The sequence below is a fragment of the Emys orbicularis genome, chromosome 11 (genome assembly GCF_028017835.1).
Source record: "Emys orbicularis isolate rEmyOrb1 chromosome 11, rEmyOrb1.hap1, whole genome shotgun sequence".
NCBI classification, from domain to species: Eukaryota; Metazoa; Chordata; order Testudines; family Emydidae; genus Emys; species Emys orbicularis.
The window spans coordinates 50417103-50705460 of NC_088693.1; the positions used below are offsets into that span (position 1 = coordinate 50417103).

At 41.5% G+C, this 288358-nt stretch overlaps 1 protein-coding gene across 1 annotated transcript; it reads left to right on the forward strand.

The window, feature by feature from the left end:
• The first annotated feature begins 11749 nt into the window (after positions 1 to 11749).
• GULP1 (GULP PTB domain containing engulfment adaptor 1) lies at positions 11750 to 144626 on the forward strand. The gene is made up of 12 exons (XM_065413677.1): positions 11750 to 11757; positions 12810 to 12886; positions 28727 to 28788; positions 66179 to 66250; positions 81041 to 81139; positions 87778 to 87915; positions 95928 to 96044; positions 96485 to 96577; positions 117376 to 117600; positions 120915 to 121053; positions 130724 to 130818; positions 144555 to 144626. Exons 1-12 carry the CDS (start codon positions 11750 to 11752, stop codon positions 144624 to 144626), a joined length of 1197 nt encoding a protein of 398 aa, XP_065269749.1.
• Positions 144627 to 288358: the final 143732 nt, after the last annotated feature.

Genomic DNA, 288358 nt, shown 5'->3' on the forward strand with positions numbered 1-288358 from the left:
AACTCTCTCTCTCTTAATGTTTTGAGTTTTTGTTGCTGTTTTCCCCTGAAGAGTCCCAAATCTGTTCGGGACTGGTTTTTGAGCTTGATTTCTTCATAATGACATTTTGCTCAAGTCTACAACACACATGCACACACGTTTTCTATTCTGAGTTTTATTATATCTATTTTTAAATACAGAACATCTGGTGAGTTATATGAAAAGAATTATCTATGAGTGTGTGTCACATGGGCTACATGAGGGAGTAGGATGTACATTGCTGGAGCTTTGCTCCTCACACAAGAAAGGGCGAGATTTTCAAAAGAGTTCCAGATAAGATTTTCAAAATGCTCAGAACCCACTGCTGAGGCCAGATTTTCCAAAGCACCGACGTGAGTTAGAAACACAAGTCCCACTTTGAATGCTTAGGTGCTTTTGAAAATCCAGTCCACCTATGGCCTCATTTTACATATTATGACCCAACACGCTGAACTCTTGAAAACTGGCACAAAATCATCAGCATCTAGGGTCTGATCTAGACCCCACTGAAGTTAATGGGAGTCTGTCCATTGACTTCTGTGTGTGTTATATCAGGCCCTTACATTTAAACAGAAAACTCTTCCCAGCAAGGTCCTTTCCAAAATCTTGGGTGTGACAAATTCCATCCTAATGGGCAAAATTGAAAACAGAAAATGAAAATGCCAGATGGTGCCATTATGAGATGACACAACAGAAGATGAACTGTCAGAGAACCATGCAGCTAAGAAATTGTATCCAAAATTACAGCAATCTCATAATTCTGTTGGGTATAAAATTTGAAAGGCAAGCAGGGAAGACACATGAAAGAAAAAAATCTTTCCATGGACAATGGTGAGCTGAAGCAACAGGTATCATAGAGGTTAATCTATCATTTACTCTTAAAAACCATCATGCTTTGATCCCATCTCTGTGAAAAACTATAGAGGACTCCTTCAATTTTTCCTGTCTATATGTTAAACCACACTAACTTTGGAATTTCTATTATGTGGGGTGTCAGTCCTCAGTCGTTCTCATGATTTCAATTACTAATTTGTTCCAAAATGGAACACATACTAGTCTCTTCAAATAAAATCCCTAATAACCTCAACAGAATGCAAAAGTTTAACATCACTCCTTTAACATAAATTATTATTATTAAAGTAAGGAGATTAATCTCCTCATCTCAGTATTTGGTGGATCAGCTAATGATTTTGCTTCCTTGGTTTTTATGCCAATCTCATCTGTGTTTCTATAACCTAAACCCATATTGTTTCAAAATATTGTGTAAAGGATATTCAGCTTTCATTTGGAATAAAAGATAAATAAGAACTATGTTGTTACAAAATCCGGGGAGACTTTACTCTGCCAAATTTTAAAACTATAGTTTTGAGCTTGTCACCTTGGTTATGACTCAGAATGGGTCATAGGATGTTCTTTCCAGTATGGTGACCTTTGACTGGATATTGAAAACAATCATGATCGTTCATAGCTCAGCAGAAGAATATATTTGTTTATCTCTGTCTATGTGATTGGTTGCCTCATACTAACCTATGCAGGGCCGGATCCTGTGTGCACAGAAGTGAATGGGAAACCATTGGCTTCAGTGATGCAAGATCATGGCCTAAGTCATAAAGAGTAGAGAGATACGATTATATTCAAAAAGAGGCTAGATAACATACATATATTAAGAGTATGTTAATAATTGATTAACAGATGCTTTAATAAATGGCTGATCATTTGTTAGACAATTATAGAGTCCAACAGATGAATGTCGCTTAATACTATTTTTGATGCTTCTACTAATATGCTTATAATAATCCAAAACATGTACTAGTCAAATATTTTAATAAACTATTTATAAATGTATCCTTAATAAAAAGTGTGACCCCAAAGTGTTATGCAACAATTGATGACATTAGGATAATTTTGATACACAACCCTCTGAGATATTAGGAAAATTGGAGGAAATGCTTTCTTTCTTTGTGAATGTCTTGCCATATCATGGGCTCTCTATATTGACCTAAGTAAATGTTTGGGAGCCCCTAATAGAGCTAGTTGGAAAATGGACACATTTCAGGAAAATCCTCAAGAGGCTTTCCCTTTTTAATTTGTTGATGTCATTTCTAAATGTTCCAACTTGCTTTAATCACTCAGGTGGCCATGTGTGCGTGTAAAGTAGGACTGTCCCTCTTTTTCAGAGCCTGTCTGTCCTGGTGTCCTTGTTAGTTTTGTGGAAGAAAACAACCAGTGCTGTGTCCTGGTTTTTGCATAAGATGGCTGGTTTCGAGGATCTCCCACATGAGGTCTGCTTCCCTGCACCAGTCCTACATGACTCTTCAGTTTCAGAGAAGAAAGGGTTGTGAATAGGCATTGTTTCAGGTATTGTTTGAATAGATTCATAGGGCTTGTCTTCACTACTGGGGAGATCGACGCTCCTGCAATTGATGCAGCGGGTGTCGATTTAGCAGGTCTAGTGAAGACCTGCTAAATCGACGGCAGAGCACTCTCCAGTCAACTCTAGTACTCCAGGTCCCCGAGAAGAGTAAGGGAAGTCAATGTGAGAGCGTCTCCTGTCGATACAGGGCAGTGAAGACACCACGGTAAGTCGACCTAAGCTACGTCGACTCCAGCTACGTTATTCCCATATCTGGAGTAGCATAACATAGGTCAGCTTACCTCGGTAGTGAAGACAAGCCCATAGAGTTTAAGACCAGAAGGGACCACTAGATCACCTAGTCTTACCACCTGTGTATCACAGGCCACCAACACCACCCAGTACTTGCACACAAAACCCAACAACAGCATAGGAAGAGGAGAATGTGTTATGATTATTCTGTGATTTTCTCTCGCTTTTATTTATTGCTTCTGTGTAGCCTTTCACTGTTACTCCTGTCTTTACATCTGGAGGGAGTCGTTCATTTATTCATTTAGTCTGTTTGATTTGTTACTATTACATACTTTCCAGATTTCCTCTCATTGTTGTGAGTCTTTTAGTTGGTGGAGTAAAGATTTTTTTTCTGTTAAGACAGACATCAGGGAGGTTTCAAATTGGAGAGGGAGGTTACAGCGAGCTCAATATTAGAGCAAGGAGCTGCTGGATAGGGATCAAGGTCTTCAAAAGGAGCAAAATTATATTGGAGAATGGGGTGTAGAAGTTGCAGAAGCTGTGAAGAATTGTCTGGCAGGAAAGTAAAGCAACAGTGCATAGGGGTAATGTTTGGGAGTGGGAGGGAGGAGAAGAGCTGGAAAAGTGCCAGCAGATAACTGGGAGAGGAGGAGTGGTACAGAGATGTTCAGATAAACAATTTCTGTATGGCAAAAGCAATAGAATAAGCCATACTGATACTTGTTTTTGCAAAGTATAAGTCAGAGATGGGAGGCTGCAGAGGGAGCATGAAACATGCCATTATGTCTAGATTGTCTAGACAATCCATATCTAGTGTAATTTTTCAATGCATCTACTTTTTCTGCATCTACTTTCATTCCCTTCCCAGCCCACTGGCTTAGGGGCTGCAGTTTGTAATCAGTTTCCACAGTCAAATTATTAGTGGCAGCAGCGTGTCTCATGGGAATTCAGAGACTGATGAATGATTACTGTTTGCAAGAACTATATTTTAATTTGTTTATTGCGGTTTTAGCTGGAATTTGTAGGATTGCCACCAACTGATTAGTTTCTAATGCCTTTACATAACACTGGAGAGAAAATCAGAATGAGATGCTTCATTTCAGGTTTTTTTATCATCATGCCACATCTAATTGCCATAGTCAGTGTAATTCAATTCAATCGTGTACATTCATAAAGTTTATGAAGTGGAAGTAGTCGCTCTGTAGTTAAAGTTGAAGCCACCTTCCCATAATTTTAAGCTCAAATTTCAAAACCTGTTCCCCCCAGTTACTTTCCTCAAAAATAAAAACCCTGATCTTCCTGAAACTCCTTAATGTCACATATCATCCCAGGATAGTTTTCCAAAAGCACAGTTTGATAAAAATTAGAAATGGAATTTTAAAACTATTGGGTAAAATTTTCAAAAGCTCCAAAGTGAAACAAGACCCTAAATCTCGTTTTCAAAAGTGACTTAATCAATTGGACTTATGCTCTTAAGTACCTAGGTCACTTTTGAAAATGGGAGTTAGGGTCTTGGGTCACTTGGATGCTTTTGAAAATGTTTCCTGTTGTGTTTGAAGGTTTGAGTTCACTGTTGACATTTTTCTTTATTTTTAAAACTATTTTAGTTCATTCAAAGTTCCAAAATGGCTTGGCCTGTATACTCCGACTTGGTCTGGTTTTGTTGACCTTGCTTAAAAGAACCTTTTGTATTTTGGAAGGGCAAGGAGTGAGGGAATCACAAATACCCAAACCCAGCTTGTGATGCCACACACTAAGGGTACATCTCCACTGCACAGTTAACCTGGGCTCCTATCCAGGTTTTAGTCCAAATTCCTACCATCCACACAGAAAAACCTCTGACCTGAGTTTGGAATTACTTTAAGCCTGAGCTAGTTTACATGGGTGGGGGTTAGGGTAGAGACCAGGCTTCAGTTTAACTCCGGTTGGAAGCTACCTTTTTGCAGTGAGGATGCAGGCAAAATCACGCAAGTGCAGATAGTCCACCGATGCCCGTCCCACAATTCATGGAAGGGCAAGTTCTCCCACAACTGACACAATTGCCTGAGAAAGAATCCTAGAACATCTCAGCAGAAGGAACCTTGGGAGAGGCCCTCGGACACACATGGGTGAATACAGAATCATTACATAGATTGAATCTATTTCCCCATGTTAAGTATCCTCACACCTCTTGTCAACTGTCTGAAATGGGCCATCTTGGTTATCACTACAAAAGTTTTTTTTTCTCCTGCTGATAATAGCTCATCTTAATTAATTAGCCTCTTAGAGTTGATATGGCTACTTCCACCTTTTCATGTTCTGTATGTATATATATCTCCTTACTATATGTTCCATTCTATGCATCTGAAGAAGAGGGCTGTAGCCCACGAAAGCTTATGCTCAAAAAAATTTGTTCGTCTGCCACAAGGTGCCACAAGTACTCCTGTTCTTTTTACAGAATCAGAGAGGACACAGTAACGTGGGTAAGGCTTTGTAGTGAGGATGATCACACCCGGGCTAGGCAAACCCAGGTGCTCAGACCCAGATGCCAAACACTCAGGTTTAAATGTGTAGTGAAGACATACCATAAGGTACCAGATAAGGTTTTAACTAGGGGTTCATTACAGCAGGCTTATGAAAAAGAGCCAGTGGAATGTGAGAGAGGGGCCCTGAGGTTAAAACAGGAAAAATGAGTGTCCAGCCCAGCCAGCAAAAAGGAAATGGGAAACACAAGATATGGTAAGTTAGGATAGTTTATTTCATCCCCTGCATAGTTGCCAGCTCTCCCAATCTGTCCAAAACTGCCCTAAGTTATAAACAGCTATCCTGGAACTTACCATCCTCCCTGAACTCCTGGGCAGTTGGAGTTTTGTGTTATCCCTTCAGAGTTTCCTTGCAGCCACTGAGGACTACTGTGATGTGTCTGCTTAGTGGGCAGCCGGGCTGCCACTCTGTCCCCCCTTTTGCTGCTTCTCTGCTGGATGTGAGCCAAGGAGGAGTGGTCAGGAGGACATAAGTTGAGGGGGACAGTACTGGCTCCAGGAACCCCTCTTTCTCAAAGCCCACAATCCACAATCAGCCCCAGGGTCCAGTCACCCTCAAAAACTCCCACCACCACCACCCACCTAGTTTCCCCAGGTTCCCTCACAACCCTCACCACATAGCTGCTACTAGAGTCCCCTCACCGCCCCACATAGCTGTCCGAGGCCCTTCCCCTTCCCCCCACTACCCAAATATATTGATGAAGTGGGGACAAAGCGGAAAGGGAAAGAAATGCCTTTACATGTCACCGGTTACCTGGGTTAGTGTTAGTTCCTTTAATAGCTTCAAAGCTATATCTTCACATGCCAGGTGAACAGCCAGAATTCACACTGCTCAGAGGGTGATCTTTCATATAGCTCAGGCTGCTGAGTGTATTCTTATGAATTTTAGGTTATTTTCTCTGCCTTTTATATTCCTCTGCCTCAAAGAAGACGACAACCTAAAATTTCCTTCAGTGGATGCACATTCCTCATATGGCTCAGACCCTGGTTACCCACCCTGTGTGGAGAATTGTCCCTGCCAAAATTCTTTGCATGTTGGCAACTATGCTAGAGTCAGGTGTAAGTTAGCTTTTGCTTAATGAGGTTTGGTTTGGTTTTTTGAAGGAGGAGGAAGAAAATGCCTAGTTCTGGGATGGTGCCTAGTCCTCCACAGAGGCATGTGTTCCTTTAAGATACAGGTTGCAGTAGTTTGTTTTCCCCTCTCCCTTCCCCCACCCCTTTTTCTGTTACCTTTGATTGTCGCAAGCTGCTTTACTCTTTCAGACATTTATGCCTCCCAGTGGCACAGTGAAATCTGTAACTGGAATAAACAGCATCTGTTACAGTTCAGGAATGAGCTGTCCCTCTGATCTCTCTCTGTCCCTCCATGGACAACTGTTTCAAGTGAGTCCTGCACTTCTCTCAGACTAGAATCCCGTGAGTCACCACACTTTTGACGGGTTGTGAAAAATCCTGTTTCTCAACCATGTTACCTACAGCAGGTTCAAATAGGCCCCTGCTAGAGAATTCTCTCCCGGAGCAGTAACTAGGGTTGCCAACCATCTAATCATACAAACCCAAACACCCTTGTCGCACCCCCTGCCCTGCCCCTTCTCTGAGGCCCCGCCCCCCATTCAGCCCTCCCTCTGTCACTCTCTCTTCCCCGCTGTCACTCACTTTCACTGGACTAGGGCAGAGGGTTGGGGTGCGGGAGTGGGTGTGGGCTCTGGGCTGGGGGGTGAGGCCGAGGGGTTCAAAGTGTGGGAGGGGGCTCCAGCTGAGCCTGGGGCAGGGGGTTGGGATGCAGGAGGGGTGTGCAGGCTCCGGGAGGGAGTTTGGGTGCAGGAGGGGGCTCAGGAATGAGACAGGGATTGGTGTGCAGGAGAGGGTTTGGGGTGTGGGCTCTGGGAGGGAGTTTGCATGAGGGGGCTCAGAAGTGGGGCAGGGGGTTGGGGTGTGGGAGGGAGCTTGGGGTGCAGGCTCTGGCCAGGCGGCACTTACCTTGGGTGGTTCCCGAAAGCAACGGCATATCCAGCAGTGGCTCCTAGGCTCGGGGAAGCCAGGCAGCTCTGTGCACTGCCCTTGCCTGCAGGCACTGCCCCCGCCTGCAGGCACTGCTCCCGCAGTTCCCATTGGCCGGGAATGGGGAACCACGGCCAATGGGAGCTGCGGAGTCAGCGCTCAGAGTGGGGGCAGCGTGCAGAGACACACCCTGGGCCGCACCTCTGTTTAGGAGCTAGAGGGACATTCCGGCCACTTCCGGGAGTAGCACAGAGCCAGGGCAGGCAGGAAGTCTGCTTTAGCCCTGCTGTGCCACTGGACTTTTAGCACCTAAAATCTCCCAGATTGGCATCAGTAGCCTCCAGGAGATCGAGCCCAATTCCGGGAGACTCCTGACCAAACTGGGAGGGTTGGCAACCCTTGCAGTGACCAGCTGGTAAATGCAGTGATAGAGAACAGCTTGTTCACATTAGGGTATGTTTTATTTATTCTTCAGAACACCCTAAGTAGAGAGAAAAGAGTTAAAAATAACTCTAGCTTTAAATGCATATTGTCTTACCTAAGCTTATCCCTGACATTGGGTTGGGTGAGATAGGTTGTCATCTACAATTGCTGTCTCTCTGACAGTCTGCGCCTCAGTCAGCCTATGTATCCCTGAAGAAAATGCCTGTGTCTCCCTGAAGACACAGGCTGTCTTTTATCCATTTCAAAGGTCCTTTGATTGAAAGTTCCTGCCAGAAGATCTTGTGAGGTTTCAAGTAGGGCTCCTGAACCTGGTCAAACTTATTCATGCATTTCTCCAGAGCGGGATGGAGGTAGTCTTCATACAGTGGATTCCTGGTATTGTCCATTTGAACACCAAGCAGTTGTGTGTCTATAGCCATTGTTTTGGATTCCTGCAGGATTTAACCCTTGGCCACCTTTTTAGCCAGCAATAAATAACCCCCAAATCCATATATTATATATACATACACTCTCATACTGTCTCGCTCACTCACAAATTAATGTGGCTGCCTCCCACGTTCTTCACAGCATTTCATAGCTAATTTACAGAAAGCCCATTCAAGTCAGTGGACAGACTTCCATAGATGATGTTGGGTATTAAATCAGATCCTATTTGTGTTATATAGTGTCCTTATAAGAGAGCCATACAGCTGATAGCACTAAAATGGAGTCAAAATAATAAATATTTGAGAACAGTTAAAGGTAGCTGCAAGCTGGGTTCTTCTGCTTAGTTTTAAGAGCTGAGTCAAACATTTCCATTTCAGATAATAGAAGGAATGAAGTATATGCGATAAACATTTATTATTAATAAAAGTTGGAGTCAGTTTCCTTCCAATTTACAATCTGTTTTATTTAATCCCAGTTGTGTTGGGTTTGTTGCAAAAATAATTTCAAACTAATCTCTGATGAAAGATTCAGCAATGAATTTTTTACCAGTCAGGCAGTAGACAGGTTTTGGCTTTTTATTATACAGGTTTCTTTAAATATTAGCCTTCATCCTTGTTCTTTAAAGAAAAAAGATAAGCTTTTATTTTCAAATAGGTCTCAGAAATTCAACATATGTAAACACAAAATGAGGAACCAAACTGCAACTTGGTACCAGATTTTTTTTAGAAACTGATAAAGCAGCTATTTTAATGGTGTTATATTTTCCAGATGTTAACTTAATCTACCTTTGGTCTAAATTCCTTTTGGACTCAAATCAATAAAGTTGCATCAGGCATAAATTTGGCATCTTTTTAATTATGCTAAGACTTCAGTAACACAATGATAAATTATATTTGTAAATGACCTTCTCTTGGAGCATTTCTCAATTAGAAAGCTCCAGAAGTTATTCTTGGTTACTTTTATATTTTAAATCACGGGTATGTTAACACACTCAGTAACTGTTATATATGTTGTTTTGGTTTACAATAGTTTCTTGAGGCCCCAACAGAGATGAGCTCCTTGTTGGGTAGGCTTTGTGTGTATTGTGTAGAAATGATCCCTGCCTCAAAGAGCTTACAGTCTACTCTAAGCCCAGATTCAGGAAAACATCCTTATTCAGTACATGCTTAAGTGCAATTCTGAATAAGGGCTTAAATAGAAAAGACTGGGAGAAATAAAATATTATTATCCCCATTTTTAAAATGGGTAACTGAGCCATAGACAGATTAAGTGATTTGCCTAATGTCACATGAAGCCTGTGGCAGAGGTAGTACATAGATGATCCCTAATCTTCTTACACCTTAAACACAACACCACTCTTCCTCTCTTTTTACTGATGCTCTGAGTCTGGTAGCATGTTAGTAAAGTATGACATACAAAATAGGGATTTTTTAAAATAAAACTTTCATAACTTAAAAACAGAATAAAATGTAGTTCCTGCAAAGACTTCTGTAGGCAAACATTTTGGCTAAATGCTTTCTTCTGTTGCTTGAAATTCATATGTTAGTAACACTTCTGGCCACCTCACTTATATTAGATTAGCTACCAGTGTTTTCATTACTGAAAACTATTGATAATTCATCTGAATGTTCCCTGTCATGTACTAAATCAGGTAGCATTGCCTCTCATACCGCTAAACTCAACATGACAGCTAGCCATAACTGACACATTTAAATAAACCATGCTTTTGATTACGATTACCTACACATTCTTTGTTAAAGCAAGTAAATTGAATCTGGACTTTGGGGCCAGATAACGTAACTGAAGTCAATGGCAAAACTTCCAATGACCGTAATGTGAAGTGGATCAGGCCCTTAATCAGCCGATCTCGTGGTCCTTTGGTAAGCTGGGATATTACATTCTTTAGAGGGTACTAATCCTAAACCCTGTGAAAAATATTATGAGTTGACATTTGTACTTCTGTTTTAGTACATGGGCATTGCAAACATAAAACAGTAAAATTAAGTTAAATAATTCAGTAATGACTCTTCAGTTATACAAGAAGTACAAAAGTACTGAAGATGAATAAAACAATTTGGGTTTATGGTATTTAATTGTATTATTGTTTAAGTTAAATAGGGCATTAACTGTTTTTTTCCCTTGATAAGTGGAATAAGTTTCCATAGTTTGTACTGTTTTGGTAAAGTTCTTTTAGGAGTTGCTATTATTTAATATCAGTGCTTAAATGGCTGATATGTCTCTAACATAGGGAGATAAGTAGAATAGTGTCTCAACTATTGTGTCAATGTCCTAATATACAGAAATGTGGTGAAAGTTATGAAGTATAGTATTTTATATTTGGGTTAACGGCTTTCAATTTACATTGAAATTGTCAATACAAGGACAGAAATGACAGTACTTTTAGTATAATAATGACTTTGTTTTAAGATTATTCGATTAATTACAGTTGTGTTTCATTGCCATGTAGATTTGACGAGTGTAATGATAAAGGGTCATAGGTTGTAGTATGAAAAGTATGTCAAAATTAGATCCTTTTAATTAAAAGATCCATTGGAGCTGCTTGAAGAGTAAAAACCATGCTATTTTATGGGCAGGACATTTGCATGGCAGGTACAGTTCCTAAAAATACTATACTTAGGTTTTTGCTTAATTTGCAATAATTTTAGTAATTTTATAGAGAGAGTGTTAGTTGTCCTTTAGTCAAGAAGGCATCTACTACTATAAAATCTGATTAAGAAAAATAATCTTTAACAAAAATGTACTATTCTGCTGTTTTTAGATTTGTTAGCACCATTGATGAAATCTTGTCCCTGTTGAGTTCAATTGGAGTCATTGACGTCAGTGTGGTCAGAATTTCACCCTGTGGTGTGTAAGTGATTTCTCTGCCCATGCAGGGAGCTCAACACAGCTTATTGCAGGATCAGGCTCCATTTTCTGAAACCCTTACATTGGTGAGAATTTATTACACAAGTAACCTCACTGATGTGGCCATGATCCTGTTCTGACAATCACACAGATGGACTTGCCTTTGTAGAAGATCTGATTTGAAAATACAGAACTCCACCTCCCCCATCCCCACCCCTTACCTAATCTTGTCCTCTACACCTCTACTACTTTACAGGTTTTAGTAAAAAATTCCATAAAACAATACTGGTAAATACATTTTAGAGATCATAGTAAGTTATTTGCAACTCAGGCTAATTCATTATAGAGTAAATAGGTGGTAATTATGCCATAATTTGCATAGTGTTACTCAGATATGAAAACTATCAAATATGTGGTGATTTTAAAATAAAATACAAAGGATTAAAGTATAGTTACCTGTATACGTTAATCTAAAAGACATACAATCTTTACATGAAAATAAGGATGTAATTACTGTACTAAGAACTAAATATAGTTATTTGCAAAGCAGGACAAAATTTGCAAAATGTATTCCACGTATTTGCATTCAAAAGCTTACACTAATTTGTCTGGGCCATCTTGACAATACTATTTGAAGTATTCAATGTTGGCCTAACATTGCTCCCATCAAAGTCCATGGTAAAATTCCCATTGATTTCAGTGGGAGCAGAGTTATGGCAACAATGAGCACTTTGAAAATCCGACTTTGTTTTTTTTCCGTTCTTCCTCAGGCTCAAAATGCCATGGGAAGAGCGGGATAGAGGGAGGCCATTTTCAAACACCATGGATCGAGCATGTTGGCTGGGGCACCTGGACAGAGGAAGGGAGGATGGGCGAGTAAGAAACCAAACAAAAAGTGTTTTAAGCAAGGGGCTCCAAAGGAAGATTGCCTGCCTACACTGGGAAGTAATGGGGTATTTCCAAATTAAGTGTAGGATTCCATGTCTGTAAAATGCTAGCAAAAAGAAAATACAATTCTAAGGATATTATCAGGGTTAGAGTCTGAAATCAGGATAAGAATTTTGTGTCAGAGGATCTATCTATCCATCCAGTGTTCCCACCATATCAGACCTGTATCCTTTACCTGTCTGTTCCAGACTGGGAGGTAGGTGTAGGTAAAGGATTCAGGTCTGATATGGTGGGAATACTGTCATCAGCAGATGACACTGGTTTGAAGGAAAATCTTTCTGGGGAGCACAACTTGAAAAGAGTTGACAGTCTCAAGGCACAAAACAGGGCAATATAAATACAGGGTATGTCTTACTGAATGTTCTTATTCACTTTCACACTAGATATTCAGCATTCATTTTAAAACTTCCTTTTGTGTCTGTGTATACTTAATATTAGTTGTTTAGTATATATTTAACTCATTTCCACTTTTGTCTGTTAAATCGCAGTGAGGGGAGCTTTCCAATAATCATATTCAGTTTCTCTGGGACGTTCAAAGAAATACCTTCCTGAATCACCTGATTTTTTTTTTTCGTAAGCAGACTATTTCCCATTCTCTTTCTTTAAATTAACTATTTCAGAAAGGACACAGTTTCCCTACTTAAGTCTCCCTTTTGAGTCTAGTAGAACAGGATACTTTAGTTGCACTCTATATGTGTACATAGGAAATCTGTCTGGCACGCATTTGCTTTCTTATACCTGTGCATGCAACCTGTGCAATTTGATAGGTATTTAGATTTACAAATAACCATCAATTTGTACAACACCAATGTTCATATATAATAAAGGCAGGCATATGCTTGTAGATATATGTACATGTAAGTTGGCCAATTCAGTTTAAATACATTTTTAATGTCACATAATATTTAAATAATCTGTTAACTTGACATTTTATTATAGATTTGTCTCCTTATTCTTTCCTTTTGTGCATTACTTCTCAGGTTGAAGTGCCACAAAACAGAAAACATATTTGACTGGCTGATTCTCAACATGAACCGTGCTTTCAGCAGAAAGAAAGGTAAATAGTTTGGCTTTCATTATATGGGAGACCAAAGCTCTGCATAAATACTTGTAAAGGTTAAAAATATTAGTATTACAGAATAATTCCTTTCTGAGTAGTTGTATTGGACCAATTAGTTTAGAAAGGAATGAGTTTCTGGAAATTATATGGAGCAAGTCACTCCAGATGCATACCTATAAAGAGTCTTCTGTCTGTAGTATAAGGCTGTGAGAGCCTGTACTGAAGCTCATGCTATTTCCATTATTGATTTCTGATCAGAGGGAATGCAAGAGGGTGTTAGAACAGCTAAAGGGAGGCATGGAGGTCTCTGTGCTGCTGTTTATTGTTTCTAGTGATTGAGCTTTTATTCCCAGTGAAGCTGTTTTGGAAAGTCAAATTTTAATAGAACTAAACCACCCTGTGTTACAGCAACTCTTTGTTCATTCTAAAGGCCTGGGCTTTGAAGGCTAAAATTAATCTTGTGTTTATGTTGAAAAAGAGACTTTCTAAAAGTGTATGTATCTACTGCCAAATAGTCTATAACAGCTAAATTCCTAGTTATAGATCTTTCAGTTCATTCATTCATTTTTTTCATATGGTTGTTTTAATGTATTTAATTTTTGGACAGAGTTTTACAGATAGATTTTCTTTTTAAGCAAATACAAACAAATTTGTCTGATGTGACTGAAAACATTTAACAGAAAATGATATTTGTGTATTAATAATGAGGAAAACATTAACAATAAGAGCTGCATCTTCTGGGCTTATGTTCACAGAATTCAAATAGATCTTTGTTCTAAAGACCATTAAGTGATAAAGACCATCGACCAAAGTCTCTGCTGGTGTAAATGAGTAAAACTCCATTAAAGTCAATGTGAATCCATCCATTTACACCACAAAAAGCCTCATATTTGCCACATCTATCTATATTAAAGTTAGAAGCTTAAGGTGATTTATAATAATCTAACAAAATGCAGTAACAATATCTCTGTGACCCTGGTGGCGAATACATCTACTTAGTTTATTGATGCTAAGGCCACAGACCCATCTATATGCAAATGTTTTCCTGGAGACGCATTGTGTTTATTGGTGTTGCCTAATTTTCCTTAGCATATTTGTTTTTATAAACAATTTTCACACATTTTACATCAGTTACCACAAGTCCCCCCACAGCCAGGGGAAGAGTTTTTTCCTGTAGATAAACTTTTCCCCTATTCTGCTCTATTGGCTGCTGATACTATTTGCAACTTGGTCCCTCCCTCCATGAGAAGTAGCCTGTTCTTCCAGACTCCTTATGTTTTGTGGTGGTTTTCTTGGTAGTTCACTTGGCTATTGGGTTATCCTATGGTCAGATTCTTCCTTACTTAATCATTGTGGCTCCCAATCCTCTGAAGCTCAGGGATACACCACAGAACATAGTCCCCATCCCTTCTGCGTTACCTCCCATCCCCCCGCCCACAACATATTGTATGTCTTATGTGGCCCTTATATGTTTAGTTAAATACAGGCAGTCCTCGACTTTACGACGTTCGACTTAAGACGAACGGCACTTATGATATTTCTGAATTGACACCCTGATTCGACTTACGGCCATTGGTATTGACTTTTCGATGCTCGGTCCCGCAATAGAGTGGATTGCAGTTCCGAGTTACAACCTTTCGACTTACGACACAATTTTCAGGAACCAATTGTGTTCAAAGTCCGAGTAATCAAATTAGGTGAGGGTTTAATTGATTAATTGAAATCTCAAATTGAATAGGTAATGTCAACCCACCCATCTTTCAGCCTAATGATGACAACTGAAAGCATTCATAAGTTCAGGAAGCACTTATTCACACATGCGATCATAAAGAATTAGAATCTCTGCAGACAAAAGTTGTAATTGAAAATAATACGGGTATCTGGTGAGAACAGATTATAGGAACACAGGCTTCACTGAACAATACTTTCCCTGATTTGTTATGTTAAAGTGCAATATAAATGTAAGATCACCAAGTATCATGATTATTAAATTTTGATACTTATGCTTTTGATACTTTTGATCAACGTAGCATAGAACTCAGTGGGAACTTTTCCACTGACTTTAACAAGAGCTGGATTGCCTATCCATTTTTATATTTCATGGAGACAATGTACTTTGTGTTTGAGTTGCAGAAACTTTAAATAATTTAAGAACCATGAAAAAGAAATGAATATCAGAATGAAAACTGTCTACTTTTAAAATCAACAGATGCAAATTATATACCAATTTATATTAATAGAGTTTTCATGGATCTTATTAAAAACTAAGGGGAAAACTGAGATGTCATTGTCAATGATGTTGGAAAGTTGTTTTTCTAAAACATGTTTTCAAAACAGCATTGTACAAATTCCTGCTTCTTCACTGTCAAAAGGTGTGAAAGTTTTCTTTAGGTCAAACACATAACACATATATGTTTCTCTGTGTATTCCTCTGACCCATTTTTCTGTGCCTGGTCCCATCCTTACGATGTATCACCTTTAATTTAGCTTTGTATAGTGATACCCAATCAAGCAAGGTGACTATTTTGCAAAACTTCCTCTCCTCAACTGCAGCAGTAGATTGTGATCTCTGCCCATCTCTACTAATATAACTCTCTCCCTAATCTCAGCTGTTTCCATATGACTTGTCTTTATTGTCTTCAGTCTTAGTTGTAAGCTCTTCTGGGAATTTAATATGTTTATAGTAAAGAAAGAGATTACGTATTGTAAGGGCAATCATAAATGTTGTGACTACATATAGGTGATCCTTATTATTAATATTGGTATCCAAGTCACATGTATATAACTGAAGGGATGATCAGGGTCTAAACATATATATATACACATACACACACCGTGTGTGTGTGTGTGTGTGTGTGTAAAATATATAAGCAAACAGAAAGCATTAGATTATTAACTTTTAAATGAACAATCATCAGTATTTGAGGCCATATCTTAAAGGGTGTCTGTTTTTCTTGCTGGCTCTGTAGCCTGGAATTTATAGATATTACTGTAGAAAATGATCATACTGATGCACAAACAGAAAAGTTAACAAAATGGAGCTACTGTTTGTTGATTTATGCTGCATTAGAAGCACAGGGAAAATGTATTATTTTTGTCATATGGAACGGGACATTTTTAAGCACAGGGTAATCATGGTGGAAATGTAGGCAATTGAAGGCCACATTTTTTCACTCTGGGACAAATTCAGCATTGAATGACAAGCTGTGAAATCTCACTGACTTGTTCAGGGTGTGGATCTGCACTGAATTTGGCCCATAGTTTGTTATACTCTAATGCCCCGATTTCATCGAAAAATAAATGCACAGGTGTCAGCCTTAGTTTGGATGTGGATACACGGGTCTATGTCAAGACTACTGTTCTGTGGGAAAATCTGAATTCTCTAACATCATGTGGGAAAACAACATTTTTAACGGTGATGATTGCTGCCAGGTGATTGATTCATGAAACATGGAAGACCCCCACAACACTAACTTTAATACATTGAAGTAATTACAAATGACAACGTATGAGAAATTGTATCTGTACTGACAGCTAAGCCAAATGATCATGGTTCTTTATGACAGTCATTTATGGAAAGAGACAGACAAAATGTAATGACAAAGTTTGAAATATCACAAGAATGCCTCAAGGAAAAGTTACAGAATACGATTTCACTTGAATGGACTGTCTATAAAATGATCTTCAGAATTATTATAATCTCATGCTACATTTCACAGACAACATAAGTTTAGTGTTTCCTATTCTTCCTTTGGACATGAAGGAAACAAGTGAAGCCATAAAAGTGGAGGAAATACCTATGGCACATAAATAAATAATAGTAACATATAAAAACCAATTTCTTCTACTGCTAGTTTCCTTTGGTTTCACATTTCTTATTTAGATGTATGTAATTAATTTATCACAAATTTTTAAATATAAAATAAAAAAGAAAGAAGGGTATTTTCTATTGTAGTACAACCTGTGGAAACTCTCTGTGTGGAATGCATTAGCAATTTTCCAGAATTTTAAAAGTTGTTATCCTTGTTCTTATTGTGTTCTTGTTGCTGTGGTATTTTTTTCTTAGATAGTCACTCAATAACATTTGTGTTTTTTTCATAAAAATACTGATCACCTGCGTAAGAGTTTTATTTCATTAGAAAATGAGGCCTAAACAAAAATAAAGTAAAAAGCTAACATATAATGTGAACGCCTGGCTTTTTTTCACTAGACAACCATACTTACAAGAGTGAAACTTGGAGCATGTGAAAGGTACAGAATTGCATGCCAAATAGCCCTTTGCTACTCCAGTTTCGTTGGCCTTTTGATATAGAAATTGGTCATTTTCTTCTTCTTAATACTTTAACTAGCTTCAAATATTAGAATTTTTGCATGAAAGATTATCAGATGGTTTCAGTCATAGCCCTTCTAGTGTTTGAAATATAGTGACAGGTGAAACCAGAATTTCAATGACAGAGGCCCTTTTGGGTTAGTAACCTAACACATTTTATTTTCTAAGGGCCTTTTGTAACTATTATATTGTTCTCAGTAGGCTGCTAGGTTTCCTTTCCAATATGTAAAATATGAGAGAGAATTCAAAAATCTTTAACATGTAGGGACCAAATTATCTTCTCCATTGACCTCTGCAGAGGGGTGAAAATAAGTGGAAGATGGGGCAAAAAAGTGAGATCTCTGCAATATGCTCTCATACTACCCCAGGATCTAAGCAAGTCCCCTGGAATGAATACCAATCAGAAGGCATCCATGGATTTGGGGCAAGGGAAGCAGAACTGGGCAGTGTACAGACATATAGGGAAGAGCCAATATATCAACATGATTTCTGAGAGTAACCATGAGCGAGAAATGTAAAGGGAAAGTTTCTCTGTAGGGATGTTCTTGGGTTTGTAGGGTTCTGGTCTGATTTCATTTTGGAACTTCATGCAGTTGTACCGCTACTCTTTGGTCCCATATTTTTCACCACATGGGAAGCATTAGGCAGCAGCTGGGAAAGTTCTAACTCATACAATATTTTGCAATATATTCTCCTCTCTTTCATGTTTCTGTGGGTGAGAGGGTAGTGTGGCCCTTTAGGTTTTAGAATTTGGTATTTCCCTGTTTGTTAATTTGTCCAAAATATCCTTAGAGCATTCTTATAATAATCATATGATAGGTTCCTACTTTTCAAAGTATTTTAGGCAGCTCAAAAGAAAGAGCGCTGATTTTCACCCGAATAAAATAACCAATTTTCCCCTCTGCTAAGCTTAGGAAGCTCCTTAGAGACATAGGTTCATTATTTGCTCTCCGGGCACTGAAGCTGTAGCTTTCTAGAACATAATAGTTTTTTTGAAGAATTTTGAGCCTTTTTGTCTCTTTCCATTGTGAGATTCAGGGCCTTAGGACAATTTAAAGAGCTTAATGTACATAAGGTCAAATATTTTACACAAAGGCTTTCAAGCCAAAGAATTTGAGCTCTATAACCAATAAATTATCCATTTAGAATTGGTGTTCGTTATTGCCCATTTGTATAGTAAGTTGGACATTGTGGGCCAAATTTTCAAAACTGGCCACGGAAATGTGGCTTCCACAGTTGCACATGTGCCCGAATCCTGCAGTTATGTGGCCAAAATGGGTAATTCTTCATGTACGTAGACAGGTACTTAAACATTTGTGTTAGCACATAGAGGTTTAGTATGTGTGTAAAACTTTCATATAGGCAGATATGTATTTGAATATCAGGGAGTTAAAGGTCTGCAGTGACTTTTTTGGTGGAATGACCTGTTTTGACAATTGTTGGTTAACTTTCTCTTGCTTCATACTAAAGCAATGGTTCTCAAACTTTTTTACTGGTGATCCCTTTCACATAGCAAGCCTTTGAGTGTGACCCCCCTTATAAATTAAAAACACTTTTTAACATATTTAACACCATTATAAATGCTGAAGGCAAAGCGGGGTTGGGGTGGAGGTTGACAGCTTGCAACCCCCAATGTAATAACCTCCTGAGGGGTCCTGACTCCCAGTTTGAGAACTCCTGTACTAAAGCATATTTCTCAATCTTTTAAATGGCTGGCTATCATGAAAAATTATTTCTTGTCTGTTGAATTAAATTTTGGAGATGTACTCACAATGCCATACCCTGATAAGAGTGATAAGGGTTATTTCATATTTTGCTCACTCTCTTAGTCTTATGAAACTGCTGGAAATTTAGCATGAATATCCAAACTATGATTAAACTTACACCATATTTCTGTCAAACAAATGCTGTGCTAGAAGTAAAAACTGTTATATAGCTATATATAAATACATACACTCTCTCACACATACAGTCTTGTTTTTTATTTGGATCTTTTTTAATAGTCATCTCTACCATTTTTTCCCCTTTTGGAGTCTCCATTCTGAAATTTTGCACCATTGTGGTGGCCATTGGATGACTTTGAGTTCATTTACTTTGGAATATTTCCAACAGTTCTATAAGACTAAAGGTGATTTAATAACATCAGATAAATATTATTCTTTATACCAGAATGAAGTTTGGAGGATACTTTTCCCTTCAAATTTCACTAGTGAAAAAATGTTGCTTCATTGTAGTAATATCCAGCAATTCAGAAAAATGTAGCAACATGCTAGAGTACCGAAAGGGAGAAAAGTAACGGAGGTCAACTTTTTACCTAAAGATTTCTCTTTTGAAACTTCAGGGTCAGTTTGAGCATAAGAATGTAGGTATGCAGTTGTGATTGCAATTTGTACAGACAAAAGTCTGTACCTTTCCCAGCTTGAATATCCTGTACATAATGCAGGCAGCAAGATTCCTGTCACCCATTGTAGAGGTCACAGCAGTCAATTGAATGGAGCCACCACTTCAGTTAAAAGCAACAGAGAGTCCTGTGGCACCTTTAAGACTAACAGATGTATTGGAGCATAAGCTTTCGTGGGTGAATACCCACTTCGTCAGACGCATGTAATGGAAATTTCCAGAGGCAGGTATAAATATGCAGGCAAGAATCAGTCTGGAGATAACGAGGTTAGTTCAATCAGGGAGGGTGAGGTCCTCTGCTAGCAGTTGAGGTGTGAACACCAAGGGAGGAGAAACTGCTTTTGTAGTTGGCTAGCCATTCACAGTCTTTGTTTAATCCTGAGCAGATGGTGTCAAATTTGCAAATGAACTGAAGCTCAGCAGTTTCTCTTTGGAGTCTGGTCCTGAAGTTTTTTTTGCTGTACGATGGCTACCTTTACATCTGCTATTGTGGGGCCAGGGCAGTTGAAGTGTTCTCCTACAGGTTTTTGTATATTGCCATTCCTGATATTTGACTTGTGTCCTTTGATCCTTTTACGTAGTGACTGTCCAGTTTGGCCAATGTACATAGCAGAGGGGCATTGCTGGCACATGATGGCATATATAACATTGGTGGATGTGCAGGTGAATGAACCGGTGATGTTGTAGTTGATCTGGTTAGGCCTGTGATGGTGTTGCTGGTGTAGATATGTGGGCAGAGTTGGCATCGAGGTTTGTTGCATGGATTGGTTCCTGAGTTAGAGTTGTTATTGGTGCGGTGTGTGGTTGTTGGTGAGAATATGCTTAAGGTTGGTGGGTTGTCTGTGGGCGAGGACTGCCCTGCCTCCCAAGGCCTGTGAAAGCGAGGGGTCATTGTCCAGGATGGGCTGTAGATCACTGATGATGCGTTGGAGAAGGTAGCCATCTTACAGCAAAAAAACGTCAGGACCAGACTCCAAAGAGAAACTGCTGAGCTCCAGTTCATTTGCAAATTTGACGCCATCAGAGTAACAAGAGTCCAACCAAAAGTCCCAACAAAGAAAAAGCGTCTCCCACTCTTCCTGAGCGTCTCTGCAGCCTGCCCTTGGTCCTACGCCTCAGGCTAATTAATTATGGGTTAGCTCAGGCTGGCCCCATCTCCCCTTTAAAGGGGCCAGTGACCCAGTGGCAGGCTGACTTGTTCCATGCTTGGTCTCTCTCCAGAAGTGATTTTTTTCCCCTTGGAACACTCACACAAATTTCCTCTAATAATTTGTGATTTAGGAAAGGGTGGTAAAATATACTTAGAGCTGGTCAAACTTTTTGTTTTTTTTTGGAGGGGGGGGGATGCCTCGCAAATTGGAATAAAACATTGAATTTCAAAATTTTCCACAAAATGAATTGTTGATCTGTGTTCCACACCTACGCAAGGGAGCAAGGAGGTATAAAACACACTTCTCTTTGCAGGCTGACTATACCACAAGTTTCAGTCCTGTGGTGAGAGCAGCCACTACAGGACCTCTAACTCCCCCTCTTGCAAAGATGGGTGGGGAGTGGGTAGTCAAGGGTGAAGAATGGATAGAGCCTGGATTCCATCTGCTTCCTCTCTGACCCTGTTCACCTAATGTGCCAACCAGCACAGTTAAATTGTAATGGAAACAGTAGTAGTTTGCACCATGCATTGGGCTGGCAAAAATTACTTCTCCCTCCGGAGGGGGAGGAACCTGGGACCACTCTCTGAGTCGCACTACCATCTCTGGCTTGCTCCTGAAGCAATACAGTCACACACTGCCCCTTTCAGGGCTTCTGGCTAAGCCACAACATAGTCATTAGGGAGCAGCAGAACTTATAAGATGCACAAAGTGACTAGCTTAACAATTCTAATCCTTTTGTTAAAAAAAAGTTAATACATCATTAAACCTGCATAGTTAGTGTCACAAAAAGTGAAGAAATTCAAAAGCTGAGGATTCATGATCAGTGTTACATATGTATTATTTCTGTTCTTTTTTTTCTGCTTAAATATGTAGATCACTTTATTATGATCTATGTCCTAAAATGTATGGCATAAAACACACAGTATATGAAATAAGGTTGAGATAATGTCACTGTTTGAATCTAGCATTTGCATTTCCTGACTTTTCGTAATTTTGTAACTATGCAAACTCAACATTGCCTTAATAACATTTTGTTATTTTAATAAGCAGCCATTGAAAGCCATTCATAAGACCCTGAATCTCATGATGGAAGGACACTGAAAGGCTCTACATTCTGCAAACCTCATTCTGTTCTAGGAAGATAAGACTTCAGTGTCTTGACAAAGAATGAATGCTTGTCTCCAAGAATCACTGGGGGAGGAGAGATACTGGGGGCGGAGAAAAAAACACCAACAACACAACACTTAGTTTTTGTATCACGTATATTTCACTGGGAGTTGTCTATGCATACCTATGGGCAGAATTTGGCTCATAATTTTGATTGTGTGCTTAATCATAGTAACCTAGTAACTTTAAAAAATTACTTTTATTAAACACTTAGGTCGTAGTCACATCTGTAATTCTCTGCTCCTACTGTCATTGAGACACACACTGTGGTTGGGTGATAGCAAAATGGATAAATGTATGACCACTAATAACACTGTAATTACTGTTTTCAAGTGAAAGCTATGACAATGGTAATCAAATTTCATGCTTCAGGATATAAACTCCTGTCCTGTAGGGGTGAAGAAAAATGTATGTAATGTACAGCATTGAGTAATTAACTGACGTGCAAGTTGCAGGCACTCACCTTTCTCTGCAATAAGTTACTAATGGAGGCAAGATACATCACCAGATGAACCAATAGGGTGTTCATTTTTGTGTCCTATTGTGAAGTTTTTCTTTACTGATATGAAGATAGATAACCAAATTCAAAACAGAATGTATACAGTGTGGAAGTGACTACCCTGATACCTGTTCCTTGTCATTCATACAGAGGTATTAACCCTCAGAAGACTAACATTATGAGATGTGCTGGGAGAGCAGAGTTAAGCGGAGTGAACTGTGGCATAAACAGCTAGGGCACTAAGATACTTGCATTAGTGTGAGGGAAGTGTTGATCCCCAACCGAAGTAATAGTGCAAAACTGTTTACATTAATTGAAAAAAATAATCTAACTATCCCTCTCCTCCCTCAGTGTAGCTGGCAGAGATGGTAGTGCCATGCACTTTGGAGAGGGGGTCACCGCACTGAAAGTAGTAACCACTGACACCTTTAACAGTGCCCCCTCACACAGATTTCACATGAAAGGCTCTCAAGGCCATCTTCTAACTTCCTGTGCTAGTAAAGACACTGTGTTTTAATAAATTTTATTGGCCCAAATCCTGTTGACTTCAAAGGGTGTTTTACCTTGGTAAGGATTGCAGGATTTGTCCCATAGTTAATGCATAAGTGATTTTGATGGTAAAGCTGCCCACAGTCAGTATGCCCCTGAAACACCTCTAATTGGTTCTTCCTGTTTCCATATACTGTGATACTTTGACCATGCATTAGGCAATGCAGGTCATGAAAGAATCTTTGTTCATTCTGGAGGGGGATACGTGTGGTCGTGAGCTAAGCTAAAATACACTTGAACACTCCTACTGTTCTTGACATTTTCAGAATGTTATCCATGCAACTCTCATGGAGTCAGTCCTTTCCTTGCAGCGCTGGTGCAGTATCGGAGAAGAGGGCGTAAGGAGCCAATCCTGCCCAGTCGCAGAGCATCTGTGTAATAGCAGGACATTAATCCAGTCTAGCGGTCAATAAAACTCTAGGAGAAGGGCCTTGCTATTGCAAGTGTTTATGCAGCATCCTCAAGGAGGCTTAGCCTGTTGGCTAGGGGTATTGCCAATCCCAAGTACATGCCACTCAGGTGTCCCTTCCCTCTTTGCTGCCCTATAGCAGACAGAGGCGTAGCGAGTGCCCTCCGTACCCTCCGACTGGAGGGGGCCCCGCAAGGAAGGGGGCCCCTAAAAGTGGCAAAATAAATACCGCATTCCAGTTTCTGCATTGTAAGGGGCCCCGCCCGGACATATGTTCGGAGGGGGCCACCGTTCGGAGGGGGCCACGTTCTTTGTTGCTACGGCCCTGATAGCAGAAGAATATCTGTGGGATCCACTTCACAGCCGGTGTTTCCCTCTTTCCAGTCTTTGTGCACTCCCAAAATATTCAGTGTAGAATTTTACTTTCACGTTTTAATAGGTTTTGGCTGAAGTTCATAATGCTCAGAAATGTATGGGCTTGTATCTTAGCCCTTTATGCAAGTTCCTCTCTAATGTGTGTCACCAAATTCCTTTTGCATTTAAACAGAAGGCTGTTATTCCATGCACACCAATATTGTGCCTGCATGTTGCTCTTAAGTCTTAAGTCATTCATACTACCGGGGTACTGAAAGCTATGAATTTATTAGTTCAAATTGCCTTTAGCTGCTCCGTAAACTCAAGCCTAGTACACTACATCATTTTTAAAAAAATTCTTTCAGTATATTATATGTGTATGTTTGCTAGCTTTATTTAGACTTCAAGTTCTTCTGTGCTGGGGCCTTGCTGTTTTATATGTCTGTAAAGTATTAACACACAGTTGGTGCTATATAAGTGATACAATAATAATAATAATAATATCAGCTATTTGTTTTGTTGATTGCATTATAAAGTTCTGTTTTGTTTATTATTTGAAAATGAATAATTAAGTACTAAACTAAGAAGCCCTGTTAAAATTAATTTTAAAAGGAAGGGATGAGGGAGCAGAACAAACTGCATTTTACTCTTGAAAGAATTCATCTGTTAAATTGAGTATCCCTGTTTTGTTTTCTCATAATGTTCAGTGTGGCTTTTTGATGCAATGTCTCTGCCATTTCCTGGATTTTATTTGTCTAAAATGGTCTTATTTTCCTGTTGCCTTGAAATGAGATGAAATCACAGCAAAATTTTAAAAAGATGCTGCAAGACACTGCCAGAAAGCAAATCAGAACTTAGCATGCAAGGGAAAAATAAGGATTAGGAGATATTTCTTGTGACTTTTCAGTACATCTTCGCCATTTATGTGAATTTTGCCTAAGCATGGTCTTGCTTAATATGCAAACAGTGCTGCCAACCTGCAGCCACAAGCAGCCCCATGTTAATGGGATTCCAATGCTAGTGTGACGTTTACAGCTAATGCGCCAGTGTCCCTATGAGGTGTTCACAAGCTGCTACCTGCTAACTAAGGGCATGTCTATGCTACCCCAAAGTTTGGACTATGGGGGTGTAATTAGGAGTGCTGTGCAGTCACTCCCCTGTGTGAACATTGCAGGCACAAACTAAAAGTTTCCTACCTCACTTAAATATAGTCCTATTTGAAGAGAACTATGGTAATGCGAACTAGGAACCTTTTAGTTTGCGCCTGCAGTGTCCACATGGGTGAGTTAAAGCACAGCTCTTTGGTGCTCACTGCTATTGACCTATTGATAGTCCGAACTGAGGGGTAATGTAGAAGTGCCATTAGAGTTCCAGAATTCAATGGGAGTTTGCCATTGATTTTATGGGGACCAGAATTGAACTGGTCCTGTTGCGGGAAAAAGTTGATTTTTCAAAGTGAAGCTAAATGAATAACCTAAGCATGATGAAGTTATTTGGACGTAAAATTAGGCTGTAATTATTATTTCTTCTGGCATTGCCAAACAAATTTTTGGGGGTCTGCAGGTGCCTTACTGACATTTCATGAGGGATATTTTTACCAACAAAGACTTATCTTATGTAGGTAGACATCTGATGGTATGCCACTTAAGTCAGTGGAAATTTTACAGTCATAAGAAATGCAGAACCATTAAAATATTTTCATTAATATTTTAAATTCACATTTCAAGATAGGTTGTCCTGTGTAATTGTGCAGTGTTTTGGAACTGCACTCATTTAAAGAACAAGGAGAAGTCCAGTTTTGGGTATGTCTTGTCTGTACTGTAATTGTGGGGTGTGATTACAGCTCATTATGACATACCTGAGCTAGTTGTAATCTATTTAGCTCCAACCCCAGAGCAGCGAAGCTATGGCATTGTGAGCTTTGGTGTGGGCTAGCTCCATGCGTAATTACTCACGGTTCCTGATGGGTTTGTATCAGCTGCGCTGGAGAATGAGCTGCCACAGCTTCACTGCTCTGGTACCTGAGCTAGCTAGATTAAAGCTATGTAAGATTGAGTTGTAATTACACCCAGTGATTACAGTATAGACACACTCATCTGACCTCTCTCTCTTAATCTGGACCCTCCTGCTACCTGGCAAACCCACTTTTCCCTCATCTCCCTCTAAATAGTGTACCTATTTTTAAAAGTATGATTCTTTTACAAAATACAATATAATATATAAGATCAAATTAATCTTGGTTATGATGCTTTCTCCTTTATTTTTTGTCTTCCAACTGTATTGATTATTAATTTTTTAAATGTTCATTACATCCTGGTGATCCCAGAATAACACATCACATCATTGACAGCTGATTTAGGGTGGTGAAGCACTGGAATGGGTTACCTAGGGAGGTGGTGGAATCTCCTTCCTTAGAGGTTTTTAAGGTCAGGTTTGACAAAGCCCTGGCTGGGATGATTTAGTTGGGGATTGGTCCTGCTTTGAGCAGGGGGTCAGACTAGATGACCTCCTGAGGTCCCTTCAAACCTGATATTCTATGATTCTATGATGTCATGTAGAACAGTCTTCAACTCAGAAGTTATGTTGAGAGATTAGCCCAGCACACAGCAAACCCAGGATCAGGGGAGTAGAAAGGTCACCATTGCATACATTTCCTCTCTCCCCACCTTACACCCCTGATATGCTGTGTGCTCCTCAACCATAGCCAAAAGCACATTTATAGCTACTGTACAATATCAAATATTAAATTTTGCCACTTTAAGGAACACGTGGCTAAATCTTGTTCTTTCATGCAAGAGCTTCACTTTCAAAGGGAACTACTTTGTATGCTACAGATTCAGCTTTTTTTATACACATGCCTTCCATTGAGTTGTGATTTTGTTATGAAAGTGACTGTGTAAAGATATATGTCTTACAAATCAGATCTGTTCCTTATGCACATTCAGAGGCGTAGGTCTTTGTTTAGTTAAAAAAATAAGTGTTACTGCTTTTACTCCTGTTAAGACTGCGAGAGCAAGCACAACTCAGCGAGTATGAGCTGGATTTTGTTCATCCTTGTGTGTTATCAACAGAAAAAGTTAATTATTTAGTTATTGTGAAAACTCACTGAAGGCAAAGGGAATTGCATGTGCTTATCCAAAGGCAGAATTTTGCCTTGCGCTACTCTTGTGGTGGTTCATTCAACGAAGTTCCAGATTCTGCAACCATAACTCATACTAACTGAAATGAGAATAGTCATATGTGTAAGTAAACGCTACTCACCACGAGTAAAGTAATTCATCACAAATTTAAAAAAATCAGGAATGCCATCTAGTCATTTGAAAAAAATGGCCCCAACCCAAATATTTAATTTCTCCTCTACATCATGTTTTATGTGGATTTCTAAAAATCTGATGTTCAGAATTATTCTTCTGAAACTTTAGCAGATTAGTTTTACATAAACTAGGCATTTTAAAATAGTCATTACAAAGAAAAGGAAAGGCAAATGTGTTTCACTGAGCAGTTAACACATGCTGTCAAAGCATAATAAAATTCACAGCAGGAAATGCAAGACAATGGTGTATATTTCTTAGATGGATCATTAAAGGAAGATATGCAATTTTATTTAGGCCATCCAGTGAAAGATTAAAGTTTTAAAACTCTGTACCTAATTGTTAACATGGTTTAAGACATTATTTTTTTACAGGAACCTTCCCTGTAGAAATATTGGAGATAACAGTTTTGCTTTTGATTTATTGTTTTTTTATTGATTTTTGAATAAATGAATACAATACAGAAATCTAAGAAAAATAGTCTTCTAGATCTATAAACATAATACATCAGAATAAGGGTAATATGCAGTCAATGTTTGGAACATCTGCATGGTGAACAAAATATTAGAAAGACAAGGAAAACCCACCTTGGATTGAAATAGCACTTTCAGAGGGAGGAGGAGGAAATCCAGAGATGAGGGCTCTAGATCTGATTTTAAATTCAGTGAAAGGTGATTAAAATGGAAAATCTCATAATTGCCCAGGATGAAAAGGTTTTATATACCATTAAAAAGTCACAAAGCCTTTCTGGATAGTCAAATTTATTTCTTATGTAGCTTGACATTGCTTATCTGGTCTTATCTTGTCTCCTGAAATAATTGAGTTACTGGACGAATTTGACGTTCTATTTCCAGCAAGAATTTTACCTAGCGGTCAATGTTAAGCACAGTTTGTCATCAGTGTTTTAATATTATTCCTATAACATTTTGACATATTATAAGTTAGTTAGAAGCAGCTGAAGCCTTGTACAAATAAGGTATGTGATTTTAAAATGGCATGCGGGGATCTGCATTCATGCTTATAAAAGGAAGCTCTTTCACATGACTGTGTATCTGTTGTACCTCCAATTCCAGACAACTCTGCTGATTATTTTCTGTTTGGTTAGAGATAATGTACAGCAATTCTACAAAGTGGTCGTACTCAGGAGAGGAAGGATACTACGGTGTACCAGTGTAGAGTACTACCCCTGGACTGGGGAAACCTGGATTCAAGTGCCTGATCTGCCACAGACTTTCTGTGTGATTATGGACAAGTTTGTTAGGCCCAGAATTGTAAAGGTATTTAGGTACCTAATGATGTAAATCGGTATCTTTTAGCATCAGAGAATCAGGCACTTTGGCACTTTTGAAAATCCCAGTAGATGCCTAGCTGTATCTTTAGACACCAAGTACCTTTACAAATCTGGCCATTAGCCTCTCTTTGCCTCATTTCTCCATCTGTAAAATTGGGATAATAGTACTGCTTTACCTCACAGAGATAAATTCACTAAAGTCTGTGAGGAGCTGAGATACTGTGGTAATGGGGCCCTTTATTATTACCTACGATAGAAATATACTTATCTGAATAAAATTAGGATATTTGATGCATTTAAATGCATCAATCTTATACAATAAGAATGAATAAGGCATTTAATCTAATGCAATTTTTTTTGTTTTGCTTTTTTGCAGACAAAACATGGATGCACACTCCTGAGGCTTTATCAAAGCATTATATTCCCTACAATGCAAAGGTAAGAAAATGTCAATTAATTTCCTCTTTGTTTAAATTTTTAAAAATAAAATGAAAGGAAATTTTGAAATAAAAAGTCATTTTGAATAGAAAAATTGTGAAAATGTCAAAATGCTTCAATTTTTTGGATTTTTTTTTACTGAAATAATTCAGTGAAATCAACCCAAATTCGTGAAATATTTTAGTGTTCCCAAATCTGCTTTTTAGTTTTGTTTGTTTGCTGGAAAAGTTTTCAGGCAAAAAATTTCACCCAGTTCTGTTTGGTGGATCCACTGCTGCCTGGATTCTCTTCCTCTCCCCACATGGAGTGCTGCCAATGTATCAAGCTACTTCAGCTCATCAGAGAGGTTCCTCAGCCAGCTCATGGTCTTAGAGGTGAGGATTCCTTCCTCATCCCCCATGCATCTGACCACCACTTGTTGTTCTGATTGTGTTCTGGGCCTCTGATTTGTCCTATAGAGACAGGTGATGAGAAACAGTTAGAAAGATTTCAAATTTTGAAGGTTGTCACATCAGACTGATAACAAGAATTTTGCTATAAGCTGGGGACTTATCAGTTGGAAGCAACAGAGGAGGACAAAGACCTGGGTGTACTGATTGATCACAGGATGACTATGAACCATCAATGTAATACGCCGTGAAAAAGGCTAATGTAATTCTATGATGCATCAGGCAAGGTATTTCCAGTAGAGACAGGAAGTGTTAGTACCATTACGCATGGCACTGGTGCAGAGAATGACTACTATGAATGGAAAACCTACCTTTTGAGAGGAGACACAAAGAGTCTGGCTTGTTTAGTCTAAACCAGGGGTTCTCAAACTTCATCACACTGCGACCTTCTTCTGACAACAAAGTTACTACATGACCCCAGAAGGGGAGCAGAGACCAGGCCCCGCAGCCTTGGGTGGGAAGAGAGGGGACCACAGCCCGAGCTCTGCTGCCCCAGGTGGGGGTGGCGCTCATGCTTCAGCTTCAGCCCTGGGTCCCAGCAAGTCTAACGCTGGCCCTGGTGACCCCATTAAAATAGGGTCACGACCCACAGTTTGAGAACCACTGGTCTAAACAAAAGAAGACTGAGGGGAGGTATAAGTGTTCTCTAAATACATCAGAGGGATAAAGGAGGAGTTATTTAAGTTAAGCACCAATGTGGACTCAAGAACAAATGGATATAAGCTGGCCGTCAACAAGTTTAGGCTCGAAATTAGGCGAAGATTTCTAACTATCAGAGGAGTGAAGTTCTGGGACAGCCTTCCAAGAGGAGCAGTGGGGACATAAAACCTAACTGGCTTCAAGACTGAGCTTGATAAGTTTATGGAGAGGATAGTATGATGGGACTGCCTACAATGGCATGTGGCCCATCAGCTACTGCCAGTAGCAAAAATCCCAATGGCTGGAGATGGGACACTAGATAGGAAGGGCTCTGAGATACTACTGAGAATTATTTCCCAAGTATCTGCTTGGTGGATCTTGCCCACATGCTCAGGGTCTAACTGATCACCAAATTTGAGGTTGGGAAGGAATTTTTCCCTGGATCAGATTGGCAGAGACCCTGTGGGTTTTTCACCTGCCTCTGCAGCATGGGGCACGGGTCACTTGCAGGTTTAAACCAGTGTAAATGGTGAATTCTCTGTAAATTGCATGTTTAAGCCATGTTTTGAGGACTTCAGTAACTCAGCCAGAGGTTTGGGGTGCATTACAGAAGTGGGTGGGTGAGGTTCTGTAGCCTACAATTTGCAGGAGGTCAGACTAGATGATCATGATGGTCCCTTCTGATTTTAAAGTCTATGAATCTGAGTCTTCCCTGTCATAGATATTTGGTGGGATCATTGCTTCATCCATGTGTCAAGAGCAAAACTGTAACTGGACTTTGATCTCATAAAATAAATGTCCGTGTCAAAGTTACCTCCTCCATCTTCATTTTTCTTATCTAGTTCTGATTTCTTTCTTGAATCTGTATAGAGGCGGAGGAATCCCATAGATAGGTGTTGGTACAGGTATTTTGGAAAGTATTTCAAAATGCAGAAGGAAACAAAGAAACAGTGGAGGGCACAGTAATACCCAAAAAACCAACAGTCCAGAATCAACAATTGTTGATGGAAATAATATTCAGTGGAAGACTATCTTCAGGCTTATTGTAAAGGTCAGTCATTCCAAGCACAGGCCTATTTGGCTGAATGCATTCTCTAGTATGTCTACCATTTAGTATGTGTTCACAACATCTAAGTTGTGTTGGGTCTCTCCATTACTTATCTTGAGCACTGGCAGATTGTGCAGCCTACTCACCAGGATATCTTTGTAACTTCTCCAGTGCTGAGGGCATGCTACTAGTTTGCATCAATGCAGCACATTGGTATAAAATGTTTGGCTGATATATCATAAATAAGGCTGCGAGTCTGTCACAGAGGTCACGGATTCCATGACTTTCATGACTTCTGCAGCCACTGGTGCTGGCTCAGGGGTTGTCCAAGCCGGGCAGCCCCTGAGCCAGCAGCAGCAGTTTGAGTGTGTGGGAGCGGACTAGGGGCAGAGGGGTTGGGTGGTGCAGGGGGAGGCGCTTACCTGGGGTGGGGGGCTCCCCGGCTCCCACTGGTATGGCCCCCCTGCAGCTCCTAGGTGGCTGAGGGAAATGGGAGCTGCGGCAGCTGGTGCTTGTGGTGGGAGCAGCGGAGCCCCTGCCTCTGCCGCCTAGGAGCTGCAGGGACGCGGAGCCAGGTCAAAAGCCCTGCTGTGTTGTGGTCACTCCCCCCCCCCCCCCCCCAGCACCAGCGGGGGTCCCTGGCTGTGTGCTGCGCCACGGCCAGCCTCCTTCCCCCCCCCCCACCAGCACCAGTGGTGCCTCTGGACCACCACCGCCCCCAGAGCACCCATGGCCCCCGCCCAAGTTTTAGTCACAGCCGGTATTTTTAGTAAAAGTCATGGACAGGTCACAGGCCCATGAATTTTTGTTTACGGCCCAACCTGTCCATGACTTTTACTAAAAATACCCGTGACTAAAACGTAGCCTTAATCATAAACAAGGCTCTGCACAATCTTTGCTAGAAGCACCACAGCAATAATCGCAAGCTCATTAAATAGAATCTTGCAGAATTTCGCCTTAGTCCTGCAAAGACCAGTTGTTTCTCAGCAGTCAGCATTGTAACCATAAGTTGGTATATCACAAATGAAACTCTTAAAGAGCTTTCACATTCTGGTGTGAACAAATGTGATATACATTCATTGCTATCAATTCAGGTGCCAGTGATGCTTTTATCTTGCATTTTGAAAACAATATTGTAAGATTTAGGGACCAAAAAGTATATAAAGATGGAACACCACCTGTAACAGATCAGTCAGTTAGAGTGCCTGAGTTTGAAACTACTATATCGATTCCTCTATTTATAAGCCTATATTTCAAAATAACAGCCCCAGAATTAAATTAACTATATTAAGTATAAATTTATGATGCTATAGTATGATTTCTATATGGTAAAGAAGAATTATTTTACTCAGTATGGGCTTTTTATATAGATTACAAAAACAGGCTGTTATTCATTTACAATATAAATATAAAACCCAATATACAGCTCCAATATTTGAAAACCTGGCTCCCCACAAATGGCAATAATTTTCCTGGCTATCTACAACAGAGAGACTGAGGACCAGATCCTCAGCTGGTGTAAATTGGCATAGATCCACTGTGGCCAATGAGCTGTGTCAATTTACACCAGTTAAGGATCTGTCTTTTCAATACCAACTTTAAAGTGTCGTTTTCATTACTTTTTCTTGGCTTCCAATATATATATATATATATATATATATTGCTTTTAAGATGAAGAACATACATACAAAAGTCCATCATTACTTTTTGTAGCACTCCAGTTTTGTAACTCTATAACACTAAAAAGTGTATCAAACCAAAGTAATATTTTGTGTGAAATAATGGTATAAGCTTAGGAAGCATTTATGAAGTTCCCAAGACTGGGCTCATTAGTTTTTAGAAAATGCTTATTGGCCACATAAATAGTATCCCATTGAGAATTCTACAGTATTGCATCTCCTATCTCCTCCTGCATTTGAACATTGACAAAGAAAAATAACATGACACTATTTCTCATGGGAATGATTTGATAAGGTAATTAGTTTCGTGAAAAGAAATAAAGATGAACTGCTTAAAAAGTCAAATAGAATAAAACTTTATTATGGAAAATAATACCATAGAATCACATGCAAGTACATAACTCAGTTTAAATCAGCTAAACTAAAATAAATTCTCCAGAATAAGAAAAGGAGTATACTAAGAATTTTTCCTGATTTTTTTTCCCAAAAAGTTAATGTTTATTTCTGAGATGATGGAGAAGAAAAGAAATTGGTAATACATAACTGGAAATACTTTTTTTTTTAAAGGACAGTGTATGTGCTATAATTGCTATGGGTCTTTTTATATAAAAAGGCCAAGCAAAAGCAAATTCAGTGCAAGCTGAAAGGCCTAGCACCTTGCAGAATGGAGCTTTTATGTACAAATTGTAGAAGATTCATTGATAGTTTCTTTTTCATTTATTTGCTTTGGAAAAGGCCTTTTCATATATTTTAATAAAGAATTAGCAATGTATTGTACTTTACAGCAGAGCAGAGGCAACTTTAGTTGGGATCCTTGGCTGCAATTATATCCACAGAAATCAGGCCAGGTCAGAACAAACCCGAGTGGTGGTATGACCTGGCACACGAGGTCGCAGTGCTACTCAAGTTTTGTGCCTGCCATTGATGGTGTGGGAAGTGACTAGCCTGCCCCAGCCAGGCCCAGATCCAGTTGTTGCTGCCACTGGCATCATTGCATCAGGCCCAAAGTGACCTGCAGGGCCGAAGTTCAGCAAGATGTGGGACGGGGAGCAGCCCCCCAGGAGCAGCACTGTCCTACCTATATTCGCCGCAGATTGGGCAGCAATCCCAGAGGGTGGGCCCTCTCTGATCCTCCCCTCTCCCTTCCCACCCCTGTCATCCCTTCTCCATCCCAAGAGGGATGGGAGCAACACCACAAGCCTGGGAACTCGCTGACCCTCCCTGGTCCTTCATCCACACACCTATTGAATTGAGAGGCTACACCCGCCCCTGCAGCAAAGCAAGTCCTAGACTTCCCACACACACACACTGCTGACTTGTTATTTATTAAAGAAACTACCTCCAAAGGCAGCGTTCTATGATTTCATTTGTTTTCACTAGGGATGAAATCCTGGCACTATAGAACCAAGGGGCGTTTTGCATTGTTCTCAATTTAAAATTCAGAGAAGTGCTTTTTGTTTTGGTTTTTATAAACCTAAACATTTGAGATTCCAACCAGGAAAGAGGAGAATGACTCCTGATGTTATTTCAAAAGAAGGGCTTTGTTTCCACCTATCCCGCTCCCACTGTCCTATCCTGCTCCCACTGAAGTCAATGACAGAAAGCTTATAATGCCTTCAGTGGAATCAGGACTGAGGGTGTTTTCAAGATGTCACTGTATTGGAAGCTTAAATGGGTGATAAGCATTTTTGAGCTAAAGGGAGGCAAGCTTTATAAAAAAATAAATATTTCTTATTCATGTAATTCTTATAGTGCCTTGTAATTAAAAAAAAAAAATTGATGAATTGTCTTCAAACTTTTGAGAAAAATTCTTCTTTGCCTTAAAGGTAATTCTGGGAGTTTTCAGGTTCAACACATTTTCCAAGACAAAATTATTTAGGATGATTAAAATAGGGTTTTATAACAGACTCTGGTTAGTGTTGCTCTCTCTCCATAATCTTCCCCTACTAAATTAAGGTATGTGTTCTGCCAGTAGCAAGTTATTTCTTCCCAAAGCAGCAATAACTCTACGATGTCACTTCTGTAGTACATTATATTGTTTTTCGATGTTACATTATGTAGTCATTTGGCTATTCTCTGACTTCTTTCATATTTCCATGGGGCGCGCACACACACACACACACATTTGTACTTTTTATTGGATCTGCCACGTGGATCCAATATTTGTGCTAGTGGCTGGCATCATGGTAAGAAGATGGTTTGGGGATTACACTGAGGCTGGAGGCTATTACTGCCATACTTTACTATACATTGCCACACTAAACTCATGGGAATGTACTGCCCAAAGACCGATAATGGCTTGGTGATATATGCGACAACCATTTCTTCAAGTCAGTTTCAGGCTTATTTTCTTTTCACAACTTAAAACTTCAAGGTAGAGCTATGGATGAATTTATTCATTCTCACCCGAGTTCAAACTTGTCATTTAAAATAATAATAACCTTTCAGAAAAAGTTGTGTCCCATCTGTGCTACCCTACCTTTGACAATTAATCATTTGAAAATATTCCAAACAGTACACATATCCCTATGCAACATGCCATCAGGGATATTTCATCCCCATTACTAAATGTGCAGTTTGGAATTAGAAATCTATAATACAAGTTAGATATGTAACAAGCACCAAATGCATTAGAATTAAATATCTTGCAACAAACTATTGCCTGAGAAAGTTATGTGGTATCAATCCTGGCCATAACGCACAAACTTTGTTCATTGCAGTCTAAACTGATTTATTTTTATCTGATAACACTTTCTCCATCATCTGTTAGGCCTGGACTAAGCTCAAAAGTTTTGCCAGAAGAACTATGTTGGTTAGCACGGTGAAAAAAATCACACCCCTAACCGATATAGCAATGCTGGGAAAAGTCCTGGTATAGACACAATTATAATGGCAAAAAAGTGCTTTTGCTGGTATAGTTTATTTCACTCAGAACACTGGGAGAAACTATACCTGCAAATACTCTTGCCCAAATAAGCTGCATCTCCATTAGGAGGATTTGCTAGTATAGATGTGCCTAGGTAGTATCTAGTGTCGACAAGGCCTTATTCTCTTATAGCCTTCTGCCTTATAGGTCTGTCAGATTCTGAACGTCCTTGGTTTATTTCCTTTTTTCCGTCGTGATTTTCCTTTTAAGCCAATACATTTATCTCTGTTCCGCTTCCTGTTACTGACACTTTCCTCTGGAATTCCTATTTGTGCCTATTATAAATTAGGCTGCCATTGGATGAGGGTAGCCCCATGATGATTGTTATTAGGATGAGAAATAGTTCTAAAATTGTAATAAATATATCACAAACAAAGGAGGCAAATGGCAGAGTCTGGAATGACTATGGTCTTGGGCCAGTAAAAATAAATGAGACTATGCAAAGGGAAATTGTATACCATTTTCAAGAAAACTAGATATAAAGAATGCTGGAAATGATAAGACACAGTAAAATAAAAAAAATAAAGATTAGAAGGTAAATGTTAGGTATGGTGAGACATTCTGAAGAAAGCTCCAAAATGTCAGAAGTAAGAAACTAATGAAAGAGAAAGGGAGAACATAACAGGGCATATAATGAGACATAGGAAAAGAAGACAATGATAATAATAATATCAAAATAATTATATTAACATTGTTTCAAATAATTTTCATTAAATAATACCAAAATATTCTAGATATAATCTTCATATTAATATAGCAAAGGTTTAAACACATGAGAAACTCAGTATTGAAAGAAAAATTAAATAATAGGGCAGAAAATTAAAATTAGTGCAAGAAAATGCAGATCCATAGTTATTAATTATTGTATTATGTTAGGATCCCTAGCTTTGGGTTCCATTGTGCCAGACAGAGAACAAATACATAGTAAGAGATATTCCCTTCTCTCAGAGAATCTTGAACTTTTGATCTTCAAAGGGAACTGCTTGGAAAAACCTTCTGTGACTTCAGATGGGCAGTTGTGTTTGAGGGATCAAACATTTGAAAAACAAGAAAACAGAGGGTGGGAGAAAGGAGGGGAACTGAAGTACAGAGGGATTAAGAGCCAGATTTTTTTTAGGGGGGAGGGATAGCTCAGTGGTTTGAGCGTTGGCTTGCTAAACCCAGCATTGTGAGTTCAATCCTTGAGGGGGCCACTTAGGGATCTGGTGCAAAAATCAGTACTTGGTCCTGCTAGTGAAGGAAAGGGGCTGGACTCAATGACCTTTCAGGGTTCCTTCCAGTTCTATGAGATAGGTATATCTCCATATATATATATATTAGATTTTCAAAGGAACTCACCTAACATGGAGGCCAGCTAAGTGAAGTGGCCAGATTTTCTAAAGTTCTCAGATCCCAACAATTCCCATTTCTCTCATGGTGGATGCTGAGCACTTCTGAAAATCTAGCCACTTATTAGGTCCTTAGAGAAGCTTTAGAGTACCAAGCTCTTTTGTAAAGCTGGCCCTCAATGACTTGTCCAACGTTACCCAGGAAATCTGCAGCAGAGCCAAGAATTGAACCCAGATCTCCTGAGTGTCAGTTCATTATTTTTACCACAAAACTGATCCTCTCTTCTGATTAACTGTCCTGTCAATAATTAAGAGATTATGGTGCAGTAATGTAAATAATATGTACAGAATATAGCACCTATGCAATGGAGGCTCCCAAATTCAAAAACACATGCACACTGTGTGTGCCAGTCAAGCATACACACAAATGTCCAATGCATGTGCACAAGTCAGGGTAGCTTGTATACTTTAATAGGTATGTGGCTACTGGCTAGTGTATGTGTGCAAATGTTTGCCTTATACATGCATTAGTTTCAGCTCACCCACAATCGTTGGATAATTTGGACCATATTTCATATATGCAGCTATGGAGATTAAACTTCAAAGATTTTGTATTCCTCCTTCCTTTTTAAGATATCTGCAGGCTAAGTTTATAATACCAATGCCCACATCAGAGTGCTACTGTTGTACTAGTTACAGGCATCCAGGGAAATATGTGCAAAAGGATGAGGCAAAGAGATACTTTCATAAAAGAATTAATATATGATAAATAATTGAAACAAAGAGAAAACACTTAGCTTCTTTTAATTTTTGAAACCCAAACTTGGAGCAAATACTCCTATAACTGGAACTTGATCGGTAACTAAGCCAATGTGTCATCAACTAATGGTAGTTTTAATAAATAGGTGGCCAATATGCCATCAAGGCATAGCCACAACTCTGACGTTCAACAGTATTTAATTAGTTTGTTCTAAAGTTTGTTCAGTGCTGGTTTAAATGAAATGTTATGGAATATAATTTGCTCATTTATCCAAATGTACATTCCTGTCCCTTGGTTAAAAAAAAAAAGACAAAATAAAGAGACATTGGTCAAATATCTTTGTCCTGATTCTGATCTCAGTTACATTAGTGAATTATTGCCTTATTGGAATTAAGCCTTATATATATATAGGTGTAGGTGACAAAATCAGAATACTGACTACATGAACTGTAACAAATACACATTAGAAATAACAATTACAAGGCAAATTCTGATATTCAATCCACTCAACAAATCTCTCATTTGCTACGTATATCTCTTTCATATTCTGTACTTGGTCCCTTCACAATACCAATGAATAGGATATTGTGTAGGGATCAGGTAGAGAATATAAAACAGAGATCTGAAATGCAAATAAAAGGTATAAGCTATATATTCCAGAGGAGGACTTGACCTTACCAATTTCTCTAGATAGATAGATAAAAACATAATATAATGTATAGTATTTATATGTATATTACTGTGTAGTGTGTGTGTATATAGAGAGAGAGCGAGAGAGAGAAACAGACACCAAACAGAATATACCATAGTATACATAAGCTGCCAGAAATCAGTGAGAGTAGCTGTATATATGTAGCTAGGTCTTCCATGTTTGTGTATCTCGTTGTCCTTGACTCAAGCAGTTAGCTCCATTTGTTTTGAGAAAATGATTATATAGGACAATCAGATATTGAGATGATAATCCAACATGCTCTGATGTTTTGTGCAATAACAAAGTCAGTGTAATAAAAATTACTTACAGAGAAGACAAGTGGAAATTTTCCCATTGTGGCAATATCCCTCTTCCTGCAGCAAGTTTACATTACCATACTTTGACATTTAGTATTGTACACTACATCAAAGGGGATATTTCCAGAAATATAACTTGAAGTTTAAAAATAGGCATTTGTTGAATCTTTATATAGCAATTTTGAAGGGCCTTTGTGTCAGATCCTGTCCCATTGAAATTAGTGACAAAACTCCCACTGACTTCTCTGGGAGCTGGAACATGCTTTTACCGGGTTAATGGGATACTAACTGCTCTTTGGATTCTTCCAACCTGCGGCACTTCTCCCGCCTGTGAGTCTGCACGCTGTTTATACTGCCCTTATTTCTTTGTTGCATTAAACTAGTGAAACACAATTGTTTAATCTTCTCCAGGATTATCTGAAAATACTTCATGAGAAAAACTGACTATAGCATAAGTAAATTTGAGGGAGGAAAGAAAATAGTACTTAATATTTTAAGCTAATGTAAAATAAATGATTTTCATCACTTGGGTTTATAGGAAAAATCAATAAGCTAAAGACTTAATGTTGTTCCATATAAGAGTACAGTAGTTAGATAACTAAAAGATTTGCCAGTCATAGTAATTGAGTTGGAAGTAGGATCAATAAGATGACCTTTGGCTGAAGAATGAAGAATCAAATAAGGTACAAGCGAGCTGGAGGTAAAAGATGCTGCAAAAAAGTAAGGTCCACGAATAATTTTAGGTAAGGGATTTTTAAAGCTGGAATTGAAAATGATTTATCTGAGTCAACAGAGTCCTCAAGGGTTGGGGATGATGTGCTCAGAGTTACATGCCTGAGCAAAGAGCTGTATGTGGTAGAGCTTTGAACAACTAAAAGTTTGGGAAGCAGAAATAAGTGGTGGCGTAATAAGGAATTGAATCTTGTGTATGTACTTCATATTACAAGATGAACAAACAAACAGATTACTGAAAATGTCTTTCCTGCTGTTAAGCAGGAAGGGGTTTTTTTTCTGAAGCTCCATGAAACTGGTTCATTTAAATATCGTTCATGACTGGGTCTTCAGCAGCTGCATAAAAAAAAGATATGGTTGCTGGTACAGAATGGGGCTTCATGCATATTATGGCAATGTATACCACAACATCACACAGATGTTTTTATATCCTAATATTGGCATAAACATAGCAAGAGTAGAAAGATGGGAAAACACCTTTAGATGGCAGTGATCATGAATAGAAATGGAAGATGGCAGAAAGATGAAGGAATGTTGCTGAAAGCCTGGAGGGGCAGGAAAGGAACAAACTTAAGGATTGATCCTGTAGGCTGCAGAGCTGCTCCTATAGAGGTCCCTTGGGAGCTACCATTTAGCTCCTTGCAATCTTTTTATAATCTGACGCCCCCAAAAACCTGCAAGGAGTGCCACGTAGGCCATGTTCTGCACCCAGGCAGTTCCTCACTGAAGTCAGAAAGGATCTTTGCAGGCTCAGACATCCACCTGTGTCGGAGCAGGACCCAAATTTGTATTCATTACGTAAATATGTATATTGACATTGACAGTATTATATAGTGGTAGTGCTATTTGAACATTTCTGTGGTTATTTGTGCAAACCCAAGTCAACTGACCATTCATGCAAATACTTAAATATAGTACTACAATAATATTGTTGCTGTAAAACTGACCACAGTTTACCGAACTAATTATTTAGTGCAGTGTTTATAAGGGGGGGGAAATGAATCCAGCTGTCAAAGCTATAATTTAAAACAATCGGTAAATACCCTTTAAAATTTCCATTTACCAGAAAGTAGTTTTCCAGCATGACTTTTTAAAAAACTTTATAAGGAACAAAATAGCTATGCTGCATATCAATATTGGAATTGTTAGCAAATCTCCTATTTAAAACAATGTTCTTTCTCCAGAATACAACAAGGTATATTAAATAATTTTTGTCTATAACTTGCATTATCTTTGCATTTCTCTCTTTTTAGTAAAATCTTATAGGAACCAGCTGTGTTTAATTAGATTGTAATGACACCATATTTGTCAACTGAAAAATATTTTACTGGTGTTTTTTATTATTTAGATGCACAATAAATGCTGGGTAGGCTTTAATCTGCTTTTCTTTTAGTTCAGCTTGTTATATTTATGGATGCCAAATTCTTCATAAACTGTCTGTCCTGTTTATCTGCTTTTACCCCAAAGTTCAGATTTACTCTAGGGGCATGCGCAGGTTCTAATGTTTGCATTTCTTGTGTTTTTGTTTGTTTTTCACTCAGGAAGCTATTTATGACCCAAAATAATGAGACATCTGTTCTTTTCATTGGCATTCACTTCATGAATGGTGGAAATACTATGAGAAGACCTCATTTTGCCTTATTTCAGCTCTATAAATGACTTGTGGAGGCCAAAAAGCATTTGGGAAAATGCAAATACCAATACCAGATACTCCAGTGTAGTAACATTCTATTCTACACAATGTGCCAGACCCTGTCCAATCGTTGGATAAATGTGTATGGCCCAAAAGACAGCAGAACAGGATAGTTTTTCCGCACAAATAGGGCAAGCCGGAATTTATTCAAGGGGGTTAATATATCCACTGAGTGCTATAGAGTTGGGGGAGGGACCAATAGATTAGCAAAGACTCCACTGGTGAAACTTCTTATGTGGAGATCTGGTGCTCCACAACCAGCCCTTCCACCACACAGAACCCTTGTGCAAAGCTCGGTTCAATACGGCTTTGTGGAGGGAGTTAGGAATTGGCCCAGTCTGAATAACTGATGAAATGCAAATGCCTATGCTATATTACAACAAGTACATAAAGCAAAGGATTGATACACACATGGCAGAAGACACAGCATATGAACACTTTGGGTCTGATTCTCCAACTGCCTTGCACCGTATGTAGTTGTTACTAAAAGTGAATGAAGAGAAGGTGTCCTCAAGCATTTTATGTTCTTTCTTACAGATGCAAATGACTACACAGAGTGCAAGGCAGTTAGAGAATCAGGCCTTTAGTCTTCAAGCTACAGAACAACGTATCAGAATATAACACTGCTTAAGAAAGCTTTTTCACTTTTCTGAAGAAAACGGGGGAACATGCTGTGTTTGAAGCTACTGAGAGGTTTATACGCTTGGAAGTAGTCCTTTGGGGAGTGGAGCCTCGATTTTTGAGTGGACAGAATAAGAAATTACGAAGTTGCTAGATAAATTGCACTGCCATGTTTTGCATTCTGTTTGTTATGTCATCCTGCAATCACATGTCCCTGCATTTTATCACATGGGTATTGGTTATGCCACATGCATGAGGTCACCGTGTTCCTAGCCACAATGATTTTTATTTAATGTCTATATTCCAAATGTACATTGCGTGCAGTGGGAAATCATATTGTCAGGAAAATGACTTTTTACTGAAGCACACAAGTTTTTAAAAAATTAAAATGGAATTTTCAAAATGATAAAGTAGGGTTGCTTGCTATGCTCCTCCTGATATGTATTGTGGTTGTCATTAGCACTCTAACAGGGACTTAAGTATGATACTATTCAATTCAGTGGCTCCAGAGTTTATTACATTAAACAGACGTGAGCACTAAGTGTAATGCTTATGCATGAGAAAATGAATCTAACTGGGAAGACTCCCATTAAAAAGGAAAATCAGTAGCAACTTTGTTAAAGCTTTTAAAAATCACATTTTCTTCCTCATTAGAAGTAATTTAAATGTGTACACTACATCTGATATATGCAGGAGAGCAATCTTCTGAGGTGGTGAGTATCCTCAACTTCCATTGATTTCAGTGGGGGTTGAGGGTACTCTGCATCCCCTGGGAATTCCTCAGCACTTGAGAGGACTGGATCCCAAATTACTTATTTGGAACAAGATGTGTGATGGCTACTCAGAGATGTGGCTGTTTGTTCCAGATCAAAGAAAACTAAACCACAGGGACTTGTCCACACAGAATGATAAGGCCTGTTGCAGATAGAGACAAACAAAATAAAGAGAAGTCTACAAGATGTCTGATGGGCTACTCAGAGATGTGGCTATTTGTTCCAGATCAAAGAAAACTAAACCACAGGGATTTGTCTACACAGAATAATAAGGCCTGTTGCCGATAGAGACAAACAAAATAAAGAGAAGTCTAGGTGAAAAGGAGGTTGTTCCCTGAAGCCCAGTGAATAGAGATTTGTATAGTTCTCTTAGTGTCCCTTTCTGTTCCTTCCCCCTTGCTGGTATATATTCCTCCATTGCTCCCAAACCAGCTCTAAGCAACCAATTAGGCTCATTGACATTCCCCTCCAGGAATTCTTGCTGCACAATTAGATTGTTTGCTGAACTGTAGGCCACTCAAACCTCAGGTTGCTGTTCCCTCTGAAATCACAAGCAGCAGCTGCAGCAGTGTGAGGCTGCTTTAAACAAGGCTTTAACCGCCTGGCTGCCAGGCCTCAGATAGTTATATGGCAGCTATTTCAACTAACATACTGCACAATCCAGCGAGAGGTTTCAGATTATCTCAGTGTTCTATAAATATACATGGTCCGGTTCTCATTTAAACGCAACTCAACTCTAAACTAATCTATGTTTGTGCACTGTACACTGCCAGGTGATGTAAGTGGCCTTTGTTTAAATGAGAATTGGGCCCACAGATGTTATATGGATACAGTATTTCCACCTTGTCAAAACCTTTCCATAATCTGTCAGGCAACAGGAACTATCACTTCCTTTTTCTCATTTACTATTTTTCTTCACTCTGTAAAATTAGCAAACTATCCTTTCCTCCTCTCCTATAAAAAGCTAGAAAAATATAAATATAATGTTTCTACATAAAAAAATGAAACCACTTCTTGATCAGGAACAGCAGCAACTGCTGAGCAACAACCAAAAAAACCTAATCTGTTTACCAACAAAAAGAAAACTACAGGAATCCCACTAGCCGCCAGTCAAAACAACATGAAAAATATAGTCAGCCATTTTGGAAAAATCCGTTTCACACTTACTGAACTGTCTGTCCTCATGTAGAATATCATCCTCCGAAGGAAACTGTTGGACAGATCATTAGCTCCTCTCCATGACCAGTGAAAACTATCTTTACCATAAGAGTTACGTCCACTAGCCAGTCACAGATGCTGAATCGCCCATTTTGCTGCTGCTGTCAGGAGCCTCTTCTTGGGTGACTCAAGATTGGAGAGTACAAAGGTGGCTTACAGCCCTTGCCCCACATTCCAAGCTGCATTTTGCACTTTGTATATGGGAACTGGGGTTAGGATTTTAAAAGGATCTCACTATTTGTGTTTCAGGACATAAGCAGGCCAGTAAGAAACTATTCCCATAGGCACAGTATTGTATAAATGTCTACTACAGTAGTTTCACACCTTCATCTGAAGTATCTAATATTTGCCCCACACAAAATCTTGAAGGAAACCAAGTCAAGTTCATTGTCTGCATCCTAACAGGATTACTTTTCAGTTGGTTAATGTTGCTTTAATATCACTAAAGATATGATAACTGGTAGTAGAATAGGATTATTTAGTCAGATGATAAATGTATAAATGAATGTTGCACTGTTATAGACAAACAATTTGAGGCACTGCGTAGAAACATCCCTGTGGCGTAGGTCTGATTATAACTCTAATATTCAGCATATATGCACATTCAGAGTATCTGAAATCTGAGGTAGAAAAGAGATAAGTAGCTAAGCTAGTTATAATTTCAGTTAAGACACTGTAGGAGGGAACACAAATCTTGTCAACAATCAATTACAGTATTATGGCTGGAATCTCACTGATACTACAGAACGGATAACTTTCCTTAAGACAGGACTGCTTACCCAACATGCACTAGGATAGGGTCTTGAGGAATTACTGTAACTATTTGGTATATAACAGTTGAACATCTACATTTTTTGCAGAAGTATCTTAATGACAGAATTACAACTTTCAAAGGGCAAACACAAAAGCATCTCCAATAACAACTCATGACTCTGCTGTCACTAATTGTGTTCAAGGCCACAGTAAGAGCAAATAAAATTAAGGCTGATTAAGACACCAGAGTGATAATCATTCTGAAAAGAGTGATCAGAGATTGCAACTATTATTATTTATTTGTATAATGATGACTTCCCCAGTGTACTACATGCTGTCCACATTTGAGTTCTTCCCTCCCAATATGTCCACACTGCAAAGACAGCCTCTCAGCAGCTAGACTCAGAGTCAGCTGACTCGGGCTTAGGATGACCACCTGTCCCAAATTGGGCGGGACAGTCTGGAAATGCAGAGTTCAAGTTCCATTCCCAGGCTTGAGGAACAGGGGCGGGGCCACAGAGAGGGCGGGATTCCTGCATGTGTCCCACTTTTACCTTTTAAAAGGTGGTCACCCTACTCAGTCTGAACAGGCTCGCACTACAGGGCTAAAAATACCAGTGTAGAAGTTTGGGCTCAGGATGAGAGCCCAGGCTCCGAGACCCTTCCTCCTCACTGAGTTTCAGAGCCTGGGCTCTAGCTGAAGCCCGGATGTCTATACTGCTATTTTTAGCCCCATAGCAAGAGCCCAAGTCAATTGACCTGGGCTCTGATACATGCTGTTATGGGGTTTTTTTATTTTATTTTATTTTTGCAGTGTAGATGTACTCTCAGCTCACCATTAAGAATTAAAAACTGGTGAATCAAATTTTAAACGTGAGGCATAATCCCTCTTTTAAAAGTAGACAACCTGGCAGTCTGATTTACATCTACGCTTCAAAACACCTATACTTCACTGAGGATTACATTTCTATGCAGTACCTCATCACTTGATGACGCTTATTAAATAGCTTTCTTTTCTCCTTCATGCAATTATCTCCACTCCAGGAGTTGTGTGGTCCAACCTTCTCTGCCAGGAAACCATCCACATCTGGGAATGAGCTCTGTGCTACCATGTTTTCCATCTGCTGTTTATTTAGCTTTGATGGTCAAACTTACTAGCAGATTGCTTAGGTCATTATGTATTAATTCTGCCTCAGAGCAGTAAAATGGACTAGATGATCTCTCAACATCTCTTTCAGCACTACGTTTCTATGATTCTGAGTGGTTTTGGTTTCAGGATGTGATCAGTCTAATCTCCCAGCTCTTGACACCTTTTCCCCCCTCTCTAGGCCTTTTTGGCTCTCATGCTCTTGCAATTTTTTCATTTAAGTTACTGGGGATACCCATTTTTAATGCCTTTTTCCTATTTCTTTCAGTTTTGAGCCTTTGCAGAAAGAGGGATGAGAGGCAGTGCACGCTATTCCATGTAATACTAGTTTGGATCAATCAGTTATGGTACTTGCACTTGCTAGCACTGCTGTTGGAACAGCACAGGTGGGCCACACATGGGCCAAGAATGTGGCCCGATGTGGTTGTTTGTATTTTAGCACCAGCCATTAAATTAGATCAAAGCCCCATTGTGTTGGGCACTATAAATAATTTATTGCAATTATAAAAGTTTACTTAGATTGTAAGCTATATGGGGTAGGGACCATCTTTCTCTTTTGTGTTTGTACAGTGCCTACCACAACTGGGCTGAGACTGTAGGTGCTACTGTAATATAAATAATAGAACTAATAATAAACATAATGAGACTCAGTCATTGCCTTCAAGAACTCACTATCTAAATAACAAGACAAAGTGTGGGGACAGGGAAGTATTATTGTCCTCAATTTTACAGGTGATGAATTCAGGCAAAGACCTTGAATAACTTGCCCAAGGTCATACAGAAGGTTGATTGCAGACTCACAATTTAACCCAGCTCTCCAGAGTCCCAGTCCAGTGTATTCAGCACAAGACCAATCCTCTCTATATATATTTTCTAGAATTATTTTGTTTGAAAGACAGAATGTATTATATAAAGCATTTTACAATAGTAAGCCTCTGCCTTATTTCACATTTAATTTAAAAATGTGAGTCCCCACTGTAATGACTTAGACTAAATTAATTTTACCTAATACCTGAAAATAAACCATTTATTTACAAGCAGAATCACTTTTATAAAATATTACATCAACACTGCCAACTTTATCAACCAAATCTGATATCAAATTAGTTTAACAAGATGTATTTTCTATAAAACCATATTGATTTGCATTAATCATATTACCTTCCTTTCATTCTTTATTAATCCAATCGTATACCAGCCATTCCATTCTTTTGTCCTGGATCAATGTCAGGCTGATAGACCTATAATTACTGGAGTCATCCCATTTACCCTTCGAAAATATTGGTACAACATTAGCTTTCTTCCAGTTCTTGGGAACTTATTGAAAATCAATATTAATGGTCCTGAGAGCTCCACAGCCAGGTCTTTAAAAGCTCTTGAATGCAAGTTATCTGGATCAGGAAGGATCTCCAGGAAGATCACTTGGACATTCTTCTCCTTCAGCAGTCTTCTGAATTCTCTGAAATCATTTCTAACCTGTGAGCTATCCCACAAAGCAAGTCATTAGTGCTGATATGCACCATCACCATGGGATCTTTGCCCACCAAATTCAGAAGTCTATCCAATCTTAGACTCACATCTCGGAGGTTGCCACCATCTTTTAGTATCCTGTCCATTGTAGAATGTTCTTTCCATTATTCTTAGGATAGAGTGTTCAAAAGGATCTTCTGTCTTCCTTGGGTGTTTGGAAATCTCTTCGTTGGCAAGCTTGATTTTCTTATGGGTTGGGCTCTTATGAGGTGTGCTCTATACACCTCTTCATTCCATTTGACCAGCTGGATCTTCAGAGATATCATCCATAATTTCCATGCGGAGGCCATGGTAATGATTGAAAACTTCTAGCTCTGTGAAATTCCTCCTGATCCTCTTTTTTTTCTGGTGGTCAAACCCTGCCCTTCCTCATCTGCCACAGCCGTGTAGAATTCTGCCTTGTCCTCCTGTCTCTGGTGGTTATGATCTGCAAGACCTCCTCTCTGATGTTTACTCTCTATTTCTTTGGTAGCCAGCTCCTTTCTTCCTTGAATCTGGTGTTTCCCAAATGCCTCAGCTTCTCTGATACTCCACAGCATCTGTACTTGCCTTTCTAATCCAAGAATTTTTTTCTTCCAGGACAGTCACCAACTTGTCCTTCATACATAGGAAGTCCCTTCTGACTTCATGCACACATCTGTTGCAGGTCACAGCCACTGTTCCATAGCAGGCCATCACAATATTGAGTGTACAACTGTACCTGGAAAGCAAGACTCTGAAATTCCCTCTGAAATTCCCGTTTGCTGCATATAAAATAATGAATGGTCCAGGAAAGGTAAATCAGGCATGTTTGTTTATTCTTTTCCATCTAAAAGAAAAAGGGAGTATCCAGAAGAATTAAAAGTCAACAAAGGAAATGCTTCTCTTCACAATGCATATTATCAGATGGAATTCATTTCCACACCATATAATTGCATCCAAAAGCTTGAAAGATTCAGGACAGGATTAGATATTTGTGCAGATAAAGTGAACATCCAGCATTAATGTAGATAAAATAGATATGTCTAAAAACCCTCACGTTTCAGATCATAAACTAACCACTAATTGATGATGTATAGGAAGAAATTTCCCCTGTGGGCAAGATATTTCATAAATGTTCTATGGGTGGTTTCTTGAACCTTCTCTAGATCTTTTACTGACAAATGACAGGGAGAGGATACTGCAGTAGATGTACTGCTGGACTGATTCACTGTGACATCAGTGAGGTTAAACAGGTATAATTTGCCCTCTTGAGGTCTTTCATTAACAAGGACAACAAGTGGAGTCTAGGAATTAGAACTAATAAGAAAACAAAGAAATATTGACTTTTTTCATCAAGCAACTTTGAAAAATTCCCTACAAGCTCTAATAGAATGTTATCACCATGTGGTGCGAATGTAGTATATTTATTCAAGCACATTCCTGTGGACTATTTATGTGAGTAAGGGTTTACAGGATCAAATCCATACAAGGTGAGGTCCAAATTCTACTCTCTACCCTACTGAAGTCATTTGAGTTGTACCTGTGTAACTGAGAAGAATTTGTTTCAGTCCATACGGTCACTTTGATTATAGGAACTACAGTAAAAGAAGAAAACATTCTGCGGTATGTCTTGTTTGTCATATCTATCACATTTTGCATAAGATTTGCATATAAATAACCATCAGTTTACATTCCATAGTAGTAGTAATATAATTTAAAGACCATATGATATGCCACAATGATTGTGCAAATTGTTTAACAGCTAATGTTCAGATAGTGTCCTAAATTTGCAACTTATAAAAAAACTCTACTAAACTTCTGAACATGAGTAGATTAAATTAACTGCTATGAACACTCTTATGTTTCTTTTCATCTTATCTAATTCTTTTTCTCCACAATGTTCATTGAGTTTGCTGAAGTATGTTTTTGTCTCAGATTGAAAATCACATATTTCCATGACACCAAAATTAAAACCAGAATATATTTTTAAATCTGTGGTACACGGATAAAACCTGAACTCACAATAGTAGCCAAAACTTTTATAAACTCTGTTTTAGAGCAGACAAAGCATTCTTAAAGTAGGGACTTCCAGGCTTGAGGAAATTTGGGGGAAAAAACGGGCCATTTAAACCAAAAAGCAAAAGACAGTAGATTTCAATGTTCCTATTACTGAAGATATTTGTGTTTGAATGAGAATTTTCTTCCTAAACATGACTTATGTTTCTACTTGATTCCACAGGGAATTCATATTTCTGTGTTTATGTAGTTGTTGTATATTGCTATGGCAAAGACTGGTCCATCGCAAGTTCAACATTTCAGCTTCAGTGAAGGATAAAGGGAGCGGAAAATTGACATTAAAGGGGAAAAAAATCTTGCTTTATTAATTTATTAATTAGCACAATTAAAAAACTATTGTTAAATATACTTTTGAGTGTGCTTTTATAGGATAGATTTTTAACATTTCTCAGTATGAAAGGGCCTCTTCAACATGGCCTAAATTGTGATTAAGCATTTTTACACACATTATCCAACAGTGTTCGCATTTATATACAATGGAGCAGATTCTTTGATGGGTCTGGCAACACAGAAGTGTGGTCTCATGTCTCTTAGGACGGATGTGGATAGCTCGCATGAGGCATTCAAATAATATGGCATGTAGGAATCTTAATAGGCAGCTATCAAGCTTATAATATCCTAAAAACTGATGGTTTCATTCTCAGCAATGCTGAGCATCTCTGGAAATCAGTTTTTTAGTGAACGCATGTACTCAGGTTTACTTACAGTGTGCCACAATAACCTGAGGAAATTTACCTTGAAAATATTTTATATCATAATGCTGCTGTTCAGTTAACTACAGCATTATGCTGGCTCATGTTTCTATTTTGTATTAGCATTGCCGGAAAACTATAGGAAATGAGCCATAACCTAAACTTGTGTAGTCTAGTGGCCTCATGCAGTAAGTAACAATGAAAACATTTTTTCACACTTCAGTGGTTAAGTGGAAACATTACTGATAACGCTATTCTCAGTGGATTTACAAATGTATCCAAAGAGAATCTGAAGAGATGGAGGTAGAGGAAAAGCTAATCTCTCCACCCGTTTGTTCAGTTTCTGCAAGGTGAATTTCACAGGTTTGTAGGTATGTCAGATGCAAATAATTCTCCTCAGCTGCTGAGTCTGTTTACCTTAAATTACCTTGCTCAGGTCATTTGGGTGGCATGTAAGAATTCTGAGAGTTATAATTATTGAAGTTATGTCATATGATTAGCTTACTAGAGCACAGAATTTATTGGCATTTACTTTTCAAAACCGATTGTCAAACAACATGACAACTTACTCATATTTGAAATATCTGAATATAAGAGAGCATCCTGGTAGAAAATAGTGGTTTGGTGAGTACTGATTACATGGGTCTGGTGATCTCATTTATACTTAGCAATTGATATTGCCTGAGAAGAATCTAATTCCCGCTGTAAGAAATTAAGCATAATGGACTACTTTGTCTATTGTCTAATTATGTGTTGTGCTTGATGGTCCATGATTAAGGCTGTTGCTGAGTTTCCATTGTATGTGAAATTACTTCTCAGATCAATAGACAAAACTGATATATGAAGTCTATATATATGGCCAAAGTGGAGAATTGGACAAGAGATTCCTGAATCATGATACCCTAAAAATAAATATATTTACTGAAGTTCAAGAACTCTTCTATTTTTTTAAGTGAACACAAATTCTTTGAGCCAAAAGATAAAACTTAAACTGGTAACAGTTAGCTTAGGAAGTTTTGTGGACAAGAAACAATCTAGATATGGAATCAAATTTTCTGAATTTAGGCATTCAAAGCATATTTTGCAGGTCTTAAATGAGTCGATGCTTAAATGTCAACTTGAGCACCCATATGTGGAATTTGTCTTCCTAAAGTAGGTGCCCAAGTTTGAAAATTAGCCCACATTACCTATGCATACATAGAATGGTTCAGATTTACTCATACTACAGTAGAACCTCAGAGTTTTTAATACCTCAAGAATGGAGGTTGTTCATAACTCTGAAATGTTCGTAACTCTGAACAAAATGTTATGGTTGTTCTTTCAAAAGTTTACAATTGAACATTGACTAAATACATCTCTGAAACTTTACTATGCAGAAGAAAAATGTTGCTTTTAACCAACTTAATTTAAATGAAACAAGCACAGAAACAATTTCCTTAGCTTGTTGAATCTTTTTTAACTTCCCATTTATTCTTTTTAATAATTTACATTTAACACAGTATGAACTGTATTTGCCTTTTTTTTTTTTTTTTTGTCTCTGCTGCTGCCTGATTTCGTACCTCTGGTTCCAAATGAGATGTGTGGTTGACTGGACAGTTCATAACTCTGGTGTTCGTAACTCTGAGGTGCTACTGTACACAACATGTATCGTGAATATAGAGCTATTTGCTTGAGAAATGTCACTGAAGGCTTTGAGTTCCTGGACCTGCTCACCAAATCATATAGGTAGGGATGTGCTAGAAAGGTTTACGTTTCAGCAGTACGTGTAAAGTTGCCACACACAGTATTGTCAAACCCAGGTATTCAAAAGTCATAACTCAAGGCTCAAAATATTACAGGATTGGCTTAAAATAATGATAATTTTAAAATAGGCATTTTTAGTTTTCTTCATCTGTTTTTTCAGCACTTAGGGTTGCCATTTTCTAGCTTTTTCCCACCGCTATGAAGCCTAGAAGCTTTTTCTTTTTTATGAAAGCTGTGTATGACTCCAGAAGGTGAGGGCTTTAAGAAAACCACAAATACCATGGCACTTGTGATAAAATTACAAGAGTTGGTAACACTGCACGTATTCCTACAGGACACTATGCAGTGCTGTCCTTCCTGATGGCTCTCTTGCACTTCCTCAGAGAGATAGGAACCAGATGCAGAGACTAAGGGCTTGTCCACACTGAGACTTAGTGCGTGGCAAGCCAGAGTGTGAATGTACAGTGCACCAGCCTGCTGCATACTAAGTTTCTGTGTGGACCCTGCTCTCACATGCTAAAAGCTCCATAGTGTACTTTGACTTTCTGCACAGCAGGGTGCACATGGCAGGCTAATGCACTGTAGAGTTACACCCCAACTTGCCATGCAATTGTAGTAGTGGTTAGTGTGCTATACATCTTTTAAATACAATTAGCACTGCTGACAATGAATGGTGACTGGCTGTGTAACCCCTCTTCCCCCACAAGCAAATCTTCAGAGGTCGTTAAGAAAGATTGGGAGCTCCCAATAACAGAGGTTTATAAACAAGTATGAATAGTGAAGACAAAAACATTGCAAGATGACTGCATTACAACTTGGCCACCCCCTCACAGCACAAACCCACCCCTCAGGTGATAACCGAGTAGAGATGCCCTGTTCTAATTGTCTGTAATGTGTGCAATTTCACAGGAATGAATCGTGAATGGTCTTCATTTGCAGGGAAACAAAACCCTCACAAAGTTACGTAGCCCACAAGTTTTGTGACAGTGTTCCCTCATGTGTCTCTTCCAGCAGCTGTACAGGATGTGAAGGTGTCCATAAGCACAGGCAGATGTCATCCTCTGCCTTCCTGTTGTGCCTACATGTGTGCACGTATGGTATCCCTGATTTCCCTTGCCCAGTGGGAACCACGACAAGGATGCACATGGGTGGGATCCAGCTGCTGTACAGTTTGCAAACCAGGTTTGTCCTGAGCCCACTCAGGATGGAAGAACTACTTTTTACCCTCACAAATATTAGCAAACATGTGAAGGTGGGGGACAGGAAGAAGCAGCAGGGAAAAAGGGGAGGAGGTGTTGCCTTATATATTGTATATATACACTTGGTCTGAGGTTGAGATGGAAATAGGAGACAGACTTGTTGAAAGTCTCTGGGTAAGGATAAAAGGGGTAAAAAACAAGAGTGATGTCATAGTAGAGGTCTACTACAGACCACCTAGCCAGGAAGAAGAGCTGTCTGAGGCTTTTTTTTAAACAGCTAACAAAATCATCCAAAGCACAGGACTTGGTGGTGATAGGGGACTTCAACTACCCAGACATCTGTTGGGAAAATAACACAACAGGGCACAGATTATCCAACAAGTTATTGGAATGTATTGGAGACCATTTTTTATTTCAGAAGGTGGAGACAGCTACCAGGGGAGAGACTGTTCTAGATTTGATTTTGACAAATAGGGAGGAACTGAGAATTTGGAAGGCAGCTTGGGTGAAAGTGATCATGAAATGATAGAGTTCATGATTCTAAGGAATGGTAGGAGGGAGAACAGCAAAATAAAGATGATGAATTTTAAGAAGGCAGACTTAAGCAGACTCAGGGAGCAGGTAGGTAAGTTCCCATGGGAAATAAGTCTAAGGGGAAAACCAATAGAAGACAGTTGGCAGTTTTTTAGAGATATTATTAAGGGCACAAGAGCAAACCATCCCACTGCATAGTAAAGATAGGAAGTATGGCAAGAGACCACCCTGGCTTAACCAGGAGATCTTCAGTGATCTAAAAATCAAAAAGGAGTCCTACAAAAAGTGCAAACTAGGTCAAATTACAAAGGATGAATATAAACAACTAACACAAGTATGTAGGGACAAAATTAGAAAGGCCGAGGCACAAAACGATATCAAACTAGCTAGAGACATAAAGGGTAACGAGGAAACATTCTACAAATACATTAGAAGCAAGAGGAAGACCAAGGACAGGGTAGGCCTGTTACTCAATGGGAGGGGGGAATAATAACAGAAAATGTGCAAATGGCAGAGGTGCTTAATGACTTCCTTGTTTCGGTTTTCACCAAGAAGTTTGATGGTGATTGAACGTCTAACGTAGTGAACGCTACTGAAAATAAGATTGGATCAGAAGAGGCTAAAATAGGGAAAGAACAAGTTAAAAATTACTTGGACAACTTAGATGTCTTCAAGTCACCAGGGCCTGATGAAATGCATCCTAGAATACTCAAGGAGCTGACTGAGGAGATATCTGAGCCATTAGCAATTATCTGAAAATAAGGACAATCCGGGGAATTACAGACCAGTCAGCTTAACTTCTGTACCCGGAAAGATAATGGAGCAAATAATTAAGCAATCAATTTGCAAACATCTAGAAGATAATAAGGTGATAAGTAACAGTCAGCATGGATTTGTCAAAAACAAATTGTGTCAAACCAACCTGATAGCTGTCTTTCACAGGGTAACAAGCCTTGTGGATGGGGGGGGAAGCAGTAGACGTGGTATATCTTGACTTTAGTAAAGCTTTTGATACTGTTTCACATGACCTTCTCATAAATAAACTAGGGAAATGCAACCCAGAGGGAGCTACTATAAGGTGGGTGCAAAACTGGTTGAAAAACCGTTCCCAGAGTTATCAGTGGTTCACGGTCATGCTGGAAGGGCATAACGAGTGGAGTGCCACACGGATCAGTTCTGGGTCCAGTTCTGTTCAGTATCTTCCACAGTGATTTAGATAATTCATACAGAGTACACTTATAAAGTTTGCGGACGATACCAAGCTGGGAGGAGTTGCAAGTGCTTTGGAGGATAGGATTAAAATTCAAAACGATCTGGACAAACTGGAGAAATAGTCTAAAGTCAATAGGATGAAATTCAATCAGGACAAATGCAAAGTACTCCATTTAGGAAGGAACAATCAGTTGCACACATACAAAATGGTAAATGACTGGCTAGGAAGGAGTACTGTGGAAAGGGATCTGGGGGTCATAGTGGATCACAAGCTAAATGAGTCAACAGTGTAACGCTGTTGCAAAAAAAGCGAACATCCTTCTGAGATGTATTAGCAGGAGTGTTGTAAGTGAGACATGATAAGTAATTCTTCTGCTCTGATTAGGTCTCAACTGGAGTATTCTGTCCAGTTCTGGGCACCACATTTCAGGAAGGATGTGGACAAATTGGAGAGAGTCCAGAGAAAATAAATAAAAAATGATTAAAGGTCTAGAAAACATGACCTATGAGGGAAGATTGAAAAAAATGGGTTTGTTTAGTCTGGAAAAGAGAAGACTGAGAGGGGACATAACAGTTTCCAAGCATATTAAAGTTTGTTACAAGGAGGAGGAAGAAAAAATGTTCTTAACCTCTGAGGAGAGGACAAGAAGCAATGGGCTTATACTGAAGCAAGGGAGGTTTAGATTGGACATTAGGAAAAATTTTCTAACTGTCAAGGTGGTTAAGCACTGGAATAAATTGCGTAGGGAGGCTGTGGAATCTCCATCATTGGAGACTTTTAAGAGCAGGTTAGACAAACACCTGTCAGGAATGGTCTAGATAATTAGTCTTGCCATGAGTGCAGGGGACTGGACTAGATGACCTCTTGAGATCCCTTCCAGTTCTATGATTCTATGAGAGTAACAACAGTACACAGCAAAGTGATTCCTAGAGTGTCTCCCTGTCCTCACAGAGCCCTGGAATAATGCCCAAAATGGTAGCGCTAACACTGTGAAATAGCAGCAGCAGTGTGGACACGGATATACGCATGTACACCACATTACACCCATGTCCAGCACAGTGTAATGTGGACACTTGGAACGGCAACAGGAAGCATGTATGTGGTCTCGTACTCATCTATGCTGGCACACATACTCATAGCCTGAGTCTCCATGTAGACAAGCCCTGGGAATACCATCAGGCCAGATTACAGTAGCATCAATATTGTGTTTATTTTGTAAATTATTACTTGTTGTTAGTTATCCTAAATCTTATTGAGTCATCACTGAAATACTGCAAGGGGCTCTACAGGGAGGATAAATAATGTAAAAACAGGACAGGTTAGCTTGGTGCCATCTGTCCTAAAGCAATTAGATGGCTGTCAGATTAGTAGTGAACTTGATAGTTTTGGAATAGGGAATATAGGAACTGTAGTCTCTTGGGGACAGTGCCCTAAATGCACACACAGAGCCCCCACTGAAGTGCATGGGAAATGGTATGCACTCATGCAAGGAAAAAGTTTGCTCCCTTGTGTAACAGCCAGAAATGAAAAAAAATAATTTATGTCCAAATAAAAATACAAAGGATTGAGCTTGGGAGCTTTGTCTTTTTTGACATTGATAGTTTTTTTGTTATGGTTTCTGTTTTCCCCACATCCAAAAGCAAAGTTTTCTTGACTGTGAGGAGTAATGAATCATGTGAAGAGAGAGTAGTAACTCAAAACTTTGGACATTCAGAGCTTAAGACACCACCTATTACAGGGAATGTATAGGAAGGCATTATTTTCAAGAAATAAATTGATACCATAAGGAGAGAATTCTCTCTCCCTCCTAATCATTTTTCCCTTTCATGCCTGTCACCAACTCTGAAGCTGTCATGTTTACATATCTGCTCTGGTCAGTTTACACATCAATAATTCAGAAAAAAACAGCCAACAACTTGATGTGCATGTCACAGCAGTATCTGTTATCTTGTATCTTGTGTATCTTCCTCATACTTGCCTCCCCCTTATTATTCATATTACCATAGAACAGGGTTTCCCAAACTTGGTTCGTGGCTTGTTCAGGGTAAGACCCTGGCAGGCTGCGAGACGCTTTGTTTACCTGAGTGTCCACAGGTACGGCTGCTCGCAGCTCCCAGTGGCCGCGGTTTGCCGTTCCCAGCCAATGAGAACTGCGGGAAGCGGTGCAGGCTGCGCCACTGCTTTCCGCAGCTCCCATTGGCTGGGAACGGCAAACTGCGGCCACTGGGAGCTGCAAGTGGCCACAGGTATGGCTGATCACAGCTCCCATTGGCCGGGAACAGCGAACCGCGGCCACTGGGAGATGCGAGCGGCCGTACCTGCGGATGCTTAGGTAAACAAAGAGTCTCACAGCCCACCAGGGGCTTACCCTGAACAAGCCATGAACCAAGTTTGGGAACCCCTGCCATAGAGCCTATGAGCCCTACTGCCTGATCCTGCAATCCTTGTTTCACGTAGGCTTAGACTGTGCCCAAGAGAAACATCCCAAGCCACTTTTCTCCCCTCCTTGCTCCTGGGGAATAGTATTGTATTGGTTGCCTATGCCAGCAGTACATCGCTACCCTTAGCCAGAAGGACAACAGGAACAATCCACCCATTCCCCATCCTCTTGTTCTGGGGAGAAAGTAAGTTTGCATGTAGCCCTGCTTATTCTTTCATGCATGTAGCTAAGATCCAGGTAGTCCTCACAAGTTGAAAGGGGTACTGTTTTTTCTGCCTTTCACAGACTCATGGTCTGAGTCACAATCTGACTCTATAGGTTTTCAGGATTCAGGTTTGGAGTGTAAGATCTTCAGGGCATGATCATCTGGTTACATCTTACTAAATTAATTCCATGTCACTGCCATTGGAGGGGTCTTGGACATTGGTGCACCTCTGTCCCTCTTGTTTTCTGCCTGTGGCACATGATAGTTTAGTCTCCTGAGAGCTGTAATCCTTTGATCTAATTCTGATTGTTGGCTTGGTGTGGGGGTAGCTGGGTGGTGGTTTGTGGCCTGTGATGTATAGAAGGTCAGACTACGTGACCTTAAATGCCAACTCTTTTTAAAAAGTGTCTGTGAAATGCTGTTGAAATCTATAGCACAGTAGTGTATGTTTTGTTTTGTTTTTAATTACCAACATCTTCTGTAGTGAGAGTTCTGTCAAGATAAGCTTTGTCCTTTGCAGGAAGTAATGCTTCCCTCTCTTTGGTCTAATCTGCTCTTATCTTCCTTGTAGAGATGTGGGCAGTATCTTTTAATGTTACAATTTCTTTGGGATTTGTTATTCTTACTCCTATTTACAGTCTGATGGCTACACCATTATCTGATATATTTTTTAAATACATCATGTTAATTGCTTTTCTTACAGATCCCCGCTGTGTTCTTTCGCTGATAAACATGATAACATGAGTTTTGATTACTTACAAAGTTTAGGGCAATTTTGGAGACAAATTTTGCTTACAAATGAGCTGAGTCAGCTAATACAAATTTATACTCTAGAATTTAGATTCTTGCCCTTCTTTTTCTCTTTCAAGCCTGGAGGTGTGCCCAGCAACAGTGGGTCAAACTCAGTGGTAAATCAAAAGGAATCTAAGATGGTATAATTCACACATTCTTCTGGTCTCCTTGGCTTTTAAACTACACCAAATTAGATTCAGTTACACTCAGCCTCTCTTACCTCCATATTCACTAACAACATGCAAATTTGTAACCTACACTGCTTTTCCCATAATCTCTGAATTTGGCCAGGCGGGAGAGGTCAGAAGAGAGGTGTAGCAAGAGAAACTATGAACTGAAGGGTGTAAGAAGACATAAGTTAAAGCAAAAGCTGGTCTATTTCCCACATTCCTATTCTATTGTGCTGCAGTGGCCTATTTTAACCTATGCCTTCTCTTTGGTTCGTTTCCCTCCTATATCTTCTGGCTCATTGATTTGTAAGTTACACCAGTTTAGACTCCCTTATGCTACGTCTACACTACAAGTTAAGGGTGTGATTCCCAGCTTGTGTACACATAGTCGCAGTAGTTTGAGGAGAGCTAGCTTGAGTATAAATAGCAGTGAAGTTGCAGCAGCACGAGCTTCAGCATAGGCTGTACAAGCATGGGTACTTCCTCGGCTAGTCCACACTGAAGTCCATGCTGCCACAGCTTTGCTGTTCCCAGTACTCAAGCAAGCTGGCTCAGGGAATCTCTGTACTGCAACTGGAAGAGTGATTGTAGCTTGTGTAGATATACCTAAATCATTACAGCACCTTTAGACCCCTAGGAAAAAGTGCAAATTAAACCAGTTTATATTCCCTTGGATTAATTTAGAATTTGCCACAATATCTTCAGCATCCTCAGTGAACAAGACAAGTCCTTTTCTTATTAAGTAACTAAAAATCTGATTTATAGCCCTATTACTTCTAACTTTTTTCCACCATTTTAGTAGTTCACCAAATACAGTTTCCTTTCCCTGTTTTTCACTTATCCTAAATATTTTCTCTTAAATGCCTTCAACTCTGGCTTCATTTTACTGATTTATCACCCAGCTGTTTTTCATTTCCATTTATCTTTTGTAACAATAACCATGCTTTCCTTTCTTCTTTACAAATAGTTCCTGAAAAATCCCTCATGCCCAAAATGCTCTTTCCCAAGGCATGAGCACCTCCTCTAATATCCTTCCTCCCCTGTCAATCAGGCAGGAGGCATCCAGTCTGCATGCAAAGCTTCTTGGCTTCATCATCTCCTCAGAATCATTCTGCAGTCTGGGTTCTCCTGACCAGAATAAGATGTTTACCATCCTTTCCGTTTACTAAAAAAGCTCACTTTCACAGCCTATTACTGAGTCTGGACTGTATTTGATTTATGATGCAAATCTCATAGAACAGCAAAGAAGGTTCCTATTCCCACAGTCTTAGAAGATGGTCTCAGAGGGTTTTCAGTCAGTGGCCAGAGACTGCAAGCCGCTGCTCTCAGTGTCTTTCAGGGAATCCAGTAGTGTCCACGCAGTATTGAGCAGTTTCTTAAATGTGCCTCCGATCAGAGACCCCCTGGCCCTAATTAGGTTCCTTTCTGGGGAATTAATATTTATTCAGACTATTTTTTTCCAATATTTATTCACATCCTGGGAAGGATACTGCTATACAGGCCCTGTGTCCACATTAACAGCCTCCGTAATAACGGCAGCTGCACTTAGAGAAAAGTCTTGCCTGTTAATCATTTTCCAAGGTGTGGCCCTCCTAGGACTCCCCTATGCACACGCACACTCTGACAAAGGTTTTCGCTAAGAGGGAGATCAGGCAGACTATCTCAGCTGTGGAACTGATTGTAGTAGAATCATAAGGGGGAATGGCACAAGAGCCAAAAGTATTTTTAAAAAATGCATCCCTATCTCATCCTAGGAGACAAGACACCCCAGCCCCAAGTCTACACTAATGTTGCAATACCTTGAATAATGATTAACAAGTTAGAAATATATTCATCTAACTATTTTCAGCGTGAATTCAGAACAACTGTTTGGTTTCATTTGCAACTCTTACCCTTATGAAGCACTCCATTTCTGTCCCCCCGATATTGTTTTGTTTTGTTTTTCATTACATACCTTCATTATTGTAGTGTTGTGAGATATGGGTATGTTTAGTCTTACTTTAAGCAGTAAATCAACATCTTTCCAACTTCTGCTATTTTAAAGAGCTAATTTATCAGATTTTGGCAGCAGGTTTCTAGTAAAATTTACATTGCTTTCTTCCTTTCTTTGTTAATTTGATGAGTACTTTATTTTTTCTATTGCTACCTTTAAATTCAGATAAATGAGAACTTTTAACATTCAGTGATTTCAAAGCCACAAGGAAATTCTCGTTGAGAAAGATTAAAAGGTTGGGTGTTTTTTAAACTAGGAATGTGGTAACAAAAGAAAACAGATCTTATTATTACATCAGTAAAATATCCTGCACTGCTCTCTACTGGGAGAGTGGAATTTAAAGTTTTAATGTCCTAAAATGCATCTAAAACTAGTTTACCAGTCAGATTTATCATTAATGTACCATCATCTTTTTTAAATGATCAGTAGTTAATTATTGAAAATTGTTTTTCAGGATCTTATATTTTGAAATCTTTTTTTTTTTCATTCTGAAAGATAGTTTTTTAGTGTAAAAATGTTTTAAAGAAGTAGAGTATATAATTAAATCTAAAATATAGTGTCGGGGAGGGGAAGTATTACCTCAGTAAAAGAAGAGATTAGTGAAGTTAGCCGTTATGGACAATGAACAAAATATTGTAGGAGCTCTCGACATTATTATTTCTTTATTAATACATATCTACTTAACATGCTAACATGTGATAAGCTGGTCAGGTAAAAAAGGATTCCAAGTTTAGACAGAGTTTAAACATACTTGGTTGTGTTTCATTTAAACAACAAAAAAAGCAAATGTTAAGAGAGGCCTCTTTTTATGGAAATAAATAAAAATGCAACTGCGCTTCAGCCAAAGTGCAATTACAAAGGCTCCCATTAGCTTCAATGGGATGTGGGTTGGCCCTAAATGCACCTTGCTTAAGATGAATTGAAAACAAAAGTCTCAAATGTAACTGTTTTCAATCAAGTTCTGGATGACAAATGATTCCCACTCTGAGGGGAGGGGGCTGTTTTCTAGCTCCTTGCCTGACACAGCCCTCTGGGCCATGTTTCTCTTGTTGGGCTTGATCCTCCTCCTATTGAAGTCAGTGATAAAACTTCCATTGACTTCAGTGGTGTGGGATCAGGCCTAAAGTGTACTAATTGGCATGCATTAATTCTTCCCAGCTGGGCCAGGTTTGTTACCTTGCTGAAGGCAGGGCAGGTACATTTGCTCCTTCTTCTAACCTTTGATTGTAAACTCTTGGGGCAGGGACTGTCTTTGTGCTGTGTGTTTATACAACGTCTGGCACAAATGGGGCCCTGGTCCCTAATTGAGGTGCTACCACAATACAAATAATATCCAGAAGGTAATCTCTGATGAGTTCAATACATAGTTGTATATCAATAAAATGCAGTATCTGTGATGTAATAATGGGTCAATAGTAGTAACTAACAGTAGCAAAAATAATAAACAATATTATAAAATGTCAAAGAGAGTAAGACCGTGTCCAATATGTTTTAAATATACAAGTCTTTATTATGGAGTCTGACTTGACCTGTCTCACTCACAGGATTCATTGACTGGATTCCTGATAGATATAGGTGCAAGTGAGCTCAGAATGAGTCCCATGGTTAAAAGCACAGCTTTTGATTCATCTGTGGAGAAAAATGTTTGGAAGAAAGGCAAACAACAATTCAAATATATAATATTTTGTATAAAAATAAATCAACTTTACAATAGTTTAATATATGTTTGTACAAAGTGTTAAAATTCATCAGTTTTGAAAGTCCAGCTTCTAAAAAATATACACATGAAAACTTTACACAGCATTACTAAATGTTCACTTTAGCTCTAGACTTGCATTTGAAATATTTGACAAAGATAAATATAGTCACATAACTATTATACTGTGTGCCTTTTTGTTTGGAATGTTTTAAAAAAACAGAAGGATAAATCCTTTACATGAATAACTATTTTATCAGTTGCAAATATCAAATATAATTAGGAAATGTGATCAAATAAATATATGTATTTTCTCCAAAGTCAATCCATGCTGTAAAGTGAGTAAGTGAACAATCTCATTTGTTTATTTCAGTGGTGCCCAGAGATGCTAACCATGACTGGGAACCCATTGTACTAGGGCAGCACAAACACTGATCTCTGTCCCAAAGAGGTTACGATCGAAAGCCCTGAACCTGCGAACACTTACATGTACTTTACTATCATGAGTAGTCCCATTGAAACCAATAGGACTCCTGATGGTCTTGAAATTAAACATGAATGTACGTGTTTGCAGGATTGGCACCTAATATTTGCAAAGGCTCAACAATTGGGCAAAATAAACAGAAGGAAGCAATTGTAAAGAGGATGAGGGCAACAGTGACAGGAAATATGTAATTACATAGACGAGCTAGATGCACATCTAAATGATTATAGAGTCAGGTGGTTTTTTAATTAGGATTAGGACTGATCAAAAATTTCTGAATTTTGAGTTTTTGACAAGGTTTTCGGTTGAAAATTCAGTTTTAATGAGGAAAAAATCAAAAATATATCATTTTTTGCAGGTTGACCAGCTCTAATTATAATATAAATACTCCAACACATAAAATATGTTTTTGTTCATTGTTAAACTGTGCAAAGTTTGTAGCTTTACACTTATGTTTTACCTGAAGACCAAAGGAGACAGTTAATTTACATAGGTCATGGGTGAGACATGACAAACATGTAATAGTCAATTACTAACATCATTACAAAAATAAGAACATACCTGAATGAAACAGCTGCAGTCAGTGGATACAGATACAGACAACTTAAATAATGACATTAACTCATGAACTCAGATATTGTATGAATACTATTGACATTTATGCTACAAACTTCCATTACGTTTTTAGAATGAAATGTTTCCCATTATCTTTTCCTATGCTGCATACTTTATTATGTATAATCTTTGATTCCACATGCAGTATAAAATTGTTGAATTTAGTAAAACCTGTTGTAGTGATGCTAGATGTCAAAACTAATATTAATCCATGAGGCACTGCATTACAAACGATTGGAAGAATTCTGATTAGTTAATTTATCTTCCATAAATGTTGATGTAACTGACAAAATATGTCCATATAATTTATGGGAAATGCTTAGTCTTCATTGTTGATTTGTTTTTGGAAGATTTTGCATAATCTACATTTACATATGTTTTGAATGGGTTTGTCATGTAATCCTATGCTTGCAATACTTATCTTTCTATTTTAGATGTCTGGCCCCCTCCCTTTGCTCCCCACCCCCAAGTGCTCGGTCGGGAATAAACCTGAGAAATATTAAAATTTAAAAAAGTTTATTTCTACTTTGTGGAATATTCATTGTGGATCTCCAAGTACGAACTGTCATTTGAAATCCATGTAAATCAACAGTACCTATAACATGGATTGTTTACTGCCATAGCGAGGATTTCCAGATCCATACTGCTCAAATGTACGTGTACATGTGTACGTGTGGATACACAATAAGAGACAAATTTGAGAGTAACTTTGTTTGGCTTTAAACTTGTATTGAGAGGTGGTGGGCTCCTTAATCTGATAACTCTTTTGGACATGTTAGGTGCAACCACATAAAAGTATTAAGAGGCACCCATGGGAGAAGTTCCCATGTGCCCACACCTGCACACCCATTTATTCATGCCACCTCCACACACACACAACACTCAATACCACCCACATTGATAGTATTACACTCAATACCACCCACATGCTCAAATACCCACACGTACACACCCCATCCCAACCACTCCTTGCAATCTAATCTCATGTATATCCATATCCCTCGTTCATTCTTACCTATCCACACTCATGCTTCTGCCCTTTTACCCATCCACTCCTCACTCCTGCCCTCATGTTTGTGCATATTCCTTTGCTCTAGCTCCCACCTCCTCACACATACCTATCCACCCTGTCCCCTTCTTTCTCATCTCTCACACATACAGCATCAGAGAATTGTTCTTGTCCACCCATAGACAGACATGTCCACTCCATCACTTCTGCTCCCAATATATCACCTCCTCATCTAAAAGAAAAGGGGGAAAGGATATGAACTGAGAGAACCTCTTTACAGTCCAGGGCTCAAAGCTCAGGGGAGGAGGAGATGAGGAGGTTAGAGAAAGATCTTCACTCCCCCCTTCACATGGGCCTATGGAACTAGAGCTACTGGGCGGTCTTCAGTCTCCTTCTCTGATGGTACAGCTGCTGGAAGCCTGAGCTAGTTTTAGTTCCCTAAACAAGTGAGCTGCTGGGGGGTTGACTGAGCCAGAGGCAGGATAGGGCACTGGGGATAGAAATCTCTGGTCCCAAGAAGGTGCACACTTTGCTAAACACATGCATTTACTTTGGGGCAGGGAAAGAGAACTGCCACTGGGGCACCTGGCTATATTTGGGATGGAGGGATATCAGTAGAGAGAGGGGAGAAAAGACACATACCTCTCCCTCATGTGAACTCTTTAAAATTATTCCCTGAGTGTCATTTATCCAGGGAAGAACCTGCCCTCTATTTTAAGACCTCAGGAGATGCACTGAGTATGTCAACAATTCATAATAAAAACTGAAAACATTGTAAGCCTTTTGCTGTGGCAAAATCTCTCTCTCCCAAGTCGGGTATTATAATAATGTTGAGTGTTGATGACAAACGTGCATGTTGTTTTGAGGTACACGCTGTTGTACTCAAGATGACACATTCTACTCAGTTAACAGAAACAGATTTTTAGTGAGACTGTGTTGTTTATTATAAGATCTATCGATGGAGTAGATAAACTTTTATATAGGTACACCGTAGTTTCTTCAAAATGATCACAGATAAAGTACATTGCTCTGAGTACAATAGCTGTACTGTAGCAAGAAATTTAATGAAATTCTTATCAAGCACCTTAGGGAATTAGAAGAATATTGGAAAACTGCTGTAACATGAGCAGCTTGTGAATTGCTTTGAAGTCACTTTCAATTTACAATTCATGCACCTCTCTGTGCATTATGTATGTTGGTGCAGCTGAATGAAAATCAAATATTGCACAAAGAAACCTGCTTTTAATTCATATTTAGCATATGTGTGCATATGTATTTCTCTGATTACTGTTCTTAAATTTTCCAGAGTCCCCAAAACTTACACGTCTAAATCATCATCTTAAGTTTTTGTGTTCTTCTTTTCCGACAGAATTGTGCATAGGCAAACCCTCAGACATGGGTGAAAAAAACCTATAATTTTATGTAGAAATCAGGTAGCTAGGTATATAATTGCTTGATTTAAGCCCACAAACACAATCTGAGCACCTCCACTGTACCTTGCACATGCAAAGTTTTGGAAACCAAGCAATAAGCATGCAAATAGCTTAAAAAAGGTGCTTTTGGCGTTCCGATCTCGAAGCTAGGAGAGGTGTGTTTAAATAATTGGGCCTCACTGCACATTTTTATGTGCATACTTGTTTTTTGTTAAAACAGGATCTTGTCAAAATATAGAGCTAAATTACTAATATTCTATTATTGTGTAAATTGTTTGAGTGTTACTTTTGCCAGTGTAAGTAAGAATTTATTCCATTGAAGTCAATGTATTCCATGGTGAGAGTGGAATCAGTCCTTTAATTATCCTTCACCATGCTTGTGAAGCAACCAGTTCAAACTGGTAGCACATGCTGAATTTACATCTTGGAAACATCTTATTCACTGGAGCTTCTAAAATACTTGCACTGTTCCATTCTTTCCCAAAAGTCATGACATTTCCCTTATGGCAATGCCAGAGGAAAAGAGTCAAATTATATTCTACAGAGGGAAAGTAACTTGACCAGAAATCCAAGGACTTCTGTGAATTCAAACCAAGTAAAATTGGTTTCAAAGACTGCTTCAAAGAACTTTGATGTTTTCACTCTAATTTGGAGTTTTATTTATGTTGCCTTCATTTCCTTTGATTAAAAATAAGTATATTAAGATCCATCATTAGACAACAAAATCAAATGCTGAAAGAATTGTATTTCCAAAATATTATTTACAAAGTTAATCAGTAAATTGTGCCTTTCAGCATATAACATTTTTCTCACAAATTACAATATTTTCAGTTTCTTGGCAGTACTGAAGTGGAGCAACCCAAAGGTACAGAAGTTGTGAGAGATGCTGTTAGAAAACTGAAGGTAGGGAAGCATTTATAAATATAGATAAAACCAATGCGTAACATGTTATATTATATATAGCTAAATAAATGACTGTGGACATTTACAGCATGTCAAAAGCTGTGACTTTTACTAACCTCACTAGTATGTAAATACTTCTGTATTCTGTATATACTACCAGATCTTCTACTCTTCTGCCCAAATGTTTTGAAGACTGTCTTGCTAGGAAAGATAACTACCAATAGTAGCATAAAGTTCAGTGCCTTCATGTATAATACCTTCATTTGGCAAATTGGACCTTATTAATTCTAAATTATTTATCAACAGTTTAATTTAGTTTCAGCTACCCATATGTGGTGATTAATAACCTCTAATCAGGCTATAAAAAATCCTGTTGCCTGTCAGTGCAAGACAACTAGAACTTGTTTAGACTTAGGGCTCATTACAGAGAATCACATCTAACTTGAGGTTGAAAGTGAAGATGCCCTGCTGCACCAGTTTTCCTGGAAGTGCCGCCGAACTATCAAAGAAACGGGTGACTGGTGCTCTCAGCTTAGCACTTGGATGAATTCCAGTCATTTTCATCCTGTGCAGAAGTTCAGGATGAATGAACGGAACTAACAAATCCTACAATCCTTATTAAGACCCAGTCTACACTACGGACTTATATTGGTATAACTATGTCACTTGGGTGTGAAAAATCCACACCCCTGAGCAATGTGGATATATTGCCCTAACCCCTGGTGTAGACAGTGCTATGGCAACAGGAGAGGTGGATTAACTATGCCAATGGGAGAAACTCCCCATCGGCATAGTGGAATCTTCTCAAAGGGCAGGCACACTTGAAATGCTGCATCGGCCCAGCTGCAGCACTTAAATGAAGACGCTCCTATGCCGACGGGAGAGGTGGATTTTTCATACCCTTGAGCGACGTAATTATACTGATATAAGTTTGTAGTGTAGACCTGGCCTAAAGCGCTATAGCAGCACAGCTATATTATCATGTAACCCTCAGTGCATTCAGTGGGAATTTTGTATATTGGACTGCAAGTTCAAGGAAGAAATCAGATGGAAAAAAGGATGTTTCTTACAGTCTAGGGGAATGTACCAGCAAAGGGCTTAAATGTCCAAATGGATCAGTCTGCATGCATCCTTGTCCTAGGCAAATACTTGTGCAAGATCAAACACTAAATCTTACAAATGTATATTTATAGTAAGATTTCTGTGAGTAAAATGCTGTCCATGATTAACTGGTGCATTGATAAGCAACTACCTGATATCATAGAATCATAGTACTAGAAGTGGGAGAGGTTCATGTTGGATATTAGGAAAAACTTTTTCACTAGAAGGGCAGTGAAGCACTGGAATGGGTTACCTAGGGAGGTGGTGGAATCTCCTTCCTTAGAGGTTTTTAAGGTCAGGCTTGACAAAGCCCTCGCTAGGATGATTTAGTTGAGGACTGGTCCTACTTGGAGCAGGGGATTGGACTAGATGACCTCCTGAGGTCCCTTCCAACCCTGATATTCTATGATTCTGTGATTCTAAGGGACCTCGAGAGGTCATCTAGTCCAGTCCCCTTCATTCATTGCAGGACTAAGTATTATCTAGACCATCCCTGACAGGTGTCTGTCTAACCTGCTCTTAAAAATCTCCAGTGATGGAGATTCCACAACCTCCCTAGGCAATTTATTTCAGTGCCTAACCACTCTGACAGGAAGTTTTTCCTAACGTTCAACCTAAATCTCCCTTGCTGCAATTTAAGCCCATTGCTTCTTGTCCTATCCTCAGAGGTTAAGAAGAACAATTTTTCTCCTTCCTCCTTATAACAACCTTTTATGTACTTGAAAATTGTTATATCCTCTCTGTCTTCTCTTTTCCAGACTAAACAAACACAATTTGTTCAATCTTCCCTCATAGGTTATGTTTTCTGGACCTTTAATCATTTTTGTTGTTCTTCTCTGGACTTTTTCCAATTTGTCCACATCTTTCCTGAAATGTGGTGCCCAGAACCTGACACAATACTCCAGTTGAGGCCTAATCAGTGCAGAGTAGAGCAGAAGAATTACTTCTCATGTCTTGCTTACAACACTCCTGCTAATACATCCCAAAATGATGTTTCTTTTTCTTTTTTTTCTTTTTTTGCAACAGCGTTACACTGTTTACTCATATTTAGCTTGTGGTCCATTATGCCCCCCAGATCCCTTTCCACAGTACTCCTTCCTAGGCAGTCATTTCCCATTTTGTATGTGTGCAACTGATTGTTCCTTCCTAAATGGAGTACTTTGTTTTTGTCCGTAATGAATTTCATCCTATTTACTTTAGACTATTTCTCCAGTTTGTCCAGATCGTTTTGAATTTTAATCCTATCCTCCAAAGCACTTGCAACTCCTCCCAGCTTGGTATCGTCCGCAAACTTTATAAGTGTACTCTGTAAGCCATTATCTAAATCACTGAGGAAGATACTGAACAGAACCAGACCCAGAACTGACCTCTGTGGGACCCCACTCGTTATGCCCTTCCAGCATGACTGTGAACCGCTGATAACTACTCTCTGGGAATGGTTTTCCAACCAGTTTTGCACCCATTTTATAGTAGCTCCATCTAGGTTGCATTTCCCTGGTTTGTTTATGAGAAGGTCATGTGAAACAGTAAGAAAAGTTTTAATAAAGTCAAGCTATACCATGTCTACTGCTTCTCCCTACCCACAAGGCTTGTAACCCTGTCAAAGAAAGATATCAGGTTGGTTTGACATGATTTGTTCTTGACAAATCCATGCTGACGGTTACTTATCACCTTATTATCTTCTCGATATTTGCAAATTGATTGCTTTATTATTTGCTCCATTATCTTTCCGGGTACAGAAGTTAAGCTGACTGGTCTGTAATATCCCTGGGTTGTCCTTATTTCCCTTTTTCCAGATTGGCACTATATTTTCCCTTTTCCAGTCTTCTAGAATCTCTCCCGTCTTCCATGACTTCTCAAAGATAATTGCTAATGGCTCTGATATCTCCTCAGTCAGCTCCTTGAGTATTCTAAGATGCATTTCATCAGGCCCTGGTGACTTGAAGACATCTAACTTATCTAAGTAATTTTTAACTTGTTCTTTCCCTATTTTAGCCTCTGATTCTATCTCATTTTCACTGGCATTCACTATGCTAGACATCCAATTGCCACCAACTTTCTTGGTGAAAACCAAAACAAAGAAGTCATTAAGCACCTCTCCCATTTCCACATTTTCTTTTATATTTTTTTCCCCCTCGTCGAGTAATGGGCCTATCCTGTCCTTGGTCTTCCTCTTGCTTCTAATGTATTTGTAGAATATTTTCTTGTTACCCTTTATGCCTCTAGCTAGTTTGATCTTGTTTTATACCTTGGCCTTTCTAATTTTGTCCCTACATACTTGTGTTAGTTGTTTATATTCATCCTTTGTAATTTGTCTCTTGCCGTACTTCCTATCTTTCCTATGCAGTGGGATTGTTTGCTCTTGTGCCCTTAATAATGTCTCTCTGAAAAACTGCCAACTGTCTTCAATTGTTTTTCCTCTTGCTTCCCATGCGATCTTACCTACCAACTCCCTGAGTTTGCTAAAGTCTGCCTTCTTGAAATCCATTGTCTTTATTTTGATGTTCTCCCTCCTACCATTCCTTAAAATTATGAACCCTACCATTTCATGATCACTTTCACCCAAGCTGCCTTCCACTTCCAAAATCTCAACCAGTTCTTCCATGTGCATAAGCTTCTGAATCACAGCCATTGTCAGAGTTACACAAAGATCTTCAAACTGAATGATTTTATATAGTTTTCAAAGGCCCAATCCTGTAATTGTTCTTCATGAACAACCTCCATTTTAATTTGTGTGAGGACATAGAATCCAGTTGAGAAAACTTATGGATTCAATTGAAAATTTTTAGAACTCCTCCCCTCCCCCGCAAAAAAAAAGAAGAAGAAAGAAAACCATAAATTAATGAAAAGGCTCTACGTAGAAACAATCCTCAGTAGATTAAAAACCTCCCTCTCAACATCACTTCCAATACATAGCATTGACTGTGTTCTGAATCTGAATTCCGTGAAGACAAAAAATATAGAGATACTGATTCTTATTCAGAAAAATAGCCTTTAGTTTGCTTTTAAAAAATAGGAATGTCAGTTAAAATTTAATAAAACTACAGTAAAATCATAGCTTCAAAAAGGATTCCATTATATAGAGAAGACAAAAACATGCTTAAAGAATTTTTTGACCCATATGAAAGAGGAGTTGTTGTTAATGAAATGATTTATGATTAGCTTGTGGTATTGTATTTTTTGGTCATGTGGTTCTGGTTTTAATGAAAATTAAACTAATGTCTTGCACAAAAGATCGGATCCAGCAAGATACTAAGCTCCTCCTGAGACATGTTGAGGACTTTCCATGACAGGCCACATTAATTCATTTTGAAACATTAGTGTATTTAGACTGGTATAAACCATGTTGGTGTGTCATGTTTTCATTATTGAGCCAGCGTCACAGCAGTCTGTGTCGGAATGAAGTGTTTAGTGATAATTTATGATTTCTTACTTCCTTGATTCCAGGAATTAGGAGCTCCCAACTCACATAGCTTGAAGAGTTTAATACTTTCCTGCCAAAAAAAACCAACATTGTACAAAATCATAGTATACAACTATTTAGAATTTGATTTTTACCAGCAGGTGGAGCTGATGTTCTACAGCAAAACAATAATTGATGTATTTTTTTCTTAATACTTCCCCACACACTTTTATTTCATATACTACTTTCATGTTTTTTAAATGCTCGGTTATTTTACTGGGTCATTTGCAGTTTTAACCATGACATGGTTGTTAGAAGACAGCAAGCCACTTTCTCACTTTGTCTCATTTCTTGATCAGATCTACTCAATTTTCTTTATCCAGAATGTTATTAAACTTTGCCCTGTTTTCAGATTATTTTAGGGCACAAGGGACGGATGATGAGAATCATAATTGTGCAGGGAATAGAGAAAATTTGGCACTGTAGTGTTTTACGGCATGTGTTTATAAACACTTCTAAGATGGATAATGGGAACACTTGCCTCTAACATTTCTGAGCTGGATTTTCCAGAATTCTAGTCAAATGAACATATAGGAGAGAAAATTGGCATAGTAGAGATAGGTCCAAGAAGTTTGCAATTAGATCTGAACTTGCCCAAAGTTTGAAGGAGTTCAGCTGCAATTTTCTGGTTCGAGCCTGTCCATAGTACTTGTACGTGTAACTGGATGTATGTGGAAACTAAGGATATACATCTCCGATTAAGTGTCCCTTCTCTCTGCCTTTCTTCAGTGGCATTAGGTAGGGAGCAGCCTTCAATACAACAGTGAGTGCAGGAGTGACAGAAATAAGGAAGGAAGGGGTGGTGAGCTATTGAAAGGGCAGGGTTTTGGCATCTGGACAGGAAAAAGCGCAGGCACAGAAGGAGGGAGCATTTCAGTCAGGCTGACCCAGGGCATCTCCTTCCAAGGGCAGTAGAAGGAAGCTACCCTCATCTATTATATTCATTCTAGTCAGGGATTGACTGGGGAAGCACCATGCTAATATGGGGTTTCAAAATGACTCAGGTTGCTTACACTCCTCTGCCTTGCTAAGGAGAAGTGGGATTCAGGGTGGCCAGGCTGCTGCTGCAGCAGGGAAACAACCTGGAGGGAATGGAGAGGAACTGCTAGTGAGTAATTAATTCCTAGGCTCAGAGCCTCTTTCCTTTGCAGCCTCTAAAGGAAGAAGGCCTGCATGAAGGGATCTTGATGGCCAGGAATCATGGCTGCTCTCTGTTCTCCTTCTCCCAACTTGGTTGTTGTCCAGCAACAGGGTCTGATAACTCCCAGTCATCAAGCTGTTTTGAAGTCCACTTTCCTAGCTCCCTTAGATGGAGATTAGGAGGGAGGACATAAGAGGCACCAGTCACTTTGAAGCCCGGCTTCAGCAAGCTTATTCCTCAATTTCTCCTCTGTTCCTTGATAGGGTGTAGAAAGTAAGGTGTTGTCTGCACATACTACCCAGGAGAAGCAGCCACCTCTTGCAGTTATTAATGGACCAGAGTGATGATCAAAGGCACCATTTCTATTCTGTGCTTTAAAAGCTGCAGTGTTGCCCTGTCAATAGCTGAGCTCCCACCCATTCCTCCTTTTCACTACATTGGTGGATTTCCAGGGGACACTTTGAGTCCTTTTACCCACCATGTTGTAATCACAGGTGAAAAATGGGGCACACGAGATCTGAAGATGAGGGCTGGTGGAAGTGGGGGGCAGTGAAAAGACTATGTGGAGTGCAAAAAAGCTCCACAGTACACCCCCAAAAGTCAACCTGAAAGAAGCATCCTTGACCCATCCAACAACTCTACATGGGTAGGAACACAGACTTACGGCCCACTACAGTGTCTGCCAGACTGTGGGGCATGGAGAAATAACCTTCCCATCCACCTGGAAGAGATTCATCTGCTGGGAGTCTAAGGAAATTACTTGCACACATATACCTGGCAGCCCTTAAGAGACCCTCAAAAGGGAAGGCAAAGAAAGCAGCAATAGAAAACTGCCTAATCTCTTTCCTTGCCTTCCATTACCATCCTGCCCCTGGCTCCTCATGCCTGCTGGGCTGCCATCCCGGGGGTCTTGTATACTTGGAGGGGAGAGGAGAGGAAATGGGACTGAGTCCCCTGCAGCACTTTACCATGCAGACTCAGTGGTGGAGCCTCCTTACCAAAGCTGGCAGATTTTTTAGGCTTCCTCCCAGCCTGGTATATATTTTGATAGGCCTAGTGTAACTATCTTTTCTACCCACCCTAGCTGGTACATTTCTGAGAAACTTACCCCCTTCTACCTGTATCTTAAAGGATTCAAATTTTCTTCTCTTTGGGTATGTCTACACTACGAGAGTAGTTCGATTTTACTTAAATCAAATATGTGGAATCGATATTACAAAGTCGAACGTGTGTGTCCACACTAAGGACAGTAATTCGACTTTGTGAGTCCACACTAACGGGGCAAGCGTCGACATTGGAAGCGGTGCACTGTGGGCAGCTATCCCACAGTTCCCACAGTCCCTGCTGCCCATTGGAATTCTGGGTCGAGCCCCCAATGCCTTCTGGGGAAAAAAATGTGTCGAGGGTGGTTTTGGGTAACTGTCGTCATCCAACCGTCACTCCCGCCCTCCCTCCCTGAAAGCGCCGGCGGGAAATCAGTTCGCGCACTTTTCTGGTCAGTGACAGCGCGGACGCCACAGCACTGCGAGCATGGAGCCCGCTGCGACCATCGCTGCAGTTATGCCCGTTGTCAACACCTCGCACCTTATCATCCACCTTTCCCAGAGGCAGATGCTGAGAAATCGGGCAAGGAGGCTACGGCAGCGCGGCGAGGACCTGAAGTCTGAGAGTGGCACAGACCTGTCACAAAGCACGGGACCCCGTGCCGAGGACATCATGTTGGCAATGGGTCATGTTGATGTTGTGGAATGGCGATTCTGGGCCCGGGAAACAAGCACGGACTGGTGGGACCGCATAGTGCTGCAGGTCTGGGATGAATCGCAGTGGCTGCGAAACTTTCGCATGCGGAAGGGGACTTCCCTGGAACTTTGTGAGTTGCTGTCCCCTGCCCTGAAGCGCAAGGACACCCGGATGCGAGCAGCCCTGAGTGTCCAGAAGCGAGTGGCCATAGCCCTCTGGAAGCTTGCAACGCCGGACAGCTACCGGTCAGTCGCGAACCACTTTGGCGTGAGCAAATCTACCGTGGGGGTTGTTTTGATGCAAGTAGCCAACGCAATCATTGAGCTACTGCTCTCAAAGGTAGTGACCCTGGGAAACGTGGAGGTCATCATAGATGGCTTCGCCGCGATGGGATTCCCAAACTGCGGTGGGGCTATAGATGGAACTCACATCCCTATCCTGGGACCGGACCACCAGGCCAGCCAGTACATTAACCGAAAGGGCTACTTTTCATTGGTGCTGCAAGCACTGGTGGACCATAGGGGACGTTTTACAAACATCAACGTCGGATGGCCAGGCAAGGTTCATGACGCTCGTGTTTTCAGGAACTCTGGTCTGTTTAGACGGCTGCAGGAAGGCATTTACTTCCCGGACCACAAAATAACTCTTGGGGATGTGGAGATGCCTATAGTCATCCTCGGGGACCCAGCCTACCCGCTAATGCCCTGGCTCATGAAGCCCTATACAGGCGCTCTGGACACTGAAAAAGAACTCTTCAACTACCGGCTGAGCAAGTGCAGAATGGTGGTGAAGTGTGCTTTTGGACGTCCCAAGCTGAGATGGAGAACCTTACTGACTCGCTCTGATCTCAGCGAAACCAATATCCCCATTGTTATTGCAGCTTGCTGTGTGCTCCACAATCTGTGTGAGAGCAAGGGGGAGACCTTTATGGCGGGGTGGGAGGTTGAGGCAAATAGCCTGGCTGCTGATTACGCCCAGCCAGACAGCCGGGCGATTAGAAGAGCCCAGCGGGACGTGCTGTGCATCCGGGAGGCTTTGAAAGCTAGGTTCCTGAGTGAGCAGGGTAACCTGTGACTATTAAGTTTGTTTACAGAGGAGCTGAACCTGCCCCCGTTTCTTTACCCAGTAAATGTTCACTATCCTCTCCAGTTACATACCCCGTTCACCCCGTTCCCCCCTTCCAACACACGTTTAAAAATAAAATCACTTGAAATTTGTTAATGAACACCGTTTTCTTTATTACTGTTTTCTTGGTAAAGTGTTGAACCTGGGACGCAGACTGTGGTGGGGAGCGGGTGTAGTGTAGTGATGCAAAGGACGCTTCTAAACTCCAGGAATGACAGGCTCCGCAGTGGTGGACTGGTTGTTTCAACGGAGCCTGCCACCCCTCCTGTTCGGGACTCTGTGTGTGGGGGCTATGTGACTTTGTGGCAGGGGGAGGACGGTTACAGATCCCCTGCTGCGTGGCTCTGTGATCCAGGATAAGGACCGCTGCATAAGATCTCTAACCGCCCTCCCCCGCCACAAAGTCACATAGCCCCCCCGCACACAGAACATGAAAACTACCTCCCAGACTGACCAGGGTAACTAGTGACTGCAATGTGTGTGTGCCCTGCTGCTGAACCTGCCCCCGCGTCTGTACCCTGGTAAAGGTGACTGTCCTGTCCAATTACCAACCCCCTTCCCCCCCTTCAAACAGACTCTCCTGTAAAAGAACATGATGGAAACAGTAATTAACAGAAACATATTTTTTATTAGCAACCACACATGAAACTGGGGGATGAAACTGGGACGGGGGCTTGGGTGAGGCGGGAAGGAAAGGACTTATCAAATTTTGGGGAATGAGAGCCTTCTGGTACTTGAGCAGTCTGCAGGGGTGGAGTGAGAGTTTTCACGGACTCTGCCGCCCCTCCTTCTTGGGACTTTGGGTGAGGGGGGTATCGGACTTTGTGGCGGGGGAGGGCGGTTAGAGATAGACTGCAGCGGGGCTCTGTCCTCCTGCCTCTGGTCCTGCAGAACATCCACAAGGCGCCGGAGCGTGTCCGTTTGCTCCCTCATTAGTCCAAGCAGCGTCTGAGTCGCCTGCTGGTCTTCCTGCCGCCACCTCTCCTCCCGTTCCATGTGTGATCGGTGCATTTGGAACAAGTTCTCCCTCCACTGGGTCTGCTGGGCTGCCTGGGCTCGGGAGCAGCCCATAAGTTCCGAGAACATGTCCTCCCGTGTCCTCTTCTTCCTATGCCTAATCTGCGCTAGCCTCTGGGAGTGTGATGCCAGGGTAGGTCGGGAGACAGTCGCAGCTGTGGGATGGGAAAAAGGGAGTGAATTCCTCAGAAAGATAAATTTTTTGGTGAACAAAGAACATAGTCTTTCTCTGTGAACAAGACCATGCATAGCACCTATCACATGCGCACTCAGGACAAGGTCGAATTTTCGGCCTTCGCATTCAGTGCCTGGGGTCTTGCAGTGCAGATCAGACAAGTGGGACAGGACAGCGGAATTTGGGTAACAGGCTGACATGGTAAGCCGTACACTTGTGGCTGCTTAAAACTTTAATAATAGCACTGGCCTCCTTTCACGTTCAAAGCAATGCCAGTCCCTGCTGCCAGCAATCCGGCAAGCATGAACTCTGCCCCTGTCCCACCCCCTCGCGGCTGTCCCAGGGAAAGATCCCTGTATGCTGCCCCCTCCCGCCTCCACCGCGTGGCTGTAAGCCACCGGTTACAGTTCTGTAAAGGAACAGGCAAGCAGTCCCAATACTAACATTCCCCTACCTAATTCAAAGCAGGTCACCATGAGTGACATCACTCTGATGAGGATTTCAGAGACGGAGAAAGAAAGGATGCTTCGGGAAAGCCTGCAAAGACCAGGGCCGTATGCCGCCATGCTCTGCAAGGCAATGATACCCGAGTACTTGATTGTCTCCTGGCGCGGAAACGTTTCCTACCACGGAGGACCCAATAAGGCCGCTCTCCCCAGGAACCTGATGCAAAGGCTTTCCAATTACCTCCAGGAGAGCTTCGTGGAGATGTCCCTGGAGGATTTCAGCTCTATCCCCGGACATATAGACCGGATTTTACTGTAGCTGCACTGGCAGGCAGGGACTAAACAGTAGAGCGGATAGGGCAGAACAATCATGCTAAACCGGACATTGTTAGATTTTTTTTCAGTAGTTGCACTGCCAAGGACTGAAACGTTAAGCGCCTAGGGCAAACTAATCATGAAAAACCCATTGTTAATATTGTTAATATTCCTGTTCTGTTAAAAATAAATGTGTACATGTTTAAAACACTTACTGACTGATCCTTCCCCTGATTCTGTGTCCGGGTTAACGCCTGGGGATGGTTGGTAGGGGATCTCTGTAAGGGTGATGAAGAGATCCTGGCTGTCGGGGAAATCAGCGTTGTAAGTGCTGTCGACTGCCTCGTCCTCCTCATCTCCTTCCTCATCTTCCCCGTCCGCTAACATCTCCAAGGAACCGGCCGTCGACAATATCCCATCCTCAGAGTCCACGGTCAGTGGTGGGGTAGTGGTGGCGGCCGCACCTAGGATGGAATGCAGTGCCTCGTAGAAACGGGATGTCTGGGGCTGGGATCCGGAGCATCCGTTTGCCTCTTTGGTCTTCTGGTAGCCTTGTCTCAGCTCCTTGATTTTCACGCGGCACTGCGTTGCATCCCGGCTGTATCCTCTCTCTGCCATGGCTTTTGAGATCTTCTCGTAGATCTTTGCATTCCGTCTTTTCGATCGCAGCTCGGAAAGCACAGACTCATCGCCCCACACAGCGATCAGATCCAAGACTTCCCGATCAGTCCATGCTGGGGCCCTCTTTCTATTCTGAGATTGCATGGCCATCTCTGCTGGAGAGCTCTGCATCGTTGCCAGTGCTGCTGAGCTCGCCACGATGTCCAAACAGGAAATGAGATTCAAACTGCCCAGACAGGAAAAGGAATTCAAATTTTCCCGGGGCTTTTCCTGTGTGGCTGGTCAGAGCATCCGAGCTCGGACTGCTGTCCAGAGCGTCAACAGAGTGGTGCACTGTGGGATAGCTCCCGGAGCTATTACCGTCGATTTCCATCCACACCTAGCCTAATTCGACATGGCCATGTCGAATTTAGCGCTACTCCCCTCGTTGGGGAGGAGTACAGAAGTCGAATTTAAGAGACCTCTATGTCGAACTAAATAGCTTCGTGGTGTGGACGGGTGCAGAGTTAATTCAATGTAACGGTGCTAAATTCGACATAAACTCCTAGTGTAGACCAGGCCTTTGAGTGCTCTTCTTTGTTCTTGCTGTTTGAAGGCTAAATTCCAAGGACCCCCTCTTTCCTTATATGCATTTATTGCACCCAGCACAGTGGGGCCCTGATCGGGGATGATACGTATAATGAAGCAGCAGCTGCAGTCTGGCTAAACTCTTCTTCTACCTCCTGCTGATATTGTCATGGCAGGATTGGGAGAAGCATCTTCCCACATTTAGGTAAAAAAGGTGAGACTTGGATGGCGGTCCCCAGATGAGCTACAATTAAAGTGAGAACAGGATTTATTTGTAATTCATGGCCCTAATGAAAGAGTCTAAGACACTTGCCCAAGTTCACACAGGAAGTTGGTGTGATAGCAGAGAATTGAACTCCGGTCTCCTGGGTCCCAGGCTAACAACTGAACCATCTTCCCTTTAAAAAATGAGGCTACAGGGAATACAATTAAATCCATAAAATGAAATATAAATGTTAAGTAAAATTACATCACTTTGATTTGGCATTTGATTTTCTTTAATCATTGTATAATCTGGTACTTCTCTAAGTAGATCATCCATGCAGATTCTAAGATGTATGTTTTTGTCCTCATACAGTTCTGTTCCTGATTAACCCTCCGATTGCAGTTTGCTAATACTTAATGCATAAGCATTTCAAATGTAACTTAATAATTCCAAACAAGAAGGCAATTTTCCCAAACACTGTTGTGAAATTAATGAAATACATGCATATATACAGTGTTGCGGGGGGGGGGGGGGGAGGAAGAGGAGGCTTTGAGTTAAATGAAACCAGAGAAAATCAGTTTAAATCCACCTTTACCCCGATATAACGCTGTCCTCGGGAGCCAAAAAATCTTACCATGTTATAGGTCAAACCGCGTTATATTGAACTTGCTTCGATTCGCCGGAGTGCGCAGCCCCACTCCGCCGGAGCACTGCTTTACTGCGTTATATCCAAATTTGTGTTATATCAGGTCGCGTTATATAGGGGTAGAGGTGTATATGTGTTGTGGTTTCCCCTTAAAAAGTTACATACAGCTAAGGACATAGTAAATGTCCATTCCAAAAACTACGTAAAAAGGAAAGTTAAAAATTTTCACTTATTTAATTCAAATTTCATTCAGCCCTTTACAGTTATTTAAGATCTGATTCTGTTCATCTGGGCTTCTGTTCATGATATTGAGCTAAAATCTGTTGTTTTGCCCAAGTGAGGATTAGGTAAAAACTAAACAAGAGCCTGTGAAGTTGGCCCACTGTGTTCATTCCCAAGCCATGTTGTGATTCAATTTAACTTTATGTTCTAACCCTATGATCCTTGCCAATCTCAGCTCCAAGGATCAATCTGTCGACATGTTCTTCTCCGAGTTCCCAGTATTTCTTCCCACTTTCTGTTTTGATGCTAATATGAGGCTGCACATGTTTACCCTCTTAAAGAATTTTATTAGTGTGTAGGCTGCAAACGGGGGTGGGGGAGTGTTGAATACATGCTGATGGTAGAAAAATAGAGTTTGTAAGGACATTTGAGCTACGTGGCCTTTTCTAGGCACAGGCTGTTGAAGGAAATAGTGGAACCAATGGAGAGAGATAGAGGGAAGAAAAATAAAGGGGTAGATATTTGGAAAAGAATATTTGCACCAGGATCAATCCTTTGGAACCCTGTGATGCTTTCGGGATGGGTAAGGATGGGACACAAAGATGGGAAAAGTGCTCTAAGTTGCACCACTTGCAATGGCCTCCAAAGTGCCATTCCAGGAGCCAGGAATGACTGCAGTGCAAATATCCTCAATCCACAACCCCAATTCTGGGAGGCTGCAATGGGTGGTGGACCGATGCTGGCTATGTGAACCTTATGCCACATGGGGGTGCCGTGGCAATTACCCAGCAGGTCAGTTAAGTTAGTTTATTATAATTTTGTTTTATTTGTATTGCCATAGGATGAGCCAGCTGGGGCCAGGGACCCATTGTGCTATGTGTTGTACAAATATATAATAAGAGACAACACCTGCTCCTGAAGTTTTACAATATAAAAAGACGTTAAACTGAATATAAGGAAAAAAGCAGTGAAAGGGAGGAAAGAGGATAAATAAGAAAATGTGGGAATGAAATAGAAAATATCATAAGCTTTAATAAAGGCTTAGAAAAAAATCAATATGAATGAAATGCCTGTTTTAACAAGGACAGTGATAGCCTGCAGGCTCTGTAATGAACTGGGAATATGGCTGCATGAAAAATGTAATGACAATTTTTTTTATGGAAAACTGACCGTTTTTGGAGGAAACCATTTTCTGTGGAAATTTTTGAGTTTTCATTGAAATTCCAAAAGCGTTTGGGCCAAAACATGAAAATCTTTTGGTTTTCAGGTTTTTATTTTTCAATGAAAACAATTTTTTTTTGTCAAAAATTTCTTTGGGGGAAAAAAAAACATTTTCTGAGCAGCTCTAGTTTAGAGGGAATGGTAGCGATCTTCATCAAACTGTTCTTAACAAGAGATTTGTGAAATATGTTACCTGGACAATGAATCAGGACATAGGAAGTTTAATGATGTGGTTCTGCACTGCCTTAAACCTGCAGTGTGAGTGTAAGTTGCTACCACATTGCAATGACAGCATTTTACACCCACTTTGTACAGGTGGAGACTGCACAAGGTGAAAGGCCTCGGAGAGTTACATGCTAGATGTATAAATACAGCAGTGGTGACTCAGAGAATAGGAGTAAGCATGCCTATACTTCACAAACTGTGTGCAGGACACACATAGGAGGCAAAAGGAAGTTATTTAAACTATCTGTTGGGTTTTTTTTTTTTTTTAGACAATTGGCAGGAAGCTAAGTAGATCGGCTTTTCTCAGTGAGTTTGCTGTGGCCATCCTGTTACAAGCCAGCTTTAAAAGGGTCTTGCCAAAGATTATCACAGTCCTGGCTGCTGCAATTGAAAGAGGACATCTACGTCTATGAGTATTTTTTAAACTAAAATTGTATTAGTATGGAACTTACCAACTAATATGATGAGGGACTGATCAGTAATTAACAACCCAGTGCCATTTTAAACTGGACAACTGGTAACATGGTATAGTGATTGCATCTCTGCTCCCCTTCTTACAGTTTGCAAGACATATCAAGAAATCTGAAGGCCAGAAAACCCCGAAAGTTGAATTACAAATCTCAATTTATGGTGTAAAAATTCTAGATCCAAAAACAAAGGTAAGAAACTTAACTTCATAATTGTTTGTTACACCAGTAGTTAATTCAACATTGATTTAGAAATTCTATTTTATAAACCACTCTTCTAATAATTTCTTGTAGTGAAAAACTCCCTACTTATGGAACAACTGTAAAAATGCCTATGCTAGTTACTATAAATAATCATTTTTGTCAACATTTACCACACAGAAGTATATGAGATAACACAGGTTTTCTAAATATAGAATACATACGGATGCTCACATTTCTGTAACAGAACTACACTGGGACTGACTTTCCATATAACCATACAAGAAGGACAGAGTGGCCACGACCCTCTGACACCTGTTTCCAATCCTCCTGTGTCCTCCGGTTTGAGAGCATGTGGAATAAAAAATAGCTGTGGCAACTATGAGTTATGCGCTGGCAGATGTTGACTATTTAATGGGGATAACTAAATATGTACTAGTGTTGCAGATCTACTTTTGTAGCTGACTTTATAAGCCATTTATATTTGCTGTGAGACTTCTCTTCCACTATTTTGGAAGGGCTACTTGTTTTTCTGGGTTCCCGCCCCCCCCCCCCCACCCCCCAGAAGGCTTTGAAATTCCAGTTGTGCTATAGATATGGCTTCGAAACAATGGCAGCAACTGATTTGGTGAAATATGGCCTCAACTGTGGTCATTTCTACAGTATTGTAGTTCATTGTCTCCCTATTCTGGTTGAAAATGTAATTTGACTTACAGAAAAAAATCAAAACTAAACAAAAAATCTTCCCTTGAATTCAAAGAGGAATAATGACGTAAAGGCCCATAAACAGATCTTAAAAGTATTGTAGGTCTAGTTATTCAATAATTTTCAACATTCTATAATTACTAAACTCTTATACATGTATTAATTTTTGAATTGCAATGAACACTATACATTGCTGTGTATTGTATTATTATTTTTATGATGAATATTGCAATTCAGTATAATATTGTAGTTGGAGATAAGCCAAATTTAATTCAAGGACATTTCTACTTGCAAACCTTTCTGCTTGAGACCCTTTAAGTGACAGTGGGTGAAAAGTTGGTAGGCAGAAAACCTCCAGCAACTCTAAGTTGACTTCATTGTAGTTCTGTATCCTCCTTGTGGCATTGTGGGATGAAAAGTGGTTTCAAATCCTTGTCCTAGCTACAGCCATTTTAAAAATAACAAATGCCAAAAAATGTTAATCTCTTGCAGAAAGAAATATAAGGCGCTTTATAGAAAATTGTGGGACACAAATTACTAAGGGAACAAGACATTTTAAACTCTCGAAAATGTTGTATAACAAGTTTTAATAGAAATCAACTAGGAGCAGTTTTTGTTCCTCTTTTTTCTTTGTTTTCTTAACACTACAAAATTACACATGAATGAAGCCCTCATTTGCAATTCAGCAAAAGCAGATTTAAAATACACGCAGTGTTATGACAATATCAAAAGGAACATATTTATTGTGTTTTCTGTAAACAGAGGATAAATAGCTTATTCCAACACAAACACATTATTCCTTTGTATTACATGTACAAATAGTTGAACTCACTTTTAATCAGTGTGGAGCGATTTTTTTATAGATGTTTATGGATATATTTTTCAGATGTTATAACAATCGCTTTTTTCTCTTTTTGTTTTTGTTGGGAATCATTCATTTTAATTAGCTTACTGACCACAGTGAGTCATAGTAGCTGAAGGAATCTTTTTTCCCCCCGAACTGTTTTGCATGTTGTTAATATTATTATTACTTTTAATTGTGGTAGCGCCTGGGAGCCCCAATCATAGATCAGATCTCCATTTTGGGAGGTTCTGTGCAAACACAAAAGATGTCCCCTGGTCCAAATAGTGTAAGAGTTATACAGTGTTGAACAAACCTTGACTTTAAAAGTGGGAAAACAGAGGGGTTGGGAAGATGCCAAGCCCATGAGGAAGGAGGCCCTCAGAATCTCACAGAAGCCCCAAATCACTTGCTCAGACCACACAGCAACAACAGAAACAAGATTATAACACAGGACTTCCTGGCTCCCACTTGCTGTCAGGCTGAGAATAACTTGCCCAGGGAAATCAGTTACAGAACCATGTTTAGAATATGGTAGTGCCTAGCTCAGTCCCCTCAACCTTTTCTTCCCTGGGTGCTGCCCCCCTCTAATTTACTGACCCAAAAGTTGAAGAGGAAACATAAAAGAGCTTTTCTTCTTCCCACTGTAGCCCATCTCCCTAAACACAAGGAAGAATTGCTTCCTCCTTTCCTAAATGGGGTGCTGAGGGGAGCTGGCAGTCACTGCACAGAATTGCCTCTTCCCCTAGAACCGTGGTTCCCAAACTTGTTCTGCCGCTTGTGCAGGGAAAGCCCCTGGCGGGCAGGCCAGTTTGTGTATCTGCCGCGTCCTCAGGTTCAGCCAATCACGGCTCCCACTGGCCGCGGTTCGCTGCTCCAGGCCAATGGGAGCTGCTGGAAGCGGCGGCTCGGCCCTGTGCTGCATACTGAGGTGGCACTGGGAACATGAGGAAACACAATCTATTGTTAAAGAGGTGGATGGAGAGAGTATAAGGTAAAGCTTGGAGAGCTGAACAAGCTTTGTGGAGAGGGTGAAGAACGGGAGAAAGCCAAGAGGGAAGGGGTGTGGAGAGTGTCTTGGGATGTAGGGGAGAGGAAGAGAACCGAGAGCATAGGGAAGATGCGGGAGATAGGAAGGGGAGAGAGCCTTTTGATGGGGGAGAGAAAACAGATGGGAATGTGACCAGTTTGGAAGGAGAGGGAGAACCTAGGGGATGTGGTGAAGAGAGCGCAAGCAGCATGGATGGAAAAGAATGTGACTAAGATTTTTGGCCAGGAGGTAAATGAGAAAAATAGTTTTAACATGTGTGGTTTTTTTGACAAGCTGCAGGAGAGATAGAGGTTCAGTGTGTGAGAGACATTTTATTAGGGGACAAGGGGCAGGAGGATGGATGTGGAGAGAGTGTAGAGACTGGGAACAGGGAACATGAGACAGAGAGAGAGAGATTGAAAACATGGAGAAATGTTTGAAAGACTTAAATCCTGTGTTATAATCTTGGTTCTGCTGTTGGTCTGTGGCCCTAAGCAAATTATTTGAGGCTTGATTCTTGGAGATGCTGACTGCCCCTCTGCTGAGATTACAGCAATCTGTAATCTCTGCACAGGAATCCACAATTTTTAAAGTAGATAATAGCTCACATATCAACTGCAATAGTTCCCTTCATAGCTGGTACTGCTTTCCCATGCTACTGGCCAAATGAAATAAAACACCAGGACGGTTATTGAGAAAAATAAAATACTAGAATCTCAAATATTCTTTTTATTTCTGTAATTTTGCCAGGCTCTCAAAAATTAAGAACACTCTCATTGCCACCTTTTAAGCAGTTAGGCCATAAGAAAATATTAGGCAGTAGTTTGGGTTTTTTTTAGTCCCATTCATCAAAAACAATGGTTCACATGGTCACACTTCTCATTTTAAATGTATGTGACAGAGTACAGGGAGGGAAGGTGCAGAGAGTGCGGGAGAGCATGTACTCTGCTCACTTAGATGCTAATTAGTTTCCCAGGGAAGCTGATTGGGGTAATTATCTAATCAGGCTGGTGGGCTGGGTGGGATAAAGATTCAATTAGCCCATCAGCCCAGGTCTGATAAAGAGGCACAGGAAGGAAGTGCCAAGAGGGGGTGAGAGAGAGGAACAGGGCTAGCTGAGCTCAGCCACACAGAGGTCTTAGAGATGCGAGACCTCTGTTCCCCTCAGGTCCTGAGGATTGGGCCAAATGCACTGTGAATATTGTAAACCGACTGTCCCACAGGGACTGTAATAATTTTGGTGGATGGAACTTAAAATGAAAGGTCACTGAGTGTACACCTGGTGGAGTCTGCTCAGTTTCTCCGGGAAAGAAGACAGAAGTGAAGCCATGCCCTTGTCACAGTATAACTTGTGTGTGCTTTAAAATATATGTCTTGAGTTGACAGAACATGAGTGTACTTGTGTATAGAGGAAGGATTTGGATTTGTGCCTTTTTTCATAGAAACCACATGAAGGAATTTGCAAAACACCCTATTTGTTGCCAACAGAAACATTTAGAATTACAAAATGCATTCTATAAGAAAAGCCATAGTTTCTGTAGAAATTGTTTTCTTTGATATTAACAATAGAATAGTGGATTAGAATGGTTCTGCCATGACACACACACTACAAGCATGTAGGGAGTTTCCTCTCAGTACTACTCCAAATTAAATCTCTCCTGGCTTTTAGGTGTCAAGAAGGTCTGGACTCCATAATCAGATTACTTTTTTGCTGGGTGAGATATTAATTGTCATATCAAAGCATAATTACAGTAGACACACTCCTGAGCAGAAATATTAAACTGAAAAAGCAAAACACAACTTATAACTCTCAGGAATAGCACATCAGAACTCCAACAAAAAGCTCTGTGTTCAAGTTCTTAACTAACTAGTTCTCACAAAAAGTGTCCCAAATGCCCTGTGTTTTGTGTGTTTTAACTCTTCTCCCAAACATATTAAATCCTTGGGTTATTATGTTCTGGTCTGACATTCAAAACAACAACTCTCCTAGGCACATGATTTATCACATTTGTTACAAACCTAAAAGTTCTACACTGATATTTCTTAGGCACATGTGTACACTCTTGTTCTTTTGTCTTGTCTCGTCTGATAGTTACTAGTATGGTTTTTTTTCCCCTCTTGAGTTATAGGTTTAAGATGCTGGTTTTGATTTTCCACTTTTACACTAGAAATAAACATTAGTAACCATCTATACCATGAATGAATTTTATTGCTGTTTTCCAATACCCAATTTTACAATAACCTTTACCTAATCTAAATGCTTAGTTACTTCTCTCAGGGCTAAATAATTCCAGCTGTCTTTATCTGTTCTCATTTGTAAGCCTTTTTTGTCTTGCAGATTCTGCTTTTTAAGGTTTGTTTCTTAGGAGATTGAGGGCTTATCTTCACCAGGGGGTAAGTCGACCTAAGTTACGCCACGCCAGCTGTGTGAATAACGTAGCTGGAGTCGCCGTAGCTTATGTCGATTTACCCTGGTGTCTTCACTGCCCTGCGTCGACAGGAGACGCTCTCTGGTCGACTTCCCTTACTCTTCTCGGAGAACTGGAGTACAGTAACTCCTCACTTAACGTTGTAGTTATGTTCCTGAAAAATGCGATTTTAAGTGAAACGATGTTAAGCGAATCCAGTTTCCCCATAAGAATGAATGTAAATGGTGGGGTTAGGTTCCAGGGAATTTTTTTTTTTGCCATACAGTACAGTACAGTATTATAGTTGGGAGGTGCTCTTGCCTTACCCCACACAGGCACAGCCCACTGGCACTGGAGACAATGAGGCAGGCAAGGAGGCTGAAGGTGCTGTAGGCTAGGAGAAGCAGGTTGCGCAGCAGCAGCAGCTTCCCCTACTCTGCAAGCACCAGGGGCGGGGGGCTCAACCCTCGGCCCGCCCACTCCACCCCTTCCCCCAAACCCCCACTCTTAACCCTCCTCTTCTTTCCCCCCTCCTCCCCCTTTACTCCACATGCCGTGTCCTCGTTCCTCCCCCCTCCTTCCCCTGCCTCCTGCCTGCGGCAATCAGCTGTCTTGTAGCATTCAGGAGGGAGAGGGGAGGAGCGCGGACACGGCACGCAGGCTCCCCCTCCCTCCCCTGCCTCCTGAACACCGCAAGCCAGCTGATTGCCATGGGCAGGAGGCAGGGGAGGGAGGTGGGAGACGTGGCGCGTCCTCGCTCCTCCCCCCTTCCTCCTGCCCTTGCCAATCAGCTGGCTTGCGACGTTCAGGGGGCAGGAAGGAGGGGGAAGGAGCAAGGATTCGGCGCGCAGCCTTCCCCCTCCCTCCCCTGCCTCCTGCCCGCAGCAATCAGCTGGTTTGCGGCATTCGGGAGGCAGGGGAGGGAGGGGGAGCCTGCGCGCCGAGTCCTCACTCCTCCCCCCTCCCTCCTGAACACCGGGGCAGGGGCGGATGGGAGCTCATAGGGGGGCTGCCAGCTGTGGACAAAGCAGGCAGCCAAACGACGTTATAGCGAAGCATTGCACAACTTTAAATGGAGCATGTTCTGTAATTGAGCGGGGACGTAAGATAGAAACAACGTTAAGCGAGAGGACGTTAAGTGGGGAGTTACTGTATCAGGGTCAACCAGAGAGCACTCTGCCATCGATTTAGCAGGTCTTCACTAGACCTGCTAAATCAATCCCTGCTGCATCGATTGCAGCAGCGTCTATCTCCCCATAGTGAAGACCAGCCCTCAGATGCAGTCAGTATTAGCTAGAATGATCACTAACAGTTTAAACAAATTTTGAATTCTTCAAACTGCAATAAAGGTTTAATTGATAAAATTAGGTAGCTGTCCTGCAACGAGTTCCACACAGGTGCACAGGTCCATCTGAACAAAGCTCATTGCAGGGCAGGGGCCTTCCCTTGTAACTACATGCACATTGAATGATGCAATATCATTTCCTAAAAAGAGGGAAAGGTCACAATAAATTTGTCACAATAAAGTAAACATCATATTACTATAACTTGTTCCTTTATAACAAGGTGTGTAAAGTATTAATTTTCTGAATAAAATACTAAAAAATTAACTCATCAAATGTGATCATTCTATTGTCGTTTGCAGGAAGTCCAGCACAATTGCCAGCTTCATAGGATATCATTCTGTGCTGATGATAAAACTGACAAGAGGATATTTACCTTCATATGCAAAGATTCTGAGTCAAATAAACACTTGTGCTATGTATTTGACAGTGAAAAGTGTGTAAGTATGTCAGATGTTTTACAATGATTTTGGCATCTCAAATGGCCTGTGTTGAAATTAGTACTAGGAAGAGGATAAAACGAGCAGCTAGGTAGCCCCTTATATAGGGACAGCTTGATGTATTGTTTCATGTCAAGATGTTGCCTTTAAAATTGTACTTGTGTTTATTACAGATTTAAATTAAACATTTTGTTAATACTCTTTCACCTAAGGTCACAATGTTCTTTCTTGAGGCAAATCTCCTTCCCAGTACCCAGCCTCACTACCTGGGCCAAGCACCAGGCTGATACACAAGGTGGGGAGAGGATCCCTTTCCCTCCAGGCTCTGGAATGTTGCAAAGCTGCCATGTGGAGGTTACTGCAGCACACTGTGTGAAGTAGCCAGTACACACATATATCCTTATGGGATTTGCACAGTTGGCGTCCTCCCCTCTGCTAGGTCACCCATGTGCTGATACACCACTAGAAGAATCACTTCACCAACCACTGAAATGCAGTCACTTCTGGGGTGCAACATGGCAACTGTTCAGCAATGCAGTTACGTTCAAGAATAGTTTAGGACAGGAAGAGAAGAATACTGTATCCAGCTGAAACAGTAGGAGTTTACATAGGCAGAAAATAAATGCCTAATGGAATTTAACTAGGACATTGGTGCTAATGCACTTATTCTTATGAGGAATGACAAGGGATGTTTTCCTCTATAGCATTAGATGCAGTTATATAATCTTTTGCCTTACTGCTTATAGATTGTTTGGTGATCTTGTCATTCATCTGCAATAGTACAGTGCCAATACCAGTAACAATGTGTATACTCACTGTACATTTCTGTTCGCTTGTATCTTCTTGTCTGTCTTCCTTTCTCTCTTCTTTTAGGGAGGGCAGCAATAAACACTGATCTCTTCTCAATCTCAGGTGCATTTCTTATTCCCTCCCAATAGTCTTTTTATGCTAGTACCTTTCAGTGCTAGTCTCTTTATGCTAGTACCTTTCAGAGACTGGGATGTGAGCAGTTGTGCCTAGTGGTTGGTACAGGAGTCAATAGCCAGAAAAAGGCATCTAGGCTCAGAGCAGAGGCCAGAGTCAGATGTCAGTAATTGGATTTGAGGGTCAGAACCGGAGTGGGGAAGGCAGAGGAAAGGCTGGGTCCACCATCAAAGGCAGGAGCAGGACTGAAACAAGGTGGGAGCAAGGTTGGGAAGAAATAGGCAGAGGAGTTATCGCAGCTGTGGGCAATAACAGCCTACTACAGGCCAGCTGCACTTGTTAGGTTGCCTGGAGACTGGCTCTTCTGCAGGGCAGGATACCTGACAATACCCCCAACTTGAGGATGCCTCCTAACCGGGCCCAGTTTCTCTGGGTATTTCTGATGGAACTCTTGCAATACGTCCAGAATGTGCATGTTCTCTGCCCAATCTCAAGACCACTACTCCAGACTGTAATCTTCCCAGTCCGCCAGGTACTGGAGCCTTCCCCTAACTTGCTGAGTTGAGGATTCAGTGGACCAAATCGTCCTCCTGTCCGAGAATGGTTATAGGTTGGAGCGGTTTGGGGATAGGTTCTAGGTGTAGGGCTTTAAAAGTGTGAGGTGAAAAGGTGGATCTTTGAGGACTCAAGCAACTGTAACCTGAAGGTCACTGTGTTTATCCATTCTATAATCTTGAAGGGGCCCAGGCATTGGTAATCTAGTTTGGCAAATGGGTAGTTTGATTTAAGGTTCTGGGCAGAGAGCCACACCATGTCCCTATGGCCAGATTGGGGACGGCCTGATGGTCTTGGTCCATGTGTTTTATTGGCTTCTTTGGCAGGCTTCAAGTGTTCCATGAGCTCTTGGTGCACCCAATATATGTTGGGGCTAAATCCACAGTGGCTGGCACTGGGGAACTTATGGGTAAGTATGTGTGAAAGTGGGAGAGAAAGCCATAGTTTGCAAAGAAGGGGCTATATTGGGTCTGTTATGTGTTTGTAGTCAATAAAACATGATGTCAAATAACTAACTCAGCTGACATTTTATTTAAGTAAGACAATCAAGCAATATTTAATACAGCACTATGCAGAAAAAGGAAATATACATATCAATCTCTGTAATGGAGAAGTGATGGCAGTGTACTTCAGTTCACTTCTGATTAACTTCCTTAAAATCACCCTTTATATATATATTTAGAACCCAGAAAAATCCTCATGTTTTTCCCAGAGTTGGTTTTGCTGACATTTTGCTTATTTGAATATTCTTACCTTAATCTAATCAATAAGTTAATAATGTCTGTAACTATATTTAGCTCTTAATGACTTGGACATTAGTCAATTCATAACTTAATGGTTTGCTGTTACATTGATTCCAGAACACATCCGCTGTACCAAATGCTCCTTGTCCATTTTGTCAGTTACTAATTTTATCAATTACCATGCATTTATGTGTATCCCTTAACAATTATGTCATTTTGTCCATTACAACACACATGTATAATAATAGGCACCCCTTTATATACAACGGGTGCTTACAGACCAAGAAAAAATGACCTATTGACTATGAAGTTCTTTTCATGTAATTATAAAGGTACTATAAAAGTATAGTAGGACTTTGGCTCATCTAGAAAGAATCAGTGGGTTATGGTTAAGGTTAAGAATTTTCACAGTTATTTTTAGTAAAAGTTATGGACAGGTGGCGAGCAATAAACAAAAATGCATGGCAGCCCATGATCTGTCTGTGACTTTTACTAAAAATAACCAGGGGGAGGAATGACAGCTGGAGCCTCATGAGAGCGGACTGACAGCCTGAGCTCTACCGCCAAGGGAGGGGGCACAGCCCCGGCCCAAGCCATGGGAGGGGGGCGCACAGACCTGGCTCCAACCCCAGCTACAGCCACTGACAGCTGAAGCCAAAGAAGTCACGGAAGTCCGTTAAAAACACAGAATCCGTGACCTCCATAACTAAAATGTATCCTCAGTTATGGTAGTGTGGTTTAATTATTAACAGGTCAAGGTGTAGATTGCATTGTTATATTCAAATTTGGAGTAGCACATCAGGGAAGGCTAATCGTCCTGGTGGTAACTGAGAAAACAATAAAGATACTGCTCCAAGATTTGATTGACTCTCTCTGTTTGCCCATTGGTCTTTGGGTGATAAGTGAATCTCTCACCTCAGCCAATCTGAGAAATTCCCACCAGAATCAGGAAATGAACGGGGACCCGGGTGACATACAATGCCTGTCAGTAACCCATTGTAACAGAAAACATTTTCTAGGAAGAGTGAAGCTGGGTCCCAATGTGGTAGGAAAGGTACAGTTTGGGATGAAGTGTGCCATCTTTGTTAGCAGATCAGTGCAACCAGGATTAATGTGTATCCCTGTAAGCATGACAGTTCTGCAATTAAATCCATTGATATAGTATACTAAGAATGCAGATGTGTGGTAGAGGCTGGAGATGACCTAGCGGTTTTGATTGTAGGTTCATGGTATGGGCGCATTTGTAAATGGTTTCATGGGTCTGCATGAATCAGGACGAGTGCTGAGAGGAATGCTTTCTTTAGTTGATCAAAGGCTGTCTGAGCCTGCGTGGACCAGGGAAACTGAGCCCCCTTGTGCAAGAACACTGTTATGGGTGCAACCAGGCTAGAGAATCCTTTAATGAATTGCTTTTAGAAATTAGCGAACCCCAGGAATTGCTGAACCCTGCGTACCTTCTTGGCTGCAGCCCAGTTGGATATTTCCACCACTTTATGTGGGTTCCCGGTATATTCCTCAGGTGAAAAGATACATCACCGTGATCTTATCAAGCTTTTCTCAAGCTTCATGCATAGGTGGTTTTGGCAGAGTCTCTCCAAGACAATGCGCACGTGATGATTGTGGAGCCCAGAGAGAATGAGGATCTCATCCAGGTAAATGATGACAAACTGGTCCAGCATATCCCTAATATGTCATTTATGAAATGCTGGAAGATTGCCGGAGCACCCAAACAGCATGACCAAATATTTATAGTGGCCATACCTGGTACAAAAGATGGTCTTCTATTCATCTCCTTGCTAGATCCTCACCAGGTTATAAGCTCCATGGAGGTTCAACTTTGTGAAGACCTTGGCAAAGCGGAGTCTTTCAAACAGCTCATTTATAAGCGGTAAGAGGTACCAGTTTCAGAGTGTAATCTTGTTCAGAGCTCAGTAGTCCACACAAGGCTGGAAAGAGCCATCTTTCTTCACCACAAAGAAGACTGGGGTTCCTGCTGGGGACGTGGTGGGACAAATGAACCCCTTCTGCAGGTTTTAGTCAAGATAGCTCCGAAATACCTATAGTTCAGGTTCAGAGAGGGAGAAAACGTACCCGATGGGAACCTGTGCACTCGGCTAGAAGTTGATGGGGCAGTTGTAGCTCCGAGGGGGCAGTAGGGCATTGCTGAACACATCGATATAGTGCTGCTACTTAACAGGAATCCACGGAGCTTTTGAGTGTGGTCATGGTGATTGTTGGGGTCGCCTTTGCATCCTATCTTCATGTCTCTGAATTCTTTGGAGGACCAAGTGAGCCACAAAAGGTTTCTGATCTCCAGTTAGCTCTCAGGAAACAGGACTATTGGGAAAATGGGAGATCAAAGCACACCATGCCGGAGTGCCAGTAGGTGCACGGGTCATGGGAGATGAGCCAGGGGATGCCAGTGTCAACTGATGAATGCAGTGAATGAATTAGCTCAAACTGGAGGACTTCTCGGTAGCCTCAAGGGGTAGTTAACTCTAAGGGAGCCATCTGGTCCTCACAAAAGGAATGACAGCTCTGTGGACTTCGCTAACTTGGGGGAGTCCTTGTGCTGGGTGGAGATATTGTGTGCTTGGGCAAATTCCAGATCCATGAAATTGCCTGGGGCTCTGAATCCACCAGCTACTCTTGGTTGGTCTCAGGCATCACAGGGTGCCAGAGCTGGAAAGGGAGTTGAAGATGTGTTGGTTGCTGATTGGCCATCATCAAGGTACCGGTGGATGAGAATAGGCATGGACTGCTGGGGTGAGGGGAAAGACGCAAACCCAGCCCTGATCCCCATAGGTCCAATTCCCAGTGTCAATTCCTCTCTGTGTCAGAGAGGCAGGGCTGGACCTGATTGACTTGCTTGGGCTCAAGCAATGGAGAAGGGACTGGTGGTGGGGGAATGGAGCTGGAGCCAGCAGGGCTGGCAGAAGCCAGGAGGACCATCTTTTTTTCTCGGTGGCATTCATCGATTTTGATGACTAGGTTGAGTAAGGCAGCCAGGCAGGATGGTGATTCCACCTATGTCAGTTCATCTTTAATATTGCCATTTAGGCCGAGCCAGAAATGATAACACTGCCTGGCCTCGTTCCACTAGGTGTCTCCTACCAAGCATCGGAACTCTGCTGCATATTTAGCAACTGGCCAGCATCCCTACTGCAAAACCTCACGTGCAGCTTCAGCTGTACGCTCATTACTTGGGTCATTGAAAATCACCACCATAGCTCAAATAAAGTCTTTAAATTGTCCCAGAAGTAGGCTTGATTTTTCCAGGAGCAGAGATGTCCAAACCAGAGCCTCCCAGGTAAGCAGGCTGATAATTAGTCCCACTTGGGCTTGGTCAATGGGGTACAACTGTGGGCGTAGCAGAAATAGGAGCCAACACTGATTTAGGAACCCATGAAACATGATGATTGTCATTGAACTTGTCAGGCAGAGAGAGTTTGGGCTCATGAGGAGCGGAGGTTGGAACTGAAAGCATGGCTTCTATGCCTTCAGAGTGGTAACCTGGGCCTGCAAGATCTGTAGGGCTCCAATTATTTCCATCAGAGAGATATTGGCCTTTGTAGGATCCATGCTCACCATATCAGTTCTAGTTCCCTGGTTTTTTGGGCTGCTCAAACTGTCATAAATTGGGACATGGCAGTCGTGCCTAGCAACTGGAGTGGGAGGCAAGTCTGGTGGTTAGGAACAAAATGAGAGCAAGGCTGGGAACAAGCAAACACAGGAGCTATCACAGCCATGGGTGAATGTTTTGAGCAGCTACCAAACTGTTGCGGCTGCTGGGCTCAAGAGCTGATCTGCTGGCTCTCTTCCCACGGGTCAGGCAGTGTAGCCAATCAGACAGCCTACTACAAGCTAGCTGCGCTCGTTAAGTTGCCTGGAGACTGGCTCTGCTGTAGGCCCTGATTCTTGACAGTACCTTTCCCATCCCATTCACTATTGCTCTTTCTCTGACACTTCTGTCTACCCCATGGTCCCCCAAGTGAGTTTTGCCTCCTCCTTCTTTCCAGTCCGTTAGTTCCTTCAGCTTCCAAAGAAGCTCATTCAAGTTGGTGCCTTCCCTTCCAATCTACACAGATTTCCTGGAAAGTACCCATAGTGCCAGCATTGCATATTCCCAAATGCCAATGTATCATTATTTAATTAGTGGTAAATATGGTCTTTCTCTAAGATAGTCCACATGCAGCTGATTGGTAATGGTAATTCTGAGCAACTGTCACTTTGTTGTGTTATTTGCAGCAGATAAAATGATTAAACCTGTATCAGTCATTTGGTATTACAGAAAGGGTAAGTCTTTACTTGCTTTGAAAATTAAAATCTCAGTCTTGCCTTGATATTTTCCCATGTTTTTCTTTGCTTTTCAATGACAAAGAAAACCAATAGTCTAATCCAGTTGACATAAATCCAGTTTTTATAGTGGTTGTCAAAACAAAATCTGTTTTCCAACAAACACACCACATATATGTCAGTTTTTCCTGTTCTAAGTACAAGGAGAAAACTGAGCAAATGCTGACCATTTAATGGTGATTACTGGGATTAACTGAGTTTCCAAAAACATTAACAATTAATTAATATATTGTATTGTTGGGTTTTTGACACTGCAAAAGTTATCCAAAGTAAAATCTTTCCTATGTAAAAGAAATTGAAACATTATGTATGCAGTTCTCAAATATGAAGAGAGAAACTATTTTATTTGCCTGGACATCCACAGATTTGGTTTGGTTTGGCACTTGTGGTCTTCAATACTTAAGCACAGATATACGATATATAGATATATCGACCTTATGGAAATTGATACCCTATTTTTGTAATATAGACTTTTGAAACCTAACTAAAAACAATGAAAGTAAAATATTTATTTAACAAAAGAAAGTTACAGCCATCAGCCACTTTCAAGAGATGAAAATGCAACATAAACAGACCCAAGCACATTGTTTATAGATATTAAAGTAGCATAATGTACACTGCAACATAGATAATTGCATTCTGTCTACAGCAGTTTCCCCTGTAGTTTATTTGCATCAATTATTCTTCAGTTATCCTCCTGGCTGCCATGTTTCTTTTCAAAGCTGACTTCATTTCAGTGGTGGGTGAAGCAATACCTAGGTATATTGTACATTATGTATAGGGCCCTACCAAATTCGGGATCCATTTTGATCAATTTCACGGAGAGAGATTTAAAATTGGTCAATTTCATGATTTCAGCTATTTACACCTGAAATTTCACAGTGTTGTAACCATGGGGGTCCCAACCCAAAAGGTACCCGGAAGTAGGTCTAATCTCCCCACCATACCCTCTCCTCAGAGCTACCATGCAAGGGAAGGACAAGTCCTGTCTCTCCCCAGCCCAGCAGGGACTCACAGCTAAGAGCTCCCTGGCTAGGGCACCTCCAGGAGCAGGGGGATATCGGACCCATCTCCACAAGTGTCCTCCTGCTGCAAGAACCTCCGGGCCTGGAGCTTCCTGCAGCAGGGGGAGGCACTCCAAGGTGGGTCTGATCTCCTCCTGAAAGTGAGAATGGCCGTGCAGGGGAAGGACAAGTCCTCTCCCAGTCCAGCCGGGACTTGCAGCTAGGAGCCCCCTGACTAGGGTTCTCCCAGCAGCAAGGGGGAGATCAGATTTCACAGGGAAGGGCTTATTTCACAGTCAGTGACAAATTTTTCACGGCCGTGAAATTGGTAGGACCCTAATTATGTAATATGTTTTGTGCTCCTGTGAAATGAAAAGCACTGTATAAGATACTCTTAACGTGCTAATTCCAATATTTTACTTGTATAAAGGCTGAAGAGATAACTTTAACAATTGGTCAAGCATTTGACCTGGCTTACAGGAAATTTCTGGAATCTGGAGGAAAAGATGTTGAAACAAGAAAACAGATTGCAGGGTTACAGAAAAGAGTAAGTCATACATATTTGTTGTTTCTCTTGATGAAAATTATATACTACTGTAATTTTTTACAAATTTCTGTGAAGTATGCTGGAGCATAAGTTGCAATACTATACTGTACTAAGGACAGAAGATTATTAAGAGACTCCAGAAACACTAAAAAAGAGGACAATAATTTATGAAAGAATACAGTGTGCATCTTTCCATCATCCTGAAAATTCACAAGTGCTAAGAAATTTATTACATTTTCAAATAAAATGAGGCATTTGGGTCAATTATTAAACACAATTACTAGCTTTTTGGTAATTAGTTTGTCGTATAGTGTTAAGAAGAGCAGATCTCAAATAAATAAATAAATAAATAAAAATGTTACTCATGATTTATAGCTAAAATTAGATACATCAGAGGATGAGTATCCCAGTAGCTGTTACAATGTTTGTTTGTTTTGTAGATTCAAGAACTAGAAACTGAAAATATAGAACTGAAAAATAAGGTACAAGATTTGGAGAACCAGTTAAGAATAAATCAAATACATACATCTCCAGTAAGTACATGGATACAACTATGTTTTCCAGCCAAGATTGGTATAACTTAAAATTATTTAACAACATCTTTGTGTTCTGATAACAAATACAGTATTCACACTATTTCTGATTATTATAATTAACACACTATAATCCTATATTTAAGTAACAGTAAGATTGTGACAAACCAACAATTGTAGGAAAATTAAGTTATATTCAATAAATGATGCTTCCTTAACTCAGCCTGTTGTGCCCTGATGTTGCTGTATATATGCAAACTAATTTTTCTCAGACACACAAGCAGACTACCTATGGATGAAGAGCAAAGTCCTGTGTCCAAAGGATCTGGTTCAGTGTGCCAACCCTGCGCTTTGTAACTCAGGATTTCTTAATAACTTTCTGTCACAAACATATCGTTACTTACATCTACTGTTTTGTCTATAACTTACTTCTCGTTTTAACAAGTTTTATGTTCTTCTGAAATTCCCTAGTAGAATCACATAGCCCAAGAGCCATTATGATCTTTCATGCAAATAAGTACTTAAAAGATTGGCTTACTAGTTTTGACTGTAAGCGAATGAAAATCCATTATCCATGGAAATATTTTGCCTTCTTCAGAATCAGTGGATATCGATTTTTATGGAATTTTTAAATGGCAGATTTAGATATCTAGTTAGTGAACTATTAAAAGTATAGGTTGTTTAGCAGACTGACCCTAATGGCTCTAAAGCAGTTATAATTTATTGTATCAAAATATATTTACATAGCTGTAAAAAAATAACAGTTGATGTGCATATACAAGTCCTTATGAAAAGTATCTAATTTTTCATCTAAATATAATTGATGAAATGCTGGTCCTATTGACGTCAATTGGGATAGAATTACATCCCTTGAGTCTATATATGTGTCCAAGCAGAAAAATAATTTGCCAATTTTTATTTTTTTATTTTCTTAAGTCAGAGTATTGTTTTGTATTACAGAAGTATACACACGTTGTACAGTGCATTTGCTTTAATTTTTACAGTTGTGTAAATTAAATTAAAATTTGGGCCTACCACATATTTTGGAAATGTGGGTTTTTTTCATCTTGTTTCCGGCCTGAAACTCCATTATGCCTGGTATCAGCCTTAAGTGAATGTTTACATTTTGATCCACAAAGCCCCCCAGAGTCTGTTTATTATAGCAATGATACTTTATCAGTATTATCACTATCCTGAAATGAAGTTCTGTGGAGGTCTGTCTCCATAATGTCATCAAGTGTAATAGTAACATGTGATCGGAATGGATATGATTGTATATATGAAGGTCTTTCTTTCATAGGGACTTATATGAATCCCTCAGTGAAAACTGTAAATTGTATATGATTTCTGACTTACTATGCATTCAATCAGAAGCACTAATCCCTCAGGCCAAATCCTCAACCTTTATTCAGGATTTTTTCCTATAAGAGTTGATCCTTTATTGGTAAACCTAATTATTCAATTTGTCTAATAGCAAAATTAGCTTTTATAGTAACCCTGTGATAGATACATTCTTCTTATAAAAGAAACAAAAAAACAATATTTTCCTGTTTAGCTTTTTGGTCCAAGAACCATGTGTTCATTATGTGTGCATCCAGTGTTGATCACAATGGGACCCAGGTACCTGATGGGGCCTCTTGATACTTAAACAGTACAAATAACATATGAGATTGTAAATTGCAATTGTATAATGGCCAAATTATGCGCTTCACTGATTGGGTATTATTATTATTGGCATTGTGGTAGCAATGTGCATATGCTTTCTGTGTATTATTTCAATGTGACTTCTGGCACATGGTTCTGAGAACAGAATTTGACCTTAGGACAGCTGTTATTTTGTGTGGTGGAATGCCTGTGAAGAAATCTGCAATACAGTCTTAAAAGTACTGGTTTAAAGCATTTTTGCACATTGTTTTCTTTATTTTGTTTGCTAGTGAATATAAGACACACAGATGTTAATATCACATTTACATTTCATACCCATTAATTACAAGAATAACATATCTAATCATATATTTTCAAAAAATCATCTCCAAAATGTTGTTTCAAATATAATCATACTCTAATTTTTGTTATTTCTTTAGATTGAACATTTAAAAAGAAAGACTTACCATATAGAAGTTCTAATAATTAGAATTACAGTAAGAACTACCCAGCAGCATAAATATTAATATATAAATTAATTCTGCCAGCCAGCAGCCTTAAATAATCAAACAGAGATAACAGTGTATCTCAGCTAATCAGCAATAAAAAAGAAATACTCCAGGAAAACTTCTCATTCTCATATCTTACCTCATAACATAACTTTATCCTTCCCGCAAAATCCTATCAAACAGATAGTTTTTGCAGCATGCCCAGAAGGTCATTTGACTAGGCCAAAGCTGTTTGTATTACCTCTATAATAAAATGAGCAGGTACATGTAAGAGAGAGGTATGGAATGAGAAAAAAATTGTTAAATATAATAGACCAGTGCTTTACATAAACTGTTAATTAAATAAGTTTCAGTAATGGAAAATATCTGCAAAGATAGTGTGATCACGGAACCTGCAAAACCTCAATTCCCATTGTCCAGCCACACACAGGAAGAAAGAAAAGATTCAATGGATGTGTTTAAATAAGGCTGCACCTTTTTAATTTATCTGGGATCACCCAGCAATAAATTGTACAGCGCTGGTCACCATTCTTTTCTTAATCATTTCCATCTATTTGGGAGGGCTGCCATCAGCCCTTCCCCTTCCCAATCTGGTCCCATCCCATTGCTGGGACCTCTCCACCCTCCCGTCATAAGGGTTTAGAGGGTCTGGAAAAAGGGGGCTATTTCCCCCCTGTACTAGACATTAAGAGTCCCAACTCCCTTTTCCAGCTTCCCTAGGAAACCAGATCCCCTCCCTCCCCCACCACCCCTGCAATGAGTACCTGCACTGGACACCTGCCTACTTTGTGACATCTTGACCTCAATTCCTTACCTAACTCAACAGGTCCCTGAACTGCTGTGGGGAAGGCAAAACAATCCTCAGCACCTGGGCCAGTATGGCAGTGAGGGAAAAATTCCTTCCCAGCTCTAAAAGAGAAAAGGCAACTAGCACAGTGTCCACAGTAGATCATAAAATACTTGGTCCTACTCTGATCCCATGGGTGGGAGAGAGGGCTCTGCTGCTTCATGAAGAGAGAGGGTACAATTTGGATGGCACTGGATATAAATACCCTTCCCCCCCAGCTGGTCTGCCTGGTGGTTCAGTGTCCCCACCTAAACCAGTAACTTCTGGTTCCCCCATGGCTCAAAGAGCTACAATCCCTTTTCTTCCTCCTTGCCAGACAAAGTCCTGCAGCATTCAGTTGTGATGAGCATATTATAGTTAGAAGAGGCACTAAAAACTTTGCAGGATGTGGACTGGTATGTGTTTAAGGCTAAATTATGCTTAGTCAAACAAGGATATCTAAATTACTATGTTTTACAAAAGTAAAAGTAGAATGAATGTATCTTTTCTTATATTCTCTATACATTTCTGTGAAAAAAATTCCTGATGTTACTTAAAATAGTAATAAAAAGTAATCACAGGATTTTGCTAAAATTACTTTAATGCACTTTTTTAACAGGAGAATTTTTAAATTCATAGCTCTAACCACTGGGAAATCTGCTTCCTCTTTTTTGCTTTTGTTTTTTTTTGGTTTTTTAAATGTCTGACCTTTCTTGTGTTACTTGTTAATGAGCGGACACATTTTTCCAATTTGATGAAAATTTAACTTTCTGGGCAAAATATATTTCAAAGTCTGGACCTTTCTCAAAAAACTATCACATCTCAATAGCCAGCTAACCACTTCTAATAATCAGTGTGAAAAATGCAGCTTCTTTTTGTTAATTCTGCTCATTCCCCATTGAGATCTGTGCAGTGAACTTCATAAGGATATAATCTTGTAATGATGTAACCCAGAAGAATTACTATATTCAGTCAGAAAAATGTAAATCTAGTTTTGTTCATTCACATTTAAAATAGCAGATGGATTACTGTGTTTTATATGCTATAAGTGAAGTATGATAGATATGTGCTCTCAATACACATTATTAGGCATTTCCTAGTATGACTCAATAACACAAAGAGTTTGTAGTTGTTCGGGGTTACTAATCTTCATAGAAATTCACAGCATGTATCATAATTATTTCCTCTTGTTTTACAATGTGAAATTATATTTAAATTTTTAAGTATCAAATAATTTAAATCCACACTAAGAAATGCTTAGGAAATATCCTTATGAAAAGTCCTACATCTAAATTAGCAATACTTCAAAGATCAGACTGTCAATTGTTTCATTAAAAAAAAAACAGGAAGAAACTAGCTGGCATGGTGTATTAGTGATCTACTAATATTTTTAATACATATGCCTATTTTTAGAGGAGATTAAAACATCTGAATCCAATAAACTTGAACATTACTAAGTGAATTTTAAGTGGGCAGGACTTGAACCTGTATAAATATACATATTTATGGTTTGTTTTTCTTTCCGTTTTTTGAAGTAATAATTTAAAAAACAATTCTTTTTAAAAGGTGCCAGTGTCGTGCTGGGTTTCTGACCCTCTTTTGGACATAATATCAAATAATTAGATCTATTCATATTTTCCATCATTTGGATATAACTATTTATATCTTTTCATAACATGGTATATATCAGTTTTATCTTACAATTATTTTGTACATGGAGCTCCCATTTAACTTAATTAGTGTTTACATGTTAAGGGACTGCAGGACTGAGACCGAATACTCTGTCGCTGTGCAATGCTATAATCCCACATGTGCTACTATTGGAACTAGGCTACCCTCAGTGAGGCAGTAGAAGAGCTCTGCTCTCTTTCCTGGTCAGCCCCCAACTGGGTAGGTCTCCTCCTTTTAAGCCCCCTTCTCCACACCTGACAATGCTGGAGGTGTAGCAGGGGAGGGTCCATTGGCTGTCCTTTAAACTCTTGTTGCCTTGGCACCGGGTATGGTCCCATCCAAACTTATTTATTATACAGAATTATAAACTATTACATTAACAAAACTCTAACAAAAATTATAATTTAACATTTCTTCATCTTTATATTTCAATATCAAAATTCAGTATGTATCCTCATAACTAATTTTTATTTGAATGGGGAATTATGAAAAAGCTGATGACCCTTTATGTCAACATTTCTTATCTTCTTTAAACATGAGTTTTCAGAGATCTTTTACTCAAAGTCCAACATTATGTTTGTGAATTATTACCAAAAAACCCCCCAATTTGTTAGTAATTTCCCCTGCATTGCATTTTGAGCGGTAGCTCAATTTTGGGGCCTTAATAATCATCATTCCCCAACAGTTCTCTCACGCGCAGGTGAATGGGAAGAAATGAGGAGTGGTTCCTAGTTGTTCTAGTTCCACATCTGCTCCTGGGGCAGTGCAACTACGCACTGTCTCTTGTTCAGGGCTTCTGGCAAAGCTACAATTGAGCTCTATGTGAATAGCCTTTTGAGCAAGAGGTGTGGAGCATTCATAGACTCACAGGCCAGTGCTCTATCCACTTGACAAGACTGCCTTTTTAATTATGAAATATGAACCTGATTCTATCTTGTTGACCTCTCCCAAGGAAAGGTATGGGTATGGGTTTGGCAAAGTATTGACTGGACTGGTGACCTGACTCAGCTCTACCTCTTGAGGAATTTTTTCAGTAACTGTGAAGTACATACGCTATGTGGATTCCAGATTCCTTCCCCTTCTCCCCAGATTCCTATGTCCTCAGTAAGGAATATTGAATTCTCTTAGAAAAATCTCCCATGAACAGTTTTTTTAATCTTTGTTTAGGGATTTCTTCAGCACAAAAAAGAATTGACCAAAACCAGTCATCTTTGTTGAAGGCCCAGCACGTGAACTTGAGATTTTAGGGGACAACTTTCCATATAGAGGATACATAACTGGCCTGAGTATGATCATCATTCCAGTCAAGTCAGAGCAGGTAGTCAAGGTTGCATGAGGCCAGCTCTTCCTCCTGCCCAGCCCAGCAAGTCCTACCCATGGATGGACTGGAAGGCAACATATCAAGTAAAATGGGGGATTTCTTTCTGATAGATGTATAAGATACAATGTAAAAGAGTAGATAAAATGGAGTGCTGACAATCGGAAATTAACACAGCTGTATTAACTTCAAAAGTGATTGGATACTCTAAACAGTATCTAATCAAATAATGTCTTTGAGTTTAGGGGTTGTAATTTTGTATGGAATATGTAGGATTAAATTTCCATCAAGTTGCATCTAAAAAGTCTAGTCACAAGACACTACAATTATAAACAGATATGTTCTATTTGTCTTAGATCAACTCAATATGTTAACTGCACTTTATGGATACAAATGTATAATTTCATCTGTCATCCACGTCACATTTACTTTGTTTTTGGTTTGTTTTTTTTCTGATTTGTCTTCATCATATTAAATTAGCATGATAGTTAAAGAAAAGTAAAGACATATGCTCCATTAAAACCATTTGTTTTACTTAATATTAAGGATGTGTTCATTTTTATTATCATGATTTAAAGTACTAGTCCTCTTCCACTTTTTAAAATATTTGCTTTTTGCCTGTAGTGAATCTGAGGGATGTAAAAGGTTGTAAGTATATGTAGTGGCCTGAGATGTATTAAACATTCTGGGCTAGATTCTGGTGCACTTTCTCATATGAAGTCCTATTAAATAATCCTTTTAACTTCATTGGCACTATTTGTAGATTGAGGTGCTATTCAGCAGAAGTACAAATAGCAGACTCTGGCCTTCGTGGTAAATTTCAGTGGTCAGGACTTGAATGTGTGATCTTTGTATTGCATATTAAAAGGTTCTTTTCAGCCCCTCAAATTTAATTCCTTCAGTCTCTTTCCTTTCTTTGTAGAGTGTGATATTGGGAAGTGACAGAGACTATTTCACTCTCAGATTCTCAAGGTAGATTGTGACTCCAATAATCTGCCCTTCTTACATGTGGAGAGCTCACATTAATTTCAGTGGGTGTTCTATGCATGTAGGAAGAACTGAATCTTGCTGCTAAGATTTATAGAACAGATCTAAGGGAAACATTTTATCTTAAAGCTATACAACTATGATTGTGTATAACTGCTATTTCTAATTAATGCTGGTGATGTTCAGCGATATGAAGAATACTTGTGAGAAAGAGATGCTCATTGTAATAAAGGTTTTCTAGATTTTTAAAAACTGATAGTCTCACAACGTTGCAATAGAAGTAAAAGGTTTTCCCTTTAGGTGCCCTTATAATGTAAAGCTGCAGGTTTTTTTACAAGAGCAAAGGTTCCTATTCAAACAGAAGACAGTTACTGATATTCATATTCTAAAACCATGATTTTTATTGATTTAATGTCATTAAAAGGTATTTAAATTATAAGGACTAAGTCTTGACATTGATATTTACATAATAATCCTACAAAATTCCCATGCGAAGAGGGATGGCAATTTATGGTCCTTATGCACTACAGAGGGATACAGTACATTTAGGCATAAAATGAGAAAAGACTACTCTACTAAACTTCACATATATTACTTTTTCTCTTTTCAAATAAAGGATGCTACTATGAATGCTTGAATTTATTGCAAGTGTTCTACTCTGTGAGGGAAGACAGATGTATGTCTATGCACGGGTGATGTTGTGTGGCATTCTGCATGTAAACTTTTAAAAGCTAAAATTTGTTATTTGTTAACTGCCTGGCAGTTGAAATTTACAAACAAAAAAAGTTGCTATTGAGGACCCTGGAAAAGATCACATGGTATCACAGAGCAAAATCTTACTAGTGCCTTCTTCTCTTATCTAGAGTCCCTGAAACAAGTGGGAATGGTAGGTTATTTGTCCATTGTAATCAAGTCCTGTTTTAACACATGGCATGGACATGTGAAATGTAATGCAAAATCATTAATTTGATGATAAAAAAAATAGAAACAAGACTTCCCTAAAGATTTTAAGTAAGGATAGAGACAAGTTAAGTGGAGACAACTGGAAACTAAACAACTGGAAACTAAAATATACATTTTAAATGGACTTATTTAAAAGAGCGGAAATGTAGAAAAACAGCAGAAAATGGAGTTTGATATGGGCACATTATTTCTTAAACAATCCAGTCAACTCAAACTATGATCTAGTGGAGTGGTTCTCAACCTGCGACCCGCAGGCCACTTGCAACCCAATCAGCACAGAGCGGCAGCCTATGTGACATTCTTAGGGCCATACAGGTAGTATTGGATGCATCCCACATAACACATTGCGAGCCACATATGGTCAATAGGTTGAGAACCACTGATCTAGTGAGTTTCGGTAAGTGATTGGATGGATTTATAATGCTATTGACTTCCTTTATAAAGTGCTTTGAGACCTACTAATGGAAAGCACTATATAAGAACTAGGTATTGTAATTACACAGCATATGCTCTGCTGATATAGGTAACCCACTGAAACGACATGGAACCTGACAGCCACATAACTTGCAGTAATGGCAAATGCTAATAGAATGCATACCATATAATAATGTCATGCATTTATTGCATTTCACTGGAAGTTCCTGGCACACACGACATTGTGTCCTTTTGATAATGCACATTATTAAGAAATCTGAGATCATGTGTTGTTCTGAGATGGAACACCAATTTGTAAGAAATTTGTATAAATATATCAATAAAAGTGTAACTAGGAATGGGAGAACTTCATATGTACAGGTTCTAAATTACTATGTAACCTTTTCAAAGGAATTCTTAAAACATTACTTTGCAGATTCATTATCATATTTGGAGCATTATTTCAGCATGGAGCTTCCTTGGTGCTTTAAAGAGGCTTGTCTGAGGGACTTAAATAGAGCAGCTCTGAAGTTATACAGCTCGGATACTGCTTTTCAGTCCAGTGGAGTATGACTGAGAAAGAACTGTGTTGCATGACAAAGATTTTTTCAAAATTATATTTTTTAAAGCTACTTCTTTTGGCCTAGGATTTTACAGAGCTGTAAATACTAAGTATTTTAATTTTTCAAATTTACATGTAGCCCAATTTCGTCCTGAGTGTAAATGGATGGAAAACACTGATAGTAATGGAGTTTCACCTGTTTACACCTGGCATTAATTTGGCCCTAAGCTTTTAGCAGTGAATATATAGACTCATAGACTTTAAGGTCAGAAGGGACCATTATGATCATCTAGTCTGACCTCCCGCATGATGCAGGCCACAAAAGCTGACCCACCCACTCCTGGAATAATTCTCTCCCTTGACTCAGCTGTTGAAGTCCCCAAATCATGATTTAAAGACTTCAAGTCGCAGAGAATCCTCCAGCAAGCGACTCCTGCCCCATGCTGCGGAGGAAGGCGAAAAACCTCCAGGGCCTCTGCCAATCTACCCTGAGGAAAATTCCTTCCCGACCCCAAATATGGTGATCAGCAGAACCCCGAGCATGTGGGCAAGATTCTCCAGCCAGACCCGCATTGACCATTGATACTAATTACCTGCGATGGCACGTTATTGACCTATTGACTAAAATCACGTTATCCCATCAAACCATCCTCTGACCTCTGATTCCCTTGTGTGAAATTCTGCTGTCACTTATTTAATCAACATCTATACCAATACATGGTTATGGCCACTGCAATACCATCCAAGTTAACACCCTAATAATGCAATGGTGTCCTGAAGTGAATTTGAATTGGAAAGGGGAAAACAACTTTCAAAATAAAATATCTCTAGTTGCATTCATACACCAAGGCATTAAAAGTAATGAGAACCAAGGCAGAAAGCCAAAAGGAATTTTGATTATGCAGTCAAATTGTTCAGCAAAAGAACAAAAGAGAAAGTTAACCATCAAGTAGCAAGTCTTTTGTATGCATGTTTTGTCCATTACGGATTATGTAACTTTATTATTTTTACTGTTTGGATTTATATTCAGTACATTTCTAAAAAATTAAATCAGTTTCTGCATAATATTATTTTAAATTTTATTTTAGAATTATATCTATCAAAGCTGATAGTGATGATAAAAGCTTAAATAGTTGCTCACTATGATATATATCTGTCAGTGGAGAAGTCTTATGCAAAATAGATTAACACATTTGTTACCACTTCCTGAATAAGTCTGTGAGAAGTATTAGTAATACTATAACGTGGTTAGAAAGATGTGGTTTCCTTAGTTGGGAATAGACCCTCGGAGTTTCTATACAGCTATATTCCTGTGTGGCATTTGAACTGTTGGCATGGGGTATTGCTGCTGGCTATTGGTGTTTTTTTCTCTGTTTCATGCAATCAGTCACTTGGATATACAGCTGAAGTTTCCATTACTCTTGTGTGTGTGCTGTTTACTTTTCCTCTGTGTTTTAGTGGTTTGGCAGTACATTAATCACGGGTCGTTCTTCCATTTGGTCTTGATTATGTGGGGGCAATCTGAATTTCTCTTTATTGGTTTCATATGGTGGTGCAGCTTACGTTTGTATCACAATAAGAGTTTAGATACTGCTTTTGAGAGAACTTGCACACACAACCTCAATGGATCCCTGAGTTCATCTATTTATTTTAAATAAACCTATTTTCATTATTCAAAATATCTGGGTGTGCCTTTTTGCACTGTTGCTGCCTGAAGCAATCTAGAAGGGGATCAGCTCTACCCACCAGCCTTCATGGGGATATACAATTGATTGAAAGTGTAGTCAGTCACAACCATGTTGACTCTATCTGTTTCCATAGGAAGTTGTATACCAAGCCCTGGCTGACTGCTAAGGAACATCTCACCAGACCAACCAAACAGGCCTTGATCTAGAGACAAGAAGGATTTATTTTTTTCAAATGTTGGATATTTTTTCAAGACATTCCTGGAGCATCTGCAAGCATTACCGGATCTGAGTAACCAGAATTCCAGAATCAGAAAAAAGAAAACTGAAGGAAATGCCGTGACAGCCACAGAACCCCCTTGATGAGAATAAATAACAGGGAACAGTCAGGAAGGAGGGCAGTGTGTGAGAGAAGAGCAATAAGAATAAGTAACAGGGAACAGTCAGGAAGGAGGGCAGTGTGTGAGAGAAGAGCAATGCAAGGGAAGTAGTAAAAGACTAAACCAACAGAGGAGTAGAGGAAGATACCAACCAAAGTGGAAAATAGTGTCAGAGAGAGAAAAACAGACAGAAAAGATGTGTGTGCCTTTGGATCTCACTGCATCACAGGTGTCTGCTGATTCCTGGCATGACCTTACCTTTGTTTAGTGTAAACAAAAAGGCCTGTTCAGGACTCTCCCCAGCCAGCCCCACTTTAATTCTCTCTCGCTCTCTCGCTCTCTCTGTCTCTCTCTCCCTCTCTCTCTCTCTGCTAGATTCTGCACAGAAAATCAACATTTTTGAAGGGAATTCACAACTGAAGGACAAATTAAGCAGCAAAAAATACACTTTATTTAGGCCTATATTTCCAATGTAGTTATTCTCATAGTGGAAGATACCTGACAATGACAACCATAAATACAAATAAAAGTCTGATTTCAGCAAATGAAAAGAAGAGGAGATTTGTTATAAACTGTTTCCAAAGATGCTGAGGAGCAGGCACTATCATTTTGTAAACTTCATGATCAACTCCTGCAATCTGAAATATAAAGTCAAGAACTGCATCTCAGTTCAACAAGCATGAATCTGTCATTGTGTCAAAGTTTAAAACAGGAAACAATTTGTGAAGCACCATTGAAGTTGCACCTGTAATAGTAGCTGATGCTATTTCCAGAGAAACTTTGCTTGAAACAAACACAGCTGAAGACCTGCAGATGAGCTACAAAGCCAAAGATCCCAAAGATGATAGAAAACCCAAAAGCCCAAAGACACTGTAGACAAGCAGGTCAACAATGAAGCAGGTCAAAACAGACTTCCTGCTGAAATAGGTTTGACATTCCCATCTAATAAGTCACTTTCAAGATTGTTTTATCATCTGAGCTGTTGCGCATAGATTGTATAGATTGTCCTTACCAGTCCACTGAGAATGATATGCCATATGGACAGTTTCCTTTTTGTCATATAGGCCACCATTTTTCATCTTCATTTTACAGAATGAAAAATGCACCATGTTGAAGATTTGCATGTCAAGTGGCTAGTATACTCATCTCTTTCAGATTATGCATACTGTCACATTCGTTGGTTGTTCAAGGATACAGATGTTCGAAAATCGGCATGGTTAACAGTGATTGAAAGAATACTCTAAAGTCAATGTCTGTTCATGGCAGAAGCAAACAACATGTGTAGTCACATGTGGCAGCTCTGCAGTTCACGAAGGAACATAGTATCAATGCATGTCTTGATAAACAAGCATCTGAACATAATAGGAAATGGCAAGAAGTACTAAAAATATTGTTTGATGCTGTCAAAACTTTAGCTAGTTTAGGTCTCCCCTTCATGGCTACCGTGAAGTGCTGGAGAGCAACAATGGTGGTATTTAGTTGAGCATCATTACGCTACTTGCAAGGCACACTATCACTTTTGCCCAACATATCAGTGACACTAAGGGAAATCAAATACTTAAACAAGACAATTACTGATGAACTTAAGTCTTTTAGCATCAGAAGCCAGGAGGTGCATACTTAATAGCTGCAAAAAAGATAAGCTGTTAGCTGCGAATATTAGCCATGTTGATCTGATGACTATTTTGCTTCTGTTTGTTAATATTGATCATTTTGAAGGAAAAGTAGGTATTAAAGAGCATTTTGTAAGCTTTGTAACCTTATGCAGCAAGTAAGGCAGATGCTGCCTCCTTGTGTGACCAGTTATCTAATATTGTATTCTGCAAGTATGGATTAGACCCCAAATACATGTCTGGACAGGGATATGGTGGGGCCAGTGTTATGGCCAGAGCTTGTGGAGTACTGTAAGCAAAGAAATGAGAGAATATCTGTCAGGCAGAGGAGACAAAGTGTATGCATCATACATTGATTGCTCAGTACATCAAATGAACCTACTTTTGGTGCATGCTGCTGAAGATAAGGCCAGTCCAGATCTGAAGGTTTTCTTCTGAACTTAGCAGGAAATATATAAATATTTTGCAGACTCTAACCATCAATAGGGAAAACTAATGATTAAGTCCAAAATAATCATTACTTTCATACTTTTGCTTGAAACAGTAAAGTTTTGCAAAGGGAAGAGGAACTTGATGATGCGCTTCAGACCCCTGAAGAAGTTGGCAGGATAGATGCAGCACATGAAATTGAACAGGCTTCTGAAGAATGAAGGAGATCTTTACATTTAAAGACAATCTGCAATACTAGATGGGCAGCTCAAATGAAAGCCAATGAGGCAATGACAGTAAATTTTCAGAATACAATTGAATGCCTATAAGTTGAAACTGTTGCTGAATGCAGGAGCAGTGAGGACACACATCGAGAGTAAAAAACAACTTGTCTTTCATGGCCTGGATGTTCTACCTCAATCTGTTATGGTGGCATAGGATCTCGGTAATCATGGCTGCAGCCTCCGGAATCCTTCAGTCAAAGAAAATTAATCTGTGCCAGGACATTTGAGAGCACAGTGAATGAGCTCAGCAAACTGATCTGAAGAAAAGTACAAGGAAATTGTAAAAGAATCTCAGAACAGGTGGGAATCAATGGGTTTTGAAAATGAAAACTATCCAAGTCACAGGAAGAGACATGAACGCCGCACATGATGAATTTGCACACAATTCTGTCTTTGAAGCAAAGGATAACCACTGAAGGAGATATTTTGAGGTTTTAGACGAAACAGGGAACTAAAATCTCAATGTGAAGGATTTCAAGAGGTAGCTATGCTGTTTGGTTTCCTCCATCCCAAGCGACTTCAAAATATAACTTTAGAAAAGTCAACGGAAGAAGTTCTTAAATTCATGGGAAAATACTCATAATTTTCTTCAGACTTGATTCATGAGATTGTGTCTTTCAGGCTTTATTATTTTACAGAGGATACAGAGGTGTTCAGTTTGTCACTTGCAATCCAGAGCTACTTGAGTTTCATAGTGTCAAGTTCTCTCGATGATGTTTTACCAGAAGTGGAAAATGGACACGGCTCAGTGACCTTGCTTTCCTTGCAATTGAGGAAGACAAGACAGCAAGGATGGAGCTCGACATCATTATTGAACAATTTGCCAAGAAAAAGTGTTGCCGTGATGATAGATTTCAGTAGTTGGCAGCATGCGAGCCAATACAATTTGGGTGAGATTCCATTTTTGTTTAGGCTTGTGATTTTTGTTTCATGTTTTTCTTTTAACTTTCTGTCTTTAAAAAGCCTAAGGTGATGTGACCTTTGGGTCTCATGCTGCATGTTGGCTGACCTTGCTCTAACCCTTAAATCTGCCCCTGTAAATGCACACCTGTTACAGCACTGGCCCTGGCTAAGAGTTTCAAAGTGAGCTGAAGAGAGAAAACAGTGTCCATGGATGTTCTGGGCACCTCTCTTTTTTAAAAGCGATCTGTAGCACCTTGTGATGGGCTGTACAAACCCCACACTGGGCATCATGGGGTTAAGGGATTATTTTGGGCTCAGCCAGCCCCGCCACAACTACAGCAAATGCTCCATCTGCTGGAGAAATTAAAAGACAAGGAATTAGCTCATTTGAGTGGCAGAGCTGGAGGTGAGCAGATTTGCAGCTCCAGCAGCGCAGAGGAGAGGGAAACCTAAGGCACTGACACAGCTGCCCAAAGGGGCCCTCCCTGAGGGAAGGGAAGACCCACCCCAGAGACAAACAGAAAGGGAAGTATCCTGTGGACCTTGGACATTGGTAACCCCCTCTTACTTATTGTGTTAAAAAAGCAAGTATTGGATGAATGGACTATAAGGTGGATAGAAAGCTGGCTAGATTGTCGGGCTCTACAGGTAGTGATCAACAGCTCGATGTCTAGTTTGCAGCCGGTATCAAGCGGAGTGCCCCAGGGGTCTATCCTGGGGCCAGTTTTGTTCAACATCTTCATTAATGTTCTTGATGATGGGATGGATTGCACCCTCAGCAAGTTCGTGGATGACACTAAGCTGCAGGGAGAGGTAGATACACTGATGGGTAGGAATAGGGTCCAGAGTGACCTAGACAAATGGGAGGATTGGGCCAAAAGAAATCTGATGAGGTTCAACAAGGACAAGTGCAGAGTCCTGCACTTAGGACGGAAGAATCCCATGCACTCCTACCGGCTGGGGACCGACTGGCTAAGCGGCAGTTCTGCAGAAAAGGAACTGGGGATTACAGTGGACGAAAAGCTGGATATGAGTAAACAGTGTGCCCTTGTTGCCAAGAAGGCTAATGGCATTTTGGGCTGCATTAATAGGAGCATTGCCAGCAGATCGAGGGAAATAATTATTCCCCTCTATTTGGCACTGGTGAGGCCACATCTGGAGTATTGCATCCAGTTTTGCGGGGGTCCACTACAGAAAGGGTGTGGACAAATTGGAGAGAGTCCAGCGATTAGGGGGATGGAGCACATGACTTATGAGGAGTGGCTGAGAGACCTGGGCTTATTTAGTCTGCAGAAGAGAAGAGTGAGGGGGAGATTTGATAGCAGCCTTCAACTACCTGAAGGGGGGTTCCAAAGAGGATGGAGCTCGGCGGTTCTCAGTGGTGGCAGATGACAGAACAAGGAGCAATGGTCTCAAGTTGCAGTGTGGGGAGGTCTAGGTTGAATATTAGGAAAAACTATTTTACTAGGAGGGTGGTGAAGCACTGGAATGGGTTACCTAGGGAAGTGGTGAAATCTCCATCCTTAGAGGTTTTTAAGGCCCAGCTTGACAGAGCCCTGGCTGGGATAATTTAGTTGGTGTTGGCCCTGCTTCGAGCAGGGGGTTGGACTAGATGACCTCCTGAGGTCTCTTCCAACCCTAATCTTCTATGATTCTTGGACTTAGCTGACCCGGGGGAGGGGAAGGGGGGAGACAAGAGAAAAAGTCCCAGGGAGGGCAGCCTTGGTTGCCAGTCTACTGGTAGCCCAAAGAGCCCTGGGTCAGAGCCTGATGGAGTGGGAGGGTCAGGGCTTCCCTCCCCACAATCCTCTTGGTAGTCAGAAGTTGCGGTCCTGACCAGTAGACCATGCTCCCCAAACAGACCCCAAGTGAGGACTGTCACACACCTTTTCTTCTTCTTCATCTTCTGGTGAGGATTTTCCATTCTCCCGTCATAGATGGTGGTAAAGCAGACAAGAGTCATGAGTAAGGCTACGTTTTAATCACAGGTATTTTTAATAAAAGTCATGGACAGGTCACGGGCAGTAAACAAAAATTCACAGCCCATAATCTGTCCATGACTGTTACTAATAATACCCGCCGTGACTAAAACTTGGGTGGGGGTCTGCGCTGCGGGTGCTTGGGGGGGGCAGTCTGGGGGCACCAAGGGTGCTGGGGGAGGTAACCCAGGAGACCCTGCTGGTGGGGAGGGGGTGGGCAGCGCAGCCCGGGACCCCCACTGTTGTTGGGGGTGGGCCGGGATGTGACATGTGGCCAGGACCCCTGCTTTTGCTGTGGGGGGCGGGGAGGGTTGGCGGGGCTGGCAGGGGCTCCCTACCCGGCTCCGCATCCCTGCAGCTCTTAGGCAGCGGAGGGGGTCAGGGGGCTGAGCGCAGTGCTCCAACCACAAGCGCCGGCTGCAGCAGCTCCCATTGGCCAGGAACCGCAGCCCATGGGAGCTGCGCGGGTGCGGCCTGCAGGCACGGGCAGTGGGCGGCGTGGAGCCCCCCCCCCCATGGCCCCTCCACTGCCTAGGAGTTGCAGGGCCATGGGAGCTGGGGAGCCTCCCACCCCGAGGTAATCATGCCCCCAACGCCCTGTTCCTAGCCCTGACCCCCCTCCCAAACTGCTGCAGGTGGCCCTGTGGCTGCCCGGCTCAGGCATCCCCTGAGCCAGCACCAGCAGCTGCAGAAGTCACAGAGGTCACGGAAAGTCACGGAAGCCTTAATCATGAGCAAGACAGTAATCCTTGGAAGCCTCTGGGTGACTCTTCCTGTGTTAGGTCTCCAGAAGATGAAAAATAGCCGTGTTATACAGCACATCAGTTTATGCTCTCAACACTGGACAAAATGTAGGGTAACACACAAAATGGAGGTTCAAATCGCAGTGCAGGTGTACAATTACAAATTACTCACAAAATAAAATGAAATCCATAAGTTGATTCCAGTCTCATCACTCAGGATTTTTATTTGGCATAGAGCACAGCTATACTGCTATACAGTAACTCCTCACTTAACGTTGTAGTTATGTTCCTGAAAAATGCGATTTTAAGCGAAACAATGTTAAGCGAATCCAATTTCCCCATAAGAATTAATGTAAATGAGGGTGTTAGGTTCCAGGGAAATATTTTTCACCAGACAAAATACTATATTATATATATATATATATGCACACACAGTATAAGTTTTAAACAAATGATTTAATACTGGTACACAGTGATGATGATTGTGAAGCTTGATTGAGGTGGAGGAGTCAGAGGGTGGGATATTTCCCTTACTGCTAAATGATGAACTAGCAATTGGCTGAGCCCTCAAGGGTTAACTCTCTCACTCTACAAGGCAGCAGGAATGGAGGGAGGGGAGACAACCCAGACAGAGACTCACACCATATGTGTGAGAGAGAGAGATGCACATTTCCCCTTTAAGTACACTGCCTTGTTAATTAGATCAGCTTGCTGAGACTGCAGCTGCTGCAAGCTCCCTCTGTCCTGAGCCCTGGTGTGTCCCCCCTGCTCTATGGAAGATGGGGTAAGCAGGGTGACATTAGCCCCCCTCTTCCTCCTGCACGTCCCCCCCCCCCGGCAAGCAGGAGTCTCGGGGAGCAGCTCCAAGGCAGAGGGCAGGAGCAGCACATGGCAGTGGGGGGAGGGACAGCTGAACTGCAGGCAGCTGCTGTACAGGGAACTTAGGGGAGCGGGGAGCTGATAGGGGGGCTGCCAGACCACCCTGGTTCCAAGCCCCCACCAGCTAGCTGCAACGGGCTGCTCTTCTTGAAAGCAGTAGACAAAGCAGGCGGCTGCCAAACGACATTGGAAGGGAGCATTGCACAACTTGAAACGAGCATGTTCCCTAATTGATCAGCAATGTAACAACGAAACAACGTTAATCGGGACGACTTTAAGTGAGGAGTTACTGTACTGAGTTGACCAGAATCAAACGAAAGGGGTGGGTATAGGGTGTACCACACATCCAAAGTTACACAGAAAATCTCTTCCTTTACATAAAATTACGTAGTACATTGTACTTAATATACGTTTGATCACACTTTGGGGGATTGGCTTGGTTACTTTGTAGGACCCAAATGGTGACTCTGATGATTGAATAATCCTTCAATCCTTCAAAAAAATCCTTGTTTTGTATTTTAGACAGTATTTTGCTTGCTTAAGTCTATTCAAATCTAGTATCGCATAATATATAAATGTAATAACTGGTAATATGTAACGTTAACAAACTCTACGATCTTTGAACAGTAGGAAAACTGTGCACCAGTACCATTACTGTAGACATAGCCTAGTGATGTTGTTCTTCAAAATTCTACCAAAATGATGTAAATCTTGTTTTCCTGACTATTTACTTATTTATTTATTTATTTTATTTGAATATTTAGGTTTTGTATGGCTTGGAACATAAAGTTTCAGCCTGGAAGCAAATATGTTTTTGCACGTTGTAATATAAGAAAACGAGTTTTTGCTGTTTTCAGTTACAAACATTGAGTGGATACACTTGCAGTGTAGATTTTACATTTAGTGCTCTTGTAATTTAAAAACCGCTTTGCTGTTAAAGTTGCCAAGTTGTGTACTTAACATGGCTTTGACCATAAAGAAAACAAGAAAGTGAAATGTTTCCTGAATAACCATGAAAGAACAGTTTAAGGTCTTTATTATTTCAGGGCCAAGTCTTGATCCACCTGTGGGTATGCAAGACTCAAAAAGCAATAATAATGCCAAATTTCAGTTGTACAGCAGGGTCAGTGTATGAAGAAGCCATGCAAGGTGAACTTTGCAACCTTCTCTGTCAGGCCCGCAGAGTGGAGTCACTGTGGTCAAACCAGAAAGTGACATGGACAAAGTATTCACAGCATAGATCCACCATCTTCAGTCTCCACTCCTCTTGGCCTTTCCAAGGAGTACTGGCTGTTCAAGAAGTAAGTCCCTTTTTGCAGGATTGAAGGAGGATTCTTTTTTATATGCAGCTTCATATATCACTTGTGCAAAGATGTTTTTCTCAGGCTTTGGGGCAAGAATCAAGATTTGGCCCCAAAGAGTGCCTGGTTAGACACATTTCCAAACCAAATATTTGTGAACTTTGCCCTCATTTTCCAGGACCTGTGTTCAAGGCTCAGTGTCTATAATGGGGGTGAGGGTCGGGGTGGGGCCCGGGGTGGGGCCGAGGGAATGATGACATCACAAACACCTAAAGCAGGGGATAGAGTCAACTCCCTGGTCTGATTGAGTTGTTTGTAATGCCATCATTTCTTTCATGAGCAACACAGAACCTTGACCTCAGCTCAGGACGTGGCAGGGAAAATCAAACAAAACCTTTCCACTTACTTTTCCAATAATGCTTGTGTGTTTTGTTTTTGAAATGATAAGCCTATAGAATTATAAATGAAAACACCTTACTAGGATAATTTTAAAACAGCTTCTTTTAAATCTTAAAATTCAAATAGATACAGGAAACAAAAGGAAATAACAAGTTAAAAACGAAAGGAAATAAAATCGGGGAAGTAAGGTTTTACTGTCAGACTTTTGGGTGATGAGAATAAGTACACATCTTAGCGCCCACCACATCTAAGACATGATTCCCTGCTGACTGTGTTTGGGGGGGGGGGCGCGGGGAGGGAAGGAATCCTCTCCCCACCTCACAGAGCAGACGAGGACCAGTCCCAGTGATGCTACTTAAAGGCTGCAGTAGCTATTCTGGCCATTGCGCCCCTCATCCCGTTGTGTGGGGAGGACTTGAGGGTTGGTAGAAACTTCGTGCTTCACCCCTCTTCAACTGGAAAGAACTGCTGTGCCAGAAGTCCCCAGAATGCTAGATTGTTCACGTGCAAGAGGCTTCCCACTCGGCACAACCACAGCCGTTCCACTCGGTCCTGAACCCTGTTTACCTGTTCTAGGGGAAAGAGGACTTGAGCCTTTGTGATAGAAGATCTTAGACACTGTTTGAATTATCTAGTAAAAAGCATCTCATTTCAACTCAAAAGTGCATTAGTTGCTGTTGTACCAAAAATGTCATAAGGATATATATTTCTGTGCAGGAACTGTGCAGTTTTCATATTCTATAGCTGAGTAACCAAAGGAGCCAATATAAGCTTCCTATTCAAAATAAAAGAAATCCCGTAAACTACCTACATAGCAGGCTTTTTTTTATTGTATGAGGATTTTATTATATGAATTATTTTTTATTTTGGGGGTAAAACGAAATGGTCAATGAAACTGTATATTAACCTAACAGTGAACCAGATTCTGGCCTGTACTTTAACCACAACAACTTTCCTCCCTAATTATGTGCCTAACTACTGTTTTGCATGTGCAAATACGGGGTTTTGTAGATATGTTGTTGCATGCAGATTTTTGTGGGTGCAACCCATTGTGCCCACATTTGAAAATGTATTCATCGTATTTTGATTAAATTTTTAATATCTTATTTGTTCCCACCAATACTGGAATACTTTTTATGACTATGGGGTTTTAAGGTTCTTTTTTCATTTACAAAAAAATTCTTTAGCGTTCTGTTGAACAGCAATTTGCAAACAAATTTTTAAAATATAAAATGTGCATTTTTTCTTTCCCTTATGTTACCACTTTCTATTCCTTAGAATATTTTCTCTTTCTGTGATTCCTTTACAGCTGCTGCACATAAAGTCTGATAATGATCAACATATATTTCAAAGACCCTCCACCTTTTTCTGGTGTAATAATGAGGATTCAACTCCTTGTTTAGATATCTCTTCCATTACACTTACTCCTATGAGCTCTCCTGACTCCAGACTATCATCTGGACTATTAACACCACCACCTTCAAAAAGTGGTCTTCCAAAGCCAGTCAGTGAATACAGCATCCCAAGACCTCGTGTAATCCTGTTGTGCAAAAACTTTTTTTTTCTATTTTCCTATGTTCTCTGTTGTGTGTTGATTGTATTAAAATATACATTTTGTACAGTGGTTAAAGGACAGATCAGATGTATTGTAGGTTTTTTCTGGGTACTGTTAAAATATGGAGACTTTTGAGATGTTCTATAGTGCCTGCATCATATCCTTAAGATAATACCTTATTTTCCCAACTTTTTTACATTTCTTTTTCTTTACATTCTAATGGTTTACCTGTATGTGCTATATTTATTGGACTAGTTTGCTATTTTGGTAGAGTAATTATACTAATAATAGGTATTTACATTATTCAAGACAGTGTCCCAAAAGTCTGATTTGGAGGGCTTTAATTTTTTCAATAGAAAGAGAACTTGGGTAAGTGAGAAAGTATTGATTAGCCAGAAGAGCAATCAGCCATTATATTTGTTTTACTATAGTTTATATGAACTCTGTGCAAAATGAAGGCTGCAAATTATTTTATTCTAAAATGATCTGTAACATGCATATTGACTGCCTTCTCATAACAATTTGTCAATACTCACAACCTTTTTTCCATTTGCAAATGACATTTGGCTGTATTTGGCAAACATTATCACGGCTTTCTGCATGTGTTTACTGAATAAAAATGCTTCTCATGTTCATCCAGATTTTAATAGTATACCTTTATTTTTTGAATTAACCACTAATGATCAAATTTATTAATGGTATCAAAATACCCAATGAATATGACAAGAAATTGGAATATTGAACAGCAAAATATGAATGAAAAGCTTTTATCAAAAAGACTCATTTAAGACTGACCTTTAATATTGTTTACGTATCTATCTAGCTTCTGCAGAGCTATTTATAACCTTAAATTCTCAGTTATAATCTGGCCACAATTCACGCAAAGATCTTCCATGAACATCAGTGGGAAATCTGCATGTGAATCTAGGGTAGTTTATGGCTCATCAATACATGCAGGGCCTGATATCATGCTCCTGATGCAGACAAACCGCCTCTCCCATCAGTAGGAGTTCTGTTTGCATGAGGAGTGTGAGATCTGCCCACTTTTTGATTACTGTTGTTTGTGTTACACAGCCTGCAAATTACACACAGAATTCCCATGACATTAATGGGAGTTCCGTGTGCAGATTACCAAAGGTCTATTGCACATAAACAATATTCTCTCAAGAACCATTGGGCCATAGGCTGTCTCTGAAGTGCATGTGCTAACGCCTCTTGATGTCAACAAGAGTGTGTGCGTGCGTGTGTGTGTGTGAAAAGTCCCATATAATTTAATCATTTTTTAAAAAAGAAGTTGAACTCTAATCTTACCACAAACATGCATGAGAATTATTTATTTTAAATAGAATGAAGTAAAAAAACAAGCCAAAATTTTTATATGTGGAACCCTTAAATTAGGCATGTCAATACATATAAATAAAAATGGCCCAATTCTCAGAGGGGCTGAGTATGTCCAGATCCCACAATATGTAAATAAAATATAAATTCCAAATTCATGAGCTGGAAATTATGTGGCTTTGAGAAAATAATACCAAAAAAGGCTATTGAATAAAGACTATATAGATGAATATACAGGAAATAAATACTTTATGACTCTCTCCAGCCCAAGCTTTATATATTATACAGATTATATCTATAGATATAGATATAATCTTTCCAAGCAATACAGTCTGCAGAAGTCCGAGAGTCAACATATTCAAGAAACAGGTTAGCTTTTTGCAGAGAACAACACTTTAAAAAAACCCTGCCCACTGGGGAGTAGAGGAGCATCTCAGTGAGAGAGGAAGAAGTACTGAAAATGAGATTTCTGCCTCCAGTGAGTTCTTATCCAGAGCCTGTCTCTGCTCTATCTCCCCTTCTTCCCCACCACCTCCTGGAGTGATGCTGAATGAGAGAATGCTGTGGATGAGGGAAATATTTGTGTAGCCTCAAGAAGCAGAGAAGGCTGGTTCTGGCCTGTATATGGACTTTATGTTAAAATAATAATAGTAACCTAGTTATATGGGTAGAAGGTTTTATTTGATCCCGCACAGAGTGAATGTGCTGCTAAGGAATCGCATTCTGATCTCCAGCTCTGCCCTTCTTTTCTGGAATGGAACTGTCTGTGACTGCATCTCTGTGAAGGGACAGTTTGAGCTACATAGAAACTACTAAAGAAAGGAAAATACCTTTCCAACATTCCTATTACAGCTGCATGGCCCAAGAGGGCTGTGGAACGCCCATGAGCCAGCATCTGTAAAGGCTGCTTATCACACAGGTTGTAGCATTGAGATAATCTGACTAAATCAGTCTGTCTTAATCCTGTGGTTACAACCTCTTTCGTGTCAGCATTTTGACCAAATTGTGAATTATTTTGCCAAGTTAATTAGGAAATAGGACATTTTTCATCTGGCATTATAGTATTTCTAGTTTCCAGAAGCTTATTTTCTATAATGTGAGTAAAACTGAACTTGCATATGTGTGTCCCATATCAGTGGTATATATTTTGCCTTAGTTTGGTTTGTCATTCTGAATTTTTAAGCTGTTTTTAGTGTCTGTTCTGTATTGACTTGACTGCGCTGTATTCTATGTCCTGGGAGCGATGGTAGAACTGCTGTATGAGCTGTGATTCATGTTTTTATTTTAATGTGACTTTGGAACCGTGGTAACTTATTTGCTTATCCAGTATTTGTTGAAGTCTGCTAAAAAGTCCTGGGCTTTCATAATGAAATATTTTCTGCTCCCCATTCAAGGATACATTGTTTTTATTTTGGATTTTAATATTACATGTTGTCAGTGTGTTAGATGTCCAGGTTATTGCTTATCACAAAATACATTCCACGCATTGAGGACAGCAGCTCTCATAGGTTGTCAAATAAATACTCATGTTATATAAGGAGAAATTAGTAAAGAAAAAAATATTGGAATTATATCTTTTAATTTCAGGCACTATTTCTGTACATTCAAATGTATAGCCTATTGCTGTTGCCCCGTTATCTTAAATGGGTCTTGGGAATAATACCTCTATTCAAATTCTTATTAATTTAGAGTTATTTCTTTCCAGCTCTTTCAGGTCTAAATGTCATTTATTTCTGGCTATCTCAGATTTACTGAAAATGTGAAATTTACAATGCTATTCGGGTTTTAGCATGTCCCATAAACTCTTTGTTGTGAATGCCATTTGCTTGGTGTCAGGAGCTGGTTTTTGCATGCTGTTATTTTTGATACTGTAGCTCTTATCTGCATGCTGAAAAGTTCAGTATTGTGATTTTTCATGTGAAATATTACCCTAATATTTATTGTCCTTATTGTAGGCAGGCAGTGTGACACCTAAATCACCCTCCACTGACATCTTTGATATGGTTCCCTTTTCTCCCATATCCCCTCAGTCATCAACACCTACTCGCAATGGCACACAGCCTCCTCCAGTACCCAGTAGATCTGCAGAGATCAGTAAGTTTTGTAACAACTGACCTAATTTTTTCATATATTGTTTTTTTAATAAAGCATCTAAAATGGTTTACTGACATTTTCGTGACAAGCCATTTACTGTTTTTGTTAGTCACATGTCTGATAATGCCATTTCATTTTTATACCATCTGACCCAAATTCTTTGCAGTTCCTGCCAAGTTAAATAATGAATAAATTCATTGAATTGATTAAACTATCATATTCACAATTTGACAGTTGGGAATTAAAACTTCCTTACTTTTTATAGTATGTTTTTTTTTAAGTTAACCCAGGAAGTATTTTGACTTCCAGTTACATTTTCTTTATTGCTGCTCGCAACATTAATATTTTTTGTAAACCTCCATTTGGTGGGGAGGGGGCGGGGGGAAGAGTGGTGATGGTATAGAAGGGAGAGTTGGATTCACAGCTGAATATTCAGAGTTTATTGGGGTAATAGTGTTCATGTAACTTTTCATGTCATCCATGAGAAACAAGGATAAAAGCTCAGAATCTCAGTATGAAAGTAGTGTGTTCTGCTTCCAGCATTTCACCATGATGGAGGAATATTACATTTTATTGCCTGGCATGGTCTAGAACAGGGGTGGCCAACCTGTGGCTCCGGAGCCAGATGCAGCTCTTTAGAGGTTACTATGTGGCTCCTTGCATAGGCGCCAACTCCGGGGCTGGAGCTATAGGCGCCAATTTTCCAGTGGGCTACAGGGTGCTCACTGCTCAACCCCTGGCTCTGCCCCAGGCCCGGTCCCCACTCCACCCCTTCCCCCAAGGCCCCCGCCCCTTCCCCTGAGTCTGCTGCACCCTTGCTCCTCCTCTTCCCCCCCCCAAGCTTCCTGCACACCACAAAACAGCTGATCACGGTGGGCAGGAGGCACAGGGATGGAGGGTTAGGTGCTGATCGGTGGTGCTGCTGACGGATGGGAGACACTGGGGGCGGGGAAGAAGCTGATGGGGGGCTGCTGACGTGTTACTGTGGCTCTTTGGCAATGCACATTGGTAAATTCTGGCTCCTTCTGAGGCACAGGTTGGCCACCCCTGGTCTAGAAGCCCTATCCTGAGAGTTGCTGAGCTCTCCGAATTTGAGCCCAGAATGTACTAGAGAAAGTAGAGTACCCAATTCAGCCCAACTACAAGTCCACTGAAGTCACTAGTGTTTTGCCTGCTCAAATCAAGGTTCAATTTGATCTGCAGACTTTACAGAATGTGTCACTGCACATCTTCCACCTAGTGTACAGATGAAGATCCATTTCTTGGTCTCATCTAGGTCAGTGGCAAAAGCCCATTGATTTCAGTGGAAGTAGAATCAGGCCCAAAGGTACCAGGTACCAGAAATGGTACCTAATTCTGATCACAGTTACAGTGGTGTAAATTAGGAGTGACTCCAATTAAGCTATGCATTAACTCAGTGTAGAAAAGTGGCATAAACGAAACTAACATCAGTCCTGCTTTTAATTTCTTTAACCTAACAGAAAAACACTGCAAGAAAATTTGTCATTTACCGGTGAACTGAAAGGCTGTTTATAGTTGATGAAAGTATTTGCATTTCTTTTGAACAGCAATGTTGCAATTGTGTTGCAATTGTGCAACAAAGCTTTATAATGTTTGGTGTTTTTCTTAAAGCCCCATCTTTTGAGTCCTCTGGTTACAACATAATCTCAGTTTTCATTTTTTTTAAAAGTATATTTCTAGCCCTCGTGGTTGCAAAGAAAAACAGAAAGTAGGTAATGAGAACAAACATTAATTTTGTTTTAAAATTTCATGATTTTAAAGTCAATCTCAATTTTGGGGGACTGACTTATGAGTTTTGAACATGAGATGATACTACTGCAACAGTTGATGTCATTAACACCTAACATGGAGGTCAGGTGTTGCACGTGTTAATGATTTCATTAACTGCTTAAGGAATACATGTCCATAAAGGAAATACCTAATCCATATTTTCAATAAGTTTCTACAGATGCTCTGGCCATGTATGTGGCAAAACTAGTAGCCAAATTATTGTAGTGTTCTAAAACCATTGGGCTACTGGTTCTGCCACATTCATGGCCACGGCATCTGGCTCACTACCAAAAACCAACAGAGACCAATCAGCACGTACCATGTACTGGACTTTCAGAAGGTCTTTGACAAGGTCCCTCAACAAAGGCTCTTATGCAAAGTAAGGGGTCATGGGATAAGAGGAAAGCTCTTCTCCTGGATTAGTAACTGGTTAGAAGATAGGAAACAAAGGGTAGGAATAAATGGTCAGTTTTCACAGTGGAGACAGGTAAATAGCAGGGTCCCCCAAGGATCTGAACTGGGACCACTGCTTTTCAACATATTCATAAATGACCTGGCTAAAGGGCTAACCAGTGAGGTGGCAAAGTCCAAAGCAGACTGCAAAGAGTTACAAAGGGGTCTCACAAAACTGGGTGACTGGGCAACAAAATTGCAGATGAAATTCAGTGTTGATAAATAGAAAGTAATGCACATTGGAAAACATTATCCCAACTATACATACAAAATGATGGGGTTGAAATTAGCTGTTATCAATCAAGAAAGAGATCTTGGAGTCATTGTGGATAGTTCTCGGAAAACATCTACTCAATGAGTACCACCAGTCATGCCTACAAATTCCATTACTCTAATGAATACGCCGTTTTTCTGCTAGAATATAGAGAAAATATATTTTTGTCTTGATCTGACTATTGACAAACCATTTTGAATTAATTGTGAAAAAGAAAGGAATTTTAAATTGAACTGATAACCTGGATACCCAGTTTCAATTCAGAGGGTGACATATGTTCTGAAAAGTGAGTAAGAAACGTGCATATACCAGAAATTTAAAGAGACACTGAATGATTGAGGTATTGCTGAGTGTCTTTACAATTGCTCATAGCCCTAATGTTGCCACCCTTGTTCACACTGAGTAGTACTTTACTCCACTGATTTCAGTGGGACAGCTGGTACAGTTTGATAGCACCAAAGACTGGCAGAATCAGTTCCTAAGCATCATATCATATTAGTGTAGTCTGGCAGTAGAAATCTTTTCAAACATAGCCTAGAACTCTCTTTGTGCTGCCTGGTATGCTTCAGTTATAAGGGATATTCTTGCAATATTCTTTATGTTCTCAAAATCTCATTGATCTCATTGCAATTTGGGATGCACAGAAAGGACAGGTTTGGGTCTTTTATCTGTATAAACTTGTGTTATAGATTAATCTATATTCAAGTTGGGATTTTATAGCTCAAGAAAGGATACAAAGGAGGCTCTAAGCCACCTTTCTGCCTCCTCTGCTCATGAGGCTGGCTCCTGGTGAAAGTTATAGCATGTCCCATCCACACCCCCATTCCACCCAAGAATGGTTCCCTTTAGAGCTGGTCAGTAAAATCCCAAGAAGGCATTTTGTTCTCAGAATTTACTGATTTGTTAAAATTTAATGTTTCACAGAGACAGTTAGGTTTTGATGATGCTCCCCCAGAAATTAGGCAGGATTTCAGCAGAACCCTGCCTAACAGATAGTTTTCAAAACCTGACTCGTTTTCTGCCAGCTGGGCTCCTCAACATCCCAGGCTTCCAGGCTCCTGGTGCCTCAATCGCTGGCTCTACCCATCCCCATTGTAGATGAGAGAGAGCTATGTGGAGAATGACCATTCTGTTTCACAGGGGATTTCAATGCTTTGAAATTTATTTTTGTTTCAATTAGGAAAGCAAACAAAAAAATTAGAAATTTTCTATGAAAGGGAATGCTCAGGATGCAAAATGGGGTTCTTCAAGGTGAATGGCAAAGCTAGTTAAATCCAGATTGTTTACTGAGTGCTTCCACCAGCCAATGATTTTTTTTCCACTTTGTGAAATACACCTCTACCCCAATATAACGCTGTCCTCGGGAGCCAAAAAATCTTACCGTGTTACAGGTGAAACCGCGTTATATTGAATTTGCTTTGATCCGCCAGAGCGTGCAGCCCCGTCCCGTTGGAGCGCTACTTTACCGTGTTATATCCAAATTCGTGTTATATCAGGTCGCGTTATATCGGAGTAGAGGTATAATCCAGAATCTTTCTGTCTGTGGTATGGCCGATAACATAATACTGCTAGAATGAGATTTGTGGTATCAGCATTGTCACAAACTGAGAAATTATGAGAGATCTTCAGCAAACCAGGAAGAGCGAGGCCTAAAAAGAATATTTAAAAAGTTAATTAAAATGTATTTGAATGCAGAATGGTCTCACCAGCCTGGTTAGTGGGATTAATGAGTACAGAAATCTCAGTTTAACTCAATTTTAAATTCAGTTTTCAAGTTCACCTCCACAATATATAAACATTGCAGATACAAGGGTTGAAAAATCAGTTATTCGGTTCTTCTTTTGGTTACCCATGAAGAACTGAGTTCAGGTACTTCCTTTGTGAAAATTCCAATAAACAATATAGAATCCTTTAAATAATCATCATAGTGTGTCTCTGATATATCTATAAAAACAGCCATACTGGGTCAGAGTATCCTGTCTCTGACAGACACCTGTACCAGATGCTTCTGAGGGAGTGAACAGAACAGAGAAATTTATCAAGTGATCCACACCATCATCCAGTCCCCACTTCTGGCTGGGGGACAGAGGTTAGGGACACCCAGAGCATAGGGTCGCAGCCCTGACCATCTTGGGTACTAGTCATTGATGGACCTGTCCTCCATGAATTTATCTAATTTTTTTAGAACCCAGTTATACTTTTGGCCTTCAGAACACTGCTGGCAATGAGTTCCACAGATTGTGCATTGTGTGCAGAAGTACTTCCTTTTGCTTGTTTTAAACCTGAAGCCTGTTAATTTCATTGGGTGACCCCTGTTTTTTGTGTTATGTTAAGGGGTAAATAACACTTTTTCTTCACACCATTCATGATTTTATAGACCTCGATGATATCTACACTCAGTTGTCTCTTCCCTAGGCTAAGCAGTCCCAGTCTTTTTAATTCTCTCCTCATATGAAAGCTGTTACATACCCCTAACCATTTTTGTTCCTCTTCTCTGTACTTTTTCCCCAATTCTAATGTATCCATTTTGAGATAGGGTGACCAGAACTGCACACAGTATTCGAGATGTAGGCGTATAATGGATTTATATAGTGGCAAAAAGGAATTGCCAGGTGAGAAATTCTCATGTCTTAAGTTATCTTACAACAAATTTGAATATCACCTGCTTTGTCATGTCATAGATAGTCAAAAAGGATCTGTGTTACCTCTGTCCTAATCTACATAATCAGGATGGGAAATACTATATTATTACAATGGGAACTCTCATTGAGGGACTGTTCTCAGTCATGGAGATAACACAACGACAGGTGCAGTATTTCTAAATCCTGTTTTGAAAATTGCTTTTATACTTTTCTCTCTCTAAGTGTAATGCATATGTGTAATATAGTCGTTTTTGTAACAAAAAACTAGTTTCATTGTTAAGTATCTGCTGATTTTTAACCTGCTGTTAGGCTACATTTCATACAGGGCAAGGGCTGCACATTCAAACTTAAATGTTGTCTTCCACTTCTATAGACCAGAGGCGCTTCTCACAGAGCGGGATGGCCACACAGGGAAGCTGCATCCCTTAAAGGCATGTAGTGGTTCACTCCTTATGCAGGGTGAAGGGCTCTGAGAGACAAGCCTGCGGTGATTCCCCTGGTCAGGGTGCAGCTGCGTCCATCACACAGCTGTGCCTAAATGTCGTTAGCTAGCCCAAAGTTACCACACAGCTGACAGCCTCTGTTCAGGAGAACAGCGACAATAATGTGGCTGCTCAGGACAAGGCTGTATGAAGAAAAATGAGCATGGAAGCTTTCACAACACCTGCCTGTCACCATGTCTGGCTCAAGGCAGTGTTGTCCATTTCTCTCATAACTCGGAGTATTACATCCACTCACAAACATGTCATGAAAAATAAATGTTATTTTTAAGTACAGCAAAGAGAGTGTGGAAGTACAAGGTCAATTTTCAGTCCTCTCCAAAGAATAGTATTTGATCAAACCCAACCCTAAAATAGATATTTAGATGCTGAATGTGTTCAGGCATAATTTGCATTGGAAAGTTTACTTGATATGGCACTGGATAAAAGTTTATATATAAAGTTAATTTTGAACATTAATTAAACTGATGAATGGCATGGTTTAGCTCATCTAGAATAAGTCTTTCTATGCTTAGTTTTGAAGGATAAAGTTACATAAAATAAATAATAGTAAAAACAAACCATTCCCTCACCTGAAGGGAGAAATTACTTATCAAACCCTGTAACCTGCAACCCTTACACATGTGAGTAGTTCCATTGACTTGAGCAGAACTAATTCTTGCAGGTTTGGGCCCAAATGAGAAATATTCCAGAATAACTGAAAATATTCCATATCAGTTGAATGTTCAGAAACTTCCTTTTAATAATAATGTGAAGTTATATTTCAGCCCTAAGAAATGCAAAAGCCATGTTTTTTTTATTTCACTGCCCGTTTTGTAAGGCATGATATCAAAAACTGACTGCCTTCAGCTATCTGCCAAGGGCAATAGTCACACTGAAAAGTATCATCTTCTTGGTATTATGAAATGGAAGTACTAAATAAAAATTATAATAACTCATATCTATAGTAATGAATATACGTATATCTCCTGAACACTACAGAAGAATGATGATTCTGCGCTCATTGTCAGTTAGAGCATCCCTCATGCCCAACGTATGCTGGCTACCAGCTGGGGATCGCCAGAACTGAAGAGTACTCCAGCCATATCTCTTCAGTGCACCCCAGATAAATCCTCTTTGTTGTACAGAAAGCCACAGGTGCAGAGGCCAGTTACATCAGCTCTATGCTAGCCAAGGATTCTCCTACACCATGGTGGTCTGTATCTGCCTACAATGGATAGCTTTCTGCTGGCATAAAGGAGCTGCACCATGAGCCAGGATATGGTCCTAAGGTTCGAGGCCACATATAACCACATGGACTGTAATGTAACCACAGCTTCTGAGGTTCTGGTTAACCAATCAAATTCCATCTTGCTTTAATACTTTAATGTTCAGTATGACAGAAACATTAAAATAGCCTCTTAATATTTGTTGTTTCAAATGGATTTTGACATACATAAGGTTAGTTGTTAATCATGGCAAAAAAAGGGAAAAGTCATGATCCTATCATGGAAAAAATGCAAACGTTGTCATTTTAGTTAAATATGTTGTGGCACATGATAATTAAGTTGTTTGCAATGAGACATTATGAGAACTCTAATATCCTAAAATCAGAATATCTTAAAGCCATGTAATAATACTAAATTGTTAGTTTAAAACCCATGCTCCATTGCAATGGACATATACGATAAAACTTCAAGAAACAGTCTTGTTCAGTAGTGGGCTGGCATGGGAACCACGTCAGTGGGTGAAATCCTGGCCCTGCTGAAGTCAAGAGAATTTTGCCATTGACTTAAGTGGGGCCAAGACTTGAACCTGTGATTTTCTATGAATCATACACATGCACACACCCACACAGAATTGCCATCAAAATCACGGCTCTCTAGACATACTGTTCTATAAACAGATTTCAAAATTAATATATTAATATTCTGTATTCTGTATCTATCCTGTGCAATTTCTTTCAACATTGATTGCATGAACAGTAATACTGTAACATGCAGTCTCTTGAATTAGAAAATACTTTGTAGTTTGTTGTTCAGTGTAACGTAATTGACTACTGACTCCCAACTCTTGACTCTAATGTTGCCGGTCATATTTTGGGCTAGAACATAAAGCTAGTAGTATCACAGGTATCAATAGCCCTCTTTACTTTTAAATTAACACACTTTATAATTGGATAGCATGGTTAGCAGATCAGGTGGATAAAAGATAGGATATTGTATTAACTTTCCTTCTGGCAACTATGCAGATGTAGTTACCTAGTTTTGCAAGTGATGCAACCAATACATTTAAACTGTTAGCAAAATGGTTATCAAAACCAGTTTAGCTGGCTTCCAGTCTGGATAGGAATAGCATATTTACATGGCACTCATTTTATGGTGAAAAAAACATCTGTACCTGATGAGAAAGAAAAAAATAAATGAACTTGGGCTACAAATCAGATGAAATTGGAGAAATTGGAGAAGCTGGATATGAGTCAACAGTGTGCCCTTGTTGCCAAGAAGGCGAATGGCATTTTGGGCTGTATAAATAGGGGCATTGCCAGCAGATCGAGGGACTTGATCGTTCCCCTCTATTCGACATTGGTGAGGCCTCACCTGGAGTACTGTGTCCAGTTTTGGGCCCCACACAACAAGAAGGATGTGGAAAAATTGGAAAGAGTCCAGCGGAGGGCAACAAAAATGATTAGGGGGCTGGAGCACATGAGTTATGAGGAGAGGCTGAGGGAACTGGGATTGTTTAGTCTGCAGAAGAGAAGAATGAGGGGGGATTTGATAGCTGCTTTCAACTACCTGAAAGGGGGTTCCAAAGGGGATGGATCTAGACTGTTCTCAGTGGTACCAGATGACAGAACAAGGAGTAATGGTCTCAAGTTGCAGTGGGGGAGGTTTAAGTTGGATATTAGGAAAAACGTTTTCACTAGGAGGGTGGTGAAGCACTGGAATGGGTTACCTAGGGAAGTGGTGGAATCTCCTTCCTTAGAGGTTTTTAAGGTCAGGCTTGACAAAGCCCTGGCTGGGATGATTTAATTGGTATTGGTCCTGCTTTGAGCAGGGGATTGGACTAGATGACCTCCTGAGGTCCCTTCCAACCCTGATATTCTATGATTCTATGAAATAAGATTAGTATAGTACTGAGCTAATATAGTAGAGTGATATTGAAGATATTGGATCTTGACTGGACCTTAAAAATAGGCAGTGACACAATTAAGAAAAACAAAGACTAGTTAGGAAGAAAAAATGAATAGTGAGAAGTTGCTGTAAGGCACTGACAGAAAGAGATGTACAGATGTACTGCTCCGTTTCAGTTCCGGGTTCTTTGGACATGTATGATAACTGATCTTTCATGGTCCACTACTTTTTGTTTTTTTATTCTTAATCTTATCTAAGAGTAAACTAAAATGACTGTGGGCTAATAGTTGTTTCCATTAATACCAGCTGTGTCTAAAAGAACTATGTCACAAGTCAAGGCCTTACCTTGTGTATACAGAGGGCCATTTGTCTTTATGCAAACCCTCTGACCTGACTGCAAGAAGCAACAAACAAGTGACCTGAAGACTGGATAGTTTTCAAGAGTCTATTTCTGCCATAGATTAAATTAAAAAAAAAAAAAGATGAATGGTTGGTGCCCACTTCTGCACCTTTTTCATTTGTGAAACTCCCACACACAGTAATTGCAGGACTATGCCATTAGGACTTACCTCACAGAGATAAGGGGTAAGGCCTGAACTTCCTTCAGCTAGGCTATGATATGATAATTACTGAACATTCCTAAAAAAATATGCAAGAGAGAGAACTGAAAACAAATGAAGAAGTGAAAACATCAGCTTGGCAGCATTCTTAGAAAGGGAGGAAAATAAGCTAACTCAGACTAGCTTCCAAGTTTATATTTAAACATTGCTGTTCATAAAATGGATGACTGGAAATGTTGTTGTTCAGGTTATTTTGTAGGGAGACATGCTTACCACGCACCATGCTACTCCTTCCATATGTCACTAACCTTTGACTTAATGTTTCTTTTCATTCTAGAGAGAGACCTTTTTGGAGCAGAACCATTTGACCCTTTTAGCTGTGGAGCAGGAGATTTCCCTCCAGACATTCAGTCCAAACTAGATGAGATGCAGGTAATTATTTATTTATCATTTCAACAAATGGTTTCCATTAGCACATGAACACTTGCCTAATAAGGGTAAAGTATACATCATAGAACTGTCTTTGTGTTATAGCATGTTAAGAATTTGTTCCTTAGTATGCAAAGAAGAATGAACTTTGATCTTTGTGGATGGATCCCACTGACCTTCAATCAGAGTTGAACATTTGACTCCCTGAGGCAATCTTGAATATTCTCAGTGTCTTTAGAAAGAATGCATTTGGCACTTAAGTGTACTAATTATTGCTGGTTGGAAATTTTCTGACATCATTTGACATTTCCTGTCAGAAAATGATGTTTACTTGAAATAAAAATGCTCTGCAGGACCATCCTGATTTTGACAAAATTCCAAGCAAAACCAGACAAGTTTCCAATAGAACCCTGCCTAATTTTCTGCCAGTTTACCTGCCTGGCTCCTTGGCAGCCCAGGTTCCTTGGCAGCTGGGGGCGCCTAAGTAATGGGCACCTCGGGGAGAGTTGGAAATGTTTAGAAAAGGTCACAATGAAACTCTGGAATTCTGATTCATGGGAAATGTTGAGATTTCATTTATCATTCCAATTTGGAACAACTTTTTCATTTTGAAATTTATTGTAGACTGGGAATTCAAGTCTCTGACCAGCACTAGTACTAATATTTGCATAGAGTAAGGTCAAAGCTAAAGTTAATAGGACATGAGAAATATCACTCAGAGGTTTGGCATCAGGAAAACCTAGGTAGAACAATTCTACTGTGGAATTTCCACAGCATTGTTTAAATAATTTCTTCAACAAAGGGGTTTGAATTTGATTGCATAATGCATGTGATATCATCCTATAAAGAATGTTCGCATAAATCAATGGTTTGGATTAAAAAAAAAACCCTAAGACATGTTTATATTTCTTTATACTATTTCTAATATCTCTTTTATCTTCTTGTGCTTTCCTGGGTGTTTAGCGTCAGCGATGGTTGGTATATTGTATTTTAATATCAATATTAAATCAATTTGTTATAATTAAAATCCTAAAAAATGGGCATGCTGTATAATTGACATCTTTGGTGAGGCTTATATTTTATGTCTCTAATTCAGGACCATTTTTATGCAAATGTTTTTGGGGGGCTTTGTTATTTTTAAGAGGGGGTTGGTGGGTTGGTTTGGGGCAGGGGAGTTGTCTTTCAAGTAATAATTTATAGACATTTTTTCCCAATTGTTCATTTCCTTATTTAAATATGGTTGCTTTTTCCTTACCACTTACACTGGTATTGTATAAGTTAACTTTCGCATTTTCATCATCAGACCATTGCTAGTGAAAGTGTCTCTTCAGGCAAATATTATTTATCAATCTATTCTACCCAAATGTATCTGGAACCTGGAGGGGGGGGGGTAGCGGGGGAGGATGTTTCTGTCTTGGTTGTTGGTGTTAATTTCTCTTGTATGATCTTTTGACACAATATGAGGCATCTTCCATGCTGGCATATGAAAATATAGGGATGTTGAAAAACCTGTGGCATTTTTTTGCTTCCATTTCACACTTGAACTTCAGAGGCAAAATTGTTGACATTAAGCTTTTGTATTATAAGATCTATATAATAAATTAGTTCTTGATTAAGATCAGTCAGTTGCTTGCCTATTTTGAAATGGAAAGAAATATGAAACAGTGCATGATAGGCAAGTTTGGCATCTTAGAAAAGTCATGAGTGGTTTCTTGGGCCCACAAGCCTATCTAAGGAGTCAGTGAAGATGTGAAAACAATTAGGAAGAAAAACATAAGCAGTTCCAAGAAACCTAGTGAGGCCAAAAAACACAATCTGAGGAATATGACAGTAATGGGGAATATGAGACAAAACTGAAGGCCTCGTTTATATTCTATAGTAGACATGTATGTAGATCCAGCATGTTTGTACTCATTCGCTTCGTAAAAATATAGATTTTCTGAGTTTCAATAAGTGTATATTTGATCAAATAATATAGAATGCTGTTATTTATTGGTTGTCTGTCTAGGGAGACAATTTACATAGAGTTCAGCAGTGAGGGCAAGATAACAACTTAGAACAGCTGATCATTCAAGAGAACATAAAGCTACTGATATAAGTGGGGAATTTCTAAGTAATTTCCAGTGTACAGAGTTAGTATATGTTTATAGCAGGTAATGTTTGAGACAGACAAAGAGTGAAGGCATAACAAGAATGTCAGTAAAAAAAACAGGTGATAAGAAAGCACTAAGTAGCTGCTGCTTGTTATTACTGTCAGCACTGCCAAAAAAGCTGGGCTCAAATTAAATTCTCTGAACTTTTGGGTATCTTTCCAAATCCAACTTTAATTTTGGTCCATATTTCACAATTATGATATTTCTACTGTCACTGTGAATCCGACCTTTTAGGAATGGTCAAAATCCAGACATGGACCCAGATCTGAATTTTGCAGCTCAGACACATCTCTGGTAAACATGCTGTGACAGTATCCTCCCGGGGTGCAGCCTGGGACTGTGGGACCGCTGTGCCCCCTGAACTCTCTCCAGTCTGGGCTGTCTCTCACAATGCCTTGCTAGTGACCAACAGCAAACCCCTCCAGGCATTGTGATCACTCAGCACAACAGCATATGAAGCCCCACACGCAGCTATATTGCATGAATGCTTCCAGAGCCACTCATGAATCACCCAGAGAAAGGCACCAGCCAAATACCCCCAGCTCCCAGCACCGTACCTGAGAAATATACCATCTTGCACTGCTCAAGATGGGCAGTGCAGTTTTATTAATTAGTTCACTACTTCAACAATGGAAAGCGGTTATACACCAGCCTTTGTCAAACCTGAGCAGATTTGCCGGGCACTTCATACAAATTCACTGGTAAAGATAAACAGTTAAACAAATGTATTGACTATAAATGATAGATTTTAAGTGATAGGCAAAAAGGCAGAGTTAGTTACCAAAAGAAATAAAATATAAGCATGCAGTCTAAACTCTCAACCCTATTAGACTGGGCAGCAGCAACTAGATTAAGCAGTTTTTCTCACCCCACTGGATATTGCAGTCCTCAATATACAGGTTTGTTCCTTAAACCTGGGCCAATCTCCTCTGTTGGAGTCTTGTCTTCTTCTCAGTGTCTTAGGTGCTTGCAGCGTAGGTTGGGGCAGGAGAAGGGCCCAGCACATGGCCACTCTCTCTGTTTCATACCCTCAGTCCATGTGCTTGGAAAACACAAGTTCAGGCATGTCTGGGAGCACTGCTGAGTCTCCAGGCAAAGTTGAGCAATTCCCCTGGTGTGGCCCCTTGCAGGTGAGTCATTGCATTGTAGCTCCCTTGCTGGACAATGGTTGTTGATGGCTGATTGATACCCCGCCCGGGTGTTGGTTACTTTCCTTGCTGTTGCCTCTGGGGAGCTAATATCTGGCTGATTCCCCAATTTACAGCATGTTTTACTGACCACCATACAACACAATTCTCATAACTTCATATGCATTAATGATACACATATATGGATAGAGAAATGACTTTCAGCAGGTCAAACCTTTGCCCTGATACCTTACAAGACATGCTTTTATATGTAAGATCACGATTATATGAAAATGAGGAATATGGGGGTTCCAGGACGCTCCCCCAAGGTATAGAATGTCACACATCCCTTCTGTTTTGCTGAAACATTTTCATCCCTCTGTGTTTTTACCATACTTCACACATAAATCAAATTAGTCTTTCCATATTCTCTAATCTCCTGAATTTGAAGTTTCTTAGAGGATGTTACATGGACGGAAACTTTCCCATTTCACAAATTATAGCAGCAGCATCTGTTATATGTTCTAAAGTCTCACTTTAGCTAACCTTGTACAGCTTGCAGAAGCTGTGGCCATTCTTCTTTCTCTTCCTAATGCAATAAGAGGCTTGCCTTTATTTTCCCAGAAATCAATCACATTTAGATAGAGATCATTATCTGCTCAAATACATGTAAATTTGCCATTGGATCTTTGGGTCTGTGCTGCTTTAAGCCCAGTGGGTGCAGTCAGACTAACAATGAAAAGCAAGTCAACCAGGTTAAAAAACAGAAAGTTCTACCATTTACCTGAGCTCAGGACTGTGCTACATCTCAGCAATGCTGGCCATTGAATGACTGAAAAACTATTGGAATCACTAGTGTGTGTCCTCGCTAGAGCTGGTCAAGTATCTAGATTCCTCAGATTTCCAAAGGAATACAGGCCTGCGTATGTCTCCAATACTGCCCTAGTTGGTTTGGTAACCTATCCTCTGCTCTCAACATTGTAGATCAGGTGTCTGTACTCATATTGGTAAATCTGGCCACTGTATGCAATACCAGTTGTCGTGAGATGATGTTGATGTGCTCTGAAAGGGCCTTTCAGTGGCTTAAGCTATGTTTACACTTAAAATGCTACAGCAGCACAGCTGCAGCACCGTAGCTGCACGATTGTAGCATTTCAGTGTAGACACTTACTACAGCGACAGGAGAACCCCTCCCATCACTGTAGTAAATCCACCTCCTGAGAGAATTCTTCCATTAATCTAGCATTAGCTTCTTTGGGACTTAGGTCAGCTGAACTGCATCTCTCAGGGGTGTCAATTTTTCATACCCTTGAGCGACACAGCTGGATCTAACTTTCTAGTGTAGACCAGCCCTGGGTTTTTACCTCTTAGAGACATCCCAGAAGGTAGTTTGGGGCAATTACTTTTTTGCATCATGGAATTCTGTAAGACGCCCTCTCTCCCTGCCTTTTGTATATATAATTGGCCCTTAAGAGGCATAATCAAGAGGCCATGAGCTACAGTGTTTTCATTATGTTTTTTGCTCTCATCTCTGTTTCTGTTTCATCTGACTGTGACAGGGCTTCTGAATGACTTATCCAATGTGTACTAGCTATTGGGGAATGGATGATGGTTAGCTGACTGAAACTGAGTCTGAACAAGATTGAAATGATGGTGGTTGGATGAAGGAAGTAACTGGAAAATATGCTGTCCTTTAACTGAGTGTGTTTATCCATCATTTGTTACTAAAGTTCACAATCTGGTGGTCCTATTTGATCCTCTTCTGCTGTTTAACAGTCATGTGGCCACCCTAGCCAAGACAGTGCTTTTTCCTCTCTCTGACTCCTAGAAATTGCAACCATTTCTTTGGATACGGACATTGCTATTGTGATTCATGCTTTCATCACTTCAAATTGTGCCACTAAAATGTGCTGTACCTGGGGCCTCTCATTAAATCAATTTGGAAATCTAAGGTGGTGCAGAATATGCAGTTTGCTTAATAAGGGGAGTTTCTTACCATGATCACAACCACAGATCCCAGCCTTCAATGTACCCATCCTTTCCCAAAGACTGGAGATGGGCATGGTTGGGTGCCCTGCAGATCAACAGGTTTGAGCTATTTCAGACCCAATGGGGAGTGATTTCCAGGGTTATTGGTAAAATTACTGGTTGCACTTAGTAATTTCTTCCTGAATTTTTAAAGTCATGGTGAACATGCTGTTTTATTGGGACAGCAGCATCTTCAGTAAAAAATCCTGCCTGTCCGCAGAAGCTAAAGTACATATATATAATGATACAAATAATATATTTCAATGTGTTGTGCTTGTACGTGGTTCCCTTTCAATGAAAAATTGTTGTGTATTACAGATATTAAATGCTATTTTATGTCCAACAAATATTATGAAAAATATAGTATTGACTGCCCATAACATATTTAATATCATTATTTTTAAAAGAATATTCTGACTTCTAAAATAATCCTGCTTTTCAAAAATAATGAAACAAAGCATAAATGCTCATCCATTTTTCTCCAGCTCTGGCATTTCAACTGACATCATTATTATTATTATGACAGCTGAAAGTGTTGGTCTTTGGGAGTGAAAGGTGAAGAGAGATATACACACTGCAATCTGGGTTTCATAATAAAGATACAGCACCTTAACCCATATAATTTCTTAAAACCTGTGCATATGAATTGTGTGCCTGAAAGCCTGCACAAAGCCTTGATTGTTCTCAGTTAACTGTGAGAGCTACAGATGAGAGAAATTATTAAATAAAAAGTAAAAGTAGCCCATGGCGTTCTAAATCATCTCTCCTCCATAGATGCACAAAAAGGGCACTCTTGTCACCCAGATCATCCCCTTTCCTTGCAAAAGGGAGTTCATCTGACTTCACAGCACTGTTACCACCCCTGCTCCTGTTACCTAGACTCTACAGAGGATAACGGGAGTTAGCAAGCTAGGGGGGTACCTGTTGTTTCCCCCTCTTCCCCCAGGAAGCTTAGACAGAAGAAATATCATAGCCAGGCCGGTTTGAACTATAGAACTTTAAAAAGCTGCGGGCCAAATTTATAAGCAGGTTTAAAAAAGAAAAACAAATTTATGTATCTAAGACCACATTCAAGAGCATGATATGCCCATGGAAACCTCCAAAGGCTAGTGCTGTGCTTGACAGATTGGATTTGCAGATTACAAAAATAAACCCAACAAAAAATATGTTTAAACACCAAACAAAGAGTTGTCAGATTAAATTCAGCCCACTTTTGAGACAAGAGAACTCTTGAAAGAAGTTGAAAAATGCCAGTCTAAATTTTTGATACACTTCTGAGGGCTCCTCTTCTTCAAAAGTAAAATGGTGGAGATTTCAAGCAATCCATGGGCTGTTTGACATTTATGTGACAGTGGATCAAATCCTATTCACGTTAATCAGTTAGTTTAATTGACGCCAATGGGATTACTCATGTGAATAAGGCAGGCAGGATGTGATTTAAGGAGGAAGGAATGTACTTTCTTTACAAATCTGCTGTAAACTTTTAAAAAATGTAAAATAGTTATAAAAATATGTTAATAATACGTAAAGCTAATAATCAATATTTGTGTGGGGAAGATGCTTTAAACTAGACAGACAAGCAGTTTTTAGTTCATGCAAATAATAGTTTTTGCATTTTAAATAAAGGGAAAAAAATGTTAGATTTTCCTTTTTTCATTGATATCAACATCTTGCTAGTTCTAGGAAAACATTGACTCTACCTACATATTTTTGCCCAAATATATCAAAATGAACAATTTGAAAACAATCTGAAAAAGGTGATAATATGTGAAATATAGTCGTCATTCCAAACTTATAGTTCATTTAAGTCAGGAAATAAGTGGATTGAAGTTTTATGCCATTCAACTACTTTTCTTTGTGCCGATGTCAGCCAGATTTTAGGTCAAGTCCTAATGTCCTTACTCCGTTTTACTCCATGCTTTCAGTGGGAGTTTGGCCATAGTAAGGAGAGCAGGATTTGATAGTAAGAATGCTTTTGATAAGGATTAACAGTCCTATCTAAACATATCTTCCAAATGGTGCATTCTTGATAAAGACTACTGTTTACAGAAACCTATTTAAGAATCATAGAAATGTAGGGCTGGAAGGGACCTTGAGAGGTCATTTAGTCCAGCCCCCTGGGCAGAGTCAGGACCAAATAAACCTTACCATCCCTGACAAGTGTTGTTTCAACCTGTTCTTAAAAATCTCCACTGGTGGAGATTCCACAACTTCCTTTGGGAAGCCTATTTCAGAGTTTAACTGACACTTGTAATTAGAAAGATTTTCCAAATATATCCCCCTTGCTGAGATTATACCCATTACTTCTTATCCTACCTTCAGTGGACATGGAGAGCAATTGATCACCATCTTCTTTATAACAGCCCTTAACATACTTGAAGACTGTTATCAGATGCCCCCTCGGTTTTCTTTTTTCAAGACTAAACATGCCCAGTCTTTTTAACCTTTGCTTATAGGCAGGGCCGGCTCCAGGCACCAGGCACCCAAGCACATGCTTGGGGCGGCACCTGGTAAGGGGCGGCGGGGGGAGCGCGGCGCGGCCTTCCGCGAGGGCGCTCCGGCGGCGCGGCGCTCGGCGGGGGGGCTGCGCTCGGCAGGGGGTTCCGGTGGCGTGGCGCTCGGCGGGGGGGGGGGCAGCGCGGGGCTCGGCGCTCGGGGGGGGGGTTCCGGCGGCGCTCGGCACGGGGGGGCGTGCTCCGGCGCGTGGCGCTCGGCGGGGGGGGCGGCGCGGGCGCGGCGCTGGAGGGGGGTTCCGGCGGCACTCAGCAGGGGGCGGGGGCGGGCTCCGGCGGCGCGGCAGTCGGCGGGGGGGGGGGCGGCGCGGGGCTCGGCGCTCTTGGGGGGGGGTCCGGCGGCGCTCGGCGCGGGGGGGGGGCCTCCGGCGCGCGGCAGGGGGGTGGCGCTCGGCTGGGGGGGAGCGGCGCGGCGCTCGGCGGGGGGGCTCGGGGGGCGGTGCTTTTTTTTGCTGCTTGGGGCAGCAAAAAAGCTAGAGCCGGCCCTGCTTATAGGTCAGGTTTTCTAACCCTGTTGCATTTTTGCTGCTTTCCTCTGAGCTCCTTCCGATTTGTCCACATCTTTCCTAAAGTGTGGTGCCCAGAATTGGACACAGCACTCTGAGTCCCCCTCAATGCTGAATGGAGCAGGACAATTACTTCCCGTGTCTTTCATAGATTCCAAAGCCAGAAAGGGCCATTAGGATAATCTAGTGAGTCTGATGATTTTTAAGTCAACTCATGTTAACACTGTAGTTCCTGGCATTATAATATTATTTTATCTTGCCTTTTTTGGAAATCCTTCTTATTCAAGAAAGCTGGTTTTTATGTATGGTATTAGTTAAGTCTCTGGCAGCTAAACCGGCAGTTTCTTTTAGTCATGAAGTTTGCTAATTACAATCATAAAGGACAAAAGGCATATTAATAAAACTCTGATACAATATGGTACATGAATTCTTTGAATGGATCAAACTTCGACTGTGTAATTTATTCGTTTCTCTTTGCCATTCATATTACAGACTCATGAACATTGAGTTATTTTTGTTTGCTTTGTAAATTTAGAATATTGGAGAAAGTTAGAAAGGACTGGAGGCCTAAACTTTGTGATGGAAAGGGTGGAGCCAGGTCACAGAAGGACAGACAAAGGAGACAGTCAGAAACAAAAACCAAAAAAAAATCAATATGTCAGGCAGGAAATAGGCTAGAAATATGTAAAAGGCCAAACATACTGCACACAACAGGTGATAAGTAACAAAACAGCAGTTTGTTTGGACTAAAAAGACAGGAATAAGTGAAAACAGCTGCTCTGTTTCTGAATACCTATAAGAGTTGGGAGATTGGAGCCCAAAAACAAAGCTTGCAAAGAGGAGGGTCCTGCACTGTCAGCAAGTTCTCCAAAATCTCCCCAAAGTGCTTTTCAAAAATGGAGGGCCTGGCTCATTCTTTCCCCATTGCAGTCTCCAGCGGTGGAATGCCACCTAGAGCAGGGATCGCACTGGCATGAGGCACCTGCAAGCACTACTCCCCGGTGCTGTGCTTGTGTGAAGTGACAAGGACAGGACACCCTGCAAATACACAGGTTTCAGTGCATCTCCTCAGGTACCATTTCTGTCATGGCCCTAGTTGGCGTTTAAAGCTGTCCTCCATGGCGGATGAATCCCTGTAGTCCCTCTGCTGGTGCACCTGCACCAATGAGCACTGGAGGGCATGCAGATTTTCCCCTTTGCAACATCAGGAATGAATCAGTTCTTCATATGTTTTAAGAGCTCAGTAAAGATTTCATACATATTTAACTGAGGGTTTTAAAAGTTAGCAGAACAAATTTAGGCCTTGATTCTGTAAGCTTTACTTATGTAAGTAGTCCTTACTCATCAGAGTGCTCCCTTTGAAGTCATGAGGAATATGTGTTGTACCAACACTGGTAATGTGTGCAAGGTCAGGGCATTAGCCTCTGTGTAAGTGGGCACAACTCCATCCATTGCATTTAGCTAAGAGGTGCCCACTTACACCAGGTTTGTATTTGGCCTCTGTCACCATGCCTCTGTGGGTCACAACAGAGAATACCAAATTCAGGACAAACTGCCGAGAAATAGGGCAGACACACCCCAAAACTGGTGGTTATTCTCCCATAAGATATACCAGACCAGCAACAGAATAAACTTCTGTTTCACCACACTGGCTAACAAGAAGTCAAAAAAGCAGTCTCCTTAGGGATTCCAACACTAGACTTAATGATGAGTGGTTATTTAAAACCAGTTTCATCAACCAAAGGGTTCTTCTGATCCCAAACAATCAGCCACATACCCAGGTCAATATATAACTCAGATCTTACCCCAAAATCACACTGCTGCCAATCCTTTAGTATCTAATATCTAAAGGTTTGTTTATAAAAAGGAAGAAAGAAAGGTGAGAGTTAAAATTGGTTAAAAGAATCAAATATATACAATAATTGCAAGGTTCTTGGATCAGGCTTGTAGCAGTGATGGAATGAACTGTTAACTGGTTAAGTCTCTGGTTGCTCCCAAATCATTGGAAGGACCTCAGTCCCTTGGTTAGAATGCTCCCGTTAGTATAAGTTCAGAGGTTTGAGCAGGAAAGAGGACAAATGGGAATGTTTTCAGGGCCTTTTATAGCTTCTGCCGTGTGGACAGAAACCCATTGTTCTAGTTTGTGGAAAATCACCGGTAACAAAACGGAGTTTGGACTCACATGGGCAAGTCAGATGTCCATGCATGCTTTGCTTAGTCATAGCAGAGGCCATTACCTACACTCTCTTTAGACCGTTTACATGAAAGTTCCTCAGGTGTGGATAGGCATCTTCCATGGTCCATTGTGAGTTAAGTGTTCTTTAATGGGCCATTCAACTTGAATAGTCCCTTCACAAAGTGCTGACTAAATACCTTGTGGGTGTTACCACAGGAGCAAACATTTGAAATACGGGTACATAGTTAATATTCATAACTTCAGATAAAAAAACATGATACAGCCATAAGATAATCATATTCAGCACACCATAACTTTTTCATAGACACCTTATATGACTCATTTTGTACAAGAGTTGTTGCAATTATATAACAGTGGTAGCAACAATGATCTACTCTACATGGTCATATTTTAATCATATTACGTCACAGCCTCTAACTGGATGTATTGTGTTTGCTTAGAACAATTCTTCTGTGTTTAAGGCTTTTGTGCTTTTATTTGGTGTTGCCAGCTTTAGTAAAATTCATTAAAAATGGGGCAAATTCACCAACATGCTCTGGCTGCTTTATGCCACCCAGGCAACGCAACACAATCGTACCCAGGCTGGTTGAACCAGGTCTACAACTGCTTAGTCTTGCTGGACCATAATAGTGATTCTGGCCTGTAATGTGATCTTGGTATGAAACTGCTGTTAGAAAAATCTTTTGCCTGGAAAATCTCAGACCACATTATAATTAAACCCCTTGAAGTTTATTTTATTTCTCTTATTATTATTTTCCAGCCATTAATAATCCCAAGTGGGATTATTAAATATTTTGACACTTTAAATTCTAGCATGTGACTTGATTTTTTTCATGAGACGAGTTTAGCTGAATCTGTGATTTGCCTTTTATCTTTGAAAGGTATCTTTTTGATATACAACACAAGCATGGTATTTATTCATGGCAACCTAATGAGAGTTACAAGTGTACATAAACAGGAGACTATATCTTTGGAGTTTGAGTTTATATCTATCCACAATAAGGATGACTTAAAAATCATCCTTGATTATTTTGTCTTAGATGCTTTATAAAAACACATACTGCTTACTTCATACTGCATCAGCAACATTTCCCAAGTACATCCTACTTTCAGGAAAAAACTGAAATGAGCATTACAGCAGGAGCTACTGTAATTAAAATTATTTTGGCCTTTTCATGGGGCCCCCACCTTTCTTCCAATGGCTCATAACTGCAATATTTTCACTTATCAGAATGAAATTTTCCAGGCTTAGTCTCTGCTCAAAAGTGATGTTTCTTTTAAAGTTCAAGCCAAAGTAGTTCAGCATTTTTTAAGGATGAGGAAAGTGGGGAAAGACTTTCTCCATCATAAAAACAAAATGCTTTGGGTCAGATTCCTGCCCTAACTTACATTGAGTAGTACCTTACTTCACACGTAGTCCCGCTAGAGTAAATGGGATTGCTGATGGTGTAAAGTACTTCTCAACGAAAAGGTGGCAGAATCTGGCCTTTAATTTGTTTTTAAACACCTCTACCATGAAAACAGAAGGAGAAAGCTGAAATTTGACGTGAAAATAGATAATAGTCTTGAGAATCATCTTTGAGTGTTCTAATAGCAATCACTTTTGATTTGACCAAATTATGTGCCTTTAAAATGAATACCTTGAACATGCACAGTGGATCTGGTATGATTTTTTGCACTTTTTAGCAATGCTTTGAGTGAAGGTAGGTTGTGTAGCACTTGCACAGTTGATTTAGCTGCCTAGTGTTTGTTAAAGGTAACAGAACCAGGTGAAAGAGAATGTTAGAGTTCCATGGTTCCGCACTGAGAAGTGAGGAAACAATAAAGTTAAGGTTGCTTTTGTAACTTGAATGCTGACTGCTTGTGTGTATGCATTTTGCTACAACCTAGTGGTATGATCATATGCTGTTTCTCAAAAACAATGTGATAACGATATAGTTGTTGCTACAAACTCAGATCCACGGGTGTAACATCTTGAATATTTTATTCATTCTCGTACACTGACACTGTTTTAATTGTTATAACAGTCCAGAATATATTAGCTTAGACTTTTTATATGTTAAGGTTTCCTCTGTATAAGCTATGTAATATAAGAATGTAGGGCCAAATTGTGCCTGGATTTTATATGCGTGAACAGCGAAGGAGGTGGCATAAGAAGCCTTCTTTACCATTGTGTGATCCGTATGTGATCTAGGACGATTTGCAGCCTCTCTCTTAAATGGAGAAAAGGGGCTGTTATATCCCTATTTCTTTTGAGTTGGGGAGGTCTCCACCTCCCCATACATCTCCAGCCTGTAGTGTTGGTGAACCATGTGGAGGTAGGTAGTTCCCTTGAGTAAGTTCCTTGAGACAGAATGTTTTCCAGTGCTTCACCAGTGTCCTGAAATGATCAGGGTATTTTTGTTTTTGTTTTGTTTTGTTTTGTTTTGTTTTCCAACAAGGAGGTTGACATTTCTTAGATTCAATTCAAGATATGAGGCAGATAACTTAGTTCCACACTCCTGGAAGTTGCAGTAACTGAAAGTGGTAATCTCCCAGCAATATCCCTATTAAAAATTGTAATAAGGAGTTTAATATATTGTGGGATTTACCATCCCTGGAGAAATATAGCAGTATTAGTAAGGATTCACATGGTGAATTTTTGAAAAATTGTATCAGGTTAGTAAACACATGCAAAATACCAAAAATGCCATTATATGCCATTAAATCTTCAGAAGTTTTTCACATTAGTATAGCTACAAACCATTCTTTCATTCTTTTACCACTTGATATTATTCATTTTGTCTTTTAGGTGCATATTGTGTTTTGCACTCTGTTTCATGTAGTATTTTCAGACATTTGTGTATTTGTGCTACATTTTTTTCTTCTGCACCTATCCTGATTAAAAGGAACTTATTAAAACTCAGCCTTGGAATATGACCAATTTTTTTAAATGTGCAAGATACACTATGTGATATTCATTTTAAATTCAATTTGCATTTTTGCACAAAGCCAAAAGACTCTGACTTTCTGGCACTGAAATCTTGCATCCTTGAGACCTGTTCCTGCAGAATTGCTTAACTTGACTCACATGAATGGTGCCACTGGAGCCTACGAGGACTACTTATATGCCTAAAGAAGAGCGTGCATTCAGGAGTTTGCAGGATTGGGGTTTATATCTGTGGAAAAAGACTACCTTTTTATTAACTATGTCTGATTTTTTTTTTTTTTTACAGGAGGGGTTCAAAATGGGACTAACTCTTGAAGGCACAGTATTTTGTCTGGACCCGCTAGACAGCAGATGCTGATGTCAAGACCAGAAATTTGAAATTCTTATATGATCCTTTATTTTTAATTCAGAACAAGTATTATAGATGTTATTCATGTGCCAAAAATTATATTTTTAAACATGTTAACTCTTGTGAAGTTTGCTTCTGTAAAACTCCAACTTAGGTTCCCTGTACAAATGTAAAAAGTCACACTTGTATATGAAATATGAATTAAATTACACTGTTGTATTTCTCGCTCTCATACTTGGACAGACATTTGCAATACCTGAGGAGTATTCACTTTAAGCTGGGAAAGTTCTTTAATGAACTCATAGATACCTCTTTCTGTTAGAAGACAATATAATTTTTGCATAATATTTGAGTGGTGACCTTTTAAAATTAATCGTCTCAAACCACTATTTAATTTCAGGTCAATGGGATGATTATTGTACAATAAAAATTTAAATACCAATTAAGGAAGTAAAACATACTGAAAATTAGTATGTACATAACAGATAAATCTGGATGCCATGTAATTAATTCCAGTTAACTGTACACAATCACTATACTATATGAATAATGTTATTGTTAGCCTATTACATCTGTAATATTTTAGGCCTTTAATTCACATTTTAAAAAGTAAATATATCAAATTAATTGTCAATATGCTAGCTAATGTTTGATAAGTGCGTTAGGGAGGTCTAGTATACATGTTACAGTCATTTTGTAAAATGGACAAACTTAATGCTATGCATTTCTGGTTTGATGTTTTACAGCTAAGCTAGTTGCACATATTATATGATGTTTGTAATTTGGAATTCATTACATGACAGCTATATTTAATGTTCTGAAAACTAAGACCTTCATGCTAAAGAACACATAGTAACCCCACTGCATTCACTGGGACTACTCGTGTGTAAAAGTACTCGCATGCTAACGTGTTTGCGGGGGTGGGGCCTTCAAATGTTGAAAAACACTGTAGTGTTACTGTTAAATGTCACACTGCAGCTCTACAGCTTACAGCAACAACTCAGTGCAAGCTAATAATGAAACCTTAAATACCCATAAATAGGTCACATAACAGAGCTAGATATTAAAAATATCTTGCATTGTGATGAATAATCACACACACAAAATATTGCTGCTGAGTGTTAGTATATTGTTGACTTGTCTATGCGTACTTTTCACTAACCTTTAACATAAGCAGTAAGTGAACATATGATTTGTGAAAGTTTGCATTCAGCCATGAACTTGTTCCTTAATGTTTATACTTTGCCATGATTTTGTTCAGTGTGTACCATGCCCAAATTTTATGTTAAGGATATTCCCTTCCATCCATAAAACCCTCATTAACTCCCCCCTCCCTATTAACAACACACATAAGTAGAAAAAGAACTTTCAGGGGATTTTTAGTACGGTTGGTTGGGGTCTTCCCCCCCCACCCCCCCAAAAGCCCAAAAGACTTACTTTTTTGGTACATTATGGCTCATTAAATGTTGCTTTTGAGCTTATTGTCTTAAGGTTTAAACAGAAAAAAATGCATTTATGCAATATTACATTTAAGCATATATGCTTAGGCCCGGATTCAGCAAAGTACTTAAGCACATATGTAATGTTAAGGATAAGGGTAGTCCCATTAGCATCAGTGGAGGCTACTCATTTGCTTGAAGTTAGGCATGTGCTTAAGTAACTTGCTGAACTGGGATCTTAATGTTCAACTTTATGTACGTCTTCCTCTCTTATTCTTTGCTCAACATTCATATACATATGCACACACACACTCATGCACACACACACACACATATATAATCACTAACAAATAGAGTAGTATATGTTTCATAAGCAAAAGTCTTTATAATTTTGTTTGTCTTATAGTATTTTGGAATTTGTATAATGAGGATGTTTAGTAGCCATATCCATGGCTTTTTTTAACAAATAGAATTTGTATTTTTATTGTACTTTAAAAAGCTTTACGTAATAAGCATATATTTAGTGGCCATTTACTATCAATGGTAACACAATACTAAGATATTTGCACATTTTAAGAAACCTTTTTCTTTACTGATTTTTATGGCAATTGACTCTGCAAATGGCATGATTAAATATTATATAAACTGATTGATCAGTACAAAAATACTTAAATCAATGCAACAGTGCATTTTTAATGAAAATGTTTAGTGATCTGGTTCAAAATTGTATTTCTATGTAATCTCAATTGTCTGTTTACTTTTGCCTAAAATAAATGTTTTTAAATAAATTGTATTGTAGAACATACTGTTCATTCAGTAAATTACACAGAACTCAGTGGTGGGAAAGTCACATAAACACCATCTCAATAAGCCAAGAATTGCATGGCAGGGGACCCAGTACTTCAAAGTCTTACACATGTGCTTAGCTTTACACATTGTGGCAGATCCTCGGCAGGTGTAAATTGTTGTAAGGTTACTCTTACTTATTGGAATGTGACCTCCTCTTAATGGGTTAGAGAAAGTTTCCAATAATAAGAGATGTCTCATGTCCCATACATCCTGATATTTCATACAGGTAAGTAGAAATATGCTCTGTTCCCCCAAATCGCAAGTCTTGTTTTCATTCTTTGCCTGTCACCCAATAATACTAATAAACCGAGGGGGACCGATCCTTATCTTGTTTAAATTGTCATAGTGCCATGGACTTCATTGTAGCCAGCGCCGGTACAACCACTAGGCGAACTAGGCGGCCGCCTAGAGCGCCTAGTGGTTGAGGGCGCCTAAAAGCCCGCTCAGGCAAGGAGGTGGAGTGGATGTGAGCTGGGGCAGGGGGGAGGGGTGCGGGGAGGGCCGCCCGCAGTAACGGGGGGGGACGCACAGGGGAACCGCTCCCCGCCCCAGATCACCTCCACTCTGCCTCCTCCGCTGAGCACACAGCCCCCGCTCTAATGCTCCTCCAATCGGCGCCGCAAGCCTAGGAGTGGAGGAGAATTAGAGTGGCGCTGGCGTGCTCAGCGGGGGAGGCGGAGTGGAGGTGAGCTGGGGCGGGCTCCTTGGGTGGGGATAGCTGCCGCGGAGGGGACGGGGTTAGCTTCCGTGGGAGGGGGCTCCCCGGGCGGGGTTAGCTGCAGAGAAGGGGGGGTTGCTGCTGCGGGGGGGGCGGCAGCAGGCTCCCCGGGTGGCGGGCTGGGTTAGCTGCCGCGGCGGGTGGGGTTAGCTGCTGTGGGGGGGGGCTCCTCTGGTGGGAGGGGCAGGTGGAGGGTGGTTAGCTGCTGCAGGGGGGGGCAGCGGGCAGGGTTAGCTGGGTGGAGGGGTGGCGCAAGGTGGAAGTTTCGCCTAGGGCGTGAAACTTCCTTGCACCAGCCCTGATTGTAGCTATGACCCATGAAGTCAATGAAGTAGGCTTGCTGCTGCAGGTGGTAAAGCTGGTCATGAAGAGAGGTCACTCAGGCTGTCATTCTCATGAGTACTGTCATTTCAGAAGTACTGACCGATTAAAAATAATCTAACCTCTCTTTTTTTAATCTTCATAAAACATTACTGGGCACTTTGATTCTTTACTGGAATTATAACTTATTCATGCTTTTTTAAATCTGGAAACATTGAAACTAATTGCAAGCCTTCCACTGTCAGAAATTGACTTCAGATGGAACTCTGCACATGGAGGGTTTACGGCTGTGGCCCCTTCAAGAGCTAATAAGGAATGGGTATGTTTAATAATCTCCGTCAAGTTTGGAAATGTGAACACACCTGTTTTTTTTTTCCCCACAAGCCAGGTGCATTTGCTCCTTTCTATCAATGTTCTAAAGTGTTTATTCTTAATTTCAATCTGTTAAAACAACATGTAAGTGCACATTTCAGATATTGTAGATTCACATTGTGCAGCACGGTCGCTCGGTGGTTGATCCTGTCCTATTGAAGTCAATGGGAAATTTACCACTGACTTCAATGGGAGCAGGATCATGCCTTCGGAACTTCTTGTTTATCAACTGCCAAAAGTACTTCCAGTTTGTCATTTTTTTTCTTTAAAAGCATGTTCCATTTTCCAATGCTTCGGGATCTCTGCTGGTCTTTTTAGAAGAGATGGCATGTTGTCGAGAACTCAGAGCAGGTGACTGTGAGAATGGGAGGTTTTGTGTCCTAATTTCGGGCTCTGCTACTATCTCGCTGAATGACCTTGGGGAATTCATCTAGCCTTAGCCTGCTGAGGTCTAAAATGGGATTAACAACATTTACCCACCTCGTACTTGGATAGTGAGGCTCGCTTAATAGTTTGTGTTTTGGATCCAGAAGTCTGTGCTGTATCGAGCATAAAAGAACGTACTGCAACAGCTAGGAGCCGCCGGATTGGTCTGCTCTTTTCCTTCTTTCTCTTGAATGTCTTTTTTTTTTCCTGATGGATCTCTGAAGTGCTGGTATTGACTGATAATACTACACAGCTGTGACTAACCCTTTTCCTCCAGGTGCATTACAGTAACTCCTCACTTAAAGTCGTCCCAGTTAACATTGTTTCGTTATTAAGTTGCTGATCTATTAGAGAACATACTCATTTAAAGTTGCGCAATGTTCCATTATAAGGTTGTTTGGCTTGCCCGTTCCAGCCAGAGAGCGGGGTCAGGGAGTGGGAGCTTGCCCCATTCCGCCCACCTGGCGTTCCAGCTAGGGAGCAGGGTCGGGGCATGGGGGCTTATCCCACCCCGCCTGCCCGGCATTCCAGCCGGGGAGTGAGCAAGCCCCCGACCTCCCTCCCCAGCAGGAGTGCCGGATAGGCAGAGTGGGGCAAGCCCCCGCGCCCCGACCCCACTATGCCCCGCCTGAACCAAGCTTCACAATCATCATTGGTGAGTACAGTATTAAATAGTTTGTTTAAAGTTATTTAAAACTTATTCTGGATATGTATATAATATCTTTTGTCTGGTGAAAAAAAATTCCCTGGAACCTAAACCCCCCCCCCCCCATTTACATTAATTCTTATGGAGAAATTATATTCGCTTAACATCATTTAGCTTAAAGTGGCATTTTTCAGGAACGTAACTACAATGTTAAGCGAGGAGTTACTGTATTATATTCTAATTCCATCTGTCAGCTGATTGAATGCCAGGCTAATGCACCTTCCTGAGTTATGCCAACACTGGAAATAAGATTCTGAACTTTGTATTTCTGCAGCATGGAAATTTTCTCTCTGATGACTAGGTTGATTTCACTGAACTTGCCTAACCCACGTTCTGAGGTTCCCATATCTCTTAGCAGAGGTAAACTTTACTAGCTAACTGATCTGCCCTTTTCCTCTTTCTCTTGTTCAGGATCTTTCTATTTTCTGATGGATTATCAGAGTGATGTTATAGGCTATTCTCAGTTGTAACCCACTCCCTCCGTGGCAGTTCTTGTTAGTCTGTTTGGTCTGCAAGTTGTCTTGTTTTATCCTTCCAGGGCCCAGAGGAAATTTGCCACAGCCAAAATAGCTGTCTTGATCACCTGAACTACTTCCAAAGACTGGTTCTTTCCTGCAGTGAAGCCTTTTTGGCTTCATTTCTGGGGGGAAAAGTGCCTGGAGTCTTCTCACGCTTGCAGAAGTAAGCGTGATTCTGTAATCCCTTTGGTGATTGTAATTGCCAAGAAATGGAGTTTGCTCTCAAAAGTTTATTATAATTATTTTTCACTTCGTTGTCTCAACTCTGCAGTATCTAGTTCCCACAGAGTGGATTCTATTTCACAAAAGAAGTCTCTGCTGCACATGAAAAGAGTATTCTGCCTAAGACGTCTCTAACCAAACAAGAAAGGGTCCCATCTTCATTATAGCCTATCAACCATTAAAAAACCTTTACTTGTGTACAATGCTTTTCTTAAAGCACAGGAAGACATTTCAGTACTCTTCTGACCTTTATATTAGCCAGAATTGGCGCCAGCCAATCGATCGACTTCAGTTCTTTGATATTTCATGCTCGTTGTAGCCAGTAAGACAGTGAAAGCTTTTCTAAAAAACAAACAAACAAAACCCAGGAAGGATGTTTCAGAGGACTTTGAATATCCATCTAAATAGCTGTCCAGGCATTTTAAAATTCAACCAAGGATGTCTGTTTCCAATAAGTCATATCCTATAAATGTAACCCTTCTGCCAGGTGAAGCCAGCAGCCACAAGGGCCGGGTTCAGTATCTAGGGGTTCCTTTTCAACAATACAACACAAAACCAGCTCAAGCCCCCACCCAGTGACCTGGGACAATTACACACCACCCCCTGGGCGCCTCTAAGGCGGGAATTAACTCAGCATTAATTTGGGAAAACACTGCAACTAGGGCTCATAAACACAAACCATGAGCAAAAGACCCACCCCCAAGTAAGTTGGGCAGTGTCCTTTTCCCCTCGGGGTCTTAAGTCCAGCAACCCAAAAGTCCCTTTAACGTGCCTGTCCCTTCTCTGTACCCCACTCACAGTTGCTGTCCTTGGCCAGTGCAGCCCCAGAATTCAGAGCTTCATCCGCAGAGTTCACCTCCCACCCTGTGTGCACTGCTCGGGCACTCGCTTGTCGTCCCAACGGCCAATTGCCACGCCTCTGCAGGGCTCTGCTCTGGACCTCTCCACCAGCTTCTCTGCTAGCCGGTTGCTACACCTTTCCACCAGCCTCCCTGCTGGCCACACCTCTCCACCAGCCATCCAGCTAGCCGCTTGCCACGCCTCTCCACCAGCTGCCCACTCGCTAAGATGACTTCAGGGCCCCACACACACACTTAACACACCACTCAGTGATTTAAGCTGTTAGTGGGGGAGCCTCACTGCTGGTGCACACTGGACAGTCTCTTGCAATAGAGACACTGTCCCAAAGTAGGTGTAATACTAGGTATCAGTGATTTCAGCTCTGCAGCATGTAACAACACTCTCAATTGAGTCTAAATTAGCTCTTTTATTATACCATGGAGAGAGAAAGGATCAAATGGTGTCTAGGACACTTAAACCGGGCCCACACCACCAGGTACAAGTACCTGCCCCCACCCTCTCTCAACTCACTGGGCTTTGGAACCCATTTCCCCCGGCTAGTGAGTGCTGTTCAGTTGAGGGTGAGTCCCTCCATCGGGGTATGCCAGGTACAGTTCTGCTGCCCTCGGTTCACACAAGAAGGATAGCAACCCTTTATTACTCCTGCCCCAACAACAAGGAGACTGGGGAGCCAACAGCAGCCACAAATGATCATTTTGGCAAGCAATCCCATCATGCTGAACACCTAGGCAGGGTGGGTGTGTCCATGCAAACGAGATCAGCTTCTGAAGGCTTTTTCCACAGCTCACGACTAGATGTCAGGGGAGAGCTCATCCAGACTCGGCTTACATAAAGTTCAGCCAAAGAAAGCACACAGACAGTTCTGGATAATTGTCCTCCTTTATAATTCACTGTTAAGAGAAATTAACCCATTCCTTTTGATGAGAGGTAAAGACTTTTATGATACATTATGTTAATACATGGATGTTACACAGTATTTCTCATCAATTAAATATGAATCAGATTAGCCATTATTTAATTTTGTCCTATTCTTTTGGAGATATTCGGCAACTTTTGTCAAATGTTAGTGCCATTGCAACTGTGATCTGTAATTCACAAGAAAAATTCTGTACACCAGCAGACTTATTTTATGTCACATCTTACTAAAAATACTTGTATATCCAAATATTTTCATTGGACTCAAAATGCTCTCTGGACCTAGAAACACACTTCTTTACCAACTCATAACAGCAAACTTAATGGCAATCACAAAATTTGTGTGTGATGGGTTGAAGATTTATGAACATGTGGAGTTGTAATTTACCTTTTGTTGTTTATAACACAACCACAACTTCATGAAGAAAGTTTCTTGACAAAAAATTCTTGGTTTTGTCTTGACACTGCAGGTTTTTATGTAGTTGTTGTGGACAACATAATGAGAGTTCAGTCTCCCACAAGATGGATTTTGACATTTATCTCATATGAACAGACAGGACCAGTCTGTGGAATAGTGGGATTTCTAAGTTGTTTTGAGGATTTTGTCAGTTTTCTCAATCATTTTCTGCCTCACACAGTAGCCAGAATGATGGTTTGGCTCTCATGCTAATTTTCTTTAGTCTGGATTTCTCCCCTTAATTTAGTAAAGCCTGCCTCTTCACATGTAGAAAGTGTCTCAAAAACAGAAGGAAGTTAAGAGCAAAATAATTAAGTGGTCATCTACTGGCAAGATCATGCAACCTGGGGGAAAATTAGTGTGTGCTCTGTACCTATTGGCAGCCAAGCTCCCCTCACCCCCGACCCACTGAAGGAATTACCTGGACAGTTGACTGCAGTTCCCCTGGAAGGGGATAGAGGGCTGTGTCACTGAAGAGGACACCATGCTCCTGGGAGTGACGTGGGTACCAGAGCAGAAGTCATGCTGGCAAAGCACCACCAGAAGAGGGCGTAGAGCTAATTCCCGAGATAATCAACAGGAGGTGCCGTGGTGATGAGTCACACTCCATCACAGTTAGGCTGAAACTTTCTATTAGGATGGGTTGTGCCATCAAATGCTTGCTGCAGGGTTTCTCACAGTTTCCTCTAAGGCATCTTCCACTGGTTGCTGTCAGGAACAGAATAATGGACTTGATGGTCTGATCTGCTGTGGCAACTCCTATGATTCTAGAAGTAGAACACCGTATTCAATTAACATTAATTGTTGGTCTAATACATTACTTCTTAGAAGACCAGTTGGGAATACTGAACATAGCCAGAGCAACCTTACACTGTTTCCCAACTACCACCACCAAAAGGATGATCATGGACTGGGAGCCTGGAGGTTTTCCCACTTATAAAAATTGTGGCTTGAAACAAATCACTTTATTTTCTGCTTCAGTTTTCTCAGCTCTAAAATGGGGATAATACTTAGGTGTCTACCTGATGGGGTGTTATGAGGATTAATTTAATATTATTTATTATTTATATTGTAGGATTTATAGGCCCAAATCAGGGGTGGGGCCTCTTTATGATGCTAGACACTGAACATGCACAGAGAGAAAATATGATCCTTCCCCCTTGGGGCTTGCAATCTGATTCATTGTTGTGTTATCCCACTTCGACACTGATGTAACACTTTGATGGATTGAACCAGTGTAAAACTAGAGTAATGTAGTGGTGAATCAGGTTCAATGATTTATAAGCCCTTTGAACATGTAAAGTACCATTTAACTGCTAAAATATTATTATTGAAAAGTCAGGAATATGTGGGCAGGAACCTGAATAAATTGTTCCTGGGCAGTACAAAAAACAAGTCAATGGGATCACTAACAACCACATGAGTCATATAAAATATGAATGTGCTTAAACTTAAGAAAACAAAAAAGATTTCACCAGAACCACAGATCCAGTATCCCCCAGACCTCTGCAATGTAGAATGCCAAAGAAAATGAAAAATCCCATTAGACACACTGGGCAAATCTCAGACCCAGTGAAACATAACTGATGTGAATGGGTTGATATCAGGGATAAATTGGAACCACAGTGCATTGCAAAATGTATAAGAGAGGATAAATCCCATAGTTCAACATTGGTGGCATAATAAGCACAGCTTTTTTTAGGAGGAGCTCTCCCATGAACAGGTATAAAAGAATATTAACTGCATTACAACTCTAGCAATCCTATTCTGAAATACAAATAGTGAGATCATTTTATATATACTCTTAGTGCAGTGATTTGGGCTCTTGGCCTGCTCCTAGAACAAGGAGCTATACAATATATCTTTTTATTTTGTGATAGACCAGGATGACAGCAGGATATCCAGAGCAATCATATAGGAGAGACAGAAAACAAGACAGCACAAGCTAACGTGAATGAGGTTTCAGCAAGGATCACGTTCATGCAAGTGGCAGAAGTCTCAAGGAGCCACAAAACGGCTTTGGTAGCAGCATTGGACAACACATCACCTATAGATTTTTCTGTTATTAACACAGAAGGAAGATGTGCCTGTGAGCTTCTATGAATACCAAACAATGTATCACAGAGCTGCTGATAGTCTCCTGTTTCAGAAAGTCTTCACTGGACAAAATGAATACATGCATACATCCAAGATGATATTCACCCAGCAACCAATCTGTTAAGACTAGAATTTTGAAGAGGAAGGCCATGTTTTGTAGCTATCCACATTGCAGTACCCAGGCTAATCCACTAAACTGCTACAGCATAAAGATTCAGCTCTCCTAAGGTGCCGAGAACCTCCTGCATAGTCAGGGGGAATTGAGGGTGTTTGGAATGGGAGATGGTTCATGAGATTGCTCCAAAAAGAAACAAATAACCGCCCAGTAAACTTGTAAGAATGCCAGGTCCATGGTGGATCTTGTAGGCTGATGCAAACAACTTCAAACCATATGTGATCCATGCAGAAAGTGAACCCACTCCAACTACAAGTTATTACAAATGTGTTAAGTCATCATTCCTCAATTTACATCTAGATCAAACTCACAAAAAAGGAGTCTGAGCCTGATTTATTGACAAGGAATCTCGGCTAATAAAAAAACAAAACCTATTTCCCCTCTCACTTTCCTATTGTATGAGAGATTTTCAGTCAATGACTTCAGATGTCAAGCATCTGATGCCATTTTTTATGGATAAACACTGGCAGGTAGGTGGCTGGTTTTCTTATGTGCCTTCATCTCTAATTACCAAATATCCAGAACAATTATGTGACATTAGCCCTTGATCATAACGATAGACACAGAGAGAGCAACATGATGCTTGACTATCAAAACTAAGCCCAGACTTTCAAAACCGAAAAGGAATCTTTCAATCAACGCAGTCAGTCTGCAAAACAACTTGTCCACATATTGTAGGTCATTAATTAAAAGTAAGGAAGAGTTTTAAATAAGGTTGCACAAAATACATCCCATAGTCTATGGACTTGAACAGCTCTGTGCTTTTTCATAATATTTATTTAAATTTTAAATAGCGATTGCAAATGTACTCTCTTAGTACATCAAAAAATTATTTGAAATGTTTTGTGTGGATTTCTGAATGCCTAAAGATAAAAGCATGGTAACTTAAAAAATAAAAAAAAAGCTGAAATCCAGTCCTTTATTGGGATCACAATTCCCACATTTGTGTCTAAGGTTAAACAAATCTGCCAAAGAAATTATATCAAAAACATTGTGGTTTCCCTTACAAAAAAGCTGTGTGCAGGCTGCCAGCTATGATATTGCCCGTTAGCAATCCATCAACACACTTACAATTTACACTGTCTAGCACATATAATTATCTGAGTCCCGATTAGAATATTAGCCGTCTTGTAAAGTGAGTGGGTACAGTGGAAATTAAAAGTTGTGTTCTGAAGTATGTAGATTTCATCTAATATTCAGAATGTTAGCATGTTGCATTTGCTTTGCACTGCCATAAGGGCCAACAAGGAAGTGCAGGGCAATGGAAAATCAGGCTCCAAATGTTCTTAAGGCTAACTAGGGATGAATCGTGGCATTTGAGGTTTTACAAATTTCAGAAACTGTATTCCACGTTAGAGATATGCGGCGAGATACTAGAGGTAAGTAAATTCAACACACAGCTCTGTCCTCTGTCTTCAATGCCCGCAGCTTGCCTCTTCAGCATATTTCAGGGATTTGGCTGTGTGATGCTGTTGCTATCTGTGTTAACTGATTATTACCTGTTGTTTCCAGATGTGAGGCAGGGAGACAGATCAGGCACCAGGTGAAAGATGGAGAGGACTAGACTGCCCCATTGAAATCAGTGCAGTTACCTTCCTGTAAAAATGACATCAAGTGAGACCAGAATCAAGCCCACAATCTTAATCCGTTTCGGTCAATATGTAACCAAAAGAACATTCAAAGTAACTTAATCTCTTCAAAGTGCCATAGTTTGTTTTATTTTTTAGAAACAAAGAAAGAGATCATTTTATAAAACAAAAGGTCCATTTTTTTCAGAATGGATTCATGAGCCAAAATATCTTCATATATAATAATAAAAATAATGCCTATTTGTTATTGTGCGTTCAGAAATACCCAAACACTTGTTTAATCAGAAGATGTACTAGCTATTAGCATAATTTCATTCGTAAAATTATGGTGACTATAGAAAAGAATTAACCAAATTTAATATGAAAAATGATATTCATGTTATGTTTTGTCAGATAATGAGGCTGTCTGTAGTTAATTGTTCTCATTACCAATATTGCTGCAGTAAATTATCATATATAATACATGTGAATGTAAAATCTATTCCTCTATCTACTATTTGATTTCTTATTGAGTTTTGACCATTCACTATTTTTAGTTGTTCAGTATTTGGTCAAATATTTCAATTGGCTCTTTGCATCAATTGTTTGGGTTCCTTTTTCACTCCTGATTCATGACAGTCCTACTATTTACCGAGTTGCCTTTGCAATACCAGCTATCAGTAACTGAGATTATGAGAAATCAGCTATAACACTTTGTTCCATGCTATCAGGCCTCTCTCTTGATAAAATAACAGAAATTTGGGGCTAAAACAGAGCCATTAACATAATTTTGAGGATGGAAGTTTTTGAAACAATGTAAACCATTGTCATCTCTGAATTTAAATTGCATTTTTCATATCAATGATTGTTTCGCTGCAAGCGTTCGTCTATATAGGCCTGGTCAATATGCATATTCAAGTCAATAGAAAGACTCCCATTAACTTCAATGGGTGTTGAATAAGGCCCTAAGGCCAGATTTTTTCCTTTTTTGTTTAATGTTATATTTATTCCACTTTCAGGAAGAGGAAACTTTTGCTGCACTCTAATGCCTGATCCAGCAAAGCACTTGAGCAAGAACAGCATTAAGCATATGAGTAGTTCCATTGAAGCTAATAAGACTATTCATATGATTAATGTTAAACATTTGATTATGTGCATGCTGGATCAGGGCCTAAGAATATACAGCTGCTTCAGGATTACTATCCTGATTATAGATAATATGTGTGATATTGTAATTCTAGGTCATTGCATTATGCTGGATTTGATATTATGGCCAAGCTAGAATGGTCATTTTGCTTCTGTACACACAAGAGCATAGCAACATGTCAATATTATTTCAGCCTGATTCATGCAGTTTTAAAAATGCTAATCTGTGACCATTTTTAGCATGAACATCACTTTATTATTAAATACTGTATTGTTCTGCAAGCTTGAAACTTTTTCGCTAATGGAACATGAAATTTCTTGCTATACATATTCTGGCAACACATTAAATTATAAAATGTTTTAATGGTTAATTAAGCACAAAAAATAGCACACGTTAAGGTTCAATTGGCTTTGCTTAGAGAGTGCCAAGGTTGATTTAAAAGTGACACTAATTTTTCCCCTAAGACCATCCTGTATACAGGTATGAATGTATAAAAACATGGTATGCTTCTCTGATAGTAGTTGGGAGAACAGATTTCTAATTCCCTTCCCCACATATGGATATCTCTATCATCATACCTTGACAGCAGGTTCTTAGTTAAATTCAGCTCCTATGTTCCCCTGTGCAATGAGGATCTGAAAAGGATTTGGATAATACTCACAATAATAAAGTAACAACATGTTCATTGGTATATATTAAAGATATGTACAGTTTAGAGAACTCACTATTCAAATAGTTGATATGAAGATTTTTCTAGGGTGAGTATCATAGGAAAGTATATATCAGTAAATAGTCATTAAAACATCTTATTAAATTTCAGCTCTTGGTCCTGATCCTGGAAACACTTATATACTTATCTTTAAGCATGAGTAGTCCCATAGATGTCAATCTAATCAGGTACATAAATGTTTAGAGGATCAGGGGTTAACATCCCAATGACTCCTATGGCTTGAAATGCTACAGTTCATCCATAGTTTGCTCTTGATCCCTTCTGTTTGTGTATGTTTGCAAAATATATTAATCCCAGTAGTGGGATTGTTGTTAAACAAAAAGAACACTTCTCCATCCGAAGAAGTGGGTTGTAGCCCACGAAAGCTTATTCTCTAATAAATTTGTTAGTCTCTAAGGTGCCACAAGTACTCCTGTTCATTTTGCGGATACAGACTAACACGGCTGCTACTCTGAAACTTGTTAAACAAAGTTATTACACTGTAAGGGGAGTTATTTAATAAAGTCCTCTCCTGTAATAGTTCTGTGACCAAGCCTTTAGATTGGATGTTCTGATTATACCACATTGTGACACAGTGATGGGATGCAACATAAAGAAGCAATCCCTTACCCAAGAAGCCCATTCCTTTGGGACTACCTGATTCCTGCTCTCTCTCCCTGATACAAGGTTGCCCTTTTGGAGGGACCTTTTTTCCCAGCACGTTTCAGTGTCTGGCCTTTAAATTTGGTAGACCCAATCAGCTCTACTTCTAAAGTGAAGCCATTTGCCAGTGGCAGCTGCCTGCATCATCTTCCTCTCTTCCAGTTGGTGAGTTGTTCTTAACTCCTGCTGTGTTTGCCCTTTCTTATTCCTAATGGGATGGCACATTCTCAAAGACATGAAATGGCTGGGTTAAAAAGCAAATTTGTTTGGGGGTGGAGGTGGGGTCTTTCCGCTTCCAATAGGGTTTTAAATCTTCTTTGATTGCTTCATCAGTTTATCAGCCATCTAAACACCATAAACAAAACCACCATACAAAACTTAAAACAAAATCACAAAAGTCAATCAGGCCAAATGCACGGACAGACATCTTCAAAGCAACCTGGTCCAAAGGGGAATCCAAAAGTTATCAGTCACCCACCAACAAAATGGGTTCAGTCTCCACTGGCATTGTACAAAATATGGTAAAAAGATGGTGGCAGATGGAAATAGCACGGAAGAAGGGAGGGAAATAAAAAAAAACTGTCAAGAATAAGCTATCCAAAAGAATTATGTTCTGGGAGGGAGGGTAATGACTGTGAATGCTTGACCAAGTAACGGCTGCTGTCAATCAACTTCTGGGTCAACTTGGGGAGAGACAGCACATCTTCTCCAACTGACCAAAACATTTGGGGACCTGCCATTATTTTATTTTTTACTGGTTATTTGTATTGTGCTAGCTATTAGGAAGTCTAGTTATGATGGCCCCTTCTCCAGTGAGTTTACAATCTAAGTATAAAACAAGAGATGACAGGCTGATACAGGACGACACTGTCAGTCTGTTCAGACAATGGGGAAACACAAGGAAATGTGATAGGCAGTGGTCTCAGTGTACAAGCACCCTAACAGCTGTCAAGTTTTTGTAAGTATCTTGGCAAAGGAGAAATAGGCAAAGGAGCAACAGGCTCTGTCTAAACTAGAAAAAATAGGTGGTGTTTTAAAACATGTTGGCACATTTCTAAGCCCAGCTGAACATCTAGTGCAGGCAGGATTTAATACTCTCTTAAAATTGTGTTAGCTGGTTGTACTTAGCCCTAGGGATTCAATTAAAGAGGAACTACAAGCAGTTCATCTTCAATTATTACTGCTTTTCTGTGTTACCATAGTGCCAAGGGACTCCAAGGCAGCGATCGGGACCCCATTCTGTTAGGCACTGTGCAAACACGTAAGAGGCAGTCCTGGTCCCAAAGAGCTTACATTCTAAACAGACAAGCCAGACAAAGGGTAGGAAGGGAAACAGGTGAAATGACTTTTCTATGCTCATACAGGTCAGGGGGTAAAACTGGTCTCCTGAGTCCTTATCTGTCGCACCAGGCTGCCTCCAACATTTAAATTTTGCCCCCTCTTTGAGGTACTCTCTTGTCCTAAGTTATGACTGGGAAAGTAACCGCAAGCAAATCACCTTGGATTGGACAGATATAAGGAGGCACCTGGCATTCAACAAAGCCAATAGTTTCAAACATGCTTTATTCTCCTAAATCCATAATTAAGCACCTGGATATGAGAGCTGGTTATTTGAGAGGTACTGAGCACCTGAATATGGAGATAGGTGCACAATTTTAGCCATCCACATTAGAAAATGTTTTCCTAAATGCTTAAGTACTAATCAATCCATATACAAGCAGAGGTAAAGGTGAAACACTGCTTGTATTTGCCATTAAGGTGGATATGGAAGTCCTACTCACAGCAGAGCAGAGCTGTTGCACGAGCTATTCTTTTCAGAGGTCAGAATTTAGCTTTTTATTGGTTCCAATTATGAAGCTATACATTTAAAATTATCGATGGCTCAAGAAGCCTTACCTATTATTTTTCCTTGGCTGGTCGAATTACTTCACAGGAGGTGATTAGCATCATTTTGATTTCATTGTTTTTGTATATAGCCAGGGCCAGATTTAGGGGCAGGTGACCCAGTCAACCATCTGGGGTGCTAGGCTTGTGGGGCGGGCACCGGGATCAAGGTGCTGTAGAAAAAATAAGGTATTCAAAAGTTTAACAAATAGAGTGGGGGGAGGAGGAGCACCGAAGATGCTCCTCGCCTGGGGTGCCATTTGGTCTAGGGCTGGCCCTGTAAGTAGCAATACGTCCAACAAACCTTTGAAAACTCCAACCTAGTTTTTCTCCTAACAAACACCCGAAGCACAGAATAAAAAGTACCTTGATGGCACAAAGTGCTCAATGTTTATAGGGAAGGTTTGCACAAGGCTAGGATTGCCCTGTCTGTACTAGATAAACCTGTCACTAGTTAATAAACTATGGTCCTAAAATGACCGTGTGGTTAAGATTTCCTCACAGAACCCCTATTCAATTTTTCAAGGCTCTGACTAGAGGATTTTGAACTAATGCTGTGTATCTTGGGCTTGTGAGGATAGATATGGTATAATCCTCACATAAGCCTCCAGCCAGCTTCTTTCCCTTCAATTTATTATCAAAACGAAGAGATAAGGATAAGAATAATTGTGAGTTTAACAGCTGCTGTGGCAGCATATATTTAAATGAAAACTGGAAAATCTGTTTATTTTAGGCTTTGTCTTCACTACCCGCCGATCCGGCAGGTAGCAATCGGTTTATCGGGGATCGGCTTACCGCGTCTAGTGAAGACGCGGTAAAATCGATCCCTGATCGCTCTGCCGTCGACTCCGGAAATCCACCTCGGCAGGAGGCGGCAGCGGAGTCGGCGGCAGCGCGGCAGCGGTCGACTTTCCCGCGTCCTCACCGCTAGGTAAGCCGACCTAAAATACGCAACTTCAGCTACGGTATTCACGTAGCTGAAGTTGCGTATCTTAGGTCGGACCCCCGCTGCAGTGTAGACCTAGCCTCATATGCAAGGGAAATAAGCCAAAATATACACTTAATGTTTCATACACTTGAAGTGTGGATCGTTATAATTATAGCCTTAAACAAACGTGGTCAAGAAATACAAAATCATGGAGATGGAAGAAATATTTGGCTGTTCCAGCACCCTTCATTCCTGCATGTTTAAATTATCCATTTATGCAGACCATTCCCTCAGTTCTTTCCCCCTCTTTATAAATCATTCCTCTTCCCTTGGTCTCCTTGTACTTTTAAGAAAGTGTCCTATTTTTAGATGCCTTGTGCATATCTTCCTTTAACCAAGCTTGTTTTCAGAACTGTATATATACTGATTAGGAAATACATGGTGAACCAGTTAATATACAAGTTTGGTAGTATTTAGGGTGACCAGATGTCCCATTTTTAAAGGGACAGTCCCGTTTTTTGGGACTTTTTCTTATATAGGTGCCTATTACCCCCCACCCCTCCCATCCCATTTTTTCACAGTTGCTATCTGGTAACCCTATAAATATTTAACCTCTACAGTTCTTTGTATGCAGGTCTATGAAAATACATAGGGACTTCAATATTGCATTTGAAAAATTATAACTGAGTGGGGGGAGTTTGTCTGGCTCCTTTGCTCCTATATAGGTTGGAGGGAGGATCCTTTACCCTTTAAACCCACTGCCACATGTGTAGCTGTTATAGGCGGTTCGGGTACAGTTACTACTTTCATGGTTTGGACAGTCTTTTATTCCTTACTCTCATGAGAGGGAAGACCCTGGCCATGACTAATCTCTTGCTGCAGGCTGATTCTGGGTTATGTTCCATATCTGTACTACTTGACTGCTGCCTTCGACACCATTGACCAGCAGCCTCTTGGAATGTTTAGAGTAGATGGTGGGGCTGTCTGGAAGTACTTTTAATCACATCTTACAGATCAGTGCCAATTCATTATTTACATATCTCTAAAAATAGCTACAGCATGCTCTAACACGGGGAAAACTCACCAAAGCATTTAAAGGAAGTCATATTTCATTTCATTACTATGTAAAGTTGTGTCAGGACCTCAGATGTTTCAAAATACCATTGATGAATGTTCACTTAGGATATGTTCTAAAGTAACTTCTTTATGGCCCAACTTTTAAACTCCATTTTTCCTCTCCCCATGATACTTTTAAAATGGTTCTTTATTTGTTGACTGAAGAGTGTCTTCGGGGACTTTTGTTGTGTGATTCAGAGTCACTCTGTTTTTTTGATGAAGGGAGGCTGTGCACTTAACAGCTATCACTAGTGCATGGATGCATTGTGGCATTGGGCGACGTGATGGCTAAATACTTAAATGCACCTGAGCTCCATGCAGTGCCCCTGAGGAGGGTAGAGATCTAGGTAGCTTTCAGCCACCTACGTACACACACACCCACACAAACTTATGTTGGCAGCTACTGGAAGCTGGTTCAACCCCTGGTGCAAGTTAGGGAAGTACACCTGCTGGAATATCCTCTCCTTTTCCTAGCACACCCCAGCACAACCAGCTGGGGAAAGGGAGGGGTAGGAGCAAGAGCCATAGAGCCACCTTGCAGGCACATAAATGCTACCTTGCAGCCTTTGCCCTGCCAGTAGCACTCAAGAGCCCTGATTGGTCTCCTCAGCACCTGAAGTTATGTTGTTATTGCCCCATGGGAAGCAGAGGTGAAAAGGTCTCTATTAGGCCCTCTACTATCCTGAGCAGTCACCCAGAAGCAGCCATGATATATCACTAAATCTGCTGTCTTATATCTTGTCATCCTTTCTTTAACAGTGATTATAAAATTTATACAATCTGTGGTTAAAATGGTATAATGAAGGTAATGGAATGTTGAGGGACATCAGAGGAAAGGACAGTCTTTCACAACCTAATGCAGTACCATGATTTCACCTAGGAATGTCACAATTTTTCAAATGCCAGTTAAAAATTACATAAGATAAAACACTTCAAATTCAATTGCTCCAATTAGTGGCTAGCCCATCACCTAACCAGAACTAGGAAAATGGTGTTATGTATTAATAGCTTAACATGGGAAAACTTAACCTGGGATAATACATGTACTGGTATTGTGACTGGGAAAATGGCATGAACAACCAGCTGGGCCACTTGGATAGAGAGGCCTATACAAGTTTACTGTGATTTTATCATCAACTTCCTAGCCCTGGCAGCCCATCATTATATTTATCTATAGTAGTAATTCTAAAACCAAGGGCAAGTTCTGCCTTTGGATACACAGGCACATCTCCTATTAAAATGAACCCTGTGCATTGGGTGCAGCTACAGATGTTAAAAGTTAATAGCAAACGTTTTCGTATTAGTGGCCCAAAGAAATGTGATCACAAATTGGAAGGATTCTTCTATTTTACACTAGGGGTTTTGTAAAACCAGTTTAATATATAACTATTAAAAACCAGCAACTGAAACAACAGGGCTACATATAATCTTTTAATCTTTTCTTTTCTTTGGCTTGAACTTGGAAACCCCTATCAAACTTAATAGAAATATCCAAAGAATACAATCCCTTTAACAATGGTTCCTTCAATATTGCCTATGTTTGTCAAATATATCCTCCCTTTCCCTTAATAACTTATTTTCTGTCTCGTGAAAATGTGTGTGTGTGTTCTTTGGTGCATGTGTGTGTAAGTCGTTCTTGCAACTGCTATATGAAGGGCCAGTAAAATATTATAACTGAAAGCTGTGCTTTGTGAACTTAATATAAATAAATGGAGATATCCTATCTCCTAGAACTAGAAGGGACTTTGAAAGGTCATCAAGTCCAGCCCCCTGCCTTCACTAGCAGGACCAAGTACTGATTTTGCCCCAGATCCCTAAGTGGCCCCCTCAAGGATTGAGCTCACAACCCTAGGTTTAGCAGGCTAATGCTCAAACCACTGAGCTATCCCTCCTCCAAGGGGAGCTATTTGTCATGGGGAATGATATTAAGATGTTTTCTGTTTAAAGACATTAGATAGTCTACATGCTGCCAACTGTTCTAAAACATAAACCCTAATTAAAACAATGGAGAATTTTGCTTAAAAATGGATGTCATTATATGACGTAGGGTGTTTACTCTGATTTGAATCATTTGTTTTGTTTTATTGTTTCTTTGACTAGATTGATTATTTATCTATCAATAATGACACATTCCCCAACAAAGCAGACCTTACATACAGTTCATGTTATTAATACCATCATGCCATGAACTTTTCAGATATTAATGTGCACTGGAAAAACAGAAAGAATTCTGCTTAGGTCAGTAACTATTTATTTAGGTATAAGGAGGAAAAGCTTTGTGTCACTGGTAACCTGAAATTTTTATTTATTTTATTTTATTTTATTTTGAATGATCTGACCACAGGCTGAACTCTCCACTGCAAAGTGCTGTTTCCCCTTTTATTTGTTCCCCGATGTGAAGTGATATCATATTTCCGTTGTTTCTGGAGAAGCTCAAGTCCAAGCTAAATTCCAACATGTCCTGTGGCTTTGATCTAAGTCCAGAAGTATGGTTTTCAAGTCTCACACTGCTTTACTGTAAAATCAGCTGTCTCTTTCATAGTAGTTACCAAAATACTAGATTTTGCCACAATGAATTTTGGAGTCACTGGGACAAATTCATCCCTATTGCAACTCCACTGACTTAAATGGAGTCAAACCAGGGATGAATTTCTCTGTCATGTCATTGTCAACTTTCACTCTTTCAGCTGCTTGGCAGAAAGAGACCTGATTTCATCCATGATCATGAATGGTCATGAAAGGTGTTCTGTCACTATTACTTATTAGTATTGTTCTCTTATTTGTTATTTCTATACCACCATAGATGTGCATAGTGCTTTATAGAGAACTATAAATACACAAGGGTCTCAAGTTACATCAATTTAACACCAATGTAATTTCATTGACTTCACAGTCACAAATCAGAATTAGGCACAAGACCTCTGCCCTAAATGGATGCAACCTAAAGTCAACTTAGAGACAAAAGAATCTGACAACAGGCATGGAGGGTTACAGGTAGGATAGTGGGCACAGCCCTCTTGGCATCTGAGGGAAAGAGAGATGCAGTGTGTAACTCGAATTTCATGTTTAATAGAATGTCTGTTGGGATGAGCTATGTAACAAAGGAGCATTAGAGATGATAGGCTGACTGAAAAGTGAGTTTCGAGGAGAGTGTGGTCATTTGGCTCATGACGACAGGGGAGAATGTTCAAAGCATATGAAGGCAGTATGAAAATGGGGGCTGGAGAAGGAAGATATGACATAATTAAGGAAACCCAGCAGTGCCACATGGCCTATCTCTCAGCAGTACTCTAAGCGAGCTGTACCTTGAAATCACCCTGACATGTAATTTAATAAATAGCTCTAAATGCCATTGTGATGGAGCTGCAAAACAGAGGACTACAACTCCTATCAGTGCCCTCCCCACTGCACTTCCCTTTGCCCTGGTCAGGTAAGAGAAAAGATCTTGAACCAGGAAGTGGCCAGGCTCTGTTTGGGGGTGAGAGCCACATGGCAGCAGGGAGATGGAGAAAAGCCTTAAGAACCGTGGACAGAGCTGCATGTGGATCGGGCTGTGACTGCTGGACATCACAACTGAATTCAGGTCTATATTGGACTTACAGGTGAGCAGCAGCAGCTGGGCAGGGAACCAGTGCAAAGGAGACCCCATGAACAATGCTAACTGAGACTGGCCTGGAAACCTGCAAGCTCCTATTTGCTTGAATGGAGAGAGACTGCAGAGGGCACCCAGGCACTAGGCCTGAAGAGCCCTGACTCTCAAGTGGACTGCTCCTCAGGACCCAAACAGGAACTGCTATTGCTCACTTTGAACTGTAACTGTTTATTCTCTGTACTTACGGCATTGGCAACCCTTCCCTCTCCTGCCAGCCATAATAAAAACCTTTCCCTTGGCCTTGGCCATGTGTCTGAGTGGTTATTGGACCTGCAAGGGCTAGTGCCTACAAGGCTTAGCTGCTAAAGCACCTACAGTGCTTGCCTCTGAGACACAGTATGCCGGGCACAGTACTGGCACCCTAGGATTTTGCAGTAGAGAGTTACCCCATTATTACACCATATTGAAACCAAAAGCTCAGTAGGATTATATATGAATAATAAGTATGCTCTCAATTTTATTGATACACTGCTTTCCAGAGGGAGGGGGCAGATGGTGGCTTTAAGCCACTTTTATGAGTTTCTGTTCCTAGGCTGGTATAATTTAAACAGCCCTGAGGGCCTAAGTTATGGCAGCTACCCTGGGCTGCCCTCTGGGCACTGCAGGAGCCCAGAATCTCCACAACACTGTGTTCTGTGTGGACCTAACCCCAATACACTGTCCCAGTTGGAACAGGGCTGCCCAGAGGATTCAGGGGGCCCCCGCCGCCAAATTGCCACCGAAGACCCAGAGCGGAAGAAGCTCCGGGGGGCCCGGCCCGGCGAGAGTTTTCCAGGGCCCCCGGAGCGAGTGAAGGACCCCACTCCAGGGGCCCCGAAAAACTCTCGTGGGGGCCCCTGTGGGGCCCGGGGCCTGGGGCAAATTGTCCCACTTGCCCCCCCCACTCTGGGCAGCCCTGAGTTGGAACGAGGGTTTTGAGGGCCTCTTTGACTTCTGATCTTTTACAGAGCACAAAGTGGCCAGAGTGTGAGAATCTCACCTCATGTTCCTAGTCAATGTTTAACTAGTAAGAGTAAACTAGTTGTTTCTACATAAAGTTTGTAACTGTGGCTAAGTTAACCTAAAGGGTTGAGTTCCCTTACTGAATATGAAGTTTGAACTTGAGCCACAACTTCTTTCCATAATTTGGTGATACATAATGAATATCTATAGTAAAAAGGCACATGGCAAAATTCTATAGGTTTTCAAAACAAATTCTGTAGCATCCTATAACAATTCTATAGGTTTCTATTGGTTTATTTCCTAATAAATCATATAGGATTTTTCCATAATGGTAATGAGCTTCTACAAGTTGTATAGAATTTACTTTCAAAGCCTAGTGCATTTTACAGAGAATACAGAACCTATAGAAAGGTTATCAACCATCATCTAGAATTATATTGCAGGGATATTTATCAATTAAACTCCGTAAGATACTTCAAGATATCTACAGGAAAGATATTTTCTGTTAAATCCTATGCACTTTTCCATTGTGGGAACTCCACTGGCCAGTTAAAGAACAGAGGCCTGTATCCCCCACAATCTTCCTCTGTCAGATGGATGCTGTTTGCAACAACGGGCCTCAACAGGGATATGGGGAGAGAAGGAGAGAGAGTGTGAAGCAGAGAAAAAGAAAGGCTTTCGGGGTGCTGACATGACCTTGGGGAACTTCCTTAAGAAAAAAATGTATTACAGAATATGTATGTATATGGTACTTCTGGATGTCTCTACTTCCAGGCTTCTCTTTCTTATATGCCAGACATGTTTCTCTGTTTCTAGACCTACCTTCTTCATAAGAATATAATGTCCTACCTCGCTTTCTTCTCCTCCCTCCAGGACTCATTTCTGTCACTCCTTAAGGCCCTTTTATCCTCACCTCCAGGTCCCCACATCCCTTCACTTCACCAGGCCATCCTCTTTTCCTCAAAATCTATACCCTACTGAAATATTGTGGTAGAGGCATAGCAAGTCCACTCCAAATGTAAGCAACAGTCCTATACTTTCTCTTCTCTTCACAAGGCTACCTTCTTATGCAGAGGAGAATAAGGTGACCTTCAGGCAAATACAGTCCTTGGTGGGTATGAGAAAAGTAGGACACTTATTCACAGGAGTGAATAAACTTGATGGCCAAATGTGAAAAATTCTGCAACAGCTTAAAGAATTCACTGGCCAGACAAACATCCTGGGTCATTACTTTGAATGGAACCAGTTGATATATTGCAGACCCCTACCTGTGCCAAGTGAAAAATAATGCAACCATAGGTCATGTTCTTTGCTGATGTAAATTGGCATTGCTTCATATAAGAAACATTTGTACGCACTGTGTACGAATTTTTCTTTGTTTGTGCAAAATGTTTCATAAATCATTCCAGTTTTCAGTATTTTATTTTGGAAAAAGTTTTGCCCATCAGGAAAAAAAAACCTGTTGAACTTTATCATATTGAAATAAAGCCTACTAATGAACAGATTGTGCCAAAATCCAGTTCTGCTTTGTTACACAGAGATGTAGAAGAGGGGAGTGTCCTTAACATATTTGTCAGCTGAATCATCTAGAATTCTGATAGTCCCAGGCCCATTTCAGACAATATAAATGTCCAAAATATCATGCAAGTTTCTTATTCTCCTCCTCCTCACAGAGGCGCTGATGCCTCAGGGTAAAGTTGGAAAAACATTCTATTGAGAGACAATTTTACCCTGGAACCTATAATTTTTGCATTATCTCTCATCCTTCTTTACTACTTAGTACTAAAGACATTTGCATGAAAATAGGATCTTCTTTGTGTAGAAACTTCCATTTCTTATTTACCATTTAACCCTACCTGTGAAATGTCACAATCATCTCCATGTTGCAACCAGCTGTGACATCACAAACCAATTATCATGATATTAGCTGGTAAGTAAGAAGTGGGAGCAGGTGAACTATAAATCAAGGGTCTGAGCCAAAGCCCATTGAAGTCAATGGAAAGACTCCCACTGATTTAAACAGACTTTGAATCAGGCCTTACATCAGTGGTGGGCAAACTACGGCCCGGGGGCCACATCCAGCCCTCAAGCTCCCACCAGGAAGTGGGGTCTGGGGAGTGGGGTTGGGGTCTTGCCCCACTCCATACGGCTCCTGGAAGCAGGGGCATGTCCCCCCTCTGGCTCCTACACATAGGGGCAGCCAGGGGGCTCCGCACACTGCCTCTGCCCCAAGTGCTTCCCCCATAGCTCCCATTGGCATGGGCACCACAGCCAATGGGAGCTGCAGGGGTGGCGCCTGCGGACAGGGCAGTGCGCAGAGCCCCCAGGCTGCACCTCCTCATAGAAGCCAGAGGGGGGACATGTTGCTGTTTCTGGGAGCTGCTTGAGGTAAGCGCCACCCGGAGCCTGTCCCCCTCCCCCAGCCCTGATCCCCCTTTCGCCCTCCGAATCCCTTGGTTCCAGTCCGGAGCACCCTCCTACACCCCCAGCCCCTCATCCCCAGCCTCATCCCAGAGCCAGCACCCCCAGCTGGAGCCCTCCCACCCTCCAACCCCCAATTTCGTGAGCATTCATGGCCCGCCATACAATTTCCATAACCAGATGTGGCCCTCGGGCCAAAAAGTTTGCCCACTTCTGCCCTACATCCTGTTTTCCTGCAAATGAGTGGAAGAAATAAAATTCATTTTTAAATGATAAAGGCAGAGCACTCTCTAAATATGTTTTCAAAATTTCTCTACATGTGGATGGCTCTTTAAGCAGAGAAAATGCATTCTATTAACATTAGAAGAGAACCAGAAATCTTGACATGATCTCCACTGTTATTTACTTGTTGTGGCACTGTTCCACATTATTATGATAAGATATATTTCTTCCATGAAATGTGAGCATGTTTCATAGCAACGGAAGTTAAGGATCCACCAGAGAGGAGAAAAAATGCCATTGTTTTTGTAGTTTGCAGCTTGATTTTCTTTTCCCACAAAATATACACACACAAAATCAGACTAACTTTTATCTTTTCACATGAATAAAAGGATCTTAGTGCTTACTGTTTGTCACAAGAAATACAATAGGGCCCTAAACTTCACCAGCAGAAATTGTCTTCCTTCCCTCTTCCCCACAATAATGTAGTCATCATTAACAAGCTCTTTTTGTTCTTTTCTATATATGGATTCAAACAGCACAATCTTCCTTTCTTGTCTAGAAATATTGACCATTAAATCAGTATTATACTATTTGGATCCCTTTTAAAATTTTAGTACTGGTAAATTAGTTATGACTGAAGCCCAATAAAGAAGCCCTATGACTTTTATTTGTATCTCAGTACCTTGTTTGAGGCTCAGTATATAAGCTGGCAGAAATGTCTTGGCTTTCCAGTCTGAGGGAACTGTGGTTACCATCTGTAAGATATGAGTTTTGCAGCTGTTTTCAATAAGATAGTTTTGGATTAAATCTTGGAAAAAATGACTTATGCCAAAAAGTCTATTACCATGTATTTGGCTATGCCCTAAACTTGCAAATATAAAATTCCCCGAACAGTTGGGAAAAAATAATAAAGCCAAATGTCTCATTAAGCAATCCATGTTTCATCTTAATGAACATATCATGTGCAAGATAAAGAACCATGCATAATTAATTATTCATTTGATACCATGAAGAGAGCTCAAATACAGCCTGTATGACACTGGCCTATTTCCTAACCTTAACCCTTACACAAAAGATGTTGCTGTAAATTGGAAGGGGCAGTTCATCTGGGGCTTGTCCAAAGTAACTTTGCCAAATGAGCTGAATTAGAAAAAGCAGTATCATGTAGTAGCAAACCCACTGTAAACTGACCTTTACTAAGTTCAATAGGCATGAGAAAATTTGCATCTCTTTTTGTGAGACTGATTTCATAAACTGTCGTCAAAACCAGATGGAGCACATAACAATCTCTGACAGTCAGGCTTAAATCAGGTCCTGACTCTGCAAACTCTTTAAACATAATTTTAATCCTAAAAGTAGTCCCATTGAACTCAATGAGTGTTAAGTGCTTACATGTTTACAGGCTTGGGGGGAATGGGGCTGATCCTAAATCCTTTAAAGTCAATGGCGGTCTTTCTTGGGCTGATGAAGTGGGTTTTAGCCCATGAAAGCTTATGCCCAAATAAATTTGTTAGTCTCTAAGGTGCCACAATTACTACTGTTTTTGCTGATACAGACTAACACGGCTACCCCTCTGAAGTTAATATTAGTAACTGAAATAATAAAAGCAACTATTTTAAAAGCTGTTATATAGCTGTATTTTTAAAGGCAGTTATTGATTTTTCAGAATATTTCTTCCACTATATTTCATGTCATAGAGACAGTGATTACAAACTGAAACTAAGTTAGCAAAGTTAGCAGAGAGAAATGCTGAATATATGATGATTGCAGTCCAATTCACAGTATATATTTTTCATCATTATATTTCATGCAATTAGTGAGGCATTCTTGTCTCATATAAAATGCTACTACACAATGCTTCATTTACAATTTTCAGAGTCCTAATCACAAAGATTTAATTTTTCAAAAAGAGCATGTAAGTTTCTCAAAACCAATATAATTTCATACTAAGTTGTGTTTTAGTTCTGTTCAGATTATTTGAAAAACTATGCACAAAGTTTTATATGTAAAGCAAAACTAACTTTGGCTCATTTTCCAGTTTAAGTACAAGGTAAAAATAAAATCACTATATGTTCAGATCCCAAATACATTTCCTCATGTAATAAAAGACAATTTCACCAACGGAAACTGCTTTTCACTTTGTAAGAACTGAACATGGCACAAAAGACTCCAAATTTTGGAACACAGTAGTAAAAATCTCTGGGATATTCTATAAATTTTACTCCAACCAATACATCTTTTTCCTCCAGTTTGCTCATGGCAATCTTTGTATCTCTTTTCATTGAGGCTTTAACCCCACCCTAGCATCCATGCTTTCCCTTTCCCAACCAATCTGTCATCCCCTCTCTTTTACATACAAAGTTTTGCAAACCATAATCTTGAAGAAACACTTTACTTGGCTTGCACTACTTCTTTTAAGGCATTTTTCCCCCTTCCAAGGTTCTATTGGCCAACAGTGAACTTCAAAGCAGCCTTCCAAGCAAAGACTGAAGAAGTGGCTGAAAAACAGAAACCGTCTGTCCTGAGCATCTGTCTGGGAACCTTCATAAACAAAGATTGTGTGTTAATTCCTGATGGTCATTGATTGAGATCATCTGGTGGAGATTTGAGTGTGTGAGTCATTGCACCTCACTGGGCTTAGATAGCAAGAAGCAAGCTGGGGCTAGGGTTATTATGCTATCAGGTCTGCTCAGGAGATTAAAAGTGAACAAAATGGGGAAGTATAGAAATGCAAACAATTTCTGAAAATGCAGCAAACATATTGCACATAGTATTCCAGCCATGGACACACCCAAGTTTTATAACAAGAAATGAGCCTCAGTGCATGGATGATTGCCCATAACAAAAAAATGAGACCATACAAACTTTTACACAACCTGAAAGCATGTAGAGTGGGAGAGAACAGTATAAACTGTGTCACAATTTTGTTCACTTTGTAGAAACTGAGGCCAGAGATGCCTTAGAAACCTAACATAGATGCATAGAGAGAAATACACACACACACACATATCAGTGCTACCATGTTTTCAGTCCCATCCACCCTTATCATCCATACTTTTTTTTATGGATAGGGAAACCTGAATAAAGCCCTAAACTATTGCAGGAAGAGCCATGTGGACAGTGCCTTGTTGACTAATAAGGTTTCCCACTGGTTTCTACCCACACAGAGTCAATTGGAAGGTCAGGACCTAAGTTATAAAGTGCCTGCCTTATAAATGAACCAGGTGGTTTAAAATACTAACAGTGCTATACTTATTCAATATCATCATACCACCATATCTGCATAAACTGGTTAAATCAAGAAATATGAGGAAAAAAGAAACCTTTAAAAACAAATCCTCCATTTAGGCACACTCTTTTGTAACACACCTTTAAAATTCACCAAAGACAGGGCTAGACCTCACCTCTATGATGCAATACTCTGTGCACACATGTTAGTCCGATTACATTAACATAGACAGTGATAATAGAAAGACACATAAACATACTAGGTAGTATAGTTCACCTATTACTATCCCCAGATTCTATTAATTTCAAGTCCATACTGAAGCAACATCATCCACTTGGGTGTACAGGACATGGTACTTGTCAAGTTTCTCTGAACTTCTCCATACTAGCAAGATGATGAATCTAACAGCGTGAAGAAATAGTTTGTGGTTTGCTCCAAGGATGCATGTATCACTTTGGTAATGCTCCAACAGTGTGTTAAAAAGTTAGCATTTACCAATGCTTTACACACCACATCTGAGATACCACAGTCACTTCCTGTTCCCAATGGAGAGGGAATTGTGGTACCTCAGATTTCACAGTATGATAACAGTTGGCAGATGCATCTTTTTGTAATGATAATCTCTATAGTGTGTTTGGCATTTGAACTAAAGTCTTCCATGCTTCAGCACAAAGATGTACCCTATGGCCACCAAGCAACAGCTTTTTAAATTAACACTTTCTCTGCTCTATACCACAAGTATGGGCTATGGACTTTGGGGAGAGACCCCCATCAGCTAGATGAAAGCTGAAACTGGAGAGGGTCCATGTTTAGAAATGGGAAGCAAGTGGGAACAGCTTCAAGGTCAAGATGCTAGAGGAAAAAAGAAATCTGGAAGAATCCCAAGGCATGATGCTGGTAGAAGGAAGTTTCTTTTTCCAAGATGCTGTATAAAACAATAGGGAGCAAGGCTGACCATATAGAAGCTAGACTATAGCCCAAGGAAGGGTCCCAGATGTTCAAAGGGGCCTAAAATAAAAAGCCATAGTTTGGAGTCTAGGGATACTCTAATATCCAGCGTTCAGAAAGCAGCAAAAGGTGACAATGAAGAAGTACACAATAATGAAAGTAAAATGCAGCCTGAACTGCACTGACAGTTCACCCACAGATCCTTGAGGGAACAGGCTCTTCCCTCAAAATATCCAGCAAACGCTACTGGCTGGTTCATGGGACACATGGTACCCTGATCCCTCCCCACCATTTGCCCATGGTGTGCATGGAGGGAGATGCCCCTGCACTTATCAGAACTAGAGGAATTGCCTTTGTGCTGCCTGCTGAGAAGCGGCACAAGAAATAAGGCTACATCTACACTACAGGGGGGGGTCGATTTAAGATACGCAAATTCAGCTACGCGAATAGCGTAGCTGAATTTGACGTATCGCAGCCGACTTACCCCGCTGTGAGGACGGCGGCAAAATCGACCTCCGCGGCTTCCCGTCGACGGCTCTTACTCCCACCTTCGCTGGTGGAGTAAGAGCGTCGATTCGGGGATCGATTGTCGCGTCCTGACGGGACGTGATAAATCGATCCCCGAGAGGTCGATTTCTACCCGCCGATTCAGGCGGGTAGTGTAGACCAGGCCTAATAAGACTCCCTGAGCCCTCCCACTGGTACTCTTGTGGATAAGTGAGGCAATAGCAGGTCTTCGCACTTTAATATAAACCAAAACCAAGATACAGCTACCTTCAACTGGTAAAATCAAACTCACAAAGTTTTCTCTATCTGCCTTATAGATTAGTTGAACGAATATTATATAGGATCTTACGGGAGTGCCACTGCTGCAGTACCTTCTAGTTTTGCAAAAAACATAATGACAAAAACATACATTTAAAAATCAAAATGTTCAAATAATCCAAATACTTATAATGTGTGTTGATCACTCATTGCAATATCCCATTATCTGCACATGGGGAGTCTGAATAACAAATATTCTCATTTGAAGATTTCAGCATGATTTTGGACACAGTTGCAGTCTGTCCAAAAATATATACCAATTTTCAATATGCTAAAGGGACACTTACAGTAAGTGTTCTAAAAATGATTTCTGTAGACAATTAGTAAATTGGGTCCCAGCGTAAATGGATGGCTACATGGTATGAAACTACCAATCATTTTGGAGCCTTATAAAAATGCAGTCTGATTTAATTTGCAATAAATAATCAACAAATATTCTTAATTATCATCTTGTCCCTTTCCATCACAATCTGTTTCCTTTTTTCCCAACAAATAACTTTGTCCTGAAACATATCTAAACATTGAGATATATTCACAGGCTCGGATGATGTTTTTAATGGCTCTGTGTAGCATTGACTGCCGTATCTCTTTTTACAATGCCCAAAGTCTTGCAAGTTTATGGAGCTGTTTTGAAATATATACACATGCGTGGTGAAGCAGGGGAACCACCCACTAGCATGGAAGGGGTTAAGGAGAGCTTTTGGGCCCAGCTAGCCCTGCCCTGTTATGCCTGCAGCCAATGCCAGGCCTGGAAGGGGGAGAAAAGAAGAGAGCCTGACTCAGTTCAGAGCTGACTGGTGAAGAGGCAGGAACAAGCTGTTTCACTGCCTGATGAGATGCAGCCCTGGCCTGCAAGCTAGGGCAGCCACCTGGAACCAAGTGTGGGCTCCTCAGCCAATGGAGACTGCAAGGAACCCTCAGCACTAGAGGTAACTGACTGGATGGACCCCAGAGACATTGTAGGGCTCGCCCTCACCAGCTTGCGGCTGCCCTGCCCAAAGGACTCTGGGACTGCACCAAGGTGCTCCACTGGACCCAAGATTTAACCCTACAGGAAGCTCAGTAGATTGGACTAGAGGGGCCATGTCCCAAACTGAACAGACTGGTAGGAAGTAGTCCAGGGCAGTTGATTCTGCTGGGAGGGACACAAATGCCTGCTCCCCCTCCCCATGATTCAGGGGTTGACATACACAGGGCCCTGGGCTGGGACCCAGTGGAGAGGAAGTACCCATGTCCTCCTGTGCCCCGTAACTGCCTGGCCTTAAAGACTGAGGCTACTTAGCCCAGCAGGGGACTGAGCGCCATGTGCTCTAACCTCTAGGCACCAGGCTGCCCAAGCCCCTGTTACAACATAATTTTCAGTCCTTAATTTGACAAGCTCTGTGGCCTCATAGTGTCTTCGCCACAGACTGACTTGATGTCTCTTTATTTTTGACTGGTTTGTTTGCAGACTTTTATTTTCTTTCCCATGGATTTCTTATCCCATCGCAGAAGACATACCCCTTCTTGAGTTCAGCTGGCTTCCAGATTTCCCATTAGTGGAGAGCAATATTTTGAAAACATATATGCTTCTAATTTTTTTGTATATGTTTAATGTTTATTGTCTTGAACTATTTGGTATTACAGATCTGTTTTCTCCTTAGTCAATGGTCCAAAACTTCCTCCCACTGAAGTCACTGGCACAACTCTTGTTGATGTCATCTGGCGTATTGAGGCTCACATCTTGGGCATGTGGATCAGTTTGGACTCTCTGTTTCAGTCTTGGCCTGATCCTATAAACCCTTATTCGTACAATAGTCAGGGGACTGTTCATATGAGTGAGTACTACTCACATGAGTTAAATTTTAAGCTCACTAGCTCTCTCTCTTTTGAAATTCAGAATTAAGGAAGGAAATTATGGCATTCATTTTTCTTAGGCTGACCCTGACAAGCCCACAGACTTAATTCTACAGCTTTAATTATATCTAATAAAATCGTATAATGAATTCCCAAGGGTAAAATGCATCGAGGATCAGACCAAGCAGAGAAAGCATTTACTCAAAGGCTGAGGCAAATAAATGGAAATGTGTTTACATGAAATGCTGTATATTTGCAACAATGCTATTACCACCAAACCACAACTCAGTAAAACACAGTGCCTATTCAGTGTGAGACATTATCAGACTAAACCATTATTCTCCGATCCAGCATCCAATAATGCTTTAATAAACTAATGTTCCATTTTGCAAATAGCAATTGCCCTACCCCTCTGGCTTTAGAGAAAACTGGCAAAGGAACAAAACATAAGGATTTCTGCAGGCAACTAAAGAGGTTGTTGTGTATAGAAACCTACAGCTATAACTTTCTTTATCTTACTTTGTTCTTTACTTTTGCAATTGTCCCTCTATTCTATAGAAATACAAGTAATTCCACTGAGCCAGATCTCCTCTTTCAACCATGTAATCCACAAGAAGGACTAATGGGGAACAAACCTGCATGAAATTCCCCTAGACAGAGCTCCTCCTGAATCATTCCATTGGTGGAAGAAGTTTTGTTCCAATTCAAAATGCACAAGAATTCCACTGACTAACCCCATAGTTTCTTGAGGATTCCCAGGAGGCCAGGCCTGTCCACATGAAAGCCCTGTTGCTCTGCACCAGCTCTGAGGCCACAATGCCCTCTCAGTCCCACCACAACCTGATCCTTGCCACACAGCCAGGACCATACCCAGGCTGCAACGGCTACACGATTACACTAGATACAAACAAGTAGAATCATAGTTTTCTTTATTTCCCAAACTTGAATGACTTGCTGAGGGGAAAAATTGCTCTAATGAAAACACTAGAGGTTAGCATATAAAGTGTAGATGCTTTACTTTGACAGAACGGGCAAGCAAAATATTGGCCCAGCCAAAGCATAGAAGCAACTTGATGTAACCTCTCTTCAAGCAGGCTATTTTAACTCTTCACTTTTACATACTGTCTTCAGAGGCTTTATGTAAACTCCCCCTCAGTAATAACTAACCTGGGAAAAACATAGGATAGAAAAAGTAGATGTAGATCATCCAAATACACTGTGGTAGATGCCAACAGATTTGGCAACAGGAAACAAAGGAAGTCAGCAGTGGCTTTGTCCTATCTCTTCAATATTTCAGGAGAATACTTGCAGCTCCCATCTGAAAAAAGCCAGTGTGATTTATATCAAAATGCAACACTGCTTTACCATTATAGTTAGAAAACCTAGGTTTTAATTGGAATTCACATGCCAGGTTCAATGGAATATCAAGGGCAGAAGACATCAAGACACCATACACTGTAGAGACCACTGAAAGGTTATTCCCATAAAAGTCCTATAGTCCATAACATAGCTACCCTTCCGGTGCCTGTATTTTCAGTAGAGGAGCCCATCATGAAATACAAAGTGTCCCTAAGAACTCCAGGGCATGGGCATGAGATTACTGTAACACAAGTAGCTAGTTGCAGTGACAACAGAGACCAGAGAAAAGGGACAACAATGAAACATGGGATAGCTTTTGTCTTTAGTTTTGTGGGGACTATGCTATCCAGGCAATGACGGTCTACAATAGAATTATGGATACTCTCTGAGTGATAAATGGCATCTCAGCTTTTTCCTGTACAAAAATTTAAAAAAAAGACTTCAGGCTTGATCCTGCAAAGCACTGTTAAGTAGAGCTGCACTTAAGAACGAAGTAGACTAACTACACAATGGCATGCAAGGGAATCCAGGCATGCATTAGTGAAAGTACTTATGTACTGCTGCTGCCATGTGAGTTCAGCCTACTAGCTGGAGTAAGGTCTCAAATGGCAACTAGTACTAAATGCTTCAGTCCCAATCCAGTAACACACTTGTGTTTTGCTACACTGGGGCCTTCAATAGCATCATGAATCTTATGCTTAAGTCCACCTCTCCTCAGACACACTGTTCTCCAGGGATACCATTTGATGCCTCTTTGTACCTTGCCCATTGCAAGTAATGGGAGTGGGCATTCACTGGGATTGAGACTGCAGGTACATCTATGTGATCTGGGAATTACACTGTCCAGCTCAACTGCAGAAGCAGCCATGCTCCTAGTGACTAAATTGTAGTCCCCATGGCAGCAGCTTGGGCTCACCATCGGAGTAAGCGCTCAGGGGGATCAGGTGGAACTGTACTAGGGGTGGCTAGCCCAAGCAACCACCTGCGCTGCTGTGGACACACTGCTGTGATTAGGTGCTCAAGCAGGCTAGTGCAGGTACTCTTATGCAAGCTAGGAATCACACCCACCGTTCACATGCAGATGTACCTTTAGTGCTGCTGAATCAAAATGGCAGGTGCAGGTGGGACAGTACCATGGCCTAGTATTCCCTTGTGTTGGCATGTAACAGCCTTGTGTGGCACACAGACTTGCAGGATCAATGCCATAATTAGGCTTGGCAGGATGAGGTTTTTTTTATAATTTGATCCATTTAAAATTTTCAGTTGTAGGAAATTATGGGGGGGTCAGAATTTAATTGACATTGAGATTCAAAAATGTCAAGCTTTATAACCATTAAAACTGAAAATTGTCAACATCACATGTCAAAACATACAAAATATCCTTAAACTCTAAGTTCTCAAGTAGCATTTTTCTGTCTAGCTGTAAATTTCAATTGATGGAAATATTTCGTTGGTTTGCCTGTGTGTACAGTTTTATATTTAACATTATTATAAATGCTGGAGGTGAAGAGAGGTTTGGGGATGGAGATTGACAGCTCATGACCCCCCCATGTAATAACCTTGAGACCCTCCTGAGGGGTCACGACCCCCAGTTTGAGAACCCCTGTAATAGAGTAAGGGACAGCTGGGGAGGGAGGGGAAGGCCTCCATGGATCGATTGCAGAGCACAACCTGGCCCCATTGTTTCCTTGCCCTACTTTTCAGCCTTTTTACACAGTTATTCATTTTATACTGCTCTGCTTTGTGATTTACTATTGATGTGTCTTGAAGTAAATGTGGTTCAAACTGATAGATGTTATAAGAACATATTTTAATTTTATAAATGTTGCTAATAACTTGAATAGTTCAGCATTAGCTTTCAATTCATTCAGAAAAAGGCATCGTCATCTGTGCCATAATTATTATTATTAAAATCCCAAAGATTCAGTGCAATAGTGGCTAATTAGGCCCTTCTCTGTTCAATCTTCTGTCATAGAAATGAGAGAATCTCTTGTGTGCACATTAAAGTCTATGGATCAAATTCTCCTTTTCGTTAGCTGCCCTGATGTAAATGGGGTTGCACCAGTAATTAATCTGGCTTTTAAAAAATCATTTTGTTAAAAGTGAAAGAAAAGGAAGGTTAATAAAAAATAGGAAGTAAAAACTGATATTTCAGTGGATGTAACTTCCACATGGGAAAGCCAGCATCTGCTGACTATGGGACATGGAAAATATCAGTGTTATGATAATCATGTGCCTCATCAGAATCAAACCACATAGCCCACCATTCATATACAAAAACACATTTTAAAAAATCCACACACAGCTGTCCCCCGGAGGAGCGTAAGGGAGAAAGAAGGAAAGAACCACATGAGACAGATACTAGTCACTTCCTTAATGCAGTGGTGGAAGATGCTCAGATACCATGATGATGGCTACAGTATAAGAACCTGAATAGAATGAAATAGAATTGAATAGAGAGCACGAACCAAGCTCCTCATCACTGGGGGGAAGGCAGATGCATCCATTATTGCTGTCTTAATTTAGGCCATATCCTGGCATCGATTTTTTTTTTAAAGGACTCTTCATTGATTTCAATATGGCATTGCCTACACAAATCAATGGCAAGATACATGTAGATTTTAACCATTCTCGTTCATTACCTGATCTCAAGGGCTTCCAAACAGGGCCGGCTCCAGGCACCAGCAAAGGAAGCAGGTGCCTGGGGCGGCCAATAGAAAGGGATGGTACTCCGTCCGTTATTGGGGCGGCACGTCCGGGTCTTCAGCGGCAATTCGGCGGCGGGTCCTTCACTCCCTCTCTTCCTCTTCGGCGGCACTTCGGCGGCAGCTCAATCAGGGGTTTTTTTTTTTTCTCTTCGCTGCTTGGGGCGGCAAAAAAGCTGGAGCTGGCCCTGCTTCCAAAAACCTGGCTGCTACCCTAAAATAGTAACAGAGAGCTCAGTTGTGATTGGATTACATGCCCATTCAGGGCCATAAGAATTCTGGCTACCTGTCCTTGGGCCAGACACACAGGATTTGTGGGGATACTTGCCTGGTTTGGATTGCAGATTCTCATCCACATTCCTCATTTGTCTTAAGCAGAGTTTTCATCATTCCATTAACTTGATAAAATAGGTGATTTTAGAGAGGAAGAAATAAATGCTATATCAACTCTTCCTCCTTTGGAATCAGCAGTTGTAGTACACACTTCTATTATTCTTTCTAACAATAATGCCTTGTCCATGCTACCATCCAATTCCTCCTCTTGCTGCCCTAATGTAGACTTTATATTAACTATTCTCTGTAAGAAACACCACTTAAATTTCTATAGAGGCTCATCCATATTCTTTGTTCTTGAATTTGACATCCAATGAAGCCCTGTAACATTGATTTTCTTTATACTCTTCAGATATGTGTATAACTCAGCAAAGTTTCCACTTAAACTCTTCTTTCAATTAAGGTCCAGTGCCCCTACTTTCTCAGTATGGCAGGATAAATTATGACCAGATTGTTGGCTGCATGCGAACTTCCCTCCTGCCACTATAGAATCCCCCTTGTCCTTGGGCTCCAGCAGAAAGCCCTCCACTGAGTCAGGGTCTGGGCTGCTGTACATGGAGAGGTGGTGGGCCAGAGGCAGGAGAGGGAAGGCGTGTTATGTCTGTCCCCCTTTTATTGAGGCTGCATTAGCTTTTCACAAGAGCCTCTACAGGCTGTAAACCCCTCCCCATCTCCTTAGATGGCACTCCCAGGAGTCCTTGGTAGCAAGGCTCCATGGTCAGCACTTAAAATAACCTACTTTGCTTCAGTGTTGGGATGTGGGGGATTCATGGACATTGCATCCCTCAGTGCTGCCCATGGATCCATGTTGTGTTGATTCTGTAACTCCATCCCCGGAAGAGGGTAGGCCAACCTCAGCTAACAGAACTAGACTCTCCCTATAAGAAGACAAAGGGTTATAGTATGGCAATACTATCTGATTTTGAGGTTTGAAGCCTGGAGGGTTCCAGGTCTATTCAATTGCCCACCTGCACCAGGTACCTGTGTATATCAAAAGAACTTTGCCTACCATAGATACAGGGATTCCTGTGATTAGAATGGTTTACATTGTTTCTGAAATCTGTATGGCTTGAATGAATCTATGTTCCTACTAGGGGTCATACACTTCATAGCTTGTGTAGGCCGAGCTCACTGCACAAACCAGGGGCTTCTTGCATCCTCCCTTTCCCACACAAGCTCCCTGTATGCCACCCTCCCATCTGTCTCTATTTCAGGGACACCCTGCAACTTCCTCCACCGGCTCCCACATGCCTGGGGCTCTGTGTGCCCTTATCCCCCCCATGCCAGGGGCTGCAATCCCCCCATTACCTTTTTCCCCCTTTGTGTCCCCCATTCCTTCTTCCCTACCATGCTCTGTTCTCCTCTTTTCCTTCCCATCTCTATTCCACGGACTCTGTTCCCCCTGTCCTCCATGCCAGAGGCTCTGTGCTAGCCATTCCTCCCCCCCATGGCCCTTTTTCCTCTGCCATTATCATTTCTCTGCTGTCTCTCTGGGAGATAAGTCATTCATGTAAAACTCTATTGGGAGGATAGGCAGAGAGACAAGATGGATGAGGTAATATCTTTTATTGGACCAATTTCTGTTGGTGAGAGGGACAAGTTTTTGAGCTACATAGAGCTCTTCTTATTGTCTGGAAAAGGTAGCAGAGACGGGATGGCTATTGTTGTGTGAAAGGTGTTAATAGCTTCCATCAACCAGTTTTTGATCCCTAGGCAATTGCAGAGGTGCTTGAAGCTGTGGCTCTGCTAAACCAATTTTCCCCCTTTCAGTTTCCCCCCAAAAGCAGTACGGTTCTGCCCATTGGTGAACTGCACATTCAGTAAAACCTGGGAACTGATTGGATGCTGCCTTCAAAAATTATTGCATTACAGGCAGACAAAAAGATGAATGCCATTAAGTTAAGTGTAGGTGTAACCCATGTGCCTAATAGGGAGATATCTCTTTAAGAGACCTATGGTGGGGGTAGGAATGAGTTGTGTCCGGGTCATTGTTGCTAGACAGATTTAGCCCTCCACATCCAGAAGCTTCTGGAATTGTCTGTGTGTGGTAATTTTGGGTCTGCTCCAATTGGTTATTGGGGTCAGGCTCCATGAAAGCAAGCACTCAGGGTGCTGCTTTACAAAGGGCCACGTGCCCTGGGTGAGTTGGGAGAAGCTGAGCCCAGGGGCAGAACGCAGGCTGTTTTCCCCAACTCTGAAGCATTTTGCAGCGGGTTAGTGATATTGCTAACCCTCCAACAGGGAAGCATGGGCAATGCTAATTATAGCCAGGGGAAATTGGGAGGGAAAAATAATTTCTTCTATTTTAATTGCTTACTTTGAATGTTGTTTGATTTGGGACAATTTAACTAACACAGTTTGGCTAAACTAGTAGGGTTCACCAACTTTTCTTTAAATGTGATAATGGGGAAAGAGTTGTTTATATTTTGCTATTCTCAGTTTTGTATTTTCTTGTAACAGGTTTTTTTTTTTTAATCAATATACTTAGCTGACTGCCTAACAGTGATTTCAGCAGTTTCCTACAAGCAAATGGAAGGAAGATGTTGCTTTTGACTCAGCATACTGTATAGATTTGATGATCAACAACTCTAATTGAGACACAGATGAAATCAACCTAAGCTTTTGGGAACTCTGAGTTTCTTCTCACTGTGTTTCTGTGGGGACTGACCTGTTTAGATTTAATTTTTCTTTATGTTTATGTATAATTGAAGATAATATATGTGATTATAAAATAGCCATGTTATGTTGTAAAAATTAAATTATTTATTATGTTTATCATAAGATTTTATAAAGTTGTTACTTAATTAAATTCCTTCCTTTCAAGACTTGAATGTGGGGAGGTTGACAGTTGACAAGTTGACAAGATAAATATGCTTCACTGCCTTTCAAAAACAAGCCCAAGCCTCCCAAAAACAGGCAGCTCGGTAAGAGGTTGAGCTCCTCCCCAGGCTGGCCAGCCGCTCGCGGGCTCCAGGTTCCCCCCTCTGCCTCTTCTCATCTCCGCTCTGTCCCCTTCCCCCCAGGTTCCCAACCACCCACCGCTTCTGTCATGCCTCTTCGGCCCCTCCCCCAGGCTCCCAACCGCCCACCTCTGGCTCTATCCTCTCTCTGCTCTCTCCCCTCCCCCCGCACCGCTTATGCTTATGGCATTTGACTTTTGGAGAACCTCCAGGTTGATAATTTTGTCCTGCCAGCAGATCCCCATGATGGTGTGCAGAGACTGCATATGGAAGGCCTCTAGCTGTTTGATATGCCATTTGTATGGTGTCCAGGTCTCACAGCTGTAGAGGAGAGATGTGAGCACAAAAAACTTATAAAGTTTTATTTTTGTTGAGAGGGTTATGTTGTGGGATTTCAAGGCTTTCTTACATAACTTTCCTAATGACTGAGAAGCTTTCTGTATCCTTTTTGTGATCTCTTTGTCAAGAGATCCATCATGGGAGATGTTGCTGCCGAGATAGGTAAAACTGTCAACTTGCTTTAGTTGGTTTCCACTTATGGATATGCCAGGGAATATGGCACAGAGCGGTAAAGATGATTGGTGCAACACCACAGTTTTCTCTAGGGTGATTGTGAGGCCAAATAATTTTGATGCTTCAGCAAAGCGATCTACAATGCACTGGAGATCTCCCTCTGTGGGCACTAGGAGGGCACAATCATCCGCAAAGAGTGCTTCTCTTATTAATAGTTCTGTTACTTTTGTTTTTGCTTTAAGCCTTGTAAGAGTCAAGACTGAGCCATCATGTTGGTATCTGATGTATATGCCTCTGTTGAGCCCATCTGTAGGATAGTTGAGAACTTGGGTGAAGAAGAAGGTGAACAGTGTAGGGGCAAGGACACAGCCTTGTTTGAATCCATTTGAAATGGGAAAGGAGTCAGTGAGATCTCCATTAAAAAGTACCTGACCTTGCATCTCCTCATGAAATAAACAAATGATCTTTACCAGTTTTGATGGGCAACCAAGTTTGCTGAGGATCATCCATAATCCTTCTCTATTGACTGTATCAAATGCTTTTGTCAGATCAGTGAAAACACTGAACAGATTCATGTTTTGTTCAATACATTTTTCTTGTATTTGCCTGATACTGAAAATCATGTCTATGGTGCTACGACCAGGTCTGAATCCACACTGAGTCTCAGGTAGGTTGGCTTCTGAGACAGCTTAAATCAGTCGGTTCAGGAGGATATGAGCAAAGATTTTTCCAGCAACAGATAGGAGAGATATCCCACGGTAGTTATCACAGACCATTTTGCTGCCTTTATTTTTAAATAAAGGAATAATTGTGGCATCTTTGAAGTCTTGTGGCATTTCTTCATTGTCCCAGATGTCAATAAGGATCTTCTAGAGTGGTGTTATCAATTTTGGACCCGCAGATTTATATATTTCTGCTGGTATTCCATCTCTGCCTGAGGACTTTCCTGAGCTTATCAAACTGATTGCCTTTTCTACTTCTTCAAGTGAGGGTGGTGAGTCAAGGTGGTGCTGAACAGGCTTTTGAGGTATCAGATTAATAGCACTTGTTTCAATTGAGGATGGTCTGTTCAGTAGTTGTCTGAAATGTTCAACCCATCTCTGTTCCATGCCATGTTTGTCTTTGATGACTGTCCTGCCATCAGCAATCATGAGCGAACCTGTGCCCACCTTTGGAGGTACATAGACTAACTTCAAAGAACTTCTTCATTTCATTTGTTTCTGCATACATTTGAGTGTCTTCTGCTACCTTCTCCCACCATTTATCTTGTATCAAGCATAGTTGTTTTTGTGCCAGGCTCTTTAGAAGGCTAATAAGACCCGAACCCTGACCCCAAGGAGTTTACAGTAGGTAGACAACATACCAATGCAGGGAGATGGAAAGAAGGCAATAGAGAGCCACATACCTGAACATCAAAGTAAGGCGCAGTGTCTGGTTAGTTCCCTAATTTTTTAAGCATGTGTTGGGAGGGAAGTCAGAGGAATGGACACTAACATTTTGTTGGTGGGAAGATTAGGGTTTGAAGGAAGACATTCATATTAAAGGCGGGCATGGAGGAGAGAGTGGGTACATGGCAGCTTGGTGCTGAGAGAGGGGGATCCAAAGCACATGTAGTAAGAGTCGGCGGCTTCCCCAGGCTCTTGGTTCCCTGAATCCCGTCCCTCATTGGCCTGCAGTGACCTGTCAATCAGGCTGACCTGGAGCGTTGGCCTCTCCCCACTGGCCGTGGGAACTGTCAGTCTTCTCCAGATCCTTTCTTTTGGTTTAGGGGTTTTGCATCCGGGAGCCAATCACGCTCTCCAGTGGGAAATTTTTAAAAAAAAAAAAAAAGCAGCAGCCACTCCTGGATTGGAAACCCAAACAAGCAACAATGAATTCAAGCCACTTAAAGCAGGAAGCCCAAAACAAGAAGCAACAAGCCACTTAAAGAGCCAGAAAAGCCCCAAAACAAGCAACAGGCAACTCAAAGAAATTACAAGCCAATTTCCAGCCCATAATCAGTGCAGAGCATACTTTCAGGCTAAAAGTCCATTGCTTTGCATAGAGCTAATTAGGTCACTATTAAAACTTCATATAAGGGGAAATTTTGTATCTTTGGTTTTCCTGCAGACTTCCATCATTTGTTAATGAATGCTAATTTACTTATGATGTAATTCCTTGCTAATAAGAATGAGACATTCAATTGCATTCTCTTATAGTACTCGATAGCTTCATATTTGTATTAATTTTGTTCACATCATATGCCCTAGGAAACAAAAAACCTCAATCCCTTTGTACAAAAAACTTTGAAGAGCAAGCAGGGGAGTGTTTTTGTCCCTTTGTCACTGATCTAACAGAGTGAAAAAACAATATAATTTAAAATATACTCTCCATTGATTCATATTGAGTTGGAGCTCAGTCATTTCTGTAATTTAAAAAGTTTCTGACTGAACAGGTAAGAGGCTATTTCAGCTACAACCATTAACATCCCATTGTTAATCTTATCCCATGTGGGGTGGTTATTTTAAAAGTATCCCTTTCATGATCTGGTTCCTGATTCAAAATGGTATCACACACCAATCAACAAAAGGATGCTTACCTACCTTTAGGCCTCATGACTGAAATCTGATTTATTACCTGTACTGGTACACTATGGACACAGCTCACAGTATGATGGCATCACTTGTTTGGGAGGAATGTCTCTTTTTCCAGAAAGACTACACAGAGAAATATAAACATATAAAAGAAACAGAGGAAGGGAAGGAAGAGTTAAAAATAAGGGGGAAATAGAAAATAACAGCAGAGAAATACAAGAGCGAAAAGCTATTAAAGAAAAGGAAGTGCATAGAGAAAAGAATGTCACAGAAGAGAGACAGCTGAAACAATTATCACTCAAAGGAAAAGGAAAGAAAAGCTATAAAAATGAGAGATGGGCTCAGCAGTTATGTTCTGTTTTCAGTTAGGTTTAAGCCAAGATTTGGGATCCACATCTGAGGCCATTCAGGGCTAAGGTTTGATTTGGATATGAGGTATTAAAATTAGAGCTGGCCAAAAAATGGCAAATTTGGAAATTTCTGAACAAAAAGACAATTTTTTCATGAAAAAAAATCCCATTTTTAGGCCCGCTCCTGAGATTTTGGCTACTTTATAACTGGACCTGGAAGAAGCACACCTACTGATTTTTGGATCTGTTTTCGATTCTTAATCTTAGAGCAAATTCATATCCTACCTGTCAAAGAACACAGAAAGCGAGATACATATTTTTCCTGTGGTGATTTCTTTTCACAATTTTTAGTGTCTTTTTTCTTCATGTTCATCCCTGTATATTTATACAAGGCACCCGGTTTACTGTTCCACCATTTTCGTTTGGGGAGGATGTTTTCTCCATTCTACTAGACACTGTTATGTTTATTGTCCTGTATCATAAAAACTGTTTCACAAAGCTAGAGGTTTTATAAAATGCCACACGCTGTTGGGCTGTCCAGTCCATAAATACTTTTTAGAAAATAGCAGATCTTCCAACTAGGTCTAAATAATTATCTTCTATATTTCCCTTACTCCTACTGTTCATCTAACAATTATGGCACCACAACAAAATTCATGGCATATTTCCCACATCATTTCTTCTCCTTTTCCTCTCTCTTGGTCTGTGTCAAGCTTGCCTGTACTTTTCCTTTTGTGTACAGCTTCATCTCCCTGTTAGACCCAAACTGTGCTAGATAATCAGTAAGGGCCATCGAATAACCCCCTTTAATCCTAATTTCCCTTCAGCGGTTTTCCAACCTTGGGGAACTTTTTGGCTAAAAGACAAGCTCATCTTGGCCTATATTCATCTGAACTTCTGACAATGTGGCAACCCTTCAGCACAACTCCTTTCACAAAAGAACAATTTCATATCTAGTGGGATGATTGTTTTCAATTACTTGACTGTGTATTCATGCTGGTGATGGTCAAATGCACAGATAATTGCAGCATGTATGCAACTGACATTTGCAAAATAATAAAATGTTAAACTATCTTTTATGTTGAAATTTTATGACTTTCAAAAACATATACTAAATATACAAGTCAGAATGCATCAGTTCTCCCCATATATAAATCTGTGTGGTATAAATCTGCTCCTTGAGCATCTGTCAGATACTTCTTTGTATAATGTATGAGAAAATGTAAGTGCACTGATATGACACACAGGATCACAACACAGACTGATGTACAAGCAGCAGGACATAAATAGACAAGGCAGAGGTGCTACAGTTGTTACCTAAACACAAAATCATACACAAGGTGAAGAACCTCCACAGGCTATGGCAAAGGTGATTCCAAGTCACAGGAAGGATGTTTTTAATGCTCATACTCACAGAGTAAAAGATACTCTTCAGTCTAGATTTGTTTTCATTTCAGGTCAAGGAAAAACATCAAAGAAAGGGCTTAACCCTAAGAGGCACTAATTGCTTCCTGCAAGGTAGTGAGCACCCTGAACTCCCACTGAACTAGTGGGTGCACAGCACTTCTCAGAATTGGGCCCAAAGCCTGAACAAATAGAAATTTTCCATGACGGAGAAAACAGCGACTGTAACATGCTGCATCTTAAGGACAAGACGGCAGCTGCATTAGGCAGGGGGGGAAATCTACTTTTAAAAGTGTAGTATTTAGAAAACAGCCTTGAATTTACATTGCTACGTGTAGAAAGACTAGTTAGACATAATAGGCAAGATTCTGCCACCCCTACTCACACTGAGTAATACCTCACTCTAGTACCACTGATTTCAATGGGGCTTTCTTGTGGGGTATTGTACTAGTCAACATAAGGGTGGCAGAATCTGGCCCAACATGAGAACAATGGGCCAGATCCTCAGCTCATGGACTGCAACATGGCACCATTGGCTGGCCCAATATCATTAGAAGAATCCAGATAACCCAGAATAGAATTCAGTTACAGTGATTGGTGTAAGAGGGCCAGAGCCTAACAATAAAATTCACACACACATATATATATTTAGAGAGAGAGAGAGATCAACACTCAGAGATCATCCAGCACTCTGAGATAATAATAGAGATCCCCTGACTAAGCCAGCCCTGATTACAGAATGGGCCCCACCTGAGAGAAATTAGGCATTTCCAGGTTTAACTACTGAGTGGGCCCAGCTAAGGAAGGGCTGGAAGAAAGAGAATGCAGGGAGTCAGAAGGTGCCTGCAGGGTCTTGAGTGAGTAGGGAGGTGCCCTGAATAACCAGGGAACAGATTGGGAGACCTAGAAGGGAAGTAAAGAGGTGAGAAAGGAAAGAGCACAGGGAAAACTGAAATATGGGTAGAGGATTTGACTTAGCTGTGCAGTACGGGGCCCTGGGCTGTAACCCAGGATTGAGGTTGGGAGTGGATTCCCCTACCAGCCCCAAGGAAGTGGTGTACAAGGGTAGCTGAGACCAGCCAGGGGGCTGCAGGCTGAATGTGACCTTGCTGAAGAAGAGCTGTGGAGAGGGTGGAAGCTTTTTATTTCTGTTAAGATAGTTTTGAACTTTAGTTTGGATAGCTGACCCGGAAGGAATGGGCTAAAGACTGTGCCCTGGCTGAAGGGATGAGTTATCTAAAGAAACCACCACAGCCCCATAGTGATTGTTGACAAGGGCTGCTACCCCACAAGGACACTGTGTTGCCATGCCTGGCCATGAGGGAGTGCATAGTGGTGAGTAAACCCTGTTACAATGCTTTTTTTTTTACATTACTTTAACTGCAGCATGTCTGAAACAACTATATTTTGTAGCTTTCCTTGTCCACGCTCCCTTTTCCTACACCTCATGGCAAGCACTGTATCTCAGCCCTAGTCTACATCCAGCTCCTACTTCCTTCAAAGGCAGTCTCAGTGATGATAGCACCTTTTGGCAAACAGTAAATGACTGACTGTCCTTGGACACTTTGTTTTATATTGCGTGAGTACATGTGCTGCCAGACCCCTATCTGCAGAAGGGATTCTTTCAGCAGCAAATTAACATGAAGTGATTTACTTTGTCTCTATTGGATACAAGGTTAAAGGGGTGGTGGGAATCATTCCAGGTTGCACTTGCTTTTGAAATCTTTACTTCCATATTCCATAAGTCCTTTGGAAGAAATTATATACAAAATGAAATCAAAGATTGCCTACTTGGAACTTCTTTTTTGGATGGGATAAGTATTGCTGGTAAGTCATATAAATAATTGTGCTGCTAAGATTTGAATTTACTTAGCTCCTGGCCTAGCCCAAATTATTTTATTTATTGAATTCTACATAAGTTGTGCTGCCTTGGAGTTTATTTATTGTTCCAAACTAGAAAAGGCACATTCCATGCATTAAGGGCTGGCTTCCCATCTCTCCTTTACTTTCACTGAGCAGTACTTTTATTCCATGAGTCGTCCCCCTGATTTCAGTGGGAAACTTTACTAATCAGATACTAAAAGTGTGTGCTGTAGCAGAATTGAGCCCTTGTTGCCACATTTTCAAGAGCTCAGTTCCCATTTGGGTGCTTTAGTGAAGTGGCCAGACTTTCAAAAGTGCTCCACGCCTGTCAGCTCCCACCATTCTAGCCTTTTGAAAATCTGATGTTAAATGTTTGTCAGTGCCCTAATTATGTTCTTCAAAGGCAGAAGGAATGTGGGATCTTTTATGGTAGAGTAGCTCTGAGACATAGGTCAGGATAATAGAACAGACTTGATGCTGTACTGGCAGGATCTGTTGTACTGCTGGTCTTGAAAGAACACTTTCACCTGGACATGAGAATGAATCTCCTATGTAACAGGAATATGGATTACTAACTGACATGGAGACACTTCATTAAAGGGTCTGGAAAGATGAATTCAACTTACTTTAAAAACAACTTAAAGTAGAAAAGCCTAGGAAAATCTTAGCAAATACCACTACCCAGTTAAGGAGTTCAAAATGGTGCATATAATATGGGTTCAAAACTTACACTTATCTCAGATTTACCTACTGTACCTAAGTTTCTGCCTGACTCCTTGTTCTGGAGCTCTAGGGAAACAGGCCACCTCTTGTGTTAACCTATCCATTGCTACAAAATAAAGTTTCACTTCCATGTGTGTGGCAGGGAACCACTCTGAGTAAACTCGCTCAATTATTCATGTGTGATGCATACCAAACCATTACCCCCATGTAGTACTAACTTTAAAAAATCCTTACAATCAGAATCTGTAATTCAGTTAGTTAAAATGATTGTAGCCGCTTGCTGAACTACATTTCCCAGGATTATTTCAAGTTAAGCTCAGAACTCTTCTTCTTCCCAGGTTTAAATGCCAAGCTCTGGAAAGTCTTGATAGAGAGTTTTAAACCGCATAGTGTGTGGAGAACATCCAACCAGGTACGCCTGTATGTCTAAATGACTCAGTTTCATTAGCCCCAATTTAGCTACTCCCTCCAAAAACTGTGTAATTTAATTTTTCCTGTAATTGTATGCTTTCTTAAATACTCCTTTTTCACCAGCTCACTATCTGCGGTCATGACCTGCATGGTTCAGGATTGCTTGTGTGTGAGTCACTCTCAATGTGCTGGAAAAAGAAGTAGGGGGGTGGAGTGAAGCAGAACATATCCATGCAGACATCAGTTCATTTGTTTACATGCATGTGCCTATTCCATACCCACACAGGAACCTGAGATCACCTGACTCATTTGCTCACTGGCATAGCAAGCCGTGATTCCCCAAACAAGAAAATAAACCCAAATAAAGGATCACATCCCCCCCAGTCTAATTCACAAAATAGAAGCACTAGGTAATTGTGCAGCTGGTGCCATGTCCAACTGCTGCAGAGTATATATCTACCCTAGCCATAAGTAAAACAACCATCATCATAGTACTTTATATAGGTGGCTAACACCATTATTTTAAAAAAATGGTTCAATGCTATATAGAAAATGAGCGCTATGGGATGTATTGTGTATTTATGGAATGGGACACATTTTGAAGTTTGCCCCATTGTCCTCTATTGTGGGCAGGCCTTCAAGAATGTTCCAGCATTTTATTTTGTAAAATATATGGGCTCTTCCTGATATCCAGCAGAGGGATGTTCCACAGGCAAGGGCTCTCAGCTGTCACTCACTACCATTACAAAAATCACTAAAAGCCAAAATGTGCTGGAATTATTAACATGCAGATGAAAGTATTGTGCTACTAAATGATAGATAGATTCACCTTTCTCTAGAAATATTTCAACATCAATCTCAAACAGTTTGGTCAAAAAAAAAACAAGCCACAATTTGAAACCAAGGCTGTTATGATTCTTCTGGGAGCTCTTCACTTGCCCTTCTCATTCCCTACTCCTTCAAAGCCCACATCATGGACATGTGGCTTGTGTATGGCTCCCTCTAGAGCATCCCTCTCTTGGCTAGAGGGGAATTGCTGGAATGCAATGTAAGGACACCTTCTCTCAGCCTCTACTGACCTGGGGTAGCTGGTTCACCAATGCTTGGGACGTGTGGTCAGCTTTCTGTTTAGACCACCCCCTATTTTTGTTCTCCCAAATAGTAAAAGCATTGTTTTGCCAAATAAATGCATTACATTTGAAATGTAACTGCATAATGGCTAGTAGACAGCCAGTGTGGTCCAGTAGCTAGGTCAGGGGTCGGCAACCTCTGGCACGCGGCTCGACAGAGGTTGCCGACCCCTGAGCTAGGTTATGGGAATTAAGAGACCTGGGTCTTGTCCTAGTTTCCTCAGGAAATCATGTAGCCTCTCTGCCCAAAAAAGGGTTAAAAAAGAACTAGATAAATTCATGGAGGATAGGTCCATCAATGGCTATTAGCCAGGATTGGCAGGGATGGTGTCCCTAGCCTCTGTTTGCCCAAAGCTGGGAATGGGCGATGGGGTGGATCACTTGATTACTTGTTCTGTTCATTCCCTCTGAAGCACCTGGCATTGGCCACTGTTGGAAGACGGGATACTAGGCTAGATGGACCTTTGGTCTGACCCAGTATGGCCATTCTTATGTCCTTCGGTTTTCCCCATGTGTAAAATCAAAGAAGCAGCCACTATTATTAAGAGATGAGATTCTCAGATAAAAAGCACTAACTTTATTATTATAAGTCAAAGAACACAAGCATGGCTATACTGAGTCAGAGGAATGGTCCATCTAGTCCAGTATCTGTCTTCTGACAGTGGCCAGTGTCAAATGCTTCAGAGTGAACAGAACAGGAGAATTACTGAGTGATCCATTCTCTGTCATCCAGTCCCAGCTTCTGGCTGTCAGAAGTTGAGACACCCAGAGCATGGGGTTGAGGCCCTGACCATCCTGTCTAATAGCCATTGATGGACCTATCCTCCATGAACTTACCTAATTCTTTTTAGAACTCTGTTACACTTTTGTCCTTCACAGTATCCCATGGCTGCAAATTCCACAGGTTGATTGCATTGTGTGAAGAAATACTTCCTTACATTTGTTTTAAATCTTCTGCCATTTATTGGGTGAGCCCTGGTTTGTGTTATGTGAAAGAGTAAATAACAGTTCCTTATTCCCTTACTCTAGACCATTCATGATTTTATCGACCTCTATCATATCCCCCATTAGCTGTCTCTTTTCTAAACTGAACAGTCCCAGTATTTTTAATCTTTCCTCACAGGGAAGCTGTTCCATATCCCTGAATAAATTTTGGGGCCCTTCTCTGTACTTTTTCCACTTCTATTACATTTTTTTTTTTTGAGATGGGACAACCAGAGCTGCACATGGTATTCAAGGTGTGGGTGTGTGATGGTGCCCCCATAAGGCTTTATGGAAATATGCTTATGAATGTGTGTGTATATATAACATAACTAGAATATGTTTTATGCTACGTAGGTTACATGGCATATCTCTCTAAAGGTTATGATCTACTGAATCTATTAATCCTGTTTGTATGCATGTATCATTTTTGTATTCAAAGTTATGAATATTGGCTGTGTACTTGCTTGATTTTTAAGTAGCCTAGTAGAGTATTTGGTCAGCTTCTTGAGAAAGGAATGTGCAAGTTAAGTACCTAGTCAAGAAGCACTTAACGGACAATGGATCTAGGAAGGCTCCAATCCACATAAGTTTACCTCAGGATGTTCAAGGCAGCATGTGAACCATGGCTCCTACCTGCAAGTTCTGAGTCATGCAGGGACATGTGACTTGCCCAAGTGACTCCAAAACAACATCTTGGAGCTGAACTTTGCATAGGAGAGAGGAGGGGATCTCCACCCACAAGAGAGAGTCTATTCTCCATTTTGTCTTCAGCTGGCTAAAGAGAGAGCCTCTCCACCCCCAAGGATACCTGAAAGAGACTGGAACAAAGGACAGTAACTACAGGGGGTGTGAGTGATTGCTGGACCCAGACTAGAAGGAGACTAGTCTGTAAAAGGAAATTTACTGGAACTGGTGAGGTTCTATCTGTATTCAGTTTTCTTAGACATAGACTTGCGTGTTCTATTTTATTTTACTTGGTAATTCACTTTGTTCTGTCTGCTATTACTTGGAACCACTCACTTAAATCCTACTTTCTGTATTTAATAAAATCACTTTACATAATTAACCCAGAATGGGGGGGGGGGTCAAACAGCTGTGCATATCTCTGTTATACAGGCGAACAATTTGAGTTTACCCTGTATAATGTTTATACAGGGAAAATGGATTTGTTTGGGTTTTGGACCCCATTGGGAGTTGGGCATCTGAGTGTTAAAGACAGGAATGCTTCTGTAAACTGCTTTCAGGTTAAGTCTGCAGCTTTGGGGCACGTGGTTCAGAGCCTGGGTCTCTGTTGGAGCAGACTGGCGTGTCTGGCTCAACAAGACAGGGTGCTGGAGTCCTAAGATGCCGGGGCAGGAGAGCAGGAGCAGAATTGGTCAGTGCACATCAGTTGGCAATTCAAAGGGGGTTTCTGTGATCCAACCCATCACAGTGGCGTAGTCGAGCAGGATTTGTCCACAGCTGATTGCTTTGAGATACTGGTAGTGATTAAGTGAGTTTTAAGTGAGGTGGCTAGAGAACAGACAAAGTGATTACTGGTTTGTTTTCTGTTTGCTTATTTCAGGTAAGGGAAATAGGGACAGAAAAGGAAGCAAAATAAGTAAGAGTGAAGATCAGAAGAAGCTATAACTACACAAGTTGCAAATTGCCCAGAAAGCCTGAACACTGGGTGCTGGGAAAGTCTCTGTTAACTAAGAAGCCCCTGAGCTGAGTGCATCTCAGTTTCAGTGAATTTTGCAAAATGTGGGCCATTAATGATGGTTTGGAATCTTGATGGCTCCCATTAACCAGGATAATTGTCTGTAGATGGCTCTAGTTTACTTGAGTCTTCCTGTATAGGTGTGTGCTGGCAAGTGGGTAATGAAGTCTTACAGTGACATGTGATCATGTCATCTGAACTAGGGTGACCAGACGTCCCGATTTTAGTGGGACTGTCCTGATATTTGCTTGTTTGTCCCGCGTCCCGACTGATGTGCGGTCGGGACACTGGACAAACAAGCAATTTTGCGCTCCCGGAAGGGCTCTCGCCCCACCCCAACTCCACCCCTTCCTTCCCCAATTGGCTCCCTCCCCAAATCCCCGCCCTGGCCCCACCTCTTCCCCAAGCATGTGGCATTCCTCCTCCCTCCCAGGCTTGCCGCTGTAATGGCGGCAAGCCTGGAGGGAGGGGGTGGTGGCCAGCTTCCAGTTCCTGGAGCTGGTGAGTACAGGCACCGGGCGGGCAAGGGTGCTACTCCCCCAGGAGGGAGACGGAGGGTGGCTCCGGACCCCGGCAGTGGCGGGGGAGAGCGGCTCGAGGCCGCACGAGTGGCCATGTAAAGGTGGACCCCAGCCGGTCCTCGCCCCTGTAGAGGAGTGGTAAGGAGCCGAGTCCCCCCCCCCCCTCATCCTGGCTCCTCAGCTGAGCCCCCCCCCCGTCTCCCTCCTGGGGGAGCAGCCCCCTTGTCTGCCCGCCCGGTGCTTCCAGCTCCTGGAACTGGAAGCCGGCCAACACCCCCTCCCTCCAGGCTTGCGCCGGCATTACAGCTGCAGGCCTGGGAGGGAGGAGGAATGCCGCTCAGCTGAGGAACCAGGACGAGGGGGGAGGGGGGACTCGGCTCCTTACCTGGCCTGCGGCGGCCGGCGGGACATGCTGGCGCGGAGCGGGGACGCTACCCCCCTACAGGGCAGGGCTGTACCAGGGGAAAGGATTGTGCCCAGACTAGGAAGGCATCCATTCTGTGAAAGAAATGTATTGAAACCTCTCTGAGGGTGAGATTTTATCTGTATTCAGTTTTATTACTGTATTAGTCTTTTGTTTTATTTTACTTGGTAATTCACTTTGTTCTGTCTGTTACTACTTGGAACCACTTAAAGCCTACTTTCTGTATTTAATAAAATCACTTTTTAATTATTAATTAACCCAGAGTATGTATTAATACCTGGAAGGGGGGGGAAACAGCTGTGCATCTCTCTATCAGTGTTATAAAGGGCTAACAATTCATGTGTTTATTCTGTAAGCTTTATACAGGATAAAATGGATTTATTTGGGGTTTAGACCCCATTGGGAATTGGGCACCTGAGTGTTAAGGACAGGAACACTTCTGTAAATTGCTTTCAGTTAAGTCTGCAGCTTTGGGGCCTGTGGTTCAGACCCTGGGTCTGTGTTGGAGCAGACGGGAGTGTCTGGCTCAGCAAGATGGGGTGCTGGAGTCCCAAGCTGGCAGGGAAAGCAGGGGCAGAAGTAGTCTTGGCACATCACTTGGCAGTACCCAAGGGGGTTTCTGTGATACACCCTGTGACAGGTTGGATCATGGATTTGTATAGTGGTATTAGATATGTTCTGTCTTATCTGTCCCTTTGATAATGGTTCCTAACACTGTTAGCCTTTTTTTGCTTCTGCTGCACATTTAAACAGATGTTTACAGAGAACTACCTACAATGACTCCAAGATCTTTCCTGAGTGGTAACAGCTAATTTAGACCTATCATTTTGTATGGATAGCTGGGATTATATTTTCCACTGTGCATTACTTTACTTTGCACGTATCACATGAATTTCATCTGCCATTTTGTCATTCAGTCATGCCATTTTTGAAATTCCTTTGTGACCCTTCGCAGTCTTATTTGGACTTAACTCTTGTAGTTTTGTATCATCTGCAAATTTTGCTACATCACTGTACACCTCCTCTTCCAGATAATATATGAATAGGTTGAACAGCACTGGTCCCAGTACAGATACTTGAGGGACCCAGCTATTTACCTCTCCACCTTGAAAATCGATCACTTTTCTATCATTTGTTTCCAATCTTTTAACCAGTTACTGATCCATGATGGGACCTTCCTTCTCATCCCATGACTCTTTGCATAAGAGCCTTTGGTGAGGGACCTTGTCAAAGGTTTTCTGAAAGTCCAAGTACACTATAGCCACTGGATCGCCATTGTCCACGTGCTTGTTGATACACTTAAAGAATTCTAGTAGGTTGGTGAGGCATGATGTCCCTTTACAGATTTGTTTGGTATCAAACATACAATATTACATTGCATGTTATTTGTATATAATATGTCACTTAGTTACTAAAAACTGTTTTGGGGAAAATACTGAAATTAAATAATGCAAAGTGATTCCATAAGTCTCATGTCTTGGTATAATAGTGGCTTAGTGCAGAACATATGTTAAACATTAAAATGAAATAAGTGATGGGAAAATCCATATTCTTAGAGTGAGCACTTCATGTGGGATGATGACTACTTGGAATACAAAGTCTTGATAATGATTGTCAGGCCAGGAAAAGTGGTGCAAGGATATCTGTACAGCCTGTAAAATATATCTGTGGCACAATACATAGAATTTCAGTAAAGCAGCAGAGATGGTCCAAGTATCATGGGGTAGCCATGTTAGTCTGTATCCCAAAAAACAATGAGGAGTCCGGTGGCACTTTAAGGACTAACATTTATTTGGGCATAAGCTTTTGTGGATAAAAATCCCACTTCAGATGCATCTGAAGAAGTGGGGTTTCTTTTACCCATGAAAGCTTATGCCCAAATAAATCTTAGTCTTTAAGGTGCCACCAGATTCCTCATTGTTTGTTTTTTGTAGAGATGGTCCAATGTCTCTAAACAGAATAATATGGCAAGAAAACTGAGGGATAGAGGGGAAGAAATTTAGGAAAGGGATGGATCCAGAAGATTAGCCTGGGTCAGATTCATGCCTGCTGATATGGGGAAGTAATATTAGCATGTCCCTTTAACAGCCCAATCTACTTTGCCATAGGGGTAGGGCAGACAGTATTTCTACTACACCCTTTCTTTGAGCGTTCTTCCTGGGGCAGTTTGTCAGAGCACTTCATAGGAGTTCTACCAGTAGAGGCTGCAGTCAGGATACGCTGAATTATATCATTCAATGGCCAATGTACACACACCCCTTCCCCAGACAGAACTACTCACTTTTTTGGCAAGCGCTGGTTGGCTGCATGCTCCACACACCACAGGCGTGGAGGTTACAGCCAACTTGCTCACTGAAGTTTTACCTTTGGCAGACTCCCAGCTGTCAAGGGCAGGGCACCCTGAAGCTACACACATTTTGGGACTCGTTTTCTGAAAGATAGGGAGGAACAAAGCAGTTAATCATGGCAAAGCTAGTACTGTAGTTGATATGAAACAGTGCAGAGAAAATAGGACAACTCCATAAAGTCATGTGGATCCCCTGTACCTAAAACATTTTCTATTGTTTTATCCCCAGCATTTATGATCCGCTTTGACACTGGAACGTAGTTTCTGGGTGAAATTGTCAAGGGGCAGGGCAGAGAGTTCTCTTTGGAGCCTACTGACCTTGGAACTTGCTCTCTACCTGGTCTGACTCAGCCTCAGGCCTTGCAATGAAATGATCCCTGAAGGCCAAGAGGCTATCTCTTTTCCCAGTCTCTTTTTATGAAGAGGATAGGTTGAGTAAAGATTGTGTGCTGTTGAGTAACTTCCCCACGAAGTGTAGAGATGCCATATTTCCATACTACTCTCTTTGCCATCTGTTTTCCTGTGATGCATTGCATGGTGGGTAAGAAACAGGGCAGTCACAGGTTCCAGCTAGAGAAGGATAAGGTATCTGACTTCTGCACATAGTTTTTTTGTTCTTAATAAAGGGTTTATCTTTAAACCAGTCTGATCATCAATAAGATACTGCAGATGACTGGTTAAGCAGAGTGTGATATTTGATGAACCCCCTGGATGATCTAAACTCTGTATTGAATTCTGTTGCTACGTAGACATGTTTTGCAAACTGGATTTGAGGATGGGGGCATGGTATTGCACCTCCTTCACCAGCCAGTAGAGTTGAGATAGTAAGAATGGAAATGGTGCTGCTCTCAAGGATACTATTCCAATCTCCTGAGTCGTCATTTCTCCAGGACTCCTTGATGTAGGGTATGACTGAAATACACAATAGATGTTACGAAGATTTACCATAATCTTGGTTTGTTTCCAGTTCTTGCAATGCACTCTTTACAGGGTAAGTGAAAGGTGTGGGGTGAATAAGAGGATTCTACTGTGACAATGTAATGGCATCTCACATGTATTGTTTCAAAAATACTGCTACTAGTCATTTGCCCCAAAGATCTTGGTATAAATGTCATTTAAAAAAACGTGTAAGGTACCACTATGGCCATCTAATCTGAGCTGCAAAGCACAGACTACAAAATTTCATCTTGTGATTTGCTGTGGTTGAATTACACCATATAGTCTAGAAAGACATCCAATCTTGATTTAAGGACTCCAAGGGATAGCTAAGTTATCAGATCCATTAATTTCCATTCCAACTGCTAATTCTTGATCTTTGATGCAAAGTTTTATTTCCAATGTGAACTTTGATTTCAATTTCCAGTCACTGGCTCTTATGCTTTGGGTTCCTCCTCTTTTTATAGTATTTATCTACCTGTCACATTTTGGCAATGCTTTTATTCCAAGTTGTATTTTAAACTGAGCATTTTGTCAGGGCTGAAGAATGTGGAACTCAAAAAAAAAAAAAAAAAAAAAAAAAAAAATGCTTTTCTAGGGTAAGTATTAAAAATAAGGCTGTAGCCCATTGTTGATCTTCAGACACTATTCCTATTGCTTTCATTTGGTGTAAACATGGAATTAAGGCAGGATCTGGCTCTTACTGTATCTTACAAGGAAATATTCTACTCAAACACTTAGCATGTCTTCAGTAGCAGACTGAAATACTAAACTCAGACATTTTGTATAATTGTTTGCTATGAACACTAGCCATTGAGTCACATGAGCAGCTGCATCCTAACCCTGCCATTTCATCCATTTTGATTAACATAATTTGTGGACAGTTGGCAAACCAACACATCTGAGCTTATTTTTAAATTCTGGGGGGAAATGGTTACTTTATGTGCTAGTTCATCCAGTACATTTATCTTGAGGAACATTAAGTATAGCCTAGCAGCAAGAAACAAACATGCTATACTCCACAGCAGAATTTTAAAGGAGATTAGAAAAATAGTCTAATATTACAGTTTCATAAAAATGTGTTCAGCTATTGAGGATCTAATCCTCCTAGAAGAAATGTAACATTTTCATGGACTCTCACTGTGATTGATGTTTTCACCCAATGGTATACACAACTGCATTGGTGAAATGCTGTTTAACTAATATGGAAGTATAATTAGTCCAAACAATAAGAGCCAAATTTATGGTAATCTTTGCTTGTGGGGTACTTCACAGTAAGGCAGGGAGAGCTTGTATTTAAACATAGTGGAACATAGTAACCCGGGCCTGCAGTTAGGGTCTGCTGTTCCAACTCTCAAGATGCAGGATGACCTCTGTCTCTGCAGTTACACCCTCATCCTTGCGTAACAATAGCTGCTCCACACAGCATGGGTATTTCTAGTGGTGAATGGGGTGAAAGCAACCTCTTCTCCATAGTTTCTGTAGAGGGAGCAGCCATAATATGTCTGCATACACTGAGGCTTGGCCTACACTAAAAATATAGGTCAATATAACTATGGCACTGAGGTGTGAAAGAGCTAAATCCCTGACCACCGTAGCTATGCCAACTTAACCCCCAGTGTAGCTGCAGCTAGGTCAATAGAAGAATGCTTCTGTCCACCTAGCTACCATTGCTCAGAGATGGAGTTCCTACAGCAATGGGGGGGAAAAAAACCTTCCGTTGCTGTAGTCTGTCTACACTACGCACTTTCAGCAGCATAGCTACACCACCATAACAATGCTGCTGTAGAGCCCATAGTGTAGACATGGCCTGAGTGCAAGGAAGACACTGTTGGTATCCATCAGCCCCACGAAAGAGCCGGTGGGTGAAGAGCATGACCATAGACGCACCCCTTATATCCACATGTGGGGGTGGGGGTGTGGCTATAACCCTCCAGGCAAGTGTATGTAGGCCTGCACCAAAGAGAGCATGTGTTATTGTTGGTCTGTAGATGCAGCAATTGCCCCTTGAGGGGCACTGTGAGTGTATGCTCCCAAGACTAGGAATGCCTTTAGCCTCCACCACTCAGGCAGTGCAGCTTCCCACCCCTCCCTCCCCACTCTTAGAGCCATAACTGAGTCCCACATGTATGTATTTGTTATAACATTGCATTGTCCATGAAACATCACTTACTCATATAGTTACAGTGTACAATATAAAGATCATATTTCCTCTTGTAAAGATTTAACCACCTTATGTAAAATTGAGCAAAATGCTTTAAACAGTTCAGGCACATTATGTGAGAGAAATATACGCACTGAAAATGTGTTGCGGTTACAGAAGTATTTCACAGGCCTATCTCCTTCAGTCCTCCATCTTGCGATACAAGATACTCTTGATCTGCTATAAGCTGTACATATGGAGACTCTCTACAATGTAAATAGGTGAAGTGGTATAAGAAATACTTGCTTTTCTTGGACAAAACCTCATAAAATCAGATTACATGTCCTTCAATTTTGCTCAGTTTTGCTGTGTAAAAGAATGAATGCTGGCACCTCCTAGAGTAGAAAACCTCCCAAACATTTTTAGAGACTAATCAGCCACTATATTAAGTCACACATGCTGCCCTGCCCTCTGTTTATATACAAAACCAGAATATAAGCAGAATAGCTGTACTGTGCTGAGAGCAGGGTGTGTGCTGGGAAGTCTCTATGCCCATTGGACTCTGTCATTCCTTTCTTTGCAACAGAATGGAGGGCTGCAGGTGTAGGCAGTAGACAGGTCTGTGCTGACAACCAATGTATGAGGTGTATAGGAACCCCATTTGTCTCTACCACTAGAGCACCAGTTCAGCTATTCCATGCCAACCCAGCAGGCTAAGGGCCAAAATATTCCACCCAAAGCCAGATTTGAGCTTTGTTGAGAGGTGGCACCATTTGGCCCCATGTGTTCTGTATTTATTGCCTCATTTTCTTGCTAAGAATATTTGCATACTATAATCCTTTTCTGTGACCTCATAACTTCCATAGCAAGTTGTTCCTAATGTAATAAGCGGTGGTGATATGTGGTAGATAAGCAGCAGTTGATGAACTTAAGATGTACAATGTATAGCATGTCCTCAAGCTTAAAAAAAAGCCTGAGTGTTGATTTGTTCTTAATCCTTATTTACAACCTTCTACCAATTTTTTTCAAATGTATTTGAACACATTGGATTAGAATTAACAATCCTGGATCCTTGGCTAATTAGGGTAGTTTAATGACTAATAGCAATAGAAACCAAGTGTTCCACCTAACAAAGAGCAATAACTTAGGAATTCTCAGAACTAGGTAGTTTCAGGGCCAGAATAAGGTGTATTGATCCTTTCCTCAAGTACAGGGTATATATCTTGTGCTCAAGATAATGTTAAAAGGTGCAGACCAGCTACCCCACGCTACTACATTGCCCGAGGAAATGTGGTTCACCAACAAGGGGGCAAAGCTATGCACCAGCTAGTGCATTCCAAGTTGCTAATACATTCATCTCCTAAAAGGCTGCCTCATAGTCATTGTCTTCTGCACAGAAGCACAGTGTATGTGCATGGCCATGAACAAAATAATGCTTTTTTGACTTATGGCAAATTTGTCAATTCCATATCCATGCCATCTTATTTTATGCTTTTTGTCTGACCACTTTTCCCTGCCTAACTCTAAAGCAAAGATCAAGCAGAATGCACGCTAGCTGTTCTGAAGCACCAAGGTAAATCAGTTTGATGTCAAAATTGCAAAACCGATATGGAGTGAGGATAACCCAGATATGATCCCATACTTTATTGCATTAGATAATGTGCTACCACCATTTTTAATTCTGTATATATTACACTATATACAAACAAGTAACATCGTGGTTTTTCTATATTTCCCAAACTTGAATGACCTGCTGAGGGGGAAAATTGCTCTAATGAAAACACTAGAGGTTAGCATATAAAGTGTAGACACTTTATTTTTCTTGCCCATTCTGTCAAAGTATTGGCCCAGCCAAAGCATAGAAGCAACTTGATGTAACCTCTCTTCAAGCAGAAGTAACTCTTCACTTTTACATACTATCTTCAGAGGCTTTATGTAAACTCCCTGTCAGTTATGACTAAACTGGGAAAAGCATAGGATAGAAAAAGCAGATAGACTGTTGAAAAGTCTGTTTGCATCTACAAGAAACCAGGAAAGAACAAAGCCACTGCTGACTATCTCCAATATTTCAGGAGAATTCTTGCAGCTCCCATCTGAAAAAAAAGTGATTTATATCAAAATGCAACACTCTTTATCAATATAGTTAAAACCTTGGTTTTCTAATTTGTATTCACATTGCAGGTTTAATGGAATGTCAAGGGCAGAAGACACCATACACTGTAGAGACTACTGAAAGGTTATTCCCATAAGTCCTGTAGACCATAATATACCTACCCTTCTGGTGCTGTATTTTCAGTAGAGGAGCCCATCATGATATACAAAGTATCCCTAAAAACTCCAGGGCATGGGAATGAGATTACTGTAACACAAGCAGGTATTTGCAATGATAAGAGCAGGGCCGGCTCCAGGCACCAGGCAACCAAGCTGGTGCTTGGGGCGGCACCTGGAGGGGGGCGGCGCGGCGCTCGGGCCGCCGGGGAGAGCGGGGCCACAGCTGGGCTCGCCGCCCTCCCCCCGGCGCTCTGGCCGCCCTCCTCCCCCCGGCTGCCGGGGGGAGAGCCGAGTCCCAGCCGGGGCTCGCCGCCCTCTCGCCGCCCTGCCCCCGGCGCTCTGGCCGCTGGGGAGAAAGCCGGGGCTCGCCGCCCTCTCGCCGCCCTGCCCCCGGCGCTCTGGCCGCTGGGGAGAGAGCCGGGGCTCGCCGCCCTGCCCCCGGCGCTCTGGCCGCCCGGAGGAGAGCCGAGCCCCGGCCGGGGCTCGCCGCCCTGCCCCCGGCGCTCTGGCCGCCCGGAGGAGAGCCGAGCCCCGGCCGGGGCTCGCCGCCCTGCCCCCGGCGCTCTGGCCGCCCGGAGGAGAGCCGAGCCCCGGCCGGGGCTCGCCGCCCTGCCCCCGGCGCTCTGGCCGCCCGGAGGAGAGCCGAGCCCCGGCCGGGGCTCGCCGCCCTGCCCCCGGGGCTCTGGCCGCCCGGAGGAGAGCCGAGCCCCGGCCGGGGCTCGCCGCCCTCCCCCCGGGGCTCCAGCCGCCCTCTCCCCCGGTGCCCTCCCCCCGGCCGCCTCGCCACCCTCCCCCCCGGCCACCGGGGGGAGAGTGGAGCCCCCGCCGGGGCTTGCCGCCCTCCCCCCGGGGCTCCAGCCGCCCTCCCCCACGGTGCCCTACCCCCGGGGCTCCGGCCGGCCTCCCTCCCCCCCTGCGGCAAAAAAGCCGGAGCCGGCCCTGGATAAGAGACCAGAGAAAATGGACAGCAATGAAACATGGGATAGCTTTTGTCTTTAGTTTTTTGGGACTATGCTATCCAGGCAATGACGGTCTACAATGGAATTATGGATACTCTCTGACTGATAAATGGCATCTCAGCTTTTTCCTGTACAAAATTTTTTTTAAAAGACACTTCAGGTTTGATCCTGCAAAGCACTGATAAGGAGAGTTGCACTTAAGAACAAAAGACTAGTTACACAATGGAGTGCAAGGGAATCCAGGCATGCAGCAGTGAGTACTTATGTTCTGCTGCTGGCATGTTACTCCAGTCTGAGCTGGAGGAAGGCCGCAAATGGCAACTAGTCCTAAACGCTTCAGTCCTAATCCAGTAACACACTTGTTTTGCTTGACTGGAGCCTTCAACAGCATCATGAGTCTTATGCTTAAGTCCACCTCTCCTCAGACACACTGTTCTCCAGTGATACCATTTGAAGCCTCTTTGTATCTTGCCCATTGCAAGTAATGGCAGTGAGTACTCTCTGGAATTGAGATTGCAGGCACATCTACGTGATCTGGGAATTATACTGCCTACCTCAACTGTAGAAGTAGCCATGTTGCTAGTGACTAAATTGTAGTCTCCATGCCAGGAGCTTGGGCTCGCTATCTGAGTAAGCGATCAGGTGAAATTGCACTAGGCATGGCTAGCCCAAGCAGCTACTTGCGCTGCTGTGGACACACTGCTGTGTTTAGGTGCTCAAGTAGAGCTAGTGCAGGTACTCCTATGCAAGCGGGAATCACACCTGCCAGCTCACATGCAGATGTACCTTTATTGCTGCTGAATCAACATGGCAGGTGCAGATGGGACAGTACCATGGCCTAGTATTCCCTTGTGTTGGGATATAACAGCCTTGTGTGACACACAGACTTGCAGGATCAATGCCATAATTAGGCTTGGCAGGAAGAGGGTGGTGTGTGGTTTTTTGTTTGTTTGTTTTGTTTTGGGTTTTTTTTGTTTTAATAATTTGATCCATTTAAAATGTTCAGTTGTAGGAAGTTATGGGGGAGTCATAATTTAATTGACATTCAAAAAGTTAAAGCTTTATAACCATTAAAACTGAAAATTGTCAACATCACATGTCCAAAACATACAAAATATCCTTAAATCAATCTCTAAGTTCCCCATTAGCATTTTTCTGTCTAGCTGTAAATCTCAATTGGTGGAAATATTTCATTGGTTTGCATGTGTGTACCGTGAAATTCACATTTTCCAGCTTAAATCTAATCCTTCCATGCCTAACCATAATGTTGCAGAGGGGAAAATGCTTTTCTCTGCCTTAATTGCCCACTGCTTGGCAAAGGGAGTCACACAAAGATCTTCATTCTGAGATTAAATAGCAAACTTCCCATTCCTTCAGTCATCTGAATTGCTATTTTAAACATCTTGCTGAGTGCTGCATTTGCTGTCTGTGTTGGTGTCTGCGCTGTTCTCTCAGTAAGTGACACTTGCGCCCTGCCCCCTGTTTTCTTCTCATGACAATATATTGCATCACCACAGGAAAATCAGTCATTCCTTCTCGTTACTTTCCTAACTCCCTTCAGATGGCAAGCATCCTCTTTGTGTGTCTTGTGCAGTCTAGTGTTGACCCCTGCTTTCATCTGGAGACTGCCCTAAGTGATCTGGTCAAGTATAGGCTGATGACTAGCCTCACAGCATTTTTTTTTCATGTCTTCTCCACTGGGTTTTTCATAGCTCTTTCTGCTAGAGTCATTTCCACTTCCTTCACTCATTGCACAACACTGGTAAAAGTGGACATTTACATGTGTGAAAATATACATACATCTTCTTACATTTCAGCTAATCTATCAGTTAATCATGTAACTTTCCATGCCTCAGTTGGCAAAAGTTTTCTTTTTGAGTGATTAAAACAACAAATGGTTATCCTCTTGCTGAACTTTTAATGACTGTTTTGAGAGATTTCGGAGTAGCAGCCGTGTTAGTCTGTATCCGTAAAAAGAACAGGAGTACTTAGAGACTAACAAATTTATTTGAGCATAAGCTTTCATGGGCTACAGCCCATTTCATCAGATGCATAGAATGGAACATATAACAAGAGTGAGTGAGTGTGTGTGTGTATAATATACATACATAGAAGATGCCATACCAGCTCTAAGAGTCTAATTAATTAAGATGACCTATTATCAGCAGGAAAAAAACTTTTGTAGTGGTGATCAAGATGGTCAATTACAGACAGTTGACACGAGGTGTAGGGATAATTATCATAAGGAAATAGATTCAAGTAGTGTAATGACTCAGCCATTCCCAGTCTCTATTCAAGCCAGAGTCATTACACTGCTTGAATCTATTTCCTTATGATAATTATCCCTACACCTCTTGTCAACTGTCTGTAATTGACCATCTTGATTATCACTACAAAAGTTTTTTTTTTTCCTGCTGATAATAGGTCATCTTAATTAATTAGACTCTTAGAGCTGGTATGGCATCGTGTGTGTGTGTGTGTGTGTGTACTCTTGTTATATGTTCCATTCTATGCATCCAATGAAGTGGGCTGTAGCCTACAAAAGCTTATGCTCAAATAAATTTGTTAGTCTCTAAGGTGCCTCAAGTACTCCTGTTTTGAGAGAGTAAATCCTAAGGAATAATTGACATAATTTTCATCACAACCATTCTGATCTTCAACAGTTTAGTTTCTTTAAGAGATGAGTCCAGTTTGCCCAGAATTTTTGTTATTTTTTAATCCTTTTTTTTTCCAATATGTTGTAGTCCATGACCATGATGAATTGACCAGCTCTATGCCGAGATCATGAGTAATCACTCCTATAATGTCTACTGGTAACTTGCAATTGAACTGCAGTCTCCCTTTCTAAGTTTCTTCTGTGAGTTGCAGACAAAAGCAGATCAGTTAGCAATCCATGTATTTTCAATAGACCCGGGGGCATAAAACAGTTGGGAACATTCAAATAAAAAAAAAGATTCCAATGTATCAGAAACAGGAAAAGAATATTGTCCATTTAGTCTTCCTTTCAAACATAGTATTTAATGACTAAAGAAACATTAGGGTTCTTATGGGCATATTACAGGATATTTCTCTCTACATCTTCCTTCTTAAGGAAATTTCCTCCCTTCATCTTCAGAAGTCCCACCCCTCATTCCCACAAAATGAAGGAATGGTCATGAGTGGCTATGGTCTCCTTGTTCTCACCAGCAAGAAGGCCTGGTCAGATTCAGGGATGAATATAAATTGTATCTATTTAAATAGTGGCTGATCTGCTGTAACACCAGACACTCCCCTGATCTAGGGGCAGCTGATCACTACATCTGAGTCTAAGCCCCACCAATAATGTGTGTAGTGTGGCTGTGTTGCAGGATGCAGTTTGTCCTGCCACAAGTGGGGGACTTCTGGTGGGGTTGGTGCTGCTCAAACCCCTGTAGGCTGCAATCGACCCGACTGCTACCAGGGGACTTCTGGCCATGTGGTGCACAGCCTGCAGAATGAAGGAGGAGGTCCAGAGCAGGTGCATGGGGTTCAGTGCGGTTAATTGTAGGAAGGAAGAACATAGAGATGTCTGCACATGCGCCCTACTTTGTCTACTCCTAGGGTTTCCAGGCTGTGGTCGGACAGGAAGACTGAACAGAATTACTTAGATGTGTAAAAGCATGTGCTGTGATTCATGTAGAAAGGTATCAAGGTCTTCTCTCTTTCTCCATCTCTGGCACAATGTATATCCACTTTGATGTTCAATAAAATGTCAGATGTGACCATACATTTCCATGTTCTGTGCCTTTGTCCTAGAAAGGGCAATGTCAAATTCAAAATGTGAGTGCATCTTTACAGATCGCTCCCTTTTGGAATTTCACATTCAGTCACTAATAACAAAAATGTACATGAAATGTCATGTTCTGCATCCTCCGGCCATGGTTTAATATATGTATTCCCATCCCAAACAGGCAAGATGAAGTGTCCTCATAAGAATTAATCCATTGCCAAAAACTGCTCAAGCAACAAGGTTGCTTATGAGATACTGGTGGGGGAGGGGGAGAGATGGAACCAAAAATTACTTGGGTTTTTTTTTTTTAATTTGTTTGCAGTTTGACTAGCAATTGCTCCCAGGCTGAGACCATGTGTATTAGTTTCAAAGCAGATGCAAAATGATAGGCAATTGAAAATAAGGGTTTACAGTAGAAGTGAAAGTTGCCAACAAGCCTTGATGTAATAAGAAAACATTAAATAAAATCAACAATAAACTGAGTTTTAATGACTGCATTATCCTGAAACAATAAAATGGAAATAGAAATGTTTCACTTCAGTTGAAAGGAATTTAAGTGGGCTCTTAAAATAGTATTTGTACTACTCAGATTAAATTGTGTTCACTACCACCCTTTGTAGAAATCTCACTTCCCAGCACACCACAGTCATTCAGAATCATACATGTCTTATAGTACTGGGTGAGCTACAGAAGCTGCTAGTCAACTGATCATTGGCAATGTGTGCAAAAAGGGAGGGAATGGAGAGGGGACCCTGGTCCCCATCTTGGTCATAGACCATACCTGGCTCTCTGGTTCCCAGAACCTCAGGCTATCTCCTTATGCTGCTTCCTCTACCTCTTCTGCTTCCAGACCTGCTCTGGAAGAAGGGATGGCAGCTCCATAAGGACGTATGAGGGGAAACCCCATACACATACGAGCGTCTCGCAACACCACACATATATAAAGAGGTATCATGTTAATGAGGAAATAGTTAGCAGAGGTTCCCAAGCAAAATTATGGGTGTGCCCCTGACTGGCAATAAGTTTGAAAAAGGAACTTCTTAATAATGCCAATAGGCACCATTTCCTGACAAGTCACATTTGGTGTCTCTCCTCTTATTCCTAGTAGGGCTGTGTAGGGAGGGGAGGGAGCTGGCCAGACACAGGCCCATGGTTAAGCTCCCCTCAGCATAATGGGAGATTGTCAGAGGCTTATGGCAACCCTTCTTCAAGGGAGATGGGATCAATGAAAATGTCAACTCTCCCTCTCATTGATGGTGATTGTTTGTTTGTTGAGGGGTACTTGTCTACCTTCCTCCCTCATCACCGGATTCCCTCTGAATGGGTACGGATTCCCTACAGGCTGTCTGTTAGTATCTTGGGCCATCACAGTTTGAGTGCCTGCCCTGCTGCCTATTACTGCTGGTCTTTAGGGTGTGAGACTGCTGGGTCCTGCCCTTTCGTGCCTGCAGGCTGATCTTTCAACGCTGCTCCTGTTGGCATTTGGCAGGGAGCCTAGGTCCCCCTCACATTGACATCAAGATGGGGCACCATTTATTCATTTAGAGGAGGGGATCCTCCTGAGGACCCTACATTCCCACCCACTTACCTCCACACGGACACTTGTGCTGTGTCAGATTGATCCCGGACTCTCCCTTTTCTACCAAGTACAGAATAGCAAAAAGGGCCACCATCCTTTTAAAAATTTTTAAAATTTTGAAGAAACATTTCTCTTCAGTCCTCAATTCTTGTTGGTGGGTTTATTTTATTTTTAATGAGTTTAATTCAGTTTCATTCACTGGGCATGAGATGTATATAACTGAATCTCTCACCAGAATGTCACTAGAATGACAAAATACATTGTAGCTAAAATGCTAGCTGTTCAATTCCAGACCATGTTTTGCAGAAACTTCAGACCGTTGTGACGACTACACTAAATCTTCTGGAAGCAAGTACTGTATTGTAAAACTAAATGATCTGACAAAAATGAAATACAGTAAGAACTAAGTCTGTCTAAAAAATTCTGCTTTGTCTGAGTACCTGAATTAAATTGGGCCAACTGCATTTGAAAGAGCCCACTCTTGCATTACAGGATAACCCAACCTATGTCGGGGGAAATTTAGGTTAGCAAAGAATGCAGGTTCAGCCCAGGATCTGCAGTTTCACTAACATCTAGAGCCAAAGTGCAAAATCTCCTGTTACATTGCAGATGTTTCATACAGGAAGCCTCTAATTCAAACTTTCTCCCCTCTCCATTTGCTGGCCTCCTGTGGCTTCATACTGCTCTTGACTCATTCCAGAACAATTTGAATCATGGCCAGACAGCTTACAGCCTGTGCTTTTCATAGATTGGAACAATTGTTCAATCTTCTCTCCTGATCATCTTTGGCAGAAAATAAAAGTAGCCATGCTTCAGATACAAAATAAAATGTTTGTGTGGTTAATAAGTATCAAACTAACACATTGTGCTAATCATGTTTTTCCTGACTAGTTCCACATTGGGGGAGTGACGGAGCTCTGTTCAAGTTTTTTAAGCCGCATTCACACTGTTAGCTGAACTTATATTAAATAACTTTTTTAAGTCAATGGGAGTTCAGCAGCTTGCACAAGATATGAATTTCCACCAACATGCTTAAGATGGAAGTATTTTCACTATTAGATGGGATGGGAGAGGACCTTGACAGATATAATCTCACTTCCATGCTGCTTATGCTGTATGTTGTAAAAATTAGAACATTTTACCACTGGGAAGCTTAAGTCATAATCTTCCCATGAGAAGGAGAGCTGGCTAGATACAGAATAAAAGTGAATGAGACAGAAGTTCAGTGGGGTCATTTCTCACCATTTTTACACTGAATCATGATTTACACTATGATTTGTTGACTTAGGCCATAGGGAAACACTGTCTCACCTAGTCCAACTTCCTGTATAACACAGGCCATAGAACTTCTCCTCCAAAACTCTAGTTTGAACTAGAGCATACCTTTTGTAAAAGCATCCAATAGTTTCCAAACTCCTGGTAAATGGAGAATCCACCACAACCTGTGGTAAACTGTTCAAATGACTTATTAGCCTCTGTTGAAAATGAAGCTAGACAAATTCAGACTAGAAATAAAACCCCACTTCCATCCATTGGATCATAGTACTCTATCTGGTAGATCATAGAGACTATTATCAGATATTTGTTCCCTGTATAGGTACTTACAAACTGATCAGGTCATCCCTTAACCTTCTCTTTATGTTAAATAGACTCAAGAAGCTCATCACTTGCATGTTTTGCAATCTTTAATCTTGTGACTCTTCTCTGATCCCTCTCCAGTTTATCAACATCCTTTTGGAATTGTGGACACCACAACTAGACACTTTATTCCAGCACCAGTGCTAAATACTGAGCTGATTTCTCTGCTCCTACTTGTGATTTCCCATTTATACCTCCAAGGATTGCATTAGCCCTTTTGGCCACAGCACTGCACTGGGAACTCGTGCAAGGCTGATTAGCCACCATGACTGCCAAGTCTCTTTCAGAATCCTGGCTTCCCAGGATAGTCCCCCATTCTGCATGCAAGCTCTGCATTACATTAAAAACAAATATAACTTTACAGCTATCTGTATGAAAATGCATTTTTGTTTGTATCCAATTTACTAAGTGATCAATGACCTGTTCTCTTCATTATCTATCAGTCCCCGATCTGACATCTGCAAACTGTGATTCTGTTTTCTTTCAGGTCAATCATGAAGATGTGTGTCAAAAAACATACATTCCTGGTGTTTTCAAGATTAAAAGGGATTTTCTGGTGCCAAAATATCTTAATGGAAAGACAAGGCGATGGAGGGGAACCTTCCGACACCAAATATTGCATTTGGGTTTTGTTCTCTTTTACGTTTGCTGCTCTAGTTTTGGTAAACGTTTTCTCACAGTCAGAAGGGCACCAACCATGTACTATCACACAAATAGGCTCTGTACTAGAATGGCATTGTTCCTAAAACAATACATGCCAGCTCTTAAAAAAAGAGGCCTTTGTACAAACAAGGTAACTGTTTTCAGAACTCCTTTGAAGGTGAAGAGGGGAAATGTTTATAATATGAAAAAATACAAAAAGGTGTTTGAGACCCAAATAAATTACTATTACATACTGTGACACAGTGTGCATACCCCACACTGGACAAGGGGGGGTTAACCCCACACTATGGATGGCGGAAGTCCCACACCTCAGATCGTGCTGGGCATGCTCCAACTACTGCCTCAGTATAAAAGGGAGCAGCCCAGCTCATTCTAGGCTGACCACTGGAGGGGAAGGAACTTCGGCGGAAGATCCAGCCAAAGAGCCATCACAGTCTTGCCTGTGGGAACTGGAGATCTCTGAGAGCCAGACTGGAGGCCTGCTGCTGACAGATCTGCAGGGAATCACCTGTAATGAGGAGCCCAGGAACCCCAAAGCTCAATGAACTACATCACCTGGAAATGCGGTAGGAAGTGATCTAGGGAGGGTGCGTGAGCGGTACCTCCCACCCGAGTGCAGTCAGTGTGTTTCAGTGGGAGTCCCCACTGACCCAGCAGCAGACCACTCCGCCGCTGTCGAGGCCCGGTGGAGTCGAGTAGGCCCGGGCCTCCCTACCCAGGCTTTCACCCCCGCCATGGTGGCCCCTTCCTCCTCCCTGGATACTGGCCATTGGGCCTCACTGCCCCGCACCTAGGGGCTACAATATTGACTCTGGCCATTGGGGTCACATTGCCCTGTACCTGAAGGCTATATGAACCCTGGCTGCTAGACCATATTGCCCTGCGGCTGAGGGCAGTTATATTGACTCTGGCCGCTAGGCCACACTGCCCTGGCCGCAAGGGCTGCCGGCACTGACTTTGGCTGCACTGCCCTGCTGGAATCAGGGCCGGCACCAGGTTCTTGGGGCGGCCAACGGAAAGGGGTGGCACATCTGGCTTTTCGGTGGCAATTCAGCAGCGGGTCCCTCAGTCCCTCTCGGAGGGAAGGACCCGCCGCTGAAAAATAAAGTGGCGGCAGTAGAGCTGCTGCCGAAGTGCTGCCGATCACGGCTTTTTTTTTTTTTTTTTCCCCGCCGCCGCTTGGGGCGGCAAAAACGCTGGAGCCAGCCCTGGCTGGAATTGACTCTCTGGCCGCCAGACCTATGCTGCTCTGAACATAAGGACCACAGTAACTGACTTTAGCCATTAAGCCATGCTGTCCCAAACACAAGGGCTGCTGGAAGTGACTCTGCCTGCTTTCAGCCTAAAGGTGGTAGGGGAGACTAACAGCAGTGGTATCACCACACTGCCCCAAAAGGAGGATGGGGTGAGCATGCCTAGCACGCATCATACAAATTAGACTTCATAAAGCCTCCCAGAAGACCCACATTCTCTCCTTTTTCCATAGTCTGAATCACATTGGCTCTATCCCTTATTTGAGTAATATTGACTACCCAGGCAGATGCTGTCAGGGAGATCCCAAAACTCCAGTAAGGGAAAGCCTGCACCAAGGGGTCATGAAACATGCAGGAGTGAAACCCATAGTCACAAAAATGTAGGGGTGGAAGGGACCTCAAAGTCATCTAATCAAACCCCCTGTGCTGAGGCAGGACCAAGTAAACATTCCACAACCTCCCTTGGATGCCTATTTCACACTAACTGCCTTTAATTAGAAAGCTTTTCCTAATATCTCACCTAAATATCCCTTGATGATTAAGCCCATTGCTTCTTGTCCTACCTTCAGTGGGCAATTGACTATCCTCCTCCTTTGTAACAGCCTATAATGTATTTGAAGACTTAGCACTGGGGATAAGTACAGAGGGACAATTACCTCCCATATCTCTCATATGATACTTCTGTTAATATACCCTAGAATATTTTTTTTTGCAACTGATCACATTGACTCATATTCCATTTGTGATCCTTATACCATCCAGCTCCTCTTCAGCAATGCTACCATCTAGAGAGCTATTCTCAAATCTGTAGTTGTGCTCTTGATTTTTTTCATAAATGTAGTACTTTGCATTTATTGAATTTTATCTTGTTGCATTTAGGCCAGTTTTCCAACTTGTCAAGGTTGTCTGTAATTCCAATCCTGTCTTAAAGTGCTCGCAAACCTTCTGTGGTATCACCCACAAATGTTATAAGCATACTCTCCACTCCATTATCTAAGTCAATGAAAACATTGAATAATACCACACCCAGGACCCTATTAGATATACCCTGACTTCTGCAGGACCCTATTAGATATACCCTCCCAGTTTAACAGCAAACTATTAATAACTACTCTGAGTACAATCTTTCAAAGAGTAAAACACCTACCTTTTCAAAATATCATGTGGGACTGTCAAAAACATTACTAAAATCAACATGTATCATATCTAGGCTATTCCCCTATCTATTAGGTCCTGTCAAAGTTGGAAACTAGGTTGGCTTGGCTTCCTGATCACCTTATTATCCTCTAGGTGCTTACAAATTGATTGCTTTAGTAATTTCAGTCATTGGCCACTCTGAGAGAGCTCTGCCCTTGGTCCTAACAACTTCTATGGCAGGAACTATTGGCTGAAGTGTCCCTGGTGACCTTTAGCTGATGTGGAAGAATGAAATGAGCTTTCTCAAAGCAGATAGGAGAGCCCTGCCTATTCAGGTCCTTAAAAACAAGAAGCATCGCATTGGATTGGCAGCAGATGCACACCACTCCACATGCTGCTGTACTCTCATTGGTCAGTTCTATTTAAAATAGTGGTGGGTGCATTCTGCACTAGTTCTCAGATGGCTTTAAGGGTCTGTAGCAGATAAACAGTTTAACTAATATAGCCATAAAGTGACACAGGCCTGGATTAATGTGGCTAAGTCTGCCTTGGAGAGGAGAAGGTGTTACTGTCTCTTGGTTAGCTGAAGGTGGAAAATGCCAGTTTGGCTATCACTGGTGAGAGTGCATGAGCTGAGCTGAATCTTTTAAGACACCAAAATTAAAAGCAATGTCAAATATCTCAACTGGTCCTGCATTTTGAAGACCAGCTCTCTCTATTTAGACCTCTTTCTCTCCCCCCGCCATTTATCTCCATCCCCCACAAACCTGCTGTTAGCTCATTTTCATTGTGTACTTTTGTTGTCAATTGACAACAATCATGAAAACTGTGGTGTCTGGGAATAACAACTTTTGCTAAAGAAATGAATTATGAGTTACTTTACATCTACTGTCTCACTTGAAAGGTGGTGTATTGGCATGCGTTTGTTAAAATTCTAAGCACACATTTTGGTGTAGACTGAATTGTTAGTATCTTTCAGACAGGGAGGTGTTGAGTGACTTTCTATCTTCGTGTAAGGGCGGGAATCTAGTGACTTATTCTTTCCCTGTGTTATCAATAAACGCTCTCAGGAATCGGCAAATAAACTGATCTTAGTGCCAGAAGGGAGTGAGTACAGGCTGCTGACCAGTTATACTTTGGACCATTTAAAATGTCAACTAAAAATTCTCTGTGTAGTAATGTCTCTCACTAAATTGTATAATTTTTTGCTTTTGAAATCTGGTAGTGGTGGGTTTAGGGAAGATGCCTTTGATATAATGGGAAGGCCAATGAAATAAGCAGAATAAGAGTAATGGAGAGTTGTTAAAGAAAAGGAACAGGTTATGATGCTAGGTGGAGTCCTGGAAAAGAGAGGGAGCCCTAAATGGATATCAAATTTTAAACATTCCTGCGTCACAGACGGTATCAATGCTCCCTGCAAGCCATGCGGTGGGGAACATGGGGCTGCGTGAAAAGCTCCAGATGGAGTCAGCTCCTGTGAGCCAAGAGACTCCCCATCCCCCACAGGAGCTGAGACAGGCACAGAATTAATAGCAGCAGTAGGAGTGTGTGACCTATCTAGGCTTCCCCTCTTGGCATCTGGACTGGGGGGGGGCACTTCTAGTGTCCCCCATTCAGGGCACCAGCTCTCATGCCTGCCCTTCACCTCTAGCACCATGGACTGTGGGGAGACAAACTGCAGAAACTCCCTTCCTGCAGCAAGAGCTAGGAGCTCAGGTGGAAGCAACAGCAAAAACGGCTCCTCAAGGTTTTGACACTTTATTTTTAACTTAGGTCTTGATTCTGGACCCTTTTTTCCCCTCCTTACTGATTGTTGTCTTGTCTTGTCTTCTACAATTCCCTCACACCTTTCAGTGTGTCTGCCCTTCATCCTTCCCCTACCCTTTCATCTCTTCCTCCCCCAACCCCCTGCTCCCACAATTTAGCGTTTTTCTTTATATAAAAAAAAATGCTAAACTTTAAAAACGCCTCCAAACGTGCTACTTGTCACCCATCATCCTGATTTCTTGGCTTATATGTTACACCCTTCCCCCCACCCCACCCCACCTTTCATCTGTGTGGCCTAATTAGATTGCAAAATATTTGGGGTAGACATGTTTGTGCAGCAGATAGCACAATGGGGCCTCAATCCTGAGCTGGGGCCTTCAGTGGCTACTAAAATCACTAATGGCAGGGACCAATCATGACTGACCATCTAACTTTAAAGAAAGTATGTTTATAAGCCTTTAATAGAGCACCATCCTTGGTCAAATGCATGTGTCTTTGGCCTGGTCTACACTTAAAACATACGTCAACATAGCTATTGAAAAATCCAGCAATGCAGCTCTAAACCCCAGGGCAGATGCCGCTCAGTTACCAGAAGAATGTTTCCATCGCTTGGGGAGATGGAGTTCCCACAGTGACTAGAAAAGGGAAAAACATCTGTCCCTGTAGGCTGAGTGGATGGGGTTATGCTGCCATAGCTATGGTACGAAAGCTCTGCCACTACAGTCCCTGTTGTGCAGAAATGGCCTTAGTGTATCTGTGGGCTTGGCACTTTAAAGCTGCCATTTTAACAACTAGGAATAAGTATGTGCCCCTTCAGGAAACCAAATAAGGCTTTCTGCGTGTGGGGCAGAGGCAGCAGACATGAGCAACCCAGGTTGGAGGGGGAGGCTCTCCACAAGGACAAAAGCAGCTCAGGTGGGAGAGAGAACAAGGACTGGGGAAATCCGAGTGCAGGTCTCCCCATAACAGCTAGGCAAAAGGTGATCAATTAGAAGCAGAAAGGGTATACTGCAGACTCAGGATGACAGCAGAGAACGCCCTGTACCAAGGGATGACATGCTACTTGAGCCAACCAGGAGCTGATGGATTACAGACCCCGGGAGGGACTGTGCTCCAGTGGGGAAGGGGAATGGACTGTGAACATCCTGCTGCACAAGGGGAGCAACTGTGTGTGTCTGAAAGAGAAACCAGATGCTGAGTAATATTACCTGACCCATGTGGAGGAGGATACATTCATCAGGGAGCAGGCTTAGTGACCACAGGACAAACCCTTCATATATTCCAATAGGTGTTACAATGGTTATCAAGAGCTAAGTAAATGTCTGGTGAGTGTATTTATGTAGGATGTTATCTGACCTGCTGGGATTAAAAAACACAAGCTAAGATAAAGGCCCTGTATGTTAAATCAGAACAATATTGTTAAAACATGCAAATTCTGTAGACCTCTAGAATCTGACATGTGCTGTTTATCTGAGAGTTTTGGCTTTGGGTACTGAACTTGATGAAAGCTTTCAAAACTGAGACATTCCAAACAATTGTGACACATCCAATAGTTTTGGATGACCACTGGATTTCTAGGTGAACAAAATTCTGTTTCCAATTAAACCACACAATCCTGCTGATGTCATATATGTGTAATGCATGCCAGTAGCTTGCTCCTTAAAACCCTAGGTGAACTATTTCTATACCACAGATGGAAAAAGATATTTAAGGGGAATGTATGCAGATTCTGGATTATACTGGCTGGATTTTTTTTTTTTTTTTAAATTCTGTATATGCTGGCTAAACTGACCAGTGGTCTGGCTGAAATTTCTACAGGGCTAAATCCTGTTCTGTTTTTGCCCTGCAAGCTTCAATGACACTAGTGGGGTTGGGAAGTCCTAAGAGCAAAATTTCTCTATGTATTTTTTTCATCAAAGTTTTGTGTTAGGAGAACCATATATAGCTTGTTAGAATATCACAGAACATCACATGGTCCTTTGTTGTGATCATCAGACTGTCTCCTCTTATCCACTAAATTTGGTTGCTGTAATCCTGACCCCGATCAGGGTACTGAGGCCAGTAAGTAAAGTTTGGTTGTCTCTCACCAGCACTCCTATGACTCGTTCTTTTCTTAGATGCACCATTAGCAGAGTTGTCATAGACTGAAGACTGCCATAACACTTTTTTACTCTAACAAGCCAAAGAATACAACTTCTACAGTTCTGTATTCCTAAAAGCTTCCTGTTGAACCTACAAAATGCCACTAAACTATGTCCTAAGTGCCTGGATTTCATGCTTAACAATAATAATTACACTGGTGCCCAGCCTTCCTAATTATTCATTTGACCTCTTTGACATTCTTTTAGTGTGACTTTTTTTTTTTTTTTAATGCTCTTAGATGGCAAGAAAGTAACTGGGGAAAATGGAGTATGTTAAGCTAAACTTAACCAGGATCTACTGCAATAAATAAGACAAGTAAAGGATTAAAGATTGCAGAAAGAAAAGGACTAGTTTATAAGAGGATTATGATTTTGGACACGTTTGTGAGAGACCATTTGTAATTAATTGTATGGAAGTATTAGTCAGATGTTTTCATACTTGGTTGACATGGCTCCCTGCCTAGCCAAGAGTCAAGCTTTGGTAAGCCCTGAGTAGGAGGGTGAGTGGAATGTAAACTTCCCGCGGCAACTTGCACTGGTTGGAATGAAGAGATTCCAACAGCGGTGAATGTGGTAAGATTGACAGGCAAAAAAAGAGCTCTATTCAAAAATCCACAAGCTTACCACTCCAGAGAGCTATGTCCCCAACCAGCTCTTTCCCTTTACTTCCTTTCAGCGTCTCGCTTGACTTTTTTTCTGCTGTCTTGCCCTTGCAACACAAAGCCTGTAACCAATGTCCTAGCCCTAGTGTTTGTAGCCAGGCAAATGCCTGTTAATCCACCTGGGGTTCAGGTAAGGCTGTCCATGCAGCCTCGTGCCTTGGGTTGTAGCCCCCAATGTCTGAAGCTGTCTTTATTATATAAATAGGGGCTCAGTTACTTCTATTGAGCCTAAAAGAGAGTGTGCTTGTCAGCCCTATTGGTTTTAATGAGGTCTGCAGTAGTTTTGGATCCAAGACCCTGCCAGTGGAAGCCATTAGCCCCTTTCCGCCTAATATTTACAAAATGAAGCATCTTGATAGCAGGCACCGTCCATTAAAATACAGTAACAGTTGCTGTCTGGATAGTTGCAGGAGTGTTCATTTGCCCCCAAAGGTGTGGCTATTCCCCCTATGGAAAAGATCCCTGGCTCAGGAAGCAATTCTGAGTAGTGTCCCTTCCTGTTCCGGGAAGAGAGAATCCATGCAACAAAAACAGTTACAGGATGATTCTCGGTAGCCTCCTCCAGTAAAATGTAGTTCCCTGGTTTAATGAACTTGTGTTTGCACCAATCAATAGACCAGGAGGTTCCACAAGAACACAGAGGGCCAGGCCCTTGTAAAGCAAAGTACCTTAAAGCCAGCTTGATTATGAAATGGAGCCTGCCCCATGAGGAAGGAAATTCTCCTGTAGTATAGGGTTGCAGTAGCTACTCCGATGTCATTCTGTCCTAGCCCCACTCATAGGGATGTGTCCCAGGATGTGTGTATGCCCTGGTGGTGTTAGTTACCAGAATGGTCCCTAATGGCAGTCAGGAATAAAGCAGAGCAATACTGAGATTACTTTAAACTTGGAACTGAACTGGCAGTTCCAGGATTGGGGGCTGGGGGGAGGGGAGCATACAGGTGGCTTCTTTGATATAAGCCCCTTTCTGAACTGTACCAAGTCCAGCCTGGACACAACCCAGAATCTGGACTGCACTTATTAATTTGGGTGGAGTTCAAGGTTGTCAATGCTACTATTTAATCTAAGTGCAAGTTCATGATGCATCAAAGTCTGCTTTGGCATTTAAAATGTTTCAGAACAGTTTCTTCCTTCAACTGGTCTAAAATTGATTGGATGGGATTTAGTAAAAGGTCTGCTTTTCTAGTTGTTACAAACACCACCATATGTATCTGACCTAAGCTAATGATTCAGGCATCCGTACAAGCACATTAGTTCTGATACTTAATAAAAGTCTGCCTGATGATATCTTGTGGGACCTGGCTAAACTGTTACTACAGTATAATGCCTGGAGTGTAAAACACAACCATGAGACTTGAAGTTTCAAGAAATTCATCAGTGTTCCATCCCTGCAGAGAGATTCATCCATCAAAAATGTGTTACTTTTTCTCTCACTTCCAACTGGCATTCAGTTAGCGCCCTTCCCTGCCCCCCCCCCCCAAAAAAAGCAATGAGGCTACTAATAGTTTTAGTTCACATGAGGTTTTTATGTAATTTTGTAGCATGCAAATGACCCTGTGAAGAATACCATGATTACTTTCAAGATAGAACTATCCTCATTAAGTTATGGTTTAACACTTATGAAACTGGAATTTTCCAGACTCCCAGCCTAATAATTGTGTGTGGGGGGAGATTCATGAATGTATTGAAAGATCTGGCTGAGGACTTGTCACGGAGTGTGGGGGACTCAGGGCCCTGCACCCCTCTTCCTGAGATTCACCGTGACTCTCAGCCAGCCAGTAAAACTGAAGGTTTATTGGACATCAGGAACACAGTCTACAGCAGAGCTTGTAGATACAACCAGGACCCCTCAATCAAGTCCTTTTGGGGAGTGCAGGGAGCTTAGACCCTAGCTTGGGGTTCCCTGCGTTGCACCTCCCAGCCCCAAAACTGAAAAAAACTTCCAAATTCCTCCAGCAGCTTTCTTCCCCCTCCCCTCTGCTCCTCCTCTCCTTTCTCCCCCCCCCCCCCCCCCCCCCCCGGTCTCCCAGGCAGAAGGTGTCACTTCTCCCACCCCACTTCCTGGCTCAGGTTACAGCTCAGGTAGCTCAATGTAACTCCCAGGCTACATTCCCAGGTCAAATCCGCCCTGCTCCGTCACATCTCTCCCCCCTTCGAGACTGAACTGAGCGAGGTCACTTTGACCAGTGACCTGGGGAAATTCAGGGCCCCCTCTCCGGGACAACGCATCCGCTATCAGGTTGTCACTTCCCTTCACATGGATCACGTCCATGTCATAATCCTGCAGGAGCAGGCTCCACCGCAGGAGCTTGGCATTGGCTCCTTTCATCTGGTGCAGCCAGGTCAGGGGAGAGTGGTCGGTGTGCATGGTGAAGTGTCGCCCAAAGAGAGATGGCTCTAGTTTCGTAAGGGCCCACACCATGGCCAGGCATTCCTTCTCGATGGCCACGTAGTTCTGCTCCCGGGGTAGCAACTTCTTGCTCAGGTACACGATGGGGTGTCTCTCCCCCTTTCCATCCTCCTGCATTAACACCGCCCCCAGTCCTGTGTCTGAGGCGTCAGTGAACACCATAAAGGGCTTGTCAAAGTCTGGGTTTGCCAGAACTGGGCCATTGACCAGAGACTCCTTCAGCGCCCGGAGAGCCTCCTAGCACTCCTCGGTCCAGACCACCTTGTCTGGCCTCCCCTTCTTGCACAGCTCAGTTATGGGGGGCGGCTATGGCGCTAAAGTGGGGCACGAACCTTCGATAGTACCCCGCCATCCCAATAAAGGCCTGGACCTGCTTTTTGGTTTGCGGAGCAGGCCAGTCTCTGATCACCTCCACTTTGGGATACTCATGATGCACCATTTCATTATTTTTAAAATCCATTTTAAAAACTTGCATGAGCTACATGCATCAATAAAAGCACAGTTTAGAGCCTTACTGCAGCTAGTTTGTAGGTGTTCCCATTTGATTAGACTTGACTTAAAAAAAAATTCTCCTTAAATCATTAATAGTTCCTCCACTTTATATATATATATATATATATATATATAATGATATATATATATATATATAGAGAGAGAGAGAGAGAGAGAGATAGATAGATATAGATATATAATGTGTATGTGTGAATATATGTGTATGTGAGAGAGAGAGAGAGAGTTCCACATGATGTGGCCAATTGTAAGTATATTTTACTAATAACCCAAAAGCCAACATTTTGCAACGTTAATCCATGAAATAGTCTGTAGAATACACTCCAACTCTCCAGTTTGGCTCAGTTTATCAGCAAGGCAGCAAAGTCCATCTGCTGCAAAACATGTAATTTAATTACACTGATTTTTACAATTGCTTTCAATCAGAATAATGTGGCAGCATTACTGCACTTTTGAATCCTCAGTGGTTCTCAAAATTTACAGTAAATACTAGAACTAATTTTGGCTTGCATGAAGACTTTGCAAAAAAATATTCAATAAATCTACTCTCTAAGGGCTTAACCTCACCAATGGCAAAGATATCCAGAATGTTCTCCAGGACCGCTAGCCTCAGCATTTAACAGCTAAAGGAAGAGACAAAATTGTTATACCGTTCAGTGTTATCACAAGTTCTCTCATATTCAGGGTGAAAACACCCTTCACTTTGTTTAAGAATCTTTTTGCTTTTAAAAATAGTACCCTGAGAATGAAATTACAAACTTATTGATATTAAATATCATAACTATAAAACAAAAGTTGTAGGAGTAGAATAAAGAGTTGCGTGCAAAGGCCAAAAAGTTCCCATTGAAGTCAATGGGAATTACTCCAGCATGCATAAGGGCACATTCTTGGTGTTAGTTTTCACTGTAAGGACCCAATCCTGCAAAGGTGCATTTGAGTAACTTTAGTCACATGAGATTTTTTGTAAAATTGAGTTCTATGACAGAAAAGTCCTCCAAAAGACATTAAATCAATTCATGAGAATGTAATCTATATATTTCATACAAAAGATGGTTCAGATAATAGTGGGGTCTATTCTTTTGTTAAGATTTGAGTCCAATTTCCTACCTTTATTGCCTTATAGCCAACCCTGCAATCCCCGAGTGCAGAATTCCCATTGACTTAAATGAGCATAAAACAAATCCTATCAAATCTCTCTTGTTTTTCTCTGCAATGCACTGTGGTGAGAGGATTGCTGGAGTTACTGGATTCAGTTTACTCGACTATATACAAAAACTTGTATTTTCACTGGTTGGGCACCTAACTCCCTTGGGCTGCTTTGAAAATTCCAGCATAAGGCCTTTACAGATGTTTTATGGAGGGTTTGGGGGATTCTTTCATAAAATGTTAAATTAATTAGCTTAGAAATGTATTACACCTTCTGTGAATTAATCTAAATGATGTAAAAATCTGATGGGAGCTTTCTTCAGATTGTTAATTTCATTTTAAGTGGTCTCCTATGATATATGTGAACTCTGTGTGCTTAACAAGCTGTTCCAGCTTGGACACTCTAGTTTCCTTCCCCAAACCAGGCAGTTCTGTGAAGCTTGATAGCTTGTCCCTGCCATAATCAAAAAGATTACCTGAGCACCCATCCTTCTCTCTTACATATTAGTAATGCATATAAATTTCCGGGCATCCCACGACATCTTGTCTACTCCATATTTTTTTGTTTAGTAAACTTAGGACCTGAGGACTGAAGAATGTAGCTTAACTCAGTGGGAGTTGATGCTCAGCACCTCTGCAAAACAAACATTAGATGTTTACAGGCTAATGTAATATCCACAGACCCACACCCAAAAGATCTCTTCTGTGTCTGTACAGCACCTAGCACACTGGGAACCTGGTTAATGACTCATATTATTCATTTTGTATTAAACACAAATACATTCTTAGGCAATTTTTGCATACCCTGTGTAGTGATGTACACAATATTAAAAAATGAATAGCTTTAGTGACCTGAGATTTAATAGAAATGCATTGCTTCAAGCATCTTGTATATAATACAATTGATACCAAACCCTAGAATCTCTACAGTTATTTATGATTACCCCACTGATGTCAGAAATGAGTCTCTCCACTCTAAAGCTCCCTTGCAGCTCAACCATTTGAGTCCACTTTATAATTGAATACAGCCTCTTGAAATTAGTATTATTCCCATCTCAGTGTAGAAGAAACCATTATTCTTTACTCAGCACTTTTCACAGGCATGATTGATCTGCTGACACCCTCATATGTAAAAGCATCATATTGATATGCAGTTCCATCCACTGAAAGGTTGAGGAGGCATAAAGCAAAATATAGGAAAGATGCAAATTCCCTCCTCCGCTGGAGGCTTATTTGACTCATTATGGGAAACTAGAATCTGAATCCTCCTGCCCTGGGAAGCAGCCCTTTAAGAAAAGAAGGGCAGCACGTTTGGACCTCCATTAATTGCCTACAAAGGCTTCCCAGGATCAACTGCTTGTAAAACCAGCCAGACTTGGTTCTCCAGCAGCTATAAGGGCTGGGAGAGGGCAAAAGCCAATCAGGAACCAGCAGGCCAGATAAAAAGGGATGTCTGCTTCTGCTAGAATGGCTAGTTTGGGATGCAGCCAAGAGTGGGGAGGAAGGTGGTTTTTGTCCTAACCCAAGGAACCTGGCCTAGTCAGGAGCTTAACTTTTGACAGTGCTGGCCATCGGTATCTAGAATATGGACTTCCAGGCCCAGATAAGATTTAATTCACCTTCTGATAACCCCCAAAAGGGAGTGAAGTGAGATATGGCCTGCCCAGAGGACTCAGGCATGCACGCACACAAATCAGGAAATGCAAAAGTTAGGGTTCTCATAGCAACATCAACTCTCCACCTATATGGTATATATTGTATATCCACTGGATAGCTTAGTGCCTTAAAGAGGTAAAACCACCACCATGTCCTTCAGCACTCCCCTCGAGTCTTTTGCAAGGTCCAGATGAACTTGGCCTGTTGGTAATGGATAAGTGGTTGAGTAAAAATAGAATATTGTTTATAAAAATGTATGTACAGTGATTGTAGTTACAAAATTTCTTGAGAAATTTGACTGATTTGAGAAATATTCCTTTTTCTTAAAATAGGAAATACACCTAGGTAATAGCTCTCAAACTGGTAGAAATTTTAAAGTTTTCCTCTGTAAATACTGTGCATATTTTGATAGCCTCCCTCTCTCCCACTCTTTCTGTATTGCCTCTCTGGGGACAAAGAAGAAAACAGGACAAAGTGCAAAAACAGAACTAATGATCTATCTGTCAGCACCGTGCCCGTTTTTAATGTACATTGAATCCCATTCCTTCTCCTTGCATCTGTTCTGTCCCGCTACACTATAAACTCTTCAGTGTATGGCCTATCTTTGTATGGGCTTGTACAATACTTAAGCTCAATGGGGCTCCTGTCTGAGCTACGAAGATAGATACAATTTAAAATCTCTTTTACCACCACCCCCAAAAAAAAATCTGGCCCAGACGTTCCCCTCGGAGTATAGGGAGGGGACTGGTTCTCTCTGTCCTCACAGAAAGTTTGGGGTGCAAGTTGTGCAGAGCCATCCTCTCCCGGCGACCATGCAAATAGTCTATCCGGGGGTTCTGACTCTGCTGAGTTTGGGGATGGAAAAGAAGTAGAAGGGGTGCAGCACAGAACTGTCCCCTCTACAGCACCACTGCCTGCAGACTGGCCAGATTCTATTCAGAGCTGAACTAACTCCCTAAAGATCCCCTCTGTGGCTCATCCCTTGGAAATCCCAGACAATGGCCAGGGTGATGCAGCCAGAGGGTGGAGTGTGAAATAGTGTGGATGCAAATCTGGCAGGAGGTCACTTATTCTTCCCAGGATGTGCAGAGTGTTCCTGCTCCTCTGGCTCCCTCCTGTAGACTTCCCCACCCTGGGCAGTTAGTAAGCAGTGACTGTGTCCTGCTCTGAACAGGTTCTGACAGGCTGCTACAGAACACTGAAGTGTTCCTTCGCTAATAGACAGATACATTAGTCAAAATATTTGTGTTGGAACTTTGTGAAATGGCTTTACAACTAAACAAGCTTTCAGTGTTTTAATTTAAAATACTTCAGGTTTTTTTAAAAAGGGGTTTCAGTGACTGGCTTTTAGGCTTTCAGATATCTGTAAAAACCTGAAAAATGTCCGTTGTCTACTAAAAAAGTATCACAATGAAAACCATTTTTTTTAAGTGGAGGAAACTTATTTCCCAACCTACTCAAATAACTAGCCCTTCTGTATCTTTAAATGATAAACCACCTAGGAAGTGGGTCTCCTTGTGGTTCCTTTCCAGATTTCCAATAACTGCCACAGTACTAATGGAGTAAAGCTGCCTTCCAGCAACTGAATCGCTTCTCTACACAGCTTTTCAAAGTAGTTTTTCTTGCTGATAATACAATCTAAACATCAATTGTGTTTTAGGACAAATTAATTTTTTTCCCACCCTGCTACCATTGTGTTAAATATGTATTATTTGTTAAGGCAAAAGCAAGACTCTTTTGTACAAGTCAGCTTACATCTGTCCCTTTCCTATACAATCTCAATAGAGGAGAGCAGAGAAGTCTACCATATGTGCATAGCTTTGGAGTTATTGAGTTAAGGAGGAAATTTTGTTTTGCCTTTGGGTGTGTTTCCCAAAAAGATTTAATCTGAACAAGCTGGGCTAATTAAGTGGTTTTAAAAAAAAAAAGCTACTTTTATTGTCTTGAGAAAAATGAGCCAAGCAGCTTCCCAAATATAATGATGTTTGGAGACTGGACCTGGAAATAGTGTTGAAAGAAGTGTTTTGGGAGCAACAACGTTCAGGCCTTCAGTCCATTTTTGGAAAACGTACTGTGCTAGCCTAGGGATGAGCTTCTGAAACTGTCTCACTGGGTTGCTGGGTGGTACTTTCCTATACCTTGCTTTTCCACTGGTCTGATTGTCGCATCCGACTTAGACATGATACCCATAAAGAGCAGCACTGTTGGGAGTGACACCACATTGTCGGCCAGTTTTGTCTGGAAATATTAGTTCAGAGACAGGTCAGATGACACAACTCCTCCAAACACTCCAATGTCTCAAAGTAGTTGAATGTATTCCCTGCTTCTCGGGCATCATTGGCTCCCTGATTCCATTCTTCAATCCTCTCTCATCTCACAAGTAATGATGGGGCATATCTATGGGTTTGCTGAACTCTGGAGAAGCAATTGATGTTCAGATGCCAATCTGTGAACTTTCTACCATTCCTAACTCTTTCCTTGATTCCATGCAATAGGCCCTGAATCCCCCTTACCATCAGCTGATCTCTTTCCCTCCTGGAGCAGAAGAATATCTGGGGGGAAGCAACACAGCTCTTCCCCCCCCCCCTTCTCTCCCTCCCCCTCAAATTAGCAGCAACTTTTCACGGGAGATCACATGACTTAAGAGACAGCTCAAGTTTCTGGGAAGCACTTCGCAGGGGCGGCTCTAGGCACCAGCAAAGCAAGCAAGTGCTTCCGGCAGCCCATTTGCAGGGGCGGCAGCCGGCAGGGATCCAGCCAGGGAGCTGAGAACCAACAGGGGGCCCTGGGAGCTGTAGTTCCTTGGTTAGCTCCCTGCCTATAGAGCCAGCCCTGGAGCAGGGAAAGAACTACATTTCCCAGCATCCCCTTGGCCGTTATCAACAGGAAAGGGAGGGGGAGGGAGTATGGTAGCTGAAACCTCATGCTGCAGCTTGCTGTGAATGGAGAGCTCACTGCTAGAGTAGGGTGGCACTGTGAATGGGGAACAAGTATGCCCAAGGAGTAGAAGGCTTTGGCCCAGATATCCCCTTCAGAAGACATCCCCAAACTGGATTAGGGATACTGGTGTGACCTCACCTTGCAGCCCCCAAAGAAAGAATTGGGTGGACTAAATGGACAGTGCCCCTCTCTATCTGAAGCCTAGCAAGGGAGGTACGTGGATCCCACTAGAATTTAAAATGAAAAGTAAGGGAGGGGAGGCTCTACTGGACCTGGGCAGCTTTAGATACAGTACCAGGCACGTAGGAGGATTTCCACTTCTGAGCCATGGAAGCAGAAATTGACTTTTCCTTTCCAGATTTAGCTAATATTCAGAAAGGGAATCTAGCATCTGCCTTCCAGATTTGAACACCTCAAAATTCAGGAGTGCTTAAGCTCAATTTGGGCAGCTGTTACTTCATTTCTCCCAAATCAAATATACTGATCCACTGTAACTTGCTGTAGGAAAAAGTAGGATAAAATTGAGCAAGAAATGCTTCCCAGTGGTTATTAGGACTGGAATTTCTATTTTCAGCAGCCATTGCCTTTTTATTTGTTTAAAAGGAAGACAGTGATATTGCATTGGCAAATTCCCCATAGAAACAAAGAGTGGAACAAAAGAATAATAAAGGCACCTCAACTTTTCCTCATTTATGGAGGACAGTCTTATAATATGCATCCAGATATCCTCCAATCACACAATCTGAAAATTGTTCCACTTTACTGCAGTTCTGTAACCATATGGGAACCAATCCTGTCTGTGTTCTGTACACATCCAAAATTCATGCTGAATGACCCACCCTGGGAGCAAGTTACCAGTGACCCAGGGCTGGGGCGGAAGGAGGGTGCAGGAGGGGGGGGGGAGAGCCCAGGGCTGGGGCGGCAGGGGGTGCGGGTGGAGGGGGCAGAGCCCAGGTCTGAGGCAGCGGGGTGTGGGGCACTGGTGGGGGGGAAAGGGGCACCTGCATGGTCCCACAATATGCCAACATTTTTATGGCTGACCTGGAACAATGCTTCCTCAGCTCTCATCCACTCACGCCCCTTCTCTACTTACACTACATTGATGACATCTTCATCATCTGGACCCATGGGAAGGAGACTCTGGAAGAATTCCACCATGATTTTAACAGCTTCCACCCCACCATCAACCTCAGCCTGGACCAATCTACACAGGAAGTCCACTGTGATAGATACCACGGTACAAATAAGTGACGGTCACGTTACCACCACCCTATACTGAAAACCCACTGACTGCTATGCCTACCTTCATGCCTCCAGCTTCCATCCCGGACACACCACACGATCTGTCATCTACAGCCAAGTGCTGAGGTACAGTGCATTTGCTCCAACCCCTCAGACAGAGACCAACACCTACAAGATCTTCACCAAGCATTCTCAAAACTATGATACCGCATGAGGAAATAAGAAAACAAATTAACAGAGCCAGACATGTACCCAGAAGCCTCCTGCTGCAAGACAAGCCCAAGAAAGAAACCAACAGAACTCCACTGGCCATCACCTACAGTCCTCAGCTAAAACCTCTCCAAAGCGTCATCAGTGATCTACAAGTCATCCTGGACAACGATCCCTCGCTTTCACAGGCCTTGGGAGGCAGGCCAGTCCTCGCCCACAGACAACCCGCCAACCTTAAGTATATTCTCACCAGCAACCACACACCGCACCATAGTAACTCTAACTCAGGAACCAATCCATGCAACAAACCTTGATGGCAACTCTGCCCATATATCTACACCAGCGACACCATCACAAGACCTAACCAGATCAGCCACAACATCACCAGTTCATTCACCTGCACATCCACCAATGTAATATACGCCATCATGTGCCAGCAATGCCCCTCTGCTATGTACATTGGCCAAACAGGACAGTCCCTACATAAAAGGATAAATGGACACACATCAGATATTAGGAATGGCAATATACAAAAACCTGTAGGAGAACACTTCAATCTCCCTGGACACACAATAACAGATTTAAAGGTAGCCAACCTGCAGCAAAAAAACTTCAGGACCAGACTTCAAAGAGAAACTGCTGAGCTTCAGTTCATTTGCAAATTTGACACCATCAGCTCAGGATTAAACAAAGACTGTGAATGGCTAGCCAACTACAAAAGCAGTTTCTCCTCCCTTGGTGTTCACACCTCAACTGCTAGAAGAGGGCCTCATCCTCCCTGATTGAACTAACCTCCGTTATCTCTAGACTGATTCATGCCTGCATATTTATACCTGCCTCTGGAACTTCCACTACATGCATCTGAGTGAATGCCCACTGAATGAAGTGGGCATTCACCCACGAAAGCTTATGCTCCAATATGTCTGTTAGTCTATAAGGTGCCACAGGACTCTTTGTCGCTTTTTACAGATCCAAACTAACACTGCTACCCCTCTGATAGTTAACCTTGTATTTTTCACATGTTAAATTATTTACTTCTTGGGATGGGTTGTTGAGTGTCACTGTTTTAGGTCTCATTGGGAGTGAGTGAAACTGAGGCTGTCTACATTACTCTTGTCAGTAAATCTTTTTTTTATTGGTCGGGTGTGGAAAAAACACCCCCCTTCCAACTGACAAAAGCTTTATCGACAAAAGCACTGGTGTGGACAGCACCATGTCAGCAGGAGAGTGTCCCCTATCAACATAGCCACCACTGCTCATTGGGGGTGACTTAATTATGCCAGCGGGAGACCACTCTCCTGCCAGCATAGAGCGGCTTTACAGCAGCACAGCTACAGCAGTACAACTGTGCTGCTGTAAGGTCCGTAGTGAAAGCGTAGCCTTAGTTGGAGGAGTTATGAGCTAAACGAAACTGTTTTGGATTAACCTCTTTGAGATTGGGTGTGAATTTTCCCTTCAGTTAACATAATGTTAAGATAATGAATCAGAAGCCCCAACTAAGACAAAAGGGGGTTGTAAACCTGCCCAGGAGTTTGGACTGAGTGGGTGGTGGGGTTTTGTTGAATGTTCTGTATGTGTGAAAGCAGAACATACAAACTGAGAACAGACACACACAGGTAAAAAGCAAGGAAGTCATGCAGTAGACGGAGAGAATGGTACATAACCCAGAAAATCTAGAGCGCTTTTCAGTTTGGTCCTGGCTAAAGAGGCTTGAGGCTGTAAGCTAAGAAACAAATCCTTTTTTTTCCCCCTTGGTTTCTACTGTATCTGAAGAAGCAGGACTTTGAGTACATACAAACAAACCTCCATTAAAGAAATATGATTACCACCAATTACTACTCTCAGTTGGAACATCCCCATGGCCCCAAACTTTGACTATCTGCTGAGGTCAAAAAGGGGCAACAATAGCGATTGTGCTTAAAGACTCGAAGTGTTGAAACAAACAATTATTAGGCAATGGTATATTGGGCCTCTTAATATGACTCTTTTGCTTCTGAATTCTATACTTGGGAAACTCCAGAATTCTATTTCTGAGTATCTGAGAACAAAAAAAATGTGAGATTGGGACACTAATAAATGGTGTCCTGTTAACTAATCAACTAACTTTTGTTGTTATTTTTTTATCATTTGATGCTAAAAAGGGCTTTAACTGGGACCAGAAAAATTTAATTTCAATAGCTTGGATTTCTATGGCTTTAAAATTTATTTGACATTGGATAACTGCTTTATAGCTAGCTTCATAATCTAGGATATTGGTAGAGTCAAACATAGTACGTGCAGCCAGGGCTGGTGCTTCCAGTAGGCGACCCTAGGTAGTCGCCTAGGGCGGCAGAATTTGGGGGGTGGCATTTTGCTGCCCTTGGCGGAAATTCGGCAGCGGGGGGTCCTTCCGCTCCAGGTCTTCGGCCGCCGAATGCTCAAAGGAGGAGCTGTCGCCTAGGGCGGCAAAAACCCTGGCGCCACTCCTGCGTGCAGATGTTTTGTAAGTTTCTCCCCACAACTCTGCCAATGCGATTCATTCCTGACACATGACACACAACACACTTGCCATTCCAAACCTCATCTCTTGAGAAGAAATTAAATGGTGATGATTTTGACATGCCCATGAAATTGATAATTGCCAGACTCCTCCTCACTGTAGAAGGCTATGATCAGAATATATGGGTGAAACTAGCCCAATGTATGGGAGAACACAGTCCCCAGGCCGCTAGTTTTGTTTCACTTATATCAGTTAATCCGATTTCATTTAGTGTCTTGTTAAAGCACATATGCGATGCAGCCTTTTTTTGTGGGGAGGGGATGAATGTCTTTAGAAACTCCTGCCATGTCTTTCTTCCAAGTGATGTGATTACTTCAGGATGCCTTAACTTCCATTTTGTTGTTTTGTTGAACAGATAACTGGAAACAATGAAACTATATTTAAACAGCTCTTTGGCAGCTATGTAAGTCATATTGACCCAGTTTACATCACTTGCCTTGTGAAAGTGTATGAGCCATTGTTTGTCAAAGTTTCATTAATAGCAAAATAACAAGAAAATAATAGTGGAGTCTCCCTATCCCCTTCATTCTCTCCTTGCTGTCTCCACAAATCCTACTGAGCCTACATAATGAAATGTTTCATTGGATGGTTTTGTTGAGTCAGCATGAAGAAACAGACTCAAACCCACATTGGAAGTATCCATTAAGCAATATGCCTGCAGCAGCCAAAGTTCATGCCTCAGCTGTTAACCATACAATGCTCGGTCTCTTATTAAAGAAAGATGTTTAATAGCAGTGACTATCCTGCAAAGCCTGTGTGCAAAAAAAAAAAAAAAAAAATCCCGTCCTTCTGCTCCCCTGCCCCCAAAACCCCAACAAAAAAACCCACTCAAATTAAATATGACCTAAAATTCTTTGGGTCAAACTATGCCTCCATGTACGTGCATTTGACTTCCTCTGGGTTTCAGTATGTATCTGTGGGCTGAAATTAGTCCTTTTCTAGTTCTTACTCCTATGCTAGTCATTAGGTACAGCTAGGATTCAATTAAAATGTTCCCAGATATTCCTGTACCATTATTATCAAACTAATATTTGCCAGAAGAAATGGTCTCAGAATATTCCTAGACCACTATTTTTGGAAGACGCAACCCCTGGAGTTCTTTACTTTACATCTAGCTTGTTTTCTCGTTAGAAAACAGGATTTTCATGATGAAAATACTGCACAGACATTGATGGAGTTTCATTTTTGATAAATGTACCATAAAACACATTTTCGAAGTGTGCTTGCCAAAAAACAAAACAAAACCCAAAATCTGTTACATAAATTTGTGTCCAGCAACTACCTACACACACACACACACATATATATACATACATATGCCAATTAACATCACACAGATGAAATGCTCAGGGAAACAAGCCCCAGCGAATTCTTATGCTTCTGCTGGGAAGCTGTTAGACAGTTACTACAGTAGGTCTTGTTGTTCATGGAAAGTACAAATGTGCTCAATAGGCTTACCATGAAAAAAGGGGGCAGGAAAAAGGATAAAATATCAGGATGATTCTATGAAGTAGAAATGCAATCTTTCTTGAGCTCAGGATCCAGTGAAGTGACACAGAAGGTGCCCACTTTGCAAAGTAGAAGTCTTTTTGCAAAACATTCACACAATGGATCATTTTGCTTTGAAACATACGAAATATTAAATTTCCAGATTTTGCTGTCAGAAAACAGATCTTGATCTAGAAAAGCATTTAAAATGTAAAAGAGTTGAAATTTAGAACCATTTTTGATTGAAATCCAGTGAGTGGAAATAAAACTTGTAAAAGCATGATTTTTAAAAGATGTTGTGTTACAATCTCTATATTGGCACTTGCAGTGGAATGTTTGTAGTCCGAATTTAAGTTTTGCTGAATGACGCACAGCCGTAGCTTTTTGAAATCTATCACAACTAGACTGTCAGAGAATCACTAAGGTCCCATTGTGGAAAAGGTTCCATCTGAATGGCTACATATCCAAACCAACTGCCACCCATTGCCTCCAACCTTAGCATAATGGTCCATTGAGGTAGATCGTTTTGCAAGATGTGGACATAAAATAGGTAGATTACCTTCCTTGGAAGACTCTTCCAGTGCTTAACTACTCTTATAGTTAGAAAGCTTTTCCCTAACATCTAACCTAAATCTCCCTTGCTGAAGATAAAGGCCATTACTACTTGTCCTACCTTCAGTGGACATAGGGAACAATTGATCATCATCCTCTTTAACGGCCCTTAATGAAGTCAAAGACTGTTATCAGGTCCACCCTCTGTCATCTTTTCTCAAGACTAAACATGCCCTGTCACTTTAACCTTTTCTCATAGATCAGAATTTCTAAACCTATTATTTGTGTTGCTCTCCTCTGGACTCTACGACAGATGTGAAGAAATTGGAGAAAATGTGGCACCCACAACCGGACGCAGTACTCTAGCTGGGGCCTCACCAGTGCAGAGTGGAGTCCCACTCTGATGTCTTACATGCAACACTCCTGTTAATACATCCCAGACTGTTAGCCTTTTTCACAACTGCATTATATTGTTGACTCGTATTCAATTTGTGATCCACTATAACTCCCAGATCCTTCTCAGCAGTACTACCACCTAGCCAGTTATATTCCCCATTTTATAATTGTGCATTTGATTCCACCGCCCCCCCGCCCCCAGTGTAATGCTTTACACTTCTCTTTACTGAATTTCACCTTGATGATTTCAGACCAAATCTCCAAATCTGACAAGGTAATTTTGAATTGTAAACCTGTACTCCAAAGGGCTTTCATGGTGTCATCCACAAATTTCACAAGCATACTCAATTATCCAAGTCATTAATGAAAATACTGAATAGTACTGCCCCCAGGACAGACCCTGGTGGAAATCCGCTAGATGCATCTTGCCCACCCATTTTGAAAGTGAACCATTAACGACTCTGAGTAGTCTTTCTTTCAACCAGTTTGGCACCCATCTTCATAGTAATTTAATCTGAACAATGTCTCCCTAGTTTGCTGATGAGAATGTCACACAGGATTGTCAAAAGCCTTCAGAAAATCAAGATGCATCACATCTACAGCTGCCCCTCTAGTCACCAGGCCAGTAACCCTGTCAAAGAAGGAAATTAGGTTGGTTTGGCATGATTTGTTCTTGACAAATTGGTTATTGCTTACAACCCTATTATCCTCTAGGTGCTTACAAATTGTTTGTTTAATAATTTATTCCAGCATTTTTCCAGGTATTGAAATTAGGCTAATTGGTCCCTGATACTTCAAAGTGACTTCTCTCTTGATGTGTCAGAGAAGGGGATTGGAAAAGAGAATTGTGGAATCTCTAGAATTTCTCCATTTCCTTTTATCTACACTATCTTGGCTCACTACTGTAGCACACTTAGACACCTTTTTAAGTGAATTTACCATTCATGTTTTCCTTTATCCGAGCTCCCATATGACAGTTATATATTCAGTAAAAGAACATGAGATTCTTTTTCTTTGGAGTTTTTGGGCCCTAGTATAAGTTTATTCAAATACTTACCGTATGTATAATGAGGCTGTCTGTTTTTAAAATAACACTAGCAAGTTCTCAAACTGAATACAAAACACCAATCTATGTCTAAATGTGTTAAAACGTTTATTTAAAAGTATTAAATTATGGCATTTTTTCATTTGACAGAAAATAAATGCCAAATATTCACTTTTTTCCTGTAATCCATTTACTCCACCCCAGACATTTTAATACAGTCAATTGAGATCATACTTGTGTCAAAAATCATCAGACTCTGTTAAATTCATGGATAATCTGTCAAAAAGGTCATTAATCAACCAGAAGGCCAATAGCCAGCCTGACACATCTGTGCAGACACATTTAGTGCAATAACTGGTGTTTTTGCTGTGAAATATAACTCAATTGTGGATTGATGTGGCTGGCATTAATTTTCAATCAGACCTTTATAAAGCTGCAAGGAATGCCCTTTTAAAGCCTTGATTTGAGTCGTTGCACTTCAAGACTTTTCACAGTCGTCATCTGCCTAAAAAAATAGAGAGAGCTGATTCTCAAAAGTGAAGTGATTTACTGCAAATAATGGTAGGGGACTTGACACAACTTCCCTGAAGTATCCTTACCACAAACTGGAAGGAATTCAAAGATTTGTTCAGCCATGATGAAATTTTAAAAAGCCCTCAAGCTTTTATTTTCAGAGAGAGCAACACGATACTATTTTAGCCAACATGCATTCTGATGCATTACAGTTTCTAGCATTACTCCCATTTTAATGCTCACAAATGCTGCAGTAGATCTATTACTGCTCGAGTAACATGTGGGAATGCATTTAAAAACCTTTGCATGAATAACTCATGTTAAATAAGAATGCCACTATGTGACTAATAAGGAGGGAGTAATCTATGCTGGAAATGGACATACACATCCAGAGCTCTATGAGGGGTTTTTCCATTTTGTTTTCCTTCCTCCCTCCCTCTCTCTCTCTCTCTCTCTCTCGTCCCCGTCTCTCCCCCCCCCCCCCCCCCCCCGGCTTCCCACCGATTTTTGGAAGCTTTTTGTCTCTAGTTAACATGCCAAAATTCTGGGCACAAAATTTAAATGTTGGAAGGGGGGGGGGAAAGAAGAATTCTCAAGACTTAGACAAAAACCACAAGGAACATACTGAAATCTAACTGCATTCAGCATGCTGTCATCTTTGTCTGCTGGTGGTACACTAGTTGGGCCAGCTATGAAATTGTCCTTGAATTAGATTATAATACTACAAGGGTCTTAGTATGGCATGTGAAGATGTACTCAAATTAATGCAAAATTGAATGGCCAAATTTAATTGCCTGGAAAACTACTGGGGCAGGGCATACTATGAAATTCCCACATTCATTTTCAATCTGGTCAAAGTTGTGAAAGTGACAGCCATCACTAATGTTAATTATGGAGCTTGTTCAGGCCCGCTGACTGGGTGGGGAGAAGGGGCAATTGCCACGGGGTCCAGGTGATTTAAAAGGGCCTGGGCAGTAGCGGCAGTGGCAGCTGGGAGCCCCGGGCACTTTTAAATCACCCAGGTGGGCCGCAGGGCTCCTAGGTGTGCGTGACCACTCCAGCCTCATGCTTTGGGGGGCGCCGTGAGCTGGCGTGACTGGCCAGCGTGGTCAATCCCGGAAGTGACGGATTCGTCATTTCTGCCCAGGGTGCCCCCCTGGGACGGCCCTGGGGCCTGGAATTGCTGTCGGTGGGCCTGAACTCGTTAAAGATCCCCGGCCTGACTTGAAAGTTCGAGCCCATGCACCTAATGATTAGTCAAATGGGAGCTGCAGCTGCTGAGCAGCTCTTGGTATAGTACTCAGATAGAAGTACTGGAAAGGAAAGGCGGAAGGCACAGTAAGAGAAAGGAGGGAGTGTTTGAGGGGAAGGGAAGGTGAGCATGCCTATGAACTTTACCTTGTTTTGAGGTACATCACTCAGGCAGTTTTGTGAATATGTGCTTCCATAAATATGGTCATTCCCTCACTAATTGTTGAAATTTTTTTACCCCAGGAAGTGAAATTTAGGGGAAAGACTATTGAAATGTATTTTCATGGCATTTTAAGCTTCCTGCATGAGTAGCTTTATTTTGTAAGAGATCTCCCTAGGGTTGCCAACGTTGTCATATTTAAAAACCAGACATTCCAGCAGGAGTGCCAGAACCTCTCCTGCCCGACCTCTTTCTCCCCCTTACCCCCCTCCCCAAGACCTGCCCCCCCATTCACTCCTCTTTCCACCTCCCCCAGTCACTCACTGCATTTCCCTTCTCCGTCCTCCTTCCCAGGTCAGAAGGGACTCACCTGCAGAGCTGGGGCTGGGAGCTGAGTAGGGGTTGGTGCAGGTGATGACCTGGTGCCTCCCCGACCTGCAGTAACCAGACTTTAGGTGTCCAGTCAATAGATATGACTGGACACTGTCAGGTCCCCTTTTCGACTGGACTTTCCAGTCAAAAACCACGCACCTGCAACCCCTCCCATTTTGGGTCTTTGCAATGCAGTGCATAATACATTTGAGCCTTGGCAGGTAAGGAGGTATCAACACAATTTTCTTATTAGAATGGAAACCATAATGGATTCTGAAGCTCAGTACATGAATTCAAAGAAATGAGAGCTGGAAAATACCTTGCTAATGCAAAATTATTCATAGTGTGCATACTACATTACTATGAGGAAAACATTCATGTGTTCCTATGGTATAGAACTGCCAGCACCTTTGTAGACTCTCCACATCATAAACATTTTCTGTAACAAAACAAATGAAGAGCAGAGTATGTATAAATCAACAGTTTACATCTAGAAAGAGCATAATCTATCACCTAGGTCTTCAGAAATGCTAAAGAAAAAGTAGAAGCAACCCAAGTATCCAATTGAGCTAAAAATGAACAACAGTAGGAAAACCCATATATTTTTTGACTCTGGGGATGCAGAAAAATCACTATAGAAGTTGGAGGGATATGTCTCAAATGAATTGCTTTAAAGGCCTTGTTGTTTTGGAGCCATATGGCTGGAAGGAAGGGACTTCCTGATCATGGCACATTAATGAAGTTAATTGAAAGGGGCAGAGGGTTCAGTGCCTGCAAATGGATATGCAGTTTTGCTCTCCTCCCAGCTGCATAAAATTGTCTGACTTCCTGTAGCTGTTAACTTTTGACAATCAATGAGGACAGACCCTTGGAGCCTTATCATCCTGGAGTGATCGTAGGAGTTAGAGATTTTTAAGGAGACAGATTAAATAAACCATATTTGCAATTCACCGTGCCTCAGTAAACTGCAGATTGTTTAAAGTCTGTGTTCCCCTCCTGAATGGCTCAGAGCACAGTCTGCCATTAAAGAGGTGCAGATTCTTTAAGGACAGCCCGATGACTGTGACAGAAACAAGGGCCAGACTCTCATATTCAAAGTAGGAAAGAAAGAGCCCTGATTTAAATAAATCTATATAATCTACTAGAGAAGCTTGAGGACCGAAGGAACAGTTTGTTCAGAACTATTATTAGGCTACCTAGGCTGCCTTGAGGGTTCAGGGTATGAACATTTCCTTCAGGATTCCCACACTAAAAGTCTTGGCTATGAGATGTTTCTTGTTCCACTTAATGAGGCACACAGAGCACTTGCTCAAAAACCTGTGCCAGGCCAACCAACATGGGAAGTAAAATCTAAACAATAAAAAGGATATAATTCTTAGTAGTAAATGACTGGACAAACCCTATATCTGGGTTTCAAGTTACCCTAACTTCAGTGTATGTAGAGCTGGAAACAGGTGCAAGCCTCTTAGGCCTGGTCTACACTAGGCTTTTATGTCGAATTTAGCGCCGTTACATCGAATTAACCCTGCACCCGTCCACACCACGAAGCTATTTAGTTCGACATAGAGCTCTCTTAAATTCGACTTCTGTACTCCTCCCCAACGAGAGGAGTAGCGCTAAATTCGAAATGGCCATATCGAATTAGGCTAGGTGTGGATGGAAATCGACGGTAATAGCTCCGGGAGCTATCCCACAGTGCACCACTCTGTTGACGCTCTGGACAGCAGTCCGCGCTCGGATGCTCTGATCAGCCACACAGGAAAAGCCCCGGGAAAATTTGAATTCCTTTTCCTGTCTGGGCAGTTTGAATCTCATTCCCTGTTTGGACAGCGTGGCGAGCTCAGCAGCACTGGCAACGATGCAGAGCTCTCCAGCAGAGATGGCCGTGCAATCTAATAGAAGGAGGGCCCCAGCATGGACTGATCGGGAAGTCTTGGATCTCATCGCTGTGTGGGGCGATGAGTCCGTGCTTTCAGAGCTGCGCTCCAAAAGACGGAATGCAAAGATCTACGAGAAGATCTCTAAAGCCATGGCAGAGAGAGGATACAGCCGGGATGCAACGCAGTGCCGCGTGAAAATCAAGGAGCTGAGACAAGGCTACCAAAAAACCAAATAGGCAAACGGACGCTCCGGATCCCATCCCCACACATCCTGTTTCTACGAGGCACTGCATTCCATCCTAGGTGCGTCCGCCACCACTACCCCACCACTGACCGTGGACTCTGAGGATGGGATATTGTCCGCGGCAGGTTCCTCGTCGGACATGTTAGCGGACGGGGAAGATGAAGAAGGAGATGAGGAGGACGAGGCAGTCGACAGCGCTGGCACCGCTGATTTCCCCGACAGCCAGGAGCTCTTCATCACCCTTACCGAGATCCCCTACCAACCGTCCCCATCCCTTACCCCGGAGACAGAATCAGGGGAAGGATCAAGCAGTAAGTGCTTTAAATATCTAAACATTTATTTTTACAAGAACTGAAATATTTATAATATTAACAATGGCTGTTTCCTAAAGTGCTTAAACATGTAAACAATTGTCTGCAAAAAAACTGGAATATTTACAATAGTAACAAAGGGTTTTTCATGATTTGTCTGCCTTAGGCTCTTCACAATTTAGTCCCAAGTATTTAAAAAATTTTTTACAATGTCCGGTAAGTCATGATTATGCTGCCCAAGACGCTCCACTCTTTAGTCCCAGTGCACCTACGCGAAAATCCGGTCAATATGGCCGGGGATAGAGGCGAAATCCTCATAGGAGAACTCCTCGTAGGTCTCATGAAGGTACATTTCCAGCCTGTTCATCAGGTTCCTGGGTAGGGCGATCTTATTGGGCCCTCCGTGGTAGGACACGTTACCGCGCCACGACACCATCAGATACTCTGGTATCATTGCCCTGCAGAGCATGGCGGCAAACGGCCCTGGTTTCTGAAGGCTTTCTCGAAGCATCCTTTCCCTCTGGGACTCCGAGATCCTCAGCAGGGTGATGTCGCTCATGACGCCCTGCTTTGAATTAGGGAGGGGAATGTTAGTATTGGGACTGCTTTACAGCCACGCGGTGGAGGGAGAGGGGCAGCATACAGGGATCTTTCCCTGGGACAGCCGCGAGGGGGTGGGACAGGGGCATAGTTCATGCTGTCCTGATTGCTGGCAGCAGAGACTGGCATTGCTTTCAATGTGAAAGGAGGCCAGTGCTACTAGTACAGTTTTAAGCAGCCAGAAGTCTACGGCTTACCATGATTGCACGCTACAGAAGTTCAGGTGTCCTGCCACGCTTCTCAGATAACTGCAAGACCACTGCAAGACCCCAGGCACTGAAGGCGAGGGCCGAAAATTCGACCTTGTCCTGAGTGCGCATGTGAGAGGTGCAGTGCATGGTCTTGTTCACAGAGAAAGACTCGGTTCTTTGTACACAACTTCATTTATCTGTCTCAGGAATTCACTCCATTTTTCCCATTCACACAGACACATCTGCAACTGTCTCCCAACCCAGCCTGTCAGCACACTCCCAGAGGCTAGCGCAGATTAGGAGGAGGAAGAAGAAGACGCGGGAGGACATGTTCTCTGAACTAATGAGCTGCTCCCGAGCCCAGGCAGCCCAGCAGACACAGTGGAGGGAGAACTTGTCACAAATGCACCGAGCAGTCATGGAACGGGAGGAGAGGTGGCGTCAGGAGGACCAGCAGGCTACTGAAAAGCTGCTTGGACTAATGAGGGAGCAAATGGACACGCTCCGGCGCCTTGTGGATGTTCTGCAAGACCGGAGGCAGGAGGACAGAACCCCGCTGCAGTCTATCTCTAACCGCCCTCCCCCGCCACCAAGTCCCACACCGCCCTCACCCAAAGTACAAAGAAGGAGGGGCGGCAAGGGCCGTTAAAACTTTCAGTCAACCCCTGCAGACTGCTCTAGCACTAGAAGGCTCTCATTCCCCAAAATTTTAAAAGTCCTTTCCTACACACCTCACAGAAGCCCCCGTGCAAGTTTCAACCCCCACGTTTCATGTCTGGTTCATAATAAAATATTCGTTTCTGTTAATTACTGTTTCCATGATTTTATTTTGGAGGAGAGTCTGTCTGAATGAGGGGAAGGGGCATGGTAATTGGACAGGACAGTCACCTTTACCAGGGTACAGAGGCGGGGTCAGGTCCAGCATCAGGACACATACCCAGTGCAGTGACTAGTGACCCTGGTCAATCTGGGAGGTGGTTTTCATGTTCTGGGGGGGGGGGGGTTGCTCTGTGACTTTGTGGCGGGGGAGGGCAGTTACAGATCTAATGCATCACAGAGCCGCACAGCAGGGGAGCTGTAACCCTCCTCCCCCTGCCAGACAGTCACATAGCCGACACATACACGCTGTCCCGCCCAGGAGGGCTGGCAGGCTCTGTTGAAACAACCAGTCCACCACTGCGGAACCTGTCATTCCTGGAGTTTAGAAGCATCATTTGCATCACAACACTAAACCCGCACCCCGCCACAGTCTGCGTCCCAGGTTTAAAACATTCCCGCGAAAACAGTAATAAAGACAATGGTGTTCATTAACAAAACAGAACAGATTTTATTTTTTGGGAAGGGGGTGAAGGGGGTATGTAACTGGAGAGGATAGTCAAAGGTAACTGGGTAAAGAAACAGTGGCAAGTTCAGGTTCTGAGTCCACAAACTTAAAATTCACTGGTGACCCTGCTCAGTCTGGAAACTGTCTTTCAAAGCCTCCCGGATGCACAGTGCGTCCCGCTGGGCTCTTCTAATCTCCCGGCTGTCTGGCTGGGAGTAATCAGCAGCCAGGCGATTTGCCTCAACCTCCCACCCCGCCATAAAGGTCTCCCCCTTGCTCTCACAGAGATTGTGGAGCACACAGCAAGCTGCAATAACAATGGGGATATTGGTTTCGCTGAGATCACAGCGAGTCAGTAAGCTTCTCCATCTCCCCTTGAGACGGCCAAAAACACACTCCACCACCATTCTGCACTTGCTCAGCCGGTAGTTGAACAGTTCTTTTTCTGTGTCCAGGGCGCCAGTATAGGGCTTCATGAGCCAGGGCATTAGCGGGTATGCTGGGTCCCCGAGGATCACTGTAGGCATCTCCACATCCCCAACAGTTATTTTGTGGTCCGGGAAGTAAATACCTTCCTGCAGCCGTCTAAACAGACCAGAGTTCCTGAACACGCGAGCGTCATGAACCTTGCCCGGCCATCCAACGTTGATGTTAGTAAAACGTCCCTTATGGACCACCAGTGCTTGCAGCACCATTGAAAAGTAGCCCTTTCGGTTGATGTACTGGCTGGCCTGGTGGTCCGGTCCCAGGATAGGGATGTGAGTCCCATCTATAGCCCCACCGCAGTTTGGGAATCCCATCGTGGCAAAGCCATCTATGATGGCCTGCGCGTTTCCCAGGGTCACTACCTTTGACAGCAGTACCTTCATGATTGCCTTGGCTACTTGCATGACAACAACCCCAACGGTAGATTTGCCCACGCCAAACTGGTTCGCGACTGACCGGTAGCTGTCCGGCGCTGCAAGCTTCCAGAGGGCTATGGCCACTCGCTTCTGGACAGTCAGGGCTGCTCGCATCCGGGTGTCCTTGCGCTTCAGGGCAGGGGACAGCAACTCACAAAGTTCGAGGAAAGTCCCCTTCCGCATGCGAAAGTTTCGCAGCCACTGGGATTCATCCCAGACCTGAAGCACTATGCGGTCCCACCAGTCCGTGCTTGTTTCACGGGCCCAGAATCGCCGTTCCACAGTATCCACAAGACCCATTGCCACCGTGATGTCCTTGGCACTGGGTGTCGTGGTTTCAGACAGGCGTGTGCTACTCTCGGAGTTCAGGTCCTCACCCCGCTGCCGTAGCCTCCTCGCCTGATTTCTCTCTATCTGCCTCAGTGAAAGGTCGATGATCAGCTGCGATGCGTTGACAACGGCCACAACTGCAGCGATGGTCGCAGCGGGATCCATGCTCGCAGTGCTGTGGCGTCCGCGCTGTCACTGACCAGAAAAGTGCGCGAACTGATTTCCCGCCGGCGCTTTCAGGGAGGGAGGGAGGGCTGGCTGTAGTGACGGACGGATGAGGACAGTTACCCAAAAGCACCCTCGACAAATTTTTTTACCCAGAAGGCAATGGCAGCTCGACCCAGAATTCCAATGGGCAGCGGGGACTGCGGGAACTGTGGGATAGCTGCCCACAGTGCACCGCTTCCAATGTCGATGCTTGCCCCGTTAGTGTGGACTGACAAAGTCGAATTACTGTCCTTAGTGTGGACACACACGTTCGACTTTGTAATATCGATTCCACATATTCGATTTAACTAAAATCGAACTACTCTCGTAGTGTAGACATACCCTTACAAAAGACTCAAAGAAACTGCAAGGAAGCAAATCTAGAATGTCATGCAGTTTTACCAATTGAATTATGAATAATTGTTTTAGGAAAATATCTTTCTATTACTGATACAGAAGAAATATTTTGATGTTGGGAAACTCAGCCAGTCTAAGCCTTCATGGGCCAATAACAGCTACAATGATGGACTTCCCTCCATATCAGAAGGGGACCTACCCTGTGATCCTTTCCAAAAGTCATTATAGCCTCTGTCATAAGCAACCCCTGAATAATATTATTGCCTATCATTTTAAAAGCTATAAGCTGTTCTGAACTCATGCACTCTGGTGCAAGTCTGGAGTAACTCAATTGACTACAAATGCAATAAGGTTGTCAAATGCTAAATTGAGGATTACCTTCCCCTCCTCCCTCAGAAATCAGTATCTTTCTTAGTGTGGGGGGTAAACTTTATTGTTTAAATCTTGTGTCCTTAAATTCCTTACTGGCTTATCCAGAAATTTGACTGAGGGAGAGAATTTGGGTTTTCTTAGTGTAGGGGTGAGGTAACCTGAGATAATAGGAACTTCTGACTTGTGGAAGGGAAAAGAAATATTTAGGAACACAAATACCAGGCTGTATGGACTAATATTCCTGGGACTCAGTTAATATATTTGAACATCAATACAGTTAATAATTATAGGCTCATCCCATTTGTAAGGGAAAGGCATATAACCGTGCCCCCTCTGGAGAACCAGCAAGAAGTAGCTGTGACTCACTCTTCCCCTACTCTCCACTTGCTGCAAGGAGGGAGCAATGTATTCTTCTTTCTGAGTTGTAGCATGTGCCCAGCCCACTCTGCTGCATGGTGCATGTGGAGGTTGGGGCTGAGGTTCTATCACTCCCCAGGTCCCAGGTTATACCTGCCTCTGGAAATTTCCATTACTTGCGTCTGATGAAGTGGGCATTCACCCACGAAAGCTTATGCTCCAATACTTCTGTTAGTCTTAAAGGTGCCACAGGACCCTCTAATGTTTGTACTGTGGGTTTTGTATGTTTAATATCTAGTTTAAAATGAACTCCTTTCCCAGAAGTTTAGTGTCTACTGATGAGTAGGTTTTGGTACAGACATAGGTGGGGGGGAAGCCAGGGAAGTATTTGAGGTTGTCATGCTGCTTTTTTCCTTATATAGAGGAGCAAAAAGTCCTGGATTTTAATTTATTCACTGTTTGGGAATATGCTGTTTTCCACTAAGATTGTAACTACCCTTGACATGTTTTCCCTAGAGAGGATAAAGTGCACTACACAAGCTACAAGGTGTAAGCATCTGACAGCACATATGTACACTTTAAGCTCTAATACTTTTCGAAATACTAAAACTTGCTCTAATATATAGGGTTGTGTTTACTATTTATATTCTTACGGGGCTTAAGAACATTAGGGGCCCAGTTCTGCAAACCTGACTCAAGTTGAGTAGTCTTTACTCACAAATTTTCCTGTGAAGGTGAAGAGGAGTTACTTATGAGAGTAAGGACTATTCAACATAAGTAAGGCTGGCAGAATCCTGCCAGAATATGACTTTATACATTTGGAGACATATAATTTCTCATCTTCTGAATTGATACACTGACAATTTCCAAAATACATGTTGTAAATGTCTGTACTGGGGATCATGTTTTACAAGATTTTATGCAGCAGATGCTGCACAGAAAAGCATCTAACCAAGATCATCCTGAAGGGTCCCTGGAATGTGAGGTTGGCTAACAGAGACAGGAAACCATTCTACATTTCATGGAACATACACAATTATCCAGCCAGTTCAGACAGGTGCAGATGCATATGCATCATCCAGAAGGTGCAGACACAGAGGGAGCAGAATTGGCCTATATATTTTTTGACTTTGTTTGTTTCAGTTCCCAACACATAGTGCACATTTCTTTGTCCAAAATATCTGCTTTTCCTATGAATTCTCATGAGCAGATTTAGCAGATTAAAATGCATAGAAAAAAGAAACATTCCCCTCCATTGGCTGTGCAAGGAGTGCCTAAACCATAGGGGGGAAAACACACACACAGCTTATACACTGTTTCCTACTATACCTTTTTGTCTCAAAGGAAATGCATCATTTTCCTCTTCTATCTTAGCTGTGAGGAGCAAGCCTCCTTCTGGATCATGAGAGACAATTATTTTAACTGAAAATTCCTTGTGCGGGAAGAGACTCTTTGTTCTGTTTGTACCAGGCCTAGCACAATGGGTCCTGGTCCATGACTAGAGCTCCTAGGCACTGTGGTAATAAAAATCAATAGTTCCCTTCTGTTGATGAGACAATTACTGATTATCCAAAGTCAGAGAGAAGGAAAGAAGAGAATTAAAAAATAGGTTAATGCAGGAACAACAACAGCTGCTTTATGACCTTGTAGTAGTGAGACCATAGTTAACATTGAATCAGAACTGTTTTCCAGGATCTGTACCCAGCTAAGCAGAAATGCCCAGGTGCAGATAGGCAGCAGGTAGGGTCTGCGGAGGAGGGGGTTGCAGTGATATGGAGCCTGGGAGAGGGCCCATGTTGGAGACATTTCCCCCTTCCTCTGTTGCAACCGTGCTGCCTCCCCTTGCCCTGATCCAATTGAACCCACTCCCTCTGGCCACTCCTTATACAACACCAATGAGGGTTGGAGGTGGTATCGGGGAACAAGTGAAGCTAATGTAAGTCAAGGGCACAGCACCTCCCTCTTAAGGAAGAGGCCTTGACAAGTAACTCAGGGAGGCTGCAACTGGGCCTGGGTCTGTGCCCCCCTAAGAAATTCAAGCAGGTGGAGCTTGCCAAGGAGGCTTTGGCAGTGGAGAGGCATGGTATCCTAGGAGTCCCTTATAGAGGGGGTCTTGGAGGGACCTTCTCCAGCCTTTCTATCATTTGTCTTCCCCACTTGGCACCAAGGTGGAACCAGGCTCTGTCACTAAAGGGAAAGGACCCCTTTCTGGTGGTTGGTGGCCTCCGAGTTTCAAGGGGCTCTTGATAAAGCTCATAGAAGTAGAGATGAAGATTATCTTTAATCAACTAATTCCTCCTCTCAATAGCATTTTGAGTCTAATTTTGAAAGTTGAAACCAATGTGGTTTCTACCATTTTCTTCAATCTCTAGTGATATGAAGCAAATATTAAGTGTGTGTGTGGGGAGGGGATCTCTAAACCTCTAGAAAACAATAGGATGCTGAGTAATAAATCATAGCCTGGGTTTAAACAAATTTATGCCAGACAAACATGATTGCTTTTTTACAGAATTTCAGTATTAATGGATGAAGGGAATGTGGTAAGTGAGATAATTAAGTGCTCGCTACCTCTATGCCAGATACAGTACATTAAAATGAAATTTTTTATATATAAATTTTATGTATTACATTATAGATTTAATATATTTAGATTTTTAGTAAACCTTAGATATGGTGTCTTGTAAGATCTTACTCCCAATAGTAATTTAAATTGTTTGGCTATGGAAAGTCATGAGGACAGAAAATTAACTGCAGGACCACAGACAAAGTGTAATAATAAATAGTACTGAATCAGACGAGAAGAAAATGTCTAGAAGTTAGTCTTCCGTCTCCTTGAACAAATTCATACATTTTCTGGAACTAGGAATAAACAGCATGTTGATAATGCAGATATAATACTGATTTGGGAAGTATTGTGGACAATAATACAAATGGATTTGAAAGGGTAGATGTATCAGCAGAAAATAACAAAATGAGATGAAACTTGGAATCTTGGACCTGGATACCAGTGGTTTTCTGGATAAGGTCCCACTCTGAAATGACTGATCATAGTATGTTGCTTAGGTGAATATAGGAGGTCACTGGGGTGTCCAGGATTACCCTTTTTTTGTTCCAGTCTTAGAAATCAATCAGTGGTATTTGATTATTATATCAGCCCTCCAGAGGAATGTCAATCCCATGGATTTGTGGGTTTTGTGAGCCTCTAAAGCTGGTGGGGGAGGAGGGGGCGTTGAAAAGGTTAGCAAAACTAGTTCAAGTCTGAAAAACCTGATATTTAATTTTCTATATTCCAGTTACCGCCAGAAAAGTGGTGTAAATGAGATGACACATGAAGAGCTATTTGTTTATCAGGGTTGGTTTAGAGAGCATATTACACCAGTGCTTCATACATTTCATTGACTTCTGGTTCATTTCCAGGTGCAGTTCAAAGTGTTTGATTTGGATCTTTAGAAACTTGCTGTATATGAATTAGGTTCCTGGTACATGAGATCGCTTCCCTCCCTATGCATTGCCATGACAGTTGCAATAGCTGAGGGCACGTCTTCACTACCCGCCGGATTGGCGGGTAGCAATCGGTCTATTGGGGATCGACTTACCGCGTCTAGTGAAGACGCGATAAAATCGATCCCTGATGGCTCTACCGTCGACTCCGGAAATCCACCGCAGCAAGAGGCGGTAGCGGAGTCAACGGCGGCGCGGCAGCGGTCGACTTGCCGCCGTCCTCACAGCCAGGTAAGTCGACCTAAAATACGCCACTTCAGCTATGCTATTCACGTAGCTGAAGTTGCGTATCTTAGGTCGACCCCCCCGCTGTAGTGTAGACCTAGCCTGAGATGCTTGAGCTAAGAGTTTCTAGATGTAATCATCTGAGGGCTGGTGGGAGGTAATTTTCTGTGGAAAACAGCTATGTTATGAAGAGCAGAGCCATGCTAACTTCAATATCATGCTGAGATAACTTGTAATGGAAGTTAATACCTCAACTTGTCATTGTTTCCAAGAGAGAAACAGCTTCCACTGATAAGATGACAAGAAATGATGCACAGAATTGCACAGAACATCTTGCCAGCTAGGGAACTCCTGTGATTACTTCAATAGCTCTAAGGGCTTTCATCACATGCTGTATCTATGCCTCTAATAAAAACTCATGTACCATACTCCATATTTTAGTTTTAAAACATTGTGAAAGCAAATGAAGTTGCTGAGTGCATTTGACTTTTCAGGAGTTTGGGGTAATTTGTGAAATATGTCTGGACCACCCTGTGCAGATTCATAAAATGTATAAACAAGCTTTTATTTTGCAAAGCTCTGTGGTGCAGCTGTTTTTCATTTTCATCCTACAGATGCTATCATGCTTACAAGACAGCTTAGTTAAAAAGCTGTGTTAACTCATAGGCTCAGAATGTAGAATTCTCAGCTGTGATTGAAAACTGCGCTTGTCACATATGGTCATGATAAAGCTGTCTCTGATGGACACTCACCAGGCTATGTTTGGGTCCCAATATGCTAGACCTGTGTGTCTTTAAGCTTCCTATGTGTGGAATAGGCTGCAGCACTGGCTCTTTCCTTGGCCTGTCTAGCAGACTTCCTGGGCACAGGCTCTCGGTCTGTTACCCCTTCACATAAATGGGATCATGTGGTGCAAAGCTTCCCTAGGCCCAGTAACAGTGAGTCCCCCATAGTTTAAGAACATCGTTTCCCAAAATTCCATGTTGTGGTTCCTTTTGGATTTGCAGTTTATCTCTTCACCAACAGGCACACAGACTTTGTGAGGGTTCCTAAACACAATACTCTTTAATTTAGTTAGCATAAGAATTATACAGATATAGACAATATTCACCTATTGCATTTCCCTTCCTCAGCTTCCTCACCACTCTTGAGCATTATTTGATCTTAGGTCAGTCCTTTAAGGATCCCAGGATCCTCTCTCCCTCCTTCACACGGTTTCACCTCCAGAATGATGTACATACATAAGAACGGCCATACTGGATTAGGCCAAAGGTCCATCTAGCCCAGTATTCTGTCTTGCGACAGTGGCCAATGCCAGGTGCTTCAGAGGGAATGAACAGAACAGATAATCATCATCCATCCCCTGTTGCCCATTCCCAGCTTCTGGAAAACAGAGGCTAGCGACATCATCCCTGCCCATCCTGGCTAATAGCTATTGATGGATCTATCCTCCATGAACTTACCTAGTTCTTTTTTGAACCCTGTTATAGTCTTGACCGTCACAATATCCTCTGGCAAGGAGTTCCACAGGTTGACTGTGCATTGTGTGAAGAAATATTTCCTTTTGTTTGTTTTAAACCTGCTGCCTATTAACTTCATTTGGTGACCCTAGTTCTTGTGTTACGAGGAAGAATAAATAACACTTCCTTATTTACTTTCTCCACAAAAGTCATGATTTTATAGACCACTATCATATCCCCCCTTAATCATCTATTTTCCAAGTTTAATAAGACTGGGACTTTTCATCTCTCCTCATATGGAAGCTGTTCCATACCCCTAATCATTTTTGTTGCCCTTCTCTATACCTTTTCCAAGTCCAATATATCTTTTATGGGATGGGTCGACCACATCTGCATGCAGTATTCAAGATGTGGGTGTAGCATGGATTTATATAGAGGCAATATAATATTGTCTGTCTTATTATCTATCCCTTTCCTAATGATTTCCCAACATTTTTCATTATTTTGACTGTCGCTGCACATTGAGTGGATGTTTTCGGAGAACTATCCACGATGACTCCAAGATCTTTCTTAAGTAGTAACAGCTAATTTAGACCCCATCATCTTATATGTATAGTTGGGATTATGTTTTCCAATGTGCATTACTTTGCATTTATGAACATTGAATTTCTTTTGCCATTTTGTTGCCCAGTCACGCAGTTTTGGGTGGAATGAGGAAGTCAGTCAGTCTCTAAAATGGCCAGGGAAAGACCCTTTCTTTTATACCTTCCAGTTCCCTTTGTCAGGTGACTCCCTGATCAGCCTGCGCAGGTGACCAAGTCCTCTACCAGCTGATCATTGCTTGGTTGTCACCCCCCTCCAATTCAGATTTGAAATATTGGTTTGCCCTGTGTGGCAGTCATCTCTTTGTCCAAGGGTGCTCCATTTGAATGGGAGCTGTTCAGGTTAACTACTCTCCATTGTTAGCCATTTGGCACCATCCTTTGGAATTTCAGTCCAACATGGATGTGAAAAGGCAACCTGCTCCACATTCAAAATGGAGTTGCAGTCTGACACAGATAAACAGAGTTCTTAACACAAATTCCCTAAATTGCCCAAACATCATGACTTTATCATCAGCAGGACAGATGTTCTCATAGCAGTGAACAGTGTTTTACTAAATGTGGAAGACTATGGTTTCTGAAATAAGATTCTGATTCTCTAGGAAGCAGACACAGTGAACTACTAACTCTTACCCAGTATGCTTATTCATCCCATTACTATGGAAACGCCTGATGACTCACTGCGTCAGCTAGATAGTTAGAAAAAATTGATAGTCTTGACTTTACTGTTTTGAAGTCAGTTTTTATGCTTTGAGAGATGAGGGGGATGCTGATGTTTATAGTAGAAACAGACGTGAAACAGCTTTTTGTTTTTTTTAAACAAGAACTCACTTAAAATTGGGGCTTTTTGTGACTGAACCAAACCTGAGATTGGTCTGAATTTTGGGGCTATTTCAATAGAAGGACCCATCTCTAAATTTAATCAAGTCCTCATCTCTTTCCCTGAAAAATGCAGGCCACTCCTCAATGGCATTCTGTATTCTTCTCACTACCTGCCACCAACATCATTTTTCGCATGTCACTCAGGTGATGCCTCCTTCTATCCCTCTGTAAACCCCACCCTCAGGCCTCTGGATCCCCTTACACTTAAAAATGGTGGGTTCCAGCTGTTGCTCTGCTTGGCCTTCAAGTCTTCACTTTCAGTTCTTGCACAGGATGAAACCTGATAAAGCAAAGGACATATCAAGCTCTAGAGAAAGCAGGGGACTGCTGGCATTCAATTCACAGGCAGTCAGAGCCTGGTGTGGTGGGAGGCAGAGGTTTGTAGGTAAGTGGGTTTCAATTAGCCAGGTGGATTTTTATCGGGGAGTAATATCTTGCATTTATATCAATGTCAGCTTTTGACCCAGATTTCTCAGAATACTGTGTGCCTTAATTTCACAGGTGGATAAACTGAACAACAGAGAAATGAATGTTAATGGGCCACTTCACCTTGAATGGTCCCTTAGAATACATCTTAACTACTTAAGCAAAGCAATCTGTTCCATCTTGTATTTAGCTGTGACACTGAGAACATTTCCCAGACCCGAAGAAGAGCTCTGTGAAGCTCAAAAGCTTGTCTCATTCACCAACAGAAGCTGGTCCAATAAAAGATACCTCACCCACTTAGTCTCTCTAGCGAAAGTAAGTGACTTTTTAACATCACAAAGTTGGTTAATGGCAGAGCTACCAGTTGAACCCAGGGGTCTTCTTTCTTTGTCCATTACATCCACCCTCTATTCATTCTACCAAATCTTCCTAGGGCAAGACTGAGAGCCTGACAAAGAAGTAAAAGAAAGTGTTTGTGATGAAAGTGATAGCTTGGAAAAGTATGATCATTTCAGATCAAGCCTTTTGATGCCTGCCCATCCCTGATTTGAAGTACAATTTTTTTAAATGAATGAGTGAAAGCAGGGATTTTGATATTCTTAATGTCATTAACCATTGCTTCTTGGAGGTAAATTGCCTTAGCTTTATATTCTGGCTTCAGTGTAATTGATAGAGAAATGCCTTCTGGGTTCCTGGAACCCACAAGCACACAATCCATTCCCACCACTCCTCTTACATTTCTCCCTTTGGTGTAACCTCTTCAAAAGATGTAGCGCTATAAAACCGCCAAGTTAGCCACTAAAAAAAGTTCCGATCGTTTATTTTTTAGAAAGATTCTTAGACATATGATTCATCAGAAGTCAACCTAGTTCCAGAAGAATTTCTGGGAGTTAGATACAATTGCTGAGACTTGGTCAGAGGAATATCTGGTCAGTTGTGGAATCTATTATGCAGGTCCTGAAGGCAAGGGAGAGGGGAGAGCAAAGGTGGCTTTTCACTACTTTTGTGGCTCTAATTCTGCAGAGGCCAGGGGTCAGTTCAGCCCCCAGTTGAAGTAGTGAGGTCAAGTCTTGAATATTAAGGATTTTGGACCCTGATTGAACAGCCCATCCCTATTCAGCATAATTCTTAAACAAATTTAGGCATGTGTTTAAGTGCTCTACTGAACTGAGGCCTTGGAAATGCAATAATAACTTTAGAGAGGAAAATGTTTCAAATAATTGTTATGGCATTTCCCACTTTATGTGCATTATAACTGAAGTATCTTAGAAATGGCTGGATTTGCACTCAAACTATGGATTTTCCAAGAGGTGGAAATAAGGGCCAGACTGACAAGGTACTTAAATGCCTTTGTCAAACTGGCCCTATACCTATAAAGTAGAATTCAGATTATCCTTTCAATTGAAATAAAGGCTCACAAACAAACAAAAAAAGGTAAACTGAGGTGATTTGCCTAAACTTCTACAATGACGTAGTCTAAGCCTTCATGTTAGGCATGAGAATTCTATGCCTCTGAAAAGTACTAGCAATGAAGAGTAATTGTGACATCAAACTAGGCTAATAAAACTGGAACACAGAATGTCAATACCATCAAGCTACAGTTCCACACAGGCAGGAGTAGAATTCACAAGAGTGATGGCAAGACAATATGGTATCAATTCATGCCTGGCAAGGAAAATAAGAGTATAACATTTCTTGCATGAAGTTTTTTCCAATGATACTTGAAGTACAATAATTCAAGTATCATTAGTAACATCTGTGACAAAAACATGACTTAAAACAAGCCAGGAAAGAGGTACTGTGGTCAATGTATACTATTACTTCATCTCCAGGGTTTGCCCCAGTGCAGATTTCCAGTGATAGTAGGTCTGGATAGTATCTATTTAGTCTGCTATGAAGGAAAATTACTATATATTCATCCCTGTTAAATTAACAGAGCACCTTCAATTCTTCTCCCTTTTATTTAAAATCTGGTCAAGCCTGGATTAAAGAATTTTGGGGCCCTCTACACTATGGAAACTGTGGGGGGTCCTACCTTTCATAAACTAAACAGCATAGGGCCCTCGCCCCATACATCTGCCACCCATATACACCCTAGACTGTCACTCTCTCCCCCACAAACACACCCCACACCTCATATACCCTGACAACTCTCTACCAGTCCCCACGTATCCTGACATCCCCACACACATCCCAGAAGCCATGACCTACATCCCGCTCACAGCAGCCCCCAACACCTCAACCCCACCAGCCACAACCTCCAACATCCCCCACTCGCTCCCAACCCCACTACCCCCCCAATTTTCCCTATTCACCCTGCAACATTCCCCATTCGCCTCATAGTGCACCAAGAACTCATCCCCAGTCCCTCATCCATGATCCCCAGCTTCTTCCTGGCCATTCACTGGTGCACACCTGGCTCAGCACTCATTCCCATCCCAGGCGAGGGCAGATCCTCCCAATCCCAACTGCCCAGGACCACTCATTTGGCACTCATGAGGCCCCATGCCGGTTAGGTTTGGCACAGCCACCCCTCCGTCATAACAGAGGGATGGACAGGCCAAACTTGAGTGAGTGGTGCTGTGCCCCCATGCTCAGGGTTGAAATGCCACTTGGAGGTTTCTGTTTTTGTTTTCCCCTCCCCCTCAGTTGTCGGGGGCGGGGGGCTCCTCTGAGATGGGGGCCCTGTAGGAGTGCAGACTGGACACCAGTTAATGTGGGTGGGAATGTAGTAACCATCCACTTTTTTTCAGTAGCTCAAAGTAGCTGTCTTCCACATTATATAGGTCAAACATACTTAACCATACCAGGTTAACCATTGGCTTTCCTCATTTCCTTGCAATCTAGCCTGTTAACTGAGATCTCTTAATCCCTACTTGTGGACTGCATCTGAATAGTAGTTGTCACTGTGGTTTTGTGATAGATTATAAACTAATTCCCAGCGTGGCTATGCAATTTCACACTTTATGTTTATGAAATCTCCAAGTGTAATGATTGCGAATGTAGCTATATAAATGTCTTAATCATTAGAATGTTATTTTATGTTGTGAAATTCCAGTTGAGGATTTAAAAACATATTTCAAACTTGCCTATTTCATTCGCAATACTCAGCAATCATTTTTCATGAAAAATCGTTCCTTTCATGTGTATTATTAAAAAAATCGCGAGCCAGCGGCAGCTGGTCTCTTTAACCAATTCAATTAGCTAGATAATGTGCCATAATTTTCAATGGCTTGTGGAACCAATGTAGCGTATGGGGCTTGTGGTAGAAGCTAAATAACTGATCAATTGTTCAAAAGTGGTGCGAACACAACCACGTTCCCTATGGTAAGGCGAGAACTCTTTGTTGTTCCCATCTGGAGATGTTCCTGTTCCTGTTTGAAACTTTACTCAGGGTCTGACCAAGCAGCAGATGCTTGAAGAAAATTCTTCAAATAATGACAAGCATTTTATTTTCAGGAGAACTTCAGCTTTCAAACAATCAGACATACTAATTCCTAAATTCCTTCTTATGCTTCTTGACCACATTGGGCTTCAAATGGGGGAGGGGGGAGAAGTGTTGAAGCAATAGCTTCCTTGAATCAGGAGGCAATTTGAGGGTAGATCGTTGGAGCCATCTTGGGGTGGGCACAGCACAAGAGCAGTCACCGTGAACCTAGATGCAGAAGTTTAGCCAAGACAGAACCCTGCATTTAAAAAGAGCTTCTCTTAACAATCAGCACTAAAGAGAGCTGACAGAGAAGGAAAACGACCTTCCCCTGCAGCTGGACAGTTGCTAACTTCCTGTGTTCCAAGGGAGCCAGCATCCACAGCCTGTGAATGGACCAGGTCTAAGATTCATCAACGCCCGTGCCACCTGGATTTCCTGTTATGGATAACTTTAAATAGTCACAAAGACATCTCACCAATTGAATCTTTTAGCTAGAATTGAGTAGGAGGTGGATCTTGAAATAACTTAGGTCTGGTCTGAGCTTTTGTATGCTGTGAGACCTTTATGAATAGTTTGTAACCTCAACGGCTTCTTCAGGTCCAGGGATAAAGTTCTACCAAAACCTTGCATTGGCTTTAATTTATGAAAGACAAGTTATTGTGAGCCTTCTTGTATCTGTTCCACCTAGAAAAACCGACCCCTCAGACACTTTGTTTACCAACATTTTAACAGCTTTTGCCCCTCCATTCCATGGCCAGTTGGAATAGAGGCCGTTAGATATTCAGGGCCTTATTTTGAAAGGTTCTGAGCACCCACAACCTTAGGTGAAATCAATGGGAGATGAACTGTTCAACCCTACTAAAAACTTGGCTCTAATGCATGTTCCTGATTTGAATGTAGGTGGTTGTATATTTGACTGATTCCGATTCTGAGGGATTTGGGGACATTTAGAGGTGTAGCATTCTTAGTGTGTGATTTTTGCAGGGAGCAGAATATTGGTGCTAGAGTTTCCATATGTTAATTTCCTATTCTTCTCTCCAAATGAAGATAGCCTAGTGTTTTCATTAGGGGTTGTTTTGTTTGCTTGTTAATCTTCCTCAGCTTCTTGCTCCTTTGAACATAAAAGTAACCCGTATTTAGCAGTACTGAGAGTCAGACTTCCATCTGTCTGTTTTTAAGGCCCAGATCATGAAATCAATGTAAGTTAGGAGCCTAAATAGATTTGAGGATCTGGACCTTATACCCTAAACTTTTCTTTCAAATCATAATCTAGAGCCGAATTCTACATTGATCCTGTATGGTTCAGGGAAAAGAATAAAGGATTCAGGGCCATCAACTCGAGAAAGTTCAGACTCTTGAAATAGCCTTTTTACTCAAGTTTAGATAGAAAGGAGTTACCTAAATATTAAAACAAAACAGCTGAACATTAGCAATGTGTGAAATAATTTATTTACTTATTTACTCAACAGTCAGTTGACTCTCTTCTTTTTTCCCGATTTGTCTTGTTTATATTCTGTGGTGACAGCTGAAAAAATGTTTTTGCTGAGAATTTCTACTACAGGGAATAATTTATTTAATGCAGATTTCCTCAGTTTCAAGGAGAACCCTACAATACTGGACACCACTTTTCAGCAGACACCACAATTACCACTGTAGCAAGTAGTGCAGCTGTAAGGTTAAATACTTCAGTACTATCAGACCTGGTCCAGTGAAAGTTTAATCAACCAAGAGCTTGCTAACAGTATGTAGGCTAAGGGTATGTCTACACTACGAAATTAGGTCGAATTAATAGAAGCCGGTTTTATAGAAATCGGTTGTATACAGCCGATTGTGTGTGTCCCCACATAAAATGCTCTAAGTGCTCTAGTCGGCGGACCGCGTCCACAGTACCGAGGCTAGCGTCGACTTCCGGAGCATTGCACTATGGGTAGCTATCCCAGAGTTCCCGCAGTCTCCGCCGCCCATTGGAATTCTGGGTTGAGATCCCAATGCCCGAATGATGCAAAACAGTGTCGCGGGGGGTTCTGGGTACATGTCGTCAGGCCCCTCCCCCTCCGTCAGAGCAACGGCAGACAATAGATTCGCGCCTTTTTACCTGGGTTACCTGTGCAGACAACATACCACGGCAAGCATGGAGCCCGCTCAGCTCAGCTCACCGTCACCATATGTCATCTGGGTGCCGGCAGACGTGGGACTGCATTGCTACACAGCAGCAGCAGCTAACTGCCTTTTGGCGGTAGACGGTGCAGCATGACTGGTAGCCTTCATCGGCGATCTGGGTGCTGGCAGCCGTGGGGCTGGCAGCCGTAGGGCTGCATTGCACCAGCCCTTGCCTTTTGCCTTTTGGCAGTAGATGGTTTATTACGACTGGTAACCGTCATCGTCGTACAGCAGTGGCTGGAACTCCGTATGTCCCCCAGTCCCCCATCCCCCCAGTCATATTCTGCTGCCTTCACAATGACGATGATGGCTATCAGTCGTAGTATGCCATTTTCTGCCAAGCGCCCTGTTGGATCATTGCACGTTAGCAGAGTCTTCCCTGAGCAGCAGATCGTGCAATAGGCCTGAAGGCCATCGTCATCATACAGGAAAAATGTGGCTATAACTGCCAAGCGCCCAGTATTTGCTGCCAAGCACCAAGAAGATGCCGAGGGCTATCAGTCATGCTGCACCGTCGTCTTAAGATGTAAAATATAGATTTGTTCTGTATTCATTTGCTTCCCCCTCCCTCCGTCAAATCAACGGCCTGCTAAACCCAGGCTTTTGAGTTCAATCTTTGGGGGGGCCATTCTGTGTGACAGTTGTTTGTGTTTCTCCCTGATGCACAGCCACCTTTGTTGATTTTAATTCCCTGTACCTGTACGCCATGTCGTCACTCGCCCCTCCCTCCCTCCTTCCCCTGGTCCGTCAGATACTAGTTTCGTGCCTTTTTTCAGACCAGACGCCATAGCTAGCACTGGGATCATGGAGCCCGCTCAGATCACCGCGGCAATTATGAGCACTATGAACAGCACGCGCATTGTCCTGGAGTATATGCAGAGCCAGGACATGCCAAAGCAAAACCAGGACCAGCCGAGGAGGCGATTGCAGCGCGGCCACGAGAGTGATGAGGAAATTGACATGGACATAGACCTCTCACAAGGCACAGGCCCCAGCAATGTGGAAATCATGGTGTTCCTGGGGCAGGTTCATGCCGTGGAATGCCGATTCTGGGCCCGGGAAACAAGCACAGACTGGTGGGACCGCATCGTGCTGCAGGTGTGGGACGATTCCCAGTGGCTGCGAAACTTTCGCATGCGTAAGGGCACTTTCATGGAACTTTGTGACTTGCTTTCCCCTGCCCTGAAGCACCAGAATACCAGGATGGGAGCAGCCCTCACAGTTGAGAAGCGAGTGGCGATAGCCCTGTGGAAGCTTGCAACGCCAGATAGCTATCGGTCAGTCGGGAATCAATTTGGAGTGGGCAAATCTACTGTGGGGGCTGCTGTGATCCAAGTTGCCAGGGCAATGAAAGACCTGGTGATATCAAGGGTAGTGACTCTGGGAAACGTGCAGGCCATAGTGGATGGCTTTGCTGCAATGGGATTCCCAAACTGTGGTGGGGCGATAGACGGAACCCATATCCCTATCTTGTCACCGGAGCACCAAGCCACCGAGTACATAAACCGCAAGGGGTACTTTTCAATGCTGCTGCAAGCCCTGGTGGATCACAAGGGACGTTTCACCAACATCAACGTGGGATGGCTGGGAAAGGTACATGATGCTCGCGTCTTCAGGCACTCTGCTCTGTTTCGAAAGCTGGAGGAAGGGACTTTCTTCCCGGACCAGAAAATAACCGTTGGGGATGTTGAAATGCCTATCGTGATCCTTGGGGACCCAGCCTACCCCTTAATGCCATGGCTCATGAAGCCGTACACAGGCAGCCTGGACAGGAGTCAGGACCTGTTCAACTACAGGCTGAGCAAGTGCCGAATGGTGGTGGAATGTGCATTTGGACGTTTAAAAGCGCGCTGGCGCAGCTTACTGACTCGCTCAGACCTTAGCGAAAAGAATATCCCCATTGTTATTGCTGCTTGCTTTGCGCTCCACAATATCTGTGAGAGTAAGGGGGAGACATTTATGGCGGGGTGGGAGGTTGAGGCAAATCGCCTGGCCGCTGATTACGCGCAGCCAGACACCAGGGGGGGTTAGAGGAGCACAGCAGGGCGCGGTGCGCATCAGAGAAGCTTTGAAAACGAGTTTTGTGACTGGCCAGGCTACGGTGTGAAACTTCTGTTTGTTTCTCCTTGATGAACCCTCCACCCCCCCCCCCACCCGGTTAACTCTACTTCCCTGTAAACCAACCACCCCACCCTCCCCTACCCTCCCCCCTTCGAGCACCACTTGCAGAGGCAATAAAGTCATTGTTACTTCACATTCATGCATTCTTTATTAATTCATCACACAACTAGGGGGATAATTGCAAAGGTAGCCCGGGATGGGTGGGGGAGGAGGGAAGGAAAAGGACACACTGCAGTTTAAAACTTTAACTCTTATTGAAGGCCAGCCTTCTGATGCTAGGGCAATCATCTGGGGTGGAGTGACTGGGTGGCCGGAGTCCCCCCCACCGTGTTCTTGGGCGTCTGGGTGAGGAGGCTATGGAACTTGGGGAGGAGGGCTGTTGGTTACACAGGGGCTGTAGCGGCGGTCTCTGCTCCTGCTGCCTTTCCTGCAGCTCAACCATACGCTGGAGCATATCAGTTTGATGCTCCAGCAGCCGGAGCATCGACTCTTGCCTTCTGTGTGCAAGCTGACGCCACCTATCATCTTCAGCCCGCAACTTGCTCTGTTCATCCCGCGATTCAGCACGCCACCTCTCCTCTCGTTCATATTGTGCTTTTCTGAAATCAGTCATTGACTGCCTCCACGCATTCTGCTGTGCTCTGTCAGCGTGGGAGGACATCTGTAGTTCTGTAAACATGTCATCACGCGTCCTACGCTTTCTCTTTCTAATCTTCACTAGCCTCTGTGAAGGAGAAACATTTGCAGCTGGTGGAGGAGAAGGGAGAGGTGGTTAAAAAAGACACATTTTAGAGAACAATGGGTACACTCTTTCACGTTAAATTTTGCTGTTCACATTACACAGCACATGTGCTTTCGTTACAAGGTCGCATTTTTCCTCTTATATTGAGGGCCTGCCGGTTTGGTGTGAGAAATCACTCACGCAGTGCCAGGCCACAGATTTCAGCTTGCAGGCAGCCATGGTAAGACACAGTCTTTTGGCTTTTTTAACCTTCTTAACATGTGGGAATGGTTTCAAACAGTAGTGCTCTCATTTCCCATACCAAGCACCCATTGGGTTGGCCATTTAAAATGGGTTTGCAATGTAAAAGGAGGGGCTGCGGTTTCAGTGTTAACATGCAGCACAAACACAACTAACTCCCCTCCCCCACACACCCAATTCTCTGGGATGATCACTTCACCCCTCCCCCCCCACCGCGTGGCTAACAGCGGGGAATATTTCTGTTCAGCAGAGCAGGAACGGGCACCTCTGAATGTCCCTTCCCCTTAATAAAATTGCGCCATTTCAACCAGGTGACCGTGAATGATATCACTCTCCTGAGGATAACAAAGAGCGATAAGGAATGGATGTTGTCTGCATGCCAGCAAACACCGGGACCATACGCTGCCATGCTTTGTTATGCAATGATTCCAGACTACATGCTACTGGCCTGGCGTGGTAAAGTGTCCTACCATGGCGGACGGGATAAGGCAGCCCTCCCCAGAAACCTTTTGCAAAGGCTTTGGGAGTACATGAAGGAGAGCTTTCTGGAGATGTCCCTGGAGGATTTCCGCTCCATCCCCATACACGTTAACAGACTTTTCCAGTAGCTGTACTGGCCGCGATTGCCAGGGCAAATTAATCATTAATCATTAAACATGCTTGCTTTTAAACCATGTGTAATATTCACAAAGGTACACTCACCAGAGGTCCCCTGTGTGCCCTCAGGGTCTTCGGTGAGTTCGGGGGTTACTGGTTCCAGGTCCAGGGTGACAAACATATCCTGGCTGTTGGGGAAACCGGTTTCTCCGCTTCCTTGCGGCTGTGAGCTATCTACATTTTCTCCATCCTCCTCTTCCGAACCCTCTTCCCTGTGTGTTTCTCCAGTGAGGGAGTCATAGCACACGGTTGGGGTAGTGGTGGCTGCACCCCCTAGAATGGCATGCAGCTCCGTGTAGAAGCGGCATGTTTGCGTCTCAGCCCCGGACCTTCCGTTTGCTTCTCTGGCTTTGTGGTAGGCTTGCCTTAGCTCCTTAATTTTCACGCGGCACTGCTATGCGTCCCTGTTATGGCCTCTGTCCTTCTTGGCCTTGGAGACCTTTTCTAATATTTTGCCATTTCGTTTACTGCTTCGGAGTTCAGCCAGCACTGATTCATCTCCCCATATGGCGAGCAGATCCCGTACCTCCCGTTCTGTCCATGCTGGAGCTCTTTTGCGATCCTGGGACTCCATCACGGTTACCTGTGCTGATGAGCTCTGCGTGGTCACCTGTGCTCTCCACGCTGAGCAAACAGGAAATGAAATTCAAACGTTCGCGGGGCTTTTCCTGTCTACCTGGCCAGTGCATCTGAGTTGAGAGTGCTGTCCAGAGCGGTCACAATGAAGCACTGTGGGATAGCTCCCGGAGGCCAATAACATCGAATTCCGTCCACACTACCCCAATTCCGACCCCTAAGGCCAATTTTATCGCTAATCCCCTCGTCGGAGGTGGAGTAAAGAAACCGGTTTAAAGGGCCCTTTAAGTCGAAAGAAAGGGCTTCGTCGGCGGGTAGCAATCGATCTATTGGGGATCAACTTATCGCGTCTAGTGAAGACGCGATAAAATTGATCCCTGATCGCTCTGCCGTCGACTCCAGAAATCCACCGCGGCAAGAGGCGGCAGCGGAGTCGATGGCGGCGCGGCAGTGGTCGACTTGCCGCCGTCCTCACAGCCAGGTAAGTCGACCTAAAATACGCAACTTCAGCTACGCTATTCACGTAGCTGAAGTTGCGTATCTTAGGTCGACCCCCCGCTGTAGTGTAGACCTAGCCTAATATTCTGGAATCAACATGGCTACAAGTGTACAGCAAACAATATGGTATTAAGTCTGTTGGAAGCTGACTCCTTTGACCCCATCCTGTTTGGCAGAGCTGAGTCTCATTCTTTAGCTGTTCATGTCTAATTTGCTGAATTCAGCTGGCAGATGTGGGAATTACTTCCAGAACAAGGTCAATGTAGACTTTGACATCTTTTTCTAAAGCCTTTTCTTCTTCCATCGGTGGCTGTTTAGGAGGGGCCTACACAGAGTATCTGCTGCAGTGAGTGCTTTCCTTGGCATGCGTTCAACACTGAAAGAAAATTGCATCAACCATAGTTGAAATCTTTGAATCCTAGGTGGACCGTCATCCAGTTATTTTGAACCTAATAATACTACTAAGGGCTTGTCTGTTCTGTGTTAAAATTCAAGTGACTATTAGAGCTTCCATTTGCACTGGAGCACACTGCTGCTCAGTTTCTGTGGGGCTTCTTGATATGAATGCAACGGGTTTCTGATCTCCTTCTGGCAGCTTTTGCATGAGCACTGCCTACTACTGCTGTTGGCTAGTTGTCCAAAAAAGATGGTTCTTTTATTAAATGTGTTTTATTGTGTGCTTGTCATGGGGTGTACAAACCCCACATTGGGTGACGGAAATACTTTGGGCCCAGCCAGCCCTGCCCTGCTACACCTGTAGCAAATGCACCAACTGGAGGAGGAGTTCAAAGGCAGGGGAGCAGCTCATTTGGCAGCAGACCAGGGAAGAAAGCAGATCTGCAACTCCAGGAGAGAAGAGCTGAGGGAAGGCAGACTCTCTCCCTAAACAATTACTCAAATGTCCGTCCCTGAGGGGAGAGAGGACCTGATGCAGAGACAGCCTGAAAGGGAAACATTCCCCTTTCCCTCTCATATGAACTCCAGGCTTGGTAATTCACTTTACTGCATTTGGACTACCCCAGCAGGAGAAAGCCCTCAGGCTGAGGTGGCCCAGGAAGGTGGGCTATACTGCAGGAGGAGGCAGTTGCCACCCAAGAAAGAGCGACCTCGCTACATGCAGTCACCAGAAGGTGCCTTGTAGTGAGCAGACAACCCTCATGCTGACTTAGCCCAGACAACATCCTTAGGACAACCGGGGGGGGGGGGGGGAATATAGCAAGTGGCCGAGGGAGGGCAGCCTTAAGCATCCCTAGCTATCAGATCACTGATAGCCCTCAAAGGACCCTGGGTTGGAGCCTGGTGGAATGGGTGGGCCCAGGGTTCCTGTACAAACAACCCCTGTGCATGTCACAGGCCTACAACCTGACTACTAGGAGACGCTCCCCTACCACAAGCAAGGACCATCACAGTGCTCCCTCAGATCCAGATATTGTACCCATTAAGGGTTTTTTTAGATGAGCTATAAATTTAAGAATTTCTTTAAATGATTTATTATGCCCAAGAATCTTTTTACAGCAGAAACATCTTGGAGTTCAGGTAAGGCAAGTAATGCCTTCGGTTTGTATGAATCTGACTGAATTTCCTGTTTGCTAATTGTGTCTTATAAGTGTTATCTGCTCCATTCCAAATTCACATTTCTTATTCAGGGTGAGGCTAGCTTTTTGGAAGCACTGCGTGTAGTCGCGCTTTATGTTCATTTTTGTCTCTGCTGTATAGCAACACATAATCTGCGTAGAAAAAGATGCCAGGCAAACTTAAGACAATCTGAGCGATTCTCTTTGGAAATGTTCTGATGCTGAACATATGCCGAATGGAAGATATTGTTTCAATCTTCCAAGTGGGGTGGTGAATGTAGTTAATGGTATCGATTCTTTAATATGGGATTTGCCAGAAGCCTGCTGTAGTATCTAACTTTGAGAAGACCTTGGCTTCTGATAACTGAGTTAATGTCTTGTCACCTGTGGGAAATACGTTTTTCTCTGCACATGCTTTAAGTTGTGTAATGTCCACACAAGTCTGGATTTTGCTATTTGGCTTCAGTACTACAATGGTCCCTAAATATCAGTCAATGGGATCTTCTATCTGAGAAATAACCCTGATATCTTCTATTCTATTTAATTCCTCTCTTGTCTTTGCCTAGTAAGGATACAGGGATATGACATGGGGCTGAGAGTCACTGATGGCACCTGTTTTATTTTGTGTTCCCTTGTAGCTTTCCCCTGATCCTGTGAAGTTGTACAGATACATCTTGTTAGTTTGCTTTTTGCCATTAATGTATTCCAGTTTCTCCACTAGGTGTAGTCCTTGTATCACTGGCAACACTGGAGGGGACTTATCAGTTATTGTATTATATATTATTATTTGTTGAAGAACTTTGTCCTTTCTCCACTTTCCCAAGGAACTGGCCACAAACATATTGTTACTTATCCCCACGTAGAATCTTATTTGAGCTTTACAGATTTCTATGCTGGGATCTATTATAATCTGTTTTTGGAATTGTAGTGACTGCTGCCACAGTATCAATTTTATATTTAAGCTTTCAATCATTTAGACTCATGCTTGTGTACCAGTGTGTTGTCTGTCCTATTGAGGATATAGTCCCTAGAAGTATGGACATATTGTTATTCTATAACACTCCCTCTTGGATTGTTTCCACTACTTTTGGTGAACCTACATGCTATAGCAAAATGTCCCATTTTGTGGGATCTTCTATATTCTGCCTTTTGCTGGACATTCTTACCAGTTGTGGCTTTGTGTGTCTTGCCACATCTTCCAGAGCTTTTCCAAGTTTGTCTCTATGACAGTTCTCAGGATACTGAGGGCTATGAAATCACCCTGTTTGGCTGTTTGAACTCTGAAGGGACAGAGACTCTGAACTGAAGCCTGAGATCCCCACAGGCTGCCTCCTGCGTCTGCCCTGAAATACCAATTGACAGATCTCTACAACTCTGTCACTCTGAGGATTTAGATGGTAACTTATTTGCGTGTATATGTTTGCTTGCTTTAACCTGTAAATAACCCTCTTATTCTTTTTTCCTAGTTAATAAACCTTTAGATAGTTTATTACAGGACTGGCTACAGGCATTGTCTGTCTTTGGTGTAGAATTTAGGGTACTAATTGATTTGGGGTAAGTGACTGGTCTCTTGGGACTGGAAGCAACCTAAATGTGGTTCAATTTGTCTGGGTGGCAAGATAGACTGCAGAATCTAAGCAGACTGTCCATGACTCCATGGTAAGACTGTTATAGTGGTTCAGGAGTTCACATTTGTTACTAGTTTGGTGAAATCTAATTATAGAATACACCACCAGTTTGGGGTGTCTGCCCTAAGGAAGGCATTCACAGTCATGAGCCACTTTAGACAGCGTGACATTCCTAACTCTAACACTGGCTACTCACAGATAGGACAGATGTCCTAAAGATGCAGTGTACCCCACTTTACAGGTTTTACCTTAAATCACGGTTCGTATAAAACACACAAACTTCTGAGCACTTATAATAAAACAAAAGGTTTATTTAAGAAAGAATGCAGAGTTAACTAGAAATAAGAGAAGAATGATGGAAATAAATGGTTACAATACAAAAGTCATAAAACTTGAATCTGGGTAACTATCTTAATATAGTAGGTTTTCCCCTAAATTTCAGTCTGTTGCAGTGCTGGCTGGCTTCAGAGGAACCAGGATCCAATTTTTAATGAGAACATCCCCGCTCCCCAAGATATCTCCTCAGTGAAAGGATTAAGAGGACCTCTTTCCCTTCTGTGTTATACTGAAACAGTCTTTAGTCTCTGTTCAGAGACAGGGTGAATCCCTGTTTAGTCATAATGGTCACTTTTTTATCTTTGAATTATTTTGATTGTTTGCAATTGCCCCTGCTGAAAGTCTTGGTATTGAGCAAGGCTAAACAATTGAGCATTGCATTACATCACCTGAATAAGCAGTGAGGAGTGACAACTCTACCCTGCCTGAATGGGCCATCACTGAGACATACTATCATACTATCCTCTGTGACTAATTTTTACTTCAGGTCCATAAAGCATACTTTCAATGTAGTTACCTTATTCCTTAATCATTATCCATACATATATCTCACAATGATGGTGAATCTTGATAAGTTACAAGCTTTCTGTAGATACCTTACAAGCTACTCTTTATGGATAAATATCCTGTAAGAAAAGTGTTTCATGTAGTGAATTTGTCAGGTCTGATTTGCAAAGAACGGGATCATTTGCCAAGGAACCTCTGTCTCACACCCTCCTATTAAGGTTGTTTGGTCTCCCACTGGCTAGTTGTGCATTGTTCTGAGGTTGTAAATTTGGTCTGACTGCTCCTTTCATAGAATGATAGACTATCAGGGTTGGAAGGGACCTCAGGAGGTCATCTAGTCCAACCCCCTGCTCAAAGCAGGACCAATCCCCAGACAGATTTTTGCCCCCGATCCCTAAATGGCCCCCTCAGGGATTGAACTCAGGACCCTGGGTTTAGCAGGCCAATGCTCAAACCACTGAGCTATCCCTCCCCAACTTTCACATTTGTCTTTTTTTTTTTTTTTTTTAACTGTGTTGTCCAATGCAGTTTCCTCTATGCTGCTAGCATGTTAGTCACATTGCAGTTTCTTTGTGGTTTCTTGCACTCTGACTTTTGCTAGTGTGAGAATGGGGACTTAACTGAAGCTGTGCTGAAAAATTGGGGTCCCTTATGCCAACAGCTCTCCTGTATATTAATAGTTCTCCTTTTAATGCTTTATATTGGCAATGTTCAGCAAGACCCGGAACTTCAGTAATAAATCTCTGCTGTTTCCCTATGTTCCTGGTGCCTTCTATTACATTTGGCCAATCTGTATAAAATTGTTTGCCTATGAAATGGGCCTCAAAACCCACTTGCAGTCTGGTGTATTCTTTCTTTTCTCCTCAGTCAGGGCATGGGCACACAGGATAGCAGCAGCAGCATCCATGGCAAATATCAGGGCATTTACCTGGTATGCTTGTGCTTGTCCCTGCTAAACTAGAAGCCATTTGAGATCATTCTAATCTATAGATCCAGCGAGGCCAGCTGCCTGAGTTGCCAAAATCAGACTTCTCTAGCAGAGCCATTTGCACTATGGGCGCCATAGCTGCACTGAGACAGGACTCTGCCTCCTTCCTGCTGCAGTTTTCACATGTCTCCTCCCTGATTTTCCATTTTCCTGGATCACTCACAATGCTTTCTCTCATTCCTTCTTTAGAGAGAGGGATTAACTCACTTCTGACCTCATATAGTGTGAGGAAGGAGTGGCAGAAGCTCCCTAAAAGTGGGGGCCACCAGCACCTGAACCATGGCCCTGCTCCCCATTTCCTCGAGCCCCTGCCCTCGTGTGGCCCATTCCCCTGAGGCCCTGCCCCCGCATCGCCTCTTCCCCTTGAAGACCCTGCCACCTGTTGCTTCTCCTTATGGCAGGTAAAAAGTGGGAGGGCATAGCTGCCCCCATTTTAAAAAGTGATGGTGCCATGGCCTTCTGGCTCCCCCGTTCCGGCACCACTGGTGTGAGGACAAATACAATGAGTGATGCGTCTAGCAGCAACTAGAAAACTCCTTGACTAGGAAGTTCCTATGTTTATTAAACTGTCTGCTGCAATACATCCTAGTGGTCTCTGGTAACTGTGGAAGAGATGGAATAGTATAACTGCTCCACAATGTCCAGTTAGATTGCTCTTTAAAATGTGTCCTGCATTTTGTTGTGGTGATATAGTAGCTATCTAGATATTGGAAGGACCCTGGGGCTGGGCTTTGGGGACACTCAAGAAGTATAGATGAGAAAACACCTTCCTTTTTATGCTGGATTGTGGGGGCATCAGGGAGGAAAGAGTTAAAAAGGTGGGAGGTCAAGGCAGCTGGAAACAATCAGGCAATCAGAGCCAGCTGCTAGAGAGAGGAAAAGGAAGTGGGGGAGGGGCTAGTGGAGAAGATGCTGATTATGGCCTTGATCCCAGGAAGAGAGGGCTGTGGGTCAGGAAACATGAAATAAGACAATTTCTGTTTATTTTGGGACTGTATTTGGAATGAGCTTTTCACCCTCCAAAGGGAGTGCTTTCTTTTGAACTGCCTTTGTACCGTAGGCTATGCTGTCACTGCAGAGCTAACTCAAATGATCTACCCTGGAGTTAGCCAGTGCTCAAGCAAGAGCAGCCACACTGCAAACGAGTGTTGCTGTGCAGCTTAAGTGTTAGTATTAGCAGCTCAAAGTGATTGGATTAGCAACTGACAAGTTGTGCCAACTCAGGCTGAAGCTATACCCCCTGACTGGCCAGCTAGCTTGAATTAAAAGCACCACCACAGTGGAGTTAAAGGTTTTTGTGTGGAGATGGAACTCAAGTTAGGGGCAACACTCACACCAGAATTCAAGTTACCCGTGCAGTGAAGGCAAGCCCTTAGATAGGAAGTGCTTTAATTTGGACTGAGCTTGTACCTGGAGAAGGGCTGATATGAGGCCATCCTGTGACAGTTTCCAAACAACCTATGTTTCAATCTTGTTTTCAAACAATGCTAATGATAACCATAAAAGTAGCAACATAAATAAATTATATATGTATTTTGCCTCAATCTGCTCATAGAGCAGTAGAAAACTGGAGTATCCATAGTAATGTCAATCGATTGATACCAGTATGAGGGAAATCAGAATTGGGCTCACTTATTTTTACTAGTAAACTCTTTTAAAAGTAAGGAGAGGGAAGAAAGGAGTAGGGAAGAGAGATGCTTTGGGGAATAAGAACATTTCTTCAAACTGGAAGCAATTTACCTGCTGTTGATCTTTTGCTTATTGGGCCAAATTCTCAGCCGATTTAAATTGTCATAGCTGCATTTTCAATATTGCAGTCAACACTGTGGGTAAATTTTGTGGGTAAACAACTTAATCGGTCTCTGTGTTTTTGTTCTGAAAATTTTGAAAGCTGTTGTCTTTTAGTGATGAGACAGGTCCTGCTATAACATATTTTTCCTTTTAGTGAAGGCTCTATCTTCTCTGCATGATAAATACAATCAAGAGGGAAAACCCTACCGTGTCTATACAAGTGCTATCTCACCATTTTACAGGTAACTTCTGCTTGAGAAGACAAGATTAGGCAGTTAGCTCCAACACGTGGTACAGCGCATCCTAAATAGTTTTGGGGGGTTTAATTATTGTAACACTGATTCCACATGGTCCAGATTTTTCTCCAGTTCTCTCAGTGAAATCAGCCTTCAAACACCTTATACAGTAATCACTAATGCAAATTTCTCTGATAATCACTTTTATGCATGTGATCAAAGTTGATCACAATGAAACAAATTTCCACTCCAAGAGCAAAAATCAGGTTATGTAAATAATAGAAAGAAATAGCATTTTCCTTGTTCTCCTCTCTCTCTGGAGTCTGTATTCCCTTGAGGACCTAGTCCACAGCTTCACTCCTTAATATCTATTTATCTTTGTCCTCTCTCTTTGATGTCCATGGGGAAATACATTTATAATGGAGGGAATTACAAAAAAGTCAAAATAATGATGGCTGGAATGAATTTTTAATTGTCCTGAAATAACCCCACATTGATGCCTGGACTCTACTACCAAGGAGACTGTAAACATGAGTTTTGCCTGCTGCAGATGAACTTACGATAGGCAACGAAATGTGGTCCTGTGGGTGGGACCAGTAAGTATGAGGAGAGTCAGATGTCTGAAAAAACTAATCCCTTGGCAGCCAAGGGTTCCCTCCTCTTTAATTTCTCCATATGAAGTGGAGATGATCAAATTCATTTATTATCAGTCACTCAACCAAGGCTGTTGCTGCTGCCGTATGCAGGAATTAGACTTTTCAAGACATTCTCACAGTAGTAGTGGGTGATCTAGTTCAAATGAAATAAGAACTGGCATTGATTTTTTTTGCCTTGAATTAAAATCTAATCTGAATCAAAGCTTTCACTAAGACTAAAAATTGTGGATAATTTCCTCCCCGTAGCACATTTCACTCTAGAGTCCCTGTGCATTTTCTGAAGCAGAAATGCCTAAATTTTCTGGTGGCCAGACTTTTCACAGCACTTTTAAAATCAAAACTAGAAGCACTTAGTGCTAGAAATCTGTCTTCGCAATTGAGCTGGAAATGCTACGGACTCAAGGGGCCTCCAACTCCTTTGAGGGTCTCTGATCCCAAATTCTCTCTTCTCTGGAATTACAAAAAGAGGGAGAGCTGCATGGTAAATTAAGAGATACTTAAAAAAAAATCTTCACATATCTTGCAAGTATGGTTTTTCCCTTGGCCTGCCTTTGCAGAAAAATTTAACTGTCACAATCACACTTGTAATTCCAATCAACACAATCTTGCTGCACCTACTGTAGCCAGGATAAGGTGGCATATTGCAATTCTGATCTTCAGTGGTACTGAATGATATCCAAGGAGAAAAATGTTTTGCACTATTGCACCATGAGACTGTGTACAAGATCCAGAGGAATACTGGGAACATGCATGCATGAGTGTAGAAGTTGAAAATAGAACCCTGTATTAGTGGAGAAGTTACAGTACTGTGGGAAGCTACTGCAGTGTGTAATGACAAGGGAATGTGTACCTCAGAGTAGTGGGATTTTTGTAGCTGTCTCCTACTGCTGAGCATAAAACCATGATAATCAGTAATGAGAAAGTGTTGTAGAGGCTACAAGATGAAGCCCAACACAAAATGGTGAACTTTGTATTTAAATTCTGAGCACTACCAAATAACAAACCCTCCTTTTGTTTATAAGAATACACTGGGAGCAGTCATGGGTGACTTTTTTTCTTTATAACTGTTAAATTTTTAATATTTTTCCAAATTCTTACTGTTAAGTAAAGAAAAGAGGCTCTGTCTTCTTTTGCGTGGTATGAAGATGGATAGGGCCTTGAGCCAGAAAGCCAGAATAAGATGCTATTATATTTAGCAGTGTTCAACCCTTGATGTAATGAAAAAAATAAATGGATAAGACCATTGCATAGAAAACATTAAATGTCATTGGGTATAAATCCACCTTGCTTTAAAGAATTAGACAAAATAGAATTGATTTTACCATTTTTGGCATTCAAGTCTGTGGTGGGGTATACAGACCCCACAGTGGACCGGAAAAAATGTTAATGAGCTCCTGCGGGTTCGGTCAGTCCCACCCCACTACACCTGCAATTGATGCAAGGTTTAGAGGTGAGGCTAACAATTGGGAGCTGGCTGGGAGGGAGAGCAGATCTGTCTCTCTCCAGACTAGACTTTTTGTGGGTGTTGGGTTAAACTGCTTACCTGACTGATTAATTATAGGTGTAAAGTACCTTAGCAGGAGTCTCTTCATGCAGTGTACTCAAGGCCAAATGAGCTCTTTTTTTCATAGAGACGTCCATGAAAGGGCTAAGGACCTCTGAGAATTATGAATTACAACCATCAGAGGTGTATCCTCAATGAGGATTGGATTGTTTGCCTCCTCTGCAGAACAGGCAACGGGCACAGTGCTCTTAACTTCAAAGATCTTTTGAGGTCTTGAAAACAATCTCCTAGATCTCAGGACATCTTTGTCATGGAGATGCCCTGTCCTCTATGGAAATTCTTCTATTGTAGAAGCTAAACTTCCATGTGTCCTTCTCTCTAGTTAGTGTCCTCCACTACCTGGGTAGGCAGGTGACATTTAATACACAGAGAGAGAACAAGTAGATGCTGCTGTTAAAGCCAATGCTGGAAAATCCCCTTAGATTTAAAGAGGGTTTGTGTCATCATATGCAGGTACCCAATGGCTTTTCCCCCTGCTCTCTTCCACCAGGAATTATAGCATCCCAAACACAGAACAGGGGCTTCTACTGATTTTGTGGGGAAAGAAAGACATCCTTATGGCTACAGCTAGTTGGGAATCTTTTAACTACATGATTTTTTTTGGTTGGAAAATGCCAATTTATTGAAACCCAAACTGTTTGCAGGAAAGAGCCCATTTCAGTGAATTTCTTGCTTTGAATATATTTTGGAAAAAGTTTTGAAATTGTCTAAACATCCCACTTCTACATTTTCTAAGTGAAAAATTCATTTTTTGTTTGAAAATTAAACTAATTATAGTTTAAAAACTGACAAAGTAAACATTGAAATGATATCAAAAGAGTATTTTCACTCACCTGAACTAAAAAATTTTGGGAATTATCAGGGTTTTTTTGTTTTGTTTTGTTTTGTTTTTGAGATTTCAACTTTTTGTCCCAAAACTGAATGGGAACATTTTTTGCTTTTCTCAAATTTTCCCAGGTTGGAAACCATTTCCTGCCTAGCTCTATTTTTGGTCTCAGGCTCAGAAAGAGCAGCACTCACTTATTGATCCCGGGAAAGAGCATCCACTGAATTTCCTCTCCCATATCTGTGCATCAGAGTAACATCCTCATACCAATGCATGAGACCAGAAGTGCAACTGAGCATCAACAAAACAGTGTGACTAAGGTGTTGCCAAATCCCATAAATAAATAAACTGAAAGATAAATATTTTTGCTTTAATCTATAACCATGTTTGGCATAATCTGTAACAATGCTACTTTAAAAAATTCTCAGCCAGAACTGGGATTTTGAAGTTGCAGTGTCCTTTAAAGTCAGCATTTAACTTTGATCACAGTCCATTGATTAGTAGCAAAGAAAGAAAAATGTATTCTCTTGGAAACCAGCACAAATTGTACTATCTTCTGGCATGTCTATAGCAAACTGCAATTGACTCAGGTCATACCGGGTCTGGTGGTGAATTGCTCTTTAACTGAATGGAACGAGTATAATTTTCTTAGTGGAAAGGATGTTTTGACTAGAGGATTTTGGATAGTCTCTGTGTTAGGAGGACACTAAATGTAAGAGACAAAGCACTGGTAATGATTGTTTAGCAGTATCCATCGAGGGGAATGAACTATACCAGTGTTGGGGAATACATCTCTTCATTTCAAATATTGTTTATATTCTAGGCTACTGTGTTTACATGAGACCAAGGTCCTGATTCAACAAAGCATTTAAACGCATGATTAAAAACCTATTGAATGAAATCTGTGCCGATTGAAATCAATGGCAAAACTTCAATGGGGCCAGGATTTCACTCATTGGCTTCAATAGGATTTAAATCCTTACTTATTCCAGGCCTATTTCACCATATGAGGAGTACTGGATGCTGCAAGGATGTTTACACCAACTCTGTGTCAAACTACAAAGCAAAGTATTTCCATACTAAGTATGTTACGTTAAAGTGCAGATACCTCAATCTCTATTTCTAACCGATTCTCTGTGTGTGCACCTTTGCCTGAAATAAGTTAACAGGTAGAGTAAATATTTCAAGACCAAGGAAAGTGAATGTCACAAGTGGCCTCTCTAAATTAAGCAGGTCCAGCTCCCCTGTGCCAGAACAGGTGCTCCCACTTGGCCAATCAAGAGGGCAGGGCAGCACTTGGCGCTATAAATGATCAGGGAGAGGCTGAGGGGGTGGGGGCCCTGTGTGAGAGAGACCTGTGAGTTAGGAGATTGGAGGAAGTCTCTGAGAGGAAAGCTTTTTGCTCTCTGCAACTCCTTCCTGGAAAGAGGGAGACATTATCAGGAAGCCAGTGGAGGGGCTGACTTTCGAGAGCCAAAGTCAGCACTGGGAAGCTGAAAAGGGCTGAGAGCTAGGAGCCAAGAGAGGAGCTGGCTTGCTGACCTTCCTGAGTCTTTAAGCCATGCCTGGAGGGGGCTGAAGGCTGAGAACAGCAGAAGGAGATGCCGGCTGGCTCTTGTAGCTGGAGAGCTAAAGTCAGAGGGCCAGAGAAGGTTGGGAGTGAAGTGTAGTGAGGGATGCTGGAGCCATACCGAGGAGCTGAGACAGAGTGAGGGACACTGGGGTTCTACTTAAAGTACTGTCTGTACTATGGTTATGGGACTTGGGTTATGGCTTATGTGTATGGGGCTTTCTTTTGTAATAAATTAACCCTCTGCCCCCAACAAAGGACTTTTTGTATTCAGAAAAACTGTTTGGACTATTTCACCAGTTGGAAGGTAGGAAGAGCTGTGCTCGTGTGACATTGTTATTCGGGTTTAAACATATAGTCAAGGTCAAGCAACAAATGTAAGGAAATGAGAACCTGGTATTCCAAGCATTAACATAAATAAAAATCTGATAAACACAACAAAACAAAACCTTGTTTTCTCACTAACACTTTTTCATAGTACAATGCAATTCCTTATGGCAACTTCAAGGAGAGGGAAGAACAAACTATTCACTAGAAACATGCATGATAATCACAATCCCATTAATGTTTGAACAAAAGAAATGTCCCACAACTTGCATAAACTTGTTCTTAGAATAGGTAAAAATAAACAGAACTGAAGAAAATCCTAAGCATATTATTTCTTCTATCTGAAAACCAGCTCGCATTTCATTAAGGTGTATATCTATTATATGCTCTGCAGTAAACAGATTAAAAACAAATGGTGCATAGTTTATATAATGGCAATTTGACTCCAACAATTCAGAGAACATACAACAAAATAAATTCTATGCCTAAATTGCTATTCACAGATTTATCTAAAAGAAATTTTGGCATAGCTTTTGCATAAGGATTCACCTGACCTTTTCTGTTCACATGTACAATTAAAATATAAGTGTCAGCAGAGTTTAACAAGGCACAGACAGTAAAGAGTTTGCCAAATTCCTTTTATAGTATGTCTTTATTCAAGATGCAAGATCCTTATATCTACAAGACACAAAGTGATGAAATCATTTATCTTCCAGCTAATTTTTCTTTGTTTTCAAATATTAAGTTCAGAAAACAAAACCAAATTTCCATCCTTTTTTTTTCATTGCTGTGGGCCTGATCTGGCAAAACTTCACCTGAGTAGTATGTTCTCACGATCAGTAGGAATGTTAGTGTTAGTAAAGATTTGTAGGGTCTCAAACCCTGTCTCTCCAGAACTCACCTGCCTTTGGCATGTTGACTGATATCCTCTAAATCAGAGGAACTAGCCAGCAGGTGTAGAGGCCTGAACTTGAGGGGTAAGAAGTATGGATTTTTTAATTTGTCCAGAGTTCTGATCTTATAAAGGATACAGAGAATTTTCAAGAATTTACCTTCAAAACTGTGGGCCATACTCTATGGTGGTTGAGGTTAATAGTGGAAAAGTTATGGCCCTATAAATTAAAGGACAAGGCCAAATCCTTTAAGCTCTTCTCTCACTTGAGCAGTGCCACTGATTCTGTTGGGCTCATGACTATTCAAGATACCATTTTCTTTGCCTACTCAAACATAGTATCTGCAAAGACATACACAGTGTGGCTAATCAAAGCTGCCTCCAACTGGAAACAGTTAAGTGTTTCTGCTGTGAAAGATTTGCTATTACTTTTCAGATTAAATCATTCCGTTTTGGATAGAGCTATGGGCTACTCCACATGGATTTATAGCTGAGCTTCTCTGCTTCAGTTTGAGCCAGTGATGCTCAATGACATTTTGCAAGTGCTGAAGATGCACTAGCCCACTATCTATTCAACAGACTTGTGTACCTCTTGACTGATAAAAGCTAGTAGTCAAATAACAATTCCATTGTTTGTGCCACTGTGCTTCGGTGTAGGATGTCAGGTATTCTCAACAAAACATTAATGTGGGTAACCCATTTAATTCTAGATTCCTTATGGAAGCCCTATGTGGGAGGAGACTATTGAGAAGTTGTTGGCCAGTCATCTATGGCAATATTTGTATTCTGCAGATTTCTTGATCCTGATCAGTCTGCTTTGAAAGCTGGGGTGGGACTAAAAGTTCCCTTGTGACAATGATGGTCTTCTCTTGGCTGTGGAAGAGGATTACGCAGATTGTTAGATCGGTTAACTGCTTCTTATACAGTTTACTGTGAAGCAGTCTAGACTGCAGAAGTGGATGGCCATGCTTTGAAGTAGCTTCACTACTTTTTATACAGAAAGAGCCAGAGGATGGATTTAATTTAGTGTTCGTACACTATACAAGAGCAATCTAGAGGTGAATCAAAGGATTCTGTTTCTTCTTTTCTTCAATGTGTACATAAGGTGCAAAGAGGGCTAGTAAGGGTACATGTGATACCATGTATGCAGACCTGAGTTACTTTGGAAAATTTTACCCAAGTGCCATTTTCAGAAGAGACTTGGGGCCGGATTTCAGTGGGAGTTAGGCGCCTCAATACCTTTTTGAAATCTGACTCTTAGACAACTACTTCTCATTGAAAGTAAATGAAATGTCAGTCCCTATGTGCCTAAGTCACTTTTGAGAATGGGACTTAAGCTCCTAAATTTTCTCTCTCTTTTTTTTTTTTTTTTTTGAATATTTTACCCCAAAACTAGGAATTGATCTCCAATACAGCTGATCCTTCTAATACAATGGAATAGATGACCCACCGTTGGCTAGAAACTGGGCTTCAGATGAGGGGCTGTGGGCAGAAGCTCAATCCAGAAAATCTCTGAAATAATTTTAGCAGATTGAGAGAAGCTACTGGAAAAACTGGCTAGAGTTTCACCACGGCTGTTAATTTCTAAAGATAGGCAGCCATTATTTGTAAATCAAGTTGTCAGCTATGGGTTTTGTTAGACTCTAGTCTTCCTTTGTTTTAAATGAAGACCTTGCTAGGAATATCCATGCCTTTTGTCACCTTGAAATTATACCCACTGTAAAGAACTCTATTTGGGGCAACACTTTGAGACATTTGGAAGCAAAAGTTAGTGCACAGTGTGGCAGTCTGTGTGTTGTGTCACTTTCATTGGACGTGCATAGCATCCCAGCTCTGATCTGTACTGGTTGTGATTTGTTATTTTTTCACATTATAGTCCTAAGTGATTTGGGTCCGGGTTACCTGAGAGACCACTTCTTTTCTTGCTGCATACTGTGCTGTTTGCAGTCATTGGAGGTGTTCATTCTGAAACTAATTTGATAAAGAAGAGAGGAAGCTGTCAACAGGGCATTTCTCCATCAAGATTCCTTCACTTGGGAATCTGCTTCCCATTGTGGTCTGCGAGAGCCCAGACTTGTTAACATTCTGGAGCTCTGCCAGCTTTATCCAGTTATGGGGGTGTTTCGATCCTGGGGTTTTGTTTGTGTCCTTATCTTGTTACAGCAATGTTTAACCACATAGGTATGTTCCTGACTCACTTATCTCCAAGCCAAGTATGCTGTTGGCAGCTCCATCCGAAACAGATTGTAAATCTTAAAAAAAAAAAAAAAAAAAAAAAAAAAACACGAAGCAAATATCTCAGACAGAAATTTCTGCCAACATCTTGTAGGGATTCCATTTGGATTTTTTTTTTTTTTCAAATTCGTTTCTACAGAATTATCTATGGAGTTTCTAGAGAATGTGTTCTTTAAAGCTTGACAATGAAAAACTTAGTTAAGATTATTCTCCTGTTTTTAATCTTTCAGTAGTGTCAGCAAATTGGCCTAATCAGCTTTATGAATCTACGTCATACTTTAGTAGAGCTCTATCAGGTCATCTGTTCCAAGGAGAATCCCATCTTACTTAATGGCTCCTTCTCTAATCAATAATACATCTGATGTTGTGGTGACCAGTACAGCATATAAACTGAAAGTTTCCAACTAAAATTTGGAGTTTCACCAAGGTTTTTTGAAAGCACCTTTTTATTCATCTTTTGTACTTGCAGCCTTTTCCTGATTTTTTTTTTCCACATCATTTGTCTAAAACTTTCAAGGAGTTTTCCACAATAATCCCTTGTCCATTATGCTGTCTACAGTAAATAGAATTTAAATAATTCATTAAGTAAGAATCTTTTAGAAAACTAAGATTTCAGTTTTCTTTCTATGGGGATTTCTGTAGATTACAAAGTTTTAGTAGTTCTGCCCAATAACATTTTAAAACCTGTAGCTTGGTCCTTTAATAAGCACTTCAACAACTTTCAGGGTTTGTATTTAGATATATACATGCAAAAGAAGCCTCTTTCTCTCTAGGCTTTTACCAGACCAACACACTTTCACATAACTATGCATCATGTAATCTTCATAGCCCTGCATGCCCATTATCTCAACCCTGATCTGGATTTTTGAGATCTGAGGTAATTCAGTTTCTAGGCCAGCAGAGAGCAAATTATTCTGAGAGTGGCTCCAGAGGATGCATTCTCTCCTCCTGCCTGAAATATGTCAGGAATTTGGGTAATTTGACAGTATAATCATTTGATGATCGTAGTGTGAAGGGAACTGAATATTACTGGAAAGTAAGCTCAAAAACACCAAGCTAACTTCATTTATGCTAGACTTGAACAATTGTTATCCTCCATACATCAGGATGTTGAAAGTATCCTATGATCTGTTTTTAAACAGACTGTTTCTCTTGCTTACCCTATATTCTATTTATACTGTGGCATACCCAGGACAAACAGCTACCAAGGGAGGGGGGGTGTAGTAATCAGTCCCAGGGGGTTAAAAAGGCCTCTCCCAAGCCACTGAGGAGAGAGAACCATGGGGAAATAAGGTTCAGCTGGGCAAGGGGTTACTAGGGAACTAATTAGGTTCAGCTGGCTCCAACTGCTTGGGACCTTTTTAAACCCTCCCCGGTGTGGAAGGGGAGGGAGAGAGAGGGAGAGAACCAGGGAAGCTGCCAGTAAGTTAGGAGCAGCAAGGCTCTGAACCCTTCCTGCAAGGAAGGCTGCACTCTGTCCCCAGAAGGAAAGCTAACCAAGCACAAGGGGCTGACTGAGAAAAGGAATAGCCAAACCCTGGGCTACCTGCGAGGATTTGCCTTGCCCAAGCCTGTGTCTCCAAGGCTAAAAAGGACTGAGCCTGCTGAGGAGAAGAAGGTACTTTGCCACAATACACATTCACACATACCAGATTCCATTTTTCATATATCCTTCTGTTCTTCAGAAATACAGTGTAGATTGGTTATCTTGTATAAATATTTAATAGTGCATCTCCAGTCAGAAACGAAATTCTCTTCCAGTGAAATATTAACTAGAAAGGGTTGCCACTAAGTAATAAGTAGTAATTGCTAATATTTTTCAAGTTTTTTTTATTGTAAATAGACAAGAGGTTTGGAGCAGGCCAAAAGAGCCAGGTTAAAAGTTAGATGGGAAGAACACAGAGTGCAAGGGAACCTGGCTCTCCACATCTGCCAAGTTACTCCTGCATAGCAGAGGGGCACATATAAGTGTTTCATTGGCATGTTGAAGATCACATTGGAACTATGATTCTTTAGCCATACCTAAAGCCTGCCCTCATATATCTTAAGCACCTGAAAGTAAGAGAGCAGGCACACAGTGGGCTTCAGGCTTCCACTCTGTGCAGAGGTCTATATTGAATCCTTGATTTTACTTTTGTACAGATGTAGCTTCCCCTCACAGCTGATCTTCCTGCTGCCTGTACCATTCGGGGCCTTTCAAGATCAAGATCTTTATATAATTCACGTCAATTTGTTTTAATCACCCCAAATTATAATGGGGAAATATGCCCTATTCCACACAGAAGTATAGTGCTGTGTTCTGTTACATGTATAAATAAATACATATACCCTTTCTACTTGCATATTCCATATGACTTTTAAAAAAACAACAACATGATTTTAAAATAATTTATGGGCCAAGCACAGTCCAGACACACCGATAGAGGTGCTAGACACCTCTGAGAAAGGCTATAGCCGTGCCCTTCTGTATGTACTCTTCCGGAGTGGGGTTGATTCCTCTGGACACATTTATGTCTTCAAGGCAAACGCTATGGCAATACCGTAGCTAATATTTGTGGTTTTAGCATTTAGTCATAGGTTAAACATCGCAATTTTTCTCCCTTAGGCCTATATTGAGCTATACATTTAGCCTGAAGAACAAAAGTAGAAAAATACAACATCTGTGTAATTTTAGCATTGCTGTAGATTTAAGAAGTTTTTCTATGGTGAATGTTTGGTATGCAATTTTCTAACGACCATGATTTCATCTACCAACGTCCTACTGTTACCCACAGATTATGGTGATCATCCAGTAGCTCAAATGGCTGAGGGCCACATTTTTTTTAGGAGAAAGTTCTGAGTTCTATTGTTCATGCTCACTGGTGTGTTTGATCAATAATGAAGTGTCTTACTTTTTACTATATACAGGTGTCTTTAGGTTTCTTATAGTTTCAAAAGATGTTTTGGACATGATCGTGCAAACACTTACACTTGTCCTTAACTTCAAACATGTTAGTTTTCCTGCTCAATTCAGTGGAACTTTTCACATGCTTTGAAGTAAAGCATGTGGATACTGTAGAGAAGAGTAGGCTGGAAGATTGAATATTCATTCTTCGCAAGAATAGTGGACTGATCTTTCATTGAGAGGTCAATGCCATGTATAGGACATAATGATGTGGTGTTGACATTTCTTGGATAAGTCAATCTCATCGGTGTGGATCTAAGATTCTCACAGGTTCCTGATCTGAATTAACATGTGGGGATGGGAGATTAAGAGATGACACAGAGAATGTGACAGGAAAAATGAGAGAGAAGCAGCATCAGTAACAGGTGCTAACCTGTGTTGTTCAATAAGAATTGATCAGAATTTTTGATAAATATATTTTTGATTAAAAATATCATCATTTTCTGTAACCTTGCACAATTTCTCCCCTTCTCTCCCCCCCCCCCCCATTTCTGAGCAGAGCTATTAATATTGATAATGTGATTTTTGGTTTTGTTTTAGGGTTTTGAAAAGAAAAACCCTAGTCTCTCTATAACTTAAATAAAATGATTCCCAGTATACAACATAGTCTCTACTGATAGACTTGCACCATAGAAAAATTTACTTTGATAATATTTCACTGGAGAGAACAGACATTTAAAGAGTTTTGGAGACCTGGAAGGTATTAATTGAAGGATTCTTTAGAAATGAAGTTACATCTTGAATGCAAGTTGGAAGAAAGTGGGACCCCTCTTGATTAGAGATTGACCGTTTAAAAAATTCAGTGAAATCAAGGTGACTCATAGATAGGAACATATTTTTTGAGTTAGTGTCTCAAATTAAGAACATTTCTGACTTTGCCTCTTTTTCACTCAACTCACTGCCATTCTGTCCCTCTTTAATCCACCATTAGTCATTTCCAAACCTGGTGTCTGATAATGTGAAGAATAAAATGTCTTGGTATTTAACTAACAAATACTATTATTAGAAATGATTTCATTGTGCCTCTTTGTCTTAACATTGCTATCTGGCTTTCTCTTTGTAAAACTAATTTTTTAGTTAATGAATCAGGTAACATAGAGGATTGGGGATACAGTAGTGTGTGGAACCTGTAGGAACTCTTCTTTCATATGTACAGTGGTTCAAATAAAAACATACACTCTAGATATTTTTATTCTAGGCAGGAGGTATAACACACAGGGCTAGTGGAAGGATGTTTCGCACCCTAGGCGAAAGTTCCACCTTGCGGCCCCCCGTCCCCGAGCCCCCGCCCTGACGCGCCCCGCCCCCGGCAGCTGCGCCCCCCTTGTGGCAGCTCCCTACCCCCCACCCTGAGGCATCCCTCCCGCCCCAGCTCACCCCTGCCCTGCCTCCTCCTCGAGCACGCCGTGGCTGCTTCACTTCTCCCGCCTCCCAGGCTTGCGGCGCCAATCAGCTTAGGCGCCGCAAGTCTGGGAGGCGAGAGAAGTGAAGCAGCCACGGCGTGCTCAGGGAGGAGGCGGGGCAGGGGTGAGCTGGGGCGGGGAGTTCCCCTGCGTGCCGCCCCCCCCCCCTTACTGCAGGTGGCCCTCCCCGCGCTCCACTGCCCCAGCTCCCTCTGCCTAAATGCCAGCGGCGACTGGGGCGGCCGAAGATCCGGCCGCCGCGGTCGCTGCCGAAGAAAATGGCACCCCCCAAAATCTAGCGCCCTAGGCGACTGCCTAGGTCACCTAAATGGTTGCACCGGCCCTGATAACACAAATAATGAAGCTAGTGATTTTTACTTTTTTGTGAATGAAAAAGAATCCATTTTCCAGCCACGCCATTTTTCAAGTATTTTTATAATCAAAAAGTATATTTTGCAAGAAAAAACATCTCTGAAAACTTCACAACATTTTGCAAAATGGCTTTGGATGATATTTGAAATTACTGCAAACTTTGCAGTTTTATAATTTTGATAACATTAACTGACTTCACTGCAAAAATGTTTTCAAAACATATCACTATTACATAGAAACACAGTCAGCTTTAAAAAGGGTTAACTACTGTGGTTGATACATGATTCTTTCATACATAGGTATGGATTATCAAGGTTATGATTACCATATTATATGCCGTCTCCCCTTGCATGGTATCTCAGTCAAAATCTAAACATTACCTTACTGTAGGTTTAAGCAGATCTGTTGAATGGCATACTTGAAATGGATCGAATTTCCTGGCTGCTCAGTGGTACAACCTTTGGGTGCATTTTGTTGCTTTCAAACTCTCTGTTGCCATACTCTGGGACTTTTAAGGTTTGCAATGCTCACTGACTTTACCAGTGTTTTATTGAGGTTGCCCATCAGAGTTAAGAACTTTCTTTTTTTCTGGGCTAGATTCTCCAGTGCAGCAAAATCTGCTCAGTGTCTCCGAGATGGCAGAGAAGTTGCCATGAAGCCAGTTAGGACTCCATGATTCTCTGCCCAGAGGAACCCCAACCTTTACCTCAGTATAGGCTAAAACAACCTGGGGTGTTCTCTAACATGCTTCAGTGGGAAACAGTCTGCAAGGAAGCATTTGCCAATTCGGGGCAGCTTGCGTGTAGCATGCTGCAGCTACACTGCTGTTCTCTGTCCCTTGGTGTAGGGCTGGGTCCTAGCATCTGCTGAGAACTCTTCCATGCTGCAGAATGTTCAGTAGAGGAGATGCATGCAGTTTCTATTCCTTTTGTGTCACCTAAGTGGTACACAGTGAGTAGAGCAGGGAACGTGTTCCCCATATTTTTAAAACGTGACACATTTTGCATTTGTATTTACGGTACAAAGCCCAATTCAATTTGTACTTATGTTCATTTTTACATGATGATGTTTCAGACTTGCAAAACATTTCCTGAATATTGCTTGGATAAGTTTGGATTCTGTAACACTTTTGGCCAACACTTGTACATACAGGGAAGATTTTTTTGGAACTCTCCTCAACACTTGTATGGAGCTCTACCAAGATGAATCAGCCACTCAGGAAGTTTAGTCCTAAAACACCATTTTAAAGCCAAAAACATTTTTTTTATTATAACAAAGGAGGGCTCAATTTTGAACTTTTACTCAGATCAAATTCCTACCCAGCCACTAGCCTGACCAGCCCAGTACAGATGTTCTGGAATCGTCAAGCTAATGGTGGGGTAGGAATTTGAGCTGAGTAAAAGTTCAGAATTGAGCCCTAATTTGTCATAATCTACACTACTTATTTCAATGTAACATTGCAATCTAGCCCAGGGAAAGGAAAATTAGTATATGCTTCAGCAATTACATTATGTGGAACATTGCTTACAAAACAAAATGTATATAAATCCCCTGCACTCTAAAGATAACTTTCTACCAGCATATTATTCTGTAATACTGTGGGTATTAGTGTTAGGTAGATAGAGGACCTATGAAATATGTATGTTTCTGGAATAAGGAGAAGTCCATGCTTTGTGTGGCTGATCCTCACCACGGAGGTAACTGGATCTCAGTGCCAACTGAAGTGATACTTCTGTATAGCTTATGTATTGGTTTGTTACACAGTTTACGATGCTACATAAATGTAAGCTCATTAGTATTATCCAGCATTTAGCTTTGTACGTGAGTTTCTTTCAAGCAAAAAAATGAATGCTTTCTCTTTCCCATCCGAACCCTCCATGTATCCCTTCTGCCTTCTTTCCTTTGTGTGTGTGCATATGTCTTAGGGCTGGCCAGAAAACAAGAGTGTTCCTTTTGAGGAGAAGAATAGAGTGCCTCTATAGCCACATAGTTAGAGCACGTAGCTGGGATGAGGGAGAACAAAGTCCAAATCAGGCAGAGCAGGGACTTCAATCTGGGTCTCCTATATACTAGGGGAGTGCCCTAACCATTAGGACATTGCTATGCAGGGGTGAATGTCTCTCTCTCTCTCTCTCTCTCTCTCCTGTTGGATCTGTTCCACTTTGTAAAAAATAAATAAATATTCATTAGATCAGAGATTTGGATCAGAAATTCCATTCTGGAGCTGAGAAACTTTCCCAATAAAAGTTTTGTCAAAGTGGATATGTTTCCATGAAACGTTTTGTTTTAACAAATAGGTATTTTCTGATTGGAAAAAGGTTGCATTTAAAAATGCACTACCACTTCTGATGTGCATGTGTATAAAACACCCCCACCCGCGCACACACAGTTTTTGTAAATGAAACAAGAAAAGGGTAGTGAAATAAAACAATTCACATTTTGCCCTCCTTAGTAAATTTTTGCAGCTATTTTTAAATGCTTTGCCTCATGATAGTCATGCAGCTCGCCTTCCTTTCAGATTTACAAGGCTAACTTGAAACGCCAAAATGATCTGAAGAATTACACACTACCCTCGGCAACCTCTGAATTAAAACGGTTTGTGCCTCACAGCAAAAATGTCAGTCAATAGTTGGAGGCCCCAAGAAACAGCAGGGAGGAAAAAGGTCTGCTTCTGTAAGAACCACACCCCACTACCCTCACTCCATTGTGAAAACCTTTCCGTTATTTTGGGACAGACTCCACCTCTCCCAACCAAAAAATCCTATCAAAGAGCAATGCCTCATCCTGTCTTGTGTAAGACTTTCTAGTATCCTGGGGAGAATTGAACATCAAGCATGTGTTGTCCCTTCTGCCCCAATTTTAAAACATCAACTTTAGCACTCCCCTGATTTTCTGTGTATACAATCTGCAGTATAAATGATAGAAAATATAAGAAAAGCTCGACCTAAAAGACAAAACTCCTCCCAGCCTTCAAGAGCCTGAAAGGAATGTATTCTAGCTGGTCCTGATCCAGTAAAGCACTGCTACGTGCATGCTTAACTTCAAGCAACATGTTAGTTCCATTGACATCAATGGAACTGCCAACGTGTTTAAAGTTTAAACATGCTAAGGGATTTGCTGGCAGTTCCTTCTCCTTTTTACTATACAGGCTGAATTTTAGGGCCAGGATTGTGACCCCCTTACACCCACTAGACAGCAGTTACTTGAGTGAAACCATTTGAGACTGCTTGCCAAGTAAGGTGTTACCTCTTCTCGCAGTGGGTAATAGAATCTGATCCTTAGCATGTTTATTATTAGAAGAAAGACCATTTGTACCTTCAATCTTTGGAAATATTACTTTCTAACATATTTTTTTTTTAAATGTGCATTTGCAATTAAAGCCCCTTTTTATAGGGTGGCCACTGATCTGATTTTACTGAATGTTGGCTCTCAGCTCCATTGAAGTTGATTTACAGAACTTCCTTGCCCTAGTCACCTTTAATTCAATGGTAAATTTATGAACTCATGCTCAGAAGTCAGGAAATGAAAACTGTATCTATCTTGTGTACTTTTATGGCCCCCATTTCCATAGTATCTTTGATGTATTATCCGGATAACATCCTTGTGCGGTAGGGAAGTACTATTATCCCAATTTTACAGGTGCGGGACGAAGGCCTTTCCTGCATTAAAGGGTTTGCCAGAAGAGCTAGACCTGCAAACCCTCCTAGGGTAGACGCAGTGTATACTGGCAAAAGAGTTTTTCTGCTGACATGGTGTTTACCAATTCCCAAATGAAATAAGCTATGCTGGCAACAGAGTTTTTTTTACCAGTATATCTGTCTACACTCAGGGTTTTTCCAGCATAGCTATTTCAGTTGGGGAGGGGAGATTCTGTGCGCGCACACGCTCTCCTAACCAGAATAGCTATGCCAGCAAAACTTGTCACTGTAGACCAAGCCTAAGGGATTTTCTACACTTAAATGCTGCAGCGTTGCAGCTGCAGGGCTTCGGTGATGACACCACCTATGCTGACAGGAGCGGTTCTCCCCTTGCTATAGGTAATCCATTTCCCTGAGAGGTGGCGGCCAGGTCAACAGAATAATTCTCCAATCAGGGACGGCTGTAGGTTTTTTGCCGCCCCAAGCAAAAAAACAAAACAAAACAAAAAAACAACCTCCGAGAGCGCCCGGAATGCCGTCCCTGCAATTGTGCCGCACGTGCTTGATTTGCTGGTGCCTAGAGCCGGTCCTGTCTCCAATTAACCTACTGCTAGCTACACTGGAACTTAGGTTGGTTTAACTGCATCGTTCAGGAGTATGGATTTTTCACATCCCTGAGTGGCGTCGTTATATCGACCTAATTTCCAAGTGTAGACCAGGCCTAAGTGATTTCTCAGGGTTACACAGGAAGTCTGTGATGGAGTAGGGAACTGAACCCAGGTCCCCAGTGCTCTATTAAATCACTCAGGTGGCATAAATAAAATATTTGAATACTAGATTGTTAAAAAGTATATTTAGATAACTACATTATCTGTAATGTGCATGAGTGAGTTATTACAGGAACATACATTTTCAGTTCATGGATTTTGTGAATTTAAATAAAAGTTCTAAACATTGGATTAAAATATGGTTGCTTTTTTGTTTCAGTTGGTTTTTTGCATTCAATTTCCTGTTTCCTTTTTTTTTTTTTTTAAAAGAGGGAGTGATTAATAATGTCAAGTTCTAAATGGTCAATGTTGATTTTGAAATTAACACCTCACTGAAGTGAATAAATTAGAGAGGGAGAGTTGCATTTGCTGCTAATGTTAACCTTTTCTGGAGGGCTGGGTAAACAAGGAAGCAGCACATTTGCTTACAGTTGAAATCTTTACAATGGAAAAAGGATGATTTTTTTTATATTGTGTTTAAAATTTGCACAATTTGTAGAAAAAGTATATGGGAAGAAATCTTTTCCTCTGATCAGTCACAATTTGCTTTACTCCCTGAAGTAAATGTAGGATTGTGCTGTATATATTACAATGTGTAACTGTGCATATTACTATGGAGCATACAACCTTTTATACACTGTCCAATTATCATGACTAGTGGGGGGGAGTGTACTCAGACTTCCACAATAACCAGCGCAATTGTGACCCAAGCCCTGCTGAATGCAGTTCATGAACCCCAAAAGAACCTATCCCAAAAGTGTTTGCAAAAAGCTATTCTATCAGTGTTGATATACATATTCTCATATGCTATTTGGATAATTGTACTATATAAAATAAAATATTTATTTGATAGAATATTGGAACTGCAAATATATTTTAAAAGTGAATGGCAACAATGCTCAAACATTAGTGACATGGGTGTGAAGAAAAATACCACATCCTATTGGACCTGCAGTGAGAATTTCAGGAAACAAGATGTAATTTCTCACATTGGAATTTGGCCAGGACATCAATGTTCTTTTGAAGAGTGCCATGGGATCTTTAACTCTTAGGAAGTAACATATTCCCCTTCCATTCATCACTATTATCTAAATTCCTAG

Bases quoted from the DNA above. Each gene is read 5' to 3' on its own strand.
- GULP1 (XM_065413677.1), top strand. The intron at 87,916-95,927 runs GTAAGTATGTCA...ACTTGTATAAAG, and splicing joins TATTTGACAGTGAAAAGTGT to GCTGAAGAGATAACTTTAAC. The intron at 130,819-144,554 runs GTAATTATTTAT...TTTTTTTTACAG, and splicing joins CCAAACTAGATGAGATGCAG to GAGGGGTTCAAAATGGGACT.